This window comes from Syngnathoides biaculeatus, chromosome 10 (assembly GCF_019802595.1).
Source record: "Syngnathoides biaculeatus isolate LvHL_M chromosome 10, ASM1980259v1, whole genome shotgun sequence".
Taxonomy (NCBI): Eukaryota; Metazoa; Chordata; class Actinopteri; order Syngnathiformes; family Syngnathidae; genus Syngnathoides; species Syngnathoides biaculeatus.
Genome location: NC_084649.1, coordinates 6,417,335 through 6,658,519, shown reverse-complemented (window position 1 = coordinate 6,658,519; position 241,185 = coordinate 6,417,335). Strand labels below are relative to the sequence as shown.

At 41.8% G+C, this 241,185-nt stretch overlaps 1 protein-coding gene across 2 annotated transcripts; it reads right to left on the bottom strand.

The window, feature by feature from the left end:
* Nucleotides 1-28,574: 28,574 nt before the first annotated feature.
* Nucleotides 28,575-210,900, bottom strand: LOC133507494 (chemokine-like protein TAFA-1). Of its 2 annotated transcripts, none has more exons than XM_061832574.1 (6): nt 210,364-210,900; nt 203,573-203,697; nt 81,691-81,831; nt 54,227-54,351; nt 52,461-52,552; nt 28,575-28,656 (listed from the first exon to the last, which is right to left on the bottom strand). In XM_061832574.1, exons 2-5 carry the CDS (start codon nt 203,694-203,696, stop codon nt 52,526-52,528), a joined length of 417 nt encoding a protein of 138 aa, XP_061688558.1. In that variant the 5' UTR covers nt 203,697; nt 210,364-210,900; the 3' UTR covers nt 28,575-28,656; nt 52,461-52,525. The 2 variants fall into 2 exon arrangements, with proteins under 2 accessions (XP_061688558.1, XP_061688557.1); XM_061832573.1 differs by lacking the exon at nt 28,575-28,656 and adding an exon at nt 42,017-43,432.
* Between the last annotated feature and the right edge of the window lie 30,285 nt (nt 210,901-241,185).

Sequence of the window (241,185 nt, the reverse complement as noted above, 5' to 3'; positions counted from 1 at the left end):
ACCCACATGGGACACACCACTTATGAAGAATGACCCAAGAAAGTCTCGCAACAATGGATATGAAGCTAAATGATTAAGCTCAAACTACGCGAGGACTATTTCCTCGCTACACTTTCTCCTCCTCTGTCTTCTCTCGCTTTCCTTCTCTTTTACTCTCCCCCTGAGGTTTGATGCTCAGTGGATGAGCCTGGCGCCTCGTTCCCATCGTCCTACACGCTCTCTGCAGTAAAATCAATATTTGAGAACAATTTGCACTGCTCCCCGTTGGCTCTTGTGTGACGATGCAACCTCGGCTTCAGGTCTTAAAGACGCAGATCGTGTCAGAGAACGATTTTAGCAATCGACCCGGAGGTCGACGAAATCTTCACTACACATAAATTTTGAACATTTGTGGAGTATTGCCACCACTGCGGCTGAAGACATGCAGATCCTCTCCCGTTTTGACATTTTTATGAGAAGTCAGAACACTGCATACAAAGGTTAGCCTCGTGGGATATCATATTAGCATTATTTACCCATAAAAGCAGGTGAACTTTAACTATATGCAGCTATAAGCTGCTAATACATAGAATGTCTTTTAAACCCCTTAACCCCATTTCAGGAACAAATGTATTAAAATTTCATAAAAATGTATTAATTGCTTGAAATGTGATTCCAGACATTGTTAAAAAAAAACAAAAAAAAAAAAACGTTATTTACTCAAAACAAACAGCGTACCGTAGTTGCTTTTGGGGTGTGGTGTGACCCACCGTTCTGAACCCACACAAGCAAACTGACAGTATGGTGAATATGATTGCGGAATAACATCCTAATGAGAATGGATACATAAAAATGTGCAACAACGTAAACAAAATCAAAGCACACAGAGGTAGCATGTGAAAGAAAGGGCAGAAGAAGATTAATTCAAGTGAGTCTTTATTTATGTTCTCATTTCCCCAAGAGGGCACTTGCAATGTCACACTTAACGCCTCCGGTAGTCTATTACCACATTTGTATCCAGGTTATGTTTGCCCACAATGAACATTTTCATCTGTGAACCTGACGAGTCAATGGACAATATGTCCATTAGATTAACTGACTGTTAATCACACTAAATCAAAGAGGACAATATTTAACCATAGGATGGGTTGGTACAATGATTTCCTCCCAAATCTTTTGGTCTGCTCATAGGAGCAATGGTATAATTTTATTTGCAAAATTTGAAACAGTCCTCCTTTGTTGTGATCACACTTTTCAGCATACTTCAAATCCACTTGTCAGATGCAAATCACTTAGTTTTGAAGAGGCGGTTGTATCTTAAATGTTATGTATGACTTTAGTTACCATTACCTTGGGTGGAGCTTGGACATGCAATGAAGCTCGTCCCTTACCCTTACCCTTATCTCTCTATAGACTACTTTTTTGACGTGTTACTAGAGACTTGTGGGTACTCAAATCTCCTTCCAGAACAAGAGATTTTCCCCAGCCTTCCATGAAATGGCCCTTGTGCAAAGCCAGCACTTGCCAATTTAACCATGCTATCATGCAGATTTGCTACTAGTTGCATTTTTTTCATCTTTAGTAAGGTATGGAATTTGTGCGCAAAACGTTGAGAGCCCTGACCTCTATACCCCATCCAGCACATTCACAAGATTTTCCTCAATAAGGGACCTTTGGATTCAGAAATGTTCTTTGGAATGAATGTGCGACAATTCCCACCAACACACTCAAACATCTAATTGAAAGTCTTTCCAGGAAAGTGGAAGCTGTTCTCAACCAAGTCCGTAATATTTTATTTTCAGTTTTCGCTTCCCATAGGCGTGATGGCTCAGTGTCCTAATACTTTTGTAGAGAGAAAACATAATCAGCATGTCTAGTTGCCCGGCATATCATATGCTAAACCCAGCTAATTTGTGCCACTATTAAAGCCCCAAACACTGTGGCACAGTCACATGTGCTCAGACAAGAACACATTGAGACTCAGAAAAACACATTATCTAAACCAAATTTAATTATATTCAGAGCTTTTATCATCATTCAACTCACTCAAGAGCATAATTCAGTCGGCCCCTTCATTCAGCATTCAAGTGCAGCTTGTGTAAAGGACTAGCGGCCATGTGCATCTATTCGCGTCTGCAAAAAGTCATCAGGTGAAGGTGTGAGGATTAATTATATTAGTCACACTCTTTTACACTATACTGAATGTGACAAAACAGCACAACACCGCCTGTTGAAATTCAATGAAACCAAGCGCAAAAAAAAGAGAGAAAACAATCAAAAGTGTCGTTAATATTAATTTTGCTGGAGGCCTGTGAAGGGCTGATATTGATGGTGGAGTGAAAAGGGATTCATTAACATCTTCCACCGAGCTGCTTCCTCTCGCTGAGCCTTTCCTTGCTGTGTCGTCAAACTCACTTATCTCTCGAAAGCAATTAGCCACTGGAGGCTCTATTGACCAGAGTCTTTGTTATACTAACTGGCTACATTAACATGGCCATAGCCTGACAGTCTTGGCAACGCATGTGTCAGTGCCAATGTGAACAGTACTGATAAAGAGGAGCCCTGCAGTGCACGTGTGCGTGTGTATGTGTGTGTGCATTTGTGTGGAGAATACGGTACCTACACTGATGCATATTAACAAGCTGCTAGCATTGTTTGGGTTGGGCACCGACATCCAAGCGTGTGTGTGCGTGTGTGTGAGAGTGTTGTGAAGGCACTGAAACCAATACCGTACAAATGCATACCTATTTTACATCACACAAATCCTGAATGCTCATTCCACAGAAACATACATATATATTACATTACAATACGCGAGCACTTCATCTTGGAGTAGATGTTCTGTATGCGGTGTATAAGATTTCATATATTCTCTGAACAATATACAAAAATTGCTTGGAGCTGAATCTCCGGCTCTCTGTGCCTCTCATGCATGTGGCCAGAGAATGAGAGAGAGCATTTTGTGGTTGCCTATGATGATGATTCCACCTTTATTTAACGGACCTATTCCGTCCAAATGACCAAAATTTAACTATCATGTTCTCTTTATGTCATTTTTTCTCAAGAAAAGTAAAAAGTAAACTGGAAGTCATTTATAAAACTATTGCTTCGTTTTGGAGCGATGGGTATATAATGAAGTGCCTTTTTTACAGCATAAAAATAAAAATATTAGTGTGATGTCAGACATTAAAGAAAATTTTTTTCAAACTTTAAAATTCAGGTTCAAGCTACCATACCAGCAACCCATCATGCTGGTTAGCGCAGTGTACACAAGAAATCCTCTAACCTGTTTCACAAGTTTGGTGACGTGATGTTGCATATATATTAGCTTGGGACAAGAATGCTTAACATACACTTACATCGATTAATCGTCCGAAAACTGTATTTGGTCATCACCAAAATGTGTGTGGAATTTTGTACTTATACACACTTCAACCTCTGAACATATCATAATGATACCCCTCTCACTCATAACAGAGAATGACCGAATGAGGGAAAAAAGCGTGTTACCTTCAGTTTCTCTCGTTTTTCAGTGCTGGGTCTGTTTTTCTTTAATAATAGTTATAATAATATAGTACATTCATATAGTACCATTCAAGACACCCAAAAAATACTGAATGTTTATAGCATTGAGCCTTGAGTACCGTCAGCACCCTGGAGTAGCCTTGATGGCTGCTGTGGGGATGGCGAGGAGGTCTTTATGCCGACACCAAGACGACAATCTCTGCGGAAGGAGGCGTCTGGTAGCCGATCTCAAGAAATTGTACACATGTTCATGGCAGTACCACAGCACAAGCCAAAAAGGAGCCATCGCTGGATGGAGGCAATGACCGCGCCAGAACGAAAGGGGGAAAGTTCTGTAGGATCCAACACAGTGGAGCTAGCTGGAAAGGAGCCACATGGTCTCAGCTAGTGAGTATTTAGGGCATAGAAACAAGTGGAAACAAACCCAGGTTCTAAATATAGCCACGATAAGTCCATGGTTAAAGTAAGCCATTATTTTCCAAACTCTCAGTAAAGTCCTTCCTCTTTGAAGTAAGAATCATTGAAATGGTCACTGCAAATTAAACACGTCTCCCTTAGTCCACCCCATGTTGTTTTGTTCTGCTTAATTCTTCAAATTATCTTATTTTCACCCTCTGATTTCCTGTTTTGCAGTTCTATACCTCCAATGTTGAAGGCGACTGTGGCTCAATATGTAGAGCGGGTCATCCAGTGACTGAAGGGAAGGTGGTTTTGGTTCCGCAGGTCAAAGTCTTCTTGGTCAAGACTCTGAACCCGAGTTTCCTCCCAGTGGGTGTGGCACCAGTCCCTCATTGGTGTGAGAATGGGGGAATGTGAGGTGTTGCAAAGCACTTTAGGCACTGTGATAGTATCGATTAAGTGCTATTGTAAAAGCAGTCTGTATGGGGTTTACCAGATTTTACCAGAAAATAACATGAAGCGACCCAGAACACATAGTGGAATTGGTGTTCTTCTGCTGTGGTCATGTCAGTCACACAATTTTGGCTCTAAACTTGGCCGGGTGGAAATCTTTTGAAAACCATCAGAAAACTAAACCTAAAAATTCTACTCAGTCGCTTTTGGTGTATTTATTTTCCTGTAGACTTAAAATAAGAACCCATGTTCACAACGTCCTTCTAATTTAATGCCTCAGCAATAATTTGAATGTTAGAGGTCACTGATGGTAAATGAGAGGCCTGTTCATGTGTTTTTCCACACCAAAATTACCACAAAGTTGGAGGCATGGAGCTGCAAGACAGATAGTCCAATGGTGAAAAACAAAAATAAAGACATTCTGATACATGTAGCTTTGGGATATTTTTGGCTGCCTGGACCAATTGAGCGTTAAATACTTTGAAATCAATACGGACATTGAAAGCAGATGAAATAGTTCAAAGAATACAGATCGAAGCTGTACACTTACAGTAGATATTAAAGGGTAAGATTTTAAAAACAATTTTTATTCCGTCCTCCGTGCCATGCTAAAACTGAGCATTTGGAGCATGGTTGGTTCCACATCTGTTGTAGGCAGACAGCCATTGCCCAACTCAAATGGAGTTAGACCTCAGCCTAGAGTAGACAAAAAGCTCCACAGGACTTTTTGGGCCTCGCTTATTCTACTGCATTGTCATCTGTCAGCCTCTGTGGTTGCCTACACAGCAGCGCAACAGATCCCCCCATCAGACTAGATGCGAGCGGTACGGAGAAGGGGCAGGATGGTAAAATACAGCTAAATCACTCTGTAATCAACATGTTGTGATGGAGGCTCAGCAGGCACACTAACAGTTACAATTGGCCAGGCAGCGCTTGTAAACAGGGATGGCTCGACAAAAGAGGCAGCCTGAATAATTAATAGGCTGTAAGAGGATCTGGCTTTGGGGGATTTTGGGACATCGATTCAGACTGAGAAGGGGTGAGTGAGGCTTCAGAAAGAATAGCTTTTCTGGCCCCAACCTTTGCACATCTTTTTTTTTTTTTTTTTTTTTTTAAGGCCCCACTTTGTCCAGCTATGATTCCGTGCTTCAATGTAAAGCATTTTTCTATGTAGGCGTGGCCTAATCTATTTTTAAATTTTTTATCAAATTATTTTTTAAAATACTTTCTTCAAAAGTGGCGGCACTGTGGCTCAGGAAGTAAAGCGTTGGCCTCACAGTTCTGACGTCCTGGCTTCAATACCCGAACCCGCCTGTGTGGCGTTTGCATGTTGTCCCCGCCTGTGTGGGTTTTCTCCGGGCACTCCGGTTTCCTCCCACATCCCAAAAACATGCAACATTAATCGGACACTCTAAATTGCCCCTAAGTATGATTGTGAGTGCGGCTGTTTGTCTCCATGTGCCCTGCGATTGGCTTGCAACCAGTTCAGGGTGTACCCTGCCTCTTGCCCGTTGACATCTGGGATAGGTTCCAGCACTCCCTGCGACTTTCTCTAAAACTGTAAATATTCCTCCATCTATCCATTTTCTGTACTGCTTATCCTCACAAGTTGGCAATCACAACTATTTTCAGGCTTTACTGGTTGCCAGCCAATCGTAGCCAGTATTTACAGTAAATTATAAATCAAAATTATATAATACTGTAAAATTTAAAGGCTCATGTGTGAAAAAGCAATACGTTTGTACATTTTTGGGTACGACCTCACTGCAAAAGTATTGTTCAGCCAAAAGTACAAGGATTCATTTTCATTCGCTGTGCGGTGAGCGACATGACAACAAATAGTGAAATGTAAACACGAGGCATACTTATACTCACACAGGAGAGTATACATACAGATACATCAAATCATGTGGCCATACCAATTTATTTTACACTTGAGAATTACAGAATAACGTATAAATCATCAAGAGGATTTGATATCATGTTGTGGACATTTTCACTGCACTGGTCACTATAAAAAAAATAAGCTGCTCCCTTGTTATTTTGTTATTGTGCAAGTGTTTGGACTGTGCTCCATTGAAATGCAAATGAGTCTTTCAGGAGACATCAGAAACATGTCACCTGCATATTGCATATTGATACTTTTGCAACAACAACAACAACGACAAAAATCTGCTTCACACATTGCTTACACATTCCTCACTACAATTGGAATTCAAAGCTATGGTGTTTTGTGCCACTTCACATTTAGCTGTTGGAGCTGGCCCTCCACTTGGCAACCTTCTTTGGTTCCCTCTTGAGCTTATGTTTCTGAACACATGAGGCCTTTTTGGGGACTTTTGCTCACTTTGTGCCTGAAGTAAGAGAGAACAGTGGGTGGCCTTTCCTCGACAAGAGACATGTGTTTGTTTGGCATTGGGTGGGTGGGTTACATCATCTAGTTGTCCGCCTCATGGCCACGCACTCCTTTTTGCTGACACGAGGACAACGCGCTAAGACCATCATCAGAGGAAATTAGTTCAGTAGCGATGAAAGCGCCCGCTTTTCACAATAGCCAGTGGCCATGCTAAATCATTAGCCTGTCACTTCGCTGGGGTTGACTCCAATTATTCTCTCAATCCGCCTCCAAACCAAATTGCATTATTACAATTATATCCATTGCATGACATATTGTCTATTACATGAGACAAGGAAAGAACTAGAGAGAACAATAAACGTGTCAGATAGAAAGAGCATTATCAAGCTCCAGATTATGCTTTATTCTTCCTGTCTCTTAAAAGGGGCATATTGATGATGTTTTCTACTTCAAATATATTATATAAACATTTTCCCACCAGCACTTTTCCTTTGCTTATTTTCTCTTGATTTAAGCAAGCCCATTCCATGTTAATGAAAATCAAGCACGTGTTTTTCTGACTGCTTGTCATCATTAGTTTGATGAGTGAACTTTTTAGCCTTTGGCAGCAACAGCCATTGACACTCAAAATCACACCTATGGACAATTTAGTCTCCAATTCATTGAAAATGCACATTTTGGGGATCTGCAAAGAAGACATAGTATCTAGAGGAAATTCATGTCAGCATGGGGAGAACTTTACTCAGGAAGGCCATAGCCTAGATTCAAGCCCAGAACATTAGAAATGTGAGCCAGACATACTAACCACTCACATACCATGCTGCCACCCTTGTGTATTTACTGTCAGCTTTTGCCAATGTGTTTTCAGACTATTCCTCGATCAATTTTTACCGTACTACTTATCACATTTTTTGTTATTCTTTACTGGCAATCATTTAATTTGAATCCATTTTTTCCATGAGAGTCTCTCACCACTGCTTTAACTGTCACAGCATTTATGTCAACAGCCCATCAAGACATTGCACTGCTCATCAGCTGCGCCTCAGCTCATTTTCCAGGCTTCCCTACCCGGATGAAGTCCGAGATGCAACGCAGCCAAGTCCTCTCTCAGCCACTAGCTGTTTTCACATCACCTCCTGCTTGAACTGATAGATCAGAATCCCTGCTAAGAGAATAAGCACTGCCGCTGAGATGTAAGAGCGTCACACTGAGATCTTCTGGAATCACATTAACAGACTTCAGTATGCTGCTCTCTAAACTGCTGTTTCACCCACGTTAGGTGTTCGATGCATCTGTTGCCATTAAAATGACCCCTGAAACCCATCATTTACAGAATATCTGTAATCTTTTAACAAGTCTGTTTTTCCACCAATGAGGAGAGAACATGCAAACCCCACGCATGAAGGCCGTAGCCTGGATTTAAATGCAGGACCTCTGAGCCGTGAGGCAGATGTGCGAACAGAGGTGAGTGATAACACGCAAAAAATGTTTTTGCATTATATTTACTCAAGTAAGACTTTGGAAACATTGTATTTTTCAGGGCGGCACGGTGGATCAGCTGGTAAAGCATTGTCCTCACGGTTCTGAAGACCCGGGTTCGAGCCCGGCCCTTTCTGTGTGGAGTTTGCATGTTCTCCCCTTACCTGTGTGGGTTTCCTCCGGTTACTCTGGTTTCCTCCCAAAAACATGCAACATTAATTGGACACTCTAAATTGCCCCTAGGTGTGATTGTGAGTGCGGCTGTTTGTCTCCATGTGCCCTGTGATTGGCTGGCAACCAGTTCAGGGTTTACCCCGCCTCCTGCCCGTTTACAGATGGGATGGGCTCCAGCACTCCCTGCGACCCTCGTGAGGAAAAGCGGCAAAGAAAATGGATGGATAGATAGATGGATGGATGGATGTACTTTTCAGAGTAGTTTTAATATACTTTTTCAATTTACTTTTGTACAGTTGTACTTCGACTTACAAATGTCTGTAGTGACGAAAAAGTCAGGTTACGAAATGCCTCCTTGGAAAAATATTGTCTCGAGTCACAAAGGAAAATTCAGGATACAAAAGGCAAAAATAGGCACTGGATTTGCAGCCCCCAAATTCCACCAAACATAAACATCCAGTATCTTGGTTTGTGTAGCGTGGCGCGATAGAGTTGCTCTTCCATCGTTTCCCCTGGACACTCGACTTTCACCGAATCACGCTAGTGCTGTCACACGCTGTTGCACATTGGTAAAGTACAATTTTTGTGAGTTTTTGCAAGTTTATTCATCTTTCTTCCCCATGGGCCCCAAGAAACTTTTGTGGAATTAAATTGTGTGTGTGTACATTCATATGTTTGCCTCCTCCTCCATTCTCCATGATGCCTATTGCTTGTCACTCACCTTTCTTTTCGCATAGTCGCCAAAGGTAAACATTGCTTTAATTATTCTTTACATTATGTTCTTTGAATGCTTATTTTTGGCGCATGGTCATGGGACTTGGAATAGATTAGGCTATTTACATGTAAAAAACACTTTTACCTATGAAAAAGTCCCATCACGAAATGACTTTTATTTATTAATTTTTGCATGTGCAATCTATTTTTAGACATCATCTTTGACCTCCGCATAGGGTGCCCTTCCAGCGATGCAGTCTTACTACTTATGTTTAATTCAGCTCACCAACTAAACAGCAGAAGTAAGTCACATGACCACAGACAAAGCCTTCTAGTGGGGTTCGCTGGCCTGTTAAAGTGACACACACAAAAAAAAGCTGCGTGTGAATCATGTTTACATTTCAGACTGTGAAGAAAAACTGGTTTATCACACAGTGAAGTCTTGTGACTGCCCAAACTTGTATATTTCAACTCACTTGAAATTCGAGAAAACACTAGGCGGTAAGGTACACACCTTTTTCTTGTTGTTTCGGTTGTATGTATGGCAACATTAGCTTAATTTTTATGGTTATAAGCAACCATTAAACATCCATCTTTGCAATCACAGAAGTTGCAGTCTAAATTTAGTAAAGGCAGTGGAGGCTTAGTTCAACATGAATTAAAGGTATTCGTTGCCTTTCCAAGTGCTTCTCATTTTGACATGTATGAAGTTCAAGAATAGCAGATCAGTGTTTATCTTGAGAAATCTCATCATAAAATCCGAAATCTTGCCAGTCTGAGCCCGAGATAGGACCAAGACCTTGAAAATGTGGTCTTGAGATTGCTTTTTCAGACCAATCCCAGTCTTGGAGGTTCCAGATCCTGTAAAGAGTATGAAATCTCACGTTTGAACAATAAGTACGAAGGGAGAGTTATAAATATGATAATGTAAGCAGTCTGTAGTATGGCCGTTGATATCAATAATGTGTAATATGTATTGTACCGAGTTCAGAAGTATTTAAAGTATGGACAACTGCATGAAGAGGTTTCACACATGCCTTCTGTCAGGTTTCTCATTAAAATCTGTTCGCGAATTCCTCATCAAGCTTCACAGAACATCACTTTGGTATCTTCCATAACCAAAGCTGAAACTGTTGTCCGACTACTACAAACTTTATTTTGTTTTGTTACCGATGTAATTCACCCTTGGCAATCTGACTTCGGGCAAAAGGCAGACTACACCCTGAACTGGTCGCCAGTCTGTCGGAGGGCAGATATCAACACCATCACTGAGCGGGAAACAATCCCATGCTGCCCGTGGCAAAGTCAGGTGTGTGTACCACTTCACCAACAGTGACTCGCCAGTTACATATCCAGTGTATAGTTCTGTGTGCAAAAGGACATGCATTTTTGATTACATCCGAAAGTTTTACTAGAAGATTTACTTTATAATTTACTGACGTCAGTGGAGATCATGAGAATCTTGTGCATGCAGTACAACAACAATCTGATGGCAGCAGGAGTGGACATGCTGGCTATCCAGTTCGCAATACTATTTTTTGTTTACTATTGTATAATTATCATATAATTATTATTATATTTTTTGTTTTTTTCTCCAGACACAGAGAAAACTGTTCCTTGGCGGTCCCACCAGAGAGTGCGTGCTGCAAACGAACCCCTTAAACCCTCAATGGTGGACAAATGGTTAACACAATTGCCTCACAATCTGGCAGTCTGGCCTTCCTGTGCAGAGTTTGCATGTTTGCATGGTCTCACATTTCCAAAACATGTTTCTTGGGTTACGCGATGACTCCAAATTGCCCATAGGGGTGAATGTGAGTGTGAATAGTTCTTGTCTTTATATGTTCTGCGACTAGTTTGTGACCAGTTCAGGCGTATACCGTCTCATGCCCAAAGTCACCTGGCATTGACACTGGCTCACCCACAACCCTAATGAGAATCAATGACATAGAATATCAAAGGGTATGTAAATATAGATGTCTACATATTGTATCCATCCATCCATCCATCCATCCATCCATCCATCCATCCATCCATCCATCCATCCATCCATCCATCCATCCATCCACTTTTTCCACCTATCCACGATTCTTTCCAGACTTCTCTCACCTAGCCACTTCGTCCAGGTTTTGTTGGGAGCTCTTTAGATGTTCCAAGGCCAACCAAGGGAGTCTCTGTAGCATGTCCTATTTTCACACAATATTGCAAAGGCTTGTAAACCCGGACACCCCACAACCTCCAGAGCCTTTAGGAACTCTGGGTGGGTACCTGCAACCAAAAAGCTTTGTCATGACCTTGACAACTTCAAACTCAGAGAAAGGGGAGCCCGCTTCAAAGTCCCCAGACTCAGCTTTGTCATAGGAAGTTCTTGTTGTTGGAATTTTAAAGCTCTTCAAAGTTTTATCCCTATCGACTCAACTTATTTCCAAGGAACATTAGGACACAAATCTCACCACCATGATAAGGTGACGGCTCAAGGAGGAGGCATTTATTTCCAGTGGATTAAATGGCATAGCATAGGTGTAACGGCTAAAGTGCATATATTTGGTGTACTAGCTCAGCTCTCCTGATGTATTTATAAGTAACAGTGTGCTCCTTTTCCAGACAAAAACAAGAACCATCCAGCATATCAGCACTTGGAGTTAAAAGAATTGGCTGTTCTCTAATTGCTGTTTCATGTAACAAGGTTCTGATGGTCTCAGCTGATGTTAGTACATTGTGAAGTAAGAGTACTGCTAGTGTCAAGCTGGTTGTTGGGCTAACAATAGTGGGGTGAACTATTTTGAAGAGGTGCATTTAACTTTCAACAACTGCAAAGGTTCCCATTTTAACTGAAATGCCTCTTACACACTCTAGTGAAATACACTTTTCGGTGCTAGTGAACAGCTCTTATAGACGCTACAGAAATGCTCTCACTCACACTTCTGAAATCCCTTGACACATCATACTAAAATGTGTTTCAACAGAAACCTGTCACAAACGGGACACCCCATCATTATTCAGTCACTTTATGGTTCAGCAGTTCATTTGGTACTAATATCTAGAATCTGGCTTCACAGTTTATGTATATTTGAAATGCACATGAACACTCTTTTTCTATTGAAATTTAAAAGCAGTTTAGGCTCTCTACTGAAGTAAAGCCTGATATCATGCTTTGTTGGCTGTCCTCCCTATCCTGGACTACAGAGATGTACTATAGAGATCAATACGCGACAAGAAGCCAGACATCGTACACTGTACCATGATGCCACCTGCTTTGTCTTTTTAGTGAATGAACTGAATTGAATCAGTTTATGAAATGATTCATTTTTTGGGTCTTGGCCACCAAGAAATGAACGAGTTAGCTGGGAGCAGAAATGGAACCGCTCAAGCGTTCTGTCACTCGCTTTTTAATCTTCGGTGAATTTCTATTGAGCAGTTGCAGTACAGTTGGGGGCGGAACTTCATGAAACATAGTGCCATGTGATTTGGGATTATGCAGCGTTGTCACTTACTTTGGCAAACGACCAATGAGCAGCCAGCCTAAGGCAGTGGCATGCAGGTGGGGGACGGACTTAATTGAACTGAATGTACTGCTGTTCTGAAGAACTGAAAAATGATTTGTTCATTGTTCTTCTTCGTTCATGAGGTGAAAGGCAAGTGGTTCGTTCGCTGAACTTCATTGTTAGAGTAGTATTAAGGAGTGATGTGCTGGTACAATGAGTGATTCGTTTGCACAAGGAACGACGGACTATGCAGTGAAAGTACTCATGAGTGATTTTAAGCACAAGTCCTGACATCCTCGCTAGGATAGCTTTCTCCAAGCTAACGCCTAATGTTGAGTCAGTGAAGCACATGAAAAGAAGCACACATATTTAAAATAAATGGAAATTAATAATATAGTAATATATGTTGCACATACACATACGTATGATTCTCTCTGTGTCTCTAATGTGACTACTAAGACTATTTATTTAATAATATAATAACAACACATTAAACTTACAGTATATAGTGCTTCTGAAGACACTCAAAGACACCTCACCCCTACATTCAAAAGTACTACGTTGCCCATCACTCCTACCTGCATGGTGCTGCATGATGCTGACTGCTCATTCCTCCTTTACTGAATATTCAGAAGTGAGTGACTGAACGCTTCAACAGTCCCGTTTCCACTCCTAGCCGACTCGCTCACGGCAGCCAAGGTTAAAAAACGAATCGTTTCATCAAGTGATTTAGTTCAGTACATTGACTAAAGAGATTTGTTCTTTTGAACGAAATGTTCACGAATGAAGCAACACTTAAATGGAGTATGCGGTGCAATGCAGTGTGCAACGAAGGTGTAGCAGAACATTATGGGCATGTGCCGACTGCCAGAGATATTAAGAAAGGCGCCTTCTCTTGAACGAGGAAAGTTTGGTCCTCAGTGTATGAAAATCTCAGACATGTTCCTGAGACAGCCACCAGAACCTCGAAAACGTTCCCCACAGTCCCAAGTCTGATACTGTGACTCACGAACAGGAGGAAGAAAGAAGAGCAGTGACAGTTGAGCACAGGGACAGAGTGAAGGTGGGTATGCAAGAGCAGGCTGAAGAAATAAATGGTTAGTTTTATTTCAGACAGTAAGTGGGTTCATGACGGATTATCATAAGAAGGAGGCTATATAGATTTAATAATATTGTATGATATATAAAATATGATATTCCAACACACTAGATAATGCTCACTGAGTAAGTAATGACGTTTAGACACACCAAAATGTGTTATCTGCACCCGAAACCCCCCCACCCCTATCAAAGAATTGATTTCGGATATTCTAACCTCACATTTCAAAACAAACGTATGCCATTGAAGATGGAGACCACGCGTTTGTTATGCTGACATCATTGGCTCGCTCGGAACCACAAAGCAAGGCAATAATCTTCGTGAGTGACGTACAAACCCAATTCTAACAAAGTTGGGACGTTGTGTTAAACGTACATAAAAACAGAATACAATGATTTGCAACTCATGTTCATGTTTTAATCGAATACACTACAAAGACAAGATATTTAATGTTCAAAGTCATAAACTTTATTGTTTCGAGCAAATAATCATTAATTTGGAATTTTATAGCTGCAACATGTTCCAAAAAAGCTGGGACACGATTATGTTTACCACTGCATTACATCACCTTTTCTTTTACAACATACAATAAATGTTTGTGAACTGTAGACACTACTTGTTGAAACTTTGTGGATGGAATTCTTTCCCCTTCTTGCCTGATGTAAAGCTTCAGTTGTTCTCTGTTGTGGTATTTTATGCTTCATAATGTGCCACACGTTTTCAACGGCAGACAGATCTGGACTGCAAACATGTCAGTCTCGTTAGTACCCACACTCTTTTACTACGAAGCCACACTTTTGTAACACGTGCAGAATGTGGCTTGGCATTGTCTTGTGTAAATAAATAAAAATAAATTTCAATGACCTGAGTTCATGCCTCTCAGCAGAATATCATTTGGAACTCAGTAATGCGTGGACAATTTTCATTCATATTTCATGTTTACTATGGCACCGCAGACCAACTATAACATCAAAAATACTAGAGAAAGATGGTTTGGTGAAATATGGCACCTTTAAATTTGGCCCCAAATGACTGGATCACGCTGCAAAAAATGATCAAACACATCGTTCATTCAAATATTATTTTTTGGAAGGGGTACTGTACATGTAGCTGTTTTTAGCATGTGTATTATGTGTGTGTTTACTTATTTGTTTTACTTTTCTCAGCATCCAGGGTAGTATTGCCTAACCCTAATCCACAAAAAAAAAACAGACTAAAAAAAAAAAAAACGAGCTCTCCAAATAACACATCATAATGTAGTACAGCAAAGAGGGTTAGCTTTCACTCCTGGAAAGGCGATATATTATTCTATGCTACTTTCACATTATGTTGTTGTTTTCCTTTCAGCTTGTACCTTTTGGGGTCACCACAGCGTATCATCTCAGATGAACGCATATATATGTTTAGTACAATTTTTATACCGGATGCCCTTCCTAACGCAACCCTTCTCAAGGAGTGGAGGCCCCAGTGGGATACGAACCTACAACCCCTGGCTTACCAATCCAGTGCTATAACCACTGAGCTACAGGGTCTCTACTTTCACATTATGTACAGTGTGAAAATTAACATTGTGCTTGAATATAGCACAAATAAAAAAGCTACCTAACTAATGATTAAATATTTAATTGATATAAAAAATAAGGAGTATTTAAAAAATGTACTGTAATTGAAAAATAAAATGTATTGTAATGGATTTAAAAATGTTTGAGCAGGTTATTTGTATAGCACCAGGCAACATTCCAATATCTTTGACTTTATGTCATGATTTACATTTAATTTTTATTTCATTCAGTAATGATTTCACATACAACTAGACAACATCAACAAACCGACAGTTTTTATCCATTTTGAGTTTTCATGCAGCCTTCACCACAATTCAGCCATTTTTCTAAAGTTGCAAACACGAAGCAGAAAGTATATACTGCAGTAAATAAATGGTTATGTGGTGTTCTGAACACTATCACGTTGTTATCCGGTTCGCTGCAATGAAAAAGAGTGTGTTCTTGTTTGTAAGTAAGCCCTTGCGTATGTGCTGAAGAGTCTTTCTGAAGTCAGACCTTGGACCCAATTAGACTTGGTAATGACATGGCTTGTTTACAGCTAAAGCTCTCTGCTAATGATGAATGCAGTTTACAGATACGGTCTGGACAAAAGTTCAAAACGCGATTCAGGACCTCGCTCCTTGACAGTTTGTCAGCCAGAATGAGGGATCATTCATTTAGAGCCTGACCACTGTTTTTACTGCCAAGTAATCACTCGAAAAGCATCTACTTTGGTAAGGAACCTGTGCAAATGATGTCTGCAACAGATGTGATTGCAGCTGTTGCTCCTGTTTGCAGCATTGTATTTTCCTGTGGGTACATTTCAAGAAGAAAACTAACTTTTGAATTCATTTTAGCATGCAAAAGTTAGTTTTTTTTTTTAGATGCTCAGGTCCCATGTTCCAGAAAGTTTGCTGCCATCCTAACAAAGGAGATAAAAATGTCAGAGGAAAAAAAGAGCAGTGACAGAGATCATCCATCATCTTCTCTTCTTTGACATGGTTTGTATTATTTTATTATTATTAACTACGAGGAGAAAAGATTTGTTTGAGAAAAAAAAACATTTTTCTCCACATTCTTTTCCTGTTGGTGGCACATTGGACAACTGGTTAGGACATCTGTCACACGTCTCAGGACCTGGGTTCAAATCTCACCTACCATGTGTGGAGTTTGCATGTTCTTCCTGTGCCTGCGTGGGCTTTTTTCCCCCTCTGATTTCTCCAGTTTCCTCCCACATGCCCGAAACATCCGTGGTATGTTAATTGAAGACTAAATTGCTTGGAAGTGTGAATGTGCATGCGAATGGTCGTTTGTTTATGTGTGCCCAGCGTATGGTTGGTGACTAGTTCAGGGTCAAAGATAGCTGGAATGTGCCCCAGCACAGCCGTGACTCGAGTGAGCATAAGCGGTTCGGAAAATGGACGGTTCCTTTCCTATTGCATGAAAGAAAATGTTCTCTGTTGGTCAGGCAATGGTCTGTTTTTGTGTCGAGCTTCAATCTTTCAGAAATGTGCTACTATGGTTGGTACCCCAATTAAAAGAGTGGCACAAATATGTTGTTGTAAGTAGTTGTCATGGTAGCCAAGACCTACCATGGAAACCTCATCAAATTACTCCAAGTCAGTTGCACAGGATAACAACTTTTCCAGTTAGGAACAATAATGATCGGGAATCATTTTCACCTATTATTTATCTGATTTGCTCAAAGGTCAATAAGAAGACAGTCACAAATAATGGACATGATCTTAGAGGGGAGATCAGTTATATCATAGATCATGGTATTATTACTATATATCATATATTAGATAGAATATATATAAATAAATATAAATATACAACATACTGTTTGGATTTATATTGTCTTAGTATTTTGATTAGATGTAAAAACAAAATATCACTCAAATCAAATGTAAACTAACAACACTACATTTGTTATTTAATGCCTTACCTTTGTTATTAAAAAGGTTATTAAGTAACAGTACATTGAGCTTCAGTGGAGCCTCCATGAGCCGTCACCTTATCGTGCCGGAGGGGTTTGTGTGTCCCGATGATTTTAGGATCTAAGTTGTCTGGGGCTTTACACCCCTGGTAGGGCCACCCATGGTAAACAGGTTCTAGGTGAGGTGCCAGAAAAAGCATGGCCAAAAGACCCCCATGATGGTAGACACAAATGGATTTACGTTTCCCTTGCCCGGATGTGGATCACCGGGGCCACCCTCTGGAGCCAGGCCTGGAAGTGGGGCTCGAAGGCGAGGACCTGGTGGCCTGGCCTGCACCCATGGGGCTTGCCCGGCCAGCCTTAAAGGGTAACATGGATCCCCCTTCCCATGGGCTCACCCCTCTGAGAGGGGCCATAGGGGTCAGGTGTAATGTGAGCTGGGCATTAGCCAAACCCGTGGACCTTGGCGATACGATCCTCGGCTACAGAAACTGGCTCTAGAGACATGGAATGTCACCTCTCTGGCAGCGAAGGAGCATAAGCTCGTGTGTGAGGATGAGACGTTCTGACTAAATACTGTTGAATTTGCCTCTACACACCTCTTGGGCTCTGGTATCAGTCATCTTGAGGAGGGTTTGAATTATCCACAGTGACAGGTGCCAATCAGGTGTGGGTATACTGATTGCTCCCTAGTTCAGCACTTGTAGATTGGGGATGAGAGGGTAGGGTGGAACAGTTCAGACTACCCACCCTTTTTGGAGTCCTTAGAGGGAGTGCTGGAGAGCATTCCCTCTTGGAACTCCATTGTTCTGCTGGGGGACTTCAATGCTAATGTGGGCAATGACTGTGAGACATTGAAGGGTGTGATTGGGAAGAACGCCAGCCCCCCCCCCCACCAATCAGAACCTGATCCCAAGTGGAGACCAGTCCAACTTGTACTCCCTTCTCTCGCCAGGTAAACAGGGACAGGTTTCAGTGTTTCCTATCCCACCAAGCTCTGAATAATCACCATTCAAAAAGGGCAATGAATTGAGATCTAGAATGTAGAAATTTCAAGTGGTCCTTCTGTCTCATATCTCATATAGAAATGTATACAAATGACATGTAAAGGTGTGAATTCAGAACTATTTCTGACATGCATGTTGATGTGCACGTGAATAAGCTGATCCGGCCCTCCAGGGGGCGAGATGCTGGCGTGACTGGGCCTACTTACATGACTATTGTGACAGCGCTCAAGGCCAAGCAGGGCCAGTTGCTGCAGCGCCATCTGTGGCCCTTCTGTTTCTGTACCATCTGACATTTGAGTGTCTTTAGGTGTTACGTGACAAGGATATCTGACTCAAGGCCCTAGAGGGCTGCTACTACTCCTGGCTGAGGTTAGTCTGCTATTAGGAGCCTGAGAAGGTGCCAGCAAAAATATTATACTTTAGGCCACAGAACAAATGAAATATTTGAAATTAAGTGGATATTTATTGCTACGTGATGCTTTTCTCGATCCATTAGGCATTTTGAAGATCGATCTTTAAGACCATCCACATCTTCATTATCTCGTAGATCATCCTTCTGAGCTTGGGGGGGGAAACAAATCACATGGAGCCAGGTCAGGTGAGTAGGTAGGTTCCTCAAGCATGGTGAATTTCTTATTGGCCAGGAACTGATTCTTTTTGCGCAGTAAACGAAACAAACTCAACGGGATCTCTTCATTTGAACGTGAGTCTGTATGTGTGCGAACTTGTATGTGTATGTGTCTGTGAGTATGTGTATGTGTTTTCATCTTATTACTTACACTATGGTTGTATTTGTTATTATAGATTTTTATTTGTAAATAAATAATCTTATTGCATAATCTTCTTTTGGTTACATATTGCTTATATTTGTAGAACCCTTCCGATCTTGGTCTCATCAGACCAGATAATAGTTTTTCTCACCATCAGTCCTTTGGGTTTTTTTGTGTTTGTGACTTGCCAGAATTCTGTCCCTGAGCTCTTCAGACAGTTCCTTTGACTTCATGTTTCTCATTTGCTCTATCACAGTGAGCTGTAAAGTCTATATCGACAGGCGTGAGGCTTTTCTACTGAAAGCCCGAGTGATATGCCTATAAACATTCTAAAATAGATATTGTAATGAAAAATACATATAACATTATTCATTTCATACGAAAAAATAAATATCAGTGGAGTGCGTTTCATCCATCTGCAAAGTTGCGGAAGAGTCACTCAACATTGAAGTGGTAGCCATATTGCCTGCAATATCATCAACAGATGTCACACTGGGAGATTTCCCATTGAAAATATGTAGTGGTACCTGCTATGGGAGAGGAACAACAGGGATTTTTTGATTAATCCGACGCCCTTCTGACGCGGTAGCTCTTTTCGAAGAACATCTCACAATCTAGTGAAGTGAATGGGGCAATATTACCCTATTGTTTCAAGCCATATTTAGATGAGATTTGGATCACATCTATGGCGATGAACAACGCCGCCGACAATGGCGCACTCAGCCGCGAGCAACGACAGTGCCGTAAAACGGTCCAGCTTGGCGCTGCGATGAGCCACCCCAGTCGAACCCGTGATCAGCGGACGCGGCACTAAAACCCTGACCAGCGGACTTGGCGCTGACGTGCACATCGACCGATTAAGCCTGACTTATGTACGCGGATCTTTTGTTACGTTCTGAGAGGATTACGTCCCCTGCCCAACTATAATTTTTTTAATAGCTCTATACACACTTACCTGTCATTTGGAACCCACGAAGCTCTCGTCCTTTACACCTGTGGAATCCATTTTTCACGACGAACGGGTCTCTTGGAAACATATGAAGAGAAAATCCATCCTCCCGAGTGTTCAAACAATATCCAGCAATACATTGAGCCAGCAATTTGGCTAACACTGAGGAACAAAGAGCTATCTTCCCACAGGTAAAATTGGTATAGTGCAATCCTGGTGATAACGTCACTTCCTGCTTCTTCTCCAAACCAAATCCCTCGAGAGGATTTTCATGGCAGGAGTTACAAAAACCCAAATATGTCAAAATCATGTTTTGTGGTGAGAAAAACGGATGGGTCCATTCTGGCTGCCTTCTTTTTTTAATTAAAACACACTAAAAATCATGCATTTCATGTCAGTCAGTATAACCAAACACAGCTCAACTCAATTGAAGGTGTAGAACCATCGCAAATGAACAGCACCTGAGTTAAATATGATTGTCAAAGCAAAGGATCTGACTAATTATGGCTGTTTGATATTTCATTTTTTCTTTTTTTTTTAATAAATCAGCAAAACCTTCAACAATTCATTTTTTTCTGGCAATATTGAATGGTGTGTGTACATTAATGAAATTGAAAGAAATTAATTTATTTTAACAAATGGCTCCAATGTAACAAAGAGGGACACATTTATGTGGGCGGGGTCTGAATATTTTCCATACCCACCTCGACATACATGCAAATATACAGTACATGCATATGTAGCTATATAAATAAATATATTAACAATTATGGTGTTGATAATCAGTTAAGGTGGCTCAGTGGTGCAGCTGCAGAGCATTGGCCTCACAGTTCTGAGGACCACCTGTGTGGAATTCATAAGTTCTTTACGTGCCTGCGTGGGTTTTCTCTGAGCTCTCCGGTTTTCCTCCCACATCACTTAAATGTATTAATTGGACACCTTAAATTGGCCTTAGGTGTGATTGTGAGTGTGGCTGTTGTCTGTCTCCATGTGCCCTGTGATTGGCTGGCAACCAGTTCAGGGTGTACCCTGCCTCCTGTCTGATGACAGCTGGGGTTTGCTCCAGCTCTCCCGTGACCCTCGTGAGGGTATGTGGCCCAGAAAATGGATGGATGAATGGATGATAATGAGTTATTTTGTCTTTGTCAGGATATTTGTATTTAAAACATAATTGAAAGTAATCAAATTGCATTACAGTGTACAGTATATAAAATTTGTACTCTGTACCCTAGCATACTTGGGTTAAATTGGTGATTACATTTTTAACAAATAACTTCTAACTGTATTGAATTACAATTTTCAACTAGTCCCATTAAAAGCCCGTTTATACCCACTGGGGTGAGGAAAAATATTGTTGGACACTGTGAAATAATTTGTAAATATTTCACACATGACTGTATTCACATTAACATACTGTACACACTATATCCTGCTTAATGTATTATCTGTTATGTATAATCAATTGTACTCAGTGCTAAAACATTACTTCAATGTGTAATGTTATGTAATATCATGCATTCATTCAATACATAATTTTTTTCATGGACAATACAAGTGTATTATTATTAATCAATAATTAATCATGTCACTCTCAGTATGATACTTTCCTTTTACACTGGTTGTATGGATAATTTTCTGGCACAATTGGGGTAATATCATTCATCAATATGTCATTATCCTGTCAGTATTAAAAATTCATCTCCTTTGCAAAAAGGATCCCACAATACGTACACTATGTCTCTTTTGCACTCGTGTATGGATGCTGCTCTGGCATAATTTGACGACTTTGATCATTTATTACCTCCTACCAAAGTAACATGACTCAAATTTTGCAATGTTTCTGCTTAGAAAGCAGTAAATGGTTGATCTTTTTCTTACATTATCGTGAAATACTGAATTGATAACATAATGCATTTTAATAATGCTGAAGTGAGACTACCCCTCAACTCAGGCAATAGCAGACTATTGCCTCCAAAGAAGAGTAGCATGCGGCATGTCATGGGACAAGAGATACACCGATGGTACGTGTTATTAGTTTAGACCAACTTGCACCCTTTGATATACAAACGTACAATAAAACACATAATTAGCAACTATTTGTAAATAAAAGGCACATAAGGAAAAACTGTAAATTATGAAACAAAGGCAAAATATTTACAATTGGAGTCACGAGGCATTCTGGGATGCCACGTCCTCCCGTCTAGGCAGTGATGCCACGTATGAGTGAAGTTATTTTCAACACGTGGTTATCACACGCGTACATTCGGCAATCGAGGAAGCGGAGACGCACATTTTTCAAGCTGTCACTATTTTGAGTGTGTGTCATTTAAAGGTAAAAATATTGAAGGTCATAGTCTACTTTATGCTGTCGACAAAGTGCTATATAGCTTCAAAACCACAACATTCATTTTGAAGAAACATTGAAAGTCGAGCAGTTACATTTCAAGCTTACAGAAAACGCCCCACTAGTAGATTTAAATACAGTTAGATACAGTAGCTATGGCTGCGATTGGCTGGCAACCAGTTCAGGGTGTACCCAGGCTCCTGCCTGATGACAGCTGAGATTGGCTTCAGCATTCCTGTGAGCCTCGTGAGGATAAGCGGCTCAGAAAATGGATGGATGATGAGTAAAGTAGATGAGTTAAGTAACTAAGTCACTTTTTCATGGGAACCGTGGTAACACTGCTTGCCACAAACCATAAGGCAACGCCTCAATTTCAAACTATTTTTTTCTTCCTGCTTGGATTAGACTGGAATATTTCCCTGGGTTCCCCCATTTTATCAGTCACTTTCAATTTTGTATGCAATACTGTATGTGCAGTGTATAAAATAATGAAATCTTTACGTGTCATGCTCCAGCCTGAGCTGTGCGGGTGCCCGCGCGGTCGCGCTAATTGGGAGGCACACACCTGCGCCTCATGCGGGCTGATTGGCCCCGGTGTATATAGGATCATGGGAACGACTGTTCTGGCGCCAGATCGTTGAAGTTCATGTCCCGTGCCGGCACCCCCGTATCTCTGATCGTATTCCTGTGTGTACCGACCGACCCCATAAGCCTGACTCCTTTGACACTTCTGCCTTCCTTGATCGATCTCCTGTGTACCGACTCCTGCCTGCCTGCGGACCCGCTCTCTACGCCCGACGTCCCAACTATCGCTGCTGCACCTGACTGCCTGTCCGATCCCCGACCATTGAATAATAAACGGTTTTCCCAAATTACCTCTGCGTCTCCCGTGTCCTCCTGCATTTGGGTCCTACCTTCGTTCCGATGGGTCATGACAGAACGATCTGGCCAAAACGGGACCCAGCTGGAAAGCCCCTCCGTCACCGGGACCGACGCAAGGTAGACCGACTGCCGGAGGACCAAGCCTGTCCGATCCGGGTAGGCTCCAGGATGTCCTCCGCTTCCGTCTCATACGCTCCGCCGGTGAGCTACGAATACGTCCCGACCACGACCCGTCCCATACCTCATATTCTTTTGGACTCTGATTTTTCGAACTATGATGAGGACCTTGATTTGTATGATCGGCTGCCTGACTACGACTCAGATTATTTTGATTATGAATCTCTTCGCCCGATCCTTCATCCCAGTCAGTTCTCTTCAGCTCCCTGCGTTTCCAGCACCCGAGTGTCTTCGCCCGGTAGGTCCGAGTACACCAATCTGTCTGTGGGAACCCGCTTGGCCATCTACTTCCGCGTGGCCAGAGGAGACGCCCAGGCCGGGCGCTCCCTTGTGCCTCCCGCTGCGCGGCAACAAAGACGCCGTCCTCGTCCTCCTTCTCCTCGCTGGCAACGGTGAAACCGGTAGACCCGCTGCTGGTGGCGAAGCTTCCAGCCCAGGGGGAGGAAGACCCGCCAAATCACGAGGTGTTCTGCCGCGAAATGCGGGCAGAGATAGAGCGGCAGAGCGAAGAATTGGCGGCTCTCATAGTCCAGGTCCAGCAAGGATTGAAGAACCAGCCAAGCCAAGCTGACGTCGCAACTGCTACTGACTCGCTGCTGATGCAGATTCACGCTGCAGTCGCTACGTATCCGCAACGAAGCAAGGCTCATGTCACTGTCGCAACGGATCTGCTGCCGAGACACGTCCACATTGCAGTTTCAACGTACTTGTTACTGTCTTGTGCTCATATGGCAGTGGCAACGGATCCGCTACCGAGCCAAGCGCACGTTGCAGTGGGAACGGATCCACCACCTCGCCACGTCCACGTTGTAGTTTCGACGGACTCGTTACTGTCTTGTGCTCACGCAGCAGTGGCAACGGATCCGCTACCAAGCACGCCTCATGTCGCTATCGCAATGGATCCGCTGCCGAGACATGTCCACGTTGCAGTTTCGATTGACTCGTTACTGACTTGTGCTCAAGCGGCTGTGGCCACTGATCCGCTGCTGAGCAGAGCTCACGTGGCAGTGGAGACCGACCCGCCGCCACCTCATTTTGATGTCCAAGAGGTGGCGCCGTCTCCACAGTCGCTTCTCGTCCGTGTCCAGGAGTACCGGTGGCGACCGGTCCGCGGTGGCCCCCCGTTCCTGCTCCGACGGCGACTAGCACGCCCATACGTTCCTGTCCAGGAGGAGGTGGCGATGGTTGCGCCGCCGCCGCCTTCTCACGTTCCCGTCCAGGAGGAGATGGCGATGGTGGCGATGGTTACACCGCCACCTTCTCACGTTCCCATCCAGGAGGAGGTGGCGATGGTGGTGATGGTGGCACTGGTTGCGCCACCGCCTTCTCACGTTCCCGTTCAGGATGAGGTGGCAAGGATGCCCCTGCCGCCTTCTCACCTTCCCATCCAGATAGAGTTGGCGAGGACGCCGTCACCTCACGTTGGTGTCCAGGAGGTGGCGACGGTTTCCCTGCCGCCTCACATTCCTGTCCAGGAGTACCAGCGGCGACCGGTCCACGGCCGTCCCACGCCCCTGTCTCGACGGCAGTTCTGATGAGCCACCCCGGAGCTGGAGGGTCCTCGGGATGGTTGTGGCGGTCATGGGTCTGGTCCTTCTCTCCATCATCGTCTTCGCTCCTGATGGCTCCCAGCCGCTTCATGACCTGGCCTCGTTAGTGACCAATCCACGGCTGCCTCCTGACCAAGCCTCGGTGGCAACCAATCCCTGGTCATCTCGCAAACACGTCGTGGGAGGTCCTCGTCCAGAGCAGTGGCATGCCTTGGTCTGGTTCCTGTGTCGCCGTTTGGTTCCTCACCGAGGTCACCCACCCCAATCACCCCGTGGGGACCCTGGTGCTTGGCGTCCGGGTCGTTCTCCTGACCTGTCCACCCAGACACCTCGTGTTTGCTGGCCTGGATGGCCACCAGACTGTGATTGGGGGGGGGGGGGGTCGTTGTCATGAAACGCATGATTTTTAGTATGTAATTAATGAAAAAATGGCAGCCAACATGGACTCATGCGTTTTTGCACCACAAAACATGATTTTGACGTATACAGCTATTGTAACTCCCACTATGAAAATCCTCTCAAGGGATTTGTTTTTGAGAAGCAGGAAGTTACTTATGTGGCAGGACCGCCCTCAAGTGGACTTGTTTGTTTCTAGTGGTTTTACCTGGGGGAAGGTAGCTCGTTGTTCCTTTCTGTTAGCCAGAATGCCGGCTCGTTGCATTGCTGGACATTGCTTGAACACTGGAGCGGATGGATTTAACCTTCATAAGTTTGCAAGAGACTCGGTTCGTCGTGAAAAATGGATTGCACGGGTGCAATGGACGAGACCTTCGTGGGTTCCAAATGACTAAAAAAAAAAACAATTGTTGGGGGGGGCGTAATCCATAAATCAGGGTTGCTAAATGTGTCAATGTGCGCATCGGGAGGCTTCTGTGCAGCAGCCACTGAAGCACAGCCTCCGTAGGCCTTGTCGACAAGGTTGAGCCAGCCGCGGCCTTGTCGGCCGGAAGTGGGTGTTTATCACCGCTGCGCGGAGGTGGATAGGGCAGGGAGGTGTTTTGGCCGTGATCGTAGGTTATCAAAATATGGCTCGAAACAATAGGTTAATATTGGCCTGGCAACTTCACTTGGTTGTGTGATGTTCTCTCATTCGAAAAGAGCTTCTGTGTCAGAAAAGGCATGTTTGTCTCCCATAGCAGTGTCCACCGCGTGTTTTCAATGACGATTGTCCAGGGTGACGTCACAGACAGGGGATGCAGCCAATATGTCGACCACTTGGATGTCGTCGAATGACACTTCCGCAACTTTGCGCATGCTCATATTTATTTTTCGTATAGACATTGAAGTGAATAATGTTATATGTATTTTTCATTTCAATATCTATTTTAGAATGTTAATAGGGATGACACCAGACCTTTAAAAGTGTTAATGTATTGATGCAATTATCCAGAATATGGTGTAAGGTGAGTTCAGTCAGGCATCAAATTTATGGCGCAGTTTTTAAGAGTGTTTTGGACAGATGCATGCTTTTCACATTTATCCATTTTATTTCTGACAGCTTGATCTCTTTTGCACTCATCCCTTTTCTATTACAGTGCACATCATGTCCAATCGATACTGGAATGTCTCTTACCTATTCATAACCTGCAATTATTTCACGAATGCAAGACTTGTGAGGTGTACTGTACACACAACACTGAGATTAAGTGCAGACGTATGTGAAAATAAATGTTGAATGTGTGATTTGTTTTACTCTAGGTTAAAACAAGGCCAGTTTTTTTCATGACTAAAAAATTAAAGTGTGTGGACGATGAAGATATGTCATTTAATGAGTAGAATATTGTAAATCCTTTTAAAGCTAAATTTAAATGAATACACAAAAAGAAGAGCTATTCAATGTTCAAACTGGTGAATGTTATTGTTATTTTTTTCTCTCATTTTGAATTTGATGCTTCCAACTGGTTTCAGAAAAGCTGGGACATGATAGCAAAAGACTGGGAAGGTTGAGTAATCCTAAACAAACAAATAAATAAACAAACAAACATACAAGCAAAATTACCTGTTTGGAACATTTAACATGAGAATGGGTGAAATGGAAAGAGGTGAGTATAAAAGGAGCATCCCCAAAAGGCTCGATTGTTCACAAGCCTAGATGGGGGGAAATTCACCACTACGTGATCAAATAATTGAACATTTCAACAATTTCAAGACCTTTAGGCATTTAATTGTTTACGGTTTGTAACATAATCAAAAGTGAAGACCATACAGTACATCAATTACACCCACCATCAAAGATAAATGTCGCCAGTTTCACTTGGCCCGAGCCACCTGAGATCAACAGACGCAAAGTGTGAAAGTGTGGTGCCGAGCCAACATTTTAAATTGTTTTTGGAACACATGAACTTTGTTGTCCTTTGGACCAAAGAGGAAAAGGACCAGCTCGATTGTTATCAGCATTGAGGTCAAAAGCCAGCATTGTGATGGCATCGGGTTGTGTCTCTTTTTTCAAGCCCGTGGCATGGATAATTTGCACATCTGCAAAGACAACATTTTTGATGATAGGGACATACTGTATGTACAGGTTTTAGACTGACATATGCTGCCATCCAAGCAACATGTGATCCTGGGACATTGTTGCTGATTTCAGCAAAACAGTGCCATGCCACATTCGGCACAGATTTCAATCGTGTGTCTTTTTAGTAAAAGAGTGTCAGTACTAGACTGGCCTGCCACCAGTCCAGACCTGTCTCCCAATGAAAATGTGTGGTGGATTATAAAGCGCAAAATATGACAACAGGGTGCTGGGCAACTCAACTTGTACATCAAGCAAAAATGTGAAAAAATACCACCTAGTATTAGTGTCCTCAGTTTGCCCGCTTACTACAACATCTGGATTTCATTGGATTTGGGGTTTGTATACAATACTTTCTATATATTTTTATGATGATAACTTATTACATGATGATAACAAGTGATGACATTTATGGTAATGGAGTTTTACTGCTGTGACACACATCTGCTCACTTCCCACTGAGAAAAATAAAATGCATGCCCAGAGTTGATGATACGAACTCAAATGAGCTACACACATGAAATATACTTGGATGCTGAGTGGTCACGCATCCTTGGACCAGGATGAAATGGGATGTGGGATATTTATGGATATTAGGATTTGTGGAAGTGTTTAATGCATTATCAACATTGGACACTGCAGTCCTTCTTCTTGCAGCCAGTCACAAGAGTATCTATCCAAAGACTTCTTTAATCTGATCGCTTTCCTATAGATTCCAATTGTTTGTTCTTTCCTCAGGACCACCACTTTTCATGTTTTATTAATGTCATAGGCTGTCGAGGTGGACTCTCCTAACTGACTTAGCAAGTCATCCCTTTCCTTGCCACAAATCAAATTAGCCCTGCCTGTGATTAATCATCAGCGGGGGCACTCTGTGAAAGGGGGCTGACACCTTATTAATTTCCTTAATTACATCTTCAGAATCGTCCTGTCTAATTATGCAGCCTTTGACTCCCAACTCTTTCAACCTGGCTACACAAATTATTTGTGCAACCGGGGGTGTTTAAATGGATTTCATTTAGTATCATCAAGTGTGATTAATGCAATAAAGCCTTAGGTGGGCTTTCAGGTAAGCTTGTAAACTGAAACTGAACAGCTCGTGGTGATGCTTGAAGATGGTTTTAACACTTATTAGGGTTGCTCCCTGAGATTTTTGGAGATTCCAAATTACAGCTTCAGAAGCAAATTTAGTATATTCATGTTCTCTTACCATGCCTTGCATTGTTGTCTATACAACCCTTGAGAGTGACTCTTGACCAGTCCAGTGGTGCACTCCACCTCTCAACCAAAGTCACCTAGGATGAGATCCAGCTCACCTGTGACTGTGAACAGGAAAATACAGATAGATGTGAATGCAATGGTTTTATGAAATTTCATTTTTTCATCTTATGCCATTTATCCATTTACTTCCATCACTTTGATCGAACATTAGTGCAATCGCCGTAATATAAAGACTTGGACTTAATGTGGTCGAAGCAATTCTATAAGTGTTCAAGTTAAAAAGGCAGATTTTTTTGGGAGGGTGGAGTGGTGAGTGCACGCACCCTATTTATGAATCATAGAAGAAGGAATGTGCACTTTAATCTATGACACAGTCCAGACATTCATTTACCAAGGTTTCCACATGGTGAGTGAGTTTTAATAGGTTTGCTCTGAGCGCATGAGAAAAATGCACCGGCACCGGTATGTGAAATGAGAGCAGTGGCACGGGACCCATCACCTGCATAGGCCTGCAGCGTGTACTATAAAAGCGTGACAATTTCTCAACTGGAGAACCTTTGAAACACATTTCTTTTGTATTCAATTCATATGCAACACCAACAATTCTTTCACGTGTGCCACATAGCTATAGGTATAGCTATATATATATATATATATATATATAGCTATATATAGCTATTAGAACACAGTTGCAGGTGGGTGCATTTTATAATGAGATGCATGCCCTGAGGGGTCTTTGTATTCATGCTGTAAACAGCTCAATATTAGGTCAGTCAGTCAGTCATATTTGAAAGATGCAGGACACTTTGACTTTTACTGAAGTTGATAGTGACAAGTGCAACATTGTCACACACTGAGATGGGCTGTGTGTACAGGACATTATGGTAAACTATATGTAGAAAATCATTCAATTAAATCTTAGAAAATGTGTTGTGGATTCAGGGTTACCATTAATGAAAGAAATGACTTCCAACTGGCAAAACACAGAAATAAGTACTGATATGCATGATCTTTTAATATTATTATAAAATTATATATATATTTACAGTGTAAAGTGTGAGACATTAATCAAGCACCTTCTACAAGACAGTAAATAAAATATCCCTCTGTTCCCTCTGAAACATTGATTGGGGTATCCCCACCAGCAGTCACTGTCAGGTGGACACATGTGAGAAGTTGAGCTTTAAGGTTAAAAAGAGTAATTGTGGTGCGTTGTGTTTATACAGTGGGCCTTTAATTACACTAGGTCATATGTGACCACACGGGTTAAACTACTCAATCATAAAAATACATTTTGTATTTTTAATGGCAGCTAATGTTTTGTGTGGATGAGTGAGGACTACCAAGGGAATTTTGGTGAAACGTGTACAACTTTTCTGTCCGACAAACATGATTCTCACTCGTGGATGAGCAACTCACATGAGTCCACGCAACAGCCGCTTTACTCTTATGCATATAACTATCATTCTTTAATGAATTAAAACTTAGTTTGCTTTCAAACATTACATTAGACTTTATTGATGAAATGCCCCATACATTATTATACAATTGTGCCTTGTGCACATATCAAGTACAAGTGACTTTTTAGTCAGATATGTTATACATGCTTGACACACAACATACCTGAAATCGGATGCCTCTCAGACTTGTGGTGCTATAATAGACTAAAGAGTTAAAAAGAAAAACATAAAATATGAATAAATTGGTATGTATAAAATATTGTGCCTTCAGGTATAGAGAATGTAACCAATATAATCAATTGGTCAAATGGTGAATATATCTAAAACAAATAATAATCAAATAAAATGTACAAGGGTGCACCTTGATCATCAAGGGCAAAAGGGCAGGTACCCAGGCACCCATATATATATATATATATATATATATATATATATATATATATGCTTTTCCGTCTGAACTCTTCAGGTTCTTGAAAATACCAAACCCACCACTAATGAACATGTCTACAGTATATGTATAGAGCTCGTGCACATGACGTCACCATTTTCATGGCTCCATATTGCCTGTCAAAAAGAGCTGCTCGACAGTGTGAGGGACATTGATCCGGAGCAGAATATTTACAATGCCCGAGACTTGTTGTGCTGTTGGTTTTTACAACAGACATTCACAGATGTAATTCTATAGAATACCAACTGAAAAGACCCGAAAAGATTGATGGATTTCGGCAATTAAACGTGATGGATGGTGCCCAACCAAATACACACGACTGTGTAGCGTTCACTTCATTTCAGGTAGGAATTATTCTTCTCAATCTCTAATTCCCATGGAGTATATATAATGCCAATTTGGATCATTTGAGAACAATGTATTAAAAAAAATAAGAAGACAGGGAGTCATCTCCAACGCACACGGAAGCATGTTGCGGCCACACGTCAAACTTTGGTAAACCTCTCCCCGACAGATGTTTTTTTTTTTTTTGTTTGTTTTTTAAATATGCATTCTTCTCAAATGAGTCCAGTTCATATTGAAAAAAAGAAAATAAACTGTCGGTCACACAGAGGTTTATGTAGATTAATGTGTGCCCGCAACACGCTTCCATGTACAGGGGCTGAAGCCTATCCCAGCTGTTTAGTTTCTTTTTTTTAAATACGCATTGGCCTCATTTGAGAACAATGCGTATTTAAAAAAAAAATCGGTCACAGAGAGGTTTACGAAGATATGCGTGTGGCAGCAATACGCTTCCATGTATGGAGGCTACATTTTTTTGCAGTCATAGCTACTGAATGAGAGTTTATGTAAAACCAGGGGTCATTTATTTAAATATTAGTAATTGTATTGAAAAATGTGAGTGGGTCCATCACAATGTGTGATTTATTCTTGATTGAGAACAGAACCAGCAACAAAGTATTTGTTTGCGTCCAGACTTTTGTACACTTTGAAACTCTTCCATGTTAATCTCGATGATTTACTCACCAGATACATGCATAGATCTAGTTGTCCACGACAAGCGGAAATACTTTATAAATAATAATAATTTCTTATTGGCAAAAACATCGACTTTGGCATTAAATACGGGTCCTCTATGCCAAGTATTTATTATTTTTCCACGTACCATCATTTCATTACCTTCTAAATGTTTAACGGTATCGGGCAGAACTCTGGGCGTGGTGCTGTAAGACGTATTTTCGCATCGTCTCCGACGGATTTAGCATTGAGCAATGCTTTGCTTGACCAGCAGTATGGCCAGTCACGTGACTTCGGTGACATAGGTTAGGTGCACAAGCTCTATATCTCCATGCAGATCCAAAGTGTGTGATAACTAATGTGAAAAATGTAATTAAAAAAAACAAAACAACAGGTGGCAGACAGTATTGTGTAGTATGATAGATCAAGTTTTGTACACAGAAATGGCAGTCGAATAATTTTTAATTTGCAGTGCTTTGAAGAAAATCTCAGTCATACATCATAATAACTAATGAGACTTGGACCTTTTTTGTTGTCTCCCTGTCTAGTGTGTCACGACAAATACCCAGTACTGTAAATAAATAGTGTTGCTGGGTCGGGCGGAAGTGTTTCACTGCCATTGTGGATCAATAATCAACGTCTTGAGAAAAAGACACCATTCTATTTGGGATAATAGCTTTAGGAAAAACAAGGTGAAGAAGGTAAGACAAAACAGCAATGCTCTGGACAGTCATGCTCCAGTGCTGTGGTGGGAATAACATCGAAATTGGTTTCTTCTCTGTGCTCATGTTGACATTAAATTCTCGCAGTAGGGGTGGCTTCTCTACCGATTGAGAAAAAGGAGTTTATCTGCCATTCTGTATGTTTCTGTCCTTACTACTACTCCATATTGATTTGTTGCTCAAATGTAATTGCACATTACCACCTGTGTAGCAGATTATGATAATCCATGTAAAATGTCACTTTGGCAGCCTAAACCAGATCCTGCACAGAACAAGAGTATTCTTGGCACTGTGGAGAGGTCATGCATGTACTTATACTTCACCTGGCTTGATCAAGCAATAATCCTTAATCCATTTGAGATTGATTTGGCTCTCCAGTATGGGTCTGTCTCTTCTTGGTCCTCAAATTTTCTTTATGAATTCTATCACTCGTGCCTCTAAAAGACAAAGATACAGTAGTTGAGGGTTCTAGGCTGGAATCGTTCAAAAGGGAGAACACAGCCTGCTAGACAGAATAGAATGGAGGTTTGGACCACTATACTCCTTTACACAGGGCTGTAATGTAGTGATGCAGTGGTCCCCAAACACAAGGCTGTGGGCCATGTAGTCTGCTACAGATCGTATTTAATGAACAACAAGTCTCGACTTTTTTCAAGCGCTATGACCCCTGTGGTATATTTAAAGATGCGTCTAAAATATTGTTGTTGTTTTTTTTTGTCACTGGTGGCTGTAAGTTTTATACGTACAACAAAAACCTGTTTGAACGTAATGGTTAAAAAAATGGCCATGCCCTTTAATGCATTCAGGTATGGTCATGTACACATGCCCCCAATGTGTAGAAGAAAAAGACTTTACGTTCAGCGCACATAGAAGAAAAAGAAGAATCTACGTATTGCAAAAACGCACTGAAAAAGAATTTACTTAGAGCATGCGTAGAAGAAGAATCTACCTCAATGCTGCATGGACGAAGACAGCGCTAGTTTTTGCAAAATGCAGCACAACAAAACCCAAAATATATATTTTTAATTGAATTAATTTAAAATCTGTCATAAAGCCTGGCCGCATGTGAAAGGGGTCCTTTTCTGAGGTCTCCCAGTGGATCTCAAAAGCACGGAGAGTGTGAAAGAATCAACCATCGCCAACGGATTTCAAAAGGCTGGACTGCTACGTGAGGAGAAAAGCACAACTTCAGCGGTAACTCGAGATGAATAGGACATTGGAAAGCGATACAGACACTGAAATGGTGTGTGACTGAGACTTTCTGAGGCTCTTCAACTCCAACACGGAAGACGACAACTTTAGTGGTTTCAGTGATCAGGAGGAGTGGGAATAAAAATAATGACTTTTCTGTTTAGTTTGAGCTGTTTTACTGCCATGTTATAGTCACTGCTTTGAAACAAGTTACAACTATACAAACTATGCACAAACATAAGAATCTCCAAAGGGGGGGGTCAACATTTTTTCACTCACTTATACACACACAAGGAGCCTGCTCTTTTGGCTATTCACTCCTGGAATGTTTGTCACCACCTTTCGGGCAACGGATGGTTACCGGTCTGTGAAATATATGTACTTTACTTCCGCGGTCTAAGGTGTGAAAAAAGGTTGGGACCACTGTTCTAATGCGCTCCACTTTACCTCCCTTAGTTGATGAGACTCCACATTTTTGATGGATTGCTTTTGGCAAAAACCAAGTGATATGAAGAAAAAAAACTTGCAATTGAGTGCTTAGACAAGGTCATTTCTTTCTGTACATTGTCAAAACTTTCTACTTGACAATAAGTTCACTGTGCATCGTGCGTGGGCTGGCTAGGTCCACAGTGTTCTGTCTGCAGAAAACTGCCTGAAGGTCAGGCTGCTGCTGTGGACTATTTTATGCAAGGGCTTCACGACATATACAATGTTCTGACCTCCACACACAAAAAAGTAGTCTACCTCTTTTTTATACTTCCATTCAATACTTCAAACTATTCACTTTAAAATTCTAAGAAATAAGATGTTTTATTGGGTTGTAATGAAGATCGATAAAGGCATAAAAGGGCAGATGTCCACAGCAGATTTTGTAATGCATTGGAACTAGATTTGACTTTTAAAGCCTGAGGTTTTAATCTCACCAGTTCATTTAAACTTTAATATAAGTTTTGCATTATTGTAAAGGCCGATACACCGTAACTTTCTAAATCCAAACCAATCTTTTATTTTTGTTGAGTTATAAACTGCAATTCCAAAACCACAGTTTCCCATTAAATAATATCAGGTGAATTCGTTCATTCCAGATTGAAACTGATGAGTAGTTGTTCAGAAAATGCAAGTAACATATGATCATTATTTATCATTCAACTGTACATAGAGGAAAGTTCACAATTGTATAATAAAAGTCAAATAAATTAAACCTACACACTTTAAAAAACCTCACACAGAATGGAGATGGTGTAGTCCGAGAATGCTGTTTGTGGTATTTTATCAGTACATTCCTCCCTCGTTTATGGCAGGGGTTATTTTTCCAGAACCCCCTGGAGTAAAATTAACATCCACAAATCAACAAATATTTATGTGTTTTATTATTTCAAAGAACTCATCACCTGGCAAACCCCAACCACAAAAACTCTTTCTGCACTGCAAAACTTCTGCCACTCACTCAGAACCAAATTTCGGAGAATGGCTTTTAATTTGTTTCAAGCACCCGCCACCTTTTTTATACTGACTGTACATTTGTATTATGTGCTTTTTCCGCTTTGAGATTTTGCACAATAAAAATTGCATTATAAATAAAGTGTGTTATGAATAAAAATATATAATAATAAATATTATTATTAGGATTAGTATTAGTAGTTGTAATAGCAGCAGTGCACATTTTAGTGTTCTGGATAATTACAATGCAAAATATTCATGTGAGGTAAAAATGTTTTTCCTGTCCACTTGGGATTGCCATGTTCACGTTCTGCACTGTCGTATCTGTGACTTTAAATGCAGACCAAAGCAATGAATGATCAGTTGTCTGAACCCCTAATTGCTGGACTTTAGTTATGTGTGACCATTGTACTTCCTCTTAAGGAATAAAAGTGAGCATTGGATAAAATCAGGCCTTCAGCATGATGATGGAAGGTTAAGCTATGGTGTGTTTGGGCATATTCAGAGAAAATAGTTTTTGATGATGATATACAATGTCAATTTTCCTCTTTAATAAGTATGAATTTCATCCAAGGGTCACAGGGGTGCTGGAGCCCATCCCAGGTTTCATCAGCCAGGAGACGGGGTACACCCTGAACTGTTTGCCAGCCAATCACAGGACACATAAAGACAGACAGCAGTCACACTGACAATCACAACTAGGGGCTACTTAGAGTCTTCAATTAATGCATGTTTTTGGGGAGGTTTGAGGAAACCCACACAGACACGGCGAGAACAAGCAAACTCCACACACGGGGGGGGATTTGAGACCCAGTCCTCAGATCTGTGAGGCCAACCCTCTAAGTAGTTGCACCATCGTGCCGCTGCATGAATTTCTGTACATTAAAAAAAAAAAAAAAAGAAATGACATTCTCAAACCCATCACTCCTCTGTACCGGCAACAAGGTATTCTGGTTTCATTACCTCAAGGAGCACCCTCTGATCAAAAGCATCCACATCAATTAATGTATTGGCCATTGTCATATTGTCATCCCTCTGCTTACTTCAGAAGATGCATAGCACATTATGATAATATACAGTAAACATCTATTTTTAAAAATGCAAATGTTGCAACAACACGATCTCCCTAATGAGATTTATTAGAAAGACTAGACAAGGGTTAGGAGAATATTCAAGAGTGGTATTGAACCAATAAATTCATTGTTGTGGTTGTCATAGCAATGATTGTCATGATCCTGCCGCTTCAACACGAGCTGTGCGGGTGCCCGCGCGACTGCCCTAATTGGGAGGCACACACCTGTGCCTCATGCGGGCTGATCATCCCCCGTATATATAGGACCCGGTGACGACTGGTCCTCTGCCAGTTCGTTGAGCTTCATGCCCCGTTCCAGCACTCTCGTATTCCTGATTGAACCTGTGTGTACCGACCTTCGTCCGTTCGCCGACCAACCCCGTAAGCCTGACTCCTTCGATAGTTCTGCCTGCGCTGATTGTTTCCCCATGTACCGACTCCTGCCTGTCCGCTCATCCGTTCTCTTCGCCCGACGTCACAACTACCGCTGCTGCACCGGACTGCCTGTTCGATCCCCGACCTCTGCACACAATAAACGTGTCTCTTCTTGAACTACCTTGCGTCTTCCGTGTTCCTGCATTTGGGTCCTAACTCTCGTTTCCGATGGGACGTGACAGAGATGATTACTGCTGTAATACCAAGTGGCATTAACGCTTAAACCCAGAATAAGATGGACCTTGTCATCCTACAGTAATAGCTGCATGCATTTATATGAACAAACACTTATATGCCAACAAGATTCTATACGGAAATAATGATTCTTGTGTGTGAATCAGTGATAGTGTAGTTGTATGTTTACCTGACTTTGGTGCAGGCCATGTGGGTTCAATTCCCACTCAGTGATAATGTGAATATCAGTGATAATGTGAATATGATTGGTTGTCTCTGTTTATTTGTGCCCTGTGACTGAATGGTGACCAGTTCATGCTACGTATTGGGTTTTTTTTTTTTTTGCACGAAATCACCTGGGATAGATTCCAGTGCACTATGACCCTGAACATGATGAGTGGTAGTGATTTTCTTCTTCTAAAAGCTGCGTGTGAATCATGTTTACATTTCAGACTATGAAGAAAAACTGGTTTATCACACAGTGAAGTCTTGTGACTGCCCAAACTTGGATATTTCAAGTCACTTGAAACTCGAGAAAACACTTTGCTGTAAGGTACACATCTTTTTCCTGTTGTTTCGGTTGTCTGTATGGCAACATTAGCTTAATTTTTATGGTTATAAGATACCATTAAACATGCATCTTTGCAATCACAGACATTGCAGTCTAAATTTAGTAAAGGTGGTGGAGGCTTAGTTCAACATGAATTAAAGGTATTCGTTGCCTTTCCAAGTGCTTCTCATTTTGACATGTATGAAGTTCAAGAATAGCAGATCAGTGTTTGTCTTGACAAATCTCATCAGAAAATCCCAAATCTTGGTAGTCTGAGCCCGAGATAGGAGCAAGACCTTGAAAATGTGGTCTTGAGATTGCTTTTTCAGACCAATCCCAGTCTTGGAGGTTCCAGATCCTGTAAAGAGTATGAAATCTCACGTTTGAACAATAAGTACGAAGGGAGAGGTATAAATATGATAATGTAAGCAGTCCGTAGTATGGCCGTTGATATCAATAATGTGTAATATATATTGGACCGAGTTCAAAAGTATTTAAAGTATGGACAACTGCATGAAGAGGTTTCTCACATGCCTTCTGTCAGGTTTCTCATTAAAATCTGTTCGCGAATTCCTCATCAAGCTTCACAGAACATCACTTTGGTATCCTCCATAACCAAAGCTGAAACTGTTGTCCTACTACTACAAACTTTATTTTGTTTTGTTACTGATGTAATTCACCCTTGGCAATCTGACTTCGGGCAAAAGGCAGACTACACCCTGAACTGGTCGCCAGTCTGTCGGAGGGCAGATATCAACACCATCACTGAGCGGGAAACAATCCCATGCTGCCCGCGGCAAAGTCAGGTAGGTTATTGGCAAATGATATATTTTCATTATTAAAAATAAATAAATAATAAACTGTCAGGACTGCAATGAATGTATGCTTCCATTCTTTGAACATTTGGTGAGCACCACAGAGGTCCACATTAGCTCATAGTAAAAACATGCACATTTTATTTTCTTGTTTTTTGAAAGGTTTCTTTTACAGATGTCAAAGCTGTCAAGCCGGTACCTGCAGAAATGAATGGAAATGCATTCCAGGCCAGTAGTTGCTGAGCATTTCCTCTCACAAGCACAACTGTAATGCTCGCATACACACTACTGAATTTTTTTTCACTTTCATGCAGACAACTGAAAGTTTCACACATTCACTGAAATGTTTTTCATTCACACATGCTGCTGAAATGCTCGCTCACTACTGAAACACGCTCACACACATCTATCTGTCTGCTGCGAGTCATTTAGCACCATTTTGATGTTGCTCTGCTCTGTTGGAATAGTTTTCCAACATTTATATTAAAGTCAAGAGATTTATTTTAATTTTCCAAGCTCCATTTGCGGGAGGTGCATGTCGACTATAACTGGATTGGTTGACATCACACTGTGCCATGCATAACAACATATAATGAAGACTAAGTACATTAATTTTATATACCAAGTGGTGTTATTGCGGTGACTCCTTTATCAGACGTTAGCCTTAGCACACTGCAAAAAAAAAAAAAAAAAAAAATCAGAGAACATAACAGACCTCAATGAATGAGACTTTCCAGTTGCAATTCATTACTGATTACAATTTTTTGGATACAACATGAACATGCTAAGAATCAGCTATCCATCCATTTTCTGTACCACTAAACCTTAGCAGGGTTATGAAGGTGCTGCAGTCTATCCCAGTGACTATATGTTCGAGCAAGAGTCAGGTTACAACCTGAACTGGCCGCCAGCTAATTTAAGGACACATATAAACAAACAACAATTTGGATTCGCATTCCCCACTCTGGGCAATTTAGAATACCTACCACACATGGTTTTGAGATGTGGGAGGAATGCAGAATACCTGGAGAAAATCACGATTAAATAACCAGCCATTGAATACCAAAGAAGTAACTAATTGAGAATTTGATTCAGAATCATATTGATGTGCAGAAATTATACCTGAATGGGAATCAAAGCTCTAAAACATTTAGACTACCTCCTGGTAAAATATCGTACGCAGTAAAATCAGGGCAGTCTTTATATTGTGTGGGGTGATCTGGTCACGGTAGATGAAGCAAGACATGGTGTCCCAGGACAGGATCGGGTGAGTCCACCATTTGCATTAGCACCTTTGTCACCCAGGAACTGCTGACACATTCAAGCCACATGAGTGAGGTTTAGAATGTATTGGATGAGACCTCGATCCCTCTACACCACTGTACAGCTAAACAATGGGCCAGAGACTCTCAACTCTTTCTTACAGCATATTCCTGTCTCTTGGTTTCTCTTTCATAGTTATGGTATTGTGCTTGGAGACACAGGAGACCTTCTGATCAATGCATATGGATTTGCCTACTTGCGTAGATTCATGGCCTGAGAAACGGCAGATATTGCCTAAGGGGCATGGAAAAATGCATAAACAGCTAGGAATCATACACAAAAGACTTTGATCTCGTCTGCATGAGGGGGATAGTGTCCATGGGCACCAAGTGTAATACGATTCCTAAGTTGTTCCCTTTGCACAAGGCCAGGTGAAAAAAAATTAAAATCAGTTTTGCTTCCATAAACATGGACTGCTTGAAATCCTGGATGTATGACTGAGTTACATTGCAGTGATAATGTTTTTAAATAATCTTACTGAGCAGTGTACTCAAATGCATCTGATGCGATTGGCAGCTTCAGGGGCTCATTATTTATTTTAGAGAATCAGTTAACGTAAATCACATTTCTACCTTCCACTCTTTTATTTAGGTTTGGATGTCCATGACTGTCATGACCAGAACACGAGGCTGAACCCAAAATGCACGACTCATAAGACCAGGTACAGTTCGGGAGATGTCTTTATTCAATCCATAGTCGGTATATGGGCAGGCAGTCCAACGAGGCAGCAATAACAGGATCAGCAGGCGTAAGAGGTAGGTACACGAAATAGCAATGACGTAGACGAAGGGTTGCGGGAATGTGACATGAGTCCAGCGATCTGGCAAAGACCAGACTGCACAATGGCAATTTATATACGTGAGCTGTAATCACGAAGACGAGACGCAGTTGCGCACATCTGCTGATTGGAGCAGGTGCGTGTCACATCGGGGACAGACACACCCATGACACCTGACTTTGTAAAATGTTTATTCATGTGCATGTGTACTCTGCCTGCGAAACACATTGCTTTGAACAGAAATACCTTGGCATTTGGTCTGTTTTCTAAACTTAAAATTTTTGTAAAACCAGATTTGTTAGTTTCCATCAAGTGTCAAGCAATCATTTGACTGTGTGAAGACACTCTTGAATAGGAGATGGTTTAAGATCTCAAAAGGCTTCTAGTTTCCAAGTTTTGCATTTTGTGTTGCGAAATATGAGCTACAACACAATTAAGTAGTGAAGCACAACTACTCTTTGCTGTTTGCTTGTTGACCAGGCACAGACGTGGAAATCATTTGTCATAAACGTTACTGTACACATGATTTGATGGGCATGAGACATTCCATCACAAGAGTGAGTTATATTGCACAAGTGGCAGATAATGTCCCTGTTTTATTTATTTCTTTTTTAAATTTGGAGAGTTGACTTGGAGCTTGTCTCGAAGAAAGTTTAAGGAGTTAGTGAGTGCAGCGTGATTTGTCAAGAATACCACTTCCGGCTATTACAATGGTGGCAATCAGTTTAAACACAAGACTATTATTAATTTCCATCCATTATCTGTTCAGTTTATCCTCATTATAGTCATGGGTCTTAATTTACATGTCAAAAAGGTTTCCAGTAATAATTTAAATTGCTAGTATTGAAAGCGCATTAGCGGTCATTTCTAGAAATTGTCAGCAAATGTTTTTTGTAAAGGCACCATTCACAATGACTTATGACCATAATAACTATAATTATAGAGCACAACTTTGCCAATAGTATGCTTGCCAAAATTACAGTTAATAAAAACAAGATAATAACGTGCAGACAGGAAGCGCAGTCAAAGGGTAGAGGAGGCAGTAAAACTCTTGAAGCAAACGAAGCTTTTAATATGTGCATGGGACAACATTCATTTGAGATGTCCTTGGAAGTTAGACACATACAATAACTATCAACACAGTTTGGGATTTACGAGCTAAAAGGGTTACCCTCAGTGCTGTCAGTCGTTGATTAGCTATCCAGAGAGATGAGGACACAGCTGCCGGTCCATCTCCCCAGGAGGTCATTGAGCTTGGATGGATGCCTCTCTTTCGAGATTGCACTTAACCGTCGATGGAAGAGGACCATGGACTGTTATCTATTCATGCTGCATTCCTGTCTACTCTGCCTAAAATGGAGCAGGGCCTCCCTCCACAGCAAGACTCTATCTTTTGTGCACTGAGCTAAAAACTGTTGAAAGGAAAACGTGAAAAAACACCCTTTCCACCTCAAAGCAAAAATTCACTTCATACTTGTACAGGGGGTGGGGAATTCCTTGATTTTCTACACAGGCACCAGATAATTGCATAATCCTCACAACGGGACAATGGAGAAATGGTTTCACTGAGGCCCAATAGCCAAATCCATCTTTTTATACGAGACTACAAAAAGTAAACAGGTCATCATTGTGGAAAAAAAGCTTATGTCAACTTTTGAATATTCACTCATAATTTGTCACATTTGTCTCTTTCCTCATAACAGTTTAATGAGGTTCTGTGCTCCATGAAACTAGACATATTCTGCAATGATGAATGTATAGAAGCACAGCCTCTGGGAGAAATACATCTCAAATGAGTAGAGAAGGGATTGATATTGAAATCAACTTGCAGTTGGCTTGGCATGATATTGGAAATCTTTCTTGTAATTGCTTGAATGAATTGAATGTGCTATTGTGAAAAACCCAGCCTGGTACCAGGGGGATGATATAAATGAAGCACCTCTGAACTGTTTGTGTGTTTACTGCATGTTCGTTTGCTTGGATGCCACCTTTCATATTCGGTATGTGTTGTTGATTGCTTATGCAATGAAGCAAAACATCTCTTCACAATGTTAATACATCATATAAAAGACAAGATATTACAACACATCAAGTAGTCATTTTCCTCACATATCAATCACCACAAGAAGGGAAGTGCAGAGTCCAAATCAGTATAGAAAACGACTTTTATTTCTCCAGAGGCTTTCCTGTAATGTACTTGTACCTCTAGCAGGGGATAACAGTATTTCTCGCTGCAGTTATCAATACCGCCTCTTTGGGTTTGGGAATTTTTCACCTGAATTGTCACAGTCTGGTGTGTGAAAATACATCTACACAGAAAATGTTCACAGATTACTTATGATCACTTTCAGCAGCAAGAGAAACATTAATGATCCAATAAAATTTTCAGGTTTTCATTTATTTTTGTGTTGCAATGTTTGCCAATCCTCCAGAGTGTTTTCCCCATCTTTGCCAGAGAGTTCTGGCTTGACACTGCACAGCAAAATGACCAATTACAGTTATGTTTACTGTTATCTTTGTACCTTTTCCATTACAAGTAAAGTTTTCCTGTATACGTCACTGCAGAGCTCGCCACAAGTATGAATAGCACTTTTACTCCAATGAGAAAAAACAATGTGTGGGTGTTAAGCTCCTAATAGTCTTCAAAATACCTTTCAGTTTGTTGGATCTGCTGTCTTATGTCTTTTATTCACATTATTATATATGTATGTAAATATATACACACATGTTCTTACCTACAAAGAAAACTAGCGCTGCAGAATGTACATTTCTTCCAGGTCAAGCACTCAAATGAAATGTTCATTATTGACCATAAAGGTGAGACCATAAAGAGAGACCTTCAAGTCATAAAAAAAGAAAACGTTGATTAACTCTTTATAGGCTGTTCATTCCTTCTTACTAGTAGTGAGTAGTAGTCCCGACAAAGCCATCTTGTAAGCAAGTCAAACACAAAGGCAGCTATCCACACAAGACAGAAAAGGAAATCAGTGTAATTTCCCGTCTTTGTGCTCAAAGACGATTCCATGCTGAAGTCTGCGTGAGCTTCTCAGCATCTTTACCTTTGAGACAGACAGAGTGAAAGTCTTCATATAATGTTCAAACAACCTCAAAATGACCCCGACTGAGCTGCTTCACTTTTTGAGAGACACAGAGTGAGAAAGAAGTGAGAGAGGGTTGATGGCGAGCTGGCCACAGCTGTGTGGAAGAGGAGATTCACCAACATGGGGCTCCTTGATCAAACAGGGGATTAGTGCGGTTTGAAATCCTTGGCACCACACGGACAAAGCTGTTTTATCTAGGTGGATATCCTTACTGTGGTCCCAGTTAATCCAGTCACAAGCCTTGGATGTAATAGGTTTACACTATTCGTCAGGAAGAGAAAGGGTAGATGAGGGCAAAAGGCTGGGGCAAAGTCCTGCAATGGGAGCGCGTTGTTAGGTCCTGGGATGAATCTGAAACAAAGGAGAAGAAAAGAGAAGAAGAAAAAACAAATGTGCTTAGATAGAACAAAAATGGGCAAAAGTGGACATGGATTAGACCCTGAGGAATTGCACGATTTGTGAATCTCACAAAAACGGGAGTCTTTTGAACTGTTTAGTGCTTTGTAGAGCACTGTCTCACCTCTTGGATCCTGCTGTTGCTAAAACAGACAGCTTAGATGAAGGGAAACAATGCAGGAAACTGGTAGGAAAATGCACAGCTGCTTATTTGGAGCGATACAAGGTGATTTTTTCTCTCAGAAACATTATGCCTGGATCAGACTACTAAACAAATTGGGTCCTTCCCGATTGCACGATGTCCAAAGACTGGCATAACATTTTGTCGTATCTTGGTCATGCAACATGACATGTATTCCGAGACCATCGCATTCCATCTTTTACGATCATTGGGCTTTATCTTGAAAAAAACAAACACTGTTGGAGAGGCAGGACCAGAAAACGTGTTACCAGTCAATGCATCTGGATACACTTGTTACCATGAGGACAACACACTGTGCCAATGTATTGTGTTGGAGCGGGGAACACAACAAAAAGGAAAAACATGGTGGTTGTGGTCATGGTGTTATATTCATGAATTTCTTGAGGTAGGTTCACTGATTTTTTAATACAATACGGCTCACAAGGAGACAACAAAATGTCATGCACCCTAGAAAGCTAGTGCTAGCATGAATGATTATATGCAAACATGCCGATGTTCTGTCGAATAATGCTGTAAAGCGTCGGCAAACATTGGTTTGTGCACATAAAGAATGGTGAGAAAGTAAGCAAGCACAGGAGGCAAAGGATGGGTCACAATACAGAATTTGATTGTTCAATGACAAGATGCACTCTCCAGAGGCTTTGTTATGACTCATTGCATGGAAGATATCTAAAGAATTTATTTTGGCAGGTATTGTAGGCCCAAAGCATTGGTTGTGGATTATGTCACACTACAATAAATTTTGTCATAGGTTTTGTTTGGGTACTCCAGTTTCCCTTCACATCCTCAAAACATAAATTGTAGGTTATTTGAAGACTCTAAAATGCCCGTATGTGTGGATGTGAGTGGGAATGGTCCTTTGTTTATACAATATGCCACTCGGAGTCAGCTGGAATAGGCTCCATTGTCCCCTGCGACCCAAGTGAGACTAAGTGGTATGGAAAATAGATGGATGGATTGATTTTTGGCCAATTTCCAAATTGAATTTCTTTTAGTGTATTTAAGTTAAATGTATGATTATATTAATTTTGGGGATAATTAAGTCTAGGTATTTTATTCTATAGTAATTCTTTTATGAACAGACCCGCAAACTGAGCCAATTCTTAAGCTCTTGAACCTAAACAACAACAGAGAAGTGGTATTTTGAGCAAGCTCGGCAGGTGTGTGCACCTGATTGTGTGAGGTGATGTTTGTGATATTTTGAGCTGTATCACTCTGAGAGGATGTCAGTGGTGTTAAACTATCGCTACTGGACTGCAATGGTACAGTGCTTGTTTTTTTCTGTGCATTAACAGGTAGCATTTTGGCAACACCCAGATTTTCCATTTTTGTGTTAAATGACTAAATGGCAGTGGGAAATTTAACCATTCTTTCTGTCTCTGTATTACTCTCTTACAGATGAACTATGGCTGTCAGAAAATTCTAGCAAGTTTGTACTCACAAAAATTAGGTTGCAACAAATGTGAGTGACATCAAGCATGCTGTAATTGCAACATCTATGATCCGAGCTCCCTCATCTGAAGTCAAAGTACACTTTAATCACTCCTCTCGTATCCACAAACAGACCACAAGTTGTTCATCCAGTAGTTCATTCCTCCCACTGTTGCTTTGCTTTTTCTTGATGGGAATAAATGATGTTTTGATGTATAGTTTAAATCTGGCATCTGTAAACCTACAATGTTATAAAGTTACAATTTGACTTTCATGAAACACATTTTCAAACTCAATAAATTTTTGAGTTGGGAATGTTGAACATCTGGAAAATAGTCATGGGCAAGAATGATTCAATTGGCGGGGGGGTTTCAGTTCTTTTTACTTTGGCAAGATTTTGGTTTAAAAATCATTTACAGCACAATAGAATAACCTACTCTCTCAAGCATTAAGCCTTTTTTGAGTATTTCACTACAGCTGTTGCTCTGGGCTCTATTTTTATCTTAAAATACCAGCTTATTCCAAATACCTTGATGTTATAGCCAATATCTTTTGACATAGTGACACCATATTACCACTTTTAGTGGTGTACATATCTCCCGTCATGTTCAGGTTGTTCATTATATTAATTTTAGAAATGACTTCAAAGTAAAATACTTTGTGACATTAGTAATACATCCCCACACTACTTACAATTGTCGTGTATTGATCATTTAAATCACATGCCTGGGTTTACTTCAGTCACATTGTCTCCATATACAATCTGTTCATTTCCACAAAGACCTTTAAATAAAGCAGTCTTGTGAATCTGTATGATCAGCATTTGCATCAAAAAGGTGGAGTGGGAAATGAACTCTGCCAGAACACTAGCTGTAACGGGTTGGGCATTACAGCCCACTCTCTATCTCAGATATGATCCACCAGAGATTTGTTAGCCTAGAAGAGTTATATGCAAATGCTGTCACTTCAACCTACAAGCATGTGGGTGGTATATGTGATAAAGGTGTCCTTTGTTCCTTGGTGTCCTTTGCCTCAGAAAATGATCCATATAGTGGATGACATTCGAACATATCCCATCCTTGCTAAGCGCAAAGCTGTGTGCATTCATTGGCAACATTAAATAGCATTTTACTCTGACTTCACTTAGTGAAGTGAAAGGACATGCGAACAATTTTCGAATCTAAAGATTTTATTACAAACACGTCCTTACCCTTTCTGCCTTTCTGTAATTTGTCAAAACACTCAGGCAAATCACCAATAGCACCCTTGTAAAAAACACAAGACTTCACACAACAGTACTGATGCTGTCTCGTTTAATGGGATTTAACACTAATAATGGGGAAAAAACTTCCATCAATCCATTTTTTGAGCCGGTTCCCCTTACAAAGGTCGTGAGAGTGCTGGGGCCAATCCCAGCTGTCAGTGGGGAGGAGGCAGTGTACACCCTTGACTGGTTGCCAGCCAATTGCAGGGGGAAAACAAAGTAATAATAATCATAATATTTCACTATAATTTTAATACATTTCACATTTTACCTGAAAGTTAACATGTGAGTTTTTTTTCATCTCACACTTGTTGATTGATGATGATTTGATAGTGATGACATCTACAGAAGATAAGGATGAGGACCAGTTTTCCAACAAAGGGGGTGGATGACATTCTGTCTTTATAACTGAAACAAAACGGCTTTGCTCATTTCAACAAAGTATAAAGTATGTTTACTCTTCCAGTTTGAAAAATGATATGGTTATACGTCTGCTGGCAGGTCTGGGCGACATTTTATCGCAGAATTCTGCAGAGCTCTAACAAGCGATGCAAGCCTTTAGCATGTACCGGACTGCGTGCACTATTGGTGGGCCCTTGCACAGGATTTATTAACATCCCAAATAGTGGGCCTTAAAAACATTTTCACTCATTCTAACAGATTGGGGTTGGTAAAAGGCGTGAGAGCGGTGGAGACCAACCTATTTAAAAAGCTTTGTGTGCTTTAGTCAGGTCTAATTTGGTTTTCACCACGGAACATTTGGGAGAGCATCGGAAGCACTTAAGTAACTTTGAAGTGATGAAGTTAGACGTGTAATACAAAAGCTGGGTAGGTATAAAGCTTTTGCTTCAACAATTTTGGGAAGCCATTAATTGCATAAAAGCCCATGTTTTGTTTGTTTGATTGAACTTCCCCATCGCAGTGGGCTTTCAGCACACCTGAAAGCTGCTCTACCAGAGGCCAGAACGAAACGATTGTAACTGCACTGAAATCACAACGTAGCAAGGAAATCCAGAGTTGAAAGGAGTCATTGGTGACTGGCTCCAGCCAGCCAGCGCCAAGATCACGCCGAAGCTCAAAAATTGCATTGCTGAATAGACTATATGTCATGAGAATCTTGGTTTCTGGCATTTCAAAAATGGCTACACAAGCAGAAAAATACATTCCCTCACTTTCAATGAACTAGGATACTTTACTATTCTTGGCAGACACAATCCTGCATGCCAGATTAGATTAGTTTCCACATGTTTTTGCGTGGGCAATTAAATTTGCGCCCATTTTTGCACATGGTAACCTTTACTAAATCAGGCCCATAGACTTTCATCGTCCACAATTTTTACAGATCAAGCCAGAGATACATAGCTTCGGGCATCTTGTTAAATGTGCGTCCTGCGTCTGAAATGCAATAAAATAAGCAGGGATGCATAAAGTAAGATCAATTTGCATATGAGGATGCAATGCCTTGGATTAGTATTCCTGCATCGTGCTAAATCTGTCACGCTAATTTTTTCAATAGGACAGGGCTCCTAGAGTCCGACTAGTTTGGTTGCATATGTGCCCCAGTTTCTCAGTGGTGCGGTTAAAAAAACAGGAGGGACAATCGACCTGCACGCCCAGACATTTGAAGAAGAAAAAATATATATTTCTGACTTGTGAACAGAAATGTAAAACCAATCTTCTCTCTGAACCAATCAGATAGTGGAGGACAGAGCTGATTGATCATGTGTATTCTTGTGTTTTCTTAATGTGGGCACTCGTGCATGCAAAGCTAGGTTTTGAAAATAAGTATAAATCTTGAACAAAACATGTTGCTTTGATGTACTTGTACGGTTATTGTTTGTATTGTATTTTGATTTTTTTTAACCAACTGGAAACTTGATTGGCAACACATATATTGAGAGAGAAAGAGAGCGGGAGAGTGAAAGAGAGAGAGAGAGAGAGAGAGAGAGAGAGAGAGAGAGAGAGTGAGTGAGAGAGAGAGAGAGAGAGAGAGAGAGGAATGGATAACATAAAATTATTGTACAAATGTATATTAAATGAGTACCAACTGTAATAAAAATCTACCATATAGCAGGACGGCATAGAATTGCTGTATCTGTGTTCCGTGATGAAAACTTTGTAGGGGATCTTTGTTCCAGGGCTAGGACTCATTGTTTCCAGACGTGCATACTGACACTCACATGATTTCAAGTGTCAAATGATCTGTGACCTTACAACTTAACTTGTTGTAACTGATATAACCGCTGTATCATTGCTTACTGGTTATTTTTGGAGTCAAGCTTCATTATGGCCTTATGGGATTGTTTTGTTGTTCTTGAGGCAATGTAATATGAGCTCAGTGAACATGGGAAGTACAAGGTACAGAAAAAGGAATTTTAATATCTAAAGAACATTCAGTCTCTGGACAATTTATCTTGTCAACTTCTAGAAAAGCTCCGTGACCTTCTATCAAGCCAACCATTTCCTTCTGCTTGTTCTGCTCAGGAACACAAGTGCATATCGCACATGACTTAAGGTAATGCCAATGACCAAGTAACTTACATTAGTTGTATTAAAAAATTATGCAAAAATAATTCTTAAATCTCAACAAGCAAAACAAAAAGTGCAAACAAGATCGATACTACACCTATGACCTTTTCCTGGATATTTTGGGGAGACTCTTTCCTAACCTAACCTTAGAGATGTATTTCCAAATTTTTATCACCTTGGTCAGTTTGTTGCTTAATTTGTTCAAGCGGAACAAACATAAGCTTACAGCTTAGCCAAACAATATACTGTATAACTATCTAATAAGTACAGTAAAAAGATCTATAACAATTTGAGTTTCAGGATGTCTCACCACTGTAACTTCTGCTTCATTTAAAGGAATAGTCCGCTCATTGCTTACCTCCGATTGTCTTGTTAATCTATTATAAATATAAACATATCCAGAAATTTTTTTGTAAAAAAGTTGCAAATAATAACAATACAAATATAAATAATAATCACATTTTTGTATGGTCGGCACCATTTTGACCATTTTTATGAGATCTCATGACTTAAAAAACAGGAAGTTATGTATCATGTGCGTAAACAAAGACTTGGTTACAGATCAATTCCTACACGATCACAGCACTGATTTCTCAGATTTATCCTCATCTGATGATGAAATATCAGTTTCGGTTGATCGGGAAGACGGAGGAATACGTCCATACAGATTTGGACTTGTGCCTGTTCCAGCCAATAGGGTGGCCGTGGTCCAAGTGATAATGAAGTGATCTTTGGCTTGGTGGAAATTGGGAGTGTTGACATGATGATGGTAAAGGCATAAAAAATTTCAGTATTGAGCAAACTTATGTGTGATATGTTAACCCCTTCTATCTGCGTTGCTTTGTACTTGAACTATTACTATTACATGCACAACTGGCATCACTGCTGGTGTGCTTCCCAGCAGTAGTGGCTGTTGTGTCCCTTTGTCCTGCTTAGCAAATCAATAAGTTGTTATGATGGGGGTCCTTTGTGATGCGGAATTCTGGAACGTTCTGAGGAGTGCCTATATAAGAACGAGAGAGACCGTCAACGGAGCTTATTCACACCGCACCACCACTTTGGGACAAAGTACACTGGTTTGGACAAACTATTCGGATGCCTGCTGCCTTTCGTCTTTGAACATTTGAGCATTTCTGGAATGTTCGCTAACTTGGAATAGTCACTGGAAAGAACATTTGCCTGTTGGGGAACATTCATTTAACGTTGGGGACTATTTGCCATTTTGGCTCGACAACTCTGTCTTTTAACTTCCATTTTGTGTTCGTTATTTTATTGTCTTTGTGTTGAATGTTTGTGTGCATGATTAAATTGTCTTAAATGCAATACAACTGCCTTGTCGCATTTGGCTGGTTTGAGCAAAGGGGATGTTAGCCAAAATTCACACGTAACAGTGCACAAAATGTTCACAGCATAGCCTGGCCTGTTTGTCGTACAGCTCAGGGTGACCACACTTCGCTAGCCACTGGAACCTTAAATGTTTCTTTTTATCACTGGGCAGAATATGCCACCAAGCCTTCCTCTGATTATTTCTATCCGATTTATGGAAAAATTTTGTGATAAAGTAGGGCATTTTTACATGTCCAATGGTGGTGGTAATGGATGTGATGACACTACAAATTGGCCATGATTTCTTTGTTTATGCATAGAATACGTCACATCCACGCAAGTAGCTCATGTGACTTACCAAAATGGCGGCGCCCATGAAAATTCACAATTGCCGATGACGATTAAATGATATCGGATTAACCTCAAATTTTCGAGGTACAGTACATATGACATGACCTATCAGATTAAGGCTTTTCATTGATATGTGAATGACTGGAGTATTCCTTTAAGTGGCTGGTGCATCAATAAGTTACCTGGGTTAGTTTCCAGCACACCTGATGACAAGCAGAATAGAAAATGGATAACACAAAAAGGCAGCTGACCACGAATACTGCAATTAGGGTTTAAATCATCATAATGTGAGGTTGTGTCTTGCGTGAACAAACAAACAATATTGAGGTCATAAATGTCCTGAAATACACCTAAAGGTCCAAACACCTTTTGCCTTATGCTAATAATGACTGTAAACATATTCTAGCTAACGGTTTTACTGTTTACTTCCACATCCATGGCCTGATTCTGTTGGCATGAATTGACTATTCAATCTTTCACCTTATAAAATCTATAACATTCCTTGCAGTGTTGTTCAATGAAGGTAAAAAAAAAAGAAAGCATGGGAGAAAAGATGTAGGAATTACAACCTATTTGATTAAGTCTCTCTTTAGGTGTATAATTCTTAGGAAGCGCAAGTATTTGACGGATGTATTTATTTGCTGGAGCGGATAATGCGGATCTAAGTTGGGCAAGCGTTTTGAAAGGTATTCCACAGCCTTTTTGTCACTGTGACTTCCGCAAACAAAAGGGTCTGTCTGCTTTGTCTGTCTGCTATGACAGAATAAGCAATGAAGGACTCCCTGTCTGAAAGACATCAAGAAAGAGAAGATGAAAGGTGGATGTCGGCAACTGGCTTTGTATGACTTCTTAAGAGTCCATGCCAATTTTTATAAAATGGGTGCAGTGTGTGAGTGAGTGAGTGTGTGTGTGTGCGTGTGTGTGCGCGCCTCCAGCCTTGTGCTTCAGCAAGGATTTTCAGCACAAAATGCAAACATGCTGGTCAATTTTCCTCTGAAAAGAAACAAATGTTGTATTGTGGGCTTTTGAGCTCATGAAGGAACAAATACAAATGAAGCTATTTGGTTCCACAGTAGGGTGAATGAGGAATTTGGATCAAAGAAGAAAGCAGAGTGCAGGATAAAAGGCCTTTCATGGAGACCGTGGCCTATGGAGTGTGCTGATACCTGCTCCAACGAGACCCGTGTAAGAGGATCGGTATACAGTATCAAGTGGCCTTTAACAAGAGCCAAAAAAAATGAAATGAAATGGACCTGCCTGCGGTTTTTGAGCACACATGCGAGTACACGTGCACAACAATCACTGAATTCCTTATTCCTTCCTTCGTGATCGAACACATCGAACAGGACTTTATATTCACAACTGGGAGCACACACAGAGAACAGTAAGTAGCATGTCACAGATTGGTTCCAAATAGAATTGGCTGAGAGACACAAGGAACTGTTAGCAGACCTGCACCGTTGCCAAAAAACAAGATCAGGATGTGGAACAAAGGGGAAGAAATTAGAAATTGTATTACGCACTCAACAGAAAGAACACAAAGGTTTTAGTATCGGTCTTAGCATGTGTTTTAGAGATGAGCATCCAACCACTTCCATGAAAAGGCACATACAGTAACGTTCCTTCATTGCTCTACTGGTGCTCTGTGATAACTATTTACTGTGGGTGGTGGCGCATTTTGCATTTGTGTCACGCCTGCCTAATCATGCGCAGCATGTAAACACTCCTGATTATTTTGCGCTGAGTATTTGGGTTAATGAGACGTCATTGAACATGACTCGGTCGCACTTCCACTGCCCAACACTGCTGACGCGAGGGTGACCAGAAAAAAAAAAAAAAAAAAGAAACGAAAAACAAAGAACAGCTTGAGAAAAACCAACCTTTATAGAAGCAAGAATGCAGCTCAATTTCGGTAGACGTTTCCTCTGCATTTTGCTTCCAGAAGCTAAAAAGGGGAGTATGGCTGGGTGTTCTGCAAAGAGAGGGTCAAGAGAAAAGGACATATGTGTATTGTATAGAAAACAGCCTCAAGCCTCACCAATTGGAAGATTTCATTGAGCCATTTCACTCACAGAATTTGGAGTAGTAGTCTGCCCAATGTGTGTCAAATCACCAAACAATATGATCATATATAGAATAGGTTAAATTATGTCAATTTCAGCTACTACTACAGCATTTTGACTGGTGCAAAGGACAAAATTGAGATTAAGATGCATTCTTTAGAGAGAACAAAGCACCGCACCTACTTTAAAATTCCACGTGGACGCCAATCCCCCAATTCCTTTCTGGAGATGTTATATCTGCGTTAGCCTGAAGAAAGTCTACGGGTTGTTGTATACATCTGCAGGACAACCTGGGGAAGCCCTGCGTTGGATAACCTTCACTGGCTACCCCCTACCATCAAATTAGACACTACTTCTATTCAAAGTCATTTTCACCAAGCATTAAAGAAACACTGATCGTGTTCAGGTAGGGGGTGAGTTGCTTAAACGAATACAAATGGGGTGATCAACCTGCCACGGTGTGCTGGATTGCTGGCTCGGTGGACTTAACTCTCTGTATTATTTTTGTATGCAGCGCTCAGCGGCAGCTGAGCGACCCGAAGGGCAACAATGAGGAAGAGTGGCTGTTAACTTTATCTGAGTGAGGAGTGTGGCCTGAGGTGCTGGCCACTCTTACTGACCACTTTATTATTGGTTTTGATACTATGGGTGCTCATATAGGTTGCATACAATGAAGAGTTTCTGTGTGTTCTTACGGAAGATCCTGCTTTATATGGATTCTCACTTACTTATTCTATCCTTTGCATGTGATGGGTAATTGCTCTGTGCTTGTCCCAAACATTATAAACAGCCCAAATGATTTGTATAAATAATTTTGAGTTTGAGCACATTTTAATAAATAAATTTGTGCCTTTGGCTGGAAAGTACATCAGAAAAATATATTCATTGTTAACTTTTTTGTCAAAAACATTCATATTCCTGTTTTAAAGAAAATTAATTTCCAGTGAAGAGTGCCAGGTTTTGTTTGTAGAATGAAACCTGGCTGGACACACTACAGTATATACAAACCTTTATACATTGGGGGATAAACAAACGTACTAATTAGCAACTAATTCAGTGTGGCTAACCCTATATTCATGGCAAGGTTAGCAGCTGTCAAAAGGCCATTTTGTACTCCCGTAGTCGTGTGGTCGACAACGTGCATCACGTGACATACGCATTGCCCCTCTGTCACTTGCCATGCAGACTTAAAAAAAAGATGCTGCATGGAGAAAGCCACAGAGCTCATCTATCGTGATTGTCCCGTTTCAATCACATGCTCGGATGACGTAGTCACCCTTCCTCCCGGCTCCACATACTACCTTTGCTGACGCCTTTTTATAGATTTTGCAGCATAATTAAATGTATCATCTGGTCATTTAAGTCAATTTGTTCTAGCAGACACACTTCCGTGGTTGCCATTGTTGATGCTTTGTTCCTTATTACGGAAAGGAAAGGAAATGACCAAAATGTGCTGAGAAAACTCCATCCCGGTTTATTAAATGTTTATAAAGATGTACAGGAAAAGCCACATTTGTGTATGCATGTACACAAGTGTGAATTATGACTTCACATCTGCAGGGACATATTTGTTGAGGTCTCACCCTTGTGGTCTTGATTTTATTCCCAGAGGAGCACATCCATCCAGAATTGTCAGGCAGAGTCTTGCACTCTTCTCCCTCCAGACATGGTTCCATCTCACACCACCATTTCCCAATTACAATGGATTCTGAGGAGGGTCGTCAAAAGACATAAAAGACTAGGTTAGATCATATTACAAAGACATGCAAGAACAATGGGTGCATCTGCAGACAGTATTTGTAGCACAGCTACTGTATATTGGAGAATGTCAATATTTTTCCCTTTGTCATTTCATATTATTACACATCACTTAATTTCTGATGTTATCTGTTCTACTCTCTTCATATGTGCAGAGAACTTGGGTTGTTCCCAACACATGAGATTTTCATATGAATACCACCTTCGGATGTATATTTAGTGGAAAAAAAAACAGTGAGGTCTTAAATAATGATTTCAGCTATTGTAGTATTCCAAATGAATACTCAAATCAGACAAAAACAAAAAAAATATACAAATATGTGATTCAGGCAACATGGTGTCCAAGTCCCAAAGGAACAAGCAGTTGATGTTTTTTTTTTCTCAAATGGCGTTTTGCGTTTTCACCAGATCTAATGAAACAAACATCTCCAAAGGAGTTAAACCTTCCATTTCATCTGTCTATAGTCTCGCAATAGAGGGAATCAGGTAGGGAGGCGTCATCTGATGAAGCAGACGAGAGACTCTGACCAACAGCCCTCACATCCGAGAAGGGATGCTTTTCAAAACAGATGGCCACCCACGACACTAACTGCACTGATGATACACTAGGTCAGCCCACAGTCATGCAAAGGTGTGGTGTCAGTAGTGCTCACACTTAAAAGTGATCTTCAAAGTGACCCTTTAAGTAAACAACACAAGAGTTAACAGTGAGAGACAATGTCACAGTGACGTGTGGAAGTTATTTCTTGCACATTATTAGAAATAATGTACCAGAACTTGACATATCTAAAGAAAAAGATGTATGCAAGGCAAACATTTTTTACATGTTCATAATGGAGAATATGGGAATTAGAAATGGTCTAGCCTTTCAGTCTGGGATACATTGCCCGTATAACACAACTAGCACCTGGTCAGGGATGTGTATTAATTGACCCCTCCGTACAGGGCACTTAACCACGCCCCCTGAAGTGACGTCACACCACGTGCGTTGACGTAAGACAAACAGTAAAAATGGCAAATACAATACAATACATTCTGAACTGAGACAGACTCCATGCTTCTGATTTCATTAAAATCAACGATATATTATAGATTCTAAATACAATACATTCTTAACTGAGAGAGACGCCATGCTTCTAAATATCGCTCAACAAAGAATAAGTGTGTCAATCGTTCACACGTAGCAATGTTATGCTAGCGGAGAACGTCTCATTCATTTATACGAGACGTGTATTAAAAATCAAATTTAGGGCATATCTTCGTGCAAACACAGTCTGGTTAAGCTTCTGCCACGAGCCAGCAAGAAAGCGACACGTTTGTGCAGTCCGATCATCGCTAAATATCGCTCAACAAAGAATAAGTGTGTCAATCGTTCACACGTAGCAATGTTATCCTAGCGGAGAACGTCACATTCATTTATACGAGACGTGTATTAAAAATCAAATTTAGGGCATATCTTCGTGCAAACACAGTCTGGTTAAGCTTCGGCCGCGAGCCAGCAAGAAATCAATACGTTTGCGCAATCCGATCATCGCTAAATATCGCTCAACAAAGAATAAGTGTGTCAATCGTTCACTCGTAGCAGTGTTATGCTAGCGGAGAACGTCTCATTCATTTATAAGAGACGTGTATTAAAAATCAAATTTAGGGCATATCTTCGATCAAACACAGTCTGGTTAAGCTTCGGTCACGAGCCAGCAAGAAATCCATACGTTTGTGCAGTCCGATCATCGCTAAATATCGCTCAACAAAGAATAAGTGTGTCAATCGTTCACACGTAGAAATGTTATGCTAGCGGAGAACGTCTCATTCATTTATATGAGACGTGTATTAAAAATCAAATTTCGGGCATATCTTCGTGCAAACACAGTCTGGTTAAGCTTCGGCCGCGAGCCAGGAAGAAATCAATACGTTTGTGCAGTCGGATCTTCGTTAAATATCGCTCAACAAAGAATAAGTGTGTCAATCGTTCACACGCAGCAGTGTTATGCTAGCGAAGAACTTCGAATTCATTTATACGAGACGTATTGAAAATCAAATATAGGGCATACCTTCGTGCAAACATATGTGTTCCGGTTGATATTAGATGAATTTAGTTGATGATGCGGTCTTCCACAAAGTCTGATCCATTGAAGGCATTTTTCATACTGGGTCTTCGGTTTTGGAAAGGGTACGAATCGAACTCCACCGACTTGCCTTTCAGGATACGTGTCGTCACTATTACAAAGTCCGTGACTTCACCTCTTAACCATATTTTTTGTTAAATAACCCAAATACGCGATAAAACGCTAACTAAACCTATACTGGACCATGCAATGTTGTCTGAGAAAATGGCGGGAGAAAAACCGGCTTTGGTTTATGCAGATCTCTGGCCTCTGATTGCGCAATATCCACGGAGGGGTCAATTGCGTGCATGAATCTGGAGACAGATGCCATCCTTAAGACTATTTGAGCCTCACACAGGATCCTGAATACTCAATCCAACGACTTCCATTCCTGAGTGGTTAATGACAAATTTTCTCCAGGACAGTCAAAAGGTCGAGACGGCATTTATATTGGGAGGGAAAGTTTGGGACGCATGGCATTAATGTTGTTGGACAATATTGGGTTCATATGGCATAAAATACAATAAATGCTTCCTAATGTAATATGTACCGTAATTTCTCGAGTATATATATAAATATAAATAAATAAATAAATATATATATATTATATATATATATATTATATATATATATATAGCCTCATCCTCCCGAGGGTCACGGGGAGTGCTGGAGCCTATCCTAGCCTGTCAACGGGCAGGAGGCGGGGTACACCCTAAACTGGCTGCCAGCCAATCCCAGGACACACAGACATAAACAAGTGCACTCACAATCACACATAGGGGCAATTTAGAGTATCCAATTAGTGTTGCATGTTTTTGGAATGTGGGAGGAAACTGGAGTGCCTGGAGAAAATCATGCATGCATTGGAATAACATGCTAACTCCACACAGGCGGGGACAGGATTGAACCTGGGACCTCAGAACTGTGAGGCCAACGCTTCCCCTGGTTAAACCAGCACATGCCAAGGCCCGTCTTAAGTTTGCCAATGACCATTTGGATATGGCCCCGTCACAGCATGACGTTTTGGTCGGCGTCCTATACCGTTTGAAGAAACGTTGGTAGTAGCCCACGGTCGCCGGGATAACTCCAGAGTAGCGTTGTTTCCACGCCAATGAACGTCAATGATTGCTGGGAATCGGCGGAGAACGCCGGTCCGGAAAAAAAGTTTTGAACATGCACAAAAGTTCTCACCGAGACCAGCGTTCATCAATGTTTAATTTTAAACGCTGCAGAACGTTCAAGAACATCCGTGGAACGTTTTAGTAAGGTTCGCCGAGCGTTGCACGCGTTTGCCTATCGTTGGTCAGTCGTAATTCTAACTTTACTCGGTTGTTACTTAATTGTCTGCTTTGCAGTCAACGCCCACTGAACAATCCACTAGCGCAGTGATTTTCAACCACTGTGCCGCGGCACACTAGTGTGTCGTGAGAGATCGTCAGGTGTGCCGTGAGAAATTATCCAATATCACTTTTTTTTTAAATTCACATTTATTAATAATTTTCTGCAAATATTAAGTCATTGTCCAGTGTCCATGCTGTAAAGGCTGGCAGAGTAATGTAATATTTGTCCGTGTGGCAACACGTAGCTGATTGCCTCGATCCTCTAAGAGAATTAGTGATGCACCTGAGAGGCCGTGGTGACAGTCATGGAGAAGTTTTTAAAGAGGACTACTGCAAACTCCAAACTGGGCCCTGGACAAGATTCTGACCCGGATGAAGGCCCTAGTATGAGTGGTTGGAAAAAGAAAGCAAAGACGGTGAGCTCAAGGCAATATAGTGAAAGCTATCTTTCGTTTGGATTTACTTTCACCGGGGATGAGACGACACCTATTCCGTTATGCGTGGTGTGTGGCGAGAAGCTATCCAACAGTGCCATGGTGCCAAGCAAGCTTAAACGCCCTCTCCAAACGACACACCTGTCTCTTCAAAACAAGCCGATAGACTATTTTGTTTGCCTGCGTGTAAACACAGAGAAACAGGCAACGTTTATGAGAAAAACCACAAAGGTAAATGAGAAAGTGCTCAAAGCTAGTTACCTAATCGCTGAACTTGTTGCTAAATCAAAAAAGCCGTACACTGTGGCAGGGACATTAATACTACCTGCCTGTAAAGCCATTGTCAACGAGATGCTCGGCCCTGATGCGGTTAAAGATAGCTAAAGTCCCGCTCTCCGATAACACAATTGCCAGGCGTATTGATGACATGTTTACAGACATCGAAAGCCATGTTTTGGAAAAGATACACATCAGTAGGAAATTTGGGTTGCAAGTTGATGAGTCTACGGATATTAGTGGACATTCTCAGCTCTTGGCCAATGTGCGTTTTGTGGATGGAGATGCCATTTGAGAAAACTTCCTATTTTGCAAGGCACTGCCAGAAAAAACAACTGGAGAGGAAATTTTTTGGGTCACATCAGAATATCTTGACCAGGGAGGACTTACGTGGGAAAACTGCACAAGTGTGTGCACTGATGGAGCTGCAGTCATGGTCGGGCGCACTAAAGGCTTCGTGAGTAGAGTGAAGGAAAGAAACCCAGATGTGATTGTTACGCACTGTTTTTTTGCACCGTGAGGCCCTCGTTACTAAGACTTTACCAGCAGAACTGGTTCCTGTGTTGGACGATGTGGTGCGCATAATGAACTTTGTAAAGACATGACCTCTGAAAAGCCGTATATTCGCATCTCTGTGTGAGGAAATGGGAGCGGAGCATAAAGCCTTATTGCTCCATACGGAGGTCCGATGGTTGTCGCGCGGTAAGGTGCTGACCCGTGTGTATGAGCTGCGAGAGGAACTTAAAATGTTTCTGACAAATGAGAGGTCTGATTACTCAAATCTGTTTGCAAATGATGAGTGGTGCGCAAAGATGGCATACCTGGCTGATATATTACATCATCTTAATGAACTGAACACAAGGATGCAGGGCCGAAATGAAAACCTGCTTACAAGCACAGATAAAATAAATGGATTCCGTTTAAAGATGCACCTCTGGCAACAACATTTGCAACGTGCCAACCTGGAGATGTTCCCACTCACATACAAACGGCAAAGCAACACTGCTGCACTGTCTGAGGTAACAGGTAAACATTTGAGGAGAAGTTGTCATTTTATTTCTCTTCAGCCTCCACTGAATGCTTTGACTGGGTTAGGAACCCATACAGCTCGCCATCAGTTGTTGGAAAGGACATGACTTTACAAGAGCAGGAAGAACTTACTGAACTGAAACAGGATCGTGGTTTTTAAGATTTGCTGATCTTCCTTTGGAGAGTTTTTGGTTGACTGCTGCCAAGGAGTACCCCATTCTGGCCAACAAAGCTCTTCTGACATTGCTCCCATTTTCCACAACATATCTGTGTGAGCTGAGCTTTTCAAGCCTAACTGCTATAAAAACTAAAAACAGAGAGAGACTGAGAGCTGTTGAAGAAGAGCTTCGTGTGTGTCTTTCTTCTATTCCTGCCAGGATATCGCCTTTGTGTTCATCTAAACAGGCCCAGGTTTCACACTGACTGAGTATAAATAAATTGAGAAATTATATTGTAATTAAATATACTATACAGAGTGTCATTTTTTAACATTTTTGGTTAGTGGTGTGCCACAAAATTTTTCCAATGTAAAAAATGTGCCGTGGCTCAAAAAAGGTTGAAAAACACTGCCCTAGCGCACACAGCGTGGAACCAAAGTGAAACAAACGTTGTTTGGTGTCCATTGAGCGTCATTCGAACGTTTCCCGAACTTCCATGCATATGGGTATATAAACCGATGCTTTGTAAAAGCAAGGTCCATTTAATATTAAGCTCCAGTAGAGACCACCTACTATGGAAGATCCAGAAAGCAGCAGTTCGTTTTCGCGGAAAAACTCCACCAGACTATCCTCAGCAGCCCGGTCCAGGATCCTGCAATCCTTTCTCTGCTTCTTTAGTCTCTTTGTCGTACCGTCCTCACTGGGGTTTGCAAGGTGTTTAGGGTCCCCAGGGGGTGTCACATGGTGCGTGACTTCGAGGACGTGCTCTTCCTACTGCTGTTGTTTTTCCTCCAAACATATTGCTCGTGATGGAAGAGGCTTAGCTTTCTTACTAGCATTGCTAGTTGCTGAAGTCCGCACCCTAACTTTTTTTCTTCTCGGCGGCATGATGCTCACTGTTCTAACTCACGACAACAACTGAAGTGACTATGAACTTTCCAACGTTTTAGTGCCGGTTCCACTGTAAAAATTCCACGCCAGCAAAACGCTTTTCTGTCGTTATTCACCCATTGGTCACACGCTCAACACACTCGTCTTACGTTGACAAATCGCTCATCGCGCCCCAATGACGCGTTTGCACACGCTAATGGTTTTTAGGGGTATCTTATTTGGTCGCTGTTACACGCTTTTCGTGCGTTAGACACACGTTAAGTCATGCGTTAGACACACGTTAATCACACGCGACATGTGTCATCCGCGTTTGAGAACGCTGAAAAATAGAACGATTGAAATGTTCAGAGGACGTTGACCAGAACGGCATGGTGTGACGGAGCCTATAGGATAAAGTTTTGTAGTCAAAAGAGACCAAAATGGAACTTTTTGGTCATAATTCTACTATAATTCCGTGTTTGGAGGAAGACGAATGATGAGTTCCATCCCAAGAACACCATCTCTACTGTGAAGCATGAGGGTGCTAGCATCATACTTTGGGTTTTTTTTTTTCTGCACATGGGGCAGGACAATTGCACTGTATTAAGGAGAGGATGACCGCAGCCATGTATTGTGAGATTTTGGGGCACGACCTCTTTCCTTCAGTCACAGCATTGGAGATGTGTCATGGCTGGGTCTTTCAACATGACAATGAGCCAAAGCACACAGCCAGGAAAACCAAGGAGTGGCTCTCTAAGAAGCATATCAAGGTTCTGGCGTGGCCTAAACCTAAACCAGACCTAAACCCAATAGAAAATCTTTGGGGGGAGCTGCTCAGCGACAGCCCAGAAACCTGTCTGATCTCGAGAAGATCTGTGTGGAGAAGTGGGCCAAAATCCCTCCTGCAGTGTGTGCAAACCTGGTGAACAACTACGGTTAACGTTTGACCTCTGTAATTGCAAACAAAGGCAACTGTACCAAATATTAACATTGGTTTTCTCATGTGTTCAAATACTTATTTGCAGCTGTATGACACAAAGAAATTGTTAAAACATCATACATTGTGATTTCTGGATTTTTCTTTTATTATTTATTTATTTATTATTTATTAGATTATCTCTCTCACAGTGGACATGCACCTATGATGAAAATTTCTGATCCCTCCATGATTTTATATATATATATATATATATTATATATATATATATATATATATATATATATATATATATATCCCTCCATTTTCTTTTGCAGCTTATCCTCATGAGGGTCACAAGGAGTGCTGGAGCCTCTCCCAGCTGTCAACGGGCAGGAGACAGGGTACACCCTGAACTAGTTGCCAGCCCATCACAGGGCACATAGAGACAAACAGCCACACTCACAATCATACCTAGGGGCATATTATAGTGTCCAATTAATGTTGCGTGTTTCTGGGATGTGGGAGGAAACGGGAGTGCCCGGAGAAAACCCACGCAGGCACGGGGAAAACATGCAAACTCCACACAGGCGGGGCCTGGATCATACTCGGGTCCTCAGAACTGTGAGGCCTACCACTTTACCAGGTGAGTCATCGTGCTGCCCCAAAAGATATAACTTCTCAAAAAAAAACCTCTACACCCCCGGATTCATTTGTGTCCATGTGTCTGACAACCATAATGAGGACAAGCGGATGGATATTCACTTATTCACATGTAAGAATATGCTTGTGGTTTATTTTCTTCAGCCTGGGCTCAGTATGAACAGCACTTGCACGTGCAGTATGTGAGGGTCAAATGGTGGCATTTGTTGACGCCTTTTACAGGCTATAACTTTGCAGAGTTGGTTACCCTGCATGTTACACTTCATCCGTGGAATATGAGAAAATATGCTGAGAGAAATCACAATGTAAAAGTACAGTTCCGCACACTAAGATGTAAACATGACTGCCGCAGGTTATTTGAATGTCTTCACAAGATTTTGGGAAAAGCAGCTGTGAATCAGACCTTTGTAATTCCCTATGGATTTTTATGTTACTCACTAATTAGCAGATGCGGCAGCATCATCCATTGTCTCTCCAGCTTGTTTTTCTCACCATGTCAATTGTTGGAATAAATATACATTTGACAGCAGTAGTGATTCAACTCTTTCGGAGGCACAAAACACACCTTTAGCAATATGTCCTTGTTGAGAAAAAAATAGAAGACAGCTTGAGGAGAAGTGTTTCATCAGTTTCATCAAATAATACTGATGCACTAAATGCTGTCACTGTTCCCCAGAGAGCACACACGCAGGCAACTTGTGTATGGTTACACTGCCGATTTTGGGACGTTCCTATTTAACAATGTGAATGCTAATTCGACTTGAAACTCAAAATAACTGCAACAGCTGCAAACATCATTCACTTCAGATGGAGAAGAGACAGCAAGGTAGCAAAAGCAAAAGGAAGAGACTGAATATGGCTCACTTGCACTTGTAAAAAACAACCCCTTTCCATGAAAACTTTATCAATATACAGGATTCGTAAACTTCAATTGAACTTATTTTAACTGCGAATAGAAATGACGGAAGCGCAACTGATCTGTATTTTGAATTTCTGTTTATCTATTTCTATAATGAGTGAGAGGAGCCACAAATTGGCCTTGTGGTTTCATGGCTCCAAATGTGATGTACATTTATTGTATTTGCTCCCACTTTGTTGGAGCTGTGTGCCAACGAACCTCTGTTGAGGTGAGCTTCGGACCTTCATTCATACCAAAAATTGCTGCCATGTTGTGGCATCGATGGGCAATTCTAAACATGGTTAGGGGGGCATCAGTTACAGCGAGGGGGCACCGTATGGTCCATCGCATGTGCATCGAACAATAAAAAGGAAAATGAGTCAATAGATTGATGATATTATATTTGTATTATAAGCATTCAAGCCCGTGGGAGGAGGAATCTGTTGTATGGCCATATTGAGTTTGCCATCTTGTTAAACATGATGACATATTGTAAAGTAACTAATTGTGCAATGTGCACGACCTCAAAATAATGTACAGTATGTTGAGACTGAACCCCTGTAGTTGTTTATCTATATTTTTCCCACTTTACTTGTTTCTGTTGTTGAAAAATTCTGAACAAAATGCATTCAGGACTAAATTGGAATTACCAATAAACTTACTTACTAAACAAAAATGTACACTTAAATCCACAGTGTAAATCCAGCGTAATGGAAAAAGCTTTTTAAAAAGAATGTATATTTCGAGGAACATCATTATCTTTTTGTTGGCTCGTGGCAGGGTGTTACCATGGCTCCCGTGTTGTGGAAAGATTTTCAATTGAACATGTGGTTAGCCTCGACACAGACATGCACGCACACACAAAATATTACTTATTTTTTTTTGTATATAACTGTCATGCTCCTGGCATCCTCCCCGGGCTGGGTGTGGTCAGCCAATTAGTCGACACACACCTGCACCCTGTTTCGGCTGATTACACCCAGTACTTATAGGACACGGGGGACAACTAGTCCTCCGCCAGATCGTTGATTCCCATGCCTTGTTCCCGCACTCCCGTACACCTGACCTACCGTTTACCGACCCTCGCTTGTTCCCTGACCATCCTAGTAAGCCTGCCAGTTCTGATACTGCTGCTTTTCATGACTGACTCGCTGATCATTGACCACGGACCGAATAAAGGCTTTCTGTACTCTACCTGCTTGCCTCTGGAGTCGTGCATTTGGGTCCGCCCTCGAGCCCCAGTGGTGACAACGATCTGGCGAAAACATGGACCCAGCCGACGCTGAGGCCAGCCGACTCTGAGGCCATCCGCCGTTCGCTGCAAGTCCAGGGCAGACGCCTGGTCGAGCAGTAGGCTGCTCTCCAGGTTACGAATCAACGTCTCCATGAGATCTGTGGCTGGCTGGAGCCGTGGCTAGCATCCCAAGCTAGCCCGGCTGCTACGCCGACGATGGTCATTCCGCCTGTCGCTTCGTGTCCACCCGTTTCGCCTGTTACGGAGCCCTCCCGTGCCGGCATAACTCCGCTCTCCCGACTGGAACGTTTCTCAGGCAACTCAGGCAACGTCAAGCCCTTCCTTCTGCAGTGCGACCTCCATTTCGAACTGCAGGCGTCCGCTTTCTCCACGGACTGCTCCCGGATCGCCTTCGTCATTTCCCACATGACTGGGAGGGCAGAGGCGTGGGCCATTGCAGAGTGGAGTCGCAACTCTGAGATATGCCGTTCATGGACGACGTTTGTCTGCGCGCTCACCCAAGTATTCCAGTACGCGGCTCCGGAACGCAAGGCGGCGGCCTCTCTCATGACAATTAGCCAAGGCCGTCGTCGCGTGTCAGACTATGCTATCGAATTCCGGATCCGGGCCGCCGAGAGCCCGTGGAACGAGGAGGCTCTCCATGACGCCTTCTACCAGGGACTTTCCCCACAGATCCCTGGTCTCCTCATTGCCGTGGATCTTCCGCCTTCGCTGGATGCCTTCATCGCACTGGCCCTCAAGGTGTATCAGCGCTTGTCCGTCCAGGGGCAGATGGATGGCATGACGGAGGAGGAGACGGGGAGGCTCAGCCCGGTCGCTTCCCGGCCGCCCAAGCTGCTTTCTACATCGGAACCCATGCAAGTGGAGGAGCTCGGCAGCTCAGCGGAGGAGCGCTTACGCCGGCGACAAGAAGCGCGTTGTTTCTACTGCGGTCGTCCTGGACACTTAATCACCCGCTGCCCGGTTCGGCCGAAGTGCTCCGACCTTAAGATCTCTACGCCGGTGAGTGTGCGGTATAATGTCGGTGAGTCAGGGCGGTCGCTTTTGCACCTCATCGTAGGAACGGACTCTCACTCGTGCTTAGTGACCACGTTCATTGACTCCGGTTCAGACGCTAACCTTAATTCCTGTGTGGTCGAAGTGTTGCGTGCGGCAACCTTCACCACACAGCGTCTTCGTATTGCTTACGCCGCCAACGGCCAGTTCCTCTGCCGGGTTACACACCGCACACAAACCTTACGTATGGACTTTCCGGACACGCACACAGAGTGCATCAGTTTCCATGTTTTTAACTCTAGCAGCAGTGATATAATCCTGTGGAGCCCGTGGCTCAAGAGACATAACCCCCACATTGATATTGGCATGGGGTGAGGACTGTCACAAGCAGTGTCTCGCTGCTGAGGACGGAGGGATTCAAGTTGCTGAACTGAGTACCACCTCCGAATTAGCCACAGTGCCCTCTTGTTACCATGATTTAAAGGAGGTTTTTTCTGAGTCCAAGGCAAAATCTCTGGCGCCGCATCGGCCTTATGACTGTGCTATCGAACTCCTCCCGGGTACCTCACCTCCCAGAAGGAAACTGTTTTCTTTGACAGGACCGGAGCACCAGGCAATGAGGGAGTACGTCGAGAAGTCCCTGGCAACAGGACTCTTTCGCCCGTCGTCCTCACCAGCCGGTGCAGGGTTTTTTTTTTTTTTTTTAAAAAGATTCCACTTTGCAACCCTGCATTGACTACCGAGGATTGAATGACATCACGGTCAAGAACAGGTATCCCTTACCCTTAATCGCTACGGCTTTTGAACTCCTCCAAGGAGCCCTGATCTTCACCAAACTGGACTTGCGCAGCGCGTATCATCTGGTGCGGATCCGGGAGGGCGACGAATGGAAGACGGCTTTCAACACTCCTACGGGGCATTACGAGTATCTCGTGATGCCCTTCGGCCTGACCAATGCCCCGGCCGTCTTCCAAAACTTCATTAATGACGTGCTTCGGGAGTTCCTGAATAAGACTATTTGTATACCTTGATGATATTCTTGTCGTTTCAGCAGACCTGACCTCTCACATCCAACAGGTCAGAGAGGTGCTCCGGCGTCTGTTGCAGCACCAGCTGTTCGTAAATATGGACAAGTGTGAGTTCCACCGAGCATCCGTGTCCTTCCTGGGTTTTGTCCTGGCAGAGGGGGAGATACGTATGGACCCCGGGAAGGTCGATGCGGTGCTGCATTGGCCTGCCCCCACCAGCAGGAAGGACGTACAGATGTTCTTAGGATTCACTAATTTCTACAGGAAGTTCATAAAGGAACTTCAGCTCCGTGGCCGCTCCTCTGCACTCACTCTGCGTTGGTGGAGTGGCGGCACTGGCTGGCGGGCTCGCAAGTGCCGTTTGTGGTCTTCACTGACCACAAGTACCTGAAGACCGCGGAGCAGTTGAATGCCCGCCAGGCCAGGTGGGCCCTGTTCTTCACCCGCTTCCACTTTACTCTGTCCTTCCACCCAGGCTCCAAGAACGACAAGCCGGACACACTCTCACGGTACCACAAGGGGGAGCGCACAGAATCAGAGGCTGCTCCTATCCTGCCAGAGACGTGCTCCGTGTCCGGCTTGACCTGGGCGGTCGAGTCGTGGGTGAAGGAGGCTCTGGGAGAGACCCCGCCACCCGCGGATTGTCCGTCGGACCGCTTTTTCGTCGTTGCATCTCTGGGGGAGACGTCATCAACTGGGCCCATACCAACAAAACGGTCTGCCACCCGGGTATGGCAGTGGTCGAACAGAGATTCTGGTGGCCCAACCTCAGAAAAGACGTGGCGGAATTCGTCACTGCCTGCCGGGTGTGTGCGGTTAATAAGAGGACCGGTGGGTGAGTTGGGGCCTCTGTCCATCCCTTTCCGCCCGTGGTCACACATGGCGTTGGACTTCATCGCCGGCCTGCTGCCCTCTCAGTTTAACACGGTTGTGCTGTCGGTGGTGGATCGATTCTCCAAGATGGTCCACTTTCGAAGATCCCCTCAGCCAAGCAGACAGCCCAGCTGGTGTTGGACGAGGTCATCCGTTACCACGGGTTCCCCCGGGACGTCGTCTCGGACAGAGGTCTGCAATTCAGCACCCGCTTCTGGAAGGAATTCTGCAACCTCATCGGCGCTTCGGCCAGTCTAACTTCAGGCCATCATCCAGAGTCTAGCGGCCAAACAGAGAGGGTAAATCAGGAATTAGAGACCGGACTTTGATGCTTAGCATCTAGGGACCAGAGCACGTGGAGCCAGCATCTCAAATGGGTTGAGTACGCCCACAACTCCCTACCCTCCACCTCAACAGGTATGGCTCCACTCCACGTTGTGCACGGCTATCCTCCCTCTCTGTTTCCCTCATTGGCTGCAGACTCCGCGGTACCGTCGGCCCTGGCGGTGGTACGGCGCTGCAAACGGACCTGGGAGGCAGCCTGGAGGACGCTGCTGCGCATGGGCAATATCTACAAGTCCGGAGCAGACCGCAAGAGGAGAGCCACACCAGAACTCAGGGTGGGACAGCGAGTGTGGCTCTCCACTAAGGATCTTCCGCTGCGGATGGAATCCTGCAAACTTGCTCCCAGGTTCGTTGGTCCCTTCCCGATCACCAAAATCATTAACCCTGTCGCTGTATCACTTAGACTACCCAGGTCGATGAGGGTGCACCCTACGTTCCACGTTGGAAGACTACGCCCGGAGCGTCCTTCGCTGCTGGTTCCTCCGGCCAAACCCCCCTCCCGCCCCTCCGCATGGTGAATGGCGGCCCGGTGTACACAGTGCGCCAGTTGCTGTCTTCCCGCCGCAGAGGAAGGGGGTTCCACTACCTGGTGGATAGGGAGGGATACGGACCGGAGGAGCGCTCTTGGATCCCCTTGCGCTTCATTGCGGACCCCTCCCTTTCTACGCGGCCGTCAGGAGCCGGCCGTTGGGGGGGGGGGGGGTACAGTCATGCTCCTGGCATCCTCCCCGGGCTGGGCGTGGTCAGCCAATTAGTCGACACACACCTGCACCCTGTTTCGGCTGATTACACCCAGTACTTATAGGACACGGGGGACAACTAGTCCTCCGCCAGATCGTTGTTTCCCATCCCTCGTTCCCGCACTCCCGTGTACCGACCCTCGCCTGTTCCCTGACCATCATACTAAGTCTGCCACTTCTGATACTGTTGCTTTATCTCACTGACTCACTGATCATTGACCACGGACCGAATAAAGGCTTTCTGGACTCTACCTGCTTGCCTCTGGACTCGTGCATTTGGGTCCGCCCTCAAGCCCCGGTCGTGACAATAACTATTGCATTCACTTTAATGCACTCGATAATATTTTTGCATTCATCTTACAAAATGGCGCGGAACCAGTTGACAAGATGATACGGCACATACATGCATGCAGAGTATATTAAATTCAATGTTACATTTTCATAATGAATTTACAAGCAGCTATTGAACTAAGAATTATAAAATGCAGACTCACAATTAATGTTGTGTTGTGGGGGGCCATGACCTGCCAGTCTAAAATCCAACACTGCCTTGGAAAGTAGATATTTTATTCATCCATCCATCCTTTTTCTGTACCGATTAGGAGTATCTTAATTGAAATCTGTAATCAGGCTCCTATTATGGGGGTTAGAGTAGCATTTACACAATCAGCATTTGTCAAAGCACTACTAAAAAAAGATGGCATTTCACTGAATTATTTTAGTGTGAAGTCACTGTTATCCGTCCAAAGGGAAAGAAACATTTTCATTAGCCATTTTAAATAACTCATACTTGTTTGCAATTTGAAATTTAATTGCTCATCTCATTAAATATTGTCTTATTTAGTGATAATTTTACAAAGTTGGAATGGTCTTCATAATCCATCCATCCATCCTTTTTCACCGCTGCTTATCCTCACAAGGGTCACGGGAGTAATGGAGCCTATCCCAGCTGTCAACGGGCAGGAGGCAGGGTACATTCTGAACTGGTTGCCAGCCAATCGGAGGGAACATCAAGACAAACAGCCACTAACCCAATCACACCAAGGGGCAGAGTTTCCAATTAATGTTGCGTGTTTTTGGGATGTGGGAGGAAACCGGAGTGGCTGGAGATAACCCACGCAGGCACGGGGAGAACATGCAAACTCCACAAAGGCGGGTCCGGTATCGCTTTACAGCTCTGTCACCTTGCTGCCCTTTTGATTCATTTTTATTCAATTTACTTTCAATATCTTACCAAGTCCATGCTTCCTCTGTACCTGACCCTCTTCCAATCTGTTATGCTTCTAGGAAACCTCTGAAAACCAGAATCAAAATAATCTCTTAACTCACCATGGCTGTCAGGATCTGTCTGAATCGGGCATGAATACATCTTGACAAAGTAGTGTACAAACATGATAAATGGGCTCGAAATACACAGATGCAAAATACAAACAACTGAGTGAGTGTTTGATTCAAAATGTTAGTTGCAAGCTGCTTTGTTGGACAAACAAGTGAGCATGGTGCTTGAATCGATAAACATGAACTGATGTGAACCTTTTACAAGTGAATCTGTCAGATCAATGGTGAGAAAGCTCTGACGGATAGAAGTCCATCACGCATTCCTCCTTGACAGGTCGCAGGATGTTTGAACATCTGATGTGTGACGAGGGGAATAGATTTCTGTCTGTTTCAAAAAGGGAATACGTGACCATGGGTTTAATGAATAGTTAATGTCTTTTAACGAGGTATGCTGTGGAGAGCATGGTTGACTTCCTTTAAATTAATCACTGCAAAATGAAGATTTTAAGATGTCTCTCTGACTCTCTCTCTCTCTCTCTCTCTCTCTTGCTCTCTCTTTAATCAATGGGATTCATTCAGAATTAAACGTGCAAAGGCCCAGTATTAATGACAAATGTACCATGGGTGTCCTGCACATGGGGCAGATTAAGAAATTTGCTCTCTCTGCCAGAAGGAAGCCAAAATAATTTCAAGGCAACAATTACTCCGGTAAATTCTGGGAAAAAAACGTTTTGGTTTTCCAGTTTTGCATTCCACAATTCTATTCAGAAACATTTTTTTTATTTGTATGTGCATATATTTTTTAAATCTCCAACTATTTCAATATGTAAATGTATTTTCACCTCATAAATTATATGATACACAGCAAGATCCTAGCACTGATACTGTATTGAGGTTGATGTGGGGTTGGGCTTGGCAAATCCCACTCACATTCGGCTTTGCTTGTTAGGCCAGCATAAATAATTGTGTAGAGTAATGGTGTTGATCGTTCCACTTGAAGTAGAACATAAAATGGACGCGTTGTGTTTGAAATAACTTAAAGACAATTCATTTGTGATCATGTGTGATGTTTGTTAAGTGACGATCAAATGAGGACGTCAAAGACCCGTCTAATTTTTCTCATTTTTTTTAGCCCCTGCTTGCTCCTTGGATGATCTGCTCGACTCCTCGATAAGATCTCCAGTAGGAGGAAGTAACATGCACAAAGAGTGAGGCTCAAGGTTGCGGATAAAGGAGAAAGGAGTGTGTGCTTCACACAAGAGATTTGTGGAAAATGTGTTCATATGTGTAGTGTGCTCATGGATATGAATGAACTATAAATCTCTTTTTCGCGTGTGTGGTTATGCCATTATTTTTATTCCTTCATTACACATACTCTAGGACCTAGTCTTGTTTTTGTGTTTCTCAAATCATATCTCATGTTGCAAAAGCTCAAATTGGCTATCCCCTACTCCTCAAAATGCACAAGCCTCTTTCCCGACCCAGACGGACTCAGTGTTTGTCCCACTTTTCCAATATTGTATATGCCTGTGTGTGCGGATGTGTGTTTATCAGAAAAAAAATAATGCTAATGTTTCCATTTGAAACCCATTATGGATTCATTGTGTTCATTTCATATGTGAATAATATATAATATGTACAGCAGGCACTGGCTCAGCTGGAAAGCGTTGGCCTCACAGTTCTGAGGTCCCGGGTTCAATCCCCAACGCCCTGTGTGGAGTTGTTCTGTTCATGTTCTGCCCTTGCCAGTGTGGGGTTTCTCCGGGCACTCCAGTTTCCTCCCACATCACAAAACCATGCAACATTAATTGGACACTCTGAATTGCCCCTTGGTGTGATTGTGAGTGTGGCTGTTTGTCTCTATATGCCCTGCGATCCAATTCAGAGTGTACCCCACCTCCTCCCCATTGACAGCTGGGATAGGCTCCAGCATTCCCCATGACGCTTGTGAGGATAAGTAGCTAAGAAAATGGATGGATTAATGTGCAGCAGGCTTGGCTCAAGCCTGGATGATGTGACTTTCAGTTCTTTTCTTTTGGTTATTAGTCCCATTATTTTGGAACTTTCATAACTGAAAACGTGCACTATATCCTTTCAAGCTTTTAAAACGTGCTGGGGTACAATTTTTCAAAGAGATGATTGTGACGCATGCTGGATGAAATAAAACCAAATTAATTTGGACCTGGTCCTACACATTTTAGTGTAGTACAAGTAAACAGTTGACCATCTGCTTCACCAGCAATGTAACATTTCTCTTCCCTTCTTTCACTTACCATCCATGTGTATCTCCCCCCTGGATGAATCTTAAATGTACCATGACAACCTGTCATGCTTGCCTATATGCACCCGCGGCAGAACAGAAGGGTTCATTCCCCATCAGTGATCAGAGATGAGCAGGCATCTGCATGTTCCTCTTGTTGAGAATTTACTGCTACAGCAGCTACAATGACAACATTGGTAGGTAGCATCAGCCAGCCTCTGGTAGAGATTAATGTCTATGTGTGTGTACAATTTTTACCTTTTTGGGGGTGTCCTAACTATGGCTGGGGGGTTACATTTCACATAGACTGGGATAAGTGCAGCGATGAGCGACGCTGCAGAGACATGAGCGTCTGACTTGTTAAAAGGGATGTTCTTCACTAAGAGCCTCGTTGACTGTGACATAACTGGGACATAGTTCTCCTTGTCAAAGCTAATAATCAATTCCCACTACAGGGCTAATCTGACAGCAGACCCCTACTGAGCGTGACGCCTCCCCAACACGCCGTCGCCAAATCTCTGTATCTTCAGCCAAAAAGCTTCAATAGCAATTGAAATAAGAAATTGCAATTCCGTAAGAAATTGTGCGTGAATGCTGAGTGACGCTGCCGCAGAGCCAAATGTCATAGACCGAATCTGAATCTGTAATCTGTAATGGCAGTTGACTGATCATATTTTATATATATATATTTTCAAAATCACCAGAATTCATGCAATTGGTCCCTTGGGAACGTTATAGTGAGGATGTAAAAAAATACTGCAGATGAGAAACTTGTGAAATTTCAGTGAAAATGATTAACTCATTATTGCATCATTGCTTTTAATTTTTGGGATATCACTTTTTGTGCTTTTCGGAACTGACATTTTGCTTCTGATGTTTTGATTAAATTGTTTTGTTTTTGCTTTTCTTTTATTCCTCTATTTTCCAGATCCATCAAAAGATGCATTAGATCTGTGGTTTTCAAACTGGGGGTGCAGCATCAAGATGTGGAGTGAGGGGGTCCAGACCACCCTTCCCCCGCTTAACAATTTTTCAGTTCCCCCTACTTTCCCAACTACTATACTACAATCTAATACTACTTCTACTACTTGCTGCTATTAGAACAACTACAACAACTACGACTAATAATAGTAATAAATTCTTCAAATGCTTCTTTTTAGGGTACCAGGGATGTGAAAAATTTGTCACATGCTGTATGTTTTAATGGTTGTGATTTGGGAACAGAAAATATACAGATCCCCTTAGATTTTCACTCTGTTATATTTCATATTTATTTTATTTCATTTTATTTATTTACTTATTTCAGCCAATAATTATAATATATTATAATTTATATTGCTATATAGCAACTATTTATCTTGGCCTAAAAAACAAAGCCGAATGTGAGTAGGCTTTGCCAGCCCATCCCCTTACCATCCTCAATACAGTATTAGTGCTGGGATCTTGCTGTGTATCACGTAATTATTAAGTTGAAAATTCATTTACATATTGAATTAGTTGTGGATTAAAAAAATGCATCCACAAACAAATGGAAAAAAAAACAGTTTCTGGATAGAATTGTGGAAAGGCAAACTGGAAAACCAAAATTATAATTTAAAAAGAATAAAATCGATATTGCGGCCCTCATTAATGTACACACAGCACCACGTGTGGACAGAAAAAAAAGTGGAACTGTTGAAAATTTTGTAGATTTACACACCCCCAGCATGTTCCTCCCACCGCTTCACTGTTGGGACTAAATAGGACGGGTGATGAGCAGTAGCTGGTATTCTCCACACATAATGGCTAGAATTAAGGCCAAAAAGTTCCATCTTGGTTTCATCAGAGCAGGGAGTCTTATTTTTCACAATCTTGGAGTCCTTCAGGTGTTTTTTTGTTGTTGTTGTTGGTTTGTTTTTATAACAAATTTGATGTGGGCTTTCTCGTGTTTTGTACTGAGGAGAGGGTTCGGCCGGTCCCACTCTGCCAATAAAACCGACTGTTGAAGAGCTGCAGTGATGGTTGACTTTGTAGAACTTTCTCACATCTCCTGACTCCATCTCAAGCGCTCAGCCACAGTTATCTTTGGGGTTTTCTTTTGTTACCTCACCAAGGCTCCTCTCTCCCAATTGCTCAGTTTGACGGACGGCCAGCTCTAGTAATGGTTCTGGTCATCCATAAAGTTTTCCATTTAAGGTTTATGGAGGCCAGTGTGCTTTTAGGAACCAAAACATATTTTTTATTTATTTATTAGCCTTGGCCACATCTGTACCTTTCTCACAATTCTGTCTCTAAGCTCTTCAGACAGTTCCTTTGAACTCCTGATTCTCATTTGGGCTGACATGCACTGTGACCTAGAAGGTCTTGTATAGACAGGTGTGGTACTTTCCTAATGAAGTCCAATCAGTATAATTAAAAAGAACTGGACTCAATTGAAGGTCTAGAACCATCTTAAGTATGGCCAGAAGAAATGGACACCACCTGAGTTGAATCTTAGCAAATGGATGCCATATCACAAATTAGGAAAAGTTTAAAGGGGTTGCAATACTTTCCTTCACCACTCTATAAACACTATATAAAAGTATATATGAAATGTATGGACAACCCTGCATTAATGACAAACATAACCAGAATATCACTGAAGTAAAACACTAAAAGAAACAAAAATACTTTGACGGGCGTCATTTTATGTTTTCAAAAGATGGACTGAGGGGCAGTGTCAATCTAAATTTGGACAAATGAAAGATCCATCAATAATAATGTGACTGAGAGGGTACAAATATTATACTTGTATGTACAATTATTCTTTTTGGATAAAGATAGAGATAAACATTAAGAGATGCACTAATATATTCAACCATCAATATTCCCAAACATTCTTCTGCAATCAATCCAGCTACTCACCATAAAAAAATGTACAGAACCTGATTTTTCAAATTTTTGGAATAATGTATGTATGCATCCAGCGACAGTTCAGAGGTCATGGGTTCGAATATGGTCACCGGCTTCCTCGGTGGCTTTAACATGTTCTCCCTATGCTTGTGTGGGTTTTTCTGCGTGTACTCTGTTTTCCTCCCATATTCCAAAAACATGCATGTTAGGTTATTTGAAGACTCAAAATTGCCCATAGATGTGAATGGATGGATGTCTTTCTTTGCTCTGCGGTCGCCTGGCGACCAATCTGGGGTGTACCTCATATCTTGGCCGAAGTCAGCTGGGATAGTCTTAAACACACCTGCTACCTTTGTAAGCATAAAGGCTCCATCACACCATGACGTTCTGGTCAACGTCCTCTGAACATTTCAATCGTTCTATTTTTCAGTGTTCTCAAACGCGGATGACACGTGTGGCGTGTGATTAACGTGTGTCTAATGCATGACTCAAAGTATGTCTATCGCACGAAAAGTGTCTAATGAACGAAAAGCGTGTAACAGTGACCAAATAAGATACCCCTAGAAACCATTAGCGTGTGCAAACACGTCATTGGGGCGCGACGAGCGACTTGTCAACGTAAGACGAGTGTGTTGAGCGTGTGACCAATGGGTGAATAACGACAGAAAAGCGTTTTGCTGGCGTGGAATTTTTACAGTGGAACCGGCACTAAAACGTTGGAAAGTTCATAGTCACTTCAGCTGTTGTCGTGAGTTAGAACAGTGAGCATCATGCCGCCGAGAAGAAATAAAGTTCGGGCGCGGACTTCAGCAACTAGCGCTGCTAGTAAGAAAGCTAAGCCTCTTTCATCATGAGCAATGTGTTTAGAGGAAAAACAACAGCAGGAGGAAGAGCAAGTCCGCGAAGTCACGCACCATGTGACACCCCCTGGGGACTCTAAACACCTTGCAAACCCCAGTGAGGACGGTCCGACAAAGAGACAAAAGAAGCAGAGAAAGGATTGCAGGATCCTGGACCGGGCTGTTGAGGATAGTCTGGTTGAGTTTTTCCACAAAAACGAACTGCTGCTTTCTTGATCTTTCATAGTAGGTGTTCTCTACTGTAGCTTAATATTAAATGGACCTTGCTTTTTACAAAGCATCGGTTTATATACCCATATGCATGGAAGTTCGGGAAACACTCGAATTACGTTCAATGATTGTTCAGTGGGCGTTGACAGGTTGCCAGTGAGTCGTTCACTCCAAAGCAAACGATTAAGTAACAACCAAGTAAAGCTAGAATTACGACTGACTAACGATAGGCAAACGCGTGCAACGCTCGGCGAACCTTACTAAAACGTTCCGCGACTGTTCTTGAACGTTCTGCAGCATTTAAAATTAAACGTTGATGAACGCTGGTCTCGATGAGAACTTTTGTGCATGTTCAAAACTTTTTTTCCCGACTGGCGGTCTCCGCCGATTCCCAGCGATCATTGACGTTCACTGGCGTGGAAACAACCCTACTCTGGGGCTATCCCGGCGACCATGGGCGACTACCAACGTTTCCTCAAACGCTATAGGATGCTAGCCAGAACGTCATGGTGTGACGGGGCCATAAGGGATACAGAAAATGGATGGCTACATGGACAAATGCCAATGTCATAGACATTTATAGCAAGGAAGTCATTGGTCATAAATTTGTGGCTATTGTTAAAAATGTATACATTTGAAGTAAAATTCTGCCATATTGGTGGGATTAAATTCCTGCTAAAATACCAAAACTAACTTCCTGGTCACCTGTGCTATTCCAACAGCAGCGCTGTAAAGGAGAGAACAATGGGTCCAGTTCTAAGGTATGATTGCTGACCTCAGGGTCAAAAGCATGCCCAGCAAAAACTTTAAGTAGAGCACTTGGCAACTTGAGTAATTTATTGCTTGATTTTTAGCATTTGCGCAATCAGCCTATAATACTTGGGTGCAAACAACACACACACAACAATGGGATTTATGTTCACCGTGTTCTTTGATGTTGGATTTAGATGCTAATAAGCGATAAAGCAGCCCATCAGCCAAATTACAAATTTGGCGAAAGATAAAGACAAACAATTTCCTCTAGGCTGGGTTTGTTTGTCCTAAACAAATGACAATTAAAAACAGACACTTTTTATATAATAGCAATTCATTTTTCTAAGATTGCTAATCTGTTTGAGCGTGTAAACTGGGTATGGTCCTGTGGCACCAGGTGGCCCCCAGCAGGGTGATGAGTTGGCGAGAAGGTCTGGGGCAGTCCACTCACTCCAACAAGTCTGAATGCAAAAAAAATAGCTGTCTGCCACTGATCAAGACCGGAAGGTGTTTTTAGGTGTTTTTACTACAGTATGTGTGACTATCTATCCAGCTGTTTATTTTCTGTACCACTTATCCTCACTAGTAATATTTATATGTCATGTGGTTTTAGCACCAAATAAAGTTGGTGAAAATGATTTTAGTGGAATGTGAGTAATCTAAATAAACATATTGTCTTTATAAGAATGCAAGGTCATCTTATTTGTGGTACATTTCTGGTCAATTTTGCTGTGTTGCTGTTCAGTGGCTTGTCTTTTTCATTTTTATCACCACTAGACCCTTAAGTGCTTGTTAATCGATTCACTGACTCTGAAGATTTCTGGCCAGGGGACCCAAACCCACTGAGGCATTAACTGTTAACAATAGCTTCTGCTTCTGTGCCTGGATCTTCTTCAGGTATTATTTGATTCGTCTGATTTGACCCAATTCCTACTCGAAACTTTCTTCATGACGCTGTGAAAAAAATTCCCTCACTCTGCAAAATGTAGTCACACATTCCTATGCTCAGTGATCTTAGGAACGCCTCTTGAGTCATTTTTGTATTTAAAAATGTCATTGTGACGGTACATTTTTTGCAAAATAATATTCACAATAAACTGCTATGATGTACATCTGGGGTAACTGGCGCATCCGTTTGTTTACCTGCATGAATCTGTGAAGAGCTTTCGCACAGCATGGTCGTGCCCATGAGAGTGAAATGACAAAATAAGCACTGTGCTGTTTTCATCATCTTCCACTGAATGCCAAAGACCTACAGAGTGGGACCATTTACACCATTTTACACAGTTGTGATCAACTGTCTTCCAACCATTCAGCTGCTGTCTTTTCAAGTGAAGTTTTTGCCAGGTAGCTTAAACAAAATGTATTTTTTTATCCGCTAATTGTGCAACAGTGACATCAAAGGCTGTCTGCTGTCATGCTGCCACACACCTTGCTCCAGCACAATAAATTCCCACTATTGCAAACGTGCTCAACTCTGCTCAGAATGCACAGCTCACAGACTCAATCACTGTAGACCAGGGGTGTCAGATACCATTTTGTTTGACTCTCTGAGACAAATCTTGCTAAGTCGATTTGTCCTCTTCATTTTGGAAGACAATAGGTACCAAAATTGCAATTTTTCTTCAGCTGAGCAGGTTTTTTCCATCAAATTCCTTCTTAACTTGTATTATTATTGTCCATGCATAGATTTCCGAGCTGCTTGATCTCACAAGGATCACAGGAGTGTTGGACCCGATTGTCCCAAACATCGGGCGAAAGGCGGACTATACCCTGAACTGGTTGCCAGTCAGTGCCAGGGTACGTATCGACACCATCACTGAGCAAGAATCGATCCCAGGCTGCCCAGGCATGTGTACCACTACACCACCGGTGACTCCTTTACTGTTATTATTATTTCTTGCATCTTATTTTTACACCCATTCTAGTCCCTCAAGAGGAAATTGAAGTCACACTCCAATATATTCGCTCCACACACAACTCTGAACTAAATCACCCGGATGAAGTCATGTGAGAATTCATTGTAAAAGAAGGAAGATGGCATAATGTCTTACACAAGGATGACTTGTTATGAACCAGGAAGAAAATTAGTTACCGTTTTTACATTGTTTTTCCATAGTGGGAGTCAACCCTGTGTCCTCTGATGCATAAGCCCATGTCCTTACAGACTGAGCTACTGTCATAAACCAAACAATCACTGTATGATTTAATATATGCATGCTGCCGTTTTTCACCTAATGATTTCAAATCCAGTTTGTTGTTAACAAGACTGTATGTATAAAAATGAAAGGCGGTGGCATTGTATAGAAGTATTAATATGATGAGATGGTTATACAGTACATTTATATGAATTTCAAAGTGGTAGCGCCTGCCTGGCCCGAGGAGAAAACATTACTATGATATGGCCCAAGATGAAAATGAGTTGGATATCCCTGCAGTGGAGACTATTAACCCTTATCAGTATTCCTTATCCTGTTAACGGAGAGAATGACCCTTTTCGAGGTGACACCCTTGACTGGTCACCAGTCAGTCAGAGGGCACAGGGAGATACTGCACAAAAGTTAAATGCGTGTACTGTGCATTCCAAACTTGTAAGGCTTTAACTTGGAGTTTTACTTATCATTTGCTACAGACCATAACAAATAAATAGCCAATCCAATCGACCCGATACTCCATGAAGAATTCCGGAATAAGGACATATATGTCCATGTCGAACAAAATAAAAATGCAACTTCATAATTTGAAAACTAAACTGTACCTGATTATGTCTTGGTCACATTTTTGTTTTGTTTTATTTATTTTTTTTGTTGGGGTGGTGCCAGATTTTGTCACAACAGCAGAAAGAGACTAGGCTGTCACTGACATATTTTGGCAAGAACAGTTTTGACAACTGCTTCTCACAAAATACTTTCTTTTTAGCTTAGAATTGCTTACTTTACCTAGGATCCCTCACCCCATTATGGCAGTTGTCTGATTTCAGGCACTCTTCGTGCCATAAAATGGGTAAAGTCATGCTGTCTTCACTTGCCCAGACAGTTTGCTGCTAGTTAGCCGTTATCTCTCTTCACTCATCCACCACATATTGAATGCATTTTGCATAACCATATCCAATTCATTTTGCTGCAGATGTAGCCTACAATGAACATCCATACAGCTCCTCGAGTGTGGCCGTGGGACGCCTCGTTCTATGTAAATTATCACTTGATAGCCTCACATGGCGTAAATTGAGAAAAGCATGACCTGCGTGTGCATGTGCACACGTGTGTGTGAACTAAAACTTGATGGGAGATTAATTTATTAATTTTCCGCACTGCTTATCCCCACTAGGGTCAGGGCTGTGTTGGAGCCTATCCAGGTTATAGCTGGGGGATAGTTGGGGTACACCCTGAACAGGTCACCAGCCAATCGCAGGGCACACACACACACACACCACACACACACACACACACACACACACACAAATATATGTATATGTATATATATATATATACACAAATCAACGAATCCACAGAAACAACAAAAATGGATATATCTGCTTTTGTGTCTGAACTCTTCATTTCTTTTTACTCATGTTACTTTGCAGCTAGTCCAAATAGGTAATATATATATGTATGTATAAATCACAATCACCTTCTCACCTACGGGTAATTTAGGGTCTGCAACTGACCTACCACGCATGGTTTTGGAATGTGGAAGGAAACCACAATACCCAGAGAAAACCCGTGTGGGCACAGGCAAAATATGCAAACTACACAAAGGCAAGGCTGGATTTGAACTCGGGTGCTGAGAACTGTGAGGCGGATGGGCTAACTCACTGTGCCGCTTTGATCACACATTTTTACAGAAAATGAACAGCAATTTCGAGGAGCTACTTGAAAAAAAAAATGTGACTATGGATGTTGAAAAGGTTGACTTAGAGTATGCTTGCAGTATACTAATTGCAGTCTTTTAGCTGATTCATCTTCATCCATTCATCCAATGTTTGTAGCCTATTGCTTATCCTCATTATGATCGTGGGTGTGCTGGAGCCTCGTCCAGCCGACTTTGGACACTGATTCATCTTTTGAGAAAAATTGTCCCCAGCCAGATTTCATAATTACATTGTCAAAGCTCCAATACTGCTAGTGATCATGACAGGTGATTGTCAGGATGAGACTTGCAATGTGGTTTTAGTTCTTATTTGTAGAGAGTGCTGATTTCACTTTCAGCAGTCAAATTGTCTTTCATTATGTCATTAAAAATTAGAAGGAAAACTTGTCAAAGATCATCTTAGTCAGGTGACGAGAAAGCATTGCGTAATCAATTTTTATGGTATACTGTATTGAAGAGAATTTAGATTTGCAACAAATAACAAAAAAGGAAAATTTTCCAGCAAATATTTCCACCTACAAATCAGAACATCTCATTTCATCAGCCCAGAAGTCGTTCTGTGTGCGTTAGCCTCGTCTCATGGTTAATTCATATTCCTTGATCAGCTTTACTGTTAGATGGATAACCAGCCCTGTGGAGTCCATCCAGTGCCTGTCTGGCCCCTTATGTAACAGTCCGATTAATAAGGATTATGTTTTTTGCATCATTTTTCATAAAGGGTGAAAACTTTGATCTCCTGAGGTGAAATGATTGAGACTGAATGGCAATAAATTAGCTTTTGTGGCATAAGGAGGCCATCACAGTTCTGTCTGAGTAGGTTTGAAGTAGTCTTCCTGCCTGCTTCCCCCCAAAAGGTACCTGAGCCTGATTGTTTTCCTCAGCTGACGTAATTCAGGTGCACTAGCCTGGAGCTTCCCTGACTTGTTTATTAGTTATTCATTTCCATCAGCCTGCTCTGCCGTGGGCAATGTGATCTGCAACATGCTCATTGCTCAGGTGTTCACAAACTTTGGATCAACCACTTGATGCCCAGAAGCACAGAACCACTGCCTGCATAATGCTTGAATGCATTTGTATTATTAGTACAGAAAATAATACTTATGTACTGGGTTAATTAATCAATAATCTCTATGACATTCACATCTTTTATTTTAGTATTAAATCCACCATGCAGCTCTGTATGATAATGTTTTTTTTTTTTAACAAAAACCTCATTTATGACCTGTGATTTAATAGAATGTTTAATCAGGTATTTCCTCACCATCCACACAGGAGGGTTTGTTGCGTGTTGTCCCTGCCACTTTGCCTGGTAAACAGGAGCACTTCACGGTCTGAGAGCGTTCCTCTATGCGATTCTTGTTGCAGCATCGATGGGCTGCAATCACCTCACACGTGCCTCCCTCTGTGGACAAATGGACAAGAAATACACGATCATGCATTGTGTGGTTTGTCTACATGTAAAGAAACATGCTACAAATAACAAACAAATGCATCTGCAGCACAAGTGTGGTCTGAATAAAAAAAGGCTTCACCAAACGTGCTGAATTCATGTCATCTGTCACATGCTGCAAGTTCTCAAATTCTTTTAATGATGTCATCTTTTCATTTTCTGACGCTATGTGTCATTAAAACCAAGCATTAGTTTGGAGGGTTGTTGCGAAATTACACCACTTCATATTTAGAAGTAGGGGCAATATTTCTTCAGAATTAATGAGATGGCTAAAATGTTAAATACACCACATCAAGCAGACAGGGAAAACACTAAAAAGAAAAATCTGATGTAGATATCTTGTTTTTGAATTTTTACCCACATGTGCCTCCTCCAAGTCCCATACACAAACCACAAAACCAACAGCAGGCCGAGTAAGGCGACACTCCACATATCCCGAAGATAACTCCATCACATGTGAGCATTTTGGTCATAGTTGTAATACTTAATTTAATTAATCTACACATGTGGAACTAATACAATGCCCAGTGAATACATTTTGTCTCAAAATTCTCTGCAACTGGCGAGTCAAAAGACATGAATGAATAAGATCTCTGAGGTTCACTTACAGGCTATACAACACGGAAATATTAACTCTAAGGCATAGGTGACATCTTTCAGTTGCCGACAATACAATAGTACGCTGGATAAGAAAGGAAGACATAAAATATATAAATATAAAGTTGGATAAGAAAAGAGGGTATCTGCCAATGGGAATACTGTCTCTAAAAAACAATAATGGGGGATCGGCCATGGGGAGGGACTAATGGAAGCAAGGGAGATCCTGGAATAAGTGAGACAGTGAGAGAGTACGAAAGGATGAGGTGTATCTGCCTGCCAGGTAGCGACCATGCCATTGAGTAATGAGGGAGCCATTGGAAGTGCCCCCTTCACACAATTATAAAGCGACGGGCTAATGCAGCCAGCGGAGCTGCAGGAGAGAGGCCCTTCATCACTGCACGCCCCTTTCCTCGCGCCCCGGGAAAAACTCTTTATCTTTCCTTGACAGGCACTGCAACAGACACCTGCGTCCAACAATTAAAGTGGAACCCATCCCAGGATGATGAAGAAAAGAGGGAAGAATAACAGCATGTTACATGTATCCTCTCATATCTAGTGAGTGGAGAGCACACACCATTGGGGGACAGCCACCAAATGGCAGAAACCATCGTGTTTGTGTCTTTTACTTGCTCAGCGAGCTCTACAGGGCACACAAAAAGAACCATTTACACTCACTGACAATAACCGGTGTGTGTTTCTTTAGTTGAAAGTGTCTCTTCAAATGTTTGAAACAAATTACAGAACTGTCCTTCAAGCAGACTTTGCGAATTGGGTGCGTTTTTTTCTCTCACTGCCACCAATGTCTGTTGTGGTCAGACCAAAGGCCACTGAATCTTGGATTAAGAGGCAAACATTTGCAGTCCCGACGGACCGCTCTGTCATGCACTATTAATCCACCTCTCTCAACACTTGTTAGGGGTTTCTCGACAGGACAAGGCACAACACAGCCTCTAAAAGTTGGAGGGGGGAAAAAAATTCCTTTGAGTGTGTAAAAGCCCCAAACCTTACCGTGTGTTGGTTTGTTGAATATTTTACTGGTGGCCCTCTGACATGCGCACTTGCTTTCCATTCGAAGCTGAGTAAGTGAGGAGTTTCCATTGCATCACAGGCACTGCAAAACCTCACTTCTTTTGAGTAACTTTCTTGGCATGCTTTACTGATTAGTAATGCACACACGTGTAGACGATGGACCACAGACATCCCTTATTCCCCCATCAATTAAATTCTCTTTACATTAGTTCTGTCGTTGTTTCCGACACATGCTGACCTGCAAATGTCATACAAGGACATTTCTTGTTCATTAAAATGTGTTGTCCCTTGATTAATCTTAGATATTTGTTTTTTTCATTGGTGGAGGTGCCTGAATATCTCAGCAGCAAACAAACACACACCAGTGGGAGAATTTAAGGATTCTGTGGAATCCATACAGAAAAAAAATTGAAGATATAAAGAGGCATTGAGATAAATAAATAAATAAAATCACATTTTAGTCAATTTCACAACTTCACACATACTATGGGGATTCTCAGGTGGTAGAAGCAGTAGAAAGCATTGATTTTTTTATTTATTTTTTTACTTAAGAGCGGCTACTAAACATTAAGGTTTTAGTGTGTTTACTGCGTTGTTTTGGGTAACTGGTGTACTTGAGGTACTCTCACCGGTCACTACATGCTGTGCATTCTAAGGAGATTCAATATATTTAGACTATAAAAACTATTAAACATTTCTGCCATTACAAATTTGCTTGATTTTGATACAGTATTTACCAGGGTGGTTGGCCCTGTAAACTTTTCTTAGCTTTTAATACGATACATCGTCTTGTATAAATAATATTTTGGGCAATATTTACATCATGGGTCACCAATTTTCTGAGCCTGGGGGCTACTTCGTCAGCACCGATCGTGTGAAGGCTACCTGAAATGTTTGGAGCAAACTTCCGAAGTAAGTACTTTACTAATAAAAAATTCCATTATATTACATGACATTTTTTTTAGAAATTCCATGAATGTAAGCAAGTCAGATTCAAAATTTAGAACACAATTAATGATAATAATTGTGACCTGTGCTATTTTTAGAAGATGCCTAACGGGCACCTTAAATGGTCGTCGTGAGCAGACGGGCTCCATATTGGTGACCCCAGATATAGATCATTCAAATGCTTTTTCTTTCTTGAATTTCATCCACAATAAAGATTATCCTCTTAAATGGGCTGGAACATATCACAAGGGAATATAGCGGAGTGCACCTGGTACATTCTGCACTAGTCACAATTCACTCGCAGGCCACAAAGATAAAAACTTGGGTCCATATGCATGTTAGCCATGTAGTTGGAAAGTACACAACGCACAGGAAGGCCCGAGGCAAAACTGTCAACCTCAAGGCAGATGTGCTAACAACTATTCCGTTTCATGGGGAAACAGTCTTCCTCCAACTATGGAATATGTTCACTGTATAGCAGAGTAACATTGTAAATGGCCCCTCAATATAATCCAATTCAGAAAGTTTGCAATCAAAGGCCCACCATCCAGTTGTTTCATGTGAAATATTGTTTATTTGGATGCTCACAGCTCAGTGGTAACTGTACGCTGTTTATGATGTCACCACGTGAGTGTGGGCTGTGATGGATGCTGTCCTCTGAGACTGTGAGACAGTGAAAGGGGTTAAAGCAACCTGCTAAGATGGAGTGGGTAGGTGTGCACCCCAGACTTTACTGAGGGGAAGTGAAGGGCATCGATGCTGCCGTTGGACTCCTCATTTTTCTCTATGGGCCACAGTGACAGCAGCCATTGAGTGACTGGATGAGGTGATTATGTTTAAGGAGATCAATGCCTTATTGTTTTCAGCTTAGTCCAACTGCCAATTAAAACCTTTAATGAGAAAGGGTTGTAAATATGCGTGTGTGTGTACGTCCGTGTGCGTGTGCATGTGTGTAAGTGGGGGGTAATGAGAATGGGTCGTAAATGTGTGTGTGTGTGTGTGTGTAAGTGGGGGGGAGGGGGGGCTGGAGAAGACAGGCAAGTCATTATATCTTACATTCTCTGAGTTGAAAATTTGTAGCACAACAAACTGACATGGAAACAGCAACGATCCAGGAACAACTTAAAGCTGTAACCCAAATGCTCGTCCCATCCATTTTATGAACCGCTTATCCTCACTAGGGTCACAGGTGAGCTCACATCCTTAACTGATCTTCAGCTAATCACAGGCCACGTACTGTATGACCAAACAACCATTCACACTCGCATTTACACCTATGGACAGTTTTAGAGTCTTCAGGTGACTTACCCTGTGTGTTTTTTAAATGTGGGAGGAAACTAGAGTACCAGGAGAAAAAACCCACATAGGGAGAACATCCAAACTCCACATAGGAGAGAGCAGATTTGAATACTGATCCTCAGAACCGAGGCACATGTGAACACGTCCACCGTGCCTCCTTTTACAATATTACAAAAGTCACTGATGGTGTCATGATAGTGCGAATGTGAACTGTTGTCTTTCTTTCTCTACTGCATATGCCTTGAAATTGACTGGCATTGTCAAACTGGTGTATTCCGTTTGTCCAAAGGCAGCTGTGCCAGGCTCCATCTCATCACAAACCTGAAGAGGATAAGTATAGAAAATGGATGGAAATTATAAACGTGATGACTAACATTTAAATGACAAAACCATATGTTGTGTAATGAGATGATGGCTAAAAAAATGCTAGAATTACAAAAGGGGGACATGGCCTGTTAACACTTGCTTAGTAATGGTCAGTGACACAATTTCAATTATTTCCCTCAGTATTTTAAACTCCACACAAGGAAGCCCAAGATTTGAATCCAAAATCTCTTGAGTGTTAGACAAACATTTCCTAACCTCTAACTGATGATCATACCTTTCAATTTCAGTAATAACACAAAAATATACAGAATATTTCTCGCTTTCAGTGGCAAAGAATATCACTAAGCAAGCAATAAACATCTTCTGTCTCAATTGCATTGCTTATACACTTTTCAAATTGTTGCCAAAAAAAAGAAGAAATAATAATAAGTGCCTTCTGAATCAACATTGTGTTCTGTGGCCAAGAGACGAGCTCTCAGCTAGCATTTTTCTACCATCTTTGCTTCCTCACAGCTTTTATCACACACATCAAAATATTAACATAGTGTATGGCCAAGGGAATAAACAAAGCAGTGAGGAAAACCAGAAACCCCCAAGAACATTTTTTTTTACAACTTAATTGGAATGCATTCAAGTGAAAATGAAATGTTTCCACCTGCAAGCTGAGTTGTGGTTCTGTTTCTCAAATCAAGCAAATGCCGCCGCTTCAATCAACCGGGTCGTCTGTTGCCTAAATGGGTTTTGTAATGCCACGTGCATCTCAAACACTGTCTCAATATACAATTCATACATAAAAAAGACCAGAAATGAGAAAAAAAACAAGAAAACAAGTACAAAGGACCAAAGGAAGGAAAAACTTGAAAAAGTGTGGGTGGTGGTCCAGCAGTGATCAGGGCACTGGTGGCAGTAACCCCCTGGGTGGAAGGATAGTTCCATCAGATGCCAGGAACAACATCTGACATGACCGCAATACTGGGAGCAGCTAAGGTCCTGCACAGAAACCTCAAAATCCAAACCTGGTGAAAGAGGACTCGGGCTCAAAGGTGGAGGGACTGAAAACATGAGTTTATATATACTGTATAGATAGATAGATAGATAGATAGATAGATAGATAGATAGATAGATAGATAGATAGATAGATAGATAGATAGATAGATAGATAGATAGATAGATAGATAGATAGATAGATAGATAGATAGATAGATAGATAGATAGATAGAATGGAAGAAAAAGACATGAGAATTCCTTGGTGCCAGCTGTCTCACCGCATATATGTTTTATGATCCTCATAAGAATTTATCTTTCAATGACTTGGCTGGAACTTCAACAGTACTCCGCCCTGTTCACTTAGCATAATGTTTAAACATGCTACAAAGCATTGTTGAGTGTATTCCAAATGAGGACCTTGCAGGCAGTGCTAGAAAACAACTTTTCATGTTCCTCCTCTTGGCAGCTAATATGAATATATATTTTATCAGGAATTACACAATCCTCATTTAGGGTTTCCTACTTGTGTAACAGCACCAGTTAAAATGGATCGTGTTGGAAGATAAATCCCTGGGAGTGGTGGAAATAGACCACACTGGATAATTCTAATTTATCTGCGGAGCTCTGATGTTTGACGTTCATCTCTTCGGAAATTATGAGAAAGGGAGGATGTGACACATGTACAAGGCATATTTCTGTGTAGAAGGCAAAATACTAGTATTTTGGTATATGCTAATTACATTCTGGACATAACTCAAACTGCCAATGAAGATATTACCGAGAAGCTTATCTTAATTTTCCAAATGCTTCTTGGTCGTCAGAAGCATCACACCATAGGTGGTAAAATTCTTACCAGGATGAAATAATTATTTATTCTTGAGAGAAATCCAGATAATATAACAATATATTTCCAGGAATTTTACTGTTGTTTACAATGTCAGATAAGAAATTTATTATGATGTCCAAGTGGATGAATTAGAATGTCAGAATCTAGGCACTTACAGGATGTATCTACACAAGTATAAAATGCAAAATATTTTTTCACTGATTGATATTCTAAATGAGTTAAATACAGTGGAAGTGATGAGGTCAAATAGAATCTGTTTGGATTTGTAAATGAATAATGGGAGAAGCAAAGGTTTGTGGCCATTTATTCAATATCAAACAGCTAGGAGCTAAAGTATGAAAGTGTTGACAGCAAAAGATAAAACAAAACACAAAACCTTCAGTCCCAGAGACAAAATTCAAAAGTGAGTCATGTTGCTGATGTCATTAGTTGTAAAAAGAAGTAACTCATAACCTCTCAGCACCCATTTTGTGGCTGACCATTCTTTTGGGATATGTTAAGTATAAAGCCAAGTTACAAAACAAATATAATTATTTGACGCTTGTTGAACTGAGCTCATGTCATGGAGTGCATTTAGCCTCAATCGCCACATTTTTGTGATCTGTTGAGTTTCTCTGACTGCCATGATGTTTTCTCTCTTTACTCTTAGGAGGTCAACTGCCGGTGCTGTTTCCCTGAAGCAGAGCAGCGTCACCCACACAAAACAAACTGACTCTTAAATGAAAGGTAACATTAATAGGGAGTGCAAAACTGAGAGAGGAGGGGTCAGTGAAACTATGAAGAGAGTGGCGGGGGGGGGGTTCAACAACTCCAGTTGACTGACAGAACCGTTGCGCGAGTGATTTCAAGTCACGCAAAACTCAATGTTGCTTGTTTTTTTTTTTTTTTAAGACAACGCCGAATGTCACTCTAATCATATATGCATGTGAGACAAGATTAGGACAGTGAAAATGCTTTAAAAAATATTTTTTTATTCCATGGAAACATCACAATTAGCTCTGGTTGACTAAGTTAGCAAACGGTACGGCAACAGAGACACTGGAAGTGCTCGTGTCGACGTCTTTTGCAGGTAATTTGATTAATATGAATAAGAGATGCAAGGCCATGCTCGCCATAGCCCTGGTCGATTCTTAATCACCTGTACGGGCTTCCTCTGGCGGGTCTGTGTGACTCCACTGCTCACATCTTTATGGTTATTAAAGTTAACGATTGCAGCGTGCCTCATTTACCAAAGCTCTATCAATATCAGTTCAGCACCATGAAATTACCCCAGTCCGGAGGGAACAGCGTGACAAAGCGGATTAAGAAGGGCTCTGTAATACCCTGGCATATATAACACTCTGTGTCATGGACTCATTCAGGCCCATGGCAAGTGGACCCACTGCCAAGCGCCAGCCTTGTGAATGAAGGGTGGAAGAGGGGCTACTTATAGCTGAAATGTCAATTCTAGCCTTTATTACATTTGTGGTCGTTCAGAAAAGTTGTGAGAGCAAATAGCTGGCAGACATTCCAAAACAACACACCACTTTAGAGAAAACACATTAAAAGTTCTCTGAAGCTACCCCACACATGAAGAGAAAAAAAGTGGTGATTATAGTTAATATATGCAGGATGTAACCTACTTCGATGGTCTTCAGGTGTGCAGATATTCTTGTATGGGCATGGCAGTTATATTATGTTGCATAATAAATGGTGGCTCAAGATAAAACCGCAGTAAAAAGAGAAAACCACCGTGTGCTGTCACTTGCACTGTGCATTTCCTATTGCTGTGACAGGAGGGTGAAGCCAGAAATAGTGTAGTAGCAGGCCAGAAACATTATTGGACTGATTTTAATGCACAATGTCACAAAAACGGATTGTATAATGTCACCAAACCTCTATCAATCACACATCACATTTTTTTTCAATCCTCCTGCTCTTCCTGCTGTGTGTGTGTGAGAGTGTGCTTTGTTATATCTTTACAATACCACATAAACATCTGTATGCCAAGTGCATGCAGGTGCCTCAATGCCTATTTAAGCTTAACTGCACGCCGTAGTTGGGTTGGCATGACCTGAACTCTATCCAAAGTCCATATGACACAGGTCACTGCACACTGTAAAAGAGAGCTGGACGGCAAAATGGGCAACTAAATTGTCCATTTGAAATAACCGAAACTGGCCTTTTGAATGACACCAGCGAGTAGCCTTTAGAAATTGGCATTCGTTGGAAGAAAACATTTTTGTGTGTGCAGTTTCTCTAATACAATGCTTGATTCCTTTTTTTTTTTTTCACCGACACCAACAAGTGTAAAAGGGAAACTGAAAGTGCTAAAACTTTTTCAGAAGCAGTGGAAATAAAGTTCTAACAACATATTTAATAGTTTGGTGTGATGGAGACGCTGGTATTAGCAGACATTTATGACCTCATGTCTTAGGGGGGGTGTTTCCTTCTCCAAATCAAGGTTCTAGCAACAGGGGATGCTGTAAAGTCAACCTTGCAATCTACTGTAAATTTGGAATACTGTGTTGTAAAAATAAAAACTCAACATGACTGGAATATTTAGTAAGAAACAAGCCACTGAGAATGGCTTTTGGCATAGAAATCAAGGTGAATACCTTTCAAGGTGATGTTATCTCCTCTAAAATAACACATTTAGGTTCAGACATGGTGGATTACACACCATATATTATTTATTTTGAATATTGCATTGACTGACACCTACATTAGGTATAATATACTACATTAGAAATGGATGCAAAACTCTTGTATGTGGAGGAAGAGTACACTGCGGTACACATGGCATTGGGCGTGTAATGTTTTGTAACATTTTAATGTTCCGTCTTGAAAGTTTTTATACGTTCACGCTAAATCTATACATTCATTACGCATCTTTAAAGAGTCTGTAAAGCAACAATAGTGTTTTAAATTTGACAGACTACAGTGAGGATTGGTGTTAACAACACTTCCAAATTTGAAAAAAAAAAAAAAAAATTGTGTAAAATTATATTGAGAATATAAGTATATCAGTATGGTATATAAAATGAAACTTCAAAACTGTGAGAAAATCTGTTCACTCAAATGTTGGGAGCGTGACCACAGAATGGGCTGAAACCATGTCCCAGTCAACTCTAAGCTGTCAATCAAATAGCAGTGTATAGAGCTCGTGACATCACAGTTTGCACGGCACCATATTGCCAGTCAAACCTAGCTGCTCGGCACTGCGGGCATCGTTGAACTGGAGCAGATTTTTCAACTTGCCCGAGACCTGTTGTGCTATTGGCTGTCACAATAGACAAGACAGTTCTGCAAAGAGATCATTCTATGGAATACCAGTTGAAAAGACGAGAAAAGATCGATAGATTTCGCCACTTAAACGGAATGGATGGTGCCCAATGAAATACACACGCCTGTGTAGCAATCATTTCATTTTAGGTATGAATTATTCTTCTCAATCTTGAATTATCAAGAAAGTATTTATAATGGCAAATTGAATCATTTGAGAACAATCTGTATTTAAAAAAAAAATAAACCGTCTGTCACAGAGAGGTTTACGGAGGTAAGGGTGTGGCACCAATACGGTTCTGTGTACGGAGGCAAAAAATTTTTTGCCATCATAGTTAATGAGTGCAAGTTTATGTAAAACCAGGGTCATTTATTTAAATATTGGTAATTGTATTGAAAAATCTGAGTGGGTCCATCACTATGTGGGATTTATTCTTGATTGAGAACAGATCCAGCAACGAAGTATTAGTATGCGTCCAGACTTTTATATGCTGTCAAACACTTTTGTGTAAATCTCGGCAACTTATTCACCAGATACATGTGTATATCCAATTGTCCAAGACAAGCAGAAGCCAATTAACAATACAATTTCTTATTGGCGAAAACATTGATTTCAGCATTAAATATGGATCCTATATGCCAAGTGTCTCTCATTTTTCCACGTACCTTCGTTGATGATCAACTTCTAAATGTTTAATGGTATCGAACAAAACTATGAGTGTCGTGCTATATGATATATTTTCGTCTCTTCTCAACGGAATTAATTTGCAACACAGCTTTGTTTGACTGGCAATATGGTGATGTCACGTGATTTTTCGGCATAGGTGTAAATGTAAACATGTAAATTCATGTTCGAGGCTCACTTTCAAAATTAAATAGATACTATTGACTATAATCATAAAATGGGCACATAAACCAACGTACACTCACTGGAGGACGTGTTGGTATTGCCCACTGGTCGACCCAACTATGTTTTACATGGTACAAGAGGGACAATTCGTAGCGGAGTTCCAAATGTGGCACCGGGAGCAACTTTAACCACCCCCCCAAAAAAAAGCAGTGATGAAAAATTAATGTTGCATCTCCACATTTCCATACTACTACACTACTGTTGGTCGGGGAAGGGTGGACGACAATGGTTAGAGCATCTGGCTCACAGTTCAGAGGAACGGGGTTCAAATCGCTGCCTCGCCTGTGTTCTCCCTGTGCATGTGTGGGTTTTCTCTGGGCACTCCCACATCCCAAAAACAGGCAATAATTGGAGACTCTGAAGTGCCTCTTAGTGTGATTCTGTGTGTTGTGAGTGTTGTCTGGCACTATGTTCCCTGCGATAGATACTTTTCACGTCACGTCATGTTTTGTTTACTATGCCCACTGGACGGAAAAACTACAATACAACTCACGTGTTTTAGTGATTTTTTTTTTGTGAATATTGGCTTGCTTATAAGTGTCTTACGGCCTTTTCATCATGGTATTTCATTATGAGACTTATGGTTGTAACAACAAACAGCAAAAGGGGTTTTGTGGTGTTTACATAATTCACCCGCGGGACCTCGAGTTGGGTTGTGGGGTTCCGGATGGACTGTTTTTGTTGTTGCTCTTCTGGGGAGGGAGTTCAGCGAGTTCCCGCCGTTATGCGAGTAGTCGGTTGATGTCTGTGAATAAAACAAAGTTTGTTACTGTGTTCGACACTCCGCCTCCGACTCCTTTTCTCCGGCGCTACACTGGTGACCCCGACGTCAGTCTCAGCGTTTTCGAGACCGAACCGAACATGGCAACCGCCATCCTCAAATTGCCGGAGCTTTGGGAGACGTCCGCGGCTGCATGGTTCGCACAGACGGAGGCTCAGTTCGCCCTTCATGGGATCTCGGATGATTCCGCGCGTTATTACCCCGTTGTCTCAGCCCTCGGGAGCTCAACTGCGGCAAGAGCAGTGAATTTCATCTCATCTCCCCCGGCCCAAAATAAATATGCTATGCTCAAGGCTCCCCTCCTCAAGGTTTTCGGGCTTTCACGGCCAGAGCGTGCCCGACGTCTGTTGGCTATTAATGGACTGGGGGACAGCAAACCTTCCGAACTCATGGAATTGATGCTAAACCTGCTGGGCATGGACGAGCCCAATTTCATTTTCATGGAACTGTTTCTCAGGCACATGCCACCGCATGTTCAGACTGCGCTCGTTAACAGTACTGTCACTGACCCCTGGGCCCTGGCCGAGGATGGCGACCGTTTCTTCCTGGCCTTCCCTGAGATGCTGGCTCCGGCGCACAGTTACTCGCCCCCGGGCGTGGGAGTGGCATCCAGGAGGGGCCCCATCGCCACCGACGGCCGCGCTGGCACAGATTTGTGCTACTTCCACGCCCGTTTCGGCGCGAAAGCGAAGAGGTGCCGCGCCCCTTGCAACTACGACGCGTCTCCACGGTTGCCTGTGTCCGCAATGAGGCGACTTATGGCGGTCTCTCCAGTTCACTCTCAGATGGCAGATGGAGTATCAGCTCCACCTTGGTGAGTTCCGTGGCTTGACACGGCCCACTTTCTCCTCTGCCACGACTAAACATGGGATCGAGCACCACATCGAGACCAAGGGCCCCCCGATTAACGCGAGGGCCCGACGGCTTGACCCCGAGAAGCTAGCAGTCGCTAAGTCCGAGTTTGCCAACATGGAGCGCCTGGGCATTGTCCGCCGCTCGGATAGCCCGTGGGCCTCGCCGCTACACATCGTCCCTAAACCGAGTGGCGGGTGGCGACAGTGTGGTGACTACCCTGTTCCACACATTCAGGACTTCTCAGCCCACCTGGCGGGCAAAATCCTGTTCTCCAAGGTCGACCTGGTGCGCGGGTATCACCAGGTCCCCGTGCACCCCTCAGACATTCCCAAGACGGCTGTAATCACACCGTTTGGACTGTTCGAGTTTCTGAGGATGACCTTTGGTCTTAAAAACGTGGACCAATCTTTCCAACATTTAATGGATTCTGTGCTCAGAGTCTTCCCCTTTGTGTTCGTCTATTTGGATGACATCCTCGTCGCCAGCTCCACGGAGGAAGAACATTTGATGCACCTCCGCGACCTCTTTGCAAGACTCGAGCAGCATGGCCTGATCATCAGCCCAACGAAGTGTGTTTTCGAGGTGCCCTCCATCCAGTTCCTCGGGCACCTCATCGACAAGAATGGCGCCGCCCCCCTTCCAGCAAAGGTGGAGGCCGTCTCCGCTTTTCCCCAACCTTGCTCGGCTCGGGGGCTCCGGGAGTTCCTGGGGATTGTGACTTTCTACCACCGGTTTATCCACCGGGCGGCCCACACCTTGCACCCGCTCTATGAGGCTCTTAAAGCCAAGGCCCCTAACCGGGACATTGAATGGACGACCGAGAGGATGGAAGCCTTCGAGGCTACGAAGGCTGCACTGAGTCGTGCCGCTATACTGGCCCACCCGACCCACGGGGCCCCCGTCGCGCTCACTACTGACGTATTGGACTATGCTTTTGGGGCCATATTCAAACAGTGGGTCGGCGGCGCCTGGCAACCGCTTGCCATTTTCAGCCTTCAGCTGGTCCCCAGGGAACGCAAATACACCACGTTTGATAGGGAGCTCCCCGGCCTCTGGCTGGTGATCCGCCACTTCCGCTCCCTATTGGAGGGCCGTAAGTTCACGGCATAAGTGGACCATAAACCCCTCACTTTCGCCATGTCCAAGGTGGCCGAGCCGTGGTCTGCCCGCCAGCAACACCAACTGTCGTTCATCTCGGAGTACACTACGGACATCCAACACATCACCGGCAAATCCAATGTGGTCATGGACTGTCTCTTCAGGGCGCAGACCAGGCCTCGGACCACGGGATGCAGGCCCTCAAGACTTCTGACATGGGTTTGCGCCTGGAGGAAGTCGCGGTTGCTGACTCGGGCATCAGGTTGCTGTGCGACCTCTCGGCTGACCAGCCTCGGCCGCTGGTGCCCGCGAACTGGCAGGGGGCTGTTTTTGACATGGTCCACAACCTCTCCCACCCCGGAAGGAAACCGTCCGTGAGGCTGGTGGCCCAGAAGATCGTGTGGCGCGGGCTTAAGAAAGATGTGCAGGCCTGGGTCGACTCGTGCGTGGGCTGGCAGCGTAACCAGTTTCACCGTAAGCCCCCTTGGAGGCCCGTTGGAGCCCTTCGCTGTCCCCGAGAGGAGGTTCGACCACGTTAACGTCGACTTGGTCGGTCCGCTTCCTCCCTCGCCCGGTTTCACCTACTTGCTCACCATGGTGGACAGGACGACCCGCTGGCCCGAAGCCGTTCCCCTCTCCTCGACAACGTTGTCGGACGTGGCCCAGGCATTCATCGGCACATGGGTTTCACGCTTCGGGACCCCGTCCGACCTTTTCTCCAACCGTGGCCCTCAGTTTACCTCTGAACTCTGGAACCCACTCGCTGGGAGTATGGGGGGCAAGCTGCACTGCACTACCGCCTATCACACCCAGGTGAACGGTCTTTGAGAGCAGTTCCAGCGCTCCATGAAAGCAGCCCTGCGTGCCGGCTTGACGGACGGCAATTGGTTGGATAAGCTCCATTGGGTCATGCTCGGCCTCAGGTGCGCCCCCAAGGAGGACCTGTTGTCCTCGTCCGCCAAGCTCATCTACAGCCAGCCACTCCGGGTCCCCGCCGAATACATACCGGACGCCACGGCACCTTGGTCTGCAGCCAGGCAACGGTCCTCCCTGCTGGAGGCCGGCAAAGGGTTCGAGCCGGTTCCCATGTCGCAACATGGCACTCCAGCTGCCCCGTGACCTGCGCTCTGCGGATTTTGTGTTCATTCGACATGATGCCCACCATGGACCCCTGCGCCCACCCTACGATGGCCCGTTCAGTGTCCTGGAGCATGGGGATAAGAGCCTGCTCGTGGACATTGGCGGTAGACCCGAGACTGTTTCCGTGGACAGGGTCAAACCCGCGCACCTGGATATTGCCAAGCCTTTGGGGTTGGCCCTCCCCCTTTGTCCTATGCCCCTGCGTCTGACGGGGTGCCCTCGACCCCGCCTGGGCCCTTGTCCCTTGACTCAATGGACAGTGCGGCCCCGCCCCCCTCGGCCCCAGCAGTGCGCACCCGCCGGGGTCGGGTCGTCATTCCTCCACGGCACGGGGATTTTGACTATGGGTGAATTCTGGGGGGGCTTGTGTGGTGTTTACATAATTCACCTGCGGGACCTCGAGTTGGGTTGCGGGGTTCCGCACGGACTGTTTTTATTGTTGCTCTTTCGGGGAGTGAGTTCAGCGAGTTCCCGCCGTTATGCAAGTAGTCGGTTGATGTCTGTGAATAAAGCAAAGTTTGTTCCTGTGTTCGACACTCCGCCTCTGACTCCTTTTCTCCGGCACTACAGTTTGACACTTCAGGCATTGTTTACCTTTTGCTGGGCATTCAGCTAATTTACTGTGGTATCGTCCACACTTGTTACAGGTCTTTGGGCTGTCAATATGCCAACTACCATCCGCAGTGAAACTTTGCTTTCCAGGTTTGTGGTGGATAACGTGAACCTCGTGGCTGTCGCAAGCTATAGCCTTTAGCTGCACTTTTGCTAACTCGAGGGAGTGGGCTATGCCGATGGTTTTTTTTTTTTTGCGTGAGCGCTGGCCCCTGCCTGAGTAACTTTTCGCGCACACTCGGTGAGTTGGTAGCGAAAATTTTGTGTAGTTATAGTCTCTAAGCAACAGCTTGAGTTCTGTCGCAAAGTGCTCACATGACTCAGTTACCTTGAGCCTTCTCTTGAAACTTACTGTATATCTAGCAAATATGGGGTTTGGTTTCGGAGTGAGGTAATCAGAGAATTTTTCGTAATAGGTTTTTAGCAACCTATCTTTGTCTCCGGTCAGTGTACACGTATCCTGTCCTTTTTCGCTGATCCACAGTAGAAGGAAACTGCACTTTTCCTCTTTAGCTCTGTTTTTAAGCGGTGCTGTGAACATAAGTTCGGCGTGTTGCTTGAATTTTCGCCACAAATCTGGTAAATTGGGTGAGTTGGAACACCGAACGCCTCATCGTCGTCTTCGTTTGTTTCTTTTTTCTTTCCTGTGAGTCTGTAGTTATGTTTCCGTCACTCTGACACCACGTTATGACATAGCTTTTGTGTTATTGAATAATGTAGATCTGAGTCCAACTGTACTTTTTAACGTTTTATTTTTTATTTCGCTGCCCAACCTCTATAGCTGACTTCCTTATCATCTTATCTCGTGGCGCCCTGCTGATGTCGACACACTGTTCTCAGTTTCAAATGTGGCTTCATTCTTCTTCTTTCTTTATTCCTCACACCAGCACAAGTGCCTCAATTGCTACTGGTTACAGTGTTCGTTTGTCAAAAGACTTTCAAGAAAAGAGATCAAATGATAATCGTACCCAAAACATTACAGTAAACATTTATCGCTTCCTAGCCATGATATGTAGACACGATCTTCAACAATCAAACACGTGGTCGGCGTGACGTCAGTGAAATGTATCTATTGGCTGGCAACCATTTCAAGATGTACCCTGGCTGATGATAGCTGGGTTAGGCTCCTGCACTCGCACCATCTTGTGAGGATAAATGACTCAGATAATGGATGAATGGATACTGTAATTTTCAGTCCCAGCACGTTTTCATAAATAATCTTCATATTTATGTAATGAATTGTAACCACTTTACAGAGGCTTTAACTTTAATGACCTGCCATCCTCTAATACCATATTTGGCCTTACCGCCCCTCTCTCTAGAAAACTCTCCACAGTTGAGTAGCTCTCTCTCAGTGGGAGTGTCCGTGAAAATGGAAACAGGTGTGCAGAGCCATCCTTGCTCCATTTACACCTCATCACCATAATCAAGTTGCTCACAAATCTGCCACAACCGTTCTCCGTTGTAGCCTTTTCATACTTACTCCACCCACACTTTCAATTTGTTATTTGGCGTCAGCCTCTGAGTTGCTCCCTCAATTCGGGTCCTGGCTCAGCTGCAGTCTTACCATTTTGACTGCCTCTACCGATCAGACGCCTCTTTCTCATCTCTTTTCGCCAACCTACCTCATCTCAAAATCATTTTTGTACCATCAAAAAAAAAAAAAAAATTCTACAGCATGTCAACCTTACACTTGCCCCTCAATTAACTCTGTGCACACGTAATTTCACATGATTTCAGAAGTTCAGAAGCACTGCGCTGCACTCCGCCTTGTAATTGCAAGTAAATTTGGTCCCTGGTCAACCGTGTATTGCTCAAATGTGTCAGGGCCAACTACAAAAAGCTGACACTTCTTGCACAAGTCTTATCATTCACTGCATGTTTTCTCCTTTTCTGCCCAGCAAACTTGCCAGCTTATTAACATGGATACTGATTTTTAGACGATGCCTTCATAAGTTGATACACTATCGACCACTTCACTGAAGAGTCATTTCTACAAGATGATGAGTCTAACTGAGAGTGAGACAAATTTGTGTGCTCAACACGAAGAAGTGGTTTCTGTCAAATGTGACATTTAGAGGTTGACCTGGCTGAGTTGTGGCAAGGACAGCAAAACGCTGACTGTGGGGAAAAGGAGGTCAATGAAACTCTCATAAATAGATGTAATACTGTATCTTCTGACTGAAGGATGCTATTGACTATTAAATATTGACTTCATTCATGTTTGATCAGCAACTTCAATCATGTTTTCTTATTTCAGTAACTTCTTCCAATGCACTATGGGTAAGTGATTTACTCATCTGTTTGAATGAATGAATGAATGAAAATCAATTTTCTTTTTTAATGAATGAAAATTCATTCAGTCATTCATTCATTCAATCAATAAAATATTCCAGATTGGTGGCACACCTCTTTAAAGTAGATGCATTCAGTCCCCACACTCAAGTTGTCAAAGTCTTTTTATAGGGGCCATATTGGGAAAATTTCTTTTTGCTTGTACACAAATAGCTGAGTCTCTGGAGTGCCTGCCTCCTCATTAAGTTTAAATTATTCGTCATTCATTAAGTTTCCATATTGCTTAAACTCACAAGGGTCACAGGCATGCTGGGGCCTATTCCAGCAATTTTTGCGCGATAGGCGGCATACACCCTGAACTGGTTGCCAGCCATTTGCAAGGCATGCCACACAAACTACCATTGGCACTGACAATCACGCATCTTTGTTAAAGTCATCGATTAACTCTACCATGCATGTTTTTGGGATGTGGGAGGAAAGGAGAGTACCTGGAGAAACCCACGTCCGAGGCGTGGGGAGAACATGCAAACTCCACACAGGCGAGGCTGGATTTGAACCCGGGTCCTCAGAACTGTGAGGCAGCTGTGCTAAACGATCTTCCGCAGAGTAAAATTAAACTGTAACTATTTCTGTACCTTCCTGTTTCTGAAATGTGTAAGGGTGAACATCTGCCACTTTCTAGTAATGGCTAAAAAAAAACTTTACTCCTATCTTTTCTTGATCTTTTTCAAATTAATCCCATCTTTAACTGTATGTACGTAAATGCAAAATGATTAAAAGATGCAGCTTCCAAATACTTCTGAACATAGATAAAAGCGGAAAATACTTGAAACCGTTATTGCAAGAAAACACACATGATCATTTATTTAGCTAGCCCAAAGGGGAAATTATTCTACTTCCAATTTTTTTTTTTTAGGGGTTGGGAGGGGTTGAGTGCAGCATCCAAACTCCAGTAAGCTTATCTCATTGTTGCTTCTAAAGATAATACTCAACATCAGCACATTTTCTTTAGATTTGATGAGCTCCGAAAAATGTGTTATTGTGTAATGTGTAAAGAGAACTCACCCGCAGTCAGAGCTGTTGACCAAAGCTGAAGTGTCAGCCAAAACTCTTAGTTGGGAAAGAAATTTTCTCTTTTAGCCCAAAAAAAAAACAAAAACAAAAAAAATAAAAAACCCTACAAGAATACAAGAAATCTAAAAATGCATCATAAAATGAACACATCATTAAGAAATATACCAGTATTATCACACAAAAAAGCTAACCAAACTTCTTCTCACAGCAATGATCACTATACCTTAAAGACATAAACCCTTCATCTGTGGACTTATTGACCATGGAGTTGCAATATGTTATGTGATAAATGAACCTTATTTTCTCACAAATTAATGATATGAAACTGCAGAGCAAGGACTATCCAACCTACACGTAAAACTGTGTAATAGTCATGAATTTACCAGAATATCAATACTATGTACTGTGTATACACCTCAAGTAAAAACACAAAACAACAATAGTCGTTGACAATCATGACATGGATGGTAGCTATTTTGTAGGACTGTAGTATTCATAGCTTTGGTCATTATTTTTTTCAAAGAAATCCATCTACAGTATAGTACATTTTAGACAGAATTCTCCATTCATTTTATGGTCTGGAATTGAGACTACTGAGAGTATAGCACAGTGTACCAATTTACAGCAGATTGAGCATGGGCTAGTTGACATGAGACCATGAAAATCTATTTTGATATTGTACATTACAGGCTGCTGAAATGGGTTTCTTGACCAAATTCTCTACCAGTGGGAAAGAACCACGGCTATGACAAATGACTATAATAGAGCCGAGCTGGGGCCGAGTTGGGACGCAGTTTTATGGCCTGTGAATGGTTTATATTACAAAGAGTGGAGCACTGTTAAAAAAAAAAAAAAAATCAAATCACTCATAGCGATATCCATCAAATACAAAGCAATCACTCAGTATCTTTAATGTCTCCTTGATAAGCTTCTAAGCAGGAGATAATATCTTGATGTGGTCTTTGTCTCATCTCTTTCAATTGAGGCCACAATAGTGAAAAATGAGCCTGGTCCATTGCTTGCACTGCAAGAATGTGGGAGAGGATTCATTCAAGTGATGATTGATGACTTTATCATCAGTAAGAATCCATCTCACAACCCAACAGACAGAGACAATAAGGCTTCCTCTCCACTCATAACTCTACTGTTTAGTTGAGTGTTTCGTTGTTCGGCTTCGCACAAGTCTTGTGTGTTGTTTTTAGCAAAGTAAAAATATTGGTGGTTATTAAAATATCTGCTAGGTCTTACTTGTTCTCCCTACCCGCCCTTTGCTCATCCAAATCATAGAACCTATGATGATTACAAAAAACAACCATTAATCTCATAATTGCCAGAGTTCAGTGTTGCATATTCCCAAGGTACATCTTCAAGATGAATTTGGGGAAACTAGTCCATTACACACAAACAGAAAATTCAATTGAAGTTGCAGTTACAAAATCTTCTCTCATTCTCCAAATAGTTGGTGTATGGGAACATTAATCTCTTCATCTAAGGTAACATCTGTGACTTCAAATCTCACAAATCATACAACTGCCCACCCTATCTCTGTAATATAAAAAAGTGATTTTCTAATTTCAAAGCTTGAAGTCACACCCACAAACAACGTCCAACATTTTATCCTAGTTGCATGTACCTCACATAAAGAAGTATTAACTTTCCCTCACAGTTTTTGATGAAGACTATTCAGTTCATTTCCAATGCCAGGGTCAGAATAGAGGAATACACGATGAATTGAAATACTATCCGTCAGTCACATAAACCTGGCCCCCACCTTTCAAGTTTTAATATCTAATGAGTGGAATGAGTTGGGAAATTTGTTAATCACAAGTTTGAATCATTACAGGATTTTAACTGGTGTGCATAGTTAAGGGGTCTTTGTACTCGGGAGTGCAGCAATCGTGCTGATGTCATTCTGGCTATCCCCAACTTTAGTTTGGCCTTTATACTTGAGCATGCAGTTGTGAAAATGTGCTGCAGTTTTTATCCAAGTCAGACCTGTCACTATGGCTTGTATCGGCCAGGACAACGCAACGCAGAGTTTCCTCAATATTTTTCGGTTATTTCGGGTTACACTTACCTTTTACTAACAAGGAAGAAAGCAACAACAGTGGCGACTGTGGAAAAGTGTCTACTCGAACAAATGTACCTAAATGACGAGAAGATACTTTTAAGTATGCTGCACAATCTATCAAGAAGACAGGCATGTAGGTTGTATGTGGAGCTATGGGAAACATTGAGGACCCTCACCATGGCCCAATCACAAGAGATGATCTTCGCGGCACTGAATGAGCGGCGACATTTTTGGACATGTGCGCGCCAAGTTACGCAGTGGTGCTGCGGGGCAATGCGTCGGTCACGTGATACAATGTGGCCGTTGCCGACTACACATGTGTGAGAATATAAAGAGGCCTTTAGACGCCATTTCAAATCCCTGTTATACTCTGTTTAGACCAATGTATGGCAAAATGATTTATTTTTGAGTATGACTCCAAAAGAAATAATGTTTGCACTTCAGGCATTATATTCTATTTAAATCTTCTCCTCGGTCTTCCCCACACATACTCGTAAATTTAATCCATGCCACCAGGGTGGACTGTGAAATCAAGCGGCTCCACGTCAAACTGGGACTGAACTCAGCGTGAATGCTAATCCAGTGCAGAGTGTGTGATGAGAAAAATGAGAAGGGGAGTGCATGAACATCCAAAAATCTCTCCTGAATCTCATATTGATTTTTGTTATATTTCATCATCTAAAAAATATGTTTATATTTAATTTTCAAAGCAAGCATAACATTTTACGTTTTATTCAGTGATTGTACTGTAATCACAACACATCACCTCCAAAAACCATATAAATTCGGAAATAGATACACTTGAGCAAATGAAGTGTGATAAGCAGCAGGCTCAGAATGTTTTTTTTTTTTTTTGTCAGTGTGTGTGCAGCTTCATTTCTGTGGTCATTGACACTGCCTCTGTTGCTCCTCCGAATCGTGATTGGGAGATAAGTGATTGTCTCCTGACAGTCAGACAGGCTGTCTAGAAAGGCAATGAAGAACAGTCCTCCATTTCTGCTCTACTTCCCTCCATCCATCCCAGCGACCTGACCACCCACTCACCCATCTATCCATCCATTCATCTACTCATCCACCCATCCATCCATCTATCCAACTATTCATCTCTCAGCTAGGTAGGTCAAAGAAAGATCCTCGTTGGCAGCTCATTCCTCACTCTGATGAAGCTTCTTGTTAGAGATTGTCTTCTACGTGTCTGTCATGCACACAAACACGCACACAAAATGCACCGCCATCTTGCCGTCCAATACTTGTCTTGGAATGTCTTTTGGTCTCATTCTCTTGCTCTCTCTTTTAAAATACCCCCAGCAGAGGTACTAATAAAAATCATCTGACCCTTCAAAGTGCTTCGTGGATCACTTGTGACAAAGCTGGCATTCACTGAAAATGGATCCACATCTTTAATGAATGCCTGCTTTGTCAGGAGTGCTCAAGAAGCATTTTACAGTTAAATGCATAACCTTTAGACTGAACATTTTCCTCTTTGGGCCACTAAATTCTATGTTTTGAACAAAATGTCAGTTGGAATACAATTCCACAACGTTAGATTTATACAATGTATATACTTTCAAATATAAATCAAATTGCAGAATGGTGGACTAGTGGTTAGTACATCAGAGTCACAGTCCCCGGTTCAAATCTTGACTCAGGCTCTCCTGTGTGGAGTTTGCACATTCTGAACATGCCTGTGTGGGTTCTCTCCAGGTACTTAATCCCACATTCCAAAAAGAGGCATGTTAGGTCAATTGTTGACTTTAACTTGTCCTCTTTAGCAATGTTAGTAGAAATGGTCAATTGTTTGTATAGGTATTATCAATAATTAGGTGGTGACCATTTCAGGTTGTACGCACCCTCTTGCCCAAAGTCAAATGGAATAGCTTAATAATGCTGTGGGAATTGTAACAAGTGCAGCAAAACCTGATGGTCCTAAATGAAGACTGATAGCATTCCTTTAGTTGTCTTGACACATTTTTATTAACTCCATAATAGGGTAATTTGTACATTAATGTTCACTTTTTTTTTAACCAAATCTGTTACACATATCTACTCTAAACAGAACAAATTGTTCTGGTTTGGCAAGCTCCTTCTCACTCACAAATCAAATCAGATAGATTATATCAAGGATCAGCAACATATGGCTGAACATCGAAGAAAATCCCAAGTAGTAGCATGACGAATGCCGTATGACACCGTTTATTTTAAAAATGGAAAGCAATTTATACAAATGAGATGCTGACTCCTTTGATAATAGCACACACGATAGCAGTTTGTTTAAAAGATCTTAAAAGGTACTCGGTCTGTCAAGAGTCGATACTGTGTCAGATGCCATCTTTTTTCAGCACAGAAATGTCCTGTTCCTGATCTGCTGTTTGCTTTCGGCCTCAGGTTGGTGAATCACATTCTTGTTTGGAATCATTTGTTAATATGCCAGGTGGCACTTGGCACACTCTGTGTGGCCATCAGTTTGGATCTGCTTGAGGCCTCAGATAAAACAAATGCCGGTAAGAAGATTGAGACAAAGATTGTGGTAAGCTCAACTGTACACTGCACTGACTTGCTGTTGTAGGAATCGTGAAAATTAGATTTTCATTAGTTATGTTTTCCTAAAATCCAGGCAAAGTTTGTAAGACACTTTACATATTGTATGTACATGCTTTTGCGACTGACAAAAAATTTATTTGAACAATCATTCGCACTCACATTCACACCTATTGGGAAATTAGAAACTTCGCTTATCTGCCACGTATGTTTTTGGGATGTAGGAGGAAACCATAGCACCCAGAGAAAACCCACGCAGGGATAGTGAGAACACGCAAACCCCACACAGATGAAGACGGATTTAAACCCAGGTCCTGTGAACTGAGAGGTTGATGTGTTAACCAGTCGGCCACCATGCTGCCTCATCAATCGTTATATTTTAATTGTAAATTTAAAACAATTGTGAAATTGTTAAATGTAATTGTCACTAAATAAAAGTCACAGTGTACTTTTCATTTGTTCTAATTAATTAATTACAACCTTCTTATTATTAACATTTCTTGACATGTTTTGGCGGGGTGAATTCATGTGGTTTTACTACCTTAAAATGTAATTACAATAATGAAAATGTAATGTAATGTCTGTAAAGTACTTCCTGCCATCTAACAGAAGAGCATTATTTATTCTTTCAAAATGCCTCACTGGCATAAATACATGAATAAAGATACATTATTTGTTGAAAATGTTTTTTTTATTCAAACAATAAAATAAAGTTTTCGTCCATCCATTTTCCAAGCTCGACATCATCACTGAGTAGGAATACAACCCACACTGCCCACACCAAAGCGAGGTGTGCGTAACACTACACCATCAGTGACTCAGCATAAAACTGTGCCAAACAAATCATCTAAGCGGCTAACTGTGGCGACCGCTGCTGGGATAAACTGAAAGTCGAGACAACACAGTTAAAGGTCCACTATCAGGAAATGCATGATTTTTAGTATGTTATTAATGAAAAAATGGCAGCCGGTATGGACCCATCTGTTTTTTCACCACAAAAAAATATTTTGACGAAAATGGCTTTTTGTAACTCCCGCCATGAAAATCCTCTCAAGGGATATGTTTTCGAGAACTAGCAGGAAGTGACGTACAAGGCAGTAGTTTATACTAGTTTTACCTGCTGGAAGGTAGCTCATTCTTCCTTCGTGTTAGCCAAAATGTCGACTCGTTGTATTGCTGGATCTTGCTCAAACAAGCAACTTTGCGCATGGATGACACGCTCTCCACTTATATTTATTTTTTCGTATGGACATTAAAGCGAATAATATTACGTGTATTTTTCATTGCAATATCTACTTTGTTTTTAATGTTTATACGCATGACACTTGGCCTTTAAGCATTTCAACAACACCAAAGGTTTATCGTTTTTACACTGAACAGTAATTGTTTTTTTATATTTCTGATTGATTTTGAAGTTTTGGATTTTATAAACCAACCCAACTTCCATCTATCTATTTTCTCAACCACTTATCCTCATGAAGGACACGGGAGTGCAGGAGCCTATCCCTGCTGTTAACGGACAAAAGGCAGGGTACACCCTGAACTGATTGCTAGCCAATCGCAGGGCACATAGAGACAAACAGCCGCACTCACAGTCACATCTAGGGGCAATTTTGAGTGCCCAATTAATGTTGCATGTTTTGGGGATGTGGGAGTAAACCGGAGTGCCCGGAGAAAACCTATGCAGGAACATGCAAACTCCACACAGGTGGGTCTGGGATAGAACCCGGGACCTCAGAACTGTGAAGCCAACACTTTCCAGCTGATCACCGTGCCACGTTCAACCCAACTTAAGTAAAAAAGATCTTCCGTTGTAGCCCAATGACAGACAAAGAAGATGAAACAACGCAGACAAGTTGGTGGCTAATATAAAAGACATAAAATGGGTTACAAAATGACTTCTATTACAAGACAGGGAAAAAACATTTTCTCTTTCCCTTATAGAGAATGACATAGTCATGGAGCTTTATAAGGCCTTCAATATATCCTTGCAGAGAGGACATTTTTATATTTGTAATTCTCATTTAAGAGAAAAACAACACAGCATCCAGATCAGTTATGTTGGTTCCTGGCATACCAGATTTGTTATCACTTATTGCAAAGTCTTGCATCGTATATGGTAAGAAAATGTCACTCAAAAAGTAAAACATAAAAAGAATGTAATTTGAAAGTACGAATGCTGAGCCCTGCAAATCATAGGCCAATAAAAATAGCTTATTTGCAAACAATGGAATCACATGGGATTACAGTATATTATCTCTCTACCCACACTGAATACAAACATTGTTTTATTATTGGTTGTACTTATTACTGTGTGCACGCAATTAATAGTCGTATGCAGTTTCTGATCATTTTGAAAAGTTTATGCAATTTATATGTGCAATAAATTTCTAATCAGAAAAAAATGCACAGCACCATGAGCGAATTTTTAGCTCATCTGCCTCACAGTTCTGAAGATTGGCATTCAAATCCTGGGCAACCCTGTGTGGAGTTAGTGTGTTCTCCCCTGAGTGGCTTTTCTCCTTCCCACATCCCAAAAACATGCATGGTAGGTTAACTGCAGACCCTACATTGATGAGACCAAAATTGGACTGTTTGGATGCCATAATGTACACCTTTGGGAATGGAAATGGCACTGTACAGCACCCTAAAACCATCACACCAACAGTGAAGTTCAGAGGTCTTGTGGGGGTGTTTTTAATCTATTGGTACAGGTAAACTTCACACATTATTGATTGAAGTATAAATGCCTGAGTGCATTCGCCTATTCTCCTTCCATCTATGAGGATGATGAAACTGCAACCAGGGCGGACATTTCAGGACGATAATGATGCAAAACATACTCTCAAAAAAAAAATGAAGCTGCTAGATTGAACGCCCCTCCCCCATCACCCCACTTGAATCTAATGAAAATTTACGGAAATATTTGAAATTCAAGGTCTTTAAAAGAAGCCCATAGAACCTTCAAGATTTGAAGACTGCTTGTGTGGAGGAATGGGCAAAAACCACACCAGCGCAATGGATGCAACTAGTTTGTACAAGCATAGAGTCATCTTGAAGCTGTCAATGCAATCAAAGGCTTTTGTACAATGTATGATATAAATACCAGTTGGCGTGTTCAGTGCTTTCTCCCTGTGTCATTTTGCATTATTACACATAGTTGACTTAATTTCTTAGTTTATTTGTGGTACTTGTTTGTATCTATGGGTTATTTGTTTTTTTTCCCCCAACATCTGGTGAAATTTTCTGTCAATAGCACCTTGAGAAGTATATTCAATGAGAAACATGGTGACGCATTAAATACCTTTCAGCCATTTTATATAAACTCACACACAGAATGCTGATACCATGCAGCTAATGCTTGCAGAGCACTGTTGACGGTGGCAGGCAAAACCACTGACAGGTTACTGATCAAAGCACTGTTGTCCCAGTGTTAATGAATCAGTCAGATAAAGGCTCAGAAATGGCAGCAGTCACCAAGATAAATTCCTTCATTTCTTTTAATAAGATGGCTGGAAGTGATTTATCTGTGGTGCACAGGAGACACGCTATACAGTAGTGGACAGAGGGAGGAGGCCAAATGAAACATAATATGTCATTGAAATATTTCCAGAGGAGTCAGTAAATAAGAATGAGTTGTGGGGGTAAACACATCAGTCCCAAAGCTTGTCATTATGAAAAGATTCCACTAAATCTCTTGTTGAAGCATTGTGTGGCGTAAAGTTAACGGGCTGGTCCACAATCCCCTGCATTTCTGTATAAGCTACATTTGGCATTGAGTTATGCACTGAGCTTTTTCCACGCTCAACTCTCAACTGCATCCATCACACAATGGGAAAAAGATAAGTGAGTGGAGGAACTACATTCTAATGCTATTGATCGCCTTGGCGCTGCCCTCTGCTGCAACCGGGATTAAGAGGTGCTTTATTTCGCTCTTTAAGAATGAGGCCTAATTTCAGGGTAAATAAACTAGAAAATATTATGCTTCCTAATTATAATAGAGCCCCAAATTACCTACCCATTTTCTATACCACATGTCCTCATTAGGGTTGTGAGTTTGCTAGTGCCTTTCCCAATTAACTTTCGTTGAAAGCTGGTGCATACTGTGAAGTGGTAGTCACCCAGTCCCACAACATATCTCGACAAAAAAATAACATTGAAATCTAAGGACATTTTAGAGTCTTTAATGTCAAACATCTCATAGTTTTGGAATCTGAGAGGGAGGTGGAGTATTGTGTGTATTGCTGTGATTATTATCCATCCATCAATGTTCTGTATCGCTTATCCTCACTAGGTTCGCAGGCCAGGTGGGATGTATCCCAGCTGACGGGGTACACTCTAAACTGGCTGTCAGCCCATCACAGGACACATACAAGGCAAAAAGACACTGTCATTCACATTCATATTCAATCAACCTAGCATGCATGTTTTTGCGATCTGGGAGAAAACCGGAGTACACAGAGAAAACCCATGCAGGTGGAGCTGGACTTTGAACCCCGAACCTCTACCTATTATTATTATTATTATTATTATTATTATTATTTATTATTATTATTATTATTATTATTATTATTATTATTATTATTATTATTATTATTATTATTATTATTATTAGAGGGAGGTCCCGTAGCTCAGTGGTTAGAGCACTGGTTTGGTAAACCAGGGGTTGTGGGTTTGTATCCCACTGGGGCCTCCACTCCCTGAGAAGGGTTGCGTCAGGAAGGGCATCCGGCGTAAAAATTGTGTCAAACATATATGTGCGTTCATCTGAGATGACACGCTGTGGCGACCCCGAAAGGGACAAGCCGAAAGAAACACACACATTATTATTAGAGGCCCCATAGCTCAGTGGTTCGAGCATTGTTTTAGTAAACCAGGGGTCTTGAGTTGGAATCTCACTGGGACCTCTACTCCCCAAGAGGAGTCAGGAAGGGCATCCGGTGTGATGTCACCCTGTTGCGACCCCTAACGGGACAAGCCAAAAGAAACTTATTATTTTTATTATTCATCCATCCATTTTTTTAGCCACTTATCCTCACAAGGGTTGCGGGTCAGGCTGGAACATATCCCAGCTGTCAACGGGCAAGAGGCAGGGTACACTCTGAACTGATTGCCAGCCAATCGCAGGGCACAAAGAGACAAACAGGGGGACTCACAATCACACCTAGGGGCAATTTAGAGTGTCCAATTAATGTTGCATGTTTTTGGGATGTGGGAGGAAACCGGAGTGACCGGAGAAAACCCACGCAGGCACGGACGGGGACAACATGCAACCTCCACACAGGGAGGTTCAGGATTGAACCCTGGGACCTCAGAAGTATAAGGCCAATGCTTTACCACCTGAGCCACCGTGCCACCCATTATTATTATAATAATTATTATTATGATTATTATATATGGCCTGAATGTAAAAAAAGACAGAAAACAAAAAATATGAAAATATGTTTGGTTTGAATTAATAAAAATATAATCATAAATGTCATCACAGATTATTCCATTTGTTGAAAATGAACAGGCCGCTCACAGTGTTCGCCCACATTTGCTCTATCAGCCTGTGTTGGGCAGTAATTTATAGTAGTCAAAGTAAAGACAGGATTACGGCAGAACGAATTAATTGGACGTGTGACATTAACAATGGAAGTGATTCCTACATTAATTTATTACATCATGAGCGCACTGAAAGGGCAACTCAGAAGTAACTTTAGCCTACGTGCTTTAGCTCATGTCATGTGTGAGGATGTATGTGAGTGTCGAGACTAAACCCTTTAAAAGAGATCCACAGCGATATTTGTTGTCCATCCATCCATCCCTTCCTTGCCTATGGAAAAATTTTAATGGTCAGGTGCCCAACTGTGGAAGAAGATCGGAGCGCCCAAAATTTTGTTTATCCAGGTGGTGCCATAAACTCATTTTTCTTCCTCTGTGAAGAAAAATAAAGGAACATCCACAACTTCACAAACCAAGACCCTTCAATTTGTCCCTGAACAGCAGTTTAGGCCGCTCATTATGACCATCTTTATGGTGCTATCTAATAATTAATTAGAAATAAATGAGATAATCCTTGAACTTATGGGCTGTAGAAATCGAAAGGTGATGGAGGAGACTGGTCTTTAATGACTTAGGAGGGGTGATGATTAAAAGGCTGTCCTAACGTGTGTGAGTGGGTGTGCATGTCTGGGTTTGAACTTGTAAAAATAGATCTAAACCATTCATCTTAATATGCATCTGAGGTCTCGTTTGGGTTCAAAGGTCGCTATTTAATTATACCGCAGCAAACACTTAATTATGATGGTGCGGGGAAGCTCACCTTGACGAAGGACAACTCGGAGACAGGAAATCCAAGCCCTCTCTAACCTTTTCAGAGATGTTTTTTTTATTTTATTTTATTTTTTGAAGGTGTGACTGTGCATTGTGATTTGCATGGCGTAGGCATAATGAGGTTTGTGTGTTTATGACCCTGGTAAGTTGTGGAATATTCATTTCAACGGGACAATGAGCAAACATTATTGTCAGGGAAATACATCTCTTTTCTTTATACACTATATGGTTGTAGCATTTAGATAGATAGATAGATAGATAGATAGATAGATATAGATAGATAGATAGATAGATAGATAGATAGATAGATAGATAGATAGATAGATAGATAGATAGATAGATAGATAGATAGATAGATAGATATAGATAGATAGATAGATAGCAGCCAAAAAACAGGACATCTCCTGCAGTGTTGTGACTGAATTTCCATTAAAATGTCCTCCGTTTCAATTGAAGACTCATCCGATTTAAACTGTGAGAATTTGCACTTTCAACCTCAGCTCCGTCGGGCAGTTCTGAGATGCAGCAACACTATTGTGAAAAGGCTTGAAGTGAAAAACTCAATGTGGCACTGAAGTTGAGAAAAGTTTGAGCATTATGAGCATTAGAGCATTATGCAAAATTTCCCATTTTTTGTCACCTCAAATCGTCTGAGAGTGGCAGCCAATACACTAGCTCTCGACAGGACGCTTTCCTCTGAGCAGTTGGCATCGCTGAGCCCAAGCATCAGCGCCGTCTCACAGCACAGTGTGTGATCAAATGGCTCACAAAGCAGGCCGCTGCCTCACTCACTTTCTCTCGGTATGTTTAGTCCCTCTCTCTCTAACTCTTGAATACTCAAAGTGTTCCTTGTTCTCGGCATGGAAGAGCATATTCAGGTTGAAAGACATGTCTGTCCCTTCATCTCACTGAGAAATGAACCTCTTTTTGGCAGCAGTAGACACAGGCATCTGTTACGCTGGGGACATGTCCCCTTCACTTTTTGAAAGACTTCACTTATTTGAACTTAATAATGAATATGATTACACTAGTAAAAATCATGTCAGAGAGAGATTCAACTTACAGTACATGCCATCCGCTAAATCGAAGTTGCTGTCTTTTTTGGACGACGCGTCATTGCAGCCTTCCTGCAGACAACCCAAGGGAGGAAACGGAACAGCAATTTCTCAGCAGGCCTTGCTGGTTCTCAAAGTTTGTCAGTCTCAATCAGGGATGATAAAAAATAGGGACTAAAAAGTGCATCACACCGGTGGCTGTTCGGCTGGGGTAGATCCCACCCGGGTTTTGAACCATTTGATTTCAAACTCTGTGAGCGCAAACCTCAGTTTAAGTTAAGCATTTGCCCCCTGCCGAATAAGAAGGATTGGGTGCAGGTTCTTCATAGATCAAAGGTGTCAAATGTAACACCACTATATAGAATTACTGTACTTTGGATCTGAGGAAACCAGTTTTAATATTTTCTCCTGATTAATGATCAGGACATCACATTCTAATCTGATCTGATGCGATTGGAGTGCGAAACAAGCTTCTATACAGCCACCCATTCTCTATACAGCAAGGGTCGCAGGTGTGCTTGAGCCTATCCTTGCAGACTTTGAGCAAGAAGCAGGGTACAACCAGAGCTGATTACCGGCCAGTTGCAGAGCGCATATAGACAAACAATCATTTGCACTCACATAAACAATTTAGAGCTTCAGCTAGCCTACCATTCATATTTTTGGAATGTGGGAGGAAACCAGAGTATCTGGGGAGACAGCCTGGAATTGAAACCATGACCTCTGAACTATGACGCAGATGACGCAACCACTCTAACCCCGGACTGCTACTTCCAAACCTATTCCCATTTGTTTTCAAAATAATTAATGTTTTTGCTCAGTGTCGAGCCACTGCTCCTCCGCATTGAGAGGAGCATCTAATCCTCCCTGGTGAGGTGTTCTGGGCATGCCCCACTGGAAAGAGACCCCTGGGATGACCCAGGACACACTGGATAGACTGTCTCTTGGCTGGTTTGGGAAAGCCTTGAGATCCCTCCGGAAGAGTTGGATGAAATACAGTAGCTGGGGAAAGGGAAGTGTGGACATCCCTGGTAAAGCTGCTGCCCCTGCGACCCGACCCGAGAAGCGGTAGAAGATGGATGGATGGATGGATGGATGGAAGTTAGAATCGGGGTCTCTTTGTGAAGTTATTTCACCGCTTCTAACCAACCCAATGTTGATTAGTTAATTATGTGCTCAAATTCATTAAAAGAATATGTCCAAATACTGCCTTCATATGGACTTGACACCTTTGGGAGGTGCTTAGAGAGCAAGGTGGCACCCGGAGGTGGGGAAGTTGGTGGCCCCATCCCCAGCTAAGAAGCGGGCCTCAGGAACGAGGACTGTTATCTCTCTGGCAGCAAAAGAGCCTGAGCTGGTGTCGAGAAGCCGCCACTAGATATACAACAGTTCCTTGAGATTTGATTTTCATTTCTTCCATAACCCTTCTCATAATTGAGGCCACTTGTATCTCAAATCATCATAGCCCGGTGTCATGAATAAAAATGACATTAATCAGGTCCAGCCACCAAAAAAAAAGCCAACCACAAAAAAATCTCGTGTTTGTTATAATGACACAACAAGCACTCAATAATATTCTACAAATCCCAATTGATTTGAAAACCCTATTCAATGTAAATTCAGTTGAATACAAAGACAAGCTAATGTTCAAACTGATTGATTTTAGTATTTGAAAATATTCTTTCATTTGAATTTGATGCGTTTCCTGGCTAGGGACACGTTTGCCAAGTGTGACATGACCTTTACTTTTAACAATCCTCAACACGCTTTTGGGAACTGACGACACGGAATGTCGAAGCATTGTTAGGTGGAATTCTTTCCATTTCTTGCTTAATGTCCAATTTCAGTTTTTCAACATTTAAGAGTCTTCCTTTCTGCTTCAAAATGTGCTACACAATTTTAATGGGAGGTACAGGTAGGTCTTGACTGCTGGTCAGCCAGTCTAGTACTCACTCTTTTACTTAAACCACACAGTTTTAGAGAATGTGGCTCGGTACTGTCTTGCTGACATAAGGAGGGACATCGCTGAAAAACACATTGCTTGGATGGCAATATATGTTGCTCCAAAATCTGTACCAAAGTACCTTTCCTCATTAATGGTTCTTTCACAGATATGCAAGTTTTGCATGCCATGGACACTAGGAGAAACCGAGACCACCACTGATGCTGATAATAATCCGGATGGTCCTTTTCCTATTTGGGCCTGCAGACACAATGTCCATGAGTATCAAAAGGGATTGGAAATGTGGACTCATCAGACTACAGCACACTTTTTCCAACCCTAAAATGTGGCATTCTCTGTCAATTCTGGCCTTCTGCACATTCTTCCGTCTACTTTTTTTTTTCTTTTACGCTCTCTAGAGCCTTCAATAAGTCAAAAATATTGCACTTGAAGTTTGGATGCAATGCCAATTCACGCCAGCTGTACTAGTAATAATGTAAAGAGAAAAAGAAAGCTATGGAATGTATTCAAACTGCCTGTGTCACAAAGTTTCTTTCTTTTTATTTTCTTCCTTTTTCTTACCGCAGTCTCACACAGTTAGCATACACCTACACATTGACCTGTAGCCTTCATGTTGAAGGCTATTAATAGAAGAAATGATACAGAAAAGGAACATGTAATAATGGCGCAACAGAGGGCAAGAGCAAAGATGCCAGATGCGTTTGGAAATCCTGGGGCTAACCAACATTGAATTAATTTATTCAGCAATTTGTTCCGAAACGTGAGGCTTTTAGAGGAGCGGCTCTCCAGCCAGGCCTTTCATCCCACACTTAAATACATGAATTTATTTAATCTTTAACTCACGCTGAAAAATATATATTGTAAAGTTTACGTCCTCTCAACAAGGATGCCAGTGCAGTTTTTCTTGTGGTTACTTTTATGAGCTACATTGTAACAATCCCTCAAGATTCCCTCACTGTGCTACCTTTTTTTTTTTTTTTTTTTTTTTTTTTTTACTGCAAAAGCAGTAAGTATTGTGTCATTCTCAAGTTTGATTGGAGGATCGCACCGGATTGCATCACACAACACGTGTACCAGGCACAGGGTCATGCTTCTCCCCACTCTCTCAATGTGTTTCTAATTAACAACCTGACTGTCTGGCTAGTAATGGCACAGTCTAGAAGTAATTATTTTTGTAGCCATAAGGTATAAAACTGTAGCTATATGATGGCACAGAAGAATACAGTTGTGTGATAACTCCACATGCATAGTTGAACTCAAGTCAGTACTCATAAGGTAATGCTGAACAAATGCTTTCTGGAGCTAAGCGTTTTATTTCATTGACAGCTGGAGAACAGGTGGAGATCAGTTATTGCGGCTTAAATTGAAGATGTTTGATTACAAGAGCTAAACTACATACACAAGATGTTATTTTCCACAATTTCAACTAATTCAATCATTCTTGTATTTCTGTGCTTTAACTTTGATACACAATTTTAAGATTCTAAAACAAAACAGAAAAAACATGAAGTATCCGTCTGAAATACTGCAGGTGTGCATAAGAATATGTAATAAAGCAGAGTGGGTGTCGGGATGTCCTTTCGGTGTTTTTAGAGGAGACCTTGAAGTGCTTCCTTACAGCTCCCAGCACCAGGTTGTCCTCAGACAGCACATGAAAGGCATCTTTGAATATCAGACAGTCTGTCTGATATTTCTAATTTGACAGCTAGGTGGGAGGGCATGAGGAAGTTAGTAAGTTTTGGCTGCTGTTGAACGCTTGAATGCATTAAGATGTTCGCCCCTCCACTAAGGTGTGCGCCAACACTGGGCTGTGTTTCCTGTCAGTGACTTCTTTTGAAGCTGTACTCCGGGTGTCTGGTGAAATCTCTGTTAGGCCGCAAATTGAAACACGCTATATTATATAATCAAAGGGAAATGTTGCAGTCTTATCCATAAAAGACACGTGAAGGAACATGATGAAGAACAGAATTAGAAACTGTCCAGTGCCAAGGATCGCGCAAAGTGTGTGAATATTTGCTTGTACAGAATGGCATTTATCTGAGCAGACTATTCTTGAAAAAAATCTTGAATAATTTCATTAATTAAATAGTACTGTATAGTATATATAGTGCTGCATGGTGTAGCAACTGTTTGAAGCGTCTGCCTCACAGTTCTGAGGAAGCGGGTTCAATCCCGGCCCTGCCTGTGTCAAGTTTGCATGTTCTCCCGTCCCTGCATCGGTTTTCTCTGGGCACTCCACACACATGTGTAGTGTTATACTGTAAACATGTACAGTAAATTAAAAAAAAAAAAAAATTAGGCCTACTTCTTCACGTCTGAATCTTCTGACTATGGTGAACATTCATATTTTGTGTCTCACTATGCGGAAAAGTGCTTGGGGTTCTATTAAAAGAATGACCAATTCAGTGAGTAGGTTCAGCGCACAGAGGATTTGGTTCAAACAAAAGTGTTTTGTGTTTTAGTAATTAGAATTGCTGAAATCTTGTGCTTGTAATACACTTGTGATTGATGACAGCCACTTGGAAGCAGTAGCAGGCATTGTTTTTATACCACATACCTGAGTTATGAATGTTTCATTTAAAATCTTAATATGAACAGACTGAATAATAGTTGCCCCAGGAGCACTGAGGAACAGAAGACTCAAGCGTGCTCATAATGGCCAAGGAAGAAAAAAAAAATAGTTTTGTACCGGAGAGAGAAAACATATAACGACACAAAAGTGGAAGGAATAACAACTTCAATTATACACCTCCTATTTTCACTCATGTCTTTGGTGCCTATCCCTTTTCATTCACTTTGACGATGGAAAAGAAAAACAAAAGAGAAAAACAACGAATAAAGTACTACGTATACAGGAAGAGATCAAGGTCAATGTAAGTTTATTTATGTCTCATAGTTCTGGTTTGCAGTCAAATGAAATGGTTTCCTTTACACAGTACCTGACAAAAGGTGTAATAGTAACAGGGTCCATACTAGAGACAAGGGGTGAATTTAAAAAAAAAAAGCAACAAAGGATGTAAGATTGAAAGATGAAAGAAGAAGCTACTCCTGTCCTTGTTTAGCTATGTTATATGTTGTTTGTGTTAAACCTTCAAGAGGTCATATTAAAATGACTGAAATTTTTGTTCACAAACTTAAATTGTTGTAATCATGCCACAATCTCGTTTAGCAGGGTCAATTTAGACACAAATCTTAAAAGATATGTATTTGTATGTATTGTATGGAATATATGAAGCAACGAACAAACAATGTTCAGGGTGTTACGTGCAAGTGTGTGTTCCTCAGGAATGTTAAAAAAATCCTAAAGATTAGAAAGTGAAGCCAAGCAATATTTGTACAAAAATATTATTTGTAAATTAATTGGTTTGCAAACAGGGGTGTTCATAAATGAAAGTTTTACAGCACAATAACATTAAATTGTTATTCAATCAATTGTTTACATAAAAACATATCTACATTGCTTATACATTTTTTTGGGTGTGTGTGTTGACATTTTTAGCAGGACCCACTTTCTAATTTAATGGATCCTAATTGGGACTGCCAAATTGCTATTTATGAAGGAAACTCCTCTGCTTTCCACTGTGCGTGAAATGAAAATGTTGCTAACAGTGGGCCACTGTTGGCTTTGTTGCTCATTGTTGTTTGGAAAATTAGAAATGGCTTGTGACATGAAGACTTGCTTGTACACACACATGCAGATAAAATCAAAGTGGTATGTTTAAAATTAAAGCACAGGATATTTATATGGCCCACAAGCAGTACTTTGCCTTGGTCTATTTGAGTATATGGATTTTCAAGTTAAATTGCAGCTCTCAAATAGCCTTCGACAGAGAGAATTTAGTTTGGAGGGCTCCTTTTTTTCAAAGGGAAAAGGCCCCCTAGTCACCAAGCTAAACTTGAGCACAAGCATGCAAAATTTAAATGGTAAAAATACAACAAAACTGACAACAACTTTGGCCTCTTCATGTGCACGCACCATGGAATTGTCACATTCTCTCCTATGACGGCAGAAGTCATCCACATCTAAATACAAAGAAGCTGAGGGAAAGGCAGGTAAGCAGAGAAGAGGGAGCGGGAAGACAGAGGAGATGGAAAGAGGATGTCCACAGAGATGCGGCAGATGAATCACAAAATACTTCCTGCTCTAATTGGGCTCAGCATCCCCTGTGGTGGTGACCGAATGCCTTGGTATTCTACGCGAAGGAGATTAAAGGCCGGGCGTGAAGTCATTCTCATCGCTCATACACACATCCTTGGGTGCAAAGGTACTCCAACTAAGCCGATTTATTGCGACAAATTATGATTTCCACTCATGCTCATTAATTTTTGCGTCTTGTAAATCCGGACGATGGTCGCTCCATTTTGGAGAGAGTCTGAATTATGTCCTATGCAATCTTAGATCAAAGTAATAGCAATGTGTGTTAACAAAAAAATTCCACGTCATTTGGGGTAAACCGCAAGAATAAATACAATGAAACACAATAGAATACACAAAAGGCTGTGAAGTGATTTTTTTTCCATTATTATTGTATTTTTTGTGAACAGTTAGGTATGCTTATATTTCACTCATTAATTATAGTGATATGTCATGTATGTTTATATTAAAAATGACAAAAAAATAAAATAAAAATAGCTGATATCGGCACAAAAAAATCCTGGTCGAGATTCAAATGTCTTTAAACAGGTGAATGAGTAAAGATATATTTGGATTAATATATTCTTTGACAAGTGGCTTTTAGCAGAGGTGCACTGCTATTTTGACATGATAACGGCATGTGGTAAAAACTCTCCTGTTTTTCATTGAGCGCCATAAGACCCAATTTTGGAGAACAGTACTGGAGTGGGGAAAACAATTTGCAATAACAAATTACGATGTCCATTCATTGGCAGAACGGTGGGCAACTGGTTGGGCCTCCTGCCCAATGATAGCTGGGATAGGCTCCAGCGTTCTTGTGACCCTTATGAGGATAAGCGGCTCAGATATTGGATGGATGGATGGTTGGATGTTGAACGATTCCTTCATTTATTGACTTTATTTATTTGGTAGTTTTGTTGCTATTGTTGGGTCCTTTATAAAATATACATTTTGATATGATGTGATATATATGCATGAGAGTCACTGATGGTGTAGTGGTACACACGCCTACATTTGGTGCGGGCAGCGTGGGTTTGATTTCCGCTCTGTGATGGTGTCAATATTTACCTTGCACCTGACTGACAACCAGTTCAGGGTGTAGTCCGCCTTTTGCGCGAAGCTAGCTGGGATAGGCTCCAGGTTTCCCGCAACCCTTGTGAGGCTAAGTGGATTGGATCATGACAAATATATAGGTATATATATTCTCAAATTATTGTTGTTAATAATGATACTTATTAATGATTACTATCATCATCATGATTAATGTAGTTATTTTTAGAAATAGTAGTAGTACAATAAGTAGTAATTGAGTCAGTTGAGCATTTTTTTTAATGTTTTTTAAAAAATTTTCATGACCCAAATAAACATGAAATCAAAATAAATACAAAAATCAAGAACATATATGATAAACGGACTAAGGTGAAGCACAATAGCAGTTCAGAGCTTAGTTTATGTACTTCTGGAGCACAGTTTAATAAGTCGAACTTTAGGAATATGTCGCTCAGCGAATAAAATGTGGCACACATGCCTTGCATGACTCACGACAGGACGTTACTCGTCCATCGTGAGTTTGATGACACAATAGGTCAATGTACATGGATGAGCAGAATATTAATATATTTTTGCATGTGGCTCTTCCCTCTATGGATGTACTTAAACTTCAATGTCTACCAAGTAAGGAGTGGTCACGGTTCATGAAAGCACCCTCATGCACTGAGTAAAAATCCAAAACTTGTACGTTTCTTTCTGTGTTCTGTACTGTGAGTATACAGACACACAATTGAAATGGCAAACAGCTTGGAACAACATAGGAGGATTTCATAGCAAAGAATTTTACATAATCAAAAAGACAACATTTTCTGATATGTCATATTGAAATAACATCATTAGGCATACATGAATTTATAAGTAGCACAAGATATTCATAAACAGAAAACATTGCCATGATTAATGATGGTAGTCAGAAAGGCCTGTGTATTCAGTTCGACATTGTTTTTGTAATGCACATTAAAAGAGTAAATGATGAATAATTATTTGTGTTACTAAAGCTACTGTACTTGCACTTCAAACACGGTATCGAGACCAAGTCTGACGCCGCAGTTCACAAGGCAGTGGGTGTTTGTAGCTCTGTCCTTATTACATTACATTTGCGCACACATGACTTTTATTATAGTATGTTGCGTGCAATACATATTTCATCAATAAGCCTCACTAAACAATGAGCAATGCGAACGATCGTGACTGAACTGTCACACAATGTTCAGGATTATCTAGTTATCATGTGTGCGTGAGTTTTGTTGCAATGTGAAATGGGAATTAAAGTTGAATGTTACTGCAACGTCACGGCTGTACCGTCCAATCAAAAGTGTCGTATCGCATGAGCTTTCACAGCAAAAATTATGTCCCCACCTCAAGGGGAAAGCCAGCCGGCAAGATTATTTCCACCAACCTCACAAATATCCACGCCCTCCTTGATTTCTCATGTTTCCTTTCTCTGTATTATTAGAATATGAAGTACCTACCAGGGCCAGGGCTATTCAAGTCTTTGAAAATTGCTAAATGTTGTTTGTGGCTCAATAAAAAATATTAGTTGGGATGTGTGCGAGGGTCACTTGGGAGGTACAGTATGTAGTCGCCAAATGTAATCTGTTTGTGACAGTCTAGTTAAGTCGAGTTTTGCTACGTCACAGAAGGCTAAAAGTCTCCTAGTTGCAAAAGACCGGGAAGTATGCTGACCCAAAGTAATAATATTCAGATTTATCTCTACCTATGGGGCCCAGCTATGACCAAGAATGTATGTTTTTCCACAAGTATTTTTTTTTAATTTACTCTATCACTAAATACGGAGATTGTCTTCAGTTGGATTGTGATCAAGTGTGATTTAACTCATTTGTCCTGACTTTGATTGACAATGCCAGCACAATTACAATTTGGGCTATTTTCAAGATCATGCCTTTACAAGCACAAGCAACACAATTTTGCACTGCTGCTTTTGTAAAACTTCGATTTACCACCCTGGAAACCTACCTGTCTACATCCGCTCCTTTCAGGCATTTGCTTTCTTTCTGCACTAACCCCAACAGTGCTTACGTACATAACTTATTGAATATGGAATCAAGCTGTCTCAAACACTATTGAGTTGAACCTGAGGCTTATTTCGAGCCACAAAGTTCACAATGATCATATTCCAGCCATTAAAGAAAAAAAAAAAACATTTGCATTGATAAATGACCAAAAGGCTTTTGGTTCAGGTCAATCACTGTCATCAGTTAACAGTCTTCAAAAAACAGGGCAAATTCATCAAAGGGCCTAATCACATGAAATGACTTCACACCTCACCTCAGAACAATATCCGCTAACAACATTAGCGAACGGCCAGTAATATGATGTGATTTCCCGCTGTCACACCAGGATGCTGATCGATGGCAAGGAAGAGTGAGACATGATTCGGGGCTAGGGGTGGTGTCAAATACATGGACAATATATTCCCCTGGATACATTCTGAAAACGTTGGCTAGCATGGGAATGTCGAATAATCTAATAAGTGATTTGGAAAAAAATAAAAAGACCAAAACAAATTATTGGCTTTGTTTTGTGAATGAAATATAACTAAATGCTACGCCCTCAGACTGTATCCATAATATGTTGGTAATTTTGTGCTTTGCTAGAAGTGAGACTAATGTGTTTTTCTTGAATGAAAAGAATGTGTGATGTATTTTTGGGTCAAGAATTTCAATTAACCTTTGAAACAAAGTGAGATTAATAAAAAAAAAAGAAGGATCGCAGCTCGTTTATACTGGAGCAGTTCCTCACAGATCACTGTCACCTAAACTATACAGTATTGTATGTTTTGTTTATATGGTTGGCTTATCGTGCATGCACAACAAATACCTACCGGATTCAATCAGCTCTTTTTCAAAAAGATTCAACGGAGGCTTTAACACAGCCACTCTTTGGTATATTTTACTTTTGGCAATTTTACGCCTTGGTGCAGTTCTTTCGATCAACTTAACACAGTAACTCAGAGGGTTTTTTTTTTTTTTTTTTTTTTTTTTCAGGACTATCTTAAGATAAGAAACTTTCCAGCAAGTGCAGATAACCAACACAATACTCCAATTTAAAGTAAATTTTTTCACCATGCCGATGTTAATAATTTGAATGTATTTATTTGTATTTCGTGGTCCTAAGCATACGATCTGTCCGGTGAACCAGAAATGTGATCCATCCATCCATTTTCCAAGCTAGTTATCCTCACAATGGTTATGGGAGTCCTGGAGCCTATCCCAGCTAATTTCGAGCAACAGACAGCCTACACCCTGAACTGGTCGCCAGTCAGTCGCAGGGCACATACTGACACCATCACTGAGCGGGAATCGATCCCAAACTGCCCACATCAAAGACAGGCGTGTGTAGCACTACACAGTGACACCCAAAAATGTGATTTTCTTTAGTCATTCTCAAAGCTTTGTAATTGAAAGGTTCGGGTTTAATTCTCTATCTTGTATCATTCATTTTGTGTCACTAGGTTTATGAATGTGGACTGAGCAAGGTAAAGATGCAAGAGCTGCTTCAAGGACATTTACTTTTCTCACCTGTCTCAAATTGGATAGAAGTCATGCCAAGTGTAATGGATAGCTTAAAAAACACCCACAGTGACCCAAAACTATAGCAAAAACAAATATAGACAAACAAATATGGTACATCAGCTTTGCACACAGTATTAAAAAAAGAAATGGTGGCCAGTACAACGTTTTTGACGTTACCTGCTCAAAGGGAGGGGCCGTTCAAGCCGACTAAAGTGGATGTAACCTTTTCATTATCTAAAATTGTTTATTACCGTGTTGTCTTTGTCACTTATAATAAGTGGTCTTTTCCTGAACTGTATTTTAATCTCAGAACTTGTATGACCTTTTTGTTACAGCTACAAATGTTTTCTTTTTGAAGTGCTCAGTAAATAAAGTTGTGCATTTTTTCCCCTAGCTACAGTGTAAATTCAGAGTAAATTTGTCTTAAATTAAATTAGTTTAAGAGAACATTTTTTTTTTTTTTTTAAAGACGTGTAGTCCAGTCATTGGCACTCAGCAAGTGCTAATGGTTTTGGATGTCACATGACAGAGAGGCCTGACTGGACTGAACACAGCAGCACTCTGCTTGTGTTGTCACTTTCCTGGTAGGCGCATTTTTTCTTTTTGCCTCTGTGGGTTTTTCCCTTCTCACAATGTCTTCCCAGCAGGCCCTCCATCCATATTGAACCCCTCCCTTTCATGCTGGCTACCTACCATTCCTCTGCAGTCTTTCCTTCCCATCCTCATTGTTCTTCAGATGGGGTTTGGAAGAGCAGGCAAGCTTTTATTCAGGCCAATGCCAGAGTAACAGCTACTCCATCTCCTACCAACCAAGGCTGACAGTCTGTTTGCAGACAATCTTACTGTGCCAACGCACACAGACTCCTGAGAGACACAAGTGTGAAAACTGACGGAACAAAACATACTGTCATGAAAGGAAGGCCACAGTGAACTCCAATGGATGGAAATGTAATTCTCGTCTCACGCTCATCACAGCTATTATTGTTTGTGGCGGCATGCAATTATCACATCATACAGTTACAGCATTTTGCAGAATGGAAAACACGTCACAATATCCCAGTCCGACACAGGCAGCTTAAACAATGAAATCCAGCTTGCAGCTTTTCAGCACATCACAGCCAACAAAACTGCACAGTCAGACCCACCAAGCTCAGTTACACGATGAGGCCTTTTGTCTTTGTATTTGTTGCAGGGGCCTGATGACGTGACCTGCATGGCACAGAATACTGTTTTCCGAGTATCACCCAAACTCTCACGGATGCTTTTGGCAGCATTAGACCAGGGGTCCTCGCTCAAAAAAGTCAAGGTGGTACAGTTCACGAAAATGTCTTCAGTCAAGGTCCACAACATCGTAATGTGTAGCATGCATTATACCTAAGTCCCAAAAATGTTGTCATGTCACTGTCTTTAGAGCTACTAATTATAGTTTTCTTTTATCACAAACTGATTAACTCAAAAAGCATAAAAGGTTAAATAATAGAAGACATCAGTTCACAACAATATTGCATTTATTGTTTATAATAAGACTTGGGTTTGATTTTCAACACTAATTTTATTCTAATCAACAAAATAGATTATCTTCTTTTTTTAAATAAAACAATGTGTTGATGCTGAAGTTTCTTTCTTGGACTTCTCACCGCTTGCCTGCCTTACACACAAACCCACTTAATTTAATTTGTAGTGAATATGAGATTTTGCATAAATTGTAATGGTTCAATTATTAACACTCCCTAATTATTCAGTCAAATACATTGAGGTTCATGCCCTGAATTTTGAACAATGATGACTGAACACACAATTTAGAGGTTATTACATTTGTCAATGTCTACATTTCAATTGAGAGTAGGCACCATTTGATGAATAAACTCTTAATAATTTGGCAGGAAAACTTGACCCAAGCAAGAAAAACAGATATAATTTTCAGATTGAATAATGTAAAAATTGTCCTAAATCAGATGATGAAACGTAGCCAACTTAGTTTTTTTCTTTAACCCAATGTAATCATCGTCAGCTAAGTCTTATTTACTTTGCTTGAAGAGTCTTTGATTAGACATGGCAACCACATCCTCCCTACAGACAATATCTTCAATATGTCTTTAAATAATTGTGAAAAAAATTTGAGTAGCCCCCGTGCAGTTTGACGTCACCTTTCAAATTTAAATCGACGTTTGTTTCATAGAATAATGGATGTTGTAGGTGGCTCAGAAATAGACTTGGTTACGGTCTTATTATAAACACGATGCTGTCAGCCCTCCTCCAGCTTCATGCTTTGGGCCAGGGAGCTGTCAGCTCAAACGGTCAGCTGGTGGGCTGGCAGCTAGCAGCGCAGCCACGTGGAGGCCCACTGCAGTCCACTAAGGCGCTGCGCTTCACACCTCTCCATCTTCGCCGGCGACTTGCTCGGTTCAGGTGCAACAGCGAACCTGTCAAACCCCCGGTGAAAGGGCATCCTTGATGGACGATGCCCCGCCGCAGACGCTGGACGAGGATGGGCAAGGTTAATGTGATATGTCGCGCTTGAGCGGCATCAGCTTGTCAAAAATTAACTGTGGACGGAACTCAACAGAATGTTACAGCTTATAGCTTGTAGAAATACATCCATCCATCCACCCATTTTCTTAGCTGTTAATCCTCACAAGGGTCGTGGAGAGTGCTGGAGCCTAGTGCAGCTGTCAACGGGCAGGAGGGGGTTGCGCCCTAAACTGTTTGCCAGCCAATCGCAGGGAACATAGAGACAAACAGCTGCACTTACAATCACACCTAGGGGCAATTTAGAGTCTCCAATTAATGTTGTTGCATATTTTTGGGATGTGGGAGAAAACCGGAATGCCCGGAGAAAACCCACGCAGGCATGGGGAGAACATGCAAACTCCACACAGGGATTGAACCCGGGACCTCAGAACTGTGAGGCCAACACTTTCCCAGCTGATTCACCATGCCGCCTGTAGAAATAAAGTCTAATATAAAATGACCTGGATTTTGATCTATTCTCCGTTTTGTAATATTTCTTTAAGTAATGTACATTTGTGCTTTACAACAGACTATTATTCTTCGGCTCCATTAGTGACACAAAATTATAGAGTTCACTTGTTAACGCCACAAAGCACAAAGTGGAGGTGACGTTTTTATTTGTAGAGTTGTCGTTTGTGTGCAAGACCACACAAAATATCACCAAATCAGGAATGTGGTATAGTCCATTGCAGAAACCACAAAATGATGGTGTAATAGTCAAAGATAGATAGTCAAACTCTCCCCTACTTAAAACATCATTAAAAAATTATTTTCATTCATTCTTTAATCATCTCTACAGCTGTTCCTTCCACATAGTAACTGGCAATACAATTTCTAACAGACAATCAAACGTCATGCTCTTTAAAGAACACTATTACACCGTCAAAATGTCACAACCTCTATTTTACACAGAGCGCTGAAATGAAATGTTAAATATTGCAACACCAAGTCAATGAAATGGACGTCACGCTGAGACTTCACCGTGGCTTGCAGCCTGAAGGTACAACTGTGGAGTTCAACACCAAAGTCCCTCCACTGCTGGGTCCAGTCTGTTCTATATTAACACCGTGTCAGTGAAATGCAGTTAGACAGGGACATGTTTCTCTCTTTTTTTTCCTAGGGCTGTATCATACCGGAGGTTCATTTATAAATGAACTGGTGGCATGTGTGCACCACAAGACATGCCCCTGAATGGCGTGAGAACAATATTACCACAAACGCTGGATTGCTTTCAGGCTCCTCTGGCAAAGTAGTTAAAAGTGAGGGTTATTATGTGCCTTCAAACTTAAGGCCATTAACATTTTTCCCCTTATGCTGAATTTCTGCACCAATTTTCAGCGGGAGTCTTTTCAAATTATGAGAAAGACTTTTGTATTTGCACAGCAGTCATTCAGATGAGTATTTAAACATATTGAATCATTGTTTGGGCTTTCATTTGAACAGCTTTATGCTTTGCTTTTCTACCTTCAAGATACTCAAAAGTATTATGACACCCTTCTCATTTACCTACTGAAGCAGCATCAGGAGCATGTGCGTGGTAACAGAGGCTCAGTATCGAACTCAACTTCTCTACCATCCACTACCTTTTTGCTAAGAAACTGTACGTATACAGTATGTGAGTAAAATAATTCAGCTCATGGCAAAATAGCTCATCCAATTTAATTCAACACCTTAACCGGTGAACAATTAAGAGGGATAGTGTCCCAAAATGTGCCGTACAATTGTCAAAAATGTTGACTTTCAAACAGTTGTCATCCCTGATGTCACATCATAAATCAGCATATTGTGTGTGGCCTCATTCATTATTATTTATTGTTTAGTATTTTACTTTCACTTTGGATGTTGGTAGCTGATTCCAGAGGATAGACTGTTATCACGCATGACCTCAACAATATTTAAACACAAAGTTAGCATCAATATAGAATGATAAAAACGTTACAATAACTTTACTTTAACTTTACTGGGCAAAATGTATCCTAAATCAACGGACACACCGTCCCAACACCGGAATGCCAAGCTTTGCACAGACTAGCCTACCAATTTGGTAAACACGCAGAGCGAGCCTTGGGCTTGCACCAAAATCCAGTGTCAAAGGAAATATAATAGAAATAATATAATCATATAAAACAAAATCTTTTGATACTTGTCAGTTAAGAGAGACTAAAAAAATCCTGTTTTGGGGTTTAGACCTGCAACTCACTTTATCATTGACCTCCACCTGCAGGTCTTCCACAACAGCTCTGACATTCACTGCGTCAAGGGACCTTGTGTAGTAGATTTTATATTTCATGGTTTCAGTGGTCAGCACATCCGACAAATGGTCTCCAGAAACTGCATAAAAACAGGTTGAGTTTGTAAATGGTGCTGGTCAGCTGACACAGAGGATGTTTGAGGACGTGCGAATACATCTGGACATGCAGCTTGACACGAAGGGCACATCGGTACTCTAAGGGGCCATGAAAGGTCTGACCTCTGACAACCTTGTCAGCAAATCAGGGTTGTGGTAAAAAGAAAAAAAATAATAATTTAGGAGAGCTGTAGGTTTGAGAAGTTGGAAAAGATTCATTTGCACTTCAGAATTCAAGGAAAATGCCATTGGATTTACAATTAGTAACAAAGTGCTTAAATTCTCCTTCCACTCAAATTTATATAAATAACAGAATGAAAAGAAGTGAAATAATTGCATAGCAGTAGATCATTATCACTTGCCAAGTCTAACTAGAGAGTTAGGACATACTGTGGGTGCACTACTGCACTACTCATACTCTTCCCCTCGCCAACCTCGATGGAGGACGCTGGGCTTCTCAGAGTCACACTACAATTTTTCCAGTCCTACTTTACTTTCATCTTCATTATTTATAGACTTTAGAGCAAAGGAACAATCTCCCAGTGGCAGCTGAATGGGCTTCTGTGTCTGTTCGTGCTACATTGCACTGGACTTTACACAGGCATCACTCATTAATCGTTGGCCTCACTGGGCTCTTTGTATTAGTCTTATACTGTATATAAATGGTGAAACGTCATATTTTGGGGAACAAGGGGTGTTACATAAATGCTCAGTTTCATATCATCATCCTTGTAATCTTCTTTCTCCACATGATTTTAAATTACATTATGCTTAATGAAAGAGGAAATGAGTACAGTGGAACCCTGGAACTCTGGAAAACCCTTCGACCTATGTTTAATCGACCCATTGGGCACCCCTGGAATATGGAGTTTCCATGTTCTCCCAGTGACAGTCTGGGTTTTCTATGGGTAATTTGGTTTCCTCCCACATTCCGAATATATGTTTTGTAATTTAATTGAACATTTTAAATAGTCTGTAGTTGGGAATGTGAGTGCGTGTGGTTCTTTAACCACCCTGTCGCCCAAAGTCAGTTGGGACAGGCTCCAACACACTCGTGATTGGAGTCAGGATAAGCGATATAGAGACTGGATGGATGTTAATTTTGAGAGTTTTGTTTGTTTGTTTGTTAGTTTTGTCCATTATGATCATGTTATCATTCCAGGCACCAAGGTTTTGCTGGGCAGAAACACAACTGTCAAAGACACACATTCGCAGACAACAATCACACAACATGCCAGGGGTGATTTTTTTTTTTTTGTCTGTGTCGTGTTGTAATTCTGTGTAAATGTTACCACTGATACAACAGGATGCTGGGCACTAACACTTTGACTTTAAATAATCTAGTGAAGTTGTGTGATGTTTTCTTGTCAACTTAATCCCATTCGACTGTGTACATGTGAGGGCTGCAGTAGTGCCTCACTGCCCACGTATTCTATGTGTCAGTGCCGCAATGTGTTAAACCACGTATGAAAGTAATTACTTCTCTAGAATGAACACAGTGTAAAAAAAATGAGGATGCAATTATGCCCCTATTGAATAAGTCATCCTTGCTGGCAAGAGCTAATTGCATTAAAATGGATTGCGTACAGTCCTCTAGCATGAACCATTAAGATTAACGCCAGGAGAGTTAATAGTGTGTCATCTCCTGGGCCGCAGACCCCTTCAAAACCGCAGCCACCCACCCCCTCCCAACACTTCTAATATGAAATTAAAAGTAGGCAGGAAAAAGTCAGAGCAGGAGGATAGAAAAGTGCGTTGTGTTTCTCCCCTCAGCATCTGCTCTCCCAGCTGGGAAAAGACCAAACCTATTCATCAGGCTCCACTCTGCCGTCTGCATGTGTTCTAGTCACTCAAAGGTCACACAGCTAGAGCACCAATCTGAAATCCTCTGGACTGTTTTTAGAATTCTATTGCTTCAACTAGACCAATATGTTAGGACAAACTTATTTACATACTCAGATTTGTGTGGGTAAATTTATTCCATGCAGTATCATTTATCAACCGCTATATTTGGTAACCTGAGGCCTTGATGAGAAGATGCCTTCTCTTGGTCATTAAAGATGACATACTTTGTTATCCCCACCAAGAAGGTAAGGTTAATGGTTGAGTGTGTCTGCATGATTACACAAAAACTGTTTAAATAAACTTTGAGAAAAGGTTGGGATATAGGCCAAAAAGCATTACAATGTGGATTCTGATAAGGATGCAAATAGATCAGATTTTTGGCCCAGGCAAAGATCTGCACTTTTGTTTCTTCAGTTTGACCTCTAAAAGAATTGTGTTCTTTTTTCCCTCCAACGCCTTCTTCAACATTTTGCAGCAAACTGTATTTTAAAAATGTTTTAATGTAATATTGCAAGCAATGCACACAAAACGAGATATTTTCCTCCCATCTTTTCTCAACAAAATTGCCATAACATAATGCTCTTCTTTTGGAAGCATGAGGCAAGCAAGTAACATTTAAAGTATTTTGTGGAGGAGTGGGGCTTGGCCAAGATCCTCCTCTTCCTTGCCTTTTGTGCAAACGCCCATTTATTTAACTTTTGTCTATGAAGTGGGCATGTGTCAAGATGGTAGCTTACATCCACGTACTGCTGGTCTGATGAAATGTCTATGTATTCATTGTAAACCCTCCAAACGGCTCAACGTGCCGTGTCATAGTTCCTTGTCAGGCCCTCTGCGCTCCACCAGGCAGCTAATGCCTTGAAGAAATGGGCTCCCAAGCTTAACATTAATCCCTACAGCATTTCCGTCCTCGTTTCCCTCCTTCGTTCCTGTCAGTGCAAATGTAATGTGACACATACTCGGAAGAACACGGTCCCTTGTAATTGTTTAGGCCCTGGATGATCTTGAGTCTTGAATACGGAAGTTATTCATGTGTATGTAATGCTGGCATACTAAAATTTTGAGTAAGCAGATCATCGCTAATGGTTGCTGAGTTGAGTTGCAATAGACACATTCACAGTTAAATGATGTGTAAAAACAGGTCCTAGACAGGGGATGTTCGCAAGAAGTTTTCTTTTCCCCTCGCTTGAGCAAAAGGTGTCTTGGACGTTCTTTCACAAAGCGTTTACTCATCTATAAATACTGCATTCAAGATGAAAAAAGTATGCTTTGGGTAGCATTAGATTTAGAAAACCAAAGCTCTCTGTGAAACTATGTGTAGGACTAATGGTTTTATACCAGTGGTTCATAAATTATTTATCAGCGCGGTGTTTGTGTTTCAGAAACTGACACTGAGAATAAAATGATGAAATGTGTTGCCAAGTGTTGTGAAAAATTAAAAGCAAAGTGGCTTGCTAAGATATTGGCCCACAATGAGCTGCTGGAAAAGTGTCAGTGCACTGCAAGAGGATGAAAGGTTTTTCTAAAAGTCATGCTTTTCTATTGTAACCTAATGAAGACGATGGAGAGTGCTGTCAAATTAATTGAACTGGTCTGTCAGGATTTGGCTAATTTGAGTTAAATAATTCTACAAGATAATGATACAATCAACACCAGCAGATGTTCTGCTGCGGTTTAACATCTATCCATGCAACCATTTTCTAGTGCTTATCATGTCGTGAAAAAGTATTGCCCCTACCCCCCTCTCACATTCTTTTATTTTTGTATAGTTCCCCCACCTTCATGTTGAAGAACATTTAGAAAAAATATATATATCTGCCAAGTATAATCCAAATGAATTTAAAATACTGGTTTTAAATGGTGACGTCGTTTGTTAGACTATTCAAAGGTATCAGGTCAGGTGAGCTCGGAGTACACCCTTGACGGGGTGCTTCTCAATTGCAGGGCGCTTGTGAATCTATGGACGATTTAGTGTTGTCATTTACCCTAAAATGTCTGTTTTTAGATTTTGAGAGGAAACCTGAGTACCTGGAAAAAACTCATGTAAGTACAGGGACAACTTGCAAATGCCACATTGAGAGGTCAGAGCAGGACTTGAACACAGAGCCTCTGATTAGCAATATACTAGTTGTGTTGCTTGATATTTATAACAAAGCAACAAATATTTGAAACATGCATCGGTTTGGTCAGAGAAAATCCTTGATATGTGAAATTTACTTGGATATTCCCGACAAATTTAATCTGGGCATGATAATGTTCTTTTAGACAATCCCTATCTATAATTTGTGGAACAGAATTTATCTTTGTCAAATCATAACCATTTTGTAGTGTTGTAATACTGTTTACAGATTGTATACAATACAGATTGTTTTTGGTTTCGAGAGCACTAAAAATTAATCTGGTCTTTGAATGAATTCTCAAGCTCAGGCATAAAAGATTCAGGAACTATTCTCAAGACCACTCAAATGTAAAACTGAGAGAACTTAAATGCTTAATGGAGGTATTATATCAACATATGTGAATTCTCTGCCAGAGACCAGGTATTGTGATACAATTATGTAATGAAGTATGGGGTTCACGATATTGGAAAAAAAAATGACTGCCAATCTTTCAATAACTGGGATACAGTTTATAATGCGGTGATATAATACAGAATTAGTATTGGGAGAGTTAATTTTATGCTCTGACTCATTTAAAGTTCAGTTCCCCATCCCAATAACTTCAACTAGTTCATTTTTTAGTTCATAATTCTACATTTAGAATTAAGTTCACCAGTCCAAGAATGAATTAGTTCATCATTAGTATTTTTCAAATGCTATATGCTTCTCATAGGCTATGACTATTAAAATGCTGGCATTTCATTTCCCCATTCTTGCCACCCATACAGTCCACAGTAGCCAGCTGCAGCATTCACCCTATCGCCTCAAAAACATGGAGGATTTTGCATTTTTTAATGAAGAATCAAAACAAAAACAGGTCTGTCATCCTTAATGCGCAAATGAAAACATACAACACAGTATGACAGGAACAATAGTGAAAGACCATTGATAACTTTGCATTCCCAGCAGCTCTGGCTGACTATATTGACAGAATATTTGATCTTGTCTACTGTTGTATTAAAAAACAAAATACATTCTATATTACCACAGAGTGATCATACAGTGTTTTAACGAAAGCATTGTGATATAAATAATGTTCCTAGTGATCCGTTTTTATTATGTGCTGTACTCCAAAAGGATCAATGAACACATTCACAAAATGTTCCTGAACGAACCTTGTGGCCTCACATCTGCAGCTTGCCTGCCTGCAGTAATGCCGTGTTTTTTTTCCAAGATGTACAATTTACTGTAATTTCAAGGTGCTAATCTCATTAGCATGTCCAAACAAATTCCTCTGCTGGTCATTTTTAAGATGAGAGTGGATTCACTCTATGATACAGTACGCCAACATCGCAGCTAACCCTGCCACATGATTATTTAAGATGCGTACATGGAGATTGTGATACTGAGAAAAAATATCGTGCAGCCCTAAATACCTTGTCGTACAAGACTTTACCAGTGACTGCCCTTTTTTCTGAGCCATAAACAATGACAGATTCCACATTTTAGTAAACAAGGAAGGTGCTGTAACCTCTTTTTTTCTGACATGTAACATTACCAATTTCCTGCTGACTTCTTAAAAATGTTGTTTGTGGGTACGTGTGCATGCATGAGAGAGAGAGAGAGAGAGAGAGAGAGAGCTGACAAAATCATACAAACGTCATACAAACATTTTTTAGACATTAAGAATCTGTTGTTTTCACTGGTGACAAATACTTGTTCCTTGGAGGAGTTCCCATAGCAAAAACTGCTTTCTGATAGATTGAAGTGTCACATAACTCCTGTCAGTCTTGGTAAGCATATACAAACTTTGGAACGCTAAAAAGCATTACAGCTTTTGATTTCTAATTGGTTAATATCATCATGTTTATTGTTGCTGACAGGTTGTGGCTTTGAAGTGGGAGAGTTAATGCATGCAGAGTTAATACCTGACTTCCTATCACTCTTGAGCGATTCAGAAGCAACCAATCAGCAGTAGTATATCAAAATAAAATGAGAAATCTTAAACCTAATGAGCTGACAGCTAAATCTGTCTCAAAAGTTGTAATTTTTTTGATGGCATAATCAAAGCTTCTCACGACGCAGACTGTAATTGGTTGGTGAAATCAAAATCTAGTCATGAAATGGAATTCTGTTGGAAGGTAATGGATCAGACTGATGAGGACCTATAGGTTTTCTATGTTCATTTCCCTAACAACATACCCCAATTGTTACTGAAGGTTGCTTGTTCTGACAGGTTATCCATTCAGCTCATTCATTATTTCATGAAAGCAAACTGTCTTCCAAGCTGGATGTGACCAGAACACCCCAAAAGAGGGATCCAGCTGGCATATCTAGAAGTGCAAATACATCTAATGACTCCTCTTTCTTGATGGGAAGGAATAGCATCCTTGCCCTGAGAGCCTCTGAATATCTCATCTCGTCAGACTTTATTGTAATAGCATGTATAAGTACTATTCACACCACACATTACAATGCATTATAAAAATGAACCCACAAACATACAGCATTAGTATTCTTACAATATAACAGAAAATTATCAACACTTCTGTGTCCAAATGAGTTCAGTGTGAGTGACTCAAAACTTAGTCAAGTGTTATGCAGGCACCTCATGTTGAGATATGTTTCTTCCACTGGTTTCCAGTTACACAATAAATGCAGATTTTAATATGAGTTATCATGGCCCTCCATCCACCCTCCACTGAAGAACATTGCATGCATGATGATAAAGTATTACTGGCTGACTGAATTAAATTTAGAATTAGATTAGTGTTGTTAATACTCCGGAAAAAACAGGAAGAGAAAATGTGTTTGCCTTTTCCATGTGTTGATTTGAATGACCTGACAGCATTCACACCCAAACTGGCAGTGGGAGAACACAGTTACAATCTTGGGTAAGTGTGTGCCAAGTGACATTGGGGCTTGCAGCGAAGGCAGTTGCAGTTCACAGCCTGCCACTTCCATGTTACTGAGGTAATGGTGCATGTGAGTGTTACTTGGATATGATTTAGAAGCTCTTGCAAGGACTATAGGCTTAATGCATTCCTTAAAAAAAAAAAAAATGACTTTTATGCAGATGGCCCACCTGCACTGTTCTCTGGATGTCATGTCAATCAGACTGGGACAACTGTCTGCATGTCACTGGACACATTCATGTTTCAGGCATGTGATTTGATATTGTCAGTGAGCCCAGTGATGATCTCTAACCAGACACAGAAAGTATAGAATAATGGAATATGCTGCCAAACAAGCCCAGCACTCATTCCAAAAGCTATCTGTGTTTTTGGGCATAACCAAGTTCTTATAAGGCATGTGTACTTAATTTAGAGTTACTGATGAATAAATGATGCATCCATTCTATAAGTGTAAATCAGTGGAGATAGTCCAAGAAACTGATGGTTTATGAACCGAGGAGCATTTTGACCATCATTAGTCTGTATCGGACCAATTGTGGTTTTGAGAGTCAAGCATATGCACACATTCTAAAAGATCGTTTCAGTCAAGGGGGAATACATACAGTACAGTACAGTATTACTCATCAATGAATAGCAAACGCAAAGTCAAGTGTTCCTCTTATAGAAGGACTCATTCTCCAGGTCATCTAAAATGAAAGTGTAAGTAGAGCAATAAAGACTAATATAAATCATAGTAAGATTTCTGAGTAGAGCTGCTGTCTTGAAAGGGAAAGCTATTTTTTTTTTTTTTTTTTTAACCTTGAAAAAAAAAAAGAAAGGAAGACTGTTTGGCCTGTCTCACACTACCTTTTAGAGACCCATTAAGCCCGGGGCAAATGGCTGATGGCACAGGAAGGACTCAATAATTCAGGAACTATTGTTTCCTCTGATGTGCACTGTGCTCCCAATTGACTTCTGTTCCTCGGCCGTTTTTCCTCCGCCAGCTTGATGGATCTCTTCACTAAGAAACAACTTGAGGAACTCTCCAAAGACCTCCAGAATATAAATAAAAGCATAGCTTCAGGCCACAATGGAGCAACGCGGACTCCATTATATGGGCAAACCCATACAGTATGTACATGTCAGCAAAGATAAAAAAATAAATAAATAATCAAAATGGGAGACGTGCACCGGCCTTCTGCATAAATCAATCCTATCCGTTTATCAATGGCTGCCAAGCCTCTGCCCCACAGCTGAAGCTGTCACTTGGCGATAAATGAATTACTTGAGCCTTGCTAGACTCACTTGCTACAGGCTACATCGTGAACCTGTTAGCAAACACAAACACACATGCTCACGCAGAGTTTCAAAGTGCTGTGCTCCCAGCTGGAGAGTCACAGTCAAGTCAACTCTCTCACCCATAAAGACCTTATTAACGTACGGAATCTGCTCGTGTCCCTGGATAACGCTCACTTCATTGAGCTGATAAACACACTATGAATGGGAGCCAGTGGATGTGTGACACAAGGTCGAGCGGGAATATGCAGATTCCAAACACCCACCGGAGGAATTTACAACAAGAGGCTGTAAGAATGTGAGTCGGGATGGATGCAACACAGACGGGACTGTAGGTTAATCTATATTTAACCTGCTGTCATGTACACATAATGCAAAGAGGCTGAACAATGTCAATACAGATGACCTATAAAGATGTGCACTCTCTACTTGTCCTTCAAGTGAGTTGTTTATTTTGCTTTAGGACTTGTACAATGAAATTTTGGTGTGTCGTGCACTTCACCGTGGGACTAATGTAATTATTGCTTTAATTATTGCTTTGAGTGATTATGTATCCCCACTTGGCAAAGACTAATCCATCATATTGATGGTCCAACCAGATCCCAAAGGGGGAGTCACGTTGACTGAATATTTATACTCTGTGGTGAACCACATTTCTCAGAGTACTTGATTCAAACTGTGTGTGGTTCTTTTCCTCTGGATCAAAATACATCTTCACTAGTAGCTTAAAACAAAGCATTTCTTTTCCCCCAGCTCAGTATGCCTCATTGAAGTTTTGTTCAAGTATCCCAAATTCCACCATCTGGGAAAAAAAGGATGCCCGTACTGCATTTTAAGATGAATACCATAATTTTGGCACCAGACATTTGGGAATGATTATTCAAGCCTGCAATTGAACTTCATGCAATGGATGAAAGCAGACCAAAATGATGCTGCTGAGATGATCTGACCTTGAAGACACTGCAGACATGCTTCAGTTTCAGTGTATGCATGCCATTAGGATTACTTTAAGTAATGATAAGTAAAGAAAAGTAAAGGGTTTTGGCATAGTGCGAGAATGCAATGAGATTAAAATAGAACTGCAATAAAAGGCAAACAAACCAGTGAGACAGTGAAGAAAAAAATCCTTTCAGTCAGAGAGGCACTGGTTGTTCCTTTTAGTGCCAACTGGCCTTCGAAAAAAAAAAAAAAACACACTTGGCTCACAATACATAATGTAAAACTAGCTCACTATGTATATCATAGGATGATGTTAAATGATGGATAGAAATGTTGCTTTACCCTGAAAGGAAACTTGCCCACACAAAACAGCCTCTCAAGTTTTATTTTATGGTTGAGAAAGACATATTCCTGCTTTGCTGCTAAAGGTGCACATTGAATGGCAGGTGAAACCGTCAATGTTGTCCAAAAGAAAATCCATTAACGCTCAGCAGAGAAGAAAATGCTGAGGGTTCTTCCTGTAGCGTGCCAGTCAGCTCCCGGAGCCTCATCACATTCGAAAATCAGCTGAATAATCTTTGACAGAGAGACAGTGAAAAACTGCGAAAAATCCCTAAAACACCTGCAAAATGCCTCATCATTGTTCAGATCATGATTGACGTAAGGGATGATTATTTACTCAAAATTAAACTTCGACACTGAATAAAACATTGGGGGACTCACAAATTCATTACTCACTTCAGCACATAGGAACAAAGTGGAATTGACCGCCTAAATCACTTAATAAAAATGAACTTGTGACAGTTTATTCCAAAAATTTCAAATCCGAGGCAGTAACTTCCTTCAGTACTGCAAAGTAAGAAGCGTAATCATTGATAGAATCCCAACACGTGTGAATACGCTTCAACCACTCATTTTTGTTCAGAAAATAGTGGAGCTACACACATAAAACAAAAATAAACAAAGCTCCTTTCAAATGTGTACAAATGAATCTCAAGTACTAATTCAATACATTTACCAATCGCAAAATGGAAAAAAATTCTTTGAGGTCTACTGGGCAGTTGGGATGGGCACACAGAAGTCTGTCATCATCCTGCCGCTCCAGCCCGGGCTGTGCGGGTGCCCGGGCGGTCGCGCTAATTGGGAAGTACACGCTTGCGCCTCATGCGGGCTGATTATCCCCTGTATATATAGGACCCCGATGACGACTGGTCCTCCGCCAGATTGTTGAGGTTCATGCCCCGTTCGAGCACTCCCGTATCCCTGATCGTCAACCCGTGTGTACCGACCTTCGCCTGTTGTCTGACCGACCCCGTAAGCCAAACTCCTTTGACACTTCTGCCTGCTTTGATCGTTCTCCCGTGTACAGACTCATGCTTGCCCGTTGACCTGCTCTCTATGCCCGACGTCCCAACTACCGCTGCTGCTCCTGACTGCCTGCCCGATCCCCCACCATTGAATAATAAAGTTTCTCTCGAATTACCTCTGCGTCTCCCGTGTACTCCTGCATTTGGGTCCTACCTCCATTCCGATGGGTCATGACAGAGTCTAGCTTGATATTTCACGACTTTTTTTTTTTTTTTTACTTGGACACTTGGGGTGGGGGCTGGACAGGTCCTGGCAAATATTTTCTGGTATCTAGTCCAGTCGCTCTTTTCTTTGCCCTGCCAATCCTCCAGTTTCAATGAATCATACACCTGTCAGTGGGGGGAGGACAGTGTTGGGTTGGGGAGGACACTCGGCCAGTTGTTCCAGCACTCCAGCTTGCTCTCTGGCCCACCATGCCTTTCCACTGCTGATTTTTAATGAACCACATATATTTGCACATCCTTTGGGGAGGTGGCTGACCAGAGTGGGGTAACAGTTGCGGGTCACCATTGCCCCTTGACCATCTCATCACACTCTTACCAGTCTCCCCAATTTTACTCCAAACTGCCCAGCACACATGATCACAATTCAGGGTGGTGCCAGTGCTGAGGTGTGATGGGTGAGGGTGTGGGGAGGGGGTGTTGACTGTGCTTGGGGGTTGCAGTCCTCTTATTCCCTCCCTTGGGGGTTGTTTGGGGAACTCTGGATCCTTGAGATGGGGTGACATCCTCTTGCCTGATTCCATCACATGATGGCCATGCTGGATCGCTCCCTCCTCGAGGGTGGAGGGGAGCTTCCCTTCCTCAGTGTGCTGGCACAGCAACTCCTTCCACCAGTTGACTATCATGGTTGTGATATGGTTTTATTCACTAATCAGTTCCATAGACACACTTTGGACTGGAATTGCTTATGCTGGGATGTCTAACAATAACCCAGGTTAAAATATCCACTCAGGTTCTTACAGATATTCAGACACTATAAAAACATTCCTTACGCATCACCAACACTGCCTTGCTCAATTCCCACATTCTCTCCTCTCTCATCTAGTTCTATTGGTAAGCTGTTGCATGCATTACATTATTCAACTTAATTCAACTTTATTTACAGAGAACTTCAAAAAGTGTTTTTGCATCTTGCAGAAAGGTTTTCCGCTGGCAAGCTATGACATAATAAATCGTGATCCCATTCTCCTCCTACTCCAGCAACAATCCAACCGCAACTGATGAAAATAACTACTGTATCATTGCCAAAATCTCTTGTACAATGACTTTTATATAATGATACCTAATGCTCACCCGTGACCAGTTGTAGCGCTCTTTTCGAAAATGTGGATAAAAGCCACATTTAAAAAATATTGATCTTGGCACCCCATTTATTGTGTAAGGAGACTTATATTTAGTTGAACATGCTCACACCGGGCTAGTTATTTGACAAAATATAAAATTTGCTGATCTGGATGCATTTAATTTTTCTCAGAATAATGAAAATGGATTTAAAGTGTTTTGGAAAATAGCTTTTCATTTACAAGCATTCATGCACACTTTTGTTGCCGGTTCCTTCCTTGCTGCCTGCAAGAATAAAGACGGGCAGATCATATTAAGAGGAGTGAGAGGGGAATGCAACAGAGCGAACAGTCAAATGCTAATGAAAGCTAACTGACATCATGAGACATTAATGTTACATATATACGGAGAAGGGGGGGGTATCTCATTTACACTCCGTTTAGAAGGGTGAGGGTGTGAGGAAATGCATGGATTCATTAGCAACATTAGCACCTGTCCTGCTAGTGATCCCTGTGGATTAATTAGCACATAGACAACAAGACCATCAGACTATCACCTAACTGTGCCCTCTTATAGGCCACGTCTCAAATTAGCCAGGATGCATTTTTTTTTTTTATTTGTGCCATCAGCGTGTACAGTGGCCAGATTAACACACACACACAAAACAAAACAAATATCAGTAAAAAAAAAATGGCATGTCCAAGAGATTGTCAGTTGCTTGTTCATATTTCGAGTAGCTCTTTTCTTCTCTTTTCTTTGTTGAGAATTTTTCTCTTGATTGTCCCAGTCCTGGAGGTGATGTTTTCATTGCACAGCAAAATGATTAAAAACATTGGTAGAGGTGAGTCATGGGCCAGTACCATTAATGTTTAATTAAATTACCATTTATGTTCTGGTGTCGGTATGTGTATGTTTGTTTGTTTTGTTAAATGTGTGATATATTCTTTATGATAACTCGCCCATGTTGAAGTTGTAAGACTCTTGATGACAAAATCTGTTATGAATAAGAGGTGGATGGTGAGTGAATGAGTGAGTTTATCTGCCCAAAAAAATCTTTATTGATATATATCTACCTATGCCAGGCAACATATAGTGATAGGCAGACCAGTCAAACATTGTCCCATTATTTAACAAAAGGTATAATAACCGTGTGTATCCGTCTGCTGCCATTCATAGAATAGAATATTGGCTTCCTGCAAGTATAACAGCTTCGTGTTCAATGGAACAGGCCCAGATTATGCACTGAATATTTGTGAGTAAATGGAGACATTACATCAGTATTCATCCATCCATCCATTTCCCGTCTGACTTACCCTCATGAGGGTCGTTTGTGTGCTGGCGCCCATTATATACTTTTATACAATATTTCTGATGTAAAATGGGTGCCTTGGTTCATCAAAGGTCAGAAAACATTGGTCGAGTGAATCCCATTAAAGGTTCTACAGTTCCTTCTTGGTTCAGCATTTTATATATGGATTGCAAGTGTCAATTTCCTTTTTCAGAATAAATAACATAACATTGGACTACAACCTGCCAGCTATATGAAGCTAGCCTCAACTAATAAATATGTATCTAAGGAATAATAGCACGTAAAGGTTTTTTTTCAAATTCATAATTACAAAAAACAGACTTGAATCAATGTGCTGCAAAGGTCAGATTGAAATAAAATAATGTATTATTTGAAAAAAAAAGAATAATGACAAATAAGCCACACAGGAGGTCAACCGAGGCATAAAAATATCAATCAAGAAACCACAAAAAAATAAAACAAGCGGAAGGCGTATTTCTAAATGTCCACTGTTTGTTAGGTTGTCTCACAGGGGGATGAGGTTGTTATACAGTTTGGCATCAGTTGTAAAGAAGGTATGCAGGAGGACACGGGAGACACAGAGGTAATTCAGGAAAAACGTTTATTATTCAATGGTCGGGGATCGGGCAGGAAGTCAGGTGCAGGAAAACACACGTTGCGGACGCTCTGGCAGGACCATCTCCGATAGTAAATCCAATCCTTGTCCTTCGACGGCCGCCTGGAAGCCTGTCGCCACCGCGACGTGAGTGTGACGCGGTGATGAATCTGCTTCCAGGCGCAACGTGAGCTCGGCTGGGGGAGGAGTCGATGGATGCTGTGACTTGAGAATCGGTCGCAGCGCGTCTGTCAAAACCACGATGTGAGCATGGCAAGGCGAAACTGCCATGTGGGCGTGTCTTGGGAGCGGGTCAGTTCCAACTGTCGCGTGAGCATGAGTCAGAAACGAGTCCATTGAAACCGCGGCATGGGCATAAGTCATTAATGAGTCCGTCGAAACTGCAACGTGGGCGTGTCGAGGTGGTGGATCCGTTGCGACAGCGACATGAGCCTTGCTTGGTAGCGGATCCGTTGACACTGCCGCGTGACGAGTCCGTCGCAGTCGCGACGTCAGTGTAGTTCGGCTCGTTCTCTAATCCTTGCCGGACCTGGACCGTAAGAGCCGCCAATTCGGCGCTCTGCCGCTCTATCTCCACCCACATTTCGCGGCAGAACACCTCGTGATTTGGCGGCTCCTCCTCCTCCTGGGCTGGAAGCTTTGCCACCAGCTGCGGGTCTGCTGGTTTCACCGGCGAGGAGGAGGAGGACAAGGACGGTGTCTTTGTTGCCACGCAGCGGGAGGCACAAGGGAGCCCCCGGCCTGGCTGTCTCCTCTGGCCGTCACGCGGGGGTCCCGGGTAGATGGCCAAGCGGGTTCCCACAAACGTGTTGGAGGACTCTGACCTACCGGGTGAAGAAACTCGGGAGCTGGAGACGCGGGGAGGTGAAACAAACTGGCCGGGATTGAAAATCGGGAAAAGAGACACATAGTCGAAGTAATCTGAGTCATAGTCAGGCAGCCGATTATACAAATCAAGGTCCTCATCATAGTCCGAAAAATCAGAGTCCAAAAGAATATGAGGTGTGGGACGGGTCGTGGTCGGGACGTATTTGTAGCTTGCCGGCAGAGTGCATGACACGGAAGCGGAGGACGTCATGGAACTACCCGGATCGGACAGGCTTGGTCCCGGTGACGCCAGATCTTTCCTGCTGGGTCCTGTTGAGGCCAGATCGTTCTGTCACGACCCATCGGAACGGAGGTAGGACCCAAATGCAGGAGGACACGGGAGACACAGAGGTAATTCAGGAAAAACGTTTATTATTGAATGGTCGGGGATCGGGCAGGCAGTCAGGTGCAGCAGCGGTAGTTGGGACGTCGGGCGTAGAGAGCAGGTCAGTGGGCAGGCAGGAGTCGGTACACGGGAGAACGTTCAAGGAAGGCAGCAGTGTCAAAGGAGTCAGGCTTACGGGGTCGATCGGAGAACAGGCGAGGGTCGGGAGGAATGCACAGAGCCTACAACTGAGTGTAGGGACTTTGAATGTTGGGACTATGACAGGAAAAGCTTAGGAGTTGGTTGACATGATGATTCGGAGAAAGGTTGATATTCTGTGCATCCAAGAGAGCAGGTGGAAAGGTAGTAAGGCTAGAAGTTTGGGAGCAGGGTTTAAATTATTCTACCACAAAGTAGATGGGAAGAGAAATGGAGTAGGGGTTATTTTAAAGGAAGAGCTGGCTAAGAATGTCTTGGAGGTGAAAAGAGTATCAGATCGAGTGATGAAACTAAAATTTGAAATTGAGGGTGTTATGTATAATGTGGTTAGCGGCTATGCACCACAGGTAGGATGTGACCTAGAGTTGAAAGAGAAATTCTCGAAGGAACTAGATGAAGTAGTTCTGAGCATCCCAGACAGCGAGAGAGTTGTGATTGGTGCAGATTGTAATGGACATATTGGTAAAGGAAACAGGGGCGATGAAGAAGTGATGGGTAAGTACGGCATCCAGGAAAGGAACTTTGAGGGACAGATGGTAGTGGACTTTTCAAAAAGGATGGAGATGGCTGTAGTGAATACTTATTTCCAGAAGAGGGAGGAACATACATATAGTGACCTACAAGAGCGGAGGTAGAATCACGCAGGTAGATTATATTTTGTGCAGACGATGTAATCTGAAGGAGGTTACTGACTGTAAAGTAGTGGTAGGGGAGAGTGTAGCTCGACAGCATAAGATGGTAGTATGTAGGATGATTCTGGTGGTGGGTAGGAAGATTAAGAAGACAAAGGTAGAGCAGAGAACCATATGGTGGAAGCTGAGAAAGGAAGAATGTTGTGCGGCCTTCCGGAAAGAGGTGAGACAGGCTCTCGATGGACAACCGAAGCTCCCGGAAGACTGGACGACGACAGTCAAGGTGATCAGAGAGACAGGCAGGAGAGTACTTGGTGTGTCTTTTGGTAGGAAAGGGGAGAAGGAGACTTGGTGGTGGAACCCCAAAATACAGGGAGTCATACAAGGAAAGAGATTAGCGAAGAAGAAGTGGGATACTGAGAGGACTGAGGAGAGGCGAAAGGAGTACATCGAGATGCGACGTAGGGCAAAGGTAGAGGTGGCAAAGGCTAAACAAGAGGCATATGAAGACATGTACACCAGGTTGGACACGAAAGAAGGAGAAAAGGATCTCTACAGGTTGGCCAGACAGAGGGATAGAGATGGGAAGGATGTGCAGAAGGTTAGGGTGATTAAGGATAGAGATGGAAATGTGTTGACTGGTGCCGGTAGTGTGCTAAATAGATGGAAAGAATACTTTGAGAAGTTGATGAATGAAGAAAATGAGAGAGAAGGAAGAGTTGAAGAGGCAAGAGTGAAGGACCAGGAAGTGGAAATGATTAGTAAGGGGGAAGTCAGAAAGGCACTACAAAGGATGAAAAATGGAAAGGCAGTTGGTCCTGATGACATACCGGTAGAGGTATGGAAGCAATTTGGAGAGATGGCTGTGGAGTTTTTGACCAACTTATTCAACAGAATACTAGCGGGCGAAAAGATGCCTGAAGAATGGAGGAAAAGTGTTCTAGTTCCCATTTTTAAGAACAAAGGGGATGTTCAGAGCTGTGGGAACTATAGAGGAATAACGTTGATGAGCCACACAATGAAGTTATGGGAAAGAGTAGTGGAGGCTAGGCACTGAAGAAACAACAGGAAGCTGAACTGGAGGTGGCAGAAATGAAGATGTTGAGGTTCTCGCTCGGAGTGAGCAGGTTGGATAGGATTAGAAATTAGCTCATTAGAGGGACAGCCAAAGCTGGATGTTTTGGAGACAAGATTCGAGAGAGCAGACTTCGATGGTTTGGACATGTTCAGAGGCGAGAGAGTGAGTATATTGGTAGAAGGATGCTGAGGATGGAGCTCCCAGGCAAAAGAGCGAGAGGAAGACCAAAGAGAAGGTTTATGGATGTGGTGAGGGAAGACATGAGGGCAGTTGGGGTTAGAGAGGAAGATGCAGGAGATAGGCTAAGATGGCAAAAGATGACACGCTGTGGCGACCCCTAACAGGACAAGCCGAAAGGAAAAGAAGAAGAAGAAGATATTATATTATATTATATTATATTACAAGAGAGAGTCACTCATGGTGTAGTGCAATGTTCACTCAAAATGTTTTACATATCTCAGTAAACACACAAAGGGCGCCCCCTTTGACCACTGTGAGCAACATCAGACGTATGACTGTGGTCAATCAGTCATCTATTGAAGTTACATGGCTCATTAAAAGGTTCAGATTACATTCCCATCAGAACATTTTTATTAATAATTTTGTGTTTCTTCTAACTTACACTGAAAATGTCAACAAACAAAAAAATACATTACAATACAAATACATACCAAGCCAACTATTAACTATGAATTTGAAATGTCGCTTCCAACTTTGTTTCATTTTTTTCGACCCACAATGATATCCCTGTCAGTTTTTCTTGGTGTAAAACTGAATTATTGCTTGCAGAATATCTTTCGCAATGCATGTTGAAAGCTGAATGTCGCTTCCAAACAGTTTTAGGGTTAATGTTATGTTGCCTCCTACATTTAAAATAGAGAATTAGCTTTTTGGACAATGTATTGTCTGTGCTTTCGTCCTCAATTAGGCTGTGCCAAGGTGGAATTTTAACATTATACACCATCTCATCCTGTACTTTCTACTTTGGCTTCAGACCAGACATTTTTTACTCAAAAAAGAGAAAATATCGTTCAGTTTCACCACTTTTTCTTCTATTATTCACATACACCGGTTTGTAATTATGAGTGTACCCCTTTAAAATGGAGGGGGAGGAAAGTGTCAGGTAAACTAGGAAGTAGTCTGTGGCCTGGTGTGGCCTAGCAGCAGCAGCTCTTTGTGCTCTTTGTGCCATGTTTAAAAAAAAAAAAAAATGACGTCAGCCTCTCGTCACTGCGCTGGATCTGTTTTCCTCTGCGCTGAGTGTGCGACAAGTGTGCAGGCGCCTAGCTTAGTGGGAACATTAATGTAGTGGTACACATGCCTGCCTTTGGTGCGGGCAGTGTTGGATCGATTCCCACTCCGTGATGTTGTCAATATTTGCCCTGCGACTGACTGGCGACCAGTTCAGGGTCTAGTCCGCCTTATACCCAAAGCTAGCTGGGATAGGCTCCAATTTCCTAAACAAGAATAAACAGCTTGGATAATGACATGACATATTGTACTATGTGCCTTGTGGAAATTAAGGCTACTTTGAGGGGGACAGTCCTGTCTCATGAAAATGAGCCACCTGTCCAACATAATTTGGTCAAATTCAGAACAGCTTGTCTCTAGACATACTTTCAGAAACGAGCAGGTCAAAATCGATTTACTTGGTGTTTAAGTTCATGGGTGGGAAGTATTCTCAAGACCCAGCTAAATGCATTACAGCAACCTGCAATTCAATTTGACGTTGCCTTTGACTTATGAAAATGTTGCGCAATCCATGATTATAACATCTTAAATAGGGCCTGCGTCATTACTTTATTTATTTATTTTTATTTGCTTTTTACTTATTTTTACAGATGTAGCATATACTGTTATGTGGAGAAAATGACTGAGCCGACAATGCACCCCTGAAGGACAGCTGTATTCAGGAATGAAAAGGTGGATGGGGATATCGCTGTAGTATAGCAGTGATCATGGTTTGCCTTAATAATTTATGGCTTGTTTTTGAATATGGCAACTTGTAAAACATGAGGGCAGGGCCTTGTATCTCATTGTGTCACTGCATCTGTATTATTTTGTAATCTGTTGTTTTTTCATGCTATCTAGAGCAGGGTGGAGCGCTGGCAATGGGGAGAAACGGGGGCGTTGGGCGGGATGAAAGCTGTTGGGACCATTTATCATTCTGTTTTGCCTTCGTCATGTCAAAACCCAAAGGCCGTTCATCTCCTCATCATAGAAGAGTGGTAACAACAGGGAAAACTGTGAAGCCACTCTTACATCTGTATTTCACACGCGCTGGCTGAGGTTTGAACATCCCTACAGCCCTTGACACGATGAGGTGCCTGCTTCCTTGCTTTGGCAGTTAGTAAGCACAAACATCCAGAAACACACAGCGGGAACTTGCAGACGCCCCAACAGAGATACAGATAAACAGCAGAAAAAAGAAGGTGCCGACCATATAAACACACACGTAGCTGCTCTTTTCTGTCTCACTTAGTCAAATCATCTCTCTGCTATCTTTTTTTACTAAGAAAATGAGGACTTGCGAATTGTGATTAAATATTGGGGTGATTGAAATAGATGTGCTACAACCCTCTCAAATCACAGAGAGAAAAAAAAAACACCCACACATCATTTCAGCGATGAGGGTGGTAAAGGCAGGGTACACACAATAAAAATATTTTTTTTCTGACATTATTTTTTGCTTCATAGTGTTTGGCATTTTTTCAAATTTGAGGTAATAAGGTATTTCTAACAACTTTTATCCTGTCAAAATTTTAAGAAATCCAAATTGCTTAAAAGTTACCTAAAAGCATGTTGAATGTGTTCTGACAAAACCAAGGTTCCAGCTCAGCCGCATCAGTAAAACTGGTCGAGAACCACCACTGCTCAGAGTACAAAGTAATTGCATATCATTGATTTAACTCGGGCGGCACGGTGGGTCAGCTGGTAAAGAGTCTGGCTGTAGAATTTGCCATCAACCATAGTCAAGAAGCTTCCATGCTTTATGGTCATCTTAGTGCTTGAATGTGCCCGGAATGAGGCTCAGTCGGCTCATCATCCTCGTTCAAGTGACGTCAAACATTTGCTGATCGTGGTCTTGTATGGTACACTTTTTAAAGAGCTGACCTTTTTTGCATTGGAAATTAGGCTTCCCGTCTTGTGATTGGGTCTGACTTCCCGAAACATTGACACCCAATAGTTGTCTATTTGTGGTGAGTCATCGGTCCTATGCACTCTACATATTGTGCACACGGACTTAACGAGGTTTTTCCTTGGCTTCGGGAAATTAAGCTTAGTTAAAGTCGTCACCTGTCCACGTCATGGCAAGACCTTCTTTGTAAAAAAGGCCTTGACATAGGGACAGTACATGAAATCATTTCCCTGTTCCCTGAACGTCTGTATCTGGTTGCTTAAATGCTACTACCAGTTCACATCTCCTGACTCCGTGACCCTGGCGCTGCATGCAAAATTCTCCCTGTTGCGAATGTGATCCGGCAGCTTTTGGACCATTTGGGAAAGCTCAATACTTTGCCGACATCACATTGGTCCTTATGTGCATATTTTTGGTGCTGGGTCATCTTTTCATGAGGCTTGGAGCAATATACACACTACAATTATTTTTACATTGTTTTTGTGCTTCTTTTGGGGTAGACATGATCAACTGCATACACGCTCACTCAAAAGCCAGTAGACCTCCTGAGCATTGTCTTCGACGATATATTAACCACATCCTCCTACATTACAATTAATTATCATTAAATATCAGATGTCGAATTACTGTAATATCGTTGGCAGGAGTCGACCACATTTGCTGTTGACTGAATAAAGTGAAGGGATTATAGAAAAAAGAAAATCTTCCTTAGACTTGATGGTAGGACTTGGTGAAGTTTCTCAGAGCCTCAGAATGCAGGGATCATTGCGTTCAGTTTTTCATGGGCTACTTTTCATCAGTAAACTTTGCGGTCTCTTATCAAGTTTACAGCAAGTGCTGGTGTAAATACTGACGGCAGTCGACCTCTTTGAAGCGTCATCCCCTTGAGATGGTGTCTCTATGAAAATAATGAATACTATTGCACCCTGCTTACCATTTAACTTCAGGTTCCAATATGTTTTGAGAACCCCCTCTGTCAGCGCAGGCCCTTAGAGTACTTTTCCTTTTAATGTTCCGTACTTTCCTGGCTGCGTGCAGACAACACTTTTCACTGCCTCAAGCAGTTTGGCGGGAGTTTGTCTTCATTCGCCAAAGATGAATACATAATGTGTTGAATGCATTTTTGCAAGCCGAACATGAATTATTCATGTGTTGTAAGTTAGAGTGTCCCTTCACTCACAAACAACAGTGGACAGCCGACTACTATAGTTTGTAAAAATTGGTCAGATATGTAGTCCAAAGAGGAAGTGTTGAGTTCATTTATAGCTACATCTATTTAAAATACAAATTCACTTGCAAATGAAACCTTCATCACCTGTTTGCATTACATTGGATAATAATGAAGTTAAACTTCGAGAAAAATAAAATTGCATTTTCTTGGTTTGGTTCTACATCTAGTGCCTTCAGCTGATGTGGCCCTGTATGAACACCACAGACAGAGTCGATGTTTTCACGATGAAGAAATGATGGCAATGGCCTTAGCCTCGATGAAAAGAAATATGGAAAGTGGAGTCTAAATTTAGCATCCCCATGGGCATTGGATTGAAGGTGGCTGTGCTTCAGACTTGTGTTGTTTTTGCGTGCAGTGGGATGAAACACAGGCAATGCTGTTTGACAACCATGGAAATGTACAATTTTAGGATTTGTGTCTGTGTTCCAAAGAGAAACATAAAATTAATCAGTGATATATCAGGCTGATAAATTAATAAAAAAGTGTTCCAAAGGACGCAATACTCCAATTAGCTGTTTTGGGGGACAGGGAATGATGGTAAAGTGAGCCTTTCTCGGAGCTGTGCCTTTGCTGCATGTTCCAAACTCCCACACAAGGTGTTGATTGAGTAACGCTTTACAGATGCAATAACGGACATGAACTTGAAATTAGGCAAACAGATGTGGAAGCCAAGGTACTAACCAAGCATCACAGGAGGAACCCCCAAAATTTCCATACTCTCCAATTATTTGACACGTTCTTAGTAATTAGGCCAGGGAATGATTCTTAAACAATGTGCAACTCCAAACTGTTTTTCAAAATGTTGGAAATTCACCCAGAATGCACACATCTATGTTGGTGCTTTCACGGCATGACGAAGAACTTGGTATGCAAAGTGGGTTTCAAGTCCAAACTAGGAAACTGTATTCCTTCAAAAACTGTGTGAATTGTGAGAGAGATTGTAGGTTCAGTGAAAATACTGTGGGTGTATAGATACTAATATCGTAGCAAACTCTAAGTCCATTCCAAGAGGGATGGGAATTTCTGCACATCTTTAGACTCGGCTAATAAGAGTCCGTTCTTTCGGGTCCCAGTGGATACTTATTTTTCTTTCTTTATTGTCTCCTTCAATTGTAACGACATGTTTAGATCCTAAATTATTGATTTAAAAATACATGACATTGAGGATACATTATTTATATTGCTTTTGTCATATCACATACTGTGTGCGATACAAAAAATAAACAGAAAAAAACAAACAGAGGTTCACCAAAAAGGTTGTACATTTTTGTGTATTTTAAAACTATTGTAGGAACAGTGACAAGTATAGTAGACACACGAGCATATTTCGAAAAAGCAGATTCCCTTACTTTTTATTTGTCTAACTGAAGTAATGCGTGAGCAGGACGCATACACCCACTACAGGTTGTTCATGGAGTTGAGCTGATTTGAAAATGTCATTTCGCAAAGTCTTTACTCTGCCCTATAACTGTTTGTAAACTTTCAAATGTATCCACATTTACTAATTTTTTCCATTTTGTCCACTCACTTTCTCCTGTATCTCCCCCACTCCAGTTTGTATGCTCAGTTAGTGTGGACACATACATGCAACCACGCACCTTGACTAATGACATGGTTTAAGAGAAAAGAAAAGATGAGAAAAGACAAAACAAAAATTGCTTCGAAACAGGAGCCAGTTCCTTTCATTCACTTCCAAGTGTTGGCACTCAGACCCGGCTTGTTCATGACCAACACATCGCCGCGTATGTGGTGGCTCAAGGCTGTGGGCAGTAGCAGCACTCTGATTGGATGCTCAGTGCTTTCCATGACTTTAGTGCTATTCTTTCCATAGTATTAGCTAAATATTTCTGTGAGAAAATGGGATTAAACACCACATATAACTTTATGAACAAAATACTAGTGGAAATGCATGTCACAACTCACAACTTATAACTACAACTCACATCAACTAACAAAAAAAAAAAAGGGGAGAGGACCATTTAACTCTTTTATGGTGTCTATAAAAGTATGATCTTCTTTGTATTTACAACAGATTTGTAGTTGTGAATCTGCTCTTATAGTATCTTTATGCATCGAACCAACTAAAAGAGCACAGACAAGCCTGATTCTAACCTCTGCATGTAGAAATGGTGTGTGGGTGCACAGCATGTGTGTGTTTGGATAAATTATAGTCTATACTCTCTGCAGGTATACTGTAGAAGAGTCCTGATTAGCTCAGTGGGGGTAAAATGACTGAGGGAAAACAATGAAGAGGGCTCATAAAAGGAAAATAACAAGTGTCAGAATGTGAAAAAGTGGCGCAGGTTTCAAGTGGCCTGAAAACTCATTGAAAGTTTCTACTTTTACGCTACATGTTTTTAATGGTTACCCCGTCTGCTTCATCTGAAAAGCTGTTTCTCATATTTTGAAGCTTCATATTAGCAATTGAGGTTAGGAATTTATTGGTAGCGCTCTCATTTTAATTCTGAGATATTTAAAATACAACCACTGTGCCTTGGAATTGAGCTGTCCAGGGTGTACCCAACTTCATGACCAAAGTCAGCCGGTATAGACTTCAACTCTTCTGCAACTCTAATGAGGATGAGCAATACAGAAAATAGATGGATAATTACAACAGTGAATTATTGTGTTTGTGAAGGCAAATTATTTGATACCGTTGTTTATGGGGTACCATTAAATTGTTCAAGTGGTCATAATGTTGTGGCTGGGTAGTGTACATGTCTGGCCACATTTTCTCATGAGAATTAAATTAGCAGAACACAATGACAATCACAGTAAGTGACATTGGAAGATTGCCTGTTCATAGACCATTGGAAAAAGTTGTTTCTTTTTTTTTTTAAGTCTGACATCTGCCACAATTGCTAATGTTTGTTTGTACTGTCACCCCCAAAACCTGTCTTTTATTTCTGTAGCAGTGTGTAATTTGGGGTGTTTATGCCTGCAGAACTTGTTTCAGCTAGATATTAAGACCTGCTGTGTGAATGCAGCATGACTGTCTAATTAGTTCTTGAATTTTTTACATCAGATATAGCCTCAAAAAAATACCACCAAAGTGACCAACATTAAAATTCAGTTACAGTGTAGGCCGAAGTGTTCATCAAAAAGAGGTGAAAGTAGTGCAGAGTGGGGGGCGGGTAAGAATGTAGTTAAATTAATTTATTCAAACATACTGCACATAAAAAAGTAAACGTTCCAAAAGATATACTGTACTGCAGTTTTTGTTGTCCCTAAAAGTTAAATATAACTGATCTGTAACAAAAAACAACAACAACAAAATAAATGTTCTGTAGTGGATTTTAAAAGCAATTTGTCAGTGTATATACTGTGCACAGTTTGAACCTTTACTCTGTGAGCCTTCACATACTATTGGAGAGGCCCACATACTACGAGTGATGACTCTGAAAACCACTAGATTAAGTGACTTGATGATTTAGTTCAACTTTATGTAAGATTATTCTAAATCTGTTCGCATAATAGAGAGATTTCTGCTTGTTTTTTTATATGAGCTGGACAGTTTCTTAAAAATTTGCCTCATATATTTTTGCAAGCCCCATAGTACTCACCCTTATAGAATTTGAATTTCAGGTATTAGTTATTAAATGTAATTTCAAAACTTCATCCTTTCCTTCATCAATTTCTTCTTACAATAGCTTAGCAACTGCTTCCCTCCGTCTGTCTTCTGTCTTATCGTTCCTTCGTGATAACGGTAGTTCTCAATATATTGTTTTGTCGCTGTAGTGGAGGTAATGATAAGTAAATGATGCTGCGTTGACAACAGACACAATGTGCATGTTGGCCTCCATAGCTCGGCATCGTGTTTAACTGTGTTGGCCTCAATAGCCCAGCATGATATTTCACTAGTGACCTTCAAACAGTGGATTGTGATACCCTCACCATTTCCCTGTGTTTTGAAGGTCTTAGACTAGCCAAGTCAATCATTGGACCTTAACCAAATAGAGCATGCAATTTGCCTCCTGAAGCGGACACCGAAACTCCCAGACACAAACAATAACAGAAAAGGGCTGCAGTAAAGGATGAGGATTTCAAATGAAGACTGCAACAGTCTGGAAAAGTCAATGGTGGTTGATGCAGTTATTACAAGTAAGGGTGATGCCACCAAATATTAACTTTTGTTCCCTTGACGTTCATTTAATCATGTCTGTTCATTTTGTTTTTGCTCATACAGCCCAAAGTTCAAAGTAAAGCCATGGGAACATACTGTATGTATTTATACTGCTCACCAGTGAAGCAAGAAGAGAATGTTCCTCCAGGGGTGTTCACAGTAGGTTCCCTTCACACATGTTGTCGGTACACAACACTCCCTGACATGGCCCTTCCTTTTCTTATTTAGAAACACTTCATAGTGCGTGCCTCTGGTTCTCCGTGTCCCTGGCCTCTCCTTGGCCTCTATCGCTTTCTGTTTCCTTGAATCAGCTCCATTTTCGGCTCTGAGTGTCAGGAGGACTTTGGTTGTTCAGCCGCCCCGCCCTGAGCAGAGGGATCGATGAAGGCCATGGCCTCTTACTGTAATCACTGACCCATTCCCCAGCCACCATTTGGCCCCTGACCACCCTTTGCTTTGCTTTGAGCACAGTGCTTCATTTCTTGCAAAGCCTGGTTCAAAAGGTCGGAACGATTACAGTTCACTGGGGTTAAAGCCCCTGAGCCACCTCAGACTTACAGAAGTTGTGACAGATTTGGCTCCCATTATCATCCACTGACCTGACATATGAGACGACTTCAGCCATGCTGGCCAAACTAAGACAATGGACAAAGCAATGTTTTTTTTTTTTATAGTATTTATAGATGAGTGGTCCTGGAGCTTTAACCTGTTTTTTTTTGTTAGTGAGCGAGCAAAAACGTGCTGAAGTTTGCTAAAACTTTGGAGTGCAGAATGATTGCTCGACTGGGAAAATGTAATCAACTATTACATGTGTTTTGTTTGCATTGTGATATACTGAGCAACAGTGTTCACTGTCTCTATGCCAGAAAACTGCAAGCCAACAGTCACAATTGTTTGTCTCTATTAACAACTAGAAGAGGGAAGACCATTTTAGTGACATCCAGGGTCAGATTGTTAAAAAAAGGAACGTAATGTTCGTCTCTTAACCTTGCATTGCGGTAAGCTTTGCAGTTCATAAGTAAGTCATGGATCTTGGTGGTATTATTGAGGCCTTTTTTCAATAGCTCAAGGGTCCCTCTGGATAACAATAACTGCTATCAAGTGTGCAGCCTTCATTGTGACACACCACTCGTTTTGAATAAATGGAGATATTTCATAAAGTTTGACGAACAGATGTCATGAAGGCGGTTTGATCTGGTAGTGTTTTGTAATTACTGCACCGTCCTTGAGACGCTGAATACGTAATCTATCATCTCTGAATCATCTGTGCCGACAAGTTACTTCTCAATGCAGATTCTCCTCAGCAAGCAATATATTTGTGAAGGCATGTTGCTCTTCTCAATAGTGATCCTGCTATTTCTATGTGCAGTGACTCATTAAATTATAGAGTAAAACGAAAAGGCCTGCACAGATGCACACAGTTAAACTAGTGTACTGTCTGAAAATCTCCTGTGGATCCTCATCTTGACTGAATGTGACGCTGAGGATGAGCAATGTTTGAGCATTCTATGATGTATGGGCCTTTCATTTCACACATTGCTCATTAAGATGAGGAATTAAGTCAACTGAATATTTAAAGATTAGGAAATGGGTGATTGTAACGACCTGATTCGTCATTGTGCAATGCTCACGTCAGACAGAAAGACCTTGATTGGCTCCATACTTTGATAATCAATATTTTTTCTATGTACCAGAATCAAGCAGGATTTCCCTCATACTTGTATGTATGAAGAGATTCATAAATATGTCTGGTAGTTAAATTAACCCTAATTAATCCTAATTAAACTGTATGTTCAAACGTAAATCTTACACATGAACTCACTGTATAATGTAGCTTGGTTGGTTTATTAAATACAGTGCTACAATGGTGCTTACTTTTTGATGCCTAGTGATTCTTCAATCTGGAACACAGGACAGTTGCACGTTGTAAATTGTAAACCCTCAGGTCAGCACAACATAAAATAAATTAATACATAGAGGAAGAATAAATAATTATTTTACCTTTCGATGGAGACTTTGCTCAATAGTTAACTCAGAATCAAGGTCGGTTTTCTATATGATCCCACTTCTATACATTCTGATGGAGTCAACACTGGACAGCAAACAAGGCTAACAAGAAACTACAAGCATGTAATGATGATCTCTGTTGAGTGTCACTCAAATCTTGCAACATGTGCTTGAAAAACAGTTGCTTTTTTCAATACGGTATTCATATAGTATGGTGTTTAATGCAGCCCTATGGGGGCACAAACCAGTGCAATCTGTAGGCCGGTCCCAAGCCCGGATAAATGCAGAGGGTTGCGTCAGGAAGGGCATCCGGCGTAAAAACTGTGCCAAACAAATATGAGCGTTCATCTAAAGAATCCCATACCGGATCGGTCGTGGCCCGGGTTAACAACGCCCGCCCCCGGCACTGCTAACCTGCAGGGCGTCGGTGGAAATTCAGCTACTGTGGGTCGAAGACAAAGAAGAGGAGGAAACCGGATCCAGCGTCAGAAGAAAAAGAGGAATGCACAGAGCCTACAACTGAGTGTAGGGACTTTGAATGTTGGGACTATGACAGGAAAAGCACAGGAGTTGGTTGACATGATGATTAGGAGAAAGGTTGATATTCTGTGCATCCAAGAGAGCAGGTGGAAAGGTAGTAAGGCTAGAAGTTTGGGAGCAGGGTTTAAATTATTCTACCACGGAGTAGATGGGAAGAGAAATGGAGTAGGGGTTATTTTAAAGGAAGAGCTGGCTAAGAATGTCTTGGAGGTGAAAAGAGTATCAGATCGAGTGATGAGACTAAAATTTGAAATTGAGGGTGTTATGTATAATGTGGTTAGCGGCTATGCACCACAGGTAGGATGTGACCTAGAGTTGAAAGAGAAATTCTGGAAGGAACTAGATGAAGTAGTTCTGAGCATCCCAGACAGCGAGAGAGTTGTGATTGGTGCAGATTGTAATGGACATATTGGTAAAGGAAACAGGGGCGATGAAGAAGTGATGGGTAAGTACGGCATCCAGGAAAGGAACTTTGAAGGGCAGATGGTGGTGGACTTTGCAAAAAGGATGGAGATGGCTGTAGTGAACACTTATTTCCAGAAGAGGGAGGAACATATAGTGACCTACAAGAGCGGAGGTAGAACCTCGCAGGTAGATTATATTTTGTGCAGACGATGTAATCTGAAGGAGGTTACTGACTGTAAAGTAGTGGTAGGGGAGAGTGTAGCTCGACAGCATAGGATGGTAGTATGTAGGATGATTCTGGTGGTGGGTAGGAAGATGAAGAAGACAAAGGTAGAGCAGAGAACCATGTGGTGGAAGCTGAAAAAGGAAGAATGTTGTGCAGCCTTCCGGAAAGAGGTGAGACAGGCTCTCGATGGACAACCGAAGCTCCCGGAAGACTGGACGACGACAGCCAAGGTGATCAGAGAGACAGGCAGGAGAGTACTTGGTGTGTCATCTGGTAGGAAAGGGGAAAAGGAGACTTGGTGGTGGAACCCCAAAATACAGGGAGTCATACAAGGAAAGAGATTAGCGAAGAAGAAGTGGGATACTGAGAGGACTGAGGAGAGGCGAAAGGAGTACATCGAGATGCGACGTAGGGCAAAGGTAGAGGTGGCAAAGGCTAAACAAGAGGCATATGAAGACATGTACACCAGGTTGGACACGAAAGAAGGAGAAAAGGATCTCTACAGGTTGGCCAGACAGAGGGATAGAGATGGGAAGGATGTGCAGCAGGTCAGGGTGATTAAGGATAGAGATGGAAATGTGTTGACTGGTGCCGGTAGTGTACTAAATAGATGGAAAGAATACTTTGAGAAGTTGATGAATGAAGAAAATGAGAGAGAAGGAAGAGTTGAAGAGGCAAGAGTGAAGGACCAGGAAGTGGAAATGATTACTAAGGGGGAAGTCAGAAAGGCACTACAAAGGATGAAAACTGGAAAGGCAGTTGGTCCTGATGACATACCGGTAGAGGTATGGAAGCAATTTGGAGAGATGGCTGTGGAGTTTTTGACCAACTTATTCAACAGAATACTAGCGGGCGAAAAGATGCCTGAAGAATGGAGGAAAAGTGTTCTAGTTCCCATTTTTAAGAACAAAGGGGATGTTCAGAGCTGTGGGAACTATAGAGGAATAAAGTTGATGAGCCACACAATGAAGTTATGGGAAAGAGTAGTGGAGGCTAGACTCAGGACAGAAGTAAGTATCTGCGAGCAACAGTATGGTTTCATGCCTAGAAAGAGTACCACAGATGCATTATTTGCCTTGAGGATGCTCGTGGAAAAGTACAGAGAAGGTCAGAAGGAGCTACATTGCGTCTTTGTGGATCTAGAGAAAGCCTATGACAGAGTACCAAGAGAGGAACTGTGGTACTGCATGCGTAAGTCTGGTGTGGCAGAGAAGTATGTTAAAATAGTACAGGACATGTATGATGGCAGCAGAACAATGGTGAGGTGTGCCTTAGGTGTGACAGAGGAATTTAAGGTGGAGGTGGGACTGCATCAGGGATCAGCTCTTAGCCCCTTCCTGTTTGCAGTGGTAATGGATAGGCTGACAGATGAGGTTAGACTGGAATCCCCTTGGACCATGATGTTCGCAGATGATATTGTCATGTGCAGTGAAAGCAGGGAGCATGCAGAGGAACAATTGGAAAGATGGAGACATGCACTGGAAAGGAGAGGATTGAAGATTAGCCGAAGTAAAACAGAATATATGTGCGTGAATGAGAAAAGTGGAGGGGGAAGAGTGAGGCTACAGGGAGAAGAGATAGCGAGGGTCGACGACTTCAAATACTTGGGGTCAACAATACAGAGCAATGGAGAGTGTGGTCAGGAAGTGAAGAAACGGGTCCAAGGAGGTTGGAACAGCTGGCGAAAGGTGTCTGGTGTGTTATGTGACAGAAGAGTGTCTGCTAGGATGAAGGGCAAAGTTTACAAAACAGTGGTGAGGCCGGCCATGATGTACGGATTAGAGACGGTGGCACTGAAGAAACAACAGGAAGCTGAACTGGAGGTGGCAGAAATGAAGATGTTGAGGTTCTCGCTCGGAGTGACCAGGTTGGATAGGATTAGAAATGAGCTAATTAGAGGGACAGCCAAAATTGGATGTTTTGGAGACAAGATTCGAGAGAGCAGACTTCGATGGTTTGGACATGTTCAGAGGCGAGAGAGTGAGTATATTGGTAGAAGGATGCTGAGGATGGAGCTCCCAGGCAAAAGAGCGAGAGGAAGACCAAAGAGAAGGTTTATGGATGTGGTGAGGGAAGACATGAGGGCAGTTGGGGTTAGAGAGGAAGATGCAGGAGATAGGCTAAGATGGCAAAAGATGACACGCTGTGGCGACCCCTAACGGGACAAGCCGAAAGGAAAAGAAGAAGAAGAAGAAGAATTCATATAGTATGGTGTTAATAGTCTTTTCTTCTGCGATGATTTTCTCAGAAAGAAGGTGGGCTTTGAAAAACTTAAATGATTTTCCAGGAGCTGCCAAAGCCTGACCCTCAACACTTTTACTGGAATGTATGCTTTTTAAACTATCACAGACGTAGGAGTCTGAGCTCTGAAGCAGTTCATATTAGACTAATTGTAGTTTCACTTCACTGAGCTCATACCCACCCAGATTGAGCAAGATAATTTATTGCACATGAAGAAACGATTAATTGTAGGTCAATGGCATAAAATATTTAGAGCTGTTTTTACTGGACAATGTAAAAAAAAATTGCGCATCCTCACAGGAATTCTAATAGAGTAAACTCTCCTTGCCTACACCAGGACTCGATTTAGCATACGGGCAAAGCCAAAGAGTCGTCTTTACCTTCTAAACAAATAGTACAATGTGTCTTTTTAGAGTGGGAGGATCTTGAATGTGGCTATTACACAAATACATTGTGACATTCAGGCACAGTGGCAGGGCGTCGGAGGAACATTTATTTAATACAAATCTCAATAAGTAACCATCAGGCTGATCTAGAGAGGGGAGGGTGGAAGTTTCAAGAAGCATCACAAATAAACTCTGAACTGTAGGAAACATATTGTCAGAACGTGTCTTGAGAATTGGAAAGACGAAGAGAGTTTGCATGGAATATGTGTGATAATAAATACCTTTAATGTGACAGTAATCTGTTATAATTCCATGTGTGATCACGTATCTATTGTCTCCTGTTTTGGACAACATAATGTAATGTGATACAAGAGACAGGAGCGTTTAATGAGCTTGGAGCAGTGAGACAGCTTCACCAATTGAATGAAAAAAAAGTGTTAAGCCACCTGACAGGATCAGAACCGGATGACTGCTTTGCAATGTTTCAGTCCGAAAGATAGCGTGCATAAATATGTAGCATGAATATGCATCTGTGAAAGAGAAGACATATGAGGAGAATGACTTGAGAGAGCACCCAGCATGTCCACTTGGTGGTAAATGAAGCGGTAAATACCTTTGAATGAGTATGTCAATGTTAAGTGAGTCTCTTTGGCAGGAAAAGTTAACTTACTTAACTCCTATGCGATAAGAGAGATACACCATCTTACAAGTGAAACTAATGCCACCAAGGTGTAAAAACACAGAAATTTTTTTTTTTCACTTTACACTCACACCAGACAGTCTAATAACACAAAAGTATTCTGGACTTCCTCTTCACATTGGTCACTTCTGGAAGGAACATGTAGCCCAGTGCCATCTGGTTCTTTATGATCTCAGGTTTCATTGTGTCTAACTTACTACATCCAATCAATTCCTTCTAAATGACTGCTCTCACGAGACAAATGTGAAACTAAGGTGGTGCTTGTGAAACAGAGTTATTCATTGTAATGAGCAACATTCATAACACCATAAAAAGCTTAAACTCTGTCTTTCCAACCCTATCTGTTGGTTCAGCCCATATGCATTTGTTAATTAGCATGAGAGCAATGTGATGTGAAGCAACTAACATTATGAAACCTTTTTGTGTCTAAGTGTGATTATTTAGAATTTATGAGTGTGAGACTTGCTGTGTGGGGACACCACTGCTATCTTTATATCTTACTCCCCTAATTGTAATTTCTCTCACGATCTCTCGAATCTCCCCACCACCAAGAGCCTCCTTGTTTAATCTATCATTTAAGGGCATTAGCTAGAGAGGGGCCTGTTAAATAGCAACCACTTGCTTGATCCCCTCCATTACAAGTGTGTTTTTACAAGATAAAAGTCTGCCGTTGTGTCACCCTTCTGGAGCAACTGGGTCAAGCGTTGTAGGTTAGAAACAATTTGACACAGAGAAACAGAACACTTCACTGGGACGTAATACCTATGTTAAATCTGGAGGCGTGCTTGACTTCGTCTTTGGAAGCAAATTGCCTATGATCTTCTGTAATCAGTTTTCTGCCAGCTATATTTACATCTGTGAATGGCCAGTTTTCAAATTTTGCTAAATGAATGTGACTTAAGTTGATTTGACGGTGCTGGAGAAAGGGGTTAAATACTTTGGAGTTTTAGAACTCAACAAGGCGCAATTGCATTCTAGCAGATGAAAAAAGGTTACAAGAGGGAAAAAAAATCTCATAAAGCCAGACATCTCCCACCACATAACTGGATCAGAGGTAGCCTTCAAATGAAAAAAACGCTTTTCTCAAGTCACTCATTTGCTTGAAGAAAATTGTCACAGTTGAAAATTTAATCCGAGACTCTAGAACCATTTTTGTAACAGGTACTGTCAGGAGTGGTTACTGAGTGTAATTTTATTCTTGTTTAGATGTGTGTGCATGATAGTCATGTATTTGTTAATCTCTGAAGGGTATTAACAGATCACGTCCCGACCAAGACAGACATGACCAAAGTGGTTTTCTCAGCATGCTGCTGCTCCCGTCACATCATCATGAAATGTTGATAGTATAGCAATCGGGAAGTCGAAGCCTGTTTGGTTTGCGTGCTCTTTACAAGCAGCTCTGCTTATCGATTTGTGCTTGGGTTTTAAGGGTTTGAATTTCCTAACGATTCACATGCGGTTCTTTTCCTCTTTGACCAGAAAGAGCGGACCCTTGGGATGTCACTGGACCCCATAACGTTCAGTCTGCTAGGCCAGACGCTGCTGCAGCAAAGCGGCAAAACCCTTGAGCGCTGTAAAACAAAGCTCAGGCTCCAAAAAGTACACAAGTGAAACACAGCTAACATGCACATATTGTGCTTGTTGGGATTTTCATGCATAAAAAAGTGGATTAAATGTGACTACATACCATGCATAATATCCCAGTATGATTTCTTCCATTTTGTATGAGTTCAAGGGGAGTTTTAAAAAAGAAAAAAAATCTCTATAACTTTAATGCAGTACATTAGTAAAATGATTGTGAATAAAGTGCCTCTAATTAGATTTTTAAGAAACTACCATGTAGGGGAAAAAGACTGAATAAACAACAGAAGGTGTGGCAGATAAGACCGCACTCATTTGCTGTGCACAAGGGGGCAGATCCATATTAGCCATACCACCATCGTCTCCTCCTGACCCGTTACCTTGAGCTCCAGGAGCTTTGCTGAAACTATAGCAGAATGTGCAACCCCTGATTTAAAAAAAAAAAAAAAAAAAAACTTTTGGCACCAACTGGGCATAAGACTAGATGCAGAATTAGTATCATTTCTGCTTAAAAGGTACTGTAAGTGTTTGCCATCTTTTTGATTTTATCATTGATTGTACATAATAAAAAAGTAAAAACTTCAAACCAATAACATTTACTGTTATAGTAAAATTCCATTACCAAATAGGTCATGCAGCAGCTGTGACCAAATTTGCTTTGTTTACAGTGCAGATTACATGCAATGCACCTTAGTTAGGGGGGTGCCTTTGGTCAGAGAATCGAACAGGGAACGGATTAGTAAAGTAAGGCTACATTCAAATCTTGCAAAGAGTTTTTAAATGTTCCCTTTAAATGAGGATTAAAGTCATGAAAGGTAATTATAGTGCAGCATACATGGTAGCACGATTCACATTGTAATTACTCTGTCATATAAAATGGACAAATACCCCCTTTCCATTTGGAAAATCACCATTTGAATTCAGAAACCTTTGATCTTATATATGTGGAGGTGGTATTGATTGTTAACCACTGCCTGAAATGGCTCATTATTTACAGGGTTCTCTTTTCAAATGTTGGTTCTCCATGTAGGTTTCAAGGATGTCACATTGTGGGCCTCAGTGTGTGATCACCTCAGTAAACATGTTGGATTTTCGATAGTACGTATAGAAATGGTCTCCTGTTCTAGTACCTACTATACCCTGTTATATGTCCTAAAGGTATTCTACACGTTTGCAAGGTTTCACGGGTCCATATTAGGTTATTGGCAACATGTACAACATACAGCAACATTTGTTTTCTGCATCTAAACTATTCCCAATGAAGAGCAAACTCCAACCATGTACTACCTGAGGACCAGGTCCAGGAATTGTATCAGCCATTTGGTCATGGGAGGACTCTGTAAATGAACTGATCAGACATAGTTTTTGCTCTTGGATAAACCAGAGTACAAGCAGAAAACTTGCACAGGCACGGGAAGAACAAGCCATTCCGAATCTGCAATCATATTTGATGCTGGTGCTTGCTGCTGCTTAACTAACCACTCCACCCCCATACCTTAAAGGTCCACTCTCATGAAATGCATGATTTTTCTTATGTTATTAATTAAAAAAGGCAGCTGGAATGGACCCATCCGTTTTTTCACCACAAAACATGGTTTTGACATATATGGCTTTTTGTCACTCCCGCCATGAAAATCCTCTCGAGGGATTCGTTTCTGAGAAGAAACAGGAAGCTACGTTAACAGCGGCGTACTCAGGCTGGCTCGTCTGTTTATACTAGTTTTACCAGTTGGAAGGTAGCTCGTTGTTCCTTCGTGTTAGCCAAAATGCCGGTTCGTTGTATTGCTGGATATTGTTCGAACACTCAGGGAGGATGGATTTACTATTCATACTTTTCAAAAATCTCTTCTTCATCTTGAAAAAATGATTTCACAGGTGCAAAGGATGAGAGCTTCATGGGTTCCAAATGACAGGTAGGTGTGTATAGAGCTATTAAGAAAAAAATGTTGGGGGGACGTGATCCTCTCATTAAGTAATAAAAGATCTGCATACATAAGTCAGGGGTGCTAAATGTTTTGATGTGCACGTCGGACAGTTTCCACGCAGCAGCCGCGGAAAGACAGGCGCCGCATGGCCTTGTGGATTGCCACCGGCCTTTTCGACAAGGCCACTCCAGTCTTGTGGATCGCCGCAAGGCCGAGCCCGACGTGAGCCCCGACGCGTAGGTGAATCGGGTGGGTTTGGCCGGGCTGTCCCCCCACCGGCCACCAGTGTCTGGGGACCCCACTTTGAGCGTTGGCTCACCGGCGACAGCTTCCTCTTTGGCCCCGGCCCAGAGGTGGTTTGGCTGTGTGCAGGAGGAGAAAGGAGCTCTCCCCACCGCCTGGCATGGGTCCTCCTGAGTACGCCACATACTGTTAGGGAGTCTGTCAGTTAGAAGTGATCCGCGTATCGTCAAAATATGGCTCAAAATGATAGGGTAATATTGCCCAAGTCATTTCACTCAATTGTGAGATGTTCTCTTCTTCCAAAAGAGCTTTTGTGTTCCATAGCAAGTTGCCAGTACGCGTTTTCAATGCTGAATGTCCCGGTTTAACATCAGCTGGTGACGTTGCAGGCAGTATGGCGACCAGTTGGTTGTCGAATGAGACTTCCACAACTTTGTGCGGGATGACACACTCTCCGCTTATATTTATTTTTTCATATGGACATTGAAGTGAATAATGTTATATGTATTTTTCACTACAATATCTATTTTAGAATGTTTATAGGCATGACAAGTGGAGCTTTAAGTAGGACAAAAAAAAAAAAAAAAACTCGAGTTTAAAGTATGTCTCTGTATATTGTTTTAGACTATTGTTTTATTGTTTTTTTATTTATTGGCCAGCACCATTAAAACCTACTGTATGCTAAATACTTCTCACTGTGTTCTTGTTCCTGGTGCAATATTTTCACTGACATGATTTTGCTCACCAAATAAACTCTCTTAACTTTCTATAAACCCAGACTTAAAATTCTCTATCAAGCCCTTTGGCTCCCGATTACTCACTCATTGGAAGCCAATCACGAATAGCTGAGATGCGCTCACTGTAGATTATTGTCATCACGGTAATTATAGTGTTGCATACTTATTACCATCCACATTCATAATCAGACTGAAGAACAAAATAGCCCAAAACAGTTTAAACCGATACAGCCCCCATCTGAGAATAGAGAGGGTTCTTCTCCTCCTATGAGCTTTTAGCTGAATGTGATATGTCTGGCTTTGTAATGGCTTCAGGGACACAAGTTCCTTCACTGGATATCTTAAACAAAGCGAAATGTCTTTTGGTCCTGATTTGGGAGTGTGTATTGCGGGATTGGCTATTATTTTAGGAGGGCTGTGGCTGAAGAGCTTTGGGAGGCTGCAGACAGGCCCAGGTGCACTGATGTACACGGAGGAAATTGAGCAAACAGGAGATAAGTAAGATGGAGGTCTGTCTCTCTATAGAGCAGCATCACAGAAACACCACTGCCTATTAACATTCCACTCCTTCCTGTTCCGAACCTCATCTCACCAATATGATATCTTAAACATGGTGTGGAACACCAGTTTAGCCTACCTACTTGCTGGGGAGGGGAGGTCATTGAGAGCCTGAACCATTCAAAGTCCCTTGCTATACAAATCAGTGTGGGACACCAAAATGCTCTACCAAGATATAGTATGTCAGCCTAATTGAAAGCAAGTGTTATTCTTTATATATGGCAAACTGACATGTATGCAGTTATAGGAATGGTATCGACATGATTTACAGTCTGAGCAGGAACTTGTCCCGGAACACCCTGAGGCAACTGTATAAAGAGGCGAAGCTCACACAAGAATCCACCGATCAGTGCGTAGGCTACAGTAGACACATAATGTCAGACTGGAAGACAAGTCACATCTGGTGGTCCAATCCCAGTGCCGTTTCTCCCCCAAAATATAATCACGATACTGTATATACATGCGGAGCCGTAATTCCCGTTATAGAGTAGATAGTAGTGGCATCAAGCTGGGAAATGAGGGGTCACCTGTGGTGGGCATTCCTGCTGTGTACAAGCCTGCTGGAACTGAGAGGTGGTGGGGGGCCCTCGATGAAAAAGGGGCTGGGCAGCCTTGAGCACATGTCGACGCTCATCATAATATACCCCCACAGTGAATGGAGAGATGAAGAGGATGTAGAGATGTTTGCTGCTGGCTGAAATGCATCACTTGGGTGAATAAGAAGGGAGTTGATTGCATGCCAAAGAAAAACTTGTGTTCGATTCTTGGAGAATATTATAGGGAATGGGGGTGCAGTTAAGAACCCATGTGTTGTTCCTCCTATTCACTTGAGAAGTTGCAGGCGGAAAATAAAGTGCTGAGCAGAAAGGAATGTTAAACTACACCGAAAAGAATAAAAAGACTGCATGAAGAAGAAAATGAAGTCAAAACATTCAGTGTAAAATTAGAATTTTATGAGAAAATACATAAGTACAAAATATAGAATTTCCTGAGAAAGAAGCCCCAAGCAAGATACAAACTAATACAGTGCCTGTCCTAATATTAATGTTCAATATCTTGTGTATGGAGCCCCTACAGGGACATGGGAAAAAATACTTGTTTCTCATTCGAATGAGAAGCTTACTTACTCGAATGAGAAAGTTTCTCATTTATACAGATTTATCCATCTATTATCTGAGTCACTTAGCTCTGGATAATGAGTCTGGATCAAATTTACAAATATTCTATATTAAATTTATACAGTATATCACACATTTATTGTCATCAAGTTTAAGTAATTGTTATTTATTGTATTTTCAGTGAGTATCATCTTCTTTGTAGTTAATAAATTTATAGCGTCGAATGAAATATGTTGGAAAAAGTTTTTTATTTCATACGTTACACTGACAACCTAAAACTCTTTAACTTGTAGTACACAAGCTGTGCAACCTGTATGTACCTTGCTGATCAGATACTGTAAGTAAATTTTAGTGAAACACAGAAAACCTCCCCCTTCACTGTCAGTTAATTCACAGTGGAGTTCATTGTACACCAATATGTAAAATAGTAACACACGTGCGACATAAATTGAGGTCGCAAGAATGTAAATTTGATCCAAAGTTGTTATTCATTTGACTTATGTACAGTAAATGGCAAGAATATATCAAAATGTCTGATAATGTGTTAAATTATGCTGGGTGGTAGTCAACCTTTACTTGAAGAGATAAAAAGCTTTTTATTTTAGCCATATGTTTTTGCTATATTTTGTTTGTGTTTCCTGCTTGGAAAACATCTGAATTAACTGAGAAACTGAGAGTATAAATGAAGATGATTGTTGATGTGCTTATAATAGCACTCACATGGTCATGCATATTTGTTCCAAATTCACCATATTTCCAGCCACACAGCTCTCTCATTATGCTTGTGTAGTAAGACATAAAACGAGGCCTGCTCTCTGCTTTTAATTGAATCAGAACAACAACAGACACAAATGTACGTTGCCATCTGCACTATTAAATGTTACCTTTTACGTGCTCTATTTGCACGACAGCATTAGGTTGATTCATTAGCTTCTTCTAAATTGTTCTACCCGTAGCATAGATAATACATTTTCATTGCGCATTGGTCAACTACAGCGCAAGCAACATCCAAAATATCCTCCTGTCTGAGGAAAACATACCTCAGGCCATAGTTTAAATATATTCTCAAAAGTGACCTTTGGAGAAGTGAGCACAGTTTGGGTGGTTGATTGAGGAACAACTGGAACCTGGTTTATGAAATTTTGATGGAAAAATGGCTGATTGCTCGCTTGCTCACTCTGTCCCAAACAAAATTACACAGGAGCAAGGGAGTGGGGGAATTACATTTCAAATGTGGATTTTTGGCACCATTGAAGAATAATGTTCCACTTGGAATTAAGGATTTTAAAATATAGTGTAAAAACAAATCCATCAAGCCATCCATTTTCGGCACCGCTTATCCTCACTAGGGTAGTGGGCGTGTTGGAACCTATCCCAGTGATCTTTGGAGGAGAGGAGGGTACGTCCTGGATACAACACGTCAAATTTTAAATGGCAAAAACCCGTCTTATACACAAAATGGCTAACATTTAACTTTCATAAGTTGTGACATCAGCATATTATGCAATGATGAAATGCTGAGTCGGCTTCATGAGTAGCTACATAGATGACTGAACAGAAGTTTTAGTTCTGTTACATCAATCTCTAGCACGCATTTTAATTTACCTGACATTGACAGCCGCAGCTTTTTCTACAAACAAAAAAATTCAATTTGGATCTTATACAACTAGAGCTGTGCATAGAGGCCCTGTAGCTCAGTGGTTTAGAGCACTGGTTTGGTAAACCAGGGGTTGTGGGTTCGTATCCCACTGGGGCCTCCATTCCCTGAGAAGGGTTGCGTCAGGAAGGGCATCCGGCGTAAAATTGTGCCAAACATATATATGCGTTCATCTGAGATGACACGCTGTGGCGACCCCGAAAGGGACAAGCCGAAAGAAACTTGCTTGCTTACAACTAGAGCTGTGCATCTGTTTGTCATATTTGTTAAGAAGTACTGAATTTACAATTTGCAATTGATTGGCAAGCTCCGACATGCTTGTCAATTGTGATCAAAAGGTACAATCTTTTATTGATTCTCCATTTTGGATTACATTTCTGACAGTAAATGTGGACAAAAAGACGAAACATGTATGCCCTCATTTGTCTGAAAAGTTTGGAGAGTATTATTCATTTCCTTATTAATGAATATTGCAGTGGTTGAGTTCTGCTTACTTTCTGACTATTACAAATGTCACTTTAAACAATGTGTGTAAGATTAAGAAAGGTGTCTGAGGTGTCATGTCTCTGAGGTGTGGCCACATGTACAAGTTTTATTATACACCTGATATACAGGAGATAAATGTTCTCAGTGGATTTTGCATCACATTAAAGTTAAAATAATATTTGTTGTGGATCAAATACAGAGGTGAGGTGAAGTTTGGAAAGCTTAGAGAAACCAACAAAGGAGATTTAGAGTAAGAACCTTATTTTCTTTCCGTGCACACTCCCTGGTGGTGTTATTGGAGCTGGTTGATAAATGAATCTGTTTCTGTTTGATTGGCCCAAATTAGCAGGAGTCCTTAGCAGGAGTCCTTGCCATATCTTAATGAGTGGAGGGAGAGAAAGAGAGAGGGGGGAGTGAGAGAGAGACTGAGAGAGAGAGAGAGAGAGAGAGAGAGAGAGAGAGAGAAAGAGAAAGAGCGAGAGAAAGAGAGAGAATGTTTCTCGAAACTTTTTGAAAAATAATTGACTCTTTATTGCAGTAAATAGACCATTTGCTTGTTTCTTCCTTTAGGTGGTGTCACTGCAGGTTTCAGGGCCAAACATCAGCTCAGTTTAGGGGGCGGGTGGTAAAAGATTTCCCTACGGAAACATCCGTTCATCGTGATGATTTACTGGCATTATCTGGCCCTTCATGGAAAGGCTCGTGAAAAAAGAAAACTTGATTTCAACCTCATGAGCCACTTTTTTTTTTTTCTTAAACAAAAATAAAGCTCCATGTATGGAGTGGAAAGTAGCAAGGAAAAGCAGAATGGGGACTATTGCAATTCAGTTTATGAATCATTAAGTAACAGTACGCTACCATTAATATTGCATGGCCTGTAGACCACTAAAAAGTGGAAGGCGATTCAGTAAACAGTAATACCCACTCACACGCTATGAGTGTGCACCGTTACCACAGCATGGACAACATTCATGCGGTACTGGATACTGCATATGCATTGGCAACACGTCACCACAATGGATAAGAACACACACATGCAGAAAGCTCACTTGAAATCATTCTGGATGAATTTGAATCGGTAACACAGTGGGAAATCTGTCATCACTTCCCCTCGGCATAGTTTTCCTCACCCTCATTGGCTTCTGCCCCTCAGTGGCTCCTCCCTTAAGCATAATAACTCGTCTGTCTATGAACAGAGTATTGGTTTCCTCTAAATTAGAAGAAGTGGGCTCCTTTTTCCAGCACTATCATGTTAGACCTTAGTAGACCTCTCATGATGTGTGTGTGTGTGTATGTGTGCGTGTGTGTGTGTGTGGTGTGTGTGTGTGTGCGTGTGTGTGTGAGAGAGTGAGAGTGTGTGAGAGAGAGAGAGAGAAAGAGAGAGAAATTTGCAGGAGGGGTGCATTTGGTGTCTCTATAAAGGTGTGTGTGAGCATTTGTTGGTGCATGTGAGCCATGTTCTCATTTGCGTACGGGTGTGTGAGCACATATGCGTGATTTCCTCCCTCACACACTGGGTATTGTGCATTAGATCAAAGCCGCAAACCCCTGTAGGCTTGACACACTCTAGCAAGGCTCTTGCAGCAGCGAAGAAGCGCCGCAGTAATTCTGCTGATACAGTATGGTGTTAGACAAAAAAATAATAAAATAAGAATAAAAAGTTGAGTGGGGGAGTGAGCTGTCTTAGCACAATGGGGGATCACAGAATATTCTCATTGTTCTGCGGAGGTGGTGTGTTGACAGAATACAGCAGAGGAGGTTAGGGAGAGGAAAGCAATATGTATTGAGCTATAGATCTCCCCTTACATGTTTTGCTAAAATATTTCCCTAAGCAGCAAAGACAACAGAATTTCTAGAGAGCCTGGATTGCTCTGAGTCTCTGATTTGAGAGCACTTTTATAGCGACTAATACTAAAGTCTCAACATATTTTGAAATAATAAATCAATAACGTCAGAAATGTCTACACTGATGTGCAATGTCCTCCCTTAGGAATACAACGTCTGAAGAGGATCTGCAAAAATCCAAACAATTATGATTTTGTTGCCCTGTGACTGAGTTGCAACCAGTTCAGAATGTTATCCGCCATTCTCCCGAAGTCAGCTGGGATCGGCTTTAGTGCCCTGTGACCCTAACCAGAATAACCGGGAAAGAAAATGAATGGACGTATAGTTGGTTGCAGAGTATTCTTCTAGACATAAAATTTTATTTCAAGCTATTCTCCAAAGTATAGAGCTCGTGCACCTACGTTATCAAATCACGTCACTGGCCGGAAGTGTCGGTCAAACAAATCATTCTTAATGCTAAGTCAATTGGAGACCACGCGAAAATACATCTTGTAGCACGACGCCCAGCGTTTTGTCCGATACTGTTAAAGATTTAGAAGGTGATAATAAACGAAGGTACATGTAAAAATGAGAAACACTTGGCATAGAGAACCCATATTTAATGCCGCAGTCGATGTTTTCGCCGATAAGAAATTGGACTATTACATCGCTTCCGCTTGTCTTGAACAACTGGATATACACATGTATCTGGTGAGTAAGTCGTCGAGATTTACACGGAAGAGTTTAAAAGCGTAGAAAAGTCTGGACGCACACAAATACTTCGTTGCTGGATCTCTTCTTAATCAAGAATAAATCTCACATAGCGATGGAGCCACTCAGATTTTTTCAATATAAATACCAATATTTAAATAAATGACCCCTAGTTTTACACAAACTCGCATTCATTAAAAAAAAAAAAAAGACAGCGAGTTGCGGCCATACGTTAAACTTCAGGAAATTTCTCCCTTCCAGATGTTTTTTTTAAATATGCATTGTTCTCAAATGAATCCATTGCATATTTAAAAAAAGAAAATAAACCACTGGGATACGCTTCAGCCCCCATACACGGAAGTGCATTGCGGCCAAATGTTGAACTTCTGTAAACGTCTGTGTGACCGACGGTTTATTTTCTTTTTAAAAATACGCATTGGACTCATTTGAGAACAATGCATATTAGAAAAAAGGAAAGAGGTTTACCAAAGTAAGTGGCTGCAACACACTGCGTGTACGCTGGAGACGACTCACTGTCATTTTTTTTTTTTTTAACACATTGTTCTCAAATGAGTTATCTTGGCATTATAAATACTTCTTGGGAATTTGAACTTGAGAAAAATAATTCCTACCTGAAGTGAAGTGATCGCTACACAGTTGTGTGAATTTTGTTGGGCACCATCCATCACGCTTAAGTCTTTTCTTGTCTTTTCAGCTGGTATTCCATAGAATGACCTATTTGAATATCTGTCTCGTCTGTTGTAACAACCAACAGCACAACAAGTCTCAGGCATTGTGAATATTCTGCTCCAGTCCAATGTCCGCCACACTGTCGAGCAGCTCTTTTTGACCAGCAATATGGCGGCGTGAAAATGGTGATGTCACGTGCACGAGTCTATACTATCCATCCATCCATCCATCCATCCATCCAGTTTCTGACACGGTTATCCTCACAATGATCATGGTAGTGCTGGAGCCTATCCCAGCTGCCATCAGGCACGGTACACCCTGAACTAGTTGCCAGCCAATCGCAGGGGACAAAATGCCAAATAACAATCGCACTCACAATCACACCTATGAACAATTTAGAGTCTCCAATGAATGGATGTTTTTGGAATATGGAAGGAAATTGGGGAGAACATGCTAACTCCACAGAGGCGGGGCCAGGATTTAAACCCCAGGCCTCAGAACTGTGAGGCCAATGCTCTAACCAGTTATACCACTGTGCCGCCAAAAATATGCTAAAAATATGTAATTTACTCCACGATGTGATGATGCAGTAATAAAAGATGTATTTGAGCATTTGATAAAAATCTACTGGAAAAAAGAAAGCCAATGTGCAGCATCTCAGAAAGTCATCACTGAGTAAGAATTCTGATGACCTTGAACTCAGCTACCTGTAGCATCTTGTGTCAGATATCTGTTCAAATCAATCGGAATAACAATTTTCTCTGATGGTTTAAGACTACCAGGTCGATCAAATTTTGACTTCAGGTGCATCAGCACTACAAGATAGGACACATTAAAAATAATGAGGAACTTATTTTGCTGTTCTAGTCATAAAAGTACAATCTTGCTCAAATCATCCCATAGGCAATTTTTTTTGTCCAGCTGTGATGGTCAAGAACCAAAGGTATAAAATCTTTCCAGGGTTCTGCCCGTTTGATCTGTCATTGTATTTCAAAATGTAAAATGTCAAAATTGAGTTGGAGTACATAGGTTTTGCTGTAATTAGTATATTTGTATCCTTGTACAAGGGTATTAGGAATCTGAGGGTTTAAAAGTGCAAGGCATGAAGTTGACTTGCCTTCAGCAATACCATCTTCTCACCTCCACAAAGTCTTTGTTTCATTAGATCATGGGTCACCAATGCCTTGCCCACAGCCGAATGGTAGCCCACGAGGACCATTTAAGGTGCCTAAAAATAGCTTGGCCACAAATTGTTACTATTATATGTGCTTTAAATTCTGAATCTGACTTTCTTATGTGAATTAAAATTTTAAAATACCTGTAATGTCATTTACTACAATAAATTAAAACAAAAGTAGTTTATGTACGTGTAATAAACTGAGTCTGAAATTTGCCACTAACAGGTCACGTAGCCCTTCATATTATCGGTGCTCACGAAGTAGCCCTGAGCCTCAAAAAGGTTGCTGCATTAGATAATAGTCAACTGTTAACAATACTTGTTACTTAGTGGTTAGTTAAACAGTATTTGTACTTTCAATAAACATTTTAAAATTGTAAGTTCGACTGTGAGATGGATTTGTTTTCTTTCTCTTTGTTGCTTAAACATGCTACAGTATATATTGCATTGTACATATTCTTCAAATTGTGTGTAGTATTCCATATGTAATAGTATTTTCTAGTGAATGTTAAAAGTATTCTAGGGTCACAGAGGTTATAAGAAATTTTGGGCACTGATGCGAAATCAGTTGAGACTTGACTACTTTTTGAAGATGTCACTTGGCATCACGACCGCTACTGGCTAGTGATAGCTGTCAGTACATGGAGAAGCGAAGCACTATTTGATAAGATTAATCGCATGATCCATAATAACAGAATGTATTCATACAATATGAGAGCTGAAATTTTTAATAGCAGTGCCAGCATTTTTCAACAGTTTTTCCAATAGAAGAGAAGGGCATGTGGCTTTTATGTCTCTTTTTGTTGGTCCACCAATCATTTTGCCTGGATTATGATCTTTAGTCTTATGAAAGTCCTCTGTTCCACAATAGAGCATCATACTTTTGTTCAAGGCTGTCTGTGGAAAGAAAGAGCGGACACCTTTTTAAAGCAATCTCTTCATCACCATCTCTTTTCTTTTCCTGCACTTGCCAGCTTAGGCACGGTTGACTTGATGAATAATGGAGGGAACTGTGACCTTTGCGGTGTGAGTTCAGGCCTTCTTTGGCTTCCTTCTGATCTGATAAACGCTTTTGATCGTAACTACACGAGAGCGCAAGAGACCTGCAGTAGTCAAAAGCCTATGGTACACTTTTTGTGTATGCCTACCTACCTACTTACCTACCTACCTACCTAAAGGCTAGACTTGCATGAAATATGGTTTGAGCATCATTATTACAATTTGTATGTGCGCAAATGTCACGTGGCAAGTCCTGCAATGCATTGTGGCACATTGGGCTTAAAGTAGTATGATATATTTAGTGCATTTTTTTTCCAGAGTAGCTTTGTGTTTATTTTGACACGTAATAAACCATTTTCCAAATGACTGGAATTGAGTGTTAAATTGAGACTTAAAACAATTAAATTAAACGGTGGACCTAATCTACCTTAATGCCAACATACATTTATTTATTAACAGTTATGCACAAAGGTCGTATCCTTGAGCAATTAGACAAGTTTTAACTGACAAACAGAACAACAGTCCGGTGCAATGACCATTGTGCTAATGGCACAGAGACTTCAAGAAATGTATGCAGTTTTAAGTGACTAGTAGTGTGATAATCTGGGAGGATGTTGATTATGAAGATGTTGCAGATGCTACTCGGGCACATGAGTGGCTAGTATTGGTCAACAATACATATGCAAAAAGTGTAGCATGGCGAGACTACTTCAGTGAGTGCACGAGAAATGTACAACTGGCCGAAAGAATTGTGACAACAAATCCAAGACAAAAAAAATTGCAGAATGTTGCAATGGAATTGCAAGTTAATGGGAAGAGGGAAGAAGCTGTTGAAATGTCTCCTTATTAATTTGCATTTTTCGGTAGCACCTACCTGAGGGAAGGAGCTGGAAGAGGTGGTAAGAGAGAATTTTGTACCCTCTTTTCTTAATTTATTAGTTAGGAGACATTCTAAGGGAATTGAGGACCAATATTTCTGTAATTATAAACCAAAACACAGCAGTTCTTAGTTTCTTTTCAATTCTTCTCCTTTTTGACAAGAGCCATGTTATTAAGACACCTATGAACTATTTTAAATTGTGGGTAAAAATGCACAAGACATAATAAACACAACTACAGCAATTGCTTATGCCATTTTTTTCTCTCCCTCACCCCTCCTCCAAAAAAACACACCCCTAATTATAGGGATTTGAATGAATGTATATATATATTGAGTCTGAGTGTCTCTATGTCGCTTAAAACATCTTCAAAATGTTAGCTGCTTTTCACAAGATTTACAGTCACGTCTTCCTATGTTTGCAGTGAGCAGGACTATCCCTTGCAAAACGTATACAGTATAACACACTTGCAGTCTTGAGACAAAGGAAGACACGACAGGAAAAGTCCAAGGTAAAGGTGGCAAACTGAAAGCATCTCAGAATGCCACAAGTGAGAAAAAAGATGTCCTTATTAAAACAAGATGTATAGTCTGGAAAACAGCAATCACACAAAACACTTAACCTCAGCTTCTGAGCGCCTAGATCTAAGGGGAAATTAAAAAATCATGAAAAGTTGATCCTCTCTCTTATGTCACTGCTGGAGAAAGAGTATTGCAATGGATGGGCGAAAGGCCTTAAAGTGTTCCTGCCAAGTGAAGCATGAGGTAAGGTCAGGAGACATGCATGTAATGGTGCAGGCTGTAGAGGATTGCCTTGTTCTCAGAGAGAACAGAAATGTGCTCACTTCTCCACTACTGCAATAACCTGTCCTCAACCCACGATTGGCCCATTTTAACTAGTGTGTCTTTTGTGTTGTAAAAGTCACACTATTACAGCACTATCCTGCTTTTGGCTCTCACTAGCTTAATTAGTAATCAGGTTTTTCATAGTATATTACCTGTTAAATCTCAGTTGCACGTTAATGCATTATCACACAGGGATAGTAAACTGTAAACAAGGAGCATGCTTAACACTTCTGGCAAACATCTTTAGTGGCAAGGTGAACAGTTAATTGATAAATCATCCACTGCTAAATTCCTATTCCCTGCATGAGTTGAAGTGTTTAAAACAAAGTTAAAAGCACCCAAATTACCACAATTAGCCAAAGGTTAAAGGGGTATTTTTTTTTAGGAATGAGGACGATTGCATCAGGACACGAACTATCAAAAGGCATGAGTCCATTTTAGGTGAAATGTTTACCTCACCAAAGTGAAGTTTATGAAATAAGTTGAAAGGGGTAATAGAACCTTCCCCATCGCAGAATGAGCTCAAAATCAAGGAGAGTAAGTGGTGCATGTGACTGTTTTCTGAACAATATATCTCGAGTTGTTTTTTAGTCTTTTTTTTTTGCTGCATATTTGACAACAGGTGACATTGCCTCAGTAGAAGCCGTGAGACTGTTTGTGTCTGAGACTGATGTCAGCGTGATCAACCTTGAGAAAGGACTGATGAATCATTTTGCCACAGATGGGTGAATACTCTCCCTCTTCTCGTTTCCATTTAAAATACAAAGAGGGACACAAAAGTGATAAAATGAGACAGTCTACCACCTGTGTTGGTCTTTTTGCCAAATTGTACTAAGTAATGAGTTATAGTGTGTGTGTGTGGGGGGGGGGGGGCAAGGGAGTGGTAATTTGGCAGCGGGATATAATACAAACAGAAAAGAACTGAGCTCCAATTTAACAATTCTAAGGACAAAAGAGTGTTTTCTATAACTGTACAAGAGATTCAAAAGTTTTTCATGAAAAACAACAAATGCTATTTTATGTATTATTTTCAGAAGCGAGGTAAGGCTCCATGAATGTGTGCTCTAATTGACGCAGTAAAAAGTAAAAAACATTCAATTCACTTATATTGTTCCTTTTACTTATTAACCTGTGAAATCTTTGGCAAATGGAGAAAATATGAAGGAATAAATGGACTGGAAAATAAAACACCTGTTGCATGATGTTACATCTTCATTATAACTTTTTTGATAGCTACTGAACCGTCACTTTGAGAGAATGCTTCCAAGGAATGGAAAAATGAAGTCGCAGGTACCTCATACACGTTCAGTGTGCAACTACACATCATACAAGAAAACCCATTTGCATCATACAAGAAAACCCAGATTCTTGAATTAGAATTTCAATATATGGCAACATTTTTTCACTTTATTTTTCTTTGAGTAATCATATGAAATCCAAATGCAATATTTGTTGTTTCTTCATGGCAATCAACAATGAAGCACTTGCGTCGTTATGGCATACTAAACAAAGAGTATGTGTGTATGTTTAGTCATGCTTCATGTGCTCAGTCATAAATCAAGTATTCTATAGAGGCACTATGTAGAGTCCATGAAGCTGTGATGATTTGGATTTGGATGAAAACACTAGTCTAAAAGGACAATTTGTGCAACACCACTGTGAAACCACACCCTGCAAGTCTAGCGTCACAGAGGTTGCTCAAGGCAGAAGTGTTGATGTATTATTCCTCAGTGAATGTCGTGCATAATACAGCATGTTTGAAAATAGATCTGGGCCACTGAAGTGACAAAGATGGTCACAGAGATTAATCAGCAGTGGCATAGATGAACGCTGAAAGTGTAAGTTGTCACACGCCAATGCCATGCAGAAGATTCTGGAATGGCATTACTCTGTTTTTGCTTACTTTTGTATAAAATGAGCAAAGTGTAAAAGGGATTACAGCGGACCCCTGCATGTTAGCGTGTTTGACATTCACAAATGTTCTTATTCACAGATTTTTTTTGGGGGGGGGCGGTTGGCTATTATTAGTATTATATACATTTATTATTCTCAGTTATTCACAGAAAAAAACCATTTTCTGTAACATATCAGTCAAAAAATTAATTTGGGGTTTTCATTGGTCTTCAAACATCACCTACAGTTTGTATTACTGTATACATTATGTATAATAGTGTTTCTTTCACGAACACAACAAAAGGTTATTGTTGGCCGACATCAAAATAATTGACAGCTCAACCAAACGTCCGCGGTGGAAGTCACAAGGTTGTTGTGGAGAAAGACACCCACAGGACGCGTGCTCTCACCTCCTCATATCGCTCTGCTCCCAGCCCCTGACTCACTCATGCCAATCACATATGTATTTAACAATGGCAATGTTAGATTTGTCTGTGTGTGTGTGTGTGTGTGTGTGTGTGTGTGGGTGTGTGTCTGTGTGTGTGTGTGAGAGAGAGAGAGAGAGAGAGAGAGAGAGAGAGAGAGAGAGAGAGAGGAGAGAGAGAGAGAGAGAGACAGAGAGAGAGAGAGAGCTTGGGTAATTAGATAAGATGGCAATACCAATTACTACTTCTTTGGATGAGGATAGTTCCACCAAACGAGGACTAAACACGGGATTAAAACCAGTGGAATGTGTTTCGTTGGCATAGCATAATATTGCTAAACCATCAGTCCGTGTTGCCACTGGATGAATCCAGCGGTTCCACGTCAATAAACACCGAAGTGCCGCAGGAGCCGATGGAGCGACAAACTTGCCAACAAACCAAACACCCATGGTGCGTCGGGGGGTTATTTAGATTCTCTCTCTCTTTCTAGGCAAGAGAGGCTCCCCTCCAACATGATTGGCTCCTGCGTCAGTGGGGGGGAGGCTATGCAGATGTCACGAGATGACCATCTCCAACACATGTATCTCATTTGCACGAAATGAAAAAAGAAGTTTGTTATGCTCAGGTTTAGACCTAAAGTTGGGGCTCAAGGTGGTTTGGGATGGGTTAAGGTTGAGGTACCCACTTATGGGTTAGGGTAAGTGGGAAACATATTGACTTGAGTTATGTTAGAATGCTTCTTTTTACGTCTGTAAGCAGTATGGCATTTTTTTTTTCAGTGCTACAACATCCAATCATAGTGCAGCAGTGGAGGTCTTGGAGCCACTAATATTGCAGCAAGGTGTGTCCCACCTAGAAAATATGTAGGAATCCTAATAATGGAGTATTGGCTCTCAGAACCATCAATATAAGCTTTGCCATTCATTGTTTTACACTGGACTGCGCTGTGACAGTAATTCATCATCATCATCATCATCATCATCATCATCATCATCATCCTCATCATGACAATTGTTGATGTGTGTACATTTAATTTGCATTGTGTATGTACATATATATGTCCATTTATTACACTTTTAATTATTTGTCTGATTGTGTTTTTTTCTTTTTTATTACAGTTTTATATATTTTTATCTTTGTCATTGCACTGCACGGTTTGCACCTTATTTTTTTTAGTTGCACTTGTTGGAGTGACAAATTTGCACCACTGTTTTAAGATGTTCTTAACCCTTTGAAAAACAATGGTGTTTTGTGATTACGGTTTGGAATGTATACATGCTGTAAACTATTATGATACACAATTAGAATGACTTTTCCCTCATTAAACTGTATTGGCGTTTGTGGAATTTAGCTATTCATGGCTATATCCTGCAGTCAACTGTATTTCTGAGAATACTGTCTATTTAAATTATCCATACACAACAGCAATTTGTCACCCTAGTCAAAGGATCAAGGCTGTATTTACTGTATAGTAGCAGAAAAACAGAGGCCCTGCTGTAAATCAACTGCCAGTACAAAGGTGTTTATTTCAGTGCCAGCAGTGAGATGCCGAGTGATGGAATCTCAAAGACACCTGTCCACGGGTAACTATAAATAATATGTCTTACCTATGTTCTCTAGTCCATCCAGTGTTTTGGTCTAAATTTGGAAAATATGCTATACATGTTACTATAATAATATTTAGCACAGCAATAAATGTAAAGTACTGTAAGTGTAGTATTTAAAGGTCAAGTGTCATGAAATGGATAATTTTTAGTATGGACCCATCCGTTTTTTCACCACAAATCATGATTTTGACGTATATGACTTTTGTAACTCCCGCTATGAAAATCCTCTGAGGGATTTGTTTTCGAGAAGAAACAGGAAGTGACGTACAGGGCAGGAGCGCCCTACAGCGGACTCGTTTGTTTCTATTAGTTTTACCTGCGGGAAAGTAGCTCGTTGTTCCTTCCTGTGTGCCAAAATGCCGGTTGCATTGCTGGATATTGCTTGAACACTCGGGCGGATGGATCTTCCCTTCATAAGTTTCCAAGAGACCCGGTTCGTCATGAAAAATTGATTGCACAGGTGCAAAGGACGAGAGCTTTGTGGATCCCAAACAACAGGTAGGTGTGTATACAGCTACTAAAAAAATCAATAGTAACCCAATGTGCACGTCGGACAGTTGCCACTCGGGCTCGCGGACGGCGGCTATGAACAACACTGCCGGCAATGGCACACTCAGCCGCGGGCGACGACAACACTGTAAAGCGGCCTGGCTCGCCGGTGTTGTTCATCGCAGACGCCGGCGGCTATGAACAATTCCGCAGACGGCGGAGGCTATGAACAACGCTGCCGGCAATGGCGCACTCATCCGTGTGCGACGACAACGCCGTAAAGCGGCCCGGCTCAGCACCGTGATAAGCCACCTTGTCATCGAAAATGAGCCACTCCGGCCGACAAGGCTGAGTCGGCTGGGGTGGCTCGTCGTGGCCGGTCAGAAGGGACGTGTTCGTCTCCCATAGTAGGGTCCACCGCGTGTTTTCATTGGCGAATGTCCAGTGACGTCACGGACAGAGGATGCAGCCAATATGGCGACCACTTGGATGTTGTAGGATGACACTTCTGCAACTTTGCGCATGGATGACGCGCTCTCGACTCATATTTATTTTTTCGTATAGACATTAAAGTGAATAATGTTACATGTATTTTTCATTACAATATTTATTTTAGAATGTTTATAGGGATGGCACTTGACCTTTAAGAAGTTAATAGTCAGTAGTGATATTTGCAGTCGTGATTGTAAGGGATCTATTCTGGGAAATATGAGGTTTCAAAATAAGAATATATTTAAGATGTTTAGGTAAAAATCATCCAGAACATATATTTACTTCTTGTGATTCAGAGCGACAGACAATGCACTTTTTTGAAGTATTGGAACTTGAATTTGATCACCAATAGCCTGACACCACAAAATCATTGGTAGCAATGTGTTTGTGTTTAGTATCAGAGTAAAGCTGAAATTTTACTGTGGTCTCTTAAATGCCCAATATCAAAAAGCTGGCCCAGCACAGCTGTCAGCCGCTGTGCAAGTAAAGGCCCAATATCACAAGGCATGGATTAGTCTCTGTCTGTTGCTTGGGGAGAAATGTGTAATCTCCTATCTGAGAAGAGGGAGGAAGAGAAGGAGGGAATTCTTGCCATTAATGTCTAACCTTTTAAAAATGGATTCGCCAGTATGACGAGATAAAGGGCTGAATGGGATCGGCAAAATATGTCCACCCTGTGACAAGGCAGGGACAGAAAGACAGCAAGACAATTACACTCGAAATAGAATGAAAGACAACTTTAATGCACTATTCACAGGAACGATATATGTCCGTAGTACTTTCCATAGTTTAACGTATAGTTTAATAGTGCACGCTGATTTTCAGTGGCGGAAAGCCTTTTGTTGAAGAAACAATATGACCAAAATACCCTGCTGTTTATTGTTGTTCACGCATAGCTTTTCCGCAGCCACCATGCCATCTTGCATACTTTTTAGTTTAGAAAAATGTGCAATTCACAAGCAACAGACATTGACTTTGCTAACTATGTAATGGAATTCATTAGGGTGTCATTATTTTATACACAACTTACTGTCACAGTTTGATAATGACATGGTCATGCACCATCAATAATAAACGTGGCAATAATCCACACATTGAATTAGTGGTAACAAACACACATTAACAACCAAAATGAATGTCTTTATTACGGCAAAAAATTTACATTTCATGTTGCAATGAATTATGGGAACCACGAGGCTTTAGTGTCATTGTGCTAGCAGCTCATCCAAACTGCAGCGTCCCTATTGTCACTCAAACTTGCTTCTTTCCACTGTTCAACTATTAAAGTGGAATGCATGTTGCATGCTATGCATACAAGCTAACCTACAAGCTACAGCTTCTTCTTCTTTTCCTTTCAGCTTGTCCCGATTAGGGGTTGCAACACATCTTTTTCCATCTAAGCCTTTCTCATGCATCTTCTTCTTTAACACCCACTGTCCTCATGTCCTCCCTCACAACACCCATCAACCTTTTCTTTGGTCTTCCTCTCGCTCTTTTGCCTGGCAGCTCCATCCTCAGCACCCTTCTACCAATATACTCACTTTCTCGTCTCTGAACATGTCCAAACCATCTAAGTCTGCTCTCTCTAACCTTGTCTCCAAAACATCCAACTTTGGCTGTCCCTCTTATGAGCTCGTTTCTAATCCTATCCAACCTGTTCACTCCAACCGAGAACCTCAGCATCTCCATCTCTGCGACCTCAAGTTCTGCTTCCTGTTGTTTCTTCAGTGCCACCGTCTCTAATCCGTAAATCATGGCCGGCCTCACCACTGTTTTATAAACTTTCCCCTTCATCCTAGCGAAGACTATTAGCTACAGCTAATGCGGCTAAATACGATGACATAGCGCAAAGGGCGAACATGGCTAAATACAAAGTAGAGATGCACAGGGGATCATGTGCAAGGCAGCATAAGTCACTCATCATCGCCCCGCAAGTAAACTACATTTTGAGAACTATCTTTAGCACAGAGAGAGAAGAAAGACAGGCGACAGAGGGCGGCAGTTGCTAAGATGTCATAACATGAAGCCACAAAACACCAAAATAAGTGGTACAGTATGGTACACTTATGTGAGGATGGATGGAACTGCGTTATAGCAGAGATCAGCCAACTTTGAAGACCAAAACATCAAGAAAATATGTGTGCATAGAGGAAAAAACTGACATATACAGGACGATAACACGAAACAGCTACAGAAACACAAGGACCAGAAACACTTTGGCTCCAAATGCAAGGTTAAAACCATAAATTTTTTTAACAATTACCATGTTGGGGCAGTTATGATGTTGTCAAACTGAACAATACTCAGAATATTTTTTTTTATCCTACTGCATTTCATACAGCAATAACTTTTTCATGGTGAAGTTAGCACATTTTAAAAATCTGGACTTTCAGACGAATTTTTCTGGAAGTAAATTTCTATAGGTTGGCATCTCTGCAAATGATAGCCATAAATGTCACGACCCATCGGAACGAAGGTAGGACCCAAATGCAGGATTCGTCAGATTCAAGGTAGTTCGGGGAAAAACGTTTATTATTAAATGGTCGGGATCGGGCAGGCAGTCAGGTGCAGCAGCGGTAGTTGGGACGTCGGGCGAAGAGAGCAGGTGAGCGGGCAGGCAGGAGTCGGTACACGGGAGATCAATCAAGGTAGGCAGAAGTCTCAAAGGAGTCAGGCTTACGGGGTCGGTCAGAGAACAGGCAAAGGTCGGTACACACGGGTTGACGATCAGGGATACGAGAGTGCTGGAACGGGATATAAAGCTCAACGATCTGGCGGAGGACCAGTCGTCATCGGGGTCGTATAAATACACAGGATAATCAGCCCGCATGAGGCGCAGGTGTGTGCCTCCCAATTAGCGCGAGCGTGCGGGCACCCGCACAGCCCGGGCTGGAGCGGCAGGATCATGACAATAAATGCAATTTTATTAATGACAAGCATGGTTTTATAATTGATAATTGCTAAGTTTGGCTTATTTTTAATATTTTAATTAATGTAAGTCACTTTGTGTTGTTTTTTAATGAAAGTGTTTGCATATTCAATTTGATTGACAATTCATTTTTGCATTTTTGGCTTTTAGTTTTCAGCCTTGGGTTTCGATTGTCGATTTTAGTCAAGAGTTTTCATTCTGGGTCATCATTGCTATAGTTTAATACACCATACTAATATATTGTCTGAATTGAACACATTTGGCAAATAAAGTCATTGTAACATCAAAAAATTTTCAAGCATGGCATTGAGTGTGTGACTTGAAGGGCCATTTAGTAAACGGATGTACTTACTCAGCCGTTTCTCAACTTCCCACATTATTTCTTTTTAATAATTACACTTTACGAGTGCAAATTAGTCATGAATGTCAGTTTATACCGCAGTAGATAATCACTTGTCATGAAGCACTCAAGACCAAAGCAGTCTGACTGTGTCAGTGTTGTATGTGAGAAAACATGTATCCTCAAGCAAGAGTGCTCATCTCAGTCTACTTTTAGAGCTATAAAGAAATTGTTCAGTGTAACACTGTTTTATACTTAAATGTTTCCGAATTATAATAGAAAAATGACAATTGTGGAACTAATGTAAGTCTTGAACCAGATCCCCCACTCTGGCAGATGATGATCTTAAGCAATGCCCTAGTCCAGGTTACACCCTGATCACCAACCAATCAGAATTCTTTCAATAACCCTTGCCTTACTTTTTTTCCTGAAAGATGTATAGTTTGACCTTAGCCAAGTTGTATTTGTAACAAATCAGGTATGAAAAATATATTACAGGCTGGTTTTACTGTGGCACAAAGATATCATATCATATCTTAGATGGATCTATCCTGTGTGTTTTGGGAACTACATAAATTATGTTGCGATAAGCTGGTACTGATGCTGGTACTGATGATGGGCTCTGCTGTCCTTGTGTGAGGAGTTTTTGTGAGTGCTTTCAGTAGCTGTATGTTTGTATGTAATGCCTGTGGTTGGATCTCTATGTACAGTACATTACAATACGTCTACTACGGGCAGTAAAAATCAGTACTACTTTTATCCATCTAGCTTTGTGTGTGTGTTGGTGAGATGTTGTTCCAGAATTGCTTAAGTTACAATTTGCAGCAGTGGCGTTGATTTGTATACTCTGATGTGAATGATGGCAGTCATATTGCTGTTTTAAAGCCCCCTTTGCTCATGAAAAGGAATAATATGGGTCTGTTTTACTGCTTCAGTACCATATACAAGGAATCTAATTCTAGTTTCCTGGCAAAGGCTCTCTTGACTGCAACAGGGGATTTATGAGATCTGTGCTCATCTTCTACCAATTCACCTCAGGATGACATGGCTTGTTCGAGAAAGCTCGTAAGACCTTACGAGGGGGTAGCGTTCACCCTTCAATTAAACCAATACCACCAACATTGGCACATCACATCTCTGGGTGGAGAAACACTCAGGGGTTTGCTCCCCGTTCTACTGGTGTTGACCTGGTTTTAACTTTCCCCAAGTTCAAAGAAAATATCTCAACATTGATTTAAGTCTGAAGTGGTGCTCGGTTCGTTTTAGGTGATTTCCTCTTGCGTCTCATTGGTGAAAATGATAGTTTGAGCAGCACGTGCGTTATGTTCCTCATTCTACATTGCTGCACATACTAGATTACATTAAACAAAAATGGGAACACTGTATCAGCGAAGGTGTTGTGGCACACAGTCTTTTCTAAAGTACCTAAAAGTAATACTTGAGTAAAAGGATTTTAGCAGGAAATTTCAGGTTACTTTAATTCTTTGGTAAAGTCTAGTCCTCATGGCTAGGAATTTAGAAATGGAGAAGAGCTTCCTGCAATATGAATAAAAGAGTAAAGTACAGATGAGTAAATTCTCAGTGACATAGATTTTATACTGTATACTATACATTGTAAGATTGGTGCTATACACACTGCTGTGTAAAATGTATTCTTGTTCAGTTACTTTCGGTGTGAATGTGAGGCTGGTGACCAATCCAGGGTGGAGTCATTCACCCACACTCAACTGGGACAGCATCCAGATTCTCTCTGACCCTGAACAGGATCAGTGGACGGATAGATGGATAAAAATATTGTAAATGTATATGTAGCGAGTAAGATTGCTATTATATATACTGTATGTACGTATATATACATATGTGTGCAAGTGCGTGTGTGTGTGTGTGTATATGGATTGAATGTTCTTTAAGATAATAATTAGGTTGACATTCCAGCCCTCATTTCAAAAAGAAAGATTCATGAGAAAACAGCAGAAAGTGTCATTGCTTTTACAAGGCCAAGCATCTCATCCTTGCCCCTGGCAATCTCCATACCCATCGACTATGAAAAGTTTTTACGGGCAGTCTTTCTGCATATAGCATAACAGATGATTTGATTAAATAATTTCATTTGAGATACCTTTCAAAGTAGAATTTTCCTTAAGAAACGTTGACTTGAATCAGTCAAATTCACATGCCATGAAAACGAAAGCAACACTTTTAGTTGTATTGTTGATTCTGCAAAATAAAATCTTGAAGATCATATTAATTTACACCTTGAACTGGTTGCCAGCCAATCAGAGGGCACATGGAAGCAGACTACAGTTGCACTCACAATCACACCTAGGGTCAATTTAGAGTATCCAACTAATATTGCATGTTTTTTTTTTGGGGGGGGGGTGTGGGAGGAAACCGGAGTAAAAGAAGTTTCTTTCGGCTTGTCCTGTAAGGGGTTGCCACAGTGTGATATCTCAGATGAACGCTCATATTTGTTTGGCCCAGTTTTTATGCCGGATACCCTTCCTGACATAACCCCTCTCAGGGAGTGAAGGCCCCACGAACTGATGACCCCTGGTTTACCATACCAATGCTCTAACCACTGAGCTATGGGAGGATACTGGAGTACATGGAGAAAACCCACACAGGCACGGGCAGAACATGCAAACTCCACACAGAGAGCTGGGATTGAACCCAGGATCTCACAACTGTGGGACCAATGGTTTCCAGCGACTCCACCATGCCGCCCCGGTTTCCTCTCACATCCCAAAAAAAATGCATGCATTGGAGACTCTAAATTGTCCTTAAGTGCGAATGTGAAGTGCTTGTTTGTTTCTATGGCCCCTGCGACTGGCTGGAACCCATTTCGGGGTGTACCCTACCTCCTGCCCGATGACAGCTGGGATAGCCTCCAGCACTTCCGTGACCCATGAGAGGATAAGCGGATAAGAAAATAGATGGATGGCTATAATGTATGTTGATCCAGGTCAACAATGCAACTTTTATTATTAGCACAATTTCATTCTGATACATTTTTTTTCATGTCTTTGCTTTCTTATGTTAATGTCTTAACCAAAAGCCAAATAGACAAAAGGACATGTAGCTTTTTAAGGTATGTTGGCCATGTGTCAGCATAGAAAATTGTCAATAATACAAATTATGAGACTTTTCCTCTTTAATTTTTCCAGCATGTCTCTCACACATAGCACCGACTACATAATAGCAATGAAACAAACATAAAGGTCTTTAAAGAAGTACCTCCTTAATCCTGTCTCAACTGGATTTGTGGGTGACAAATCTCATTTGCTCTGGAAAACAACTGCCCACTCATGTGAATCACCTTGAATTGTCATAACATTGTTGCAACAGCCCGCTGGTTTTTCAAGGATTTACCTGATTTACCTGAAATTTACCTTACAAGACAAAAGGTTCACGAGAAAAGCTCTGAAAGACATTCAAGAGGATTGATGCTTTGTCATGTGTAGAAAAACAGTACCCAATAGTAGTGTATATAAGAAGATTAAGTGACTGAGGTGGTGAATGAGCAATACTGGTGGCTACAGCTAATATTAGTGCTCAGACAGAAGTGGCTTTATGTCCTTCTGGTAGTTCATTGTCTGCCATGCAAGCCGTAATATTGAGGGGAAATAAAATACACAAAAATCCCTCATCTACTGTACCATATGTGTAATGGGGGTACTATTACTCCATATTTGCCATCTGCTCTAAGTAAACCTAGATTTCCTTATCTTGATGGGAGGAGAGGAGCTTGCTCGATTTGCACAGGCCGACAATGAGGACATTAAGTTGTTTTCATTAAACATTCAGTGTATAGTTTTACAAACGTCCATTCATCCGCTGTCTACTTGATTTGTGTTCATTATTGCAGCGGGATTGCTGAAGCATATCTCAGCTGACAAGTGGCAAGAGGCAGGGGATACTTGGACACGTGTCACCTGCATGCTACATACAGTATAGACAAGAGATCATCAATGTTTGTGAGAGCTACTCCATGGGTACTCATTAATGTGAAGGGCTACCAGTTTTATACACACTTCTGAAATAAAAAAAAAAAGATAAAATTACCTTTCTTTGTTGTTATTTGAATTATATTAAAGATTCCTGGCAATAATTATCAGTAATGCTAATGAATGACTTAATGATGGTTGGAAACCTAAACATCAACTTGTTATAATTTCTATACATCTCTGCAAGTGTTTATATTTTTAGATAAACACTTGTAATACATTCCAAGGTACTTATAATGACTCATCTCGGGTGCATAATTTTTCTAGACCAGGCATGCAGGCTAAACCACAGAAAATATATCACTAATATTTACATTTCATATCTTGTTAATTTAGACTCTCCATTTAACCTTACAACCATGTTTTCGTAAAATATTAGGTAGCTGCATGCAACATGCCACCCTGGTGTAATATTGGTGTCATAGATTAATATACATAAATTCTATCTCAACAGAAAAGAACAAAAAAACTTTTGATCAAATCACAACAATTTCAATAACATTGACCAAATAGTACATTTGTGCTATTCATCCCTCAGAGAAACATTCATACAGGAAACTATACCGTACTAATCAAAAACTGCGCATTGGAAACTTTGACTCCTAAAATTAACAGCATTTTGTACCCATACCCCATTCAGGCAATTTGGGGAATGAAATAACCAGGTTTCATAGAGAAACTGAAAATCCTCATGATAATCCTTGTTATAATCCTTATGCACTGCATACACAAGTGTAATAGCAGGTCTTTTTTTACAAAAGCTTGGAAACTACTGAAACGTCTTGATGTCAGAGGCCAATAGGATAAAACATACACCATTTACACATTCATCAATTCCTCGAGTTAGTAATAATTTGAATGTGTACTTTGGTCATTTAGCAATTTTGTGTATGTGTCCGTCTGAGTGGGGGGTGATGTATATCGTCAAATCCTTGTAAGATGAAGTTTGTGAGGGTCAAAAAGCATCAAGGAGAGGAGAGAAGGAGACGGATTGTGTGCAGGAGAGAGAAAGCTCCTTTGGGTCATTACGCTACAGAAAGTCACATGTAGATGCCATCCCATTCTTCATTCTCTCCCTCCTGCCCAACAGGCACAGAGCAGGAAGGTATGAGGGCATCGAGCCATGCTCAGAGACACTGACATGTGCTGCAGATACTGGAGCAAATAAAGATACATTGCAGAGCTGCTGGATACTAATTGTCCTCCAACATGTTCCATAGTCTGTCACCATTGTGTCTGAGGAATGTACAAGTGACTGGTGCATGTAACACCAGCAGGTAAAACAGCTGTATTGTGTATTTCTTCAGGTACTTGGCTGTGACCATCTTACGAATCTGAGCCTTTTTAAAGCTGCGGTGAACCCAATGTGTTGAAGACAATGTGCCTGCCTCAGCACAGCAGGTGCACATATTCATCCAGGCAGATCAGACAGGACAAACAGACCTGAGCCAATGCTGATAGAGCACCCTGGGTGGAGAATTTAGACACACTTTCAATCACTCATTGGACAAGTGTACATGTATGCGGGCGAGAGAATTCGTGTTTCCGTAATTCCAAAGCCAATAATCCATTTTTGTCCCACCGGGGTGCAAGTGAAGATTCACATGGACCAAAGTCACCTTGTCTACAAACTGATCATATGCTGCTGAAGTAGAATATAATGAGAAGACATGACTGCATAAAGTGAACATAAATGGAGACACATGACAAGCTAAATACTCACGGAAACATCCACTGGCTGGGAGTTTCCCATAAATGTCACTACAAACATCTCCTTGTTTTTGTACTGAGCAATGCTATCAGGTGAAGAAAAAGAGATTGCACAGATACAATGTGAATAGATTTACACATAGATAAGAAATATAGTCAAGACAACGTAATTTGACTGCCACAGAGTAAATGAAAAGCAAGTGAGTCGGCCCGAAACAAAACACTCAATGAGGCCCAATTTCCCCTCCAGAGTGGATTTAAATGATGCCATTGTGTAGCACTGGTGCATCACAATTACCTGGTAGAACGTTCACTTACTCCATTAGCATAGGATGGCAATTTGACTCTAAAAAGGAGACTTCTTAAGGGCTTGAGGGACACAGAGGTGAGAGAGTACCTGCATATGTTATTGTATAAATAAAGATGCTAATGATCTATGACACTGTATGAATGATGAGGTGAAAGAGGTTAGTATATAAGTAGTTAGTATATAAGTAACATTGTGTACAAAAACGAAAACAGAACTTTTAAAAATAGAAATTTAACTCTAGATAAAGCAACCCCATTATTTTGTACTTGAGACTTTGTGAGTCCTGGGGTGCACATGTCAGCCCTGGAACATGGAGTCCCTGCAATTTATCCTCACGGAATACAGATACAGTAATCCTAATCCTAATCACGGTTCTTGCTTCACGGCTGCCATATTGCAGATTTTAATTACAGTTGTTAATCTTTAATCCTTTAAACTGTTTGTACAACATTTTTGTGTTATCCTTTGCTCTTGTACTCTCAATAATATTGTGTTTAGGATTGCCACAAGATCCCACTTTTGAAAATAATATATTTTCCCCAAAACTTGAAAATATAATGTTCTTTTTTAATGCCATTGATGTAATGATATGAGAGCAAAATAAAGAATTCCACACCCCATAAATCTGCCCTGGTAATCAAATAATAGCCAAAACATGTTCTCTCATTTACTAAATAAAGGTGGGGCTGCATTTAACATTGCATTGAACAATAAGAGCAAGTAAATAAAAAGAGAAAGTGATTCATTTTCAAATAAAGTGTTGAACTTTAGAAAAACAACGATTGAGTTTCCACTTTTCTCTTTGGCATCTTTATAAAACAGTGAAGTCTTGAACAACTTAAATTAAAAAAAATAAAATCAATTCACCATCCATTATCAACACCGTTTATCCTGGTTAGAGTCGTCTGGCACTGGAGCCTATCCCAGCTGGGTTCGGGCAAAAGGCGGCCTACACTCGGAACTGGTCTCCAGTCATGGGGCACATATAGACATGGACAATCATTTGTATTCACATTAACACCGTCACAGAGTGGGAACTGAACCTAAACTGCCAAGACCAAAATCAGGTGAGTGTACCACTCCATTAGCAGTGACCCCCCAAAAAAAACAGACATCCAAACACTTTCTGTGCTGCTTATCCTCACAAGGGTCGTGGGAGTGCTAGAGCCCATCGCAGCTATCTTCAGGCAGGAAGCGGGGTACAGCCTGAACTGTTTGCTAGCTGATTGCATTTCAACAACAATTTGCAATAAAATTCACACCTAGGGGCAATCTAGTCTTCAGCCAACCGACATTGCATGTTTTTGAGAAGTGGGAGGAAACCAGAGTGCCCGGAAAAAAAACATGCAGATACGGGGAGAACCTGCAAACTCCACATAGGCGAGCCAGGATTCGAACCCTAACTGTTGTCAATGGTGCTGCCCACCAAAAAAAAAAAAAAAACAAATGTGAAATATTTTAACATATTTTAGACGTTTTAGAGGTTATTTTAGTTTAAAATCCAAGATTTGTTTCATAATGGCTTTTCACAAATGCATTTCTAACAGGACCTCCCAGTGGGAACTTCCCACTGAGAAGTACAAACAAAAATGACTGCTTGTTCCACTTTAAGCACCATTCAGTACAAATGTTCTCTTCCTTTGTTGGTCATTTTCTGATCTTTCTCTGTCTTTTAACTCAACTCAGATGCTCTCTCTCTCTCTCTCTCTCTCTCTCTCCCTCTCTCTCTAACTATCTCCCCTCCTCCTCCTCTCCCTCCCTTTTTTCCCCTTGTCTCTCTCTGGTCTCTGCGCAGTCAGTGATTTCAGTAATTACCGCCTGCGATGCAGAATTGATTGGCTTGGGGCGAAGATCGGCAGAACTTGCAGGTGATTGGTCATTACAGTTCATTACTACCGTAACGCCTGTAATATGTTATGCCGGTTAAAATAGAAGCATCCCATATGTCGTGAATCATAACCTTTCTGGGGCTGCTTCTGGCTCCGGACACGTACTGAAAGTTTGTGACCTCCGTTTTAATGATGTCACAACAACCGAGTAAATCAGAGTGAGTTGTTTAGCTCCATAGCACACTAGCTATGTTTGCAGATGTCTGCATCTATGGAGCCAAAGCTGTTTGCCAGAGGTTAGATCCGTCATGAGCTAGGCTATGGGTGTTATCAAAACAATGAAAATTTTGAGTTTGCAAATAAAAAAACTCTCATGTCCACACCATATCCTGGCCTACTCGTCTTCTGATTGGCTAGCACCAAAACAGGACTCGTACTTTTAGTGGATAATGATTCAGTGAAGCCCTTTATCGACACACACCAACACAAGCCTTAAAGTATTTCTCTTTGATGGGTAACTATGCTAATGATTTCCTCATTTGAGTACCAACTGATATTTTGAGGAGAATTTTGTTTCAACTTAATCACGTAAAACAAGGATTTTATGAAACAATACAAATATGACGATAATTTGGAGGAGTTGAATGCAATGCCCTCTCTGCGTACATTTGCCATGGTTTTCACTAACTTGACGCAAAAAGTTTTGCCACTTAGATCATCAGATTGGCCATATGTCAGAGCGGCTACACTGAGCAAAAAGCACACTTGATCCACTGTTATAATTATATTAAAAGCCCATATTCAACAGTATTCATAATTAAGATACACTTTGCAGCCCAGGTCTTAATGGTGTGTTAGGAAAGTAGAGTAATGTTAATTTCCTTGCTTTGCGCTGTTTTAACTTCACCTCTGTCTCTCAGGTCCCGTGACTTGGAGTCATACGTGGCAGAGAGAAAGATCACTGTTACAACAAACGGGTGCTCGCCTTGGATTTCATTGTAAAATGCTATGACGCTTTCACCATTCTGTCTTTTTCTCTCTCTGCTTTCAATTTGGCATCACATCTTCCTGATCCTCAATCAAAATACTTCACTTACTCATCCCCACATCGGTGACGTAAGCGTTTCGTGCCACATACTGTACATCCCTGCCTGCTTCCATCTTCGTGACCATCTCACCAGTAAACCAGATTTGCAGTTTTTCTTTTCAAAACTTTTCTTGAGATGCAACTTTTGACCAGCAAACTGCGATGCGAGACTGCATTTTTGGTCTTGTTTCCAAATTTAGACCTATTGATGGATGTCTTTTATAATGTTTGATGACATACAGAGGGGAAAAGTGGGGAAATGGTGCACGGGCTAACAAAAGTGCCAATCCAACCCCTACTCCACCTGCCATCTTTCTGGGCATAAAACACAGTGTAATGGAATTCCTGAGCTTTTCCAGTGACTGCTTCCACTATCACACAGACATTTAAGTGCAGTAATCCATGACAAATTGTCTCATCTGATCCATGACAAATCATCTGAGGGGCTGATAGGAGTGAGGACATGGGGGGAGGCTGTGGGTTGGGAAGGCCAGGTGCAAAGAGAGTGCTGTTTGGTACCTGAATGATCCGGTAGTTATTGCCTAGTTTTGTCTTTAAAGGCTGTTTTCATTACCACATAGGGCATTTGTGTGTGTGTATCTGTCAGTGTGTGTGTGTGCGTGTGTGAAAACCATAGAGCACATGATGTTGATTATTTTAGATTAAATCCTCAGTTTGTCAAAGAACTACTATCTCTAGCTTGGAAGTAGATTATAGGCAGTGGCGGCTGGTCAATAAGCATGCCAGAGGCACCACCCTACCAGTCAGTCTGTGCATTGATGACCTAGAATAAGAAAAGACCACGGTCGCGGTCATGCTGGACCCTTTCCCAGCTGATTTAAATGATTAAAGTCAAAAATGATAAAAGCATTACAAATCCTACATATATGTACATTTAGTTGAGCCAGATAAATTGCATACAGTTGATGAAGAGTGAAAAGGATGAGTTTATTGCTGCTGTCTTGTTCTTGTTATCATGGCCATGATGAAGGTGAACGCTCAGAAAACCCATGTTTTTGGAGGATCGTTGGAATTTACGGCATCACTGGATTAAGTTCCAGAGGCCCCGTAGCTCAGTGGTTAGAGCACTGGTTTGCTAAACCAGGGGTTCTGGGTTCGTATCCCACTGGGGCCTCCACTCCCTGAGAAGGGATGCGTCAGGAAGGGCATCCGGCGTATAAATTGTGCCAAACATATATATGCGTTCATCTGAGATGACACGCTGTGGTGACCCTGAAAGGGACAAGCCGAAAGAAACACACACTGGACATCATCATCATTGAAGAAATGAATGCAGATTTTATAACTATTCAGGCTGATGAACCAATGGTCATTTTCACTCAGTCTCAGATGGTGATTGTGGTCCACTAAATTGACAAAGCCCATCATATCCAAGAGAGTTTTTTGAGTCCATCCAACTCTAAAGCATCAAAGCTGATCTCGTGGCCACAACACTTCAGGATAGGTTGAGCTCCACTCTCCCTGATGACCAGAAGTTCAAGCATATGCCATGAGAGGAGCCACGGGTGATGTTCAACAGAAGGTTCTGGATGCATATGGGAAAGGTCACTATGCCCATTGCTATGCACAACAACAAAACCTCATCATGCAGGAAGTGACTTCACATTTGCCAAAGCGAGCAATTTCATCTTTCACCTGGCTGAATCCATTACATTTTTTTCAAGATCTCCATAGAAAAGCAGGATTTGTAATAGCATGGCGGCCCACGGACTCCCAGTCGCAACAAATAAAAAGAAGACCTGCTCCAGTGTTTTGGGACCTACAGGGACTCGGGAGAGTTTGATACTCCCATTGTGAGAGAAAATGTAGGGTTTGCAAAAGTACTGGAGGATGACAATTTCAGCTTCTTCTTGAAGCTGTTTCATCTCATCATGCATCAAGTGGACAACATTCTCTATAGCCAGCTCCTGTACAAAAGCGCAACATCGACTCGATCTTTGTTCAGGGAATTATGCATAAATTCACAGAAAATGTACAAAAGACCAGGTAAATGCATGTTTACAGTATGTTGTGCTATTTTATATTATTGACATTTTGTTAATCCCTATGATGCCTGGACAATGTTTTTTTTTTTTTTGACTTGGAAACGAAAGCTTAACATTTCTCTTCTGTTTCTGTTCAGAGATTCCTTCCCTTCTGTTGTGGTGGTGTATCTCAGCAGGTCCAGAAACTGAAACATATAACGTTAAAGGGTTTGGAAAAAAAAAAGGCCAAGGTGATTGTCAGAGATTTGCTGCAGAAGTCAGATAGAATTTAGAGGTGTAGTGTAATGTATGCAATGTATTTAATCCATCCCATTCCATTTTCCAAATTGCTTATCCTCATAAGGGTCACGATAGAGCTGGAGCCCATACTAGCTCATCATTGTAACAATATTTTACAAACAAATTCCTGAAAATTGCTATTAAATGAAAGATGGTTGGATGGATGATACTGTAGGTATTTGATTTATTCTGTGAAGGAAATTTGATTGTCACACCAGTAATCTTTGGAAATATGCTGAACACTTACAATAATCATAAGGGAAGAACCAACAAAATAAAATCGTTGCATTTCAAGGAATTTGTGCTTGCGTTGCTCCTCTTGGGTAAGTAATAAATATAGTTCATTTACAATACACTACAGTAGTATTTGTTCAATTAGTGGTTCCAGGTTTACACATTGCTGAACAAGACATGAATAGGACCTAATCTACAGCCAGGATGTGTTCAGGAACTGCAGTGGTGCTTTGGCACTTTACCAACTTTTCATGGAGACCAATTTTCAGTACATCTTCTCAAAAATGGTGATTCTTCAAAAGATCACATCACCACAATTGAACCTGAGAGATATTTCTCAACACAGAAAAAAATCAAGATCTTCCTTTAGAACACAATGTCTTAGTGCACTGGCCATGCTCTCTAGTGAGAAGTATCACCGCTGACTTTAACCATGGAGTCCTTGAGAAAAAGCCATCTCTCTCAGGCACAGAGGGGCAAAATTTATGGAATGAAAAAAAGAACATTGGATGATGCCATCAGACTCCCAAACCAATTACATCACAACCTGTGAACCTTGCGGAATTTTTTTTTTCTTTTGTAATCCTGCTCACTTAAATGTTTGTGCAATACTTCTGTAACCTGCACCTGAAAAGTCTACTCCAATCCCACCTTCTTTGCACATTATATGGATTTTTTTTTCACCAATGTAATAATTAATAAATTCATTTCCCCACTTTTCCCCTCTGTATGTCATCAAAAAGTGTGTTTGTTTATTATTCAGCATATATCTTTCATTACCTAAAGTAGTGGCTTTTGGTTTTGTTTTGTTTTTTGTCAGCGGACGCACACTCGCAAAGTAAAAATTTCCCTGGCACTGTTGTTGTTACTGTCAAAATTATGAACAAGTCTTGAAATAGGTATTTGCTTCTGGAATCAATGTATAATTCTTGGAATTATGCAGAACTTTGTGTTCACAATGGATAGCACAATTTTAAACAGAATAGCTGTCATCAATTCTTTCCTTCTATGAGGTGGTTATCATTCAAAGTCATTGACCATGTCTAAACGTATTCATGTTTTGAGGGTGACGAACTATTAGGAGTATATTTGACAGAACGGAATAGTTGAATACATTAAAATAAGAGCATATGTATTTATATAAACACTCTGGGCATTGGTATTGGCTGTACAGCTAGTGTATGAATGTATTTGTAATGTGTTTATTTTATTATCATTTGTTCAATCATGCGATTTAAAGTGCCCGGAAGGATGTGTCTGTCCTTAACCACTGGTGGAGGGATTAAAAACACAATTCGACTAGGCTGTAGGCTATATTGAATGAGCTAAAAATGCATACTTTACCTTACATGTGCAGTTGTGTAAGACAGTTCTGCTTTACAGTTCACATTTATCTTATTTTGTTATGGATGAAGTTATTCTAAATTTGTCTGTGTTTTGCAATCATTTTCCTCCTCATTCATGGTTATTACTAATGTATGTTAGTCTGCAGAAACATTAGTATAGTACATGTACACAAATAAGAGTTTGAAAAACATGCCAACGCTTGTCTATACAACCATTACCATGATAATGTTTTGTGTTGAAAGAAAAGAACAAAACAAAATACGTTCACTATCATCACCGGGTGCTCCAGAGAAGACATCTTGAGCTGTCCATTCTTCAAGGAGAGCTTGATGAAATGTTCACATACTTTGAATATCACTAACAACACCATATGTGGGTTTGCTAACTCACGTTTGTACGTAAAGATGACAGCCGTTCCCATCCAAATATGTCAACTCACTAGCGATAGCAAACCGGCCATTAAAGATTCAGAAAAAACATTGTATGAGGCTACGGAAGCGTATTACTGCCACACCACAACAAAAAAAAAAAAGGTCGCGTTTCACATTATTATGTGAAACCTATCACATAATTATGTAGGCATCAAAATGAGAGTCCACTTCTACCTGTCTTTCTGTATGGCACCTTGGAACGAGTGATTCACATAATAATGTGAATTGTTTCACATAATTATATGAAACATGACGACCTTTTTTTTGGTGTGGCAGTAATACGCTTCAGTATGATTCAAGTATTATGCTGTGATGCTAAAAACAGACTCGGACGGTTCTTAAAAATGCAAGTTATGTGATGCCAAAGCAAGCTCTCTGGAGAAGCTTCAACCTGCACCAAGAAGAATTTAATTGGGCACGAATATCAGTGAATACTTTTATTGTGTTTTATTCCAGTAAATGAATTATGTCACGTACAATGATGAGACTGGCATGTTTAATAATACAGGACCAGGTTTCAGGCATCGTAAATGCAGACAGGTTTGCCTAACATTGCTTCTTTCTAGCTGAGTCGAATATATTCATATTAAGCAGCAGTGTGATGCAATCTCAACATATCTTGGTGCGTCTCCTCTTAATGGAAGACTTGTAGGCTGACTTCCCGTGAAAGGTGGGATAACACAATGTTGATGGCATGATAGCTTGAATCTGAGCTTGCTAATATTTTTATATATATATATTTTCTTTATGGCTGCTTTGCGGCGTGGTGGAGCACCTGTAGAGCGTTGGCCTCACTGTTGTGAGGACGTTGGTTCAAATCCCGGCGCTCCCTGTGGGGAGTTTGGTTGTTCTCCCCGTGCCTGCGTGGGTTTTCTCCAGTGGCTCCGGTTTCTTCCCACATCCCAAAAACATGCATTAATTGGAGACTCGAAATTGCTTAAAGGTGTGATTGTGATTGAGACTGTTGTCTGTCTCCATGTGCCCTGCAATTGGCTGGCAACCAGTTCAGGGTGTACGCTGGTTCCTGCTCGTTGACAGCTGGGATTGGCTCCAGCACTCCTGCAAACCTCGTGAGGATAAACAGCTGAGAAAATGGATAGATGGATTTATGGCTGGGGTCCTTGGACAAAAGTTAAATATAAGTCTATTATTTACTTACACATATATGATACGACTCGAATGGAACTTGAAAATCGGATCTTGTCATCATTGTGGCTCTTTAAGATATTTTTTTAAACTAAACTCATTTTAGATGTTTAGGTTCCTATGGGCACTTTGACACAATCTCCTGTTATAGTGTTCCACCATTTACCTGTGCCAGATGTGCTTTGACCTATTTTTTAGAATGTGGAAGTGTGTTCCACATATGGACCCTATTCAATCAGTAATTCAGGTGGCTTATTTAAGACCAGTGTCAGAGTTTATAGTGGAAAAAAATAACAATTACCTTCTTTTATAGGTTAAGTATAAAGATTATTTTTCATATCCTGTGGTGACTATGTAAAAATTATATTATATTAATAAAGTCTATAATAATGAGCTGTGTTAGAACAAGTTAAATTAGAGTAGCTGATAACAGGTTGCCTAACTTATTGACAGTCTAAGACTGTGCCTTTGAAATCTTTAATGACCCTGGCAGTCATGTGTTAAGTTAAATGTCAAATGATGTTAAGAGTTCTATAAGTTCCTATGGTCTGTGGTCCTATGGTCTGTAAAGCAATAAATGTGCGTCAGCTGACTCCTGATATGTGATTACAAGCCAGATAGGCGGGTATGAGTGGAAGGAAAGTGCTGACCCTAAGTGTGTTTAAAAGATAGAAGCTGGTTGGAGTAGACGTTGTTTAGTGTGTACAGAAATACCACACACACATCACACTGTTGAAAATCTGATTTTCTTTGGTAATAAGAAAAAAACGCATCTGGTGGAGTATTTCAAAGTATTAGCCAAGCAAGTCACAAGTCCTAAAATTGGCGACTGGAGTCTGATTCAATCCACTTATCCTCACGAGGGTCGTGGACGTGCTGGAGCCTAACCCAGCTGTCAACGGGCTGGAGGCGGGGTACACCATGAACTGCTAGCCATCCAATCGCAGGGCACATAGAAACAAACAACCCGTTGCACTCACAATAACATTCAGGGAAATAAGTGCATGTTTTTGGGATGTGGGAGGAAACTGGAGTGCCGAAAGAAAACCCACACAGGCATGAGAACAACTTGCAAACACCAGACAGGTGGGCCTGGATTTGAACTCCAGTCCTCAGAACTGTGAGGCCAACACTCTAACCAGTTGTGCCATTGGGCCGCCTGATTCAAGTCATGTTAGCACTATATTTTAAATAGTGGAAAACAAATACTTTATGTCATGTATATGTGCATTTGTGTGTGCAGTATTTTCCTGCGTTCTCCATGATCTCACAGTGCCAGTGAGATCATTTTATTTCCAGCAACATCATGAAAATATGACTGCTGCAGCATGTACTGTATTCATGTTGTAGAATTTAATTGAATTTTATTTAGCCATAAATTTCCCACACTAATTAGTCCCCATACTACAATGAGGATTGAAATTAAGCTGATTTAATGGCTTAACAAAAGCTCGGACAGCTTATGCGGAAAGATGTTCTGGTGGGTTGTGTCGATGAATGAATTTTATAGGATCTACAAATATCTCCACAGGAGAAACTTCAAGATTACCAAGTCAGACAATGTAGAAAACGCCCATGCATGCTCGTGTTTCTCCTGCAAACTCACAGAGATTGTAATGATGAGTCTGCTTCAACTATGGAAATGAGCTCAAGTTGAAAAAGATATCTTTGCATTTCAAAACATGATCACAAAATAAACGAGAATCACTTCATATCCGCCCTCATTTGCCAAAACACAGCTACCCTAAATAAAGCGCAAGGTTTCACATGCTGGATCTTGTTTCTTTGTGCCAGAAAAGACTACAAGTCTAAGATCTCAAAATAAAAAGCTCGAGTTTAATGGATACATCGAGCCTTAGTGCAGCTTTACAGTGTTTGGACAGGTTGTGAGAAGCATTGAGGCCGAGTTTATTAAAACACACCATTTGCATGTGATTATGTGCTTGATGTGTTTTGGCTAAGAAAATTAATATGCCTGCTTTGCCCAAAGAAGTCTCCAGGAGAACTCTACTCTTCTCTTGTTAATGAGGCTTCTCCTTCTCCTTGACAACATGTTGCAAAAAAAGCCGCAAAAAGCCATAAAACACAGAAAGCCAATCATTTTCTACTCAACAACTCTTAGGAGGTATACCCAGGCTTTGGCCAATATGTTGCGCTGTGTCACAATGTCAACATTTATCAACTTGAGAGTTGTATTTAGGGCAAGTTCTGAAATGCATCACTTCAAAGTTCCCATTTTTGTTTCTTTTGGACTATAGACATTATGACATGACAAACAATTAGCTTATTAAAATGATTTACAATTATCAATAATTGGACTTTTGTAGTTTATTCCACAGATGTCAAACACAAGGTCCCAAGGTCAAATCCAACCCGCACAACATTTTATATGGCCGATGAAAGCAAATCATGTGCATCAACTTCCATGATTTTTGCTAAAATCAATCAATCAAACTGTGAAACTATCAAACTATTATTCTTGACTTCTTATCTAAATCCATCAATATGTTGTCTATCATAATAATGAATCACATTCATGATGGTTCTCTGACAGAAATCATAACGACAATATGGCGGGCGACAAAAATGAGTTTGACACCCTTGGATACCATAAGCCTCCTCTTTGTGATTCCACCCATATTATGTGCATTAGCAGACCAGTGGTTGCCAATCAAAATGTCATTTCAGCCTTTTGTTATCACGTTCTTTGTTGTCAACAGACACTACGTCGTGTAATAACAGGAGAAGTGTGTATTAAAGCGAATATGGTTACCACGACATCTGCTCAATGCTGCTTCAAAAGAGTTACGGGTCAGTTTTACAGCTGCACCTGGACCAGGAATAACGCTCGTCTATTAGATCTGAGGCTCTCGTAAACTGCTCTGTCAGATTCATAGTAAAATAAAACACCAGCTAAAATGCAGTTATCATTAGACTGCCCCTGTGGGTATTGATACACAATGAATATGCTGTCTGTATGCATTTCCTTTGCATAACAATAAGTATAGTTGCTTTTTTGACAACATAATGACAAAGTTGTATGACACTTCGTACAAGTACGAGACAATGATGTGAAGATTAGATAGCTATAAGTTGTTTTTGCCATTCCCGACAGATGTACAATACAACTTGGTTACACTTACTGTTCTACACTTGTAATAGATTTAAATATTTTGCGCTGTCTAACATGGCCTGGTTTCTCTGGTGTTTCTTGGCAGTGAACACTTGTACATGTTGCTCTAGCAGGTGTATAAAGTGTCGGCCCGGCCTGTGTGTGTCATGTCACATTCAGCTCATCTGTCAATGAAGTGGATTATTTCTTGAGAGAGCGGAATTGGCTGCACAGAATCAGGCCGCCATCAATCTTCAGGAGCGCAAGCAGGACGTGAGTGAGGGTGGGTTAGAGGCTTGCCAGAAAGAGAGCTGGGCTGCTTCCTGAACAGGTGACAAAGCAGTCAGACGACTGCTTACTCAATCTGAGCCTTAGTGCACCTATTTATAATGGAAACTTTTCATTTTTGATAGCAAAAAAAAAAAAAAAGAACAAAGATCTTCAACTAATTTGGTGTATGGAGTGTCCGCATTTATTTGCAAAGGGTATATAGGGTGGCTCCTCAAATGTCATCCAACAGGACAAGACAATGTGCTCTCTCTGGTTATCACCTCTCTGTTCACTTTGGTTATCTTCTTTTTTTGTCCATTTGTGAGACACAAAGACACTTCTTAAACTTTTATTACAAAAAACAAGCTGAGATACTGCGCATGAGGCAGCTTTGTCGTAAGTAACAATAACTCAATGTCCCCCAATGAGGCTGACAGTGGCATCATTGCAATGCACCCACAAAAACAATGTTGTATTACAGCCTTCTTGACACTACAATCTGAAAAGAACAAATGTTGTTTTATATGTCTCTTGGTGCCATGGTGTAGAGGTTAAGAGCGCACACTCCAACCACAGGGCGGAGGAGTTGCATACCCACCTGAGCAGATCTCTCCTCTGTGTCTTGGGGCAAGACCATATTGCAACCCATATTGCCTACGAATGAGTGTGGTTGGATATTTGGTGAATGGCCATAGGGGGCATATGCGCAGAATGGTAGCCACGCTTCTGTTAGATGGACCCCGAGCAGCTCTGACTACTCAAGTATCTTACCGCCACCAGGGTTTGACTGTGGAATGAATGAATAATCCATGAAAATGTTAAGCATCTTTGATTATCTAGAAGAGCACGATGTAAGTGTAATGCGTTATTATTAAATGTCAATAGATTTTATCAGTGTTTCTAGTGAAGTGTCTAATGCGCAGATATCATCCTGGTTGTAGAAATTAAATGAAGCATTTAGTTTTAGAAGACAAAGTGTTAAAGTACAAGGCGCAATGGGTTTTACAAGAATATATCTATATTTCCCACACAGCCACATCTGTTTATATCTGAGGATACTAGCCTCAGTGCAACTGGAGACATTCTCTAATTATAAAATCAATTGTAATTCAAGTATTCATCATAACATTTCAATTTTGAGAATGCAGCTCTGGTTGGTGGCACTCAGCGGCTGAGTAAGATTGATGTCAACCTAATCCTTTTCAAAAGAAAAACATGATACAGTAAATTATACAAATGCTACATTGCCCACTAGCAGTGAAAACAAATGGTAAGCCAGAGTATAAATCCAACTTCATAATTGTGATTGACCATCATCGCTTTGATGCCAGCAGATTGGAGTGGAAAATCATTATGACTGTACAACACAAACTTTTAATTCGCAAATGTTTCCTTGCTTGTCTCAGAAAAAAAGCCAAAACCACATATAATTCTATCGGTGTCGGTGTCAATGTTCCTTCTGGTGCTACTATTCAGTTATAACTTCTACAAATTAAATCAGTCTGGTGACATATACAACAAATTTGATCTTTAAAAAGATCAAAACAGGTCCTGAACAAGGCTTGGATATTCTTGGGTGATCCATGAAAATGTCAAACCGCAATGTTGCCAGTAGGAAAATTCCACATTAATGTGCAAAAATGTGTAAAGTACATGTCTTCCCATTTTAATGCAGTTAGTGAGTGTTACAGGGAAACTTCCAGAGAGCTCTGAGACGAAACCTTCCTGGACGACTGTTCTTGATCCATGCTGAGGGTGTATGGGGGGGGGGCTATTTTTTTTCCCGCTGTTTCACTCTGGGACCACTGCATTATTCAAAAGACACTTACTGAGGCTTGCACGTACTTGTACATTTTTGGCACCAAACCCGAATTGCCACCTGTCAAAAAAAGGAACGCTGGGAAGGAAAGCTATCCTTTAAAAATTCATTCATATCTCGGTGTCACCCATCCATCAAGCCCTTGTTCCAATTAACAGCAGCACGATGCTCGGAGAGCTTCCGATCATAGTTTTATGATTTTTTTCGTGTCAGCTGTTTCCTAGTAGAACTACTGTGAGTCAGTTTTCTGACATGCTGCTTAAAGTCACCAGCATTCTAAAACAGGCATGGATTTGGCTTTTTGTGTCTTTTTTTTCTGTGCATCAAAATGCAATGCATAGCACAGGGAGAACTAGGCAGAAGATAGCGTCTGTTTAACAGGCGTTTGGTTTCTGGAGAGAATCCCCGCTAATGTCTGACGGTTGAGCAAGGGATGGAACTCTCATTGTTAGAGGCTTAAAGAAAGCCTTTTTGCTTTCGACTAAAAAAGCTCCCCTTACCCGTAACACTCCCTCTTACACCATTACCAATGCTAGTAAGCTTTTTCATAATCAGAGAATTAAATCTGCCTCGGCTGCTTCCCTTCTCAGTTGCCCCTGCAGTGCAGAAGGCGTCTGGCTTAATTGGCAAAGGTTTTCATTACAAAAGAGGGAAACATAATTGTCATTTCCATCCAAGGCACAGAGATCAAAGCTCCCTTGGCTACCAGCACATTAATGGGGCTTTTGCCTCTAGCTTGTTGTAGTCATTTGCCAACAAGATTCAGGATGCAGTTGTCACCAATTTCTCACCCCATATCATGGGCTTGCCAACTAACTCACAATGTTGGATCAAGTGTAGAAGGAAACGCCACAGCATCAAATTATGTATCTTTGCATAAATACCCTAACATGTATATGAGCAAGGGAGTATGAGTAAATCTGAAGCAAATTAAAGGCACAATTAGTCATCATTCCTCTGTCCTTATTGTGTATGGCTGCAAGCATGGTGAATCATCATGTTACAGTATAAAACTGTGGCAAATCATCCTGACATATTGCAGCAGCTGCTTTTACCCAGCCAAAGCTGAGAAGTATAGACCCGCTGGAGGAAGTCACACCTCACATCCAAGTGCTGTGCGATAAATCGGACAAAGCTGTGCACTTACCCAGGGTGAGAATGTCAGTGCGACCAGGCCGGGCCACATGGTGCTGCTGGATGGTCTGGTAGAGTGTAGCCTGGCACAACAACAAGAAGCTAAGGTTGACCCACATGGCCAAAAACCAGGACATTCTGCACAGATTGTGAGACAAGTAATCAGAGTATTAATACAACTTGCCTTTGTTTGTATTTACAAACATAATACTAGACATCAGTAAACAAAAATTAGGGTTATCCTACCTCTCACCGAGTGAGGGTTGCTGTGTGCCAATCATTATCAATAAAGAAGATAATATAAGTGTCATGGGGTTTACCCATGCCTCGAAAGTAAGCTGCACTCTGCTTAATAACATCCAAGCAAATTCTATTTTAGTCAGTGTCTGACTGTCTTGGCTAGTGCAGAGGTGTTTTCTCTTGGGAACATGACATCAGTTACAAAACTCTCAGTTGTCTCTTTGCCATGTTCAGTTATTCCAATTTTTCATACATTTTCAGTTGCTTATCTTCTTCAGAGTTATGGGTAAACTGAAGGCTATCCCAGCTGACACCATGAAAGAGGTGGAATACAAAGCACATACAGATGAACTTGTGCCACAGTCCTGTATACACCGATGGACAATTTCATTTTCAGTTAAAAGAGGCATGGTTATATGACTGTATTCTTCAGAGACAACACGAGGATAACATGCAAACTCCACACAGAAAGGTCAGAGTAGATTGAAACTCATTTGTCAGCGATGAAGATGTACCAACATATACCTCCCTGTGCGATGACAGGTTAGTTTGGAAATCGATGATGGGTTTGACGTCCATCCATCCATCCATTATCTACCGCTTTTCCGGATCGCGTCGCAGGGGAAAGAGCTTCAGCAGGGATATCCAGACTTCCCTTTCCACAGCCACTTCTACCCGCCCTTCCGGAGGGATCCCGAGGCATTTCCAAGCCAGCCAAGAGACATAGTCTCTCCAGTGGGTCCTGGGTCATCCTTGGGGTCTCTTTCCGGTGGGACATGCCCAGAAAACCTCAACAGGGAGGCGTCCAGGAGGCATCAGAATTAGATGGCGCAGCCACCTCATCTGGCTCCGCTCAATGTGGAGGAGCAGCTCCTCGACACTGAGGCCCTCCTAGATGACCGAGCTTCTCACCTTAACTCTAAGGGAGAGCCTGGACGACCTGTGGAGGAAACTCATTTCGGCCGTTTGTTTCCAATTAAAATATTGAAGCCGATGGCATAGTGGGCAAACGATCACCATGTTTGCCTCACATTTCAGATGGTGCGGTTTCAAATGCAGACTCCAGCTCTCCTATGTGGAGTTTGTCTCTTCTCCTTATGATTGCGTGAGAGAATACTGCAATTTCCTTCCACATTCAAAAAAGATGCCTTTTCAGCTAATTGTAGACTCTAAATTATTGATGATTGTGAATAGTTGTTTGTCCATATATGCCCTGCGATTGACTGGTGACCAGTTCAGGGTATAACCGGTTTTCGGTTATTTTTTTTTAACGAAACCGTAATCGGACTTTCGAAATCGGTTGAAATTTCCAATAATTTCTTCCGGTTCCGGTACTCCACATTGCGCTATTTTTTCAACATCATTTCCACTTTTTTCAAGTTTCGCTGTTAGAGTAAAGTTCGACTCAAAAGAACATTCAGTTAAATCAAAGAAACATCAAACATGGCATCGAGGAAACGCTCGGTACACTTTCATGCCCTTTCTGAAAGTCCGAAAGAAGAATGTTAACATTAAAACATTTTTACAAAAAAAAAATTAACTTACACGAGTGCGTTGTTGAAAGCCACATTCAACAAGCTTGTTTGTCAATATTGTATACAAACTACCCCATTACTGCGAAGTAAATTAACGATCGATGGTGTAGCGCCGTAGAAAAGGAGTCGGAGGCGGAGTGTCGGACACAGGAACAAAACTTGTTTTATTAGCAGACATCAAAACACTACTCGCATAACGGAGGAACTCTGTGAACTCGTCACTCCGGAAGAGCAACAACAAAAACAGTCTGTGCGGAACCCTGCACCCCAACTCGAGGTCCCGCGGGTGAATTGACCCCTCCGTACAGGGCACTTAACCACGCCTCCTGAAGTTACATCACCACACGTGTGCTAACCTCAGACAAACAATTAGCAAACATGGCGGCGCAGGAAGAAAAGACGAGAGCGAAATTGTCCGATTTACCAGCTGATTTCTCACTCGCATTCTTAGCAAATAGTGAAATATCGTTGAAAAGCAGACAGCAGGGCTTCAACTATTTCAGCGAGGGGTATTTCAATGGTATTTCCATGCATATCGACGGAGAAACCATTGATATTACCGTGAGATCTTTCCGGAGACAGAGGAAGACCGAGAAGCCACATAAAATAATATATTATAACCCAAAGACGAATTCGTCATTGACAGTTTCCTATTTTCGTGTTACATTACACACTTGTGTGCAGAATCTGTATGTGTATCTGTATAGCCGTTTGTGAACCGCCGTATGAAGGAAAAGAAGGCGAGGCTTGATTTAGGAGTTGTTTCTCTCGTTTTCTTTGTGTAATGTCACGCGCTCCCCTCAATAATTACTCTTGAATTAGTGCCGAACCCACGTAAGTCCCGACCGAGTACGACAATCACTACTTTAGTGTCCTCAAACATCCTTCCTTCAGTCTTGGTGTCTTGGTGCACGTCGAAGGCTTTTAGGACTCGCTAGTCCAGTTTAGCTTAGTTCAACGCCACAAAGAGACACGTTTGTGCAGTCAGGTCCTCGCAAAGTATCGCTCAACACAGATCAAGTGTGTCATTCATTCATACGTAGCTATGTTATGCAAGCGAAGAACTGCTAATTCATTTATATGAGACATGTATTGAAAATCTAATATAGGGCATACCTTCGTGCAAACATAGTCCGGTTTAGCTTAGCTCGCTAGCCGGCAACAAAGAGACACGTTTGTGCAGTCAGATCATCGCAAAATATCGCTCAACACAGATCGAGTGTGTCAATCATTCACACGTAGCTATGTTATGCAAGCGAAGAACTGCTAATTCATTTATATCAGACATGTATTGAAAATTAAATATAGGGCTTACCTTTGTGCAAACATATCTGTTCTGGTTGATTTTCAATGGATTCAGTTGATCATGCGATCTTCCACAAAGTTTGATCCATCGAAGACATTTTTCGTAGTCGGTCTTCTGTTCCGGTTGATATTAGATGGATTCAGTTGATGATGCGGTCTTCCACAAAGTTTGATCCATCGAAGACATTTTTCGTGCTGGGTCTTTGGTTTTGGAAAGGGTACGAATTGAAGTCCACCAACTAGGCTTTCAGGATACCTGTCGTCACTATTACAAAGTTCGTGACTACACCTCTTAACCATATCTATTGTTAAAGAACCTAAATAAGCTATACTGGACCATGCAACGTTGCCTGAGGGAACTGCGGGTCCAAAAAGGGGTGTGGTTTATGCAGATCTCTGGCCTCTGATTGGTTAGCGACGCGGATGACGCAATTTCTACGGAGGGGTCAATTATGTAAACACCACAATGGTACCGGTTTTAAAACCGGTTAATCGTTTTTTTGCTACAGCTGTTCGGTTAAAACCGGTTATGAAAGTAAGCGTTTTTTTGCGATCCCTAGTGCCCGCTCGCCCACAACCCAAATAAAATCAGCGGTACACACAATAAATGGCTGTATTCAATACTCGTTGGATGAACAAGCGTGTGAATCATGTTGCTGAAAAGAAAGAGGGCTGATTTTCTTTGCTTTGTATGTATTTTTAAGAGCTTACATGTCATATAACTACCGTTTTGTCACTTAGTTGCTTATTTATGTATAATACACATTAACGCTCATGTTCATTGTTGCCTGCTTGGTGATCGATTTATATTTACTGTGGGTGGTCATTTGCTATGTATAGTAACTGGAGGAGGTTATTCATGTGTATGGATGAGTGCTACTGTAGTTACTTAATAGTGATGAAAAGAAAGCTATAAAATGACAGTAGCTGCAGTAGATTTTTCACAACATACAGTATGACTGGTTGGGTGCATCAGCGTCACTTTAAATTGGCTGATGCAAAACCCCATGCTTGGCCTTGTCTCTGACAGTGAGCTGACTTGGAGAGAGAGAGAGCGAAACAGAATGAGAAAGAGACAAAGCCAGCTACCATGACAACAATGTCCAAAATTCGAGCAAGGTAAAGGAGACAATTTGCAACTTCAGCAGGAAGGAGTAGGACCTTTACTGCCCCTTCGAACTCAGTGTCACTTGGGAGGAGAAGCGTCCTCATGCCCAAATCACTGGCAGACTTAGTGACAACCAAAAGGTGTACTTGTTTAAAACTTTTAGAACATTAACAACTTATGAATGCTCTATTTTCTATTCTATGTAAGGACCAAGGACACTATTTGGTTATAGTTGGTTATGTACTTAAGTATATCCACTTTTTAATGCAACTTCCGCGGCACAGTGGAGATACTGGTTAAATGTTGGCCTCACAGTTCTGAGGACCGGGGTTCAAATCCCATCACCACCTGTGTGGAATTTGCATGTTCTCACCGTGCCTGTGTGGGTTTTAATTGACCCCTATGGTTTCCCCCCACCTCTAAAAAAAACATGTGTTAATTGGAGACCCTAAATTGCCCTTAGGTGTGATTGTGAGTGCGACTGTTGTCTGCATCCGTGTGCCCTGCGATTGGCTGACAACCAAGTCCCACCTCCTGGGATAGGCTCCAGCACTCCCATGACCCTTGTGAGGATAAGTGGTTAAGAAAATAGATGGATGCCACTTCCTGTCCATCCAGCCACCCATTATTTTTTTATATTTATCAGTCAATCATAGCAACTTTGTCTTCATATATATATATATATATATATATATATATATATATATATATATATATATATATATATCCGCCCATTTTGTTTGTTTTTTTTTAATGAAGTAATTGGACACAATTACTGAGTGAATGGAGTATTGGACACAATTTGAATAAAACATGTAGTTGTTATTTTTTATCTAACACAGGATATTCATCCCAGAGATTGATTTACATTGTATCCTGTTCAGGGTCCCAGGTGGGCTGAAGTTTATCCTTGCTGACTTTTGATACACCTTGGCACGGGTCAATGTCAAACACTTACAGACAGCGGCATTTGAGTTTTTGATTTTTAACGGGTGTTTTTAAAACACGGGAGGAAATCGAACTATACACTGTGGCACCACTATGCAGTTCAACAGTGGTCAGAAAGCTAGTATTTAAAAAAATACACACATATATATATACATATCCAAACAGTATTTTGGTGAACGATATCATTCAAAACTGGACACCCACCCGAAGTTCCCTCAACATCAAGTCCTCTGGGACTGAGTCACATTGTCCCCATGAAATAAATGTGGAAAAAGTGAAAAAAACAATGTTCACCTGTTTTTGTCTATCACCAAAAAATGCATGATTTATTTTTCAAATAAAATAAATGACATCTGCATAACGGAAAATGATCCTGAAACAAAAATAACAGTTGCTGATGTCTTCTATCAGTGCCAAGACTTATGGTGACACCAGGAAGCTCTGATTTAATAAAGATGCTCTCTTTTCTGGGTCTTTTTAGTTTGTGTCACCATTGAATCCATTGCATTGGGACATTGAACACTTTCTCTGAACTAAACTCTGATTGACTATGCACTCCCATCCAGGAAAAAAAAGTGAATCAATCATTTGCTTTCCTTTTCTCTTTATATCCTACACTGTCTGGAATAAATGTCCTTTCCACTGACAGCCAATGCCACATGACACTTTTCACTGAAAGGGTGGTGTAATTGAACCATATAATATTACCTAAATATAAATATTCTACACTACTGTGACATTTTGAAATCCAACCCTGAGCCTCTCACAAATGAAAATGAATTGAATTTTAAGAAATTGTTCTAATGTAGTACCAGGAAAGCAAACATGATTTGTTATCACTATAAGGTACAACAATACTTGTACAATCTACAAAGTAAAATATTTTTTACCTGTTTCTGAGACAGAATAGTTTAAGAAAGTTTAGGATCATGAATGGAACTGAAATAAATAATTTTCGGATAAGATTGACCAGCTTTCTTTTAACACCTCAAACATGTTTACGTCTCCATTAAAAACATGAGTGCGTTCTGACTTGTGTTGATTCTTAGACATTAAATAAAAGGATGTGTTAATTGGGTAGATTACATCTCCTCACTTTTAATCAGACAACAAACATTTAGGTTTTTTTTTTCTCAACGCTGCGTTTGAAGCGAAATACGTCCCAAAAAATGCCAGACTAAAGCTCCTATTAGGCATGCATAAATTACCTTGAACGCCTCACCAAAGGGGAAAAAACCTGAAACATGAAGTGGTGACAGCCTTTTCTAAGATCCAGTCCTTTAAAGACTTTTTTTAAGCAGTCAGTGCCTCACCTCGACCGGAGCGCAGCTTTTGTTTTCTTCAAATTATAGTGGGATTGTAGACTTGCACGGACGGAATCACAAACATGAGCGCACGAGATTGCTGTTCCCCCCACAGCGGCAGTCAGTGTCATCATGACTTAACAACTGCCTATAAACTTTTTGCATTTTAGAAAGCATAACGCGTGACATCAGAAGTGAGTTTGCACGACATTTCACAATTTAAGGTTTCCAAAATACGTCAGTCGAGAGCAGCATGTGAGAGTTTCCTTCACAAAGTTCCACCTCGCTAGTCAATTCTCGTGCCCACATCCCCCCCCCCCCAAAAAAAAAAAAAAAAAAAAACCAGCATGACGCACAGCATTACCTGAGCGGTAAGTTGAGGAAGACCAAGGCTCCGATGGAATGGCTGCTTCCTCAGCAGACTCACGTCTCTGTAAATTCATTCATACCGTGAAAACCTGTGATTCCTGCCTAAAATTCCAGATGAGCGGACCCAACACAAAAGGCTGTTCTTTTCTCTTCCGGATAGTCCCTAGTCTGGATCGCACCTTTTCTGAATTCCTCGGAAGCACAAAGAGTCACAAAGCCCAGCGCAGCCTCAGGTCTGTGTCAGCCACTGCTTGACGCAAGCGTCGGCTCATCATGTCCCTGCTGTCTCAGCTTGGCACGTGGAGCTCTCTTTTCCTCTGCTTCTGCCTCACCCCTTGCCTCGCTCTGCTTAAGTGCAACTCCTATGTTGTGATGACTGGGAGCTTCTTTTGTACATCCCCAGCCAGCCTCACACTCCTTGTCACGCATGCAGCGGAAGGCTCCCGAGGAATGACTGCTCTGTCTTCTCTTGGCTGCGTCCCCTCATTGAGAAGCTGTGAGCCTCAGTCCTCTCTCCGAGCCACTAAGTAGAGAGTCTGTATCACAGGCAGAGCGCTTGTGTGAGTGAGCATGAGTGCATTAGAACGTAGCCCAGCTGGGAAGAGAGAGAGAGTTGCAAGGGTCTCATCGCATGCCTTAAAGTAAAACTGTCCTCTTCTGCATCAAATCTTCATCAGCAAATGAAGCACACTTTATTAACCCATCATTCTCGCCTCCCATCTGCCGTGACGGGAGACGCGCAAGTTTAGCCGCCAGCTCAGTACAATTCATTACAATTGCTTGGGTGTGACCATGTGCAAAAATGTCGAAGAGGGTGTGGACAGAGGGTGAGGGAGTATGCCCCTTACAGTCATCACCCGCCACCACTTGAGGCTTGAGAGGGAAATATGTTCCAAGCACGGGACTTTTAATAGGCGGTGGGGCACCTCGTCACAGTTTTGCAAACAGCAAACGCTCCATTAGTAGCTGGCAATGGTCCTGCTCCAAGTTTTTCCAGTGGTGAGTGAGGATTTGGGTTTTACAGCCAGTCCCCATTGCCTCTGCCAGACAAAGAAGATAAGCATCCCTTCGTGGCTTTCTGCAGAAGAAAAAACACATCTACAGCTTTGGCTGTTTGGCTGTGCGTGTGTGCGTGTGTGCACATGTGTGTGTGTGTGTGTGTGTGTGTGTGCGTGTGTGCGCATGTGTGTGCGTGTGTGTGTGTGTGTGTGTGTGTGTGTGTGTGTGTGGTGTGTGTGTGTGTGTGTGTGTGTGTGTGTGTGTTGTGTGTGTGTGTGTGTAACCATTGTTGGTTGCCTCAGTATGCCTGCCCAAAACGCCGTTCTGCATATGGAGGAATTAATGTTAGCTGCTAACCATGGATGTGGAGAACATGCCAAATCCCATCGTCATAGGCGTCTTTGTGATCTTTTTCAGCATGCAGTGCATACATATTTAATTGTATCAATGACTATATTTTTTATTGTTATTATTGGATCCATTCACATTTTCATCCAAAAGCATAGAAACAATGAGGTAAATTTCTTTATTTTTGCTGTAGGATGAATATATATGCCTTTGACATATCGGGTTCTGATAGACAAGATACTGAAGATAGCTGCTTTTGTTTCAACTCACCAATTATTCCTGTGACCATAGTTGGCATAACATGGGATGGGCATAGATGTGTTTATTGATTATTCAAATAATAAATAGCTCTGAATGCCTCTGCGTTTACAGATTCAAGTTTTCCCTCTAAGACATTTTTACTCATTAGAGGTGTTACTAACATGAAAATCAGGTAGTAGTTTGGGGAAGAGGAAAAAAGTCATTCTCAAGAAGATGGAATGTGGAAAAACCTTCTGAGCCAATATACAAAAATGGACTATAGCTAATATAGCAAGCAGTCTAAGATACTACCAACATACTACATTTTGAGGTTACGAATGAAGAGTCCAAGAATATGTTGTCATCACATGGTACAATAAGGCACGCCATACTTAAATGTTTTTCATTTTATTGTTTGACCCTTGACCCTTGTTGTTTGTTTATGTCTCCTACTATTGGCTGGTGATCAGTTCAGGGTGTACCCTGCCTCCTGCCCGAAGCTAGATGGAATAGACTCCAGCACTCCAGTGACCCTTGTGAGGATAAGCAGCTCAGAAAATAGATGGAAGAATGCATGATTTATATGTATGGCCTAGAAGTGCTTTTCATACCTATATGTTTTGGAATAATCACTTTACTACCCCATTGGCATAGATTATGGCACATTTACAATGGACATATCCCACGCAGGCATGGGGAGAAGATGCAAACTCCACACAGGGAGAGGATATATATATACTGTATATTCTGCACCCAGCCTCTTGCCCAGAGTCAGCTGGGACACAGGCTTCAGGTTACCCGTGATACCAGAAAGGATGAGCAGTGCCGACAAAACAGGGGCTGCTTTTCTACATCAGAATAAGGACAACTTGCTGTGACTGATGGAACAATGAATTCTGCTGTGTACCGGAAAATCCTGAAGGAGAATGGCCATCAGTCCGTGCCCTCAAACTCAAGTGTTCTTGGATCATCCACAACGATCTGACAGACAACAGCAAGTCCACCTCTGAAAGGTTTGAAAAAAAACAAAAGAAAATTAAGGTTTTAGGGAGGTCAAGTAAGGTTGTTTTTTTTTCTGAATAACTTTGTCATTTAAAAATTCAATTTTATATTCCCTTGGTTTGTCTCTGAGTAGTATTAAAGTTGGTTTGATGATCTGAAAAACTTTGTGTGATAGATATGTAACAAGAAATTAGGAGGGAGGCAAATATGTTTTCAAGACAGTGTTCATGTATGTATCTCTCTCTCTCTCTCTCTCTCTCTATCTCTCTCTCTGTATATATATATATATATATATATATATATATATATATATATATTGCACGTTATCCCCCTTAGAAATCTTGGAGGGGTTTGAAATTTTCATCGTAGGTGAATGTCCACTGTGAGAGAAAAAAAGAAAAATCCAGAAATCACAATGTATGATTTTTTTAACTATTTATTTGTGTGATACAGCTGCAAATAAGTATTTGAACACCTGAGAAAACTAATGTTAATATTTGGTACAGTAGCCTTTGTTTGCAATTTCAGAGATAAAATGTTTCCTGTAGTTGTTCTCCAGGGGTGCATGCACTTCAGGAGGGATTTTGGCCCACTCATCCACACAGATGTTCTCTAGATCAGACATGTTTCGGGGCTGTCGCTAAGAAATACGGAGTTTCAGCTCCCTCCAAAGATTTTCTATAGGGTTTATGTCTGGACACTGGCTAGGCCTTGATATGCTTCTTACGGAGCCATTCCTTAGTATTCCTGGCTGTGTGCTTCGGGTCATTGTCATTTTGAAAGACCCAGCCACGACCCATTTTCAATGCTCTGCCTGAGGGAAAGAGATTGTTCCCCAAAATGTCACAATACATGGCAGCAGTCATCCTCTCCTTAATACAGCGGAGTCGTCGTGTCCCATGTGCAGAAAAAGAATCCCAAAGCATGATGCTACCACCTCCATGCTTCACAGTAGGGATGGTGTTCTTGGGATGGAACTCGTCATTCGTCTTTCTCCAAACACGGTTTGTGGAATTATGACCAAAAAGTTCCATTTTGGTCTCATCTGACCACAAAACATTTTCCCATGACGCTTCTGTATCATCCAAATGGTCATTGGCAAACTTAAGATGGGCCTTGACATGTGCTGGTTTAAGCTGGGGAACCTTCCGTGCCATGCATGATTTCAAAACATGACATCTTAGTGTATTACCAACAGTCACCTTGGAAACGGTGGTCCCAGCTCTTTTCAGGTCATTGATCAAGCCCTGTCATGTAGTCCTGGGCTGATTCCTCACCTTTCTAAGGATCATTGAGACCCCGGAAGGTGATATCTTGCATGAGGCTCCACTCTGATTGAGATTGACCATCATGTTTAGCTTCTTCGATTTTCTAATGATTGCTCACACAGTGGACCTTTTTTCACCAAACTGCTTGACAATTTCTACGTAGCCCTTTCCAGCCGTGTGGAGTTCTACAATTTTGTCTCTGGTGTCTTTGGACAGCTCTTTGGTCTTTGGCCATGTTAAAGGTTTGAGTCTTACTGATTGTATGGGGTGGACAGGTGTCTTTATTTAGCTAACGACCTCATACAGGTACATTTGATTCAGGATAATCCATTGAGTGCAGGTGGTCTTTGAAAAGCAAACTAACAGATCTTTGAGGGTCAGAATTCTAGCTGATAGACAGGTGTTCAAATACTTATTTGCAGCACTATCATACAAATAAATCATTAAAAAAATCATACATTGTGATTTCTGGATTTTTCTCTTTTAGATTTTCTCTCTCACAGTGAACATGCATCTATGATGAAAATTTCAAACCCCTCCATGATTTCTAAGTGGGAGAACTTGCAATATAGCAGGGTGCTCAAATATTTATTTTCGTCACTGTATTAAAGTATATTTTATGTCTATGACCTAAAAATACATCAGTCCAATTCTCTGTATGCATTACAGAAAACAGTAAACAACAGCATCCAATTCTGGAACCAACAGACTTTGTCAACGGCAGTTTAAGTGACAAATGCAAAATTATTTCTGGGCACATTTTTCAGTGACGATGGTCCAATTTACCCAATGTCCATTATATTGGGGTCAATGTTATCGGTTTCACAAACTGCTCAAAGAAGTTCAAATGAGGAATTCGTATGAATATTAAAGTCACCCATGATTTACATATTGTCTGTGTGGGTTTACCAAGTCAGCAATTAATTCTGAGAATTCATCAAAAAAGCTATAGTAAGCATGGGGGAGGATGTTCTCCACTACTGTAAACTACATTAACAGTGAATAAAATGAAGCAAGTGAATGAGTTATTGATGCAGAATTTAGAAAATGATATAATTAAATCAGTCATGCATCCCAAATCTCAAACAAACAATATCAGATCTTTTTGGTTCAGGGTGTACAGGCTCGATCCATCCTTGAGCTGAGAAAAGAAGCATACATGATAACTTACATACAGTATGTACATACTGCATGAGTCAAATACTTGAGACACATTGAATTGCTCCCTCTATAGTTGCAGAATATAGGCAAGAACATATGACATTAATGGGTACAGTATGTGATGAAAACATATGAAATAGATAAATGGGAAATTGAGAAACTGATGATTGAGTGTCACAGGTCAGACATGTTCACAATAACCATTCAAACATCAGTCTGCCTTCTCTCCCCCACTGCATTCAAGCTACATGTACAAGTTCTGTATGATCAGGCAGCTTTGTGCTTCTCAAGGTAAGTGAGTGAGTGAATAGAGCATTGCAATCGGGCTGCGGCTGTTGAGGGACAGAGCCAATAGATGCTGACCTTCCTCACACCAGCTTTACTTTAGCAGGGTAGAAATGTTTCATAAAGTGATTACCCTGTTCCGTCACCTTTGGCCCAGCTCGTCGCTTTCTTCGGTGGCTCACGCAGCCCTTCCATCACTCAAAAAAAAAAAAAAAAAAATTAAAATAAAATAAAATAAAGTAGAAAAAGCAACGAAAGTAGGAGGGATGGTTTCAAACTGGAGGTGGGGATTAAACCTTTGGCTACCTTGCTCTGATGGGAAGGGATGATGAGGGAGGACAAGGGTTTCACACAGCTGCCTTTGTTCAAAGCAAACGCGCCATGTTGTAAATTAGCAAAAATGCTGTGTAGCCCTTCAGGTGATGGAACAATACTATGCGATGGAAGTTGAATTTACAATAGTGAAGTACAGAACTTTATTTTTTTTTTATTTACAAGGGAATTTCAGTGTTGTGTTCATGCTGGCTGTTTACATTCCACTGTGAGCCAACAAGTGTACTAGATCTACTGCACGACATCGACCACGCACTCAAATCTGGTGTTTAATAAAGGGCCAGTTTTTAAACACTGTAACCTTACAAATGTTTTTGCAAACAGATTCATATGTTATTGCAAAGGCAAATACACAAAATACAAAAAAAAAAAAAAAACAAATGTGGATCCCCTCGGCCCCCACCCCCACAAGACAGAAAACCTCCATTTGTCCATTTTTATTCCATAATAATGAAGGATAGATTCCATACAAAAAATCCACAAATAGCCAAAGTTGAGAATATTGACTCGTTTTCACAGGTATATCTCCACTCATTTGTATCTTGTTCTTTCGGTCACCACCCACAGCTCGTGACTGAAGGTGAGGGAAGGAACTTAGATTGACCAGTAAATTGAGAGCTTCATCTTTCAGCTTATTACCTTCTACACCACAACGGACCGATACAAAAGCCGTACCACACCAGACCGATATGGCTGTCAATCTCCCGTTCCATTCTTCCCTCACTCGTGAACAAGACCCCAAGATATCTGAAGTCTTCCACTTGCGGCAGGATCTCATAACCCACCTTCAGCAATGGTCCACTCATACTCAATGTCTCCCGCATCCCCCGGAATATGAGCAAAGTTCTCTCAGAGGTGATAGTTTAAACTCCTTCTGATTTGGGATTCTGCCAGACAATTCCAGCAGACCCTTACAATCCGTTTGAGCCTGCCAGGTTGAACCACCACCTTACCCCACCATCGAAGCCAACAACACCACCTCATATTGATCAGGTGACAGCTCCATATATATATATATGTAGTGTATATGTATATGAAAAATGCAATTTTAATGTTATATCACATAATGCACTCAAAGCTGTTTCTATGACAAGTTTGTGGTCCTGTGTGCTAGTGATCATGGCAGAAGCTGTCTTTTCAGGAGGAATGGTGATGAGCCAGAGAGATGTAGAAGTCAATCCTACAAAACAAAATCTCTTACAAATCTCACAGGAAAGCACTGCAAGGAAGATATCCAATTTCACTTTCCTTTTAGCCATCACCCGCCAGGCAAGCAAGAATGAAAGAAGCAGAATTGAAAAAGGAAGAAAGAAAAGGAACAGGATCATAGAGAGGATGAAAGAGAGCACAGGTGAATAGTAGAAAATGGTCAAAAATGAATGCATGAAGTGGCGTAATCACGAGGATTTTTTTTCCCTCTTCACTCCATCCATTCCCCTTGATGATGTAGTGGTTATTTACTGTGACCTCTCCTTTCCCCGTGGCAATGGCCTCTTAACTGAGCTCCCATACATCACCTACTCTTACAATGATACTCACTCCTAGGAAAGCCTTGCAGCCCTTTAAAGTAAATTAGGGAGTATCCCTATACAAACGTTTCCAATTTATCACATCTAATTATGTACGCTATCCGTTGTAGTCTATAAGCATGGCTGTATGACATATGCATTTTGGGCTATTCCATTACCCCAACGCAGCATGGAGGACCACTGAGTTTAAAGGTTCTGGGGTTTGAGGTTTTAGACTCAACCCCAGCATTTGCGTGTGGACTTTGCATGCTCTCCCTGTGCTGCCGTGGGTTTTTGCCTGGTATCCTGGCTTCCTTCCACATGCATGTTAGGTTAACTGTATATTGCGCAAAAGTGGAAGTGATTGTTTGTCTATACAGTGGGTGCCCTGAGATTTGCTGGCAGTAGGTCCCAGGGGTACCCTGCCACTCGCCCAAAGATTAGCTCCACCACACCTACAACCCTAATAAGGATAAGCAGTATTAAGAAAAAAGAGGATGTATGAACAGATATTTGAAGACTTATTAAATTTCCTGCATTTGGCCTTTGTTACATAAATATCATTTATATAATTGCCATTTTCTCAGTCCCTTCTCATCTCTTGTAAACTCATCCCATCAGAGAATTCAACAACGAGTAAAGGGGATCACTCCAGGAGTGAGCAGAGAAAAAGTTAAGAGAAGTGAAACCTTTACTCCCTGCTTTTATCCTTTCATCAATCTGTCAATTAAAGATGATGGGCTCTATATTCATTGATGGCACATCTGCGGCAGGCCCAATTTCTAGCATAGCTTAAATTTCATGGGACCGCAGGGCTCGCTGTGCATGTTTTGCCAATTTGGCAGATATGCTGACTGTTTCGGCACAGTGAGGGTGGGTCATTCAACTGGCGCCTTGGGAAGTGAAAATCTGGTGGCAGAAAGGCAGTTTAAATTTATTCCTGCTGCGATCACATTTAAGTCCAGTAGAGGTCTAACATGATTTTGGCGAATTTGATTGGAGCACAGTCAGAGAGATTTTGGAGACATGTGTGGTCGATGTGAGTTGTATTCCATTAAAAGTAGATATCAGTACATGGAATGTGTTATTATAATTCTCATTATTATAGTTTTTAAATAATTCCACAAGCCGGTAGGTGGCTATGAGGGGTGGGGGAGGGTGGAGGGGCCAAAGCACATGAATGATCTGGAGTGGGGATTGATGGATGAGGTCCGCAGAGGATAAAGTCAGCTGAGTTCACTCACGCTGTGATGCAGAACCCCCTTTTTTCTTTAATGTTGTTTCTGTAACCTTTGTGCGGTAAGTTTGGTGATTGCATAATAATTTTTTGATCAGCATGATGATTTTCGTAATGACACAATCAATGTATACTTTTGATGGTGCCAGCGCATACCACGACTAATGTCTTTGGGAGAGATAACTCAGCTTAAGTGTCACCAATGATATTAGAGTTTGTCGTATGATTTTCAAACCACACGGTTGCATGAAAAGTCCCGCATGCCTCTCTGTTGTGTTTTGCATTACGGATTGCAAACTAATGAGGCTCATGATGAAAGTATTTCCAAAATGAAGCTGCTTACACCTGTTGCCCACAGGGGAGATTTAGCATTCACACTCTGATAAAGTATTTTAGAGATGATTGCAATATGAGGCAATTAAATAAATATATTAACCTTAAAAAGTAAGAATTTATTATCTTGTCTGATGCTGCCAGAAAATAAATTCCATTAAGTGGGGAGGGGAAAGTCAAGTTAAAAAAAATGTTAACATTAATCGATAAAACCACCCATGGAGAACAATTAACACATACCCAGAATTATATGTTAAATGTGCACAATCCTCTATTAACGGGTGTAAATGTATGTTAGATAAACCAATTGAAAATATGTGCAAGTTGAATTTTGCAAGAATGATCATGGGGGATGAGGTGCAAACAGTAGGGAAAAAAACAAACAGAAGCATGGTAAGAGGAGAGAAGGCTCTGATTGTCATTGTACATCCTCTTCACAAGGTATCAAGGGACATGATTGAATCTAGTCAGGCCAAACCCATTACGAAAGCTTTGCTGTATAAGGGCTTCAGTGGCACGAGGTCTATACGACATTCCTCATTAATATTCATGCTGGGGCTAACTCATGGGGGGGGGGGTTGAGAGAGGGAGAGAGACAGAGAGAGCGAGAGAGAGAGTGACAGAGAACCTCACATTGTCTAAATCACTCACTTAACATGGGCACAACCAATCCCATTTGCATGTGATTTCCATGGGTCAATATGTCCATTAAATTGGATTTCAATTGTAGACATTTAACAACTCAAACCACTTTGATTACTGGGGAAAGCCATGTCAAAGTGCTTTAAAAGTGCAGTGAATATAATTTTCTCGGTTGACTAAACTGCTGTCGGAGGAAGCTATTTCTCCCACCTTTTTCCCCCTTGGGACATAACCATGATAAAATGATGCAATGATTACTTTCCCATCGATCCTTGGAAGTGATGAGATCATGCAAGATATCACTTACTTGTTGGTGAGATAAACACAGTGGGAAATGAGTGTTGGGAAAAGCTCCCCGTACCTCCATTCACTTCACCTTAAGAGCAAAGCAAAGCAGCACTCGAAATTGACTTGGTGACAAAGGAGATGGAGAAGAACAGAGTCCTCTATGTGTTGCAGTTTATCTCACAAACACAGCATTAATACCCAAAGCTAAATTATTGAAGCAGCAACTTTCAAGTGGATGTGGTCATATTGTAAATTTGTCTCTACCTCCTTAAGAGTGAAATAAAAAAAAAAAACATTCAGTCATGCGTAAATAAATGTTTATTACATTATATTATCTACGTTTATGAAGTCTATTTTCATAGAAATAATCCACTTCTCACCTTGTCGCCTGCACGGTATGTCAAAGCTACTATTGGCTCATATTACCATGACAACCAGGGACTGAGCTGCATCGACTGTTGAATTTCAATTTTACTCTAGAAAAAAGTAACAAATGCATATAAAAGTCAATGAAAGCATCTATTGTATTTTTGCTCTCGCCATTAGAGTGTAGGAAACAGTATATTTGGTGCATGCAGCAGATATGTTGCCACTCACAAATACCATACTAACTGTTACTGCCTGTGTCATGCTCCGGGCTTCCTGCCCAGGCTGGGCTTGGCCAGCCAATCAGTCAGAGCACACCTGCACCGTGTTACAGTTGATGACGCCCAGTATATATAGGACTTGGGGGACGACTTGTCCTCCGCTAGATCGCCGTCCTTGTTGCCTCGTTCCCGCACTCCCGTTCGCCTGACTTCTGCTCTCCGTGTACCGACCTACGCTTGTCCACTGACCACCCTCGTAAGCCTGCTGTACTATTACTTCTGATTGTTTGGACTGTCTGCCTGATCCTAGACCTTGGACCGAATAAAGGTTTCCTCTGCACTGTCTGCTTGTCTCTGGAGTCGTGCATTTGGGTCCACCCTCGTGCCCGTTCGTGACAGAACGATCTAGCCAAAACATGGACCCAGCCGACTCCGAAGCCATCCGCCGTGCGCTGCAAGTTCAGGGCAAGCGCCTGGTCAAGCAAGAGGCTGCTCTCCAGGTAACCAACAAGAGGCTCCATGAGATCTCCACCCGGCTGGAGCCGTGGCTAACCTACCAGGCTAGCGTGGTTGCCACGCCAATGGTGGCCACTCCACCGGTACCTCCGTTTCCGCCCGCACCGTTCTCCACGGAGCTCCCCTTTAGCGGCGTTACCTCGCTCTCCCGACCAGAACGATTCTCAGGCAACTCGGGGAACATGAAGCCTTTCCTCGTTCAGTGCGATCTCCATTTTGAACTGCAAGCGGCCGCTTTTCCCACGGACCACTCCCGTATCGCCTTCGTCATCTCCCACATGACGGGGAGGGCGGAGGCGTGGGCCACTGCCGAGTGGAGTCGTAACTCGGAGATCTGCCGTTCATGGACGAGGTTCGTCTGCGCGCTCACCCAGGTTTTCCAGTACGCGGCTCCGGAACGCCAAGCGGCGTCCTCGCTCATGACGATTCGTCAAGGATGTTGCTGCGTGTCCGACTACGCCATTGAGTTCCGAATCTGCGCCGCCGAGAGTCGATGGAACGAGGACGCCCTGCACGACGCCTTTTTCCAGGGGCTTTCCCCCCAACTCCGGGGTCTCCTCATCGCTGTAGATCTTCCTCCCTCGCTGGACGCACTCATCGCGTTGGCCCTCAAGGTAGACCAGCGACTAGTAATGGAGGATCAACTAGCCGTGATGACTGAGGGAGGGGTCCAGTCCGGCTGCCGCCCGGTCATCCACTGCTGGACCCACTCAGGTGGAGCGTCTCGACGGGCCAGTGGAGGAGCGTCTGCGCCGGCGACGGGAGGGGCGCTGTTTTTACTGCGGGCGTTTGGGACACTTGATCGCCCGTTGCCCGATTCGACCAGAGCACTCTGATATCAGGATCTCTACTCCGTTGAGTGTGCGGTATACCGCGGCGGGGTCAGGGAGGTTCCTTCTTCACCTCACCTTGGGAACGGACTCCCGTTCATGCACTGTGACAGCTTTCATAGATTCCGGGTTGGACGCAAACCTGATAAATCCCCGCGTGGTCGAGGAGCTGGGGGCAGCAACTTTCCCCACGCATCGTCATGCCTGTGCCGCCAACGGCAAGTTCCTTTGTCGGGTTACACATCGCACTCAGACGCTACGTATGAGCTTTCCGGACGCTCACTTGGAGCGTATTAGCTTTCATGTCTTCAACGCACGTAGTAGCGACATCATCCTGGGCAGCCCGTGGCTCAAACAACATAACCCGCACATAGATTGGACCACGAGACAGATCAAGACTTGGGGAGAGGACTGTCTCAGTCGCTGTTTCGCTGTCCAGGAAGACAAGGGTATTCAAGTCGCGCCGGTTCGGCTAACAGAACCTAGTACCGCCCCGGAGCTGACCGCGGTGCCCTCCTGCTACCATGACCTACGGGAGGTCTTCTCTGAATCTAAAGTCTCTGCCGCCACATCGGTCATACGACTGCGTGATTGATCTCCTGCCAGGCACCTTTCCTCCCAGAGGGAAACTGTTCTCGTTAACAGGACCAGAGCATCAAGCCATGGGGGACTACATCGAGGACTCGCTGGCAGCCGGACTCATTCGCCCCTCATCCTCACCAGCGGGTACGGGGTTTTTTTTTGTCAAGAAGAAGGACTCCACGCGTCGACTACCGAGGACTGAACGACATCACAGTCAAGAACAGGTACCCTTTGGCGCTGATCGCTACAGCATTCGAACTCCTTCAGGGAGCCCCGATCTTCACCAAGCTCGACTTGCGCAGCGCTTACCATCTGGTGCGGATTCGGGAAGGGGATGAGTGTGTGCTGCCAATAAGACTTCCCGCCTACGGCCTGTTGGTGAGTTGCGACCCCTGTCCATCCCCTTTCGTCCGTGGTCACACATCCCGCTGGACTTCGTCACCGGCCTGCCGCCTTCACAAGGGAACACAGTGGTGCTGTCCGTAGTGGACCATTTCTCCAAGATGGTCCACTTCGTGCCGCTTCCGAAGATCCCGTCGGCCAAGCAGACAGCCCAGCTGGTGTTAGACGAGGTCGTCCGTTACCACGGACTGCCCCGGGACATCGTTTCGGACAGGGGCCTGCAATTCAGCGCCCGCTTCTGGAAAGAGTTCTGCAACCTCATCGGCGCGTCAGCTAGTCTGACATCGGGTCATCACCCGGAGTCTAATGGCCAGACTGAGAGGATAAATCAGGAGTTGGAGACCGGTCTTCGATGCCTTGCCTCCAGGGACCAGATCACGTGGAGCCAGCACATCAAGTGGGTGGAGTATGCCCACAATTCTCTACCCTCCGCCTCAACAGGTATGGCTCCACTCCATGTCGTACATGGCTATCCTCCGTCCCTGTTTCCTCCACTGGTCACAGACTCCGCGGTCTCGTCGGCCCTGGCCGTGGTGCGACGCTGCAAACGGACCTGGGAAGCAGCTCGGAGGACACTGCTGCACATGAGCAGCGCCTGCAAGGCCGCAGCGGACCGCAAGAGAAGCGCCGCACCAGAGCTCAGAGTGGGACAGCGAGTGTGGCTCTCCACCAAAGATCTCCCGCTGCGGACGGAATCCCGCAAACTTGCTCTCAGGTTCGTTGGCCCGTTCCCGGTCGCCGTCTCGCTCAAACTGCCCAGGTCGATGAAGGTGCACCCTACGTTCCACGTCAGCAGACTTCGCCCGAATCGCACTTCGTCGCTGGCTCCTCCAGTCAAGCCCCCCCCCGCATGGTCGACGGTGGGCTGGTGTATACTGTGGGCCGGTTGCTGTCTTCCCGCCGCAGAGGAAGGGGGGGTCCAGTACCTGCTGGACTGGGAGGGATATGGCCCGGAGGAGCACTCCTGGATCCCCTCCCGCTTCGTCGTGGACCGCTGCCTCATCAGGGACTTTCACGCGCCTCAAGAACTGGCTGTTGGGGGGGGGTACTGTCATGCTCCGGCTGGGCTTGGCCAGCCAATTAGTCAGAGCACACCTGCACCGTGTTACAGTTGATGACGCCCAGTATATATAGGACTTGGGGGACTACTTGTGATTTTTTGGACTGTCTGCCTGATCCTAGACCTTGGACCAAATAAAGGTTTCCTCTGCACTGTCTGCTTGTCTCTGGAGTCGTGCATTTGGGTCCACCCTCGTGCCCCGTTCGTGACAGCCTGTAAATTAGTAGATCTGTTTGCATGGGCAATCAAATTCGGGCCGAATTTGCATGTCAAACCTTGAATAAATCACGCCCATTGTTGAAGAGGAGGAGTTACTCATTAACGTTATTAAATACTTGCAAGGACAATCACGTCTGTGTATACAATATTCTGTTCTGCTGTGTACTCAATGATCAAATTTTATCCTAACGTTGTTTTGCGTTTCTAACTCTTTGCGTGTCTTGTCGGTCTGCCTGCATTGATTGGGTCCCTGATGTTCAAGAGTCACAGAGGGATCATGTTCAAGTTATAAATGTGCCAATTAGCTGGAGGTGGAAGGAGTGGGTCTCCAAAGTAGTACTCAAGTGACTTGTGCAAAAATATCGCTGGCCCATAGATTTTATTTAGGCCGTCTTAATGCAAGCCATTGACTTCTCGATGAGCACCGAGATTAGGTCAAATATACTTCACTCACTAATGTATGCCTAATGGTTCCAATATAGATTTGCCATAAAAGTAGATGAGTATAAATACTGCTGGATTTTAAAACATTTATGAGTGAAATTTAATGCCTTTCTTCAAACATTATTTGTGACTGCGCAATGTTGAAAGTCGGAAATCTTTGAACTCGGCATTACGGACCACTTCGTTTTTCTTTTTTTTTTTGTTACTGCTGTGGTTGTAAATCTATTCCTCATCCAGCATGGTGTCATAATGATGGAGTGGGAATTAATGCTGGGTCTCTGCATTTATTAATGTTTTGAAGTCATTTCTGACCCCTGGAAAAAGTGAAACAGTAGCAATAATCCCCTCCAATTTTTATTTCAACCAGTGAAAAAAATAACATCTGACATCAAAAAAGTAATGCCTTGGGACACAGCCTTTGTTCTCCTCCTGTCCTATTCTCCCATTACCTGTTGTCCACTTCAGGGATGGAAAGAACAAGAGTTTGAAGAAGCGCTGATCTGGCGTTATCATGACACTGACTGGGATCATGTGGAGTTTGGCAGCAGATGTGTGTTTCCAATGCATCACTGGTCAGGAGTCAATTAACTAGCCTATGTGCAAATCAACAGAACATGGTGGTAATCAGATCCTCATCTGCTGAATCCTGTGTCCCGACTCATCTATTAAAGCAGAACGCAGAAAATGCGATCTCCACAAAGTTGATGAGACATAGTCCCAGTTTTCAGAGAAGTAGACAAAAAAAATACATTTGGATGGAAGAAGATTTAACAAGTGAAGTTAAGTTTAGTTTGTAGGAATGCTTCCAGAAATACTAATCCAGAGAACCCATGTTGACAAGGATGTTCTCCTGTTTGCCTGTTACACAAATCCGTTGACGGCAAAGCTGTGGTCAGATGTTTAAGCTACATTCATCATTGTCAAACTGTAGGTTGTAATCTAGTGATGCTGAAGGTTTTACAATTAACTTGACAAGGCCAGACCTCATAAATGTCTCTTTGGTGGTTGTCAATGCTGCTCCAAGCTTTTCTTGGCTAGCATAAAATTGATTTGTTTGATCTACTTGTGAAATTGATCAATACCCAGAACAAAGGGCAAATAAAATAATCTCATTGAAAAACTAAGAAGGAGACGTCCTTTTATTCATTGGCTGCTTGATCAGACACGTCTAAAATGTCTGTCAAGAAAAAGCGGTCTGAAAGGGTCAAACCTAATTCCTATGTTGATTTAATAGCAATATTTTCTACCATCTAGTTTATTTTTTAGTGCATCCCATGTCCCAGTTCATACTCGTACTGTATAACCTTTGTATAAGTAATGAATGCCTATGGGCAAGGCTGTACCACACATCCTGCTTGACGAATAATAACATGCTCACTATGAGATGTGAATGGTTAATTTAATAAATAAATTCTTGATAATTTAGTGTATCATCAAGGGTCACTTCCTAGTCAATGAATTTATCTCCGTACAGATATAAAATCTACAGTGGTGTAGCTGTGCATTATTGACATGTAGTGTACATCTCTCAGATGATTGCCTTACTCCTACTTGTGTGCTGGGGTATAGTCTCAAAGCCATTATTATAATTGTTATTTCATCCAATTAATCTGCAGATATGAGTGGGAAGTCAGAACCCGGTGAAATGATCCAAAAACTCCCTTGACTTTTTTATTACCTCCCCATCAGAATCCAACCTTTTCATGAACATTGTCCACATTTACAAATCCTTGCCTCTGGCCTATTCATTTCTCCTCTGAACAAAAATCAACATTGTTTCATTTTGTTACAATAAATAGATTTGCAAAAGGTAAAACAAATAAAATTCCGCTAAATGTACCTTGTGTGTCAAAAAAATATAGTCTTTCCTTGTTCATCGCATTTTATTTCAGTCATGCTGTTCAGCTAGCAGTCCTTTAACAGTTTAAAGCCTTTTTAAAGGAACATAACGATTGGTCACAATGGTGAAAGGGGACACAAGGGTCACCGTCACCAGCGGCAAACTGAAAGAGATTAGAAGCTCCTCATCACCAGCAGCAGGCTGAAAGAGATCAGAAGCTCCTCTTGTTAGAAGGTTCAGAGATTCATCTCCTGTCAGTTGGCGCAGCAGAGGTGAGTCTCAGCTGGAAAACGCAGTTTCACTTCATTTAGGTTTTCAGTTTGTCCTTATTCTACTTAATGTTGCATCTCCAGTGAAATCAGAGATTCATCTGCATTATTAAGGATCACGCTGTTAAAGTAGACACATAAAAGGCACCATGCACAACATTTTTAGTTGAGGTTTACATGTGATAATGTTTTTCTGAGTGATCACAGGCGGAGGGGCTTTTTTAATTTGTATTATTTAAATGGTTCATTAACTGTTGGCATTGCAAAACTTAAAGGAAGAAAGTACAAATGACATATTTGTGCCATTTTCATATATATCAATCCATAAACTTCGTAGAGCTGATGATGATGATTCAAAATAAGCCAAATTAGCCAGATAAAACTCATAACACTTAGGTCTGTGCTGCAAAAAGTTCATCTCAAAAGAACTAGCACCATTTTAATAGCCACATCTTATTGCATTACATTTCATACCGTAAATGTGACAACCTGTCCAGGCAATGGAAAATTTAGAGCACTGAGCAGCCAAATCATTTTGTTTAAAGTCAAGCCAGATCTTTTCCTTGTAAAAACCAGTGTGGAAAGATACATTTTGGCTCACCTTTGTCTGATTTCTGAGAAAATTGCAATCACTAGGGAATTATTTATTCATTTAGTTTTGATTTAACATGTCGATATGTTGTAAACATTGTTGGAATCCAATGGCATCCATTCATCCATACACACATCCATACATACATCAAGCCATCCATCTTCTTCCACCTATCCAAGTTTGGGTCACAGCGGCAGCAACCTGTTCAAATAGTCCCAGACCTCCCTCTCCCTGCTACTTGTCCCTGGGATGTCACATTCTAGGATAGACGGACATAAAATCAGGAAGAGAATCAGATGAGATGGTTTGGGCATCTGGTTAACATGCCTCCTGGATGGCTCCGTGGTATGGTATCAGAATCAGAATATTTGGCAATAAAGATGAATCTGATTCAGAAGAATTGGCAATAAAGATGATTTTGATTCAGAATACTTGGCAATAAAGATGATTGTAATTCTAATGGAAGGTTGTGTCTCTCATCTGGTCATCTGGCTCTGGCGCTCCTCCAGACAGCAGGTCTACTATGAGCAGATCCCAGATTACCAAGATTATGATTATATTTATAACCCAGAAATCCTATGGATTTTTTTTAAAATGACATTTTACCTCAGTGAGCGTGTTCTTTTGTTCACTATTAACGGCTCAAGGCCATTGAAGAGGGTTGGGAAAGGTAAATGGAGAAGTTTGCTTTTCAGCTAAGTTCCTTCTTTACCATGACTGACCTGTGCAGTTCATCCATCCCCCCATTTTCTCACCCACTTATCATCACAAGGGTCGCTAGAGTACTGGAAACAATCCCAGCTATCATTGGGCAGGAGGTGGGGTTATGAGATCCCAGATTCAAATCCAGACTCTCTGTGTGGAGTTTGCATGTTCTCCCCATCTTTGTGTGGGTCTTCATGACCATGGATGGATGGATTGATTCCTAGACTGGGTCACAAATGGCTTTTTATTCTGTTAAAGTTCCAAAATGTCCATCACAAACTGACGGACCCACATCTAGTTCCCCATTTGTGTGCCGCATGGAGGTGGGAAAAATGAGACAGATGAGTATAACTCTGGGTGATGTTACTTAGACGTAATATTTCTGTAGGTAACTTGCTATGAAGCTTGCTACATTTCTCTGGCTGTTAGGTTTAGGGTAGCAGCAATTTAAATAAAATAACATGCCCAACACTGATTATTGTCAGGGGTGTGGTCATGCCACTGCCTCATCTGTGTCTGCTGCTGCCAGCAGCCTCCTCACCTGTGCCTTGTTGATGTTAATTATGTCATGCATTTAGGCCTCGTCTGTCTTATTAGTTGCCAGTTCTGTGCGTGAGTACACGGGCTGCGTGTATAGATTGTTTTGTCATGTATTATTTTTTTGCCTTGAAGTAATCTGACCCTCGTTTCATGCTTTTAGGACCTTGCCATTTGCCTCATGTTTTTGTACTATTGCCATTTTGGACTGCCATCATGTGTACTGAACTCTGTCTGGATTAAACCTTCCTTCTAAACTGGTTTTTGCCTTGGAGTCATTGCATTTGGGTCCTATCACTTGTCTCTGCTCATGACAATTATATTATGTTACATTATATTATATTTTTATTATTTATAGTAAAATCGTGGCACAGCGGGCGACTGGTTAGAGCACAGGTGTCAAACTCAAGGCCCGGGGGCCAGATCTGGCCTGCCACATGATTTTATGTGGCCCGCGAAGCCAAATCTAGAGTGTCAGTTTCCATGATTCTTGTAAAAATCTGTTCCAAAATTTCCAATTGTCATATATCATAAATGATAAAGTTGCGATATTACAAGCACTTTGTGTTACCAAACGTGAATAGTTGTAAAACACATTACCCTTGATTTCTGATTCCAAAACTAGTTCAAAAATTGATGATGTAAATAAGAGACGGCCCTCTGAGAGAAACCAGAACAACAATGTGGCCCGTGAGAAAAATGAGTTTGACATCCCGGGGTTAGAGCATCAGCTTCAACGTTCTGAGGACTGGCGTTCAAATCCTGGCCCCATCTGTGTGGAGTTCTGATGGTCTCCCCATGCCTGTGTGAGTTTTCTCTGGGCACTCTGGTTTCCTCCCACATCCCAAAATCATGTACATAACATTAATTGGAGACTCTAAATTGCCCTTTAGTGTGATTGTGAGTGTGAAGGTTGTTTATTTCTATGTGCCCTGTAATATGCTGGCAACCAGTTCAGGTTGTACCCCGCCTCCTACTCAAAGATAACTGAGATGGGCTCCAGTACTCTCGTGCCCCTTTTGAGGATAAGCAGCTCAGATAATGGATGGATATACTAAAACGGGGAATGACTGAGCCAAGAGTGAAGGAGTGAAACTGATTCAATTTCCCACTAAGAGGATGTTAGAGGCCAAAGAAATACTACTTCAAGACTCCCCGGGGTGCCACATATTCTTTTCCGCTCACCCTGTGCACTGCACACTTCATGGGATTTAATAGAATTTGTGCACTTTTGGTTTCCTCTATTATTGGTGCTAAAATGTCAGGGGAGTAACATCCACATTCCCCTCCTGACATTGAAGACTTAATTAGGGATTCCAAATCCCTCACGGTGATATGAAGCGCTCACACAAACAATAGTTTGATGATGATATTTTGCTTTTGTAGTGATGGTGTGCTCCTCTGTCACATAGCGGTTGTGCTGTCCAAGAATAATAAGGCACTTTTTTGTTCCATCTGCCATTAATGATGTCTGCCGCACACAAATGTCACTATTAGTTTTGCTGTTCTGGTTTCTATGTGATAAAATGTGATGCCTTATATATTTTACTGTGAATGTGGCTGGCCAAACAGAAATGGTAAAATTGAGAAGAAAACATACTTCTGAATTTTGTCTCGACAGCCATGAATATAAGTATTCACAATAAATCTCTTAACTTTAGCGGAATGCATCAATAGTGCAGTAAATATTATTTGCAGATTTCCACAGCCGGTTTTCATCCATCAGCCATTGCACAAGGGAGTTTTCAAACAGGAAAGCTGCATGAGATTTTATTGTGGCACCACGGGGGGGAATATTAGGATGTAAACATTTCTAGTTTTATATTACATGGTTAATGTTCGCAGTTAAAGCGTGTATAGTATTTCTATTTTTTTTTCCCCCCTTAAGTTTTTATTTTTTTTCAGGGGGGCAGGACCAAAGCTTTCTGAACAAATAAATTGGTATAACTGGGGTAAAACATTTTGAATTATTAATGAGGAATATGAGTTAAGATGTTGTAAGATGTTTTAGTTTATATTGTTTTTTATATTTTTTTTTTTACATCCAACCTGGGCCTTGATACTGGCTCTTGGGCAATCATCATGAGTATTACTTGCTGATAAATATATAGCTACAATACATTGACAGCCTTACATCAATCAGGACAAGTATATCGGTGTCATAACCAGAACTCTAGTGTGGAACCAAATGCTCGATTCGGTAGGCAGGGAGGCAGTTACAGGAAGGTCTTTATTTGTTCCAAGGTCGTAAGCCGGGAGGTCAGTCAGAGAGAGCAGCAGTATCAAGGACGTTAAGCTTACTGGGTTGGTCGGAGGACAGGCATAGGTCAATACACCGGGATTCGGGATCAGGAACAAGGAAGTGCGGGAACAAGACATGGATGGCAACGATCTGGCAAAGCCAGACCATCCAATGCGTCCTATATATACTAGGGTTCATTATCACCGATGAGGGGCAGGTGTGCGCCTCCTTATCAACGCAGGTGTGTAGGGGACCCGCACGGCCAGGGCTGGGACTGGCAGGACCATGACAATCGGAGCTGCCTTAGTAAATTGTAGCACATCTGACCTATTTCAAGCTTCATATTTCTCCCTCTTCACTGGACACAGTTTGTTTTATTTTGCTTTTCAGTCAGTTTTAGCGATTGGATTTGTTAGTTATGGGTCATGAAAGGATTAAGCCACATTTACTAGCAGATGAGATAAAGAATAATTACTGAACGAGACAATTCAATCAATGGTATAATCTCAATACATTCACACTGTGTGCTAACTGAACCCTTGGCTTTTGATTGAAGTACATGGGGAGTATGACACCTTCAGTGACTTTTCTCAACAGAAAATTGGGTTTTATAAATTGTATTTAAAGATACTTCAGTCACAATACTTTGTGGATGAAGTATCTTGACATCTACATAATTCCGAATGGAAAGTTTGCATACCTATAAATCGCAGCTGTGTCGGGGGGGGGGGTGAAATCCATCAATCCATCCATTTTCTGAGACGGCTAGCCTCACGAGGGTGGTGGGTGTGCTGGAGCCAATCCCCACTGGGATTCACGGTACACCTTGAACTGGTTGCCAGCCAATTGCAGGGCACATGGAGACCAGCAATAGGCGGACTTACAATCACACCTTGGGGCAATTTATAGTCTCCTAATAATGCAATATTTTTGGGATGTGGGAGGAAACCGGAGTGAATGGAGAAAACTCACACAGACATGGGGAGAACATGCAAACTCCACGCAGGCAAGGCCAGGATTCAAACCCCGGCCCTCAGGACTGTGAGCCCAATGCTCTATAGCTGCACCATCATGCTGTTGGGGGTGAAATCAGTTTTGATAATTTAGTAGATGAACACAGGTTCTACAAATCTGAGACTATGGTCCTCATTCGCAAAAGAGTGGTGTGCCCTCTGCAGGTCAGGGATGAGATCCGGCCCCAAGTGGAGGACTTCAAGTATCTTGGGGTCTTGTTCACAAGTGTGGGAAGAATGGAGTGGGAGATCGATAGGCGGATCGGTGCAGCGTCTGCAGTGATGTTGACTTTGTATTGGTCCGTTGTGGTAAAGAGGGAGCTAAGTGGAAAGGCAAAGCTCTCAGTTTACCAGTCAATCCACGTTCCTACACTCACCTGTGGGCACGAGATGTGGCTCATGACCAAAAGAATAAGATGCTGGATACAAGCAGCCAAAATGAGTTTCCTCCGCAAGGTGTACAGGCTCTCCCTGAGAGATCGAGTGAGAAGCTCGGTCATCCGAGAGGGGCTCAGAGTAGAGCCACTGCTCCTCCGCACTCGGGAGACGCAGAGACAGTTCGGGGAAAGTGTTTATTCAGTCCAGCGTCGGGGATCAGGCAGACAGTCAATGAGAGCAGCAGTAACAAGAACGTCAGGTGTAGGAGGCAGGTCTGTGGGCAGGTAGGAGTCGGTGCATTGGAGATCAGGACCGGAATTACGAGAGTGCAGGAATGAGGCATGAAGCAAAGATCTGACAAAGGCCAGACCGTACATGTGGTTCTGTATAACTGGGACGTATTTACTAGAGACGAAGCGCAGATGTGCGCCTCCACTGATTGCGTCAGGTGCATGCCGCCTCGGGGACCGGTACGGCCAGGACAGGAACTGACAGGGCCATGACACACTATGAATGTGTTTATAGCCAACATCAGTCACCACCAATCATAGCAGCTCCTCTCATTCCCTTTAAATGTGGCACAATGACAGTCTCAACAAAGGCATCCCACTTGGTAAAATGACCATATGTAATCTTAGTGACCTGTGAGTGACTGGTCCATTGCTCTGGCAATGGTATGGAAAAGTCACTGCGAGTATATAATATGCAGAAAGAATGGGTGATAACATCTTATGACTTAAATATGTCTCTGGAGCGCAGAATCTGTCTACCTGCACATGCAATCAAAGTCAAGGTTTTTCAGCCAGTGTTTTCCAACATTCATTGAGCCGAAACAAATATTTTAATTCCCACATCCACACAACCAAACAAAAATTTCACAAAAGTATGAGTACTCAAATAATAATCATATAATCTCAATTTACTCGCAAAATCATTTACTTAGTTTAGTTAATTGAACACAAAGCTGGTATGCACTTTTTTATCAATTAATGGAAGAGTATGTAATTATTCTTCCTGTCACAATAACTCACTGGCATTAATTTATGGACAAGATGTACAAGATGTATTTGAAATTGAAAAATAATAATTTGCCACACTACAGATTGGTAAACACGACAATAGATATTAAAAACAACAATGTTGCATTGTGTATTAATCTGTGACCAGTTTGTCGCTCATTATGTTCAGACCTTTATCTTTTTACAACTTCCAAATTGCTAAATCTTGATGGATGTATTACCTTCTTCAAAGATTAAGCATTCAATATTTAATGTCCATATTAGTTACTCTTTTATACTTCATTCAAGTTGTATGTTTAAAGTGCATGGAAAGTGATGCATGTATACTCATGTTACAACAAAGTAGAACTATTATTCATGATTTTTCAGTGTAGCTATTTAGACGCACTTGAATCAATAATTCATGCGAGATGCCATAAAAAGTGCTATTACTATTTCAACTGACCTATTTTTGCCAATAAAGGAAATGATGTGCCTTTGCTTCAGCACCATGGATAGTTCCCACTCTTGTCTGCAGACAGTGACATTCTCAGGGATAACAAAACCACAAAGAAACTACAGTATTCCTGTTTCCTCCTTCAACTGGAATACCTTGCAAATATTATTTTTGTAATCACCTATTTTAATATAATCCTCTTCTTTTTTTATGTGCACCTGAAAGCTTTACAAGTTAAAACCTGTTATTAGTTCTGCTTCCCTCCACAACACCATCCCTGATTTATTCTGAATCAGTGTGTATATTTATGAATACAATAAGCCATGTCAGTATACACAATTCAGGTGAAGTCATTGATGGCGTCTTCAGTCTTTCATTGATATTCACAATTAGTTATTGTGTGTCAGCACTAATATGCTTTGTAAAGGATTATTCAATTCAGGGTTGGGCTCTGAAAAACATGTAAGGTTAATTAACACTTTCAATTGCTTTAAGGTATGAATGTGAATGGTTGCCAGTTGCTATGTGTCAACTCTGTGAGTGACAGATTAGTTCAGTGTCTACTCCACCTGTCACCCACGGCAACAATTCCTAAAACTAGTTTGAAATTTCAATGTGTCAGAGCATCACTTTTTGGTATTCCTTGTCAGATCTTCAAATTTGACACTTTTCTAGATACTGTTGGTAACGTAGAGACTGTAGCAAGAAGTGACAATGTATTTGTGTTACATGAATTGATGTTGGAGTTTTAAAAGTTTCAAGTGTCTGCCAGATTATTGTATCTGGATGTGATGTATGTACTGTATGCATCAATATGTACAGTACACTTCAAAGCCAAAACCAGACATTCAGCACTATTGACAAAACACAGGTGTCAGTCACTGGCTCAACTAACTTGAAAAATTGGTGGGTTAAAACAAAAGATCTGGATGTAAATACCAATCGATAAAAGTTGGACTGATATTCATCTCTTCTTGTGAACCTCAAAGGTTTTCACTCTAAATGATAGATGGATTACACTGACAGGATATTGCACTTTAACTACATCATCACAGTTCCCAAAGCGCTTTACAGATTAATTACATATATATCACATTCACCCATTCACACATACAGTACCTTTGGATGCCACTGGGAAGCTGCTCCATGCACAGCATTGCCAGGCCCATTGAAAATAATTATGGGTCCAGTGTCTTACCCAAAGACCCTGCAACAGCGGGCAGCTGGACCCGGAACCCTTTGGTCACTGGAAGACCCAGTGAGCCACAGTTGCCCCAACAAAACACATAGTCTATGTCATGCCCCTGGCATCCTGCCCAGGCTGGGTGTGGCCAGCCAATTAGTCGGCACACACCTGCACCTTGTTTCGGCTGATTACACCCGGTACGTATAGGACCCGGGGGACAACTAGTCCTCCGCCAGATCGTTGATTCTCATGCCTCGTTCCTGCACTCCCGTATACCTAACCTACCGTGTACCGACCCTCGCCTGTTCTCTGACCATCCTAGTAAGCCTGCCTCTTCTAATATTGCTGCTTTTCCTGACTTACTCGCTGATCATTGACCATGGACCGAATAAAGGCTTTCTGTACACTACCTGCTTCCCTCTGGAGTCATGCTTTTGGGTCCACCCTCGAGGCCCATTCGTGACAGAACGATCTGGCCACAACATGGATCCAGCCGACTCCGAACCCATCCGCTTCATGTTACAGTACCATAGCAGACGTCTGGCTGAGCAGGAGGCTGCTCTTCAGGTAACGAATCAATGTCTCCATGATATCTGTGCCCGGCTGGAGCCGTGGCTACCATCCCAAGCTAGCACCACTGCTACGCCGACGATGGTCATTCCGCCTGTCGCTCCGAGTCCACCCGTTCCGCCTGTTACGGAGACCTCCCATGTCAGCATAACTCCAGTCTCCCGACCCGAACGTTTCTCAGGCGACTCAGGTAATGTCAAGCTCTTCCTTGCGCAGTGCGACCTCCATTTCAAACTGCAGGCATCCGGCTTCCCCACGGACCGCTCCCGGATCACCTTCGTCATTTCCCACATGACGGGAAGGGCGGAGGTGTGGGCCACAGCAGAATGGAGTCGCAACTCGGAGATCTGCCATTCATGGATGACGTTCGTCTGCGCGCTCACCCAATTATTCCAGTACGTGGCTCCGGAACGCAAGGCCTCACTCATGACAATTCGCCAAGGCTGTCGCCGCGTTTCAGACTACGCTATTGAATTCCGGATCCGAGCCGCCGAGAGCCAGTGGAACGAGGAGGCTCTCCTTGATGCCTTCGACCAGGGACATTGCCCACAGATTCGCGGTCACCTCATTGCCGTGGATTTTCCTCCTTGGCTGGACGCCCTCATCGCATTGGACCTCAAGGTGGATCAGCGCTTGGCCGTGCAGGGGCAGATGGACGGCATGACCGAGGAGGAGACGGAGAGGCTCAGCCAGGTCGCTTCCCGGCCGCCCACGCTGCTTACTATGTCGGAACCCATGCAAGTGGAGGGGCTCGGCGGCTCAGTGGGGGAGCACTTACGCCGGCAACAAGAAGGGCATTGTTTCGACTGTGGTCGTCTTGGACACTTAATCGCCCACTGCCCGGTTCGACTGAAGCACTCCGACCTTAGGATCTCTATGCCGGTGAGTGTGCGGTATACTGTCGCTGAGTCAGGGCGGTCGCTTTTGCACTTCACCGTGGGAACGCACTCTTGCTCATGCCTAGTGACCGCGTTCGTTGACTCCGGTTCAGATGCTAATAAATTCCCATGTGGTCGAAGCGTTGCATGCGGCGACCTTCCCCACACAGCGTCTTTGTATTGCTTACGCCGCCAACGGCAAGTTCCTCTTCCGGGTTACACAACGCCTTACGTATGGACTTTCCGGACATGCACATGGAGCGCATTAGTTTCCACATTTTTAACTCTAGCAGCAGTGATATAATCCTGGGGAGCCCGTGGCTCAAGAGACATAACCCCCACATTGACTGGGTCATAGGTCGGATAATGGCATGGGGTGAGGACTGTCACAAGCAGTGTCTCGCTGCTCGGGGGGACGGAGGGATTCAAGTTGCTGAACTGAGTACCGCTTCCGAATTAGCAACGGTGCCCTCTTGCTACCATGATTTAAAGGAGGTTTTTTCTGAGTCCAAGGCAAAATCTCTGCCGCCGCATCGGCCATATGACTGTGCTATCGAACTCCTCCTAGGCACCTCACCTCCCAGAGGGAAAACTGTTCTCTTTGACAGGACCAGAGCACCAGGCAATGATGGATTACGTCGAGGAGTCGCAGGCAACCGGATTCATTCGCCTGTCGTCCTCACCAGCCGGTGCAGGGTTTTTTTTCGTTAAGAAGAAGGATTCCACTTTACAACACCATTGACTACCGAGGATTGAATGACATCACAGTCAAGAACAGGTACCCCTTGCCCTTAATCGCTATGGTATTTGAACCCCTCAAAGGAGCCCGGATCTTCACCAAGCTGGACTTGTGCAGCGCGTATCATCTGGTGCGGACCCAGGAGGGCGACGAATGGAAGACGGCTTTCAACACTCCCACGGGGCATTACGAGTATCTTGTGATGCCCTTTGGACTGACAGATGCCCCGACCGTCTTCCAAAACTTCATTAATGACGTGCTTCAGTAATTCCTGAACAAAAACGTATTTGTATACCTTGACGACATTGTTATCTTTTCAGCAGACCTGACCTCTCATATCTGACAGGTCAGAGAGGTGCTCCAGTATCTCTTGCAGCACCAGTTGTTCGTGAAATGGGAGAAGTGTGAGTTCCACTGGGTATCTGTGTCCTTTCTGGGCTTCATCCTGGCAGAAGGGGAGATTACGGTTGGATCCCGGGAAGATCGACGCAGTGCTTCAGTGGCCCACCCCCGCCAGCAAGGGAGGTGCAGAGGTTCATTGGCTTCGCAAATTTCTACAGAAAGTTAATTCGGAACTTCAGCGCCATGGCTGCCCTTCTGCACGCCCTCACCTCTTTGCACAATGTTTTCGAATGGTCCAGGACCTGCCAGGAGGCCTTCAATAAACTTAAGGTAAGTTTCACCCCTGCACCCATCCTCATTATCCCGGGTCCAGATCGCTAGTTCGTGGTGGAGGTGGACGTGTCGGACTCTGAAATCGGAGCCATTTTGTCGCAAAGGAGGCCCAAAGACGGAAGGCGTGTGCATTCCTGTCTAGGAAGCTATCCCCGGCAGAGAGAAACTACGACGTGGGGGAATCACAAAATGCTGGCGGTCAAGGCGGCTATGGAGGAGTGGGGGCACTGGCTGGAGGGCTCACAAGTACCGTTCGTGGTCCTCACCGACCACAAAAACCTAGAGTACCTGAGGACCGCAAAGCAGTTGAACGCCCGCCAGGCCAGGTGGGCTCTCTTCTTCATCACTTTCGCTTCACTCTATCCTCTGCCCAGGTTCCAAGAACGGCAAGCCAGACACCCTCTCACTGATCTGCGAGGGGGAACGCACAGAGTCAGTAGCGGCTCCTATCCTGCCAGAGGCGTGCTTTGTGTCCAACTTCACTTGGGCGGTCGAGTTGCTGGTGAAGGAGGCCCTGGGAGAGACGCCGCTGCCCGCAGATTGTCCGTCTGATCGTCTGTTCGTCGTTCCATCACTTCGGGGAGACGTCGTCAATTGGGCCCATTCGAACAAGACGGTTTGCCACCCGGGTATGGCAAAAACTCGTTCTGTGGTCGACCAGAGATTCTGGTGGCCCAACCTCAGCAAAGACGTGAAGGAATTCGTCAATGCCTGCCCGGTGTGTGGGACCAATAAGACGTCCCGTTTACGACCAGTGGGAGAGTTGCAGCCTTTGTCCATCCCTTTCCTCTCAGGGAAACACAGTTGTGCTGTCTGTAGTGGACCAATTCTCCAAGATGGTTCACGTCGTGTCACTTCCGAAGATCCGGTCAGCCAAGCAGACAGGCCAGATGGTGTTGGACGAGATCATCCGCTACCACGGGTTCCCCCGGGACATCGTCTCAGACAGAGGCCCATAATTCAGCGCCCGCTTCTGGAAGGAATTCTGCACCCTCATCGGCGCTTCGGCTTTTCTAACTTCGGGCCATCATCTGGAGTCTAACGACCAAACAGAGAGGGTAAATCAGGAATTAGAGACCGGACTTTGATGCTTAGCATCTAGGGACTAGAGGACGTGGAGCCAGCACCTCAAATGGGTTGAGTACGCCCACAACTCCCTCCCCTCCGCCTCAACAGGTATGGCTCCACTCCACGTTGTGCACGGCTATCCTCCCTCTCTGTTTCAGACTCCCCGGTGCCGTTGGCCCTGGCAGTGGTACGGCGCTGCAAACGGACCTGGGAGGCAGCCCCAAGGACGCTGCTGCGCATGGGCAACATCTACAAATCCGCAGCGGACCGCAAGAGGAGAGCTGCACCAGAACTTAGCATGGGGCAGCGAGTGTGGCTCTCCACCAAGGATCTCCCGCTGCGGCTGGAATCCCGCAAACTTGCTCCCGGGTTCGTTGATCCGTTCCCGATCACCAAAATCATGAACCCAGTCGCCCCATCACTTAGACTACCCAGGTCGATGAGGGTGATGAGGATGAGGGAACTTAGGGTGCTACGTTCCACGTTGCCAGACTACGCCCGGATAGTCCTTCGCCGCTGGCTCCTCCGGTGTAACCGTCCCCCTTCATCCCCCCCGCATGCTGGATGGCAGGCGCCGGTTGCTGTCTTCCCGCTGCAGAGGAAGGGGGTTCCAGTACCTGGTGGATTGGGAGAGATACGGACCGGAGGAGCGTGGATCCCCTCGCACTTCATTGAGGACCCCTCCCTCATCGAGGACTTCCACGTGGCCCATCCAGACACTCCTGGGCCGTCGGGAGCCGGCCGTTGAGGGGGGTGGGGGTACTGTCATGCCCCTGGCATCCTGCCCAGGCTGGGTGTGGCCAGCCAATTAGTCGGCACACACCTGCACCCTGTTTCGGCTGATTACACCCGGTACTTATAGGACACGGGAAACAACTAGTCCTCCGCCAGATCGTTGAGTCTCATACCTCATTCCCGCACTCCCGTATACCTGACCTACCGTGTAGCGACTCTCGCCTGTTCCCTGACCATCCTAGTTCTTGGGTCCACCCTCGAGCCCCGTTCGTGACAGTCTACAACGAAAAACAATTTCCCACACTTCTCCGATTCCAAACGTATTGACAATGAAGGTTTTGATTCTCTGAAATGACTCTGATGCGCCTCTTAAAACTAATGACCTTGTTGTCCCGTGTGTGTTAATCACAAAAGGCTTTTCTGACCGTCCACATTCTTCTGTCCACTTCCAGTGCTACAAAACGGGCCAAAAATGTTCTGGTAAATTTGAAGGTGTGTGAAATGAGCCTTTAAAATGGTCAATAATTCAGACATTCTTTCAGCTTCCACACACTGTAATGTCGCTGGAAGGCCTGAAAATCCCGCCTCTAGCTGTCAATCAAATAATTATTCTGCCGCTGCTCTAATCTACATATCTGTAAGCGGAGGAGTGATGCACATAGCACATGCTTTCACAGGCCACAGAGATGCATTCAGAGCCGTTGTTTCCACTGAAATTCAGCAGGCTGTTAATCAATGAAGGGACTTGCCAGCCGGGACACATCGCAATGGGGAGGTTCCTTCGTGCTTTGCATTGCAAGTTGCACCCTGCCCAGACCTTTTGATTGTCACCAAGATCATTTTTATTCCTGCTCACAAAATCAGGAGCATTTAAAATGTGAAAAAGTGTTTTAAGCCAAATTTCAACATTTATTCTCAGTCTTTGCACATGTTTTGATCACTTCAAACATCTTGTATGTATTTCGAAACGAACAGGGACTCAGATTTTGGGACACTTTAAATTGAAGCATTTACGAACCCTCACACCAGTTTGGCACTCTCAGTGCAGCAACCCCAAAAGGTGGCCGTTCTCTGTCGAATCTGGCCCGTCACGCGTGCTTTTCGTCCTCCGTACTCCAGAGGCAACAGTAAGTGCAGCCCCCCGTGAAGGTGAACTATCATGTTGCACATTTTGATTCAGTTGACTGCCTGCCAATGGTCCGGCAATGGATGACTCATGCTGAGGGTGCAGGACATACCTGGCCCATAACGCTCACTGATGCTCACAGATAGCCCAAAGGGCGTAATGTGTCCTTCCACATTTCGCTGACAGTTAAATGTGACATGTCAGAGATCCGGACGGGAGAATCTGTGTAGTTGAAAGCCGTGCAAGCCAGACCAGTTAAAAAACAAAAGAAGGTTTTACTCTTTAAATCATGTTGCTTTCATTGTATATTCCATTCATTATCCATGTCGCTTATCCTTATAAGGGTCTCGGTAGAGCCGGAGCCCATCCCAGCTACTTTGGGCAAAAAGCGGATGACAGCCAGAACTGGATGCCAGTGAGTCGCAGGGTAAGTTAATTGTATATTATCAATGCAATTCTTTGATTATGATTGCAATGCATAATGACGGGTGGAGAGGAATAGGAGACACGGCTCCTTCTTTCGTA

Coding starts and splice junctions, on each gene's coding strand:
- LOC133507494 (XM_061832574.1), bottom strand. CDS start 203,696: ATGTCCTGGTTTTTGGCCATGTGGGTCAACCTTAGCTTCTTGTTGTTG. Junction 81,832..203,572: donor CACTGACATTCTCACCCTGG/GTAAGTGCACAG, acceptor ATTTGTCCACAG/AGGGAGGCACGTGTGAGGTG. Junction 54,352..81,690: donor CAAACCCTCCTGTGTGGATG/GTGAGGAAATAC, acceptor GACCCTCCTCAG/AATCCATTGTAATTGGGAAA.